The sequence below is a fragment of the Gigantopelta aegis genome, chromosome 6 (genome assembly GCF_016097555.1).
Source record: "Gigantopelta aegis isolate Gae_Host chromosome 6, Gae_host_genome, whole genome shotgun sequence".
Taxonomy (NCBI): Eukaryota; Metazoa; Mollusca; class Gastropoda; order Neomphalida; family Peltospiridae; genus Gigantopelta; species Gigantopelta aegis.
Genome location: NC_054704.1, coordinates 60,510,735 through 60,715,648, shown reverse-complemented (window position 1 = coordinate 60,715,648; position 204,914 = coordinate 60,510,735). Strand labels below are relative to the sequence as shown.

The 204,914-nt window shown below is 35.1% G+C and overlaps 4 protein-coding genes across 5 annotated transcripts; 3 read left to right on the top strand and 1 right to left on the bottom strand.

Annotated features, from left to right (window-relative positions):
- Positions 1–6,722: 6,722 nt before the first annotated feature.
- LOC121375530 (tetratricopeptide repeat protein 4-like) lies at positions 6,723–13,827 on the top strand (the record flags this gene model as incomplete). The annotated part of the gene is made up of 4 exons (XM_041503028.1): positions 6,723–6,979; positions 7,649–7,739; positions 10,427–10,509; positions 13,715–13,827. Coding segments are annotated over 4 exons (522 nt in total), but the record flags the coding sequence as incomplete, so codon positions are not given.
- Positions 13,828–29,014: 15,187 nt separating this feature from the next.
- Positions 29,015–51,569, top strand: LOC121376213 (ankyrin repeat domain-containing protein 29-like). The gene is made up of 9 exons (XM_041504029.1): positions 29,015–29,146; positions 32,113–32,223; positions 39,398–39,496; positions 41,699–41,797; positions 44,920–45,117; positions 48,327–48,425; positions 48,740–48,835; positions 49,898–49,996; positions 51,000–51,569. Exons 1-9 carry the CDS (start codon positions 29,135–29,137, stop codon positions 51,132–51,134), a joined length of 948 nt encoding a protein of 315 aa, XP_041359963.1. The 5' UTR covers positions 29,015–29,134; the 3' UTR covers positions 51,135–51,569.
- Positions 51,570–69,006: 17,437 nt separating this feature from the next.
- Positions 69,007–116,025, bottom strand: LOC121375413 (syntenin-1-like). Of its 2 annotated transcripts, none has more exons than XM_041502852.1 (8): positions 115,828–116,025; positions 82,565–82,656; positions 80,740–80,916; positions 79,667–79,831; positions 76,467–76,642; positions 75,970–76,141; positions 74,842–74,933; positions 69,007–72,372 (listed from the first exon to the last, which is right to left on the bottom strand). In XM_041502852.1, the coding sequence occupies exons 2-8, from the start codon at positions 82,616–82,618 to the stop codon at positions 72,318–72,320; spliced, it is 891 nt and encodes a 296-aa protein (XP_041358786.1). In that variant the 5' UTR covers positions 82,619–82,656; positions 115,828–116,025; the 3' UTR covers positions 69,007–72,317. The 2 variants fall into 2 exon arrangements, with proteins under 2 accessions (XP_041358786.1, XP_041358785.1); XM_041502851.1 differs by lacking the exon at positions 115,828–116,025 and adding an exon at positions 87,290–87,415.
- On the top strand, positions 89,943–191,201 carry LOC121375412 (phosphatase and actin regulator 4-like). Its single transcript, XM_041502850.1, has 15 exons — positions 89,943–90,060; positions 101,086–101,124; positions 127,386–127,427; positions 140,510–140,665; positions 143,844–143,948; positions 151,459–151,731; positions 153,930–154,127; positions 160,081–160,369; positions 171,347–171,486; positions 176,789–176,945; positions 177,869–177,924; positions 178,196–178,257; positions 178,889–179,026; positions 185,780–185,856; positions 186,976–191,201. Exons 1-15 carry the CDS (start codon positions 89,943–89,945, stop codon positions 186,989–186,991), a joined length of 1,866 nt encoding a protein of 621 aa, XP_041358784.1. The 3' UTR covers positions 186,992–191,201.
- The last annotated feature ends 13,713 nt before the right edge of the window (positions 191,202–204,914 follow it).

The following is a 204,914-nucleotide window of genomic DNA, read 5'->3' as shown; positions in this document are numbered from 1 at the left end:
TAGCTTGAAAACATATTTCTGGAAATTATATAGTACTTCATATAACTATAGAAGGGGAGAGAATCACACTTGTCAACGTATATGGTCCAAATGAGAATAATCCAAATTTTTATGAGATCCTTTTGAAATTACTTGAAGAATTTGAAAAACATATCCATTTTAGAGATAAGGCGTAGCATCTACGACTACCCTAGTTCTGCACAAACATTGTTCAAGCACAAGGCTACTTGACACAGTGGTACTAGATGAAATAAAATTGCATACATTATTTGCCCAGATGAAACTAATTGTTTTTACAACCAACACACATTTATCACCAATCACAGGACTTGTGTTAACTGCTCTATCAAAAGTTGGGTGCACCGTGGAAATGTGACCCATCCAGAAGTTATTTGGTTTAGTACTACCTACAATTAATGATAAACTTTTCATAGAAGTTTTATTAAAGGAAATAAAGAGGGAAGCCATATGTTATTTTACATTTAAAAAGAAAACTAAAACTATTAAAGAAGATTGCATTTGTGATGAAATAAAAGCTTTAGAAGAAGATAAAAATATTACCGTATTAGTTCAAAATTACTAGATGAAATTGGCCATCAGTCGATTAATCCATGTGCTCTAGTGGTGTTGTTAAACAAAACTAACTTTAAACCTTTAACCGAAAAGGCTTTGTGGTTTGAGTTGAGGCTTAGGAAATGGCTACATGGTTTTAGTGATATTGAATTTTGTTTCCGGTGTATTTTGTCAGTATTTCGTTCATTACATTAATGTGTGTACTTTCTTGTCATATATAAGACTGTATTTTCATCAAAAATAGCTTTTTTGTGCGTATGACCCACTTGAGAATGTACAGTATTTTTCCTTTTTTCTCTTCAGGTATGTCATTACAGGTGGAACCCCAAGCTTCATTCTACTGGCAGTTCCTTCAAAGTTTGCCACTGAATTTGTGAAAAAATACAACACTTAATAAAAAATATTTTTATTTTGAACTTGATTTCCTTTTTCTTTTAATAATTCATTAGTGTATATATCTGGTATACTGTTCAAACCAAAAAGTAACTTCACATTCTTAAAGTATAATATAATCTAAATTATAGGTGATTGTAAAGTGGTCTTCATTTTTTAATACTGTCATGACAATGTTTAAATTGAAACATACATCCCTTACCAGTCAGAATGTACCAGTGCTGCACATCACTAGTATTTTAGTTAAAAGTGGAGGGGTGAGTTAGGGGTCTAACCCTCTGTTCAAAGCAGATTTAAAACATTACAATCGGTGGTCTCTGTTGGTACTGAAAATATTTGTAAAGACAAAATTCAATAAAATAGTCTTGTATGACTTTCCATTCCTCTGGACCCCTGTGAACATCTTTATGAATAGCCTAAAACTGCACTGTATAAAATGGATTTAGTCGAAGACTACACCACACCACGCCTGTCTTAGGGTAACCCAATTTAATTGTTTCTTATTTCACTAGCTGGGGAGGGGGTCCGTACCACAATGGTAAAGTGCTCACTTGATGCATGGTCAATTTGAGATCGATACCTGTTGGTGGCCCCTTGGACTATTTCTCGTTCCAGCCAGTGCACCACGACTGGTGTATCAAAGGCTGTGGTATGTGCTCTCCTGTCTCTGGGATGGTGCATATGAAAGATCCCTTGCTGCTAATGGAAAAATGTATTTGGTTTCCTCTAAGACTATGTCAAAATTACCAAATGTTTGACATCCAATAGCTGATGATTAATTAATCATTGTGCTCTGGTGGTGGTGTTAAACAAAACAAACTTTATTTCACTGGCTTTCCACGGATGAAGACTGGTTACTCATGACATGGAACAACAACACGACTACTAAGTACTATTGCCAATCTAAAAAGAAGAAAAAAGGCCATTGTGTATAAATAGTTTGTGAGTTAACCCAGGGGCATGTCCAGGATCTTGTAAAGGGGTGGGGGTCATACATTTTTTAAAAGGGCAATACGAGTTTGTCAAAGGTAAATGAACCGAACTGTCAAAGGGAGAAAGATCTGTTGGGGGTTCGGCAAACTCTGAAATAAAGATGCTGAGACACTTTTTAACTGAAAGAAATGTTTTATTTAACGACACCCTCAACACATTTTATTTACGGTTATATGGCGTCAGACATATGGTTAAGGACCACACAGATTTTGAGAGGAAACCCGCTGTCGCCACTACATGGGCTACTCTTTCCGATTAGCAGCAAGGATCTTTTATATGCACCATCCCATAGACAGGATAGCACATACAACGGCCTTTAGTGTACCAGTTGTGGTGCACTGGCTGGAGCGAGAAATAGTCTAATGGGCCCACTGAGGGGGATCAATCCCAAACCGACTGTGCATCAAGCAAGCACTCTACCACTAGGCTACGTCTCGCCCCTGTTGATAAAGGGGACATCAGTATGTAATTTACCCATGTGGAGGTCGGAGTTAGTTTAGTCAAAATTTCATGCTCATATATGGTTATTTTGCCACGAAAAAAAGAAGAATATATATATATATAACGTGTGCGTGTGTGAGAATTAAAAAATTATATAGTGATGGTGGCTCTGTACAGGACGTTCCTACACAGGGCCGTCTAGTATTTTATATACTTAGATATGGTGGAAAACACATCAGTAAAGGGAATAAATATATATTTTGTATATAAAGAAAATGTTTGTATATTTAGGATAATACGCGAAAAAAGAAAGAATATATATATATAACGTGTGCGTGTGTGAGTATTAAAAAATTATATAGTGATGACGGCTCTGTACAGGACGTTCCTACACAGCACGGTTCTGTTATGCTTCGTGTGTATATATGTATATAGATATAAATATAGGTATAGGTATAGATATACAGGTATGTATTGTTTGATGAAATGAATACTGAGGTGTAGCAACCGGGAATACATATTGTTTAAACCATATCTTTAATTAACTTCTAGGTTTACAAATGTGAGCTTTAATCTCTCAAGCTATACTTGTCCAGCATTCGATAAGAGAACACGTTTCCCAGTACTTTTGTTTTACCTTTTAAAAAGGTTTTTCTACTGGGTTTTTCGTGTCGGGCTGCAAGTTATTAACCTTGTAAATAATTTAAATGAATTTAGTTAAGTACTGTTATGCTTCGTGTGTATATATGTATATAGATGCCCCGCCTGTTCTGTGCTCCGATGGCTGGACATATTGAATTTGAACAATTGGAATTCACATTTTATCGGGGAACCCCCTGGCAGGTTCAGGCCCTTTGGCCCCTCAAATACGTGTATGTCCTTCCCCGGAACATCGCACCCCCACTACTTTAAAGTACTCAGAAGGACGTTTCCCTATGCATGTGAATAAAAATACGTATTTACCCGTCTTATAAATCATTCTTAACAGAAAATAGAAACTAAACTGTATTAATTAATTCTTTACATTATCGATATGCGTAAGTCTCTTGACAAAGGTGTAGTTTTACATAAATGTTTAATGTCCGTTTATGTGCGTCTGACTTGTCGTAAGTGTGTTCTGACAATAATGGCTGTTTTGCATGATTGAAATACTCGTACACCGTTTTGTTGTCGTCGTGGAGATGTTACAAAAGATCCCAGTTCTGTGTCTATAGACCAACTTTCACAAAACACCACCTCTTGCGTCGGTTAGTCCTTTTTAAGAAGTGACATGTTGATCAGTTCCCACGTGAAATCAATATCAAACGTGTAACAGTTAAGATCTAAATATCACAATGTTGTGGGCTGAACCAGAAAAGCTGTGTTCACGAATGTATATATATGACAGGCCCGTAGGAACGACTTTGGGAGTGGCGGGGGGGGGGGGGGGGGGGGAGAAATACAGGATTACATAAAGTAGTGACAACTAATAATCATCCAGTGTTGTTAAGTTAGGGACAGGCTTGACAGGCTTGTTACAAATATCCAGTACACCCAACATGCAATGCAATATTTTACATCCAAACCCTGAGTGAAAGAAAGAAGTGTTTTATTTAACAATGCACTCAACACATTTTATTTACGGTTATATGGCGTCAGACATATGGTTAAGGACCACACAGATTTCTTTTTAGAGGAAACCCGCTGTCGCCACATAGGCTACTCTTTTACAACAGGCAGCAAGGGATCTTTTATTTGCGCTTCCCACAGGCAGGATAGCACAAACCATGGCCTTTGTTGAACCAGTTATGGATCACTGGTCGGTGCAAGTGGTTTACACCTACCCATTGAGCCTTGCGGAGCACTCACTCAGGGTTTGGAGTCGGTATCTGGATTAAAAATCCCATGCCTCTACTGGGATCCGAACCCAGTACCTACCAGCCTGTAGACCGATGGCCTGCCACGACACCATCGAGGCTGGTAAACCCTGAGTGAGTGCTCCGCAAGGCTCAATGGTTTGTGTTATCCAGCCTGTGGGAAGCGCAAATAAAAGATCCCTTGCTGCTAATCGGAAAGAGTAGCCCATGAAGTTGCGACAGCGGGTTTTCTCTCAAAATCTGTGTGGTGCTTAACGATATGTCTGACGCCATATATCCGTAAAATAAAATGTGTTGAGTGCGTCGTTAAATAAAGCATTTCTTTCGTTCTTTCTTTCTTTCAATATTTTACACAAATATTACTCCTCTTTTAGTAATAGTGAATTAAATTTGGTGTACAAAAACGACGTGTTCCGTTATTTCTTTCTATCGGTGTGTGTCTATATATGGTAGAACACGTTTATATTGTCTAAAGTTAGCTCACTGAAATGTATGCTAATATCGCTATATCTGTAGGTCTATAGTGACAGTAAAAGACTTTCGTGTGCTCGACTTGGGGATCCTTCATTTTGTTGTTTTTGTCAGCGAAATGAAGTTTTCTACTGGGATGTATGCGGCCATTGGAACTGATTGAACGCTGGAACGCTTCTCGTTTCGACAGTCTGCACCACCAGGTTGGATTCTTTTTTATCGAGATTCTTCGCCTCCACGTCATTTCTCCGTCTGACTATGTTGACTTGTTTTTTCGTGACTCGTATGACGGTCATTCTGCAGAACGCCACAGTTGTTCGCGTTTAGTCTCTACATGTCCGAGCCTGTCCTAGCAGCACTGGAAGATTGACCGCCCCACTCTAAGAAGAAATAGGAAGCGGGGTCGGCCCCTACTACTCTTTTCTAGACTTTATTTGCTTTATAGTGTTACCATCTCGTATCCTCCGGAGTCGGGCCTGTCCACACCACTATACCAACCCATGACGACTGGACTATACCCTAGTCTGATACTCTCTCTCGTTCAGACGGATCCGGCTTCTCAAGATCTGTATTTCAGCACAGCACTACACCTTCAACGTCTATCAATTGTCAATCTAGGGGGTTTCTTGATGGGATGCAACCCATCTCGTCCCTATAAGCTGTGCACCCAAACGGCCTTAACGAGGCCACTCACGTGGACATATCGATCGGACTTTAAACTTTTAGATCTGCGTTCAAAAGATTATGTCGAAATTACTTCTTTTTTTTTTATTATTATTAAATAGTCCGATCCTCTCTTCTTTCTCTTATTTAATTTTGGACTGTCCTTCTAAAATGCTCCAAATGATATAAATATTCAGCCGAGCAGTCAATTCATTTTATTTTTGGCTTGTAAGTTATTTTGTTTTTGTTTTTAAATTTATTCTATTAACTTTTTTACTAATTGCTATTTTCAAAATTCTGCCCATTTTCAACTCTACCCCCCCCCCCCCCCCCTCCATCCCGAGTCAGGTCACCGATCTTATCGGAGGTCGGACTCGGGATGGGCGTGTTCGAAACCCTAGTGGTATATGGGCACGTTAAACAAGTTATTATCATCATCATCAATGACCCGTACACGCCACATAGCCTATAGCCTACCATAGACCGTCCTGTGCAGAACCGTGCTGTGTGGAGCCGACGCTACACAGGGCAGTAAGCTTTTGAATACGTATCATTACATGACCATTTTTGTGATCTAAATAGGAAAAATAGCTCCTCCTTCAGGGGGGCGTTCCCCCCCCCCCCCCACCACCCCCAATCCTCTTAGTCGGAGCCTGTCGGCCCCAAACACCACCGAGCAATTTTTAGAGTTTTTGACATTTGGTCACTCACATCCCTGATGAACTACCATCCTGCCCTTTGTTCATTTCTGTGTCCATACCATATTTTGTAAAAACCTATTTTTAACTCTTTCCAACCCCCTCCAAACATCAGATTCTAAAGGCACCATTCTACAATTAGTCAATATCAAATTTGATAAAAAAAATATTTTTTTTAGGCCATTTGGTATTGTAAGAAACTACTTAGCTGGCAATAATTCATCTATCCCAGTCAGTGACAGGTATTCTGAAAGAAGTGGGAAAGTCAGTAGTCTAAAACACTTTTTAGACACCATATAGCTAAAACTTTAAATATGCTGTGTCATTAAACAAACCTTCTTTTCCTTACCTTTGTGTTCTCAGATGGGTGGGACGTAGCCCAGTGGTAAAGCACTCGCTTGATGTGTGGTTGGTCTAACATTGATGCACGTTGGTGGCCCCATTGGACTTTCTCGTTCAAGCCAGTGCATCATGACTGGTATATCAAAGGCCGTGGTATGTGCTATCCTGTCTGTGGGATGGTGTATATAAAAGATCCCTTACTACTAATGGAAAAATTTAGTGGGTTTCTTCTCTAAGACTATATGTCAAAATTACCAAATGTTTGACATCCAGTAGCCGATGATGAGTAAATCAGTGTGCTCGTGTTAAACAAGACAAACCTTTTTTTAACTTGTGTTCTCAGAGTCGAGGAATTCATCTAGGAAATGTCAAGCAGACATCTGTGTTGAAAAAAGTAAACCCTCTGCTGTTAACTAATGTAGAGACTTGCAATCCATCAGGAGCCAAGGTCCACATAGATGAAAATGGAGTTCTTCATTGGCCAGTGATGTTTTTCTACCCAGAATATGGCGAGACAGATTTTATAGAAGCATTCTGTGAAAATTCAAGGTATTTTTGTTCATTGATAGTGAGTTTCGTCAGTTTCTGTCAATATGTGCCTGTATGTGTAAGGTTCATAAAAACTTGCTGTTGATAATTAATTATAGTTTGTCCCATCCTCCAACAAAAATGTTTTGTAAAGAATTTCAGTTTGGTTATACCTAAGAAAAAAAGTAAAAGTGTTTTGGAAACAATAAAAATATACTAGAAAACAATCAGTGCTTAACCTTCAGACTACTGGATTATTTTTTGACCAAAAACACATTAAGGGTGTACAAATTTATAACTTTTACTCACATTTTTTATAATTAAATTTTGTACACTTTTACTACACTTTTATACAATAATTTAATGAAAAATGCTACAGCAGAGTAGATATACGCACTGGTATGTTGTGAATCAAGTGTCCAAAAGTCTAAAATATCTGCATGAATTTTCCAGCAAAATAAGTTGCATTTGCCATATTACTTTACACGATTGGGTGTCATTAAACAAAACATGCTTCTACTTATTTATAGATCCAACATATGAGTACGGCAATTTCAAATAGATTCACAAATGCGCGACTGAGAAGGTAATTCAGTATTGTAAATGAAAATTGTCAGTGGTTTTAAATAGATTTTTTATTGTTCATCAGACATTTAATTATACAATGTCATGTATCTACATCCATTTCAGTTTCCTTGACCACTTGACAGTGATGTTTGGGTGTGAAGGACAGCCAGTTCCCTGGGATTCAGACTCAAAGTACACACCAGAGTCTGTTCAGGTAACGGTCATTAATACACACATTGTCTCGGTCTCCAGCTAACTCACACACTTTCAAACTGACTTTTTGGTTATACAGTCGCTATACCCCTCATTTCCACATTTTACTAGGGGCAGTATTCCAGAATCTTAGATGACCAAAAATCTGTTCATGTGATTTAAACCTAGGTAACCAATTGTATGGTTGTTTGAATTATATTTGTTCAACCAGTAAGTTACTTTAATATAAGTTTTGTGCTTAGATCAGTTTCTCACAAAATATAAGTTCTAGATCAGTAAAACTTGATTAAATTTTATTATTTTGAGCTTGTCATTATTTTGACACTAAATTACAGTGACTGTCTTAAATCACACCTATCATATGCATACCTTTATGACATGCCTAGTTGCCTGAACAGTGTTAACTCTACACTATAGATCAAAATTACTAAAGTTTTGTTAACATGCGCATGGATAGTCATTTCTCATGGGGGCGGGATTTAGCTCACCCGGTTGAGTGCTCACTTGAGGTGCTGGCATCACAGGATCAAACCATCTTGGTGGATCCATTCAACTGATTGTTTTTTTCTCATTCCAACCAGTGCACCATAACTGGTCAAAAGCTGTGGTATGTGCTTTCCTGTCTGTGGGAAAGTGCATATGAAAGATCCCTTGCTGCATTAGAAAAATTGTAGCAGGTTTCCTCTGATGACTACAGTCAGAATTACCAAATGTTTTACATCTAATAGCCAATGATTAATTAATCAATATGCTCTTGTGGTGTTAAACAAAACAAACTTTAAAAAACAAAATTCATCTCATAGTGATTCTGTAAAGCAGGGAAAGTTATTACAAATAATCCAGTGGCTGAAGCAATAATGCACATTACAAAATCATCTCTCATGGCGATTCTGTAAAGCAGGGAAAGTTATTACAAATAATCCAGTGGCTGAAGCAATAATGCACATTACAAAATCATCTCTCATGGCGATTCTGTAAAGCAGGGAAAGTTATTACAAATAATCCAGTGGCTGAAGCAATAATGCACATTACAAAATCATCTCTCATGGCGATTCTGTAAAGCAGGGAAAGTTATTACAAATAATCCAGTGGCTGAAGCAATAATGCACATTACAAAATCATCTCTCATGGCGATTCTGTAAAGCAGGGAAAGTTATTACAAATAATCCAGTGGCAGAAGCAATAATGCACATTACAAAATCATCTCTCATGGCGATTCTGTAAAGCAGGGAAAGTTATTACAAATAATCCAGTGGCTGAAGCAATAATGCACATTACAAAATCATCTCTCATGGCGATTCTGTAAAGCAGGGAAAGTTATTACAAATAATCCAGTGGCTGAAGCAATAATGCACATTACAAAATCATCTCTCATGGCGATTCTGTAAAGCAGGGAAAGTTATTACAAATAATCCAGTGGCTGAAGCAATAATGCACATTACAAAATCATCTCTCATGGCGATTCTGTAAAGCAGGGAAAGTTATTACAAATAATCCAGTGGCTGAAGCAATAATGCACATTACAAAATCATCTCTCATGGCGATTCTGTAAAGCAGGGAAAGTTATTACAAATAATCCAGTGGCTGAAAGCAATAATGCACATTACAAAATCATCTCTCATGGCGATTCTGTAAAGCAGGGAAAGTTATTACAAATAATCCAGTGGCAGAAGCAATAATGCACATTACAAAATCATCTCTCATGGCGATTCTGTAAAGCAGGGAAAGTTATTACAAATAATCCAGTGGCTGAAGCAATAATGCACATTACAAAATCATCTCTCATGGCGATTCTGTAAAGCAGGGAAAGTTATTACAAATAATCCAGTGGCTGAAGCAATAATGCACATTACAAAATAACATCTTTAACAATTTTTGCAATCATATTCAGTTTTGTTTATTAGTATTTTGTACTGTAGTCACATACTTCAATAAATGTTTATGGATGAAATAAGACCTTTACTATAAAACAATTTATGACTTTTAGTCCAAGGACCACTACACATGTTAATACCATTTTGAGAGACAAAAGCTCTCTCATTCTTTCTGTCTGTCTCTGTCTGTCCATCCGTCTTTTGTGTATAACTTTACTATACACTGCTGCAGGTCAAGTTTGACTTTCATGGCGATTTACAAATTTTTAACAGTTATGCCCCTCAAACTTAGAGATATGAAAATTTGTTTTTTGGATTATTTTTTGCAATGCCTTGAGATATTGAGCTGAACTTTTGTGTATAGCTTTATCTTGTTCTGTTGTGGATCGTTTGACTTCAGTGGCGATATACCTATTTTTGACAGCTATGGTCCTTGAACTTAGGAGATACGAAAATATGTTTTCCCAGATGTTTTTGGCCATGTCTCAAGAAAATGATGTACCGTTACAGATCAAGTTTAACTTTATGGTGATTTACCCATTTTTTACAGACGTATGACCCTTGAAGTTAGGAAATAAGAAAATGTATTGAGCCCTGTAGGGGACGTGTATTTGCTTTAGCAGTACTCTCAGAATGATTGTTATATAAAATCATATAATCTTCTGGTTCACAATGTAGTGTCAGTAAGGTTATAAGAGTATTTTATGTTTGTGGTTGTTGTTTTTTTAGTTTATTTTTTAGTGATTAGAATCATTTTCCCTCATTGTGCAAAAAACATAAAATGACATGTTTCAGTGTTTCTATTTCTTTTTAGATTTACTTTGAAAATCGAGAAGAAGAAAAACTGTATTCAGTACCTCGTGAAACAACATTGTTAAATGCATTACAACACGAAAAGTGAGTTTCTATAAATGAATTATGAAATTTCCATAAGTTCATTGCAGGGATGCAGAAAGTACTCGCCCAAATGCGAGTAAAAATTCTGATGGTCGAGTTGCAAAATGCAACTACCAGTCTGTCTCTCTTTTTCTGATTGACTAATTTTTTAAAATTATTATTATTTAATTAGTTTTACATAAAATTCGCGACTCTGCATCAGCCGTGCCAAAATTCCAAACCATTCAAACAAACGGTTCAGAACGAAGATGAAATACACAATATATGTACCACATTGACAACAGACAATGGAAACAGGGTCAGTGAAAGGTCAATACTGCCTACAAATGGCTTGTTTATGCTGAAAGTATGTTGCTGGTGTGTTTTGAACATATCATTCTGTTAAATACTTGCTGGATGTGACTAGAATTTTGTAAATGTATGTGAAACAAATATGAATTTTTTTATATCAGAATACAAATGTTGTTTTTTTTAAATTGATTTATCAATCAAGCTGTGGGGCTTGATTTCGTTTGCCACATGATGTTATCACTTACCAAGGGTCCTTAATAATATACTATTTGAAGTAGAGACAATGTATATTATAATATTAATGCACAGTAATATTGTTCTATAGTCTGGCGGACTAGTAGAAATTCAGGTTAGCTAGTAAATTTTAGTTAGTTATGGTCCGGTGGGCTAGTGAAATATGTTTTATTTCTGCACCCCTGCATTGGATTAAAAATAATATTTTGATAATGTAATATTATCTTTATGGCCACAGAAAACCCCCCAAACAAGATCATATACAGTAAAGCCTGTCTAAAACGGATCATGCCGAGACTAATATTCAATTTAGACAGGATCCTGTGTTTAGAGTGTCACGTTTTAGAATTCAGAATAGAATATCATCTATATTTTGTGGGTGTTGCTTTTGTTGTATTTGTACCCAGGTACATAATGTATCTCAAAAAATAGTCACCATCTTTTGAAGATATGCCTGTAATATATTTTAAAAAGATTAGTCCACTTGGGATTATTCATAAACATTTGTCATATCCATGTATTTTTTAGAACTATTATACATTTATTTGCATTGATCATTTTGATTCTGCAATCTTTTTAATTTTGACTTATTAAATTGTGTGCTAATTTCCAAATAAACTTTTAAAATAAGGTTACATATTTAAATACTTTAGTAGTTTTTCACTTGGGTTAGGTAAGGCTATAAATAAATGTGCTATTTTGGGAATTATTAAACTTTTTATAAAAGTTATCTTTCCTAAGACTTTTAGCATTCTTAATAGACCATACTTTCGTTAATCTTTCCATTTCTGTAAAAAAAAAAATCAATTCACAATTGTGTCTAATTTTACTAAAAAGTTGATACAAAGTAAGTTAAACTGTTCTGCTCCCCATTTAAACATTTATGATGGTACACTTCTTTTCAGTATGTTTTGTTTCCTATCCAAATAGCTTTTTATTTAGTATAATTTATTTTGAGTCCATGTTCTAAAACTGACAGAGATTCTGAGAAGCCATCAAGAATAAAACTTGTTAACTGCCAGGGATTGGGAGTTCCTGAAAAAAGAAGGGATGACCTGAATTTTTTTTTTTAAAAGAAACAAAAGTGGAATATACTGTTACAAGACACACATTTCACAGTTAGAACCGTAATAGACAAACTCAGTGTATATTTACATGTAGTTCTTTTTCTGAAAATTCAAGGAGTAGCTATTTTGTTCAATAATAATTTTGAATACAAATTACATAAAATGAAAACATATTTCTGGAAATTATATAGTACTTCATATAACTATAGAAGGGGAGAGAATCACACTTGTCAACGTATATGGTCCAAATGAGAATAATCCAAATTTTTATGAGATCCTTTTGAAATTACTTGAAGAATTTGAAAAACATATCCTATGTGGTGATTTTAATTTGGTACTAAACCAAAATCTAGATACAAGAAATTATGTACATAATAATCCTAAAGCTAGAGAAAGAGTTAGAAAATTTAGAAAACTTTAGTTTCAAACATCCATTTTCATTATCTTTACCCTAACCTAAAAAGGTATACTTACTTTGTCAGTGAAACAATCTAGATTGGACTTTAATCTTGTATCTGAAAATTTAATGAAATTTGTAGGAAAGGTATGGATAGAGAGTAGTTACAGGTCTGACCATTCTGGTGTCTTATTTGGAAAAGGTCAAAGACTTTGGAAATTTTATAATTCATTACTTAAAGATAAAAAAATATATTGAAACAATTAAAGAAACTATTTTAGATGTTAAAGAGTCAGTATGCAGTACCTGTTTATTATTTAGAAAATATTAAACCAATTTCAGATGAAAATATTCAGTATACTACCAAATCAGATCCCACAGACGACAATAGTAACATATGTGTCAAAAACTCCTACCTGCAGCGTATCAGTCGACATAAACACCAAGGATATAAATATGACAACCCCTCACCCTTAAAGTGAATCAGAAAAAATTGGGGATCAAGCTGCTCATTTTAGAGATAAGGCGTAGCATCTACGACTACCCTAGTTCTGCACAAAACATTGTTCAAGCACAAGGCTACTTGACACAGTGGTACTAGATGAAATAAAATTGCATACATTATTTGCCCAGATGAAACTAATTGTTTTTACAACCAACACACAGGACTTGTGTTAACTGCTCTATCAAAAGTTGGGTGCACCGCGGAAATGTGACCCATCCAGAAGTTATTTGGTTTAGTACTACCTACAATTAATGATACACTTTTCATAGAAGTTTTATTAAAGGAAATAAAGAGGGAAGCCATATGTTATTTTACATTTAAAAAGAAAACTAAAAATATTAAAGAAGATTGCATTTGTGATGAAATAAAAGCTTTAGAAGAAGATAAAAATATTACCGTATTAGTTCAAAATTACTAGATGAAATTGGCCATCAGTCGATTAATCCATGTGCTCTAGTGGTGTTGTTAAACAAAACTAACTTTAAACCTTTAACCGAAAAGGCTTTGTGGTTTGAGTTGAGGCTTAGGAAATGGCTACATGGTTTTAGTGATACTGAATTTTGTTTCTGGTGTATTTTGTCAGTATTTCGTTCATTACATTAATGTGTGTACTTTCTTGTCATATATAAGACTGTATTTTCATCAAAAATAGCTTTTTTGTGCGTATGACCCACTTGAGAATGTACAGTATTTTTCCTTTTTTCTCTTCAGGTATGTCATTACAGGTGGAAGCCCAAGCTTCATTCTACTGGCAGTTCCTTCAAAGTTTGCCACTGAATTTTTGAAAAAATACAACACTTAATAAAAAATATTTTTATTTTGAACTTGATTTCCTTTTTCTTTTAATAATTCATTAGTGTATATATCTGGTATACTGTTCAAACCAAAAAGTAACTTCACATTCTTAAAGTATAATATAATCTAAATTATAGGTGATTGTAAAGTGGTCTTCATTTTTTAATACTGTCATGACAATGTTTAAATTGAAACATACATCCCTTACCAGTCATAATGTACCAGTGCTGCACATCACTAGTATTTTAGTTAAAAGTGGAGGGGTGAGTTAGGGGTCTAACCCTCTGTTCAAAGCAGATTTAAAACATTACAGTCGGTGGTCTCTGTTGGTACTGAAAATATTTGTAAAGACAAAATTCAATAAAATAGTCTTGTATGACTTTCCATTCCTCTGGACCCCTATGGACATCTTTATGAATAGCCTAAAACTGCACTGTATAAAATGGATTTAGTCGAAACACTACACCACACCACGCCTGTCTTAGGGTGACCCAATTTAATTGTTTCTTGTTTCACTAGCTGGGGAGGGGGTCCGTACCACAATGGTAAAGTGCTCACTTGATGCATGGTCAGTTTGAGATTGATACCTGTTGGTGGCCCATTGGACTATTTCTCGTTCCAGCCAATGCACCACGACTGGTGTATCAAAGGCAGTGGTATGTGCTCTCCTGTCTCTGGGATGGTGCATATGAAAGATCCCTTGCTGCTAATGGAAAAATGTATTGGGGTTTCCTCTAACACTGTATGTCAAAATTACCAAATGTTTGACATCCAATAGCTGATGATTAATTAATCATTGTGCTCTGGTGGTGTTGTTAAACAAAACAAACTTTATTTCACTGGCTTTCCACGGATGAAGACTGGTTACTCATGACATGGAACAACAACACGACTACTAAGTACTATTGCCAATCTAAAAAGAAAGAAAGAAGTGTTTTATTTAACAACGCACTCAACACATTTTATTTACGGTTATATGGCATCAGACATATGGTTCAGGACCACACAGATTTTGAGAGGAAACCCGCTGTTGCCATTACATGGGCTACTCTTCCGATTGGCAGCAAGGGATCTTTTATTTGCGCTTCCCACAGGCAGGATAGCACAAACCATGGCCTTTGTTGAACCAGTTATGGATCACTGGTCGGTGCAAGTGGTTTACACCTACCCATTGAGCCTTGCGGAGCACTCACTCAGGGTTTGGAGTCGGTATCTGGATTAAAAATCCCATGCCTCGACTGGGATCCGAACCCAGTACCTACCAGCCTGTAGACCGATGGCCTGCCACGACGCCACTGAGGCCGGTGTATCTAAAAAGAAGAAAAAAGGCCATTGTGTATAAATAGTTTGTGAGTTAACCCAGGGGCATGTCCAGGATCTTGTAAAGGGGTGGGGGTCATAAATTTTTTAAAAGGGCAATATGAGTTTATCAAAGGTAAATGAACCGAGCTGTCAAAGGGAGAAAGATCTGTTGGGGGTTCGGCAAACTCTGAAATAAAGATGCTGAGACACTTTTTAACTGAAAGAAATGTTTTATTTAACGACACACTCAACACATTTTATTTACGGTTATATATTGTCCGACATATGGTCGAGGACCACACAGATTTTGAGAGGAAACCCGCTGTCGCCACTACATGGGCTACTCTTTCCGATTAGCAACAAGGATCTTTTATATGCACCATCCCATAGACAGAATAGCACATACAACGGCCTTTAGTGTACCAGTCGTGGTGCACTGGCTGGAGTGAGAAATAGTCTAATGGGGCCCACTGAGGGGGATCAATCCCAAACCGACCGTGCATCAAGCAAGCACTCTACCACTAGGCTACGTCTCGCCCCTGTTGATAAAGGGGACATCCGTATGTAATTTACCCATGTGCAGGTCGGAGTTAGCTCAGTCAAAATTTAATGCTCATATATGGTTATTTTGCCATAGGATCAAACCACCTTGGGGAAACCCATTGTGATTTATTCCGTCCAAGCCAGTGGCATACGACAGGTATATCAAAGGCCATGTGATGTGCTGTCCTGTCGGTGAGAAAAGTGCATATAAGGTACAGTAAAGAAACATTGGTTTAACAACACTGTAGCACGTTCAACTAGGATTACATTTTAACATTGGTTTAACAACACTGTAGCACGTTAAACTAGGATTACATTTTAACATTGGTTTAAGAAAGAAAGGAAAGTCACTGCCGCCATAGAGGCTGCTCCTAATGAATAACTAGCAAGGGAATCTTTTGTATGTACTTGCCTTTAAAAAGAATACATAGCATGACCTTTGGGATGATCTTTAGGTGCATGTACAAAAATTCACTGCTGATAATGGAGAAAATGCAGTGGTTATGAGAGTAGTTACAGGTCTGACCATTCTGGTGTCTTATTTGGAAAAGGTCAAAGACTTTGGAAATTTTATAATTCATTACTTAAAGATAAAAAAATATATTGAAACAATTAAAGAAACTATTTTAGATGTTAAAGAGTCAGTATGCAGTACCTGTTTATTATTTAGAAAATATTAAACCAATTTCAGATGAAAATATTCAGTATACTACCAAATCAGATCCCACAGACGACAATAGTAACATATGTGTCAAAAACTCCTACCTGCAGCGTATCAGTCGACATAAACACCAAGGATATAAATATGACAACCCCTCACCCTTAAAGTGAATCAGAAAAAATTGGGGATCAAGCTGCTCATTTTAGAGATAAGGCGTAGCATCTACGACTACCCTAGTTCTGCACAAAACATTGTTCAAGCACAAGGCTACTTGACACAGTGGTACTAGATGAAATAAAATTGCATACATTATTTGCCCAGATGAAACTAATTGTTTTTACAACCAACACACAGGACTTGTGTTAACTGCTCTATCAAAAGTTGGGTGCACCGCGGAAATGTGACCCATCCAGAAGTTATTTGGTTTAGTACTACCTACAATTAATGATACACTTTTCATAGAAGTTTTATTAAAGGAAATAAAGAGGGAAGCCATATATTATTTTACATTTAAAAAGAAAACTAAAAATATTAAAGAAGATTGCATTTGTGATGAAATAAAAGCTTTAGAAGAAGATAAAAATATTACCGTATTAGTTCAAAATTACTAGATGAAATTGGCCATCAGTCGATTAATGCATGTGCTCTAGTGGTGTTGTTAAACAAAACTAACTTTAAACCTTTAACCGAAAAGGCTTTGTGGTTTGAGTTGAGGCTTAGGAAATGGCTACATGGTTTTAGTGATACTGAATTTTGTTTCTGGTGTATTTTGTCAGTATTTCGTTCATTACATTAATGTGTGTACTTTCTTGTCATATATAAGACTGTATTTTCATCAAAAATAGCTTTTTTGTGCGTATGACCCACTTGAGAATGTACAGTATTTTTCCTTTTTTCTCTTCAGGTATGTCATTACAGGTGGAAGCCCAAGCTTCATTCTACTGGCAGTTCCTTCAAAGTTTGCCACTGAATTTTTGAAAAAATACAACACTTAATAAAAAATATTTTTATTTTGAACTTGATTTCCTTTTTCTTTTAATAATTCATTAGTGTATATATCTGGTATACTGTTCAAACCAAAAAGTAACTTCACATTCTTAAAGTATAATATAATCTAAATTATAGGTGATTGTAAAGTGGTCTTCATTTTTTAATACTGTCATGACAATGTTTAAATTGAAACATACATCCCTTACCAGTCATAATGTACCAGTGCTGCACATCACTAGTATTTTAGTTAAAAGTGGAGGGGTGAGTTAGGGGTCTAACCCTCTGTTCAAAGCAGATTTAAAACATTACAGTCGGTGGTCTCTGTTGGTACTGAAAATATTTGTAAAGACAAAATTCAATAAAATAGTCTTGTATGACTTTCCATTCCTCTGGACCCCTATGGACATCTTTATGAATAGCCTAAAACTGCACTGTATAAAATGGATTTAGTCAAACACTACACCACACCACGCCCGTCTTAGGGTGACCCAATTTAATTGTTTCTTGTTTCACTGGGGAGGGGGTCCGTACCACAATGGTAAAGTGCTCACTTGATGCATGGTCAGTTTGAGATTGATACCTGTTGGTGGCCCATTGGACTATTTCTTGTTCCAGCCAATGCACCACGACTGGTGTATCAAAGGCAGTGGTATGTGCTCTCCTGTCTCTGGGATGGTGCATATGAAAGATCCCTTGCTGCTAATGGAAAAATGTATTGGGGTTTCCTCTAACACTGTATGTCAAAATTACCAAATGTTTGACATCCAATAGCTGATGATTAATTAATCATTGTGCTCTGGTGGTGTTGTTAAACAAAACAAACTTTATTTCACTGGCTTTCCACGGATGAAGACTGGTTACTCATGACATGGAACAACAACACGACTACTAAGTACTATTGCCAATCTAAAAAGAAAGAAAGAAGTGTTTTATTTAACAACGCACTCAACACATTTTATTTACGGTTATATGGCATCAGACATATGGTTCAGGACCACACAGATTTTGAGAGGAAACCCGCTGTTGCCATTACATGGGCTACTCTTCCGATTGGCAGCAAGGGATCTTTTATTTGCGCTTCCCACAGGCAGGATAGCACAAACCATGGATCACTGGTCGGTGCAAGTGGTTTACACCTACCCATTGAGCCTTGCGGAGCACTCACTCAGGGTTTGGAGTCGGTATCTGGATTAAAAATCCCATGCCTCGACTGGGATCCGAACCCAGTACCTACCAGCCTGTAGACCGATGGCCTGCCACGACGCCACTGAGGCCGGTGTATCTAAAAAGAAGAAAAAAGGCCATTGTGTATAAATAGTTTGTGAGTTAACCCAGGGGCATGTCCAGGATCTTGTAAAGGGGTGGGGGTCATAAATTTTTTAAAAGGGCAATATGAGTTTATCAAAGGTAAATGAACCGAGCTGTCAAAGGGAGAAAGATCTGTTGGGGGTTCGGCAAACTCTGAAATAAAGATGCTGAGACACTTTTTAACTGAAAGAAATGTTTTATTTAACGACACACTCAACACATTTTATTTACGGTTATATATTGTCCGACATATGGTCGAGGACCACACAGATTTTGAGAGGAAACCCGCTGTCGCCACTACATGGGCTACTCTTTCCGATTAGCAACAAGGATCTTTTATATGCACCATCCCATAGACAGAATAGCACATACAACGGCCTTTAGTGTACCAGTCGTGGTGCACTGGCTGGAGTGAGAAATAGTCTAATGGGGCCCACTGAGGGGGATCAATCCCAAACCGACCGTGCATCAAGCAAGCACTCTACCACTAGGCTACGTCTCGCCCCTGTTGATAAAGGGGACATCAGTATGTAATTTACCCATGTGGAGGTCGGAGTTAGCTCAGTCAAAATTTAATGCTCATATATGGTTATTTTGCCATAGGATCAAACCACCTTGGGGAAACCCATTGTGATTTATTCCGTCCAAGCCAGTGGCATACGACAGGTATATCAAAGGCCATGTGATGTGCTGTCCTGTCGGTGAGAAAAGTGCATATAAGGTACAGTAAAGAAACATTGGTTTAACAACACTGTAGCACGTTCAACTAGGATTACATTTTAACATTGGTTTAACAACACTGTAGCACGTTAAACTAGGATTACATTTTAACATTGGTTTAAGAAAGAAAGGAAAGTCACTGCCGCCATAGAGGCTGCTCCTAATGAATAACTAGCAAGGGAATCTTTTGTATGTACTTGCCTTTAAAAAAGAATACATAGCATGACCTTTGGGATGATCTTTAGGTGCATGTACAAAAATTCACTGCTGATAATGGAGAAAATGCAGTGGTTATTATTATTTGAATTTTTTTTGTTAATTTATGTTTCAGAATTAACCAATGTTGATATCCAATATCCGTATTAGCCGATAATTAGTGGTGTCATTAAACAAAACAAACTTTCTTTTTACCCCTTTTGTACACCTTTTTATATGTCCATCTATGATGGGTCATATTATGGTATGGCGTTGTCTGTCTGTCCATCCGTATGTTCACAATTTCTTGTCCGGACAATTATCTTGCATACTGGACCATCAAACCTCACTGTAGGAACTTGGGATGGTGGAGTGTCGTATTTGATTACTAGATCACTGTGACCTACTTTTCACTGTCTACTGCACATAACAGTAAATCCTTGTCTGGACCATAACTTGCATACAGGACCATCAAACCTCACATGTAGGAACAACTTGGGATGGCTGGGTGTCGCATACTATTAGTAGGTCACTGTGACCTACTTTTCACGGTCTTCTGCACATATCCTTGTCCGGATCATATCTTGCATAGAGATGCATACAGGACCATCAAACCATATGTAGGAATAACTTGGGATGGTGGTTGGTCCAAAAGAAACTATTCGTCCATCCCATTGCAAAATTTCACAGTTAGAATTGAATCATATTCATTAATATAGATCTGGTTTTCCATCAAACTCCTGATGGGTGTATCATGTACCTCACTGGTACTCTTGTTAAAGGTTTCAGGCCAGCTCATTTTGCCCTAATTGTTCAATAATATTTGCCCAACTTTGATGATTTGCACCAGCAATTGGCACTTGTAAACCCCATCCCAACCTCTGTCTCATACACTTAAGGTGTGTGATTGGCCCATCAAATGTGTACCAAGTATTATTCTAGCTGGTTTTTTAAATGGTAACCAAATTTAAATCCAAATGTAAATGACATGGATGATTTCGGCATACCCCAAGGAAAATTGGGGTATGGTCACTTAATGATGACTAAATCATGGCATTTTAGTGGATACCTTACATTAAAGGAGAGAACAATTAAGGCATTTGGCCTGGTATGCATATTCAACGATATATAATGCACATTATTGCTTAATATCAACAAGTATAATTGTATAGTTAATTAATAAAATGGTTAAATGTGACGGCTATTATATATAACAGGGCACAGCCATTTTGTACCATCCCAGTGAATACACCCTCTTGCGAGCTGGTGGTTACGTAATACCTAACGTGTCACATCAGGAATAATTAGTCTTCGAACTGAAGAAACAAAACATACCTGGTTATTGTGAATGCATCACAATGTTTTGTAATAATATCCATTCCAGTAAGCCAGCAACAATTATATATTGTAGTTCAATACAAAATAAACCACCATTGTCAAAGTGTTGAAATAACTGCATTATGTTTTGTACATAAATTAATCCATGTACTGATATAATAATCGGGAGTGTTTTCTTGGTTAATTGGTCTTTTCTTTCCGTGGCCTGTACTTGTGGTGCCTGATTGGCAGGTGTATATTTAGACAGTACCCAGACACTGTGTCTAGACATCCTAAAAAGACATGCCTCTTTTATTAAGATCACAGGGTATTGTGTGATAACCGCAGGGATATCCCTCAAATCGTAATGGACTTATCAACCTTCCTGCTTTATTACTGTAAGTAATTCTGTAAAACCCTTGATTAAGTAGACTTTCCCATCTAAAACCACAAAACTGACCAATTACGTCGTCCCAAAGAAAAGAAAAGTATCACTTGGGTATCCTGAGTGGTCATTTTTGCTCGAACCTACCCTATCAATAGGCCTAATAATATGCATTTTTTCTTTGGATTTAAAAAAAAAAAAAAAATACTATAACTCCATTTCGTTATATTGATGCAAATTGAAATATATTTTGTTACATAATTTATTATACTATCAAGACATTTAGGTTGTTTTACAAGACAGGTTGATGAAAGTGAAGCACCTTGTAGTAAATTAGAGCATTTGTTTACACTGTGATGGATGGAGCTGACGTCACTTCGCCCCAAGCTATACCACCGGTCGTCACAAAAACTAAACAAAATGGCTGCCCCCAGTTAGCAGGAATAATGCTCTAAAATTACGCCTTTTTCATTTGTTAAAGTGTCAGTATGTGTTGGTGGTCCGGGTATGCATCTTTCCAACACATAAGGCTCTTGTTTGAGTTGACCCTACCTTTAAAGCATGCCATGTGGTCTAGTAGATCATAAGCTTTGATTTGATATATCATAAATGCCACTCAAGTGGGGGTATTTTGGTGCACAAAAATTAAAGGGTACAGATTATGGCCTAACATTAACAAAAATATATATATATTTTTTATAGTACATGTACCTTCAAACACTGGTCCCAATTTTTTCACTGGTCCCAATTTTTTCACTGTTACATAATACAATAGAGTTGGGGGTGGGGTGGGGGGTGCATGAGCACCCTATGTAGCTCATGGCCTATGGTAATTGCAATGTTATAGTGAGCAAAGTTAATGCTGGATGAATTACAATTTTTCCTGGTCGGTGAAATGCATATGTATTATCAAATGGCAATGATACAAACTTGATTCCACAATCCTTACATAAACATCAACCATTGCCTATTATCAGAGCAAAGTTGGTATCATAGACATGGCATCTATGATGCAATATTCTATTAGGGCACCCCATAGTATTTTAGATTATTTTACTAAAGATGTATTAAAAGTTGGTTAATACAAAACATGTAACATGTTTATGCAGCTATTGTGGTAGTCATCTTAGATTCAAGCAATGATAAATGTTCACTATATTAGAAAATGAATGCAATAATTTAATTCCTTGCACCCTTAAACCCTGCATTTGAAGTAAACATTATTGTCCGAGAATAATAAAATGCAGGATATGGTCACTTTAGTGAACATTTATGTGGCCATCTTGGATTTAAATGATTATGCAAATGTCTGAGCAGAAGGTTATTATTATATTAATGAATTCCTTGACTCCTAAATCACTAATGCAAAAATCTTGCTCAGTTTCTGGCCTTCATTATGATACAGTCGGGCAGAGTGTTGATGCTGACGAGGTGTCAACTCTGGTTAGTGGAATGTATGCATGGAATTGGTGATAATCGATTTTATTTTTATTCTCTCTCTCTCTCTCTCTCTCTCTCTCTCTCTCTCTGTCTCTCTGTCTCTGTCTTTGTCTCTGTCTCTGTCTCTCTGTTTATTTTTTATTTTTTTTGGGAGGGTAGCCAGCAAGCAAAAACTCGTAAATTTAAGAGCATTACCGTTTTTGGCATCGACTGTGGTGAAATAGGGCCTCAGTAAGTGTAGGCTATTCAGACAGACCCTTTCATTGTGGACCTATATATATGCAATCTCCTTTAGTTATCTATGAATCACAAAAGTAAACTACAAGTAAATCTACATTAACTTGACTTCAAAGGAGGGAAGTAATGTTTTATTTCACGACGCACTCAACACATTTTAAATACGGTTATATGTCGACGGACATATTGTTAAGGACTAAGATAATGAGAGAGGAATCCTGTTGTCGTCATGTGAAGGTTTTATTGTTTTTTTTTCCGATTAGCAGCAAGGAATCGTTTATGTATGAATTAATGAATGGACGTTTAACGACACCCCAGCACACACACACACACACACACGCACACACACACACACACACACACACACGCGCGCGCGTGCACTAATGGCTAGGGATTAGTGCAGTGCGCACATCAAGTCAATACTTTCATTAAAGGCGCAGACCCTATATTTTCAACTTGTAAATATGGACACTAATTTCAGTTAATCTACAAACCTGTAACACATTTGGATAAAGTTACAACAGAGTGAAAGAAGAGTTTGTGACGTTAAAACTGGGAAATATCCTTAAACAATAGACCAGAACTTGAATCAATAACCGCTACTTCTCGGGCGCACGTACGTTTTAAAAAATATGAGAAGAAATGCATTTTGTGGTATTAAAAACAACAGGATGACCACTTCGGTTCGACAGAAATGGATAATCTAAACAATAAAATATAAGTAATGTTTGATTTCAGTGATCATAAACTGCTCTAATAGTGAAAAATATGCTGTAGTGTTTCAAAACTAGGGTTTGTCCCTTTAACCCCACTTTCTACGTCTCTTCGGATTAGCTAGGGATCATTTATATGCATTACCCCACAGACAGGATAGTACATACCATGGCCTTTGTTACACCAATGGGCGCACCGACGGCAATCGATCCTAGGCCGACTGCGCATGAGGTGAGCATTTTATCACTGGGCCACGTCCCGCCCTAGTTTAACTTCGAATATGTTCGCGAATCGCACACGGATATGCATTGTACAGGTAGGCGTGTTTGCAGCGGATGTGGGATGTCGGAAGAGTGTTAAAGTGACGGACCCCAATTTTTAAACACTGAATTATTTTTCACTATTAAAATCGTCGTTTTTAAAAAAAAATTATATTAGAAGTACTTACCATTTATTATTTAGAATATTAATTTTCGTGCACGGAGATCAGTACCATAACGTGTAAGTTAGCACCGTAACAGAGATGTGTGCTCCGTAACCGTAATGTGTGCTCCAAATTTTATTTTGTTTCATAAAGTATGGATGCAACATCTCGTTTCAAAAGAAATATTTTAATCAACGGTGAACATTTTCTACTGCATCGAAACTACCTCAAGATTTTTCTTTTACAAGTATTCATTTTGCATGTTTTGGGGTTTTTTTTAAATGTCACTTTAAATTATTATTTATTATTTAAAGCCATTAGAAAAACAAACAAGAAGCTCAACTTGTAGAAAACCTGTCAAATTTAGTTAGGAATTTAAAATCTGGCCCGTAACCAATATGTCAAGTGGTCAGGGTGAGGGGAGAGGATCAACTTTGCATCAGACGGAAGTAGTGTGAAGGACGTGATATCCTGGCGTGTTTTCTGCTGCTTTCAAAGGATTTTTTAAATCACGTTGTTTGGTTTCGTTAATAACATTTATTTGATTCCGACCGGCTTCGGTGGCGTCGTGGCAGGCCATCGGTCTACAGGCTGGTAGGTACTGGGTTCGGATCCCAGTCGAGGCATGGGATTTTTAATCCAGATACTGACTCCAAACCCTGAGTGAGTGCTTCGCAAGGCTCAATGGGTAGGTGTAAACCACTTGCACCGACCAGTGATCCTTAACTGGTTCAACAAAGGCCATGGTTTGTGCTATCCTGCCTGTGGGAAGCGCAAATAAAAGATCCCTTGCTGCCAGTCGGAAGAGTAGCCCATGTAATGGCGACAGCAGGTTACCTCTCAAAATCTGTGTGGTCCTTAACCATATGTCTGACGCCATATAACCGTAAATAAAATGTGTTGAGTGCGTCGTTAAATAAAACATTTCTTTCTTTATTTGATTCATCCCGTGAAATAAACTGCAGATATCGTAACCATTTGGTCAAGTAAAAATATGACTGCACCTAGAACAAATTGTAATAGAATTTTGTTTCTTTGTTTTATATTGTTTAGATGACCTCACTGAACATCATTTCCAAAATCTACCCAAATCAGATACCAGGAAAGGTGCTAATTAGCATAACTCCAATATGGCCGCCAACACCAACTTTGAAGCCGTATATCTCCTAAATGGTTGATTTTAGACCCCATAAATCTATTATGAGTAGATAGAAATATGATACCAAAGAATCAAAATATCTTGTTAAAAATACAGTGTGAAGCACCTATGACGTTATGACACAAGTATGACGTCATATGGCGTCATCAAGACTCAAAATTTACTACAAATTATTTATTTATGAACCGATTGTTTTCTAAATTGCATATAAAATAGTGTGTGGTTTTTGTTTTGTTTTGTTGGGGGTTTATTTTTGTTATATCTAAAATACTTTTACTTCTTACGTCAAACCAAACCGAAATTATTTACAAAAAACCCCTAAAAACACATTAATTGTGTAGGAGGATGGGACGGACTATATAGGGTCAATCCATTTCAAATCAACAAATGCCCCACGCTCTTCGGTTTCAGATTCACTTGAAATTTGTACCAAATATGCCTTAGTCATCTACATGAATAAATCTGAATTATGGGCTCTGTATTCCAAGTATTTAAAAAAAAAATTAAAAATGGTAATTTTGCAAACCATTTAGACCTGTGTAAAATGTAGCTCAAAAATTGCCATCATCGTTTCTATCCTGTTTCAAGTTCCATTCGAGCAAATAATGCAGATAGAAATCAACCCATACCATATAAATTTATTATAAATACATACATTCATATACTTTTGAAAATTCAAGTATATCGTTTTGTTTAAAGTATGGCATATTAAATAATTATTTTGTTAAAAATATTCTTTATTTTTAAATTAATAAAAGTCTTAAATTTGACATTGAGTTGTGATATCCAATCACAACAACTTCAACTTACTGTGTTTTACTGTATTTTCATACGTTAAACACATAATGACAACCAACCTCAGGACCTGTGACAACCAACCCCGTAACGGGGCAGGTTGTCTCAATAATTTTAATATTTTCAATAGCCCGAATCCTATATTTAAATGAAGCTGGGCAAAATTTACCTTTACACTATATGGCTGATATAAACGACTTTACAAGAAAATCAGTTAACAATAAGATTTTATAAAGTGTAAAAATGTAACGACATAAAAAGTGTGACAACCAGCCCCGGTCTCCCCTATTATATGAGATTTGAGGCACGTCGGAGCATTTTTTAATGATCAGGGTTGTTGTTAAGCATGGCAAGAGATGTGTAGCGGGCTCCGGGGGTATGCTCTCCCGGGGAAATTTTTAAAACTGGATTGCTTTAAACATCTTTTCTTGATGAATCGCAAAATTAGCCATTTAAAAAATATATTTTAAGCATTATTTTGCATAGTATTATAACCTAAGAAGGTGCCCCCCCCCCCCCACACACACACACACTTGGCATTTTGATAGCAAAATTACCCATTTTTCAGTCAGTGGTCACTTCCTCTTATGGAGTTTTATAACACAAAAATTATTATTTTAGAAGAGTTCAAACCCGTTATTCTTATATCTCAATCAACAAATCGTGAATTTTAGCGTTGATTGGGAGCGGGAGAACGGGGGGTGGGGGGGGGGGGGGGGACCCGGTAAAAAAACCCCATAGAATCAAGGCTTTGCTTCATAAATAAACGTTTGGCTGTAATTTTACTTTGATAACTTGTTTTAAAGGGCACTATTCTAGGGACAGATCTGTCTAGGTATGGCAGATATAGCCTACAAAAAAAACCCTACAAAAAACAACACCCCCCCCCAAAAAAAAAACCCCAAAAAACCCCAACAACAACAACAAACAAAACAAACAACAACAACAACAACAAAAACCTACGATATAAAGGGGCACTTGTAAGCACTTGTAAATTAAAATTTTAAAAGACACTATTCTTGGGACCCCGTCGGTGGGCCCATTGGGTTATTTCTCGTCCCAGCTAGTGCATCACGACTGGTATATCAAAGGCCGTGGTATGTACTACCCTGTTTGTGGGATGGTGCATATAAAAGATCTCTTGCTACTAATCGAAGAGTAGCCCATGAAGTGGCGACAGCGGGTTTCCTCTCTCAATATCTGTGTGGTCCTTAACCATAATATTTCTGACGCCATATAACCGTAAATAAACTGTGTTGAGTGCGTCGTTAAAAAGAACATTTCTTTCTTTCTTTCCTTGGGTGTGAAAGCACAAGATTAGCAACTTACATCAAGTATTTATGTGTCCTGAGAGCCAGTTAAGATATTGATAAATTTATTTTTCAATGATGGCCATTTTGAAAACAAACATGGCAGCCTCGATTGTGGTTGGATCGTGCGTCCTGCTTTTATATGAACGAGTATTACAAATTGTACCAGTACACAAAATTTCATGTTTTTTTTCACATTTTGAAATTTATTTGCCTAATCTACTGTAGAAATTGTTTTTATTGGTAACAGTGCTAGTATATTTTTTATAGCTCATGTTGATTTACTCACTCAGCATTATACTATCTGTGAAAAAATAATAAAAATGTGAAATGATTTTTAGACATATGTATTCATCTGTAAAGTAAATACATGTGCATATAGTCCTAAGCCAGTAAATGCCACCTATTTCTTTAGTTCCAATGTATTTAAAACTCTGTCTTAAAGCCGCACACCCTAGTTCCATCCAGCGAAAATAAATTATAATTTGGTTAATCTACAAACCTGTAACACACTTAGATCACGTTTTTATCAAATGGAGTAAAAAAGCAGGTTTTATATCGATAAATACCAAGGGAATCCCCATGTCCCAATTGCTTGAAATAATTTTTAGTTTGTATTCTGATGTCACCAGTAGATGTCGCTCGAAGCACAACAATGCCTACGTCACGACAAATTTCACAGACTTGGGGTGCGTTCGTTTCACCTCTCCTGGACGTGTTCCAACTGTTCTGTCCTGGTTGTATCCCCTCCAGATATCGTAAGACTTAGCAAAATTATTGGTTTTAAGGGTTTGTAACGTTTTGTATTGAGACACTTACTTGTCTGAACTTTATTGTTACTGAAAATGTTCACAAACTGTGAAGAAAAATCTCACAAATCGGATGTTGATTGCGCGAACCGTGCACGAGAAAACAAACCGAACCAAAATGATAACGGTCACATGATATACCAACGTCTGTGACATTGAAATGGAAATATCCCCTCTAAAAATAGATTGGACCTCGCTTGCTTAACGGTTTTTTCTCGACAACACGTCTTGTGAAAAAAAGCAAAAAATGCATTTCGTGGTTTTACAAACATCAGGATTACCAAAAAGCACTTCAGGTGAATGGAAATGTGTATTCTAAATAATAAAATGTAAGTAAAGTGCAATTTTATTTGTGAAAAATGGGGTTTAATAGCAAAAAACAACGCCGTAATGGTTAACAAATAAACGTAACTAGGGTGTGTCCCTTTAATATTGAAGATATATACTTGTGTAGGCCCTACACGTGTCTATTGGATTTCAATTTAGGCCTAAGCAATAGGCCTATAACTATTTTTTTAATCTTTGTTGCATTATAAAAAAGGTTAAATTTTATATGTTAATTTATAATGATTTTTTTGTTTGTTAACATTTCAGTAATATTAGGATATCTTTATAATATGTGGACATTTTTAAAAGGTGGAGGTCTAATGTCAGTAATGACTTAAATTTTGATCGAGCTCTCTTTCTCTCTTATTAAATCATTGTGCTCTAGTGGTGTCGTTAAACAAAACAAACTTCAGGTGTCTCTACCAAATGTCAAAATAACCATATGTTAGACACCAAATAGCGGTACTTTAAACATGTGCTTGGATGTATATAAACAATCATTATTTTCGTTTTATACGGAATATCCGGTATGAGTTTTCGGTTCTTTTACTTATTTAACATGTCCTGATTATCTATATTTAGACTGACCAACCGTCAAGATCCATCAAAGGTTTCGTTCCATATTTGTCTGTCAATCAGCAGTCGGTTTCGGGCGAGAGTCTATGGAAATGTGTGCGCATTCAATTAGAATTCTGGTATCATGTCTTTAAAGGTAGACAATTTAGTTGTTATATGCAGTAACGGTTTTGATTATTCGCCGTTTAACAAATTGCCATAATTTATTTTGTAGCATGATATTGACATTGTCACACTGAAAAGTCCGATCATATCATAATATCATATCGTCCCATCCTCCTACAAAAATGGTTTTTGTAAATATTTTCAGTTTGGTTTAACGTAAGAAGTAAAGTAAAGGCGTTTTGGAAATAGGAAAAAAAAATACAATTTTTGTGTGCAATTTAGACAATAATCGGTTTGAAAATAAATAATTTGTAGTATTAGCCTATTCCATAGTATGAAAAAAGGCATTCTCTGTGGGAACAACTATCCTCGTTTAATCGAAAACCGTAAGACTAATACTTAGTAATAGGAAATGGCTGGTGTGCATGCTCAGTCATGTCAGGCTGTCAAGAATTGCACCAGGTGGTAAGAAAACGTCATTTTAAAACCATTATCGAAAACCGTACTATGACGTTATCAACATAATGGCAGCAACACAAAACTATGGCAGGTCATTTCGGTCACAAAATTTATTCTTACCTTATTTTTTCCGCATTTTTAAGGAAATCTGTTTATAGCATACTTCCTTGACAAGAATTTGTTGTCGTGACAACAATCGAATATGCGCAGACATTACAAACTACCCGGAAGTAAAATAATACGGTTTTCGATTTCGTATGGTTTTCGACAATTGGCGATATAATCTTTTGGGGATGGGGGCATAAGCGTATGAGATGGAGAAGGGGAGGCAAGTGTGTGTATGTGTGTGTGTGAAGCAAATCCTCAGGTAAAAACGATAGAGATATTCTGGGAAAATGTGCTTAACTAGCCTTTTTTCATTATTCTACCTGCAAAATTAGTTGAAATTCAGCAGGGTAATAAAGCATTTTGTATTGTATTGTAATATAACTGTTTGGCAGTAATGCTAATACGAAAATACGTTATCCAGATTTAATGTGGAACACACTCTACAAGAATGTACAGCACAGGTTCGTTTCGCATAGAGGTATAGGGTTTCTTCGTGTAGCGTTGGTACTGATTGACAACATATAAGTTTAATGTCATGACTGGACTCAAGTATAATCAACCTAAAGCTTTGTGGCATCAGATTTAGGAAACAATGTGTATTTTAGACACAGTAGCTGGCTACCATTTGGTCCTTGACGATTGCCAACGTATTACACACAGTCCTCTCTAGCCCTCCCCTACAACATATCAATAAGAAGAGGGCTAGAGGTGACTCGGAAGGACTTCCCTTTGGCACTTTCACTAACCCTAACCATAACTCTATTTATGATAAGTATTTATAATCTTCTTTATATGTGACAGTGCCAAAGGAGTCCTACCAGTGACTCAAGTTATAAACTTAAATGTTGGTAAACAGTATTGACACTAGATGAAGAAACCTGATGTCCCCATGTGAAACTCCATTATTGTTGTGATGGTTGCTAGTCATTTCGTACCTAATTTGGTCATTTCGTACCATTGCAAACAGTCATTTCATACCTTGGTGATTTCGTACCATGGTCATTTTGTACCATTGCAAAAAGTCATTTCGTACCTTGGTTATTTCATACCATAACTGAAAGTCATAGCGTACCATGGTATAACAATTTATAACAATCACCCTGGTAATGTCTTTTACAAAATAACATTAAATTACAAATTTGTGGTTAATTTAAGGGATATTTTATCAGCAAAAGACTAAAAATTATTGCCACTTTGTATAAACATTAGCAATTGGCTAATTTGGCAATCAGTAAGGTTTGTTAATTTTTTAATGGTTGTTATTGTTTATTTCTTAAACAAATAAGATGCAAATAAGCAAGTTTGAAAAGAAGACCTAATATATAAATAATATTTTGTTGGTCCATTATATTGTTTTGTTGTTTTTTACTAATTATCTGGAGCAATTTCACACAAAATCAAAGTTGGCAGTTAGTAGTAAATATCATATACGGCTCTTGTCAGGTAAAATAGAAATAACAGTTGACAGGTATTATGGGTATCAATAATGATATGCTGCACAATAACGTGTTCTGGTTTTCAAACTGTCAAAATAAAGTTTTAAAACTAAACCCACTGCTTTTATGCTAAAGTTGATTCATTTTCTATATACTGGAATGAAATGACTGGGGTACGAAATGACTTTTCACAATGGTACGAAATGACTTGGGTACGATTTCTATTCTATCTATTCTCTACCTTCTATTACTATATTAATAAATATTAATTAATGTTAAATACTTTATGCCATTGGACATTATGTTATTATGTTTTATGATTATGAATATTGATTATTGTCAGATGTCCATCTTGTTTAGGAGAACACTTATATAGGCTCTATCTGTTGTGCAGTCCTTTTGACTTTTTTTCTGATTAATAAAATATCTCAAAACAAAACAACCTGTTACATGAGTGTGTGGAGTCAGTGTATCGCATCGAACTCTCAGATATTTAACATTTAATTATTATCTATGAATAAGTGTTCCTCAACTCAATAACACCATTCAACCGCTGCTGTGTGTAAAATGCAAGTAGTCTCTGTTATAAAGTGACATTGATTTTGGTGAAGTCAAGCTGATCAAAGCCAAGTTTTTGTTCACTTCGCCCAATTCATGTGAGTCATATATGATATACATATAGTTGTGTAAATAACAGGCTGCTGCACTATAGCCATATGATGGTCGAATTTAAACTTAGTGGACCCTTTTGTGTACATTTTCCATGAAAGTATAGATATAAATACTGCACTGTCAAAAAAAATTGTTTTAACCTTGGCTGAACCCCCCCAGCCTAAAACCCTGATAATGCAATCGAATACAAAATATACAAACTTGTAAATTGTCTTTAATTTACCCCTTCCCCAAAGTTTTTGTTTATAATCAAATGCATATTACATTAATATTGTTTTTCTTGTTTCTAAATACTTGAAAGTAATAATTTGGACAATTTCAGAAGGAAACTCCATCCGATCAACAGCTGCATCTTGCAGCCCTTCAGGGAAACATAGAACAACTTCGTAAAGTATTGGATAGTGGCCGAGTCCATGTAGATTGTAAAGACAAGGTTAGTATGGGAAACGTTTATTTGGAAATCAATTTCATTTAAAAACTCTTTCCAATATCGTATTAGTAATTGGAAGTAAGGCATTTAATTTGGTGATTTTGATATAGATATTTTGGAATTCCTTCTCAAAATCGTATACTTCTGACCCAAAATTTGGGATTCACAGAAGCAGAGAATCGTGCTAAATTTGCAGCCTAGAAATGTATGATAATAAAATAGACAGACTAATTATTAAATAATACATTTTCTTTTGTTACAAATATTATTGTAGAAAATCTGGCTTCAAGAAATTTCACTTTCCAGTCCTGAACAGTCATGGAATTTTAATTTTGAAGATAAAATACTGGGTAATGCAAGAAGAAATCTGCAGTTAGCATTACAACATTAGTCACTTTTCATCTAATTCCATTGTCCAAATTTGGATCTAAAGTATATCAATATATATAAACAAACAGTTGTTATCCAAATAGCTGTCTTTTTATTAGTATTTCTTCACTTCAAATGAGCAGCAAAATGGTTGCTATGCAGCAAAGTTTTTCGCATTTGTGTTAAGAACTGAAGCATGCATCGGCTGTAAATATTGTGAACTATGTGACCTGTTTCAGTGAGTGAAATGTTTAGTGGTATAGCTTACAGACAGAATTTTCCGAAACAAAACGTTTAACTGTTTTATCAAAACATGTACTTCTAATTATTTATAAATTTAAAAATATATATTTTAAGGCAAATTACAAAATGGAGTCCTTGAAAACCAATGTCAACAAACAACATTTTTGGAAAACAAATATATCAATTGTTTTCTTGGAATTATTGTGTTATAAAGTTTAACAAATGAATAGTTATAATGGTAAAACTGTTTGGTTAAAAAAATATTCGATGCATTCAGAGTTTTAATAAATGTATAAACAGACGTCCAGAAAGATAATTATGTTAAAACCTATAAGGACCATTATTTTTGGCAAATATCTGTAAAGAGATAAAGTAGATAGCAGTACAGCTGAGGACTGACAAAAATAACTTTTAAATTGACATTTTCTTTCAAATTACAGATTTTGAAAATCGTAGAAAAAAAAGGTATTAAGAAATATGCCATGTCTATTGGTGGGTTAAGTTCAATTAAAAAAAAAATTGTTGCTCATTTTAACTTAATATATACGAAAATTTCTGTGAATGTGACACTTTTTTTCTTCTACTTAACCTGACCTCAAACTATGGCATATTCCCCTAGGAATATTAGTCTGGCATGTGGGATGGCTAAATTCTTCCAATGTTCCAGTCACATGACTAACTCTTCCTTCTTTCTTCTTCTCTGGCTTGGTTTGGACGTCTTTTTTCTTTACTCCAGTCAAAACAAGCTATCAGGGTTTTTCTGTTGGTTCAGTTGAGAATTCTTTTGTGTGGAATATCTTCTTCCATATTATATCTAGTTTATCTGGTTTAATTAACTTTTTTAAAAGTGTTATTTTCACACTTTAAATTTTTGCTTGAGCCAGCAGTCGGACGCCATTTTCCGCATTGTTTACCAGAAATTTTTTCGACATGCATTTGTTTATTTATCTTTACGGATCTAACCAACCACATCAGATAGCACAGTACATGTTATGAGAGCTTGTCTTAAGTGCAAGAAGTTTATGGTAGGTGGAGACCTGCATGAACTCTGTCTAGGTTGCCGGTCACTGTGTGATCTTGCTTCAAGGTGTACGAGTTTGACGCGTGCCTGTTTGATGTGGGTGCATGCTGCTCATGCTAAGAAGACTGAGCGAGTGTCGGAGACGTTTCCTATCACAAGACCAATCTGAGCAATCCAGCTTTCCATCGCTGATATTGTGGCTGAGATTTTAGTCACTTTACTTCAGATGATGATGAGGGAAACCTTGAGTCCTTGTTAGCTTGCAAGGTACTGGCCCCTGCTACAGTTTCCACAGCTCTGATGACTACTTCTACTGCAGCATCTACCTCTCTACCAGTTCCAGCCACGGCCTCCAAAGCGGCAGTGGTAATGGCTTCCAGGACGGCTTCAAGTAAGACTCCTGTGATGGTTCCTGGGTCGGCTTCCGACAAGCAGTCGGATCATTCATCAAAGGACAGATCCAGACTTACTACCAGACAACATGTGGGTCATCATTCCAGGGAACGGAACCATTCACCTAGATCATCGGTGTCTCGATCAGATAAAAGGCACAGATCTAGAAGTTTAGACATACAGACTTCCCATGGCTTTGACAGGTCCTACCGGGAGCACTGGCGGTCCACCTCACCTCGGCCATCGTCCGCAGCAGATCACCTTGCCTGTGCCAGGCTTCTACGAGACTTCCCGGAAGATGTGTCTGCTCCCAGTCTCATCATGGAGGACACCAACAAAAAGGCTATGAGAAATTGTCCAAGCCACCAGCACCTTCCAGGAAGGGCCCAGTTCCTATTATTGCAACACGCTACCCCAGGTGACATTGTTATCCAGTCCCTAGCGGCAGATTCCTTGATTTTAGGAGTGGCATCTAAGATTGACAACACCTTTCGGGATGCAGTATCCACAATCCTATTTCTAAACTGGTCATCGTCTGCCTACTCCGTGTTTAACATTCCATTCAATGAGTGATGATGGCATTGATTGTTTGGTGTAGACATGCCACCTCAGTGGAATTCTTGGAAAAGACTGTGATATCATGGACTTCTATGATGCGACATCTTCTCTACGTATTGTCGTATCTGGATGTGTTTATGGCCGGAATTGCATCGCAAGTCAAGGACGTTAAAGAATATGCCTTACTTCACAAATCTGCTAATATGTTAGCATGCATGACATCTACCATTACTGCCATGTCAGCTGAGTTCATGCAGCAGAGCTGGATTTCTCTTCTGAAGAACTCTCACCTGGATGCTAGCCGTAAGTGAGAGTTATTATCACAACCCTGGTCAGCTCTGAAGTTATTTGTGAGCAAGGTTTCTGAAATTGTCAACGACAACGAGAATGTCCAGCAGTCATCGGCAACCATAAAGGCGATTCAGTTTATGACAATGTTGGAGCAATTGTCTGTCATTCCACCTTTAACCTTGTCTCCAGCAGAAGTTTACTACTCCTTGGAACACACCCTGGTTTTGCATCAAGCTGTAGAAAAGCTGGTGGAGAAGGAAACTGTCAGACAGATCTCATTTCAATACCTGACTCCAGGATTTTATTCAGAGATGATTCTGCAACTGTGTCATATATGTGACAGATACATATAAATGACATGTGTTTGGCCACGCTGTCTTGTCCAAATTACATGTTTGGACTGGGGCATGTGCTTAAACTTATATTTCTCGGCATGACAAAATGCTTGAAATCGGTGATGTTGTCAATACATCAAGCTACCAAAACACATGCACGTTGCATAATGGCACGTTGCATAATGGCAGAAAACAAAAGAAAAGTTAGCACCTTTTCAAGCAGTAAATTTTGAAGTTTTTTGTTGATATGACATCAACATTGTTGACTCAAAATGGTAATTTGACTGCAGTCACCATTTTTATGCACAACCACTTGTCTGTAGATTTGTAAGTTCAGCTGCTAAAGTTCAGGCTGACCCTCATTCTGATTGGTCAATATTTATAATTACAGCATCATGTGACATGTTGTCTGGACTAGTACTGAAATATAATTATCGGATTGCAACATGCATTGTTGACTCAAATGAAATCATGGAATACAGTTTTCACATACATTTGTGAAAGTGGTTGAAAAGTTGTTTTTAATTGATTTGATCAAATTGGCTCCAAATGTTTTTTATGTTATCATATATAAGTATATATTTGTCACTATAATTTAGAAAAGTGCAAACATTTATAAATAAACATACGTGCGCACATACAATATATAACGGGTTCCCCTCCCCCCCCCCCATTTTTTTTTAAAGATAATTTATTAAGAAATGTTTTTGATCATTATATGAAACAAATTTGTCATCTCACATTGTTAAATTAAAGGTGCAATCTTATTGTCAGAGTTGCAGTTACTACATTTCTCCATTTTCACATGTTGGCTCAACATGATCTACGTCTAAGTATGGTCTAATTAAATGTTCATTAAAGTAAAAAACCCACAAGTTTTTGACATCACTAAAGCACATTTGTTATGGTCTAATTATTATGTTCATGAAAATAAAAGTTAAAAAAAAAAGTTTTTTTTTTTTTCGTCCCCACTAAAGCACATTGGTTAATTATTCATAGGCTATTGGCTGTCAAATATTTAAAAATTCTGACACACTGGCTTCTGTTTATTGTACTTACATAATTAACAAACAAATCAAGCTCGTGATGGTTAAGATGACCTGTTTTATGCTAATCGTTCATGCAGTGCATTGCATCCATAAATATATTCTCTTGTGCACTTAAAATAATTACTGTGCTGCTAAAATTAAAATTTTAGGAGCACAGTGCGCCTTTACAAAATCCAAACTTTGATCCCTGATAGTATCACATCCTGAAAGGGCACAGGCTAGCAAATGTCATGCAAACACTTCATGTGTTTTTTGCTGTTGCTATCTTGATAAAATTATCTGTATTAGAAAGTGAATGTGAGAAATGACTTCCATGCATATTAAAACCCTGTATTTGTTGTGTAAATTATTGTTTAGGGTAAAAATAGAATGTAAGATATGACTACTACTTACTCTTGGTGGCTGTTTTCATGGTCATCTTAAAGTTAAATGATAATGCACGCGTGCACACACACACACACACACACAGAAGAAAAAAGCAGTCTCTGCTGTATTTTGATCCATATAATTATATACAGAGTATATACTTTTATTTGTGTATACATATACACATACACCTATATACATATTCCTTCATTCATCTCATGAAAACATTAACAAGTTAAGGAATACACATATTGTAACATAAGTATGAACATTTAAAAAAAAACACTATACACAAACCACGCACATGCACGAACAAACACACACTATGCACAAACCAGGCAGTAAATATGTTTAAATCAGCTCCATATTGCTATGCTCACAGTCTATGTAAATATCCATGCATCGTTCTAATCCCTAACGTGAAAAACAGTCATCCATGTTAGCAATTTGTTTTATTTGAACCTCCAATTTCAGTCAAGATAATGTTAAGTAACTGAAATAGTGGGTAACAGGTTACATATGTGAATTATGCAGTATGGTTTAGTTATCTGGGGCCTAAACAACAATCAGAAAGTATGTTTTGGATTTTCACTCTGAGGTTAATGTTTTCTTGGAATATTACATAAAAAAGAACAGTGTCCACATGGATCCGGTCCACGATTCTGCATTCTTATGAAGATGAATGTTTGTCATCATCTAACTGTCATGAGTTATGAGCACTTGCCGCAATGATGTCTCTGCACTGCAATACACCAATTAGTAACATTCTAATTGGGTATTTTTGAGCCACTGATTCAGTCTTTGCTAACTACTGCCTCAGGGATGTACCTACCAAAGATGTGAATGGGTTTCACCACCTGAGTACAGGTCACAGCATCCGTCTGGTGAACATGGGTCGTCCTAGTCATCATTGAAGTTCTGTCACAGAACCGACAGGTGAGGGCCCGTCTTTAACAAGTGTTTGTTTGCACCGTAGTACATTTCGTACTTGTTCAGTGACAGGACTTTTGTCAAGTTAACTTTAGCCTTTTTGCACTACACATTGGCAACATGTAACCACATTATTGGACTAACAGATAACCTGGGGCTGTTTAGTTCAATGTTCTGATGGATGCAACCGTAACATTTGTTGATACTAACATAATTTGCATGGTTTGTTTTTCGTGCATCCATGGTGGTGACAGTTACCCACCCGGTCAGAACTGTTCCCCAAAATGGATAAGCAGATCCTTGTCCTGATAACCTGGGGCTGTTTCATTCGTTCTTCTGACGGAGGCAACCATAACTTTTATTGTTACTAACATCATTTGTATCCTTAGTGGAGTTGGGCTAACCATGGCTTAATCTTCCACTTCCGGTCTATGGGGAGAAGATGAAGGCATCCTCGGGGCATGGAACCCACCACTTACTGTTGAATGCTGCCATTGTTTGAGGTCAGGTTAAGTAGAAAAGATATGGAGAAAACTTGGAGTGTTTCTTTTAAGTATACTTAACTTAACCTCAAGGTTTATACCCATTCAGCCTCCCTGCTTCCATTTCTCTGTTTGATGCGCTCAGGGGAAAGAAGGAAGTTACAGTCACGTGACCGGAACAGGAAACAGAGGACTCATTGGAAGATTTTGGCCATCCCATTGGCTGTTGGGATGTTCGGACCAGACTAATATCCTAGGGGAATATATCATTGTTTGAGGTCAGGTTAAGTATTCTAAAAGAGAAAACACTCCCAAGTTTTTTACATTTCTTACTTTCCATGCAAAAGTCAACGATGTCAGAAATCTCCAAATGTACATACTGTTGCTCTTAATTGACACATCCACCGAAACAGGTCCATACCGAAATTCAACTAACATATTTTCTTGAGGAAATGAAACAACAAGTGTATTAGAAATTTATTAACTTTTATGTTTAGTTATTATTTAAAACGTTTTTATAAGACTTCACCTCCATAGTATTGCCATAAAGATTATTAATAAATCATTGATTGGTTGGTGCAAACTGATAATCAGTTACGAAGTGTTTTCATCCGATTCTCATAATTAATTTTTGTTAACTATACATCCATTATGCATGCTTATTTTGTTATCAAAGATCAGTTGCAAATGTTGAAATACTTGGATGACTATTCAAAATTAATGTTTTTGTAAACCTAGTTAAAATGAGAGGGTATAAATTTCAAGATACTTGGATCCAATATGATGTGTATCCTTGTTCACTTTTCATGAAGGTAAATAAACATGTGATTGTTATTACAGGTATGCACCCTGATAAAACTAATTTTAAAATCTTTACTAAATTTAATTAAAGTGTGGTTCTTTATTAGCATATTCCAGTTATATTTCCATGAGCTGCTTGGAAATGGAACTAACAGATAAAGGACACAATTTAATTTTTGATAAACTGTACATTGGTATTTGATTCTTATATGTTAAATTTTGTGTTTTTAATAAAAGTATTAATGTCAGTGACCAAGAACACATGAAGATTAAGATACAAGTCTTGCAAACCTAGTGAGGAAGCATCTTTTTCTTGTTATGTATGTAGTCTAATTGCAGGAGGGAACTACTCCGCTCATCCTGTCAGCAGCTAACAATCACTTAGAGTGTGTGAAGGAACTACTGAAACAAGGAGCAGACCCATCAGCACGCAGACTGGTAAATACATCAATACTTCTTGTAAATAGGTCTGTCACGTTAAACGGTATCATTTCGTTTAGGTCTACTAAACATTTATTAAACTTGTAAATGTTTAAACAAAAATAACACGTGTTATATATGATGTTACATATGACAGGTCATTAATATTTTTTCTCAGTTTTATATAGTTGTTTTATAAAAAAAAAGTATCTAGTAATTTTTGTTTTAAAATAATTCCATTATATATATTTTTAATTTCTATTATTGTTTTTTAAAAGGTAGCTTTGATTTTTATTTTTGTAATATTGTTGTTTTAACACATAAAATTCTTTAGGTATATGGTATCATAACTAGATGATTATTACGGTTCACAAATACAGTGACAACCAGTATTGTGTAGTTCATTATATTTTATCCTATCAGTTTGTATAGTGTTAAACAAATAATAAAATATTATTTTCCCTCATTTTTAGATTCATTACAGGATAAAGGTCACAACCAGTTGAGAATGTAGCATATCGGTTTTATCCTGTTCTGACTGTTAGAAATTCTTGATTTTTGCCTCCACAGGATAAAAGTGATATCCTACATCATTAATGATTTTTCAAGTATCTATGTCACATTGTAAAACAGGGCTGCTTTAAAATCACGAGAACTGCCAATCAGTTATGTGGTGAACAATTACATTCTAAAACTAAAAGTACCATATATCAGTATTGAAAGTGAAAATCAGTTTATATTTTTTAACCGCCAATGTAGCGCAGAACCATAGTTCAAGTGTTTTAGAATTAGGTAGGCCTAACTGATCGGTTACGGGAACTATATTCACACAACCAAACAATCAGTTACCCAAGTAAAACTCATATGAACTGACTTGCGGTTACCTAAAATGTTGAAATATTGTCTCCTGTAAAATATGCTTTTGATATAGCCGCAGTTACATTGTTACCCAGGCAATACTCCAAAGTGTTGTCGCATTCAGATAGTTATAGTATCACATTCAGTAATATTTGTGACTCGCAATTGACAATTTTATGCTGAACTTTGATGTATTCAGTTTAATTGGCGATAAAATCAGCACACATGTAGTTCAAACACTAAACAAATTTAAAACAAAAAGGAAGAAAGAAAAGAAAGGAAGGAAGCTTGTTGACAAACATTTCAAGTTGAAATTTAATATACTTCACCATTCAACCGTACACGATTTTTGTAAAATTGAAATATGGTTAACATATTTAAGAAACAATTAATGTATAGGCCTACTGTATTATTTCTAGTAATTTAGTTATGGTTAACATGACAGCCCTAGTTATTAACTCTCATTACACACTCACTACTCCACCACTGCACGCAGACTGGTAAACACACTGATACTTGTTGTAAACTCTAAGTACACAATATTCACTACTCCACCACAGCACGCAGACTGGTAAACACATTGATACTTGTTGTAAACTCTAATTACACACTAACTACTCCACCACAACACGCAGACTGGTAAACACACTGATACTTGTTATAAACTCTAATTACACACTAACTACTCCACCACAACACGCAGACTGGTAAACACACTGATACTTGTTATAAACTCTAATACACAATATTCACTACTGCACCACAGCACACAGACTGGTAAACACATTGATACTTGTTATAAACTATAATTACACACACTAACTACTCCACCACAGCACGCAGACTGGTAAACACATTGATACTTGTTGTAAACTCTAATTACACACTAACTACTCCACCACAACACGCAGACTGGTAAACACATTGATACTTGTTATAAACTATAATTACACACACTAACTACTCCACCACAGCACGCAGACTGGTAAACACAATGATACTTGTTATAAACTCTAATACACAATATTCACTACTGCACCACAGCACACAGACGGGTAAACACATTGATACTTGTTATAAACTCTAATACACAATATTCACTACTGCACCACAGCACACAGACTGGTAAACACATTGATACTTGTTATAAACTCTAATACACAATATTCACTACTGCACCACAGCACACAGACTGGTAAACACATTGATACTTGTTATAAACTATAATTACACACACTAACTACTCCACCACAGCACGCAGACTGGTAAACACAATGATACTTGTTATAAACTCTTAATTACACACTAACTACTCCACCACAGTAGAATATAGGTTAACTTTACTTCCTCTCTGTTTTTCAGACCGGTACCTGTGCACTGTTCTTTGCTAGTCAGGGTGGATTTTTGGATATTGTTAAAGTTCTTATTGAGTATGGAGCAGAGATTGATCTTCCTAGTTTTGTAAGTATTAAAGGGGAAGTAAACTCAAACATGAGCCTTATGTGTTGAAAAGATGCATACCCAGACCATAAACACATACTGACACTTTAAAAAATGAAAAACGAATCTCTTCTTCTTCTTTTTGTTCCTTCTTGTAATGATATCACAGGAAGATGTTTGCTACCAGGATGAATCTCTGTGACATGGAGGGATTCCTGGTCTCCGTATAGGTTTTCTTCTGTGTAATTTTAGAGTTAATAAAAAACCCATGATTATTCCTGCTAACTAGGAGCAGCCATTTTCTTTTGTTTTCATTGCATCCAGTATTCTAGCTTGGGGCGAAGTGACGTCAGCTCTTACAAACTCCTGCATGCACAGTGTAAACAAACTCCTGCATGCACAGTGTAAACAAACGCAGTCATTTATGACAAGGCACTTCGCTTTGATCAACCTGACTTGTAATATTAACAACATAAGAAAGGAAGGAAATGTTTTATTTAACTAAGCACTCAACATATTTTATTTATGGTTATATGGTGTCAGACATATGGTTAAAGACCACACATATATTGAAAGAAGAAACCCGCTATCACCACTTCATGGGAAAACAACATAAATGACTTGATAATATAATAAACTATATAACTAAATATATTTCAATTTCCATTGATAGAATGAAATGGGGTTATAGTAGTTTTCTTCTTAAAAAATCCAAAGTAAAAATGCATACTATTAGGCCTATTGGTAGGCTACGATGGAGCAAAAACGACCACTCATGATACCCAAGTGATAACGTTCTTTTTCTTGGAACTACGTAATTGGTCAGTTCTGTGATTTTAGATGGGAAAGTCTACTTAATCAAGAGTTTTACAGAATGATTTACAGTAATAAAGCATGATGGCTGATAATGTCCATTGCCATTTTAGGGGTGGCAGATATACCCCAATACCCTGTGAAAAAAATACCGCCTGTACATAATTTTGTGTCTAGATGGCGGTAATTAATGGCTTATCTATCTATCAAATATACACGTGCCAATCTAGAATCACAGGTGGAGGACACTAAAAGTTCCGGTATAGACCAATTAACTAAGAAAACACTGTTTATCATTTCAGTATGTAGGTTATTGCATGGACAAAACATGTTGGTTATTTCGACACTTTGAAAATGGTGGTTTATTTTGTATTGTAAAATAATATATACTTATTGCTGGCTTACTGGGATGGATATTATTACAGAACATAGCACAAAAATCAGGTACAATTTTTTCTTCAGTTATAAGACTAATTCCTGACATAACGCATTAAATATTACGTAACCACTAGCCAGAGGGTGTATTCAGTGGAATGATACAAAATGGCTGCGCCCATTATATATAATTGCCGTCACATTTAACCGTTTTATTAATTAAATATAATAATATACTTGTTGATATTAAGCAGTAAGGTGCATTATATATCGTTGAATATGCCTACCAGTCCAAAAGCGAGCATTCCTTTAAGCTGTTTGAGGTAGTTGACCTTAATAATCAAGTGCTATTTGACATGCATTGAAAAGACTAATTGAGTGATATGATATACACATGTATAGGTATTGATGTGATTTATGAAGTGCAGTTTCATTAATGCACATTCAACAAACTTGCCAAGTGTTATTTTACTCAGTCTTATAGAAATCTGCTCAAATGGTCTACAAGTGGGTCTGACAGTATTGAGTTGAATCTATATCCAAATAACAAATCACATTTTACCTTTCATAATGCTAGTCTGAAACATAAAACTAAAAACCCAAATTGGGTGAGGCTTATTTACAAAGGAGGAGTTGTGTTTACCAGGCGGTGACTGCATCAACTTTTATATTTAGTTCCAGCATTGAGTTTTTACGTTTAGCTCTATTTCTCACAACTATAAGTCCGAGATAAATGAAACTTGCTTTATAGTTGCATCTATGAATGTTTATCTCAATGAATGTAAAATGTTGCTTTTATTTTTAAAATTTTTATTTTTATTAAAGTAAGTTTAATGTTTAGTTCAGTGTTAATTTTTACGTTTAGATCCATATTTCACAAATTATAAGACCTACACCAATGAAACTTGTGCATTTATTAACAATCATATCGGTGCATATTTAAAAAAAAATAATAATAAAAATTTATCAAATTAAAATATTTATTTTTTAAGTTTATTTTATTATTATTATTTTGTTTAATATGCATTGAGATGTAAATATTGGCAACATGGAATAAGTTCATAGTAGGCAAGACATTTAAAGGCGCCGACCCTAGTTTCAGCCCATGAAAATGGACACTAAGTTTAGTTAATCTACAAACCTTCAACACACATTTGGATATGGTTATAACAGAGAGAAGCTAAAGTCTGAAATTTAAACAGGGAAATACCGTCAAAAATAACTAGAACTTGTCTCATTAACCATTACTTCTTAGACAAAAGTGCATTTTTAAAAACTAGGGTATGTCGCTTTAATTCCGCTGAATTCTTGTTTTTAAAATGTGCTCAGGTGTCATTATCCTTCTGACTACTGGTACTGGATTAATTTTTGACAAAAAACACATTGAGGGGGTACAAATTTATAACTCTTACTCACATATTTTCACTTAAAATTATCTGAATCGGTAAATATTATTTTTGTGGGGTTTAAACGGTCAAATTTATTATCAAATCAGCTATCAATTCCTAAAGATGACTGATGTTCCGCCATTGTTGTCAAGTGAAAATACTTGACGGAAACCACTTGTTCAACTAAATATTTTCCACTATTAAAGCTGCCATACTCTCAATTAGTGTATTTCCTGTCCTATTATTATTTCCAGTTAGTGTCGTGTGCAAAACGTTGGGAGACATGTCTCACCTGCAGTAGTCAGAAGGTTAAAGGGCTGTTCCTTTCATTTCCAAATAATAGTCTTTAAAGTGCATACCTGCATACAATAAATTTGGTGTGTAACCCTATAGTGATTAAGTAATGCTTAACAGAGAGAGGGTTTATTGAAGGACAAAATGTTGACCTGTTTGTTGAGATCTAGCACTTAATTGGATTAATTTATCTTCATATTGCCCAGTATATAACATGTGAGCCATTCTAGTTTGTTTAGGACATGTGCTTATGGTAAGATATTTATTTTTCAGGATGGAGGTACTCCCCTGTTTGTTGCCTGTCAGTGTAACCATATTGATGTTGTTGATGAGTTATTAGCCCGGGGAGCAGACATTCATGCCCAAATGATAGATGGTGCAACACCACTGTTTATTGCAGCACAGAATGGACATCTCAAGTTGCTCAACTATTTACTGTCGAAAGGAGCAGATTTCAGTATAACAAGAAAGGTTTGCTAAAAAAATGTTTTATATAGTACATATATGGGAAGGTGATCTATGGTTGAAAATGAGATTAGAACGACATACATACATGTAACACATGTAAATACATTTTATTTTTTAAAACTAAAACTTATAATTGTTTCTTCATAGAAATGCATTGCTTTAGGATATCTAAAAAACTAATACATAGAACTGCATTGTTTTGGGATATTTAGGAAAATCACTTAAAGGCATACATTCACAGATTTAGGGGGCCTTATTTCTCTAATTATGGTATATAAATGGAAATTATATCACACCTTGCTGTGGTATCATCCAAAACATTTTAATAGGAAACAATCACTGAGTTTCCGATAGGTAGTGTTTGTGTACTTTATACAATTCCGGCTTTAAAATTTGTATTTTTTAAACACACTGATTGATATATCCACTGTACTATTCCTGGCCTAATTATGAGCATGTATTTGACTGAAGAGTAGAATGGCTACAAAAATAATAAATAATAAAAATCTAGAGAATGCTGCAGTGTAGTAACAAAAAAAAGAGTTTAGTGGAGGAAAAATAAATACAGTAGCTCATGTACTCGCTGTCAAATTGTGGGTTACTCCCACCATGTAGGCTACTCCCTGCCATTCTCACAACTTTCTATCAAATATCCACCATGCCAAAACTTAAATGTGTACATATTTGACTGATAATACTTGTGTTTGCCATGAAAACCCCCGCATTTAATAATAAAGTTTTGATTTGTAAAACACTAATTCCACTCTTCGCTGTTGTTTACTTCTGGGTTCTATGGAATATTTGTTATCGTGATTTAATATGAATATATGTGTTTAAAACTACAAATTATTCATTTGCAGAATAGTGTAAATTCTACCCAATAATAATATTTTTTTTTTTTTTTTTATATATATATATATATATATATATGCACATTTACAGTTTGACAAATCCACTATTCCAATGCAGGGCCAGTGACAAATGCAAACCCAGTAACCTGATGGGCTAGTGCGTTTTAACACACCCCCCCCCCCCCCCCCCCACCCATAAAAACCTGTTACCTCACATAATTTGGGTTTTTTTCACTGACATTTGTTTGATAAATGTTATCCTGACACTGGTCATCGCATAATATGAACAAATCAATAAATATATCATCAACGTCCCTAAGGCCAAAAAAAAAAAATAGGTGTGTCTCCGGTTGACCGACCGTCCCTAGTTTTACACACACCCCCCCCCCCCCCCGACCCTAATTTTTTTTCTCTCTTAAACTGAAAAAAAAGAAGAAAAAAGAAAAGAAAAAAGAAGTAAAAATAAAAGAGGACAACATCACCAATCAAGGGTATTTCCTTCCTTGCACATTGTTTACGTACTATTATACGATACATTTTGCACATGTAATTCCCTTCCGAAAAACATTGAGAAATTATGGAAAAGCTTTTGTAATAGAGTTCCTTCCCCTGATTAGCTACCACTGAACAGCTTGGTCGGTCACGGAAGTAACCGAATGTACGAACATAGCCTTGGTACAGGTTATTTCAATTAAATATAATCGTATCAATTCAGCTTAATTCTCGTCTTCACTTAAATCAACAGGTCTTATTATTAATGCATCTCAAATGTTTGCATAAATTATTTAAATTAAGAATAACGAAATTAATACAAATGTCCCATTAATTTAAGGAAATACACAAACAGTGCATACCAATACTACTACTACTACTACTACTACTACTACAATAACGACAACAACAATAACAATAATGATAATGATGATAAATAATAATAATAATAATAATAATAATAATATAATAATAATAATATATTATTATTATTATTATTATTATGATAGTATTCAATTTAAAAACAAAAAAAACAACCTACCTACCTACCCTAACTTTTGGGGGATGCAATCGGAAACACACCTATTTTTTTTGTTGGCCTAACTGTGTTATGCTTCCAACTCTGTTCAGTTTGTTTTCTTGTAAACAGTTCGCGCAGTCAACATCTAATTTGTTGTCATCTGCATGTCATTCATTTGTGAGGTTTTACAGTTCTAGAACATTTTCATCAACAGTAAAGTTTAGACAAGTAAGTATCTAAATACAAAACTTTACAAACCCCTAAAACCATTAATTAAGTCGTTTTTGTTTATTCCTTAAAATTACCGATATCGGGTCCACATGATGCGTAGAAATCGACTTAAAATGAAGGAAGATTAATTTACATTCGGTGCTTGTCTCATGACCTCACATGTGCCAGATCAATAATAGGGCCTCCATATGTCCAAAATGTAGGACTCTTAGTACTCGAAGGTCAAACTCGACCAGGACCCAAGTACCCGAGTACCCGACAGTTACACTAGATGATATTGAGACTAAGGAATAAAGTAAAATAGCATCATGCATCTTAATTCCAGCGCTGAACATGGATGCCATTGTATTGCATTCCACACATTTGACTTTTGTTTTCCCTTCATGTCTCATAGCCCTTTAATGTAACCGGCTGCAAGCATGTGGCAAACTGATATAAACAATATTATTAAATGAGAGTTGTTTTCCTTGTATGGGTACTCGAGTCCTGCGGATGGACTCCAGTCTTACTAGACTTGGCTTGTGTCTGAGTACTCGAGTACTTGTGGAGACCCTAATCAACAAGGCCAAATCATTTAATTGTTACAATTTTTAATCCCCCGTTAGAATTTGTTTTCAATTATTATATTTGATCTGCAAAAGATATGCTACATTTTTGTGCCTCTACTGTAGTGAATAGTATTCATATTCCATTCATAATAATTGTAAATAATTTTGAGTGTAAAAATTGACTGAATTTGCTGTCATATAGATGTACTTGTTTTATGACCGAGCTCAAAATCTGTGTATACACATGGATTTATCCAGGCATTCTGCAGTACCGAACACAGGCCCCTTCCCAAAAGCAAGTGGCAGTGAAAATTCCCAATTTGATGTGTAAATATTGTTGTAATTATGTTTGTTCTGATAAATTAATTTAGCAATAGTGTTCACTGCATCATTCAGTGGCCTAAACAACATGCCAATTATGATTAAATCGTGCTGATTTTCCCAATCCCATCAGCCATGGGTCCTGCCAGAAACATGGATAAATCCTCGATACTGTTTCTTCTTGAATCCAGAGCTGTTGTATAGAAATGTACCAGTGTGTTTGTAATTAGCTACGATTGTGTGTTGCAGGACAAAGCCACTCCACTTTGGATAGCTGCTCAGATGGGACACTCCCAGGTTGTGAAGGCCTTGTTGGAGGCGGGGGCTGAGGTTGATGCTGTCAGAGAAGTGAGTATTTTGTGACACTTACACTGATTACCTGGTGTCAAAGATTCATGCATTCACATTTGAGAATAACAGGATTTATACAATCCTATAAAGTCCAAGAATTTAAAGACCTTCAAATTCCTGGACTTTTTAACCTTTGGACTACTGGATAAATTTTTGACAAAAACCATGTTGAGTGGGTACAAGTTTATAAGTTTATTCACTTGAAACATGTTTGTGTATGAAAAAAATGGAAGCTGATGGGATTGTAATTCCTATGTTTACACTGGTTGCAATGCTGTTGTATACGCAGTTGTATTTGTTTTATTTTTTAGGATGGAGCAACTCCATTGTTTAAAGCTTGCCACAAAGGTCACCTTGATGTCGCAGAAGAACTTCTTAACCATAATGCATGTATTACACTTTTACAGGTATATTCAAATCTCTTTTTCATCTGTTTGGTGAAACTCTTATACAAAATGTTCATGCAAATAGACTTGGACAGCCGTAAGCTGTGTTAATGATGGGTGCCACCAATGGGCCAGGATAGGCTCACCTTTTGCAAACACCTGATATTATCATTGGTAGGCAGAACATTTAATTCTGTGAAATGTTTGCTTTAAAATGGCTTATCACTTTTGAATCCTTCCAGCAATGACTTCATATTTTGTATAAGTTAGTGTGTACTTTTTTTAACTACTGAAGAAAAAATTATCATTACATAACTGTACGATCTAATTAAAATTAGCTCCACTATTACATGTGGATCTAACAGCAGCCAGTTGGAGCTCATGTCCACCAATCAAAACCTTACTTGCAGAATCATGCCAGTGATTTAAAAATAATTTGAAAACATTCCGAATTATCCTGAGGGTATACGACATGTTTCGTGTGAATTACGAATGCCTTAAAACATGTTTTATTTTTTATAAAATAAATAATTTGTAATGTAAAAGTGAAGACTGATAACCCATCCCGTACGTATTGATATGGTTCGCTGTACTGCGGCCACTAAAATAGACTTGGCTGATATTTTTAGAATTTGTATGCTCTCAAATAACGTTATAAAAGGCCAAGTGTGATTGGTCAATATTTAAATTATTATTTACAGACAAAATGTTACCTGGACATTGGGGACTACGCATTGTTGTTAGCAATCTGATTAAAATTAGTTCTACTGGTCTAAATAAGGCATTCGTAATTCACAGGAAACATGTCGTATACCCTCAGGATAATTCGGAATGTTTTAAAATTATTTTCAAATCACTGGCATGATTCTGCAAGTAAAGTTTTTTATTGGTGGACATGAGCTCCAACTGGCTGCTGTTAGATCCACATGTAATAGTGGAGCTAATTTTAATTAGATTGCTAACTGTAAAGGAAGCTGGATTGTGGTGTTGAAAAGACTCTAAGTTGATTAGTTTATCTTTTCATAACTTTGCCATATTAGGTGTACGGTTGATGAACTGATGTTTGATTTTATTTCATTTCAGAATGGGGAAACCCCTCTACATGCTGCTGCTTTGTTTGGGCACAGCAAATTGATCAGGTTGTTACTCTCAAGAGGTGTTGACGCTTCACTGAGAAACAAGGTTAATAAATCACTACTTTTTAAAATCTTACAATATTAAGATATCCTCTAAAAAGTGTTATCACATCAGTAGAGTAAAAAGTACCGGAATAGGTAAGGTGCAAAACTGACAAAATGAAAATGGTACTTTGTAACAACCTTCTTTTTTTTTTTCTTCTTTTTTTTTAAATGTTAAATAATGTTCCATTTTCATAAACAAATGACATCAAACCTTTGTTTCTTGCATTGTTTGTAAAATTAAAAGTTTAAAATCAGCAGTATTCAGTCCAAATTGAGAGAAAGACACACTAAGTATGCAAGAGCCTGATAGACTGATGTTTATAAATATACTGAACTTCAACAAAGTGAATTGCTGCTAAAAAGCAAGACTGGTTTTTCAAAAATAAAGAATTCAAACAGCTGCAGACTGTCATGACCTGGCAGCTAAAAAAGAATGCCATTAACCATAAACTTCCACACCCACTTTATTTAACATTATGCATACATTTATACATCATATTCCATATACTGTACTTTACATTCAGTACACAGTGTTATTCCTTGATGGACACATTCTCTAATTGGGGTCTCCCTTCCCAACTAGTGTCCCATGACTGGTATATGAAAAGTTTTGGTATGTGCTGTCCTGTCTATGGGTAAGTTCATATTAAAGATCCCTTACTGCTAATGGAAACATGTAGCGGGTTTCCTCTAAGACTGTTAGAATTATTAAATGTTTGACATCAATAAACAGTTCTCTAGTGAGGTCATTAAACTGAAACAAACTTTAGCACCCTGTTTCTCATTGTTAAAATGGAAAATTAAAAAACAAATTGTGTGAAATAGATGGCAAGTATAACCAAATGATTTGAAAGAACGGCACATGACAGTAAATGAATGTGGATGATCTGTTCTAAATAGTTAAATAATAAAAAGAAACTTGAGACTGCAGTTTTAAATGTTGCACTGAGTTAAGCATTCATGACTGATTTTCTGCATGGTATACCAAAGTGTTTCTTTTTCAGGAGGGACAGACAGCAGCTGAGTTGGCCATAGAGGCAGGCTATGATTTTATTGCCAAGTTGATAGAGAACTTTAGACCTTCAGTGGAAACAAATTGTCAAATGAAAACCGAAGTTACCCTCTCAGTGGGATCATAGTGCAAAACCTGTTCCATGGAATGTGGAATACATTACTGGGTATAGATGTATAATTTTACAGGTGCAGATATGCAACCACAATGTTAGTAGTCCAGGTTGCCCACTTATTTATGTTGATTGGTTTTTAATAGCTATACTCTATTATTTTCGTTTGAATCTTTTTAAAAAGATTTTATTATGTTTTAAAAAGATTTCTCAAATTTGAAGGTGCATAAATTTCATTATCAAGTTGTGTGAATCCACAAAAGTAATATTAAAAATTACTTACAATCAAAGTATTGACCGATTAACAACCTCAAGATTAGCAATGTCTCTGAATAATAATTATAATATATTGGAAAATATATATATATATATATATATATATATATACAGTCAAACCCGCTTATTTGCATACCCTCGGTGCTGCTCGATTTTGTGCAATTAACCGGGTTAGTCGATTAACCGATAGAGTACCGACTTTCACTTTGTAACAGCCATCCAACTACAAAGTGGCATGGGAGACAGTCTAGCATAATGCGGTACTTCATACCGGAACTATTACAGTTAACACATGTCACATGCAGTTGGATATATATAAATGTAAAAAAATATATCTATCGATATATATAATTAGCATGGCGTTTTTGTTTTAATCTGCCAGACCAGAAATCATTTTCTAAAAAACCAACAACGTCCGTCACTGGGCGTCGTTTTCTAAAAACACAAACTGGCGTCGTTTTCTAAAAACACAAACTTTGTGCATTAAAAAAAAACCACTGACCATCCACTAGTGTAAACAAAGTGTATTAGCCATGTAGTTAATGAGATAAACTTGAAACAACAGAACCATCAAAAAGTTCACGTTTCATCGGTGCACGTGTTTACAAAATGACGTCAGTTTCCGGAATTACCGGGCTGTTGATTGACCGAATAGAATTACGTGAACTTGTATGCATTTGCTGGTATGGTGTTCTTTCCATCCCAAAAGATACAGCAAGCTTTGGTATTATTTGTGATCCCCAAATAATGACTTTGCTATTGTTAAGCAATTAAAGTTAAGCTCGGCTAGTGAGTCGTTATCAGTTCCAGCAGTCTGCATTGCATGCATGACCGGTCTAACACAATTGACTGACCTTCATGGTGAGGTCCGACTGATTGGTGTCTAACAATATAGCAGAAACTTAGGGACGATCCATAAATAACGGTCTTTGTTATGTTTGTTTTTTTGACGACCTCCCCCACCAGTCTTTTTTTTTCCGCTACATTTTCCGGGAAGCAAGTGATAAATCGTTTCTTTTGCGTTTAACAGATATAGCGTACACTGCATCTAATGAATAAGTGAACAACAACCCTTTCTCGGTCACATTTATTAAACACATAACCGCCTAGGACGATTGATCTGTAATCTTTTAATTATTAACAAGGCTTCTCAACATAACGTAATAATTGATACAGAACAATGATTGCCCTGAACACGTCAATCGAATAGGGCCTCAATAGTTGAGTGCGCATGCGTACAAGCGCACAGGCGGTACTTCTAAAAATAATAGTCGGAGAGTTACTTGTTATTGAGATGGCCTCTGATTAACAGCAATATATTGCAAACAAAACATTAGGTCTTAGGTTTATTCAACTTAATTATGTCATTCTTAAATCTTGTAGTCGGGTATTGTGATTCACCAGTAGTAACGTGCACACCATCTCATTTGCATGTCACACGTCGACTCTGTAAACAGCGATTACACTTGCAGTTGGCTTACCACACAGTGAGCTCAAACAAAACAGATTAATCGGTGATTTATTTGAGTTTTTTTGCCAAAGTTTGATAGACATTCTCAGTCATTTGTGACATTAATTTAGCACCAAAAAAAAAAAAATCGTTATTTATATGTGCAAATAACCGATATATAGCCTGTAGTCTGTGCAATTAACCGGATGTTTTGTAGTGTTATAAGGGCAAATGGTTCCGTGTTGGGTGAAAATAGTCGATTAACCGAATTATGCTATAAACCGATGTGCAAATAAGTGGAGTTGACTGTATATATAAAAACTTAGCTGTTGCTTAGTGTAGTATCATACATGTATTAGCATAAGTAATAGCCTGCTAATTTGAAATATTGTTTTGTTTGTCTATATATTCTGATTTACAATATGTAGTATGTTTATGTAGTTTATACGAACATTTTAGAAGAAAATTTTGCCAAATTAACATTTATTGACAAATGTTTTTAGGAACATTTTCTTGTCTTTTTTTATTTTAATCTTCTATTTTGAGTGATACATTTTGTTGTTGGATAGAAAATCTTATTCATATGTAACAAAGATGTCATAATGGTTTTAAAATATTTTATTGTGCTAAATAGTTGCTGCATCAGGCTTTCAAACCAAAGGTGACTTTACATTCTTGCAATAAGCACTATTTGTTTGGCTTATTGCTACCAAAATGTATTTTAATAAATTTTGTGCTGTTTTTTATAAAGCAAACTCAAAACAAGTCTTTCACTGTATATTACTGTTATGTTACTCTGTGTAATTATTTATTCAACAAGGTGTTGTTTGTGAAGGATTCTAAGGATAAACTATGTATCTGGCAGGCTTTGGTTCATTGTTTTTGGCTCATATGCAATGAATAATGTGAGTCGTATGTTTTCCATCTAGGTGTGTCTTACAAACTGATTTGGCTGAAGGCAGGTTAAAGTTTGTTTAAATAACCAGTTGAGACCACCTTTATGTCTTGATGCTTAAAGTGACAGACAGACCCTAGTGTTTAAACACTACGACATATTTTTCACTTTTAGAGCCTTTGTTTTTATCACTGGAATCATATATTACTTAGATTTTACTATTTAGATTATCTATTTCCATGCATCTGAAATGTTTCTGGTCATCTTGCTGTTTCTAATATCACAAAATGCATTTTTCATAATTCTATAAATGCGTGTTCGTCTCACAAGTAACTGTTATCAAGACAATATAAGTATATGTTCTTGATTTTCATGCTTTTTTCTTTAGACATGGCTACAACTGGTAAAGTTTCTTAAATGTAGTTCGAAACAGCATTTATGAATTATTAAAAAAATAACATCATATACTAGCACATTGTGATTATTTCATTTCCATTTTTCAAAAGTAAATAAGTTATACTTTGATCAACTGACATTACCAGTAGCACTGTCGGGCAGGAATGGGTGTGGCAATTTCATTCTCATTATTCAACTTACAGTATGATGTCTCTGAGAATGAGAAAATCATACACACTTTTATGTAAACTTGTAGGAAAAACTGCTTGAAACAGCAATGGACTATTTATTTATACTTAAGTCTAAAGTATGTAATTCATATCACATTGAATTAATTTGTTTACTCTTAAATTATTTTCTTGCTGGGTCCACCTGAGCATCCACGTGCTAGGTCATTCAAATTCAGTTACATCTCTTAAAACTCTAAAATGCCCAGTTGTCTGATTATGAACAGGAAATCTTTAAAAGTTTCTTTTTTAACACATATAACAAAATTCAGTATGTTGATGTACTTTGACAACTTCCATTCTGGCATTACATTTAGTTACAAGTTGTAGAAAATAAGGTGGTATTAATTGTAAGCCAGTGTTTTCTTCATGATGGGGTGTCATTAAATATTTTCCTTTTTTAAAATTAAAATAATTTGATTATTCATTTGTTGAGCAATCTTCCAGTTAAGTATTTGTCTTAGTTGTAATATGTCCCGGTTCTCAGCAGTTTGGTGTATCTGGTGATCTGGTTCATTGCTCTTTACATCTTATATAATGGGGGGGGGGGGGGGGGGGGGGGGGGCGGGATGTAGCCCAGTGGTAAAGCACTCGCTTGATGCGTGGTCGGTTTGGGATCGATCCCCATCGGTGGGCCCATTAGGCTATTTCTCGTTTCAGCCAGTGGACCACGACTGGTATGTCAAAGGCTGTGGTATGTGCTATCCTGTCTGTGGGGATGGTGCATATAAAAGATCCTTTGCTACTAATGGAAAAATGTAGCAGATTTCCTCTGTCAAAATTACTAAGTGTTTGACATCCAATAGCCTATGATTAATAAATCAATGTACTCTAGTGGTGTCATTAAACAAAACAAACTTCTTATGTAATGGCCATTTCATGATTTGTTTGTTACATGCCCATACTGTACATTAGTCATCCATACATATTTCTGTCTCATAGTTTTTCAAGCATACAATTTTAATTGTTATTGGTAAACCCATAATTTCAAACAACAATTCTGTTCAGTGCATGTTAAAACATGCAAAATTTATTGATTTATTATGTGTGTTATGCATTGTGTAAAAGTATGTTTTTAGGTTTTTTGGCCTGTGTGTTATACTAGTCATTTCTAGATTTTATTGGCATTCACAGTCTTAAACATTTTGCATACAGTGGCTGTTTGTTTTTAAAAAGGGATTTTGTTAAAAAATTGGTTTGGGTTTCTGTAGTATAAAATTTTATTTGTATCTAACTCTTAGGGGTCATTTATTAGACATTTTGTGGGCTTTGTAACTTTAATTTTAGGACCAATTGTTATTTTTAATTTCTAAATTCTGAAGTGCAGTGAATTAATCATATATCTTGTTTATTTAACTAGTTTATCCAAATATACTAGTTATGTCATATAATTTTATAAATAGCACTTTCAAAGCGTGTTCCTCTATTGGAAATTCATTGATCTTGCATGTTTTTCATAACAGCTCATTATCTCATGTTACGGTATTTTTGGATAAACTATATATACGGTATCTTAAGTTGTTTGGACTGTATTTCTTCTTTGCATTTTATATCAAATGTTTTGTCATAATTTATTTTAATATATGTTATTTAAAGGTGCCATCTCAAAGTTGCAAATGCCATATTTCGCTATTTTTTAAATGTTTTTTTGTGATAAATAATTACAAATTAATACATCCCACAAATAATCTTTAAATCTAATACAACTGGCATATATAAGCCTTTTCTCCATTGTTTAATTTTCGTGATAAATCGGACGATAGATGTGCTCTGTCGTGGGTAACCAGGATTTACCACAATGACAAAAGTCTAAGAACGCATCAGATATGCTGTCACTTAGCCTAATGTGTGGTGTTTTCATTAGTATATTAATTGTGAATTAGGAGATAACCATATGGAGTTTTTAAGATGTGCGGGTGTTACTGTCTATTTGATCCCACAAATGTCATTTTTTGTGTGCTATACTAGTCATGAAACATTTGCGGGCATCAAATAGACAATAACACCCGCAAATCTAAAAACTCCATATGGTTATGTCCACTGTAAACTGAATCGTTTTTCTACAGAACTAACTGTATATTTGGCATTTCTTGAAAAAAATACCTGACTACAATTTAACTGTAGACTCTTTAATAATCAACTTCGCATGTTCCAATTGCTAATGACGTCACTTTCTAATGACGTCATTAGCTTTCCGGGTGTTATTGTCTATTTGATCCCGGAAAAAGAATGTAATTAACCAGTCACAATACAGAACACACTCAAGTCAGTTTACAATCTTCCATAATATACTGAACAGCATTGAAAACACACCACCAAGAAATGTTTGGATTTCAAAAAATACCTGAGCAATAAATGTTTTTGTTGTGAACAGCAATAGATGGATGATTGATAATGATAACAAACAAAAAAGGATGCACAATCATTGATAAGTTTTAATTCATCTACGTATGAAAGACGTGGGGTCACAATGAAAAGTCATTAGCGCATATGACCACCATCTGCAGCAACACAAGCCATGTAACATTTTCTCATCGACCCGATAAGTCTGCGAATAGTGTTCTGGGGGATAGCATTCCACTCCTGCTGTAGTGCATTTTCCAGTTCTCCAAGGTTATTCATTTGTGAACGATGTGAGATGCGTTGACCAAAGATGCTCTATTGGCGATCAGGGCACAGTGCTGGCCATTCAAGCAAAGGGACATTATTGTTCATTAGATACTGTGTTGTAACACGTGCTGTGTGCACTCGGGCGTTGTCTTGCTGAAATGTGTGCATATCCCGATGCTGATGAAAGAAGGGAATGACGTGATTTTGCAAGACATTATTCCGGTAGTATATGGCATTCATTCTGCCACGGCAAACATGGAGTGCTCTTCGGTGATGATAACTGATCCCGCCCCACCCCATGACACTTCCTCCACCCCATTGATCTGTCTGGACAAGGCAGTCATTGTGGTAACGTTTTCCACGCCTACGCCACATCCGCAACCGACCATCAGCATTCCTTAAATGGAAACCGGATTCGTCAGAGAATAGCACACCATGCCAGCGTTGTAATCTCCAATGACGATACCTTCCTGCCAAACGTCAGCGCTCATTTCAATGTTGACCAGTCAGAATAGGTCCAACATATGGTCGTTGAGCATGCAGCCCAGCAGAGCAAAGACGGTGACGCACAGTGTCTGCGCTGATAACCCCTTGTCAACATTGAACAGTTGGTGCAGTCCTGGCAGCTGGCAGTGTTCGATCACGAACATGGAGGCGAACAATATGGCGATCTTGTCGTGGTGTCGTAACACATCTTTGGCCTGGACGTGGACGGTCCCTGGTGGTTCCTGTCTGCTGGTATCTCTTGTGGAGTCTAGTGATTGTTGAATGGTGGCATCCAAACTGCTGTGCGATGACTACTTGAAATGCCGACTTAAAGCATGCCTAACCTTGGCACGTTCACATTCCTCAGCTATCAACCTTGCCATCACTTGTTTAAAGTTCCCTCAAAGACTACTTCATAAATGAAAGTGGCTTTTCAGAGACCATCTTATATAGCCCCAATCAGCATGATTTGCACATTCAATTTACGTTTTTCATGCTATGCATGCATTATGTTGTGTTTTGGTGTTGTGTTTCATGGAATGTTCAGGCAGTTGTTTTTGTAAGTTATTCGTTTTCATGCATGGTCTATAAGGTAGTACGGTACGTATTCATTGATAATTTTAATGCTGATATACGCCCCATGCACATTTGTTATCATCAACTAGTGGTGCAGTTTCAATGCTGTTCAGTATATTAAACGTTGATATAAATAATTTTCAAAAATATTACTAACTTCAGATGAAAATGATGTTATGAAAATTATTTTATTAAGAAGAAAAGTAAAAGTGTTTTGGAAATAACAAAAAAATACTATTTATTATTATTTTGTGCCATTATAATTTTTAACACTTCATTAGCAGCAATGAACACCCACCCACCCCAAGTAAGGTCCGGTCACTGATCGATCACAGTATGCGTCTTATCACCTGCTATTCTAGTCTGTGTTCCTAAATGGCACGAGCAGGTTCATCAGAAATAATGTATCACAATTTGAAGTACATTATTTTTGTTTGGAACATACCTTTTGGGACAGTAAAATTGATAAAGAAGACAATATGGAAATAAGTATAAAATTTTTAAATGCAACTGTAAAAACTTAACTGTTGAACATTAACTGCTTTAAAATATTGCAAAATAAAAAAGAACTCACAAAAATAATACCCTTTCGTAAATGAATATTTTATGTATTTATTAAAAAAATAAGTGAAAATAAAAGTTATAAACTTGTAGACCTACCCCATCAATGTGGTTCTTGTCTAAAATTAATCATGCGAATTCCCTGAAATATTTCATAATAAATATGAAGTTGAAACACTACTTCACATATGTCAAGTCCAATCAATTCCACACGTCTTTTTACAAAAATTAATGGCAAACAAAAATATATATTTTGTTATTGTATCCTGTTCTAAATAGACTACAATACTAATAAATTTACCATTTGCTTTGCTCCTAAGACATTGATGTCATGTCAAGAGAAAGAAAAAATGTTGTCATTCTTTCACTTATTTATGTTGACATACAACATAACAAGTTGAATCAATCATAAGATTTATTAAGTATAAATTTGTTAAAAGGGGGACCGATGCTCAGGGTACAAACTCCAGTGAGAATCATATGTACATGTTCATGTATAACAAATCCCTAACTCTCACATCCACAGGCAAAGGAAGATGTAGCAAAATACATTAATCAACATAGACTAGTAGAGGGTAAACATCTATGTCATGTGAAATATGGTAAACAATAATATATACACAAAGTATGATAAAAGTAGAACCTATAAGGCCCAACAGGGGGTAGCATTGTGCATGTGCACGGCATTGTAAACAAGTGTGTGTGCACAGCATTGTATGAGTGCATGAGCACTAGTTGTCTTACAGCACTACCCCACTTACTGGGCAAGGTTCCCTGGGGTAGAATGAGTTGAGCGTGTGCACAGGACTGAATGAGCACTGGTTGTACTTGCAGTGCTTCGCGAGATAATAGGTACATGTATATGCTGTCACAATAATACATAACATAATGAATGCTTAACAAACATATAAGTACATATGTGTCTTTAGCTAGCATGTATACCTGTGTTTTCTTACCAACTTGGGGTACAAAGACTTAAGTAGAAGATAGTAAAATTATCTGAGAACCCCAAGTTGTATATAGTAATAAAATAGAATAATAATAGTAATTGTAGTAATAATTCAAGGCTTACATGCTTACATATACACATGAAGTGTACACCTGTTCATAAGCCTATAAATAGAAACTGCGACTGTCATTCTATTATGCTATCACCGCTGATACACATGCCTGCTGAAATGTTAAGTTACACTCACAGCACGTCCTATCCATAGCTCTGTTAAGCATAACTCATCTGCCCTTGTGCAGTTTCAATGGCCTTTGCGGACACTAGAATGTAACATACATAGGCCTGAGAAGACCATCGGCCTGAGGTTTGTATTAGGTGATCTTCTACACCAACATGCCCTACTGTGGATGCAGCACCTATCCTGATAGAATGTGTGTTAAACAACGAAACATCTTTCCCGCAAGCCTGCAACGGATTTTAAGTTTATTTACAAATAAATTCCTACTCCGTTGCTGACCCGTCACAGAAACAGAGGCAATGTGCTAGCATGAACATGAGCTCTACGTTCTCACATATATTGTTACATAGCCCAAACTGGACAGTACACTTTACATTTACGAAAATATTTATTAAATAAAACACCTCTCTGAAAGGAGGCTGTTTTTGACATCTAAATGTAGTTCATATCTGCTCACCTCTGGGACAACTCGCACATCCATCAGGCTTAATTTGACTAGGGTCAAAGTCTCTCGCATTAACCTCACTGCATCTTGAAAATTCAAAAAAGGCCAATATAGTAGAAATAGTCAGCCTTTTGGGCATCGCTTGCCCCTGCATTCTTTTAATGCCCTGTAGTATAAACTGTATTCTCTCTGAATAATATCCTGCTAAAGTCAAGTCATGTAGTCGGTCTGCACAAATATAGAAATAATGAATACCTGCTTAGGTACAGTTTAATGATAGAGTAGTTTAAACCTAGCTAGTATTACAATAAGTGATGAATAACATGCTTTTCCTCACTAACATTTGGCAGGGAAGACGCATGCCACTCGAAATGATTTCGCAAAAAATATCTTGCATTTGTTAATTCTGGTGCTGTATGCCTGCATTGTGGAGAATGTCAACAAAATCTCTGCATCTTTCTGTAACAAATGAGTTGGTCAAAAGTTGGACATCTGCAAGGCTGGGGATCTGCCTCTGGAGCTAACTGATGGAACTGAAAATGAGAGAGTCTGCAATGTAATTCACTTTTCCTGGAACATCTTTTGCAGTAGTAGAAAAATTGCATTCCATTTCCCGTAAAATTAATTTCCTCATCAGTTTCATAATTTGCAAGCAGGAAGAACGCCCTTTCTTCAAAATGTGTACAGTTCCTAGGTTATCACAATGAAATACTATTTGCTTTACTTTATTGCTAGGCAGTCTAGCCTGCATATTCATTGTGTCTAGTTCAATTCCAAAATACTCCAGTACTGTAATGGGCCCTACTGTTTTAGTTTCTGCTAAAGGAATACCTAGCTGTTTGAATAGCATAGTCATAATGACTAATGTCCGTTCAGCTGTGGCCTCTGGTTTGTCTATGCACAAGAAATCATCAAACAAATGCATAATACATGGTACTCATTCTTATGTTTTGCTACCCAACACACTGTCTGGGATAGATAGGCTGGAACGACATCCAAATATCAGGCAAGTGGAAAAAATAATACTGATCTTTCTATTTAATGCCATGTAATGACCATAACGATGGGTATTTGAATGCATCTTTAATGTCAAATTTACACAACATAGTACCAGTGCCATATTCCTGTATCACCTTAATAGTGTACACAACATAGTACCAGTACCATATTCCTGTATCACCTTAATAGTGATCTCTTAAATAAACCATTGAAAATTCTTCTTTTCTAAGAAGTTCATTGATACTGGGTACTGTCTCATTATGTGGGGCTGACATGTCTACAGTAAGCCTTTGTTTTTTAGAGTACTTACTTTCTGCCAGTCCTAATGTATTTATCCGGAATGATGGAAAGGGAACCTAATCAAAAGGTCCAATAACATATCCCATATCTACCTCCCACTGAAGTAGAGTAGACACAGTATTAAAATTTTGGGGGGCTGACAGGTTATTACCACATTTCCACTAAACACTAGGTCAGCCCATATGCCTGTATCAAACCCATAAGAAAAGCCATTCACTAGAAATTTCACAAAACCTTTATCAGGAAGCATGACTAATAATGCTTTTAACACGTTGACCTTCACAAGAATGTGGCGACTTACACACAGCACACATGGGCGTAATGACATGGGACTCCGTTACATCCCCTTTCCTCATTGAAATTGTTACACACCTCTTTTCCTTCATGGCGAATGCAAGGATGCCCCTTTCTATCTCTGCTTCTTGGATCCCTCTAAATACCCCATTTCCTACTCATTGGAATTGGTGCAGCTCTCCGTGGACAGAAATCTGTGGTATGTAGTGTACTAAAACATGCCCCACAATGCAAGACTCGTCTCCCTGCCACCATAGTACGAGTACCTGACTGTTCTTGTGGGAGAATTAATAATGCAGCTAAATTGATATATCTCTCTTCAATTATCTGTTGTCTGAGAGCACTGGGAATAAATACCACCCGTGGTAAATCACATGGTGCAATCCCATAACCTTGTTGGAAAATAGATGTTGCAGTGCTGATTCCTGCTTCTGGTGGCTGTTGCAGCTGTTGGCTTATTTTTTTGCCTGCAATGCTGCTAATTGCTTGTGTGGATCAAAAGTCATCCCTGCAGCTGTGTTAGCAGACTGGACTTCCTTCACATGGACTGGTGGCTCAGACTCGCTGTGCGAAGAAGACTCCACACTGTCTTCTGTGTGCCTTGTGTAGATTTCCAACAGTTTTACAAGGTCTTTTCTTGACATTGTAGAATGCGGTTTTATTCCAATATCTGTTAGTCTTTTTTTAATTTGTTGGGTTGTCCAGTTTCCCCAAATTGTTCCTATTATTATTAAGAGCAGGGCTTGTAGGTGCTGGCACAACACTGCTTCCCGAATCATCCGCTGGTGTACTAGTCCATCTCTCTTTCTGACTTGCTCTACGAGTTTTACTCCTAATCAAGTCATCGTTCACACTGCTTGGTGCAGCACGCTTCCTTGGTCGACCCCTTTCCATATTCAAACCAAGAATACAAGTACAGCACCCTCAACTGCAGATGTCAAAACTGCTAATCACCAATCAACTACTGTCTTCCTACTTTGAAACTGTCAGCACTTAGTAGAAACAAAAGTTTTATAAATCAGTTTATCACACAAATTACTTTTCAGGTCTGATTCACACCTTGTCTGAGCTAAACTTGCCAGGAACATGCCTGTAAGGGGACCCCACATATCAGTACAGGAAGCTATATGTGCAATCTCCAAGACTACGCAATAAATAGCTCTTGGTGGCCAAGCTTTTCATTGAATGTCATAAGTAAGGAGAATAGATAAGTAGGTTTTTAAGATATTAGTGGGATTATCACAAATGTTTTGGATTTAGGGACTACTTCATCTTGTCCCCAAATCCAAATTTTATGATAAATCCTTATTGTTAACGAAACTGATATTATCCCCTAAATAATTAACTCCTGAACATCAAAACTAATGTTGCCACTAGCCATAAAAAAAATTCCTCCAGAATCCTTGGTTCAAAATAAAAATATATAGTACTCGCTTATCCATTAAACTAATCAGTTCATTGTCAGTATGGAGATCCAATTCCTGTTCAGCAATTCTAGTTCAGACTGACGTCACTTGTTAACTTGTAGGTCACCAATATTAGGTATTGCAATAAAATAATTTTTAGAAATAGTAAATTAAATTATTTGGATGTAATTCAAGGTATCTTTGCATTTCCTAAGAAAATTGAATAAATACTTTTGGTCATTATGCAACTTTGAGACTGTACATAAAAATAAATCCCTGTCCAGATAATATCTTGCATACAGATGCATACAGGACCATGAAACCTCACATGTAGGAACAACTAGGGATGGCGGTGTGTCGTATACTATTAGTAGGTCACTATGACCTACTTTTCACGGTCTACTGCACATAACAGTAAATCCTTGTCTGGATCATATCTTGCATACAAATGCATACTCTTGTTTGTTTTGTTTCAGTCTTAGAACATTCGATCCACATTATTTCCATCAATAGAGGTATTTCACATTCCACTGCACATGTGCTAGCTGTGAACTCAGCAAAATTTCGCAAAAATATCTCTGTTTACAGAAATGTAATTGTATTGCATATACAAATATTTATGTTCGAAGCAAGATTATGTAGCCTGAAAAACGTAAGTTTTATATATAAGAGATTAGACTAGCTGACAGCTTGATAATATAGCTATACAAACTCAGGATGGTTGCGTCCCTTTATTATAAACTTATAAGGGTAGTACTAAACCAAATAACTTCCAACTGGGTCAGAGTTCGAGGTGCACCAGTTCGAAGTGCACCAAACTGTTGACAGAGAAGTTAACACCACAAATCCTGTGATTGGTGATAAATGTGAGTGTTGGCTGTAAAAAAAAATTAGTTTCATCTTGACAAAAAATGTATGCAATTTTATTTCATCTAGTACCACAGTGTCAAGTAGCCTTTTGCCTTTTAAAAAAAGTACTTACATTTTGTGTGGAACTAGGGTAGTCATAGATGCTATCTGTTATTTCTGAAATGAGCAGTTTGACCCCCATTTGTTTCTGATTTACTTTAAGAGTGAGGTGTGGTAGTATTTATATCCATGGTGTTTATGTCGATTGATACGCTGCAGGTAGGAATTTTAGCTCACATATGTTACTATTGTCGTCTATGGGATTTGATTTGGTACATGTAGTATACACCCTATGGATTTATTATGTGCAGTCATAAGGTACTTTGTTTGAATGGTGGAAGCAAACATATCAAGTACTATGCCTCTTATGATGAACAATCAAAAGTACCGGTAAACAGGCCAAGCCTGAATTTAAGCCAAAATAATTAAAACGGTGAAGGAAAAAGAAGAATTAGAACCTAATAAATAAATCTTCTTGAAACTTTGTAAATACCAGATATATCAAATGAAGTTGTATATGACTAATATAAATGATTGTGAAGAGTAAATAAAAGAAAAAAAGAAAGAAAATAAAATGAGATAAATAAACTTATAATACAATAGTGTAATCAAAGTATGTGATGTTTTTCAGATCACATACTGGGTACTTTCAGAATTTGACAACTTTGCAAATTGGATGAGAATTAAACGAGATGATGGTGCTACGTTTATTGACATTTAAGCAAATGTACTACGATGACTTTCCAGAAATGACGTACGTGTCAATTAACAGTTGTCAAACAAAAACATGTCAATAGCAAAAACCGTGCATGCACTAGTTTATTTTTATGTAAGGATATCAGATGTCATTCCCATTCAAACGACACAACATCACATATTCATACGTCATTTGAATATCAGTTGATGGCTGACTGCAATTATAGTTGTATGTATGCAATTTAGAAAAATACTTTGTATTTTACGTTTGAGATTATATGACAAAGAGATTATTACCCTGGTGTGTATTGTCCGTATCATATATTAGGAATAAGCATAATGTATTATGCTCGCCAGAGGCTCACATAATACAATTTTTATTCCTCTATACATTTTTTTAAACTTCGTAAGAACCAGATATTTAAAAAAAAGTTTAAAACTTCATAAATACCAGATATTTCAAATGAAGTTGTAAGTGTCTGATATAAATGATAGTGAAAAGTAAATAAATAAAGTAAGTTAAACAAATAAATAAATAAATAAATAAATAATAATTTGTGAATAGAAATGTAGCATTGATTAGTAGTTATATGACTCTTTTTTTTATTTTATGAAACGATAAGGGGAAAATATAACTGTGATAAAGGTCTGTTTGTGGTAGGGGTTTTGTTGAGGCATTATTTATTACATTTTAAATACTGATGCATGTGGAGATTTAAACATCACTGGAAATCTGTGTGAATATTTAACTATAATTCTAATTGTTAAAAGTAGCAAACACGTTACAATTAAGTTCATTTTATTGTATGAATTTTAATTTTACGTTGTTAAAACCCTTGACAGGCAACTCCAGAGACTTTTGTCAAAGTTAATGTTTCACTGCTTTTGGTCTTAAACCATTCCGATGTAAACTTTAGTAGACAATTTTTCGCAGCCATTATACCATCTGATACGAAATAGGTATGTTAGTCACCAGAGATTCACATGTCCTACGAAGCTACTCACGACGCTCATGACAACTGTCGATAATGCCCCCAAACTGTAAATTGCCTGGATACAGTCTAATTCGGCAAGGGACATTACTTTTCGCGCACATGCAGAATAGGAATATGAAATCTCTATTGATGGACCCACTTTAATAAAAAACATATTTCTTTTCATAAAAATGTATCTTCTCTGTATTGCTAAAAATAAGTTATATTACTTACAAATCTAAATACTGGTACTCTACATGTATTAAAACTATTATTGGTTTTGGTAATCAGATATAGAAAGCACTACAGAAAATATATGCAGAGAAATAAATAGAAAATACAAGTATGTGTTTCAGTTGATGTTAAAAATTACCCAGATGTCACGATGTATGGATCGAAAATAAATAAGTTTCTGGATATTGTGGAATTTTTATTATATATATCATGTTAGCAAGTAAATATAACTTCATCTACATCATGTATCATTTTAAAAGATCTGCTTTTAGTTGTATCATGTTGTGCATACTGTCATTTAATAGTCTGTACAGGCAAGGTTCGCACAGGCTTGAAAAGGCCTTGAATTTGAGGAGCAGTCTTGAAAAGGTCTTGAAACTGAAAATAGCCATGAAAAGGCCTTGAATATTGTAGTTTGGCCTTGAAAAGCCCTTGAATTTAGTACATAATCATATGTAGTGAATTATATATGTTAATAACATTATTATTATTATTTGATATATGCCGAAAGCATGTATTCAAATGGAGGCAACAGAAGCCAGTTTTTCCTGTTTTAAAAATAGGTATTACTTGTAAATAATTTGGAAAAGTGGTTATCCGAATATGGATATGTAAGGAGCCTTGAAAAAGGTTTTTGCTGACTTGCAAAAGCTTTAAAAAGGCCTTGAATTTTAGTGGTGAGTAGCTGTATGAACCATGACAGGGATGATATATGCATGTAGAAATAAAATACCTGATTGTAGAATTGCCTACACTGTAAAATGTGACCACCTACTGTATTGTTAACACGAACTTAAATCCTGCCTGTTCAGTCTCTTCGCTATCCAGTTTGTGCTCACCGTCATAATCCATCTTTGTTTAGTGGCTTCTTTGTATCGGGTCAGGTCATAGGTTTTAGGTTTCTTTGTATCGTGTTTACTACACTGTAGTAGGAGCTGACATCACTTCCCGTCCAGCTGTTGTGGGCATGGCTACAAAAAAGGATGCAAGCAGGCTGCCCCCAGTTAGTAGCAAAAATCTTGGGATTTTTAAATTAATTTTAAAATTATGTGTTTTTCATTTTTTAAACTTTTTGTTGGTGGACAGAATATGCATATTTCCAACACATCAGGCTCATATTTGAGTTAAGCATTCCTTTAAAATATCATCAGTGCTCCATCATGAAATACACTAGTCAACTTTTACTAGGGCTATACCAAATTTATGTCACAACGAACAATTTGTGCACATCTTTAAATTTGTGCAACATAATCAACAAGACTATGCAATTTGGATGTTTGGACTATAAAATAAATAGATCCATTGAATATAATAAATGCAGATGCTTTACATGACATGTTTTCCAAACATCTAGCAAAAGCTGACTTGTATATACAGTCAGACTTCGGTATCTCGATGTTGAAGGGACCGAACCACATGGCTCGAGATAAACATAATAGTTGATGATACAAATTATTCCAAATGTGTTTGCAAACTGGCAAATAAAAGCGATAGTCGAAGCAGGTAATTTTTGTTATACTTGGAGGACAAAACCAACAAAGTGTACCTAGGGACACCAAAATGTGCTCGACATAAACCTGGTACTCTAGGTTAGCGTGCTCGAGATAATGGTGCTCGATTTGGTAACATTACATAGGGAAAATGCCGGGACCGGCAATGGACCTCGAGATATGTTGGGTACTCGAGGTTACTGAGATCGAGATGCCGACGTTTGACTGTATTATCACATCATCATGATTAAACTGGTAACTCAAGAACAAGACCAAAAAAAAAAAAAGAGAAGGAATTTGTGACTGACAAAAAAGCCTACATCTTGACTTCATGTGGCCGATGGTAGATAGACAATATAATAATGAATGTCTCCCCAATGTAAGGGGGGGGGGGGGGGGGGGAGGGGGAGTAATTTACCATCGTATGGTACAGATAAAGCAGATTCTCTACCTTCACCCTCAAATATGAATATAGTAAATATGTATTAATATAAATAAGAAAGACGAGGTTCAGGATCTGAAGGGCTTTAATAATAGGGTTAATTAATTATAAGTAAATTAGAACACTGGGGTTTCCATATAGGATCATTTATCCCCAGGATCTATAAATCATCTCGTCCCATCTCGTCCCTTTAAGCTGTGCACCCAAACTGCCTTAACGAAGCCACTCGCGTGGACATATCGATCGGACTTTTAGATCTGCGTTCAAAATTTTATGTCGAAATTACTTACTTTTTAAAAAATATTATTTCTTTCTCTTATTTAATTTTGGACTGTCCTTCTAAAATGCTCCAAATTATATAAATATTCGACTGAGCAGTCAATTCTTTTTATTTTTGGCTTGTAACCTTTTTATTTTTTTTATTTATTCTATTAACGTTTTTACTAATTGCTATTTTCAAAATTCTGCCCATTTTCAACCCCCCCCCATCCCCCCCCATCCCGAGTCAGGCCACCGATCTTATCGGAGGTCGGACTCGGATGGGCGTGTTCGAAACCCTAGTGGTATATGGGCACGTTAAACTAGTTATCATCATCATCATCATCATCATCAGTGTACTCACAAAGAACAAAACTCAAAATCTAATCAGAGTAATGTCCTCTCTGGATCAGAGTGTTGGCGCATGACTCAACAAGACACCAACATACTTTCCAGCTACCACAACATCTGCCTAAGGAAGATTCTGAAAGTGTACTAGCCTGACATTATCTCCAACACCAAACAAACGAAACAAGAAAGCGTCTAACTCTAAAGAAGAGAAGGTGGAAATGGTTTGGACACGTCTGCAGAATGAACAACAGCCTTCCAGAAAACCACATGGCGTCTGACATGGGGTACGGGAGCAAAGAAAGCCCAAGACAGAGTAGTTTGGAGAGATCTTGTGTGGACCTTATGTGCCACAAGGCACTAAGAGGATAAATAAGTAAGATAAAAGAGCAGATTTTCTCTTAAAAAGAAACAACAAAAACCATCTCTAAAAGCCTAATATTTATCATTCAATATTAATAAAATATACAAACAAACAATACAGTAAATGTGCACAATAATCTATTGTGATTGATTTTAACAACAATACATTTCATTCTCAAATGTTAGGCCTGCTTTCCATTAACATTATTTCATGTGCAAGTTTATCGATACAGTATATTTTCATACTACCTTTTACATAGATGCGATTCTGCATCCGGGCATTCATCATTTGGGGGGGGGGGAGGCAATTGATTGGTAAGCAATTTTTCTGCACACGTTTTTCAGTGTGGCGACACAACATGAAGCATTTACTTTCAGCTTAAAGTACACTCCAACGTAAATTCTTTTTACAGTAATCTGCTTGAGAAAATGCAGATAGGGAAAAGTAAATTTTTGGGTCCGAATCGTGTTAGTGAAAAGCAGGCCTAATACATTTAATTAAAATACATATAATTCACAGTCTAAAAACTATCTTTTTGCAAGTAATTGCCTTTGTATTACTTAATATAAAACTAATTAAATATGTTTACCAATATACATAGCGAGATGATTAAAAATAAGACATTAACATTTTAGTGGTTAAATTGTTGTATAATGAATTTAATTTTGTTTATACGTAGTGCAATACTGAGATATTCCAAATAATTCAAATAAACCAATTATTATAATATTACAACATGACAATAAACATCTATGGCATATTCAACAGATAAAAACATTTTGTTTCTCATTAGGACTATCTAGGCTAAAACAACTGGCTGGGGATAAAACAAAATGGGAGTCCCAAGTATCATAGGGTCATGGATAAAAGAAAAAAGAAAATCAAAATTTTCTGGGGGCCAGTTGCTCTTGCTTACCGTACTTTGAATTGCTGGGATTTAGCGTAGAACAGAAACACAAAATGCAATTTTATATATAGCTTAATACATGTTCATGGTGTTACATTCAGTGGTAATCTTTACATAGGTCATTGTTATCTGAAATTGTGTGGGTCAACTTTACTATGTTGTATATCCAAAAATAGGAAAACCAATTTTATCTTTTATATGCACCATCTCACAGAATAGCACATGCTACAGCCTTTGATATACCAGTCGTGGTGCACTGGCTGGAATGAGAAATAGCCCAATGATTCCACTGACAGGGATCGATCCTAGATGAACCACTCATTAGGTGAGCGCTTTACCACTGGGTTACGTCCCACCCAGGTGTTGTATACTAGTAGTTCTTGACCATTTTATGCCATTTGAGGCACAACAGTAAATGGGTCACAAAGGCAGATATAATTACACAAATATTTCTTTAAATCGTGATAAAGATTGGATAGTCAACTGGAGATATTAGTGACCATTACAGAGTTCTGCATTATTCTACACAACTAATGAAAAAATCTAAATCTTGTCTTTGTGGTCAAACTTTGATATAAGTTAATACTTAAATTTGACAATTTCACCATTGAGGTGATAAAAAGAGACATAATTCCCAGCTAAAGTGTGTTCCATTAAATGTTACATTTTTATGCAATTGCAAATCTATCATTTGGAAGAACTACATTGGATATTTTTAACAGCTACTGAAAATTATACATACACATTTTTGAATGTGAATAGTGATTAGTTCAAATTACAGAATCCGATATAAAATAGTATTATTACTATTAATAACAAAATGTGTTAAAACATACCAACCACCACCAGTATATGCTATTTTATCCAACTGTTATTCTTTATAATCATGTGTAGCATAATGGATTAATCCAGTAATCTAAAGTTTAATATGAATTACATTCTGATAATGCATACATGTTTATCAAATATATATATCAATGAACATTTTTATTTTAAATGTTTATGATTTAAAAAAAAAAAAAAAAGTATAAAATAAAACTACTAATCAAAATTAATGGGAAAACGTAACTATCTTTATAATTTGATACATATCAGCAATGAAAAGACTTCACATATACATGTTATGTACATTTATTAACAAACATTTACAAAATTTAACACTGCCTAAATTTTGTTAATACAATAGTAGGCATAAGTGAGAAACAAATAAGCAAAAATTAAAACAAAAATGTCATTTAAGAAGTCCAACACATCATAATTTGTTTTACAAAAACTTGGTATTAAATGAGGAATGAAAGGGGTTTAGAACATTCGAAAAATCACAGATTTTTATTATGTGCAATTCTGTCCACCAGATAATGTATTGTTAGCATCAATGGTAAAATATGTAAATGTGAAGAAATTTACAATTCAAACAAAATCTAATAATTATGGATTGATCATATTTTTTCACCGATGAAAGTACATGTATGAACAGGAAATAAACAAAGGTCATACAAAAGTACATCTAATTTTTTCCTGTAATTCGTACATATATCTGCTCGATTGGAAAAATACTCGTCCTATGTATTTTATACATTATGTAGGCCATTGTTTTGGGTATTTTCTTGAAACAATTTGGCTAAATGTCACTGAAAAATTGATGGCGTTCTGTTGGATTCTAGCTATGTGATTGTTAACTATAAAGTTTATAATTAAAAAATTAGTTTTGCTTAACACCACCAGTAGAGCACATCGATTTATTATCATTGGCTACTGGATGTCAAACATATAGTGATTCTGACAGTCTTAGAGGACCCTACTATATGTTTTCATTAGTAGCAAGGATTTTTGTTTTATTATGCTGCAGTGGAAGAGATACCCATGAGATATTTTTCGTCTCTTCACATTGGGAATATGCTTTTTGAGAGGTCTTGACCTCTGATCAGGCGATTGATTGTGTCACACTGTACAACTCCGCATAGATCTTCATGCAAAAAATTTGCACATGGTTCTTTTGGGAAAAATACTTGCCATCAATTTTTTTAAATTAATGTTAGCAGCATAATTTAACAAAGTATATTTTTTTATAAATTTGTTTGTCCTTGAATATGTTTATAATATTGTTTGTGTAAACGTTATTGATATAATCTTGATGTGAAATGTGTTGTGGTTTCATGCATAATTGGGTAAACTTCTTGACTCTGTCCCAGTTAATATAATAGATGCATAATAGTCTTTCTAAGCAAATCCTGCTAAGTTTATTGGAACTGCATAATTATAAAATTGATCAGTTGATGCAAACCGATAATGATGCATTTCCAAAATTATTTCTAACATTTGTCTACTTATGTTTTTATCCCAATAAGAATGCAAAAAATTAAACATTGTTCACGTGGAATAATTTAGTAAAAATTTATGGAAAGCTAATGAACAGTTTATTATGGGATGGGCCTTTCCAACAGGTCCACATCATGGCACATGTTTCTTTATACATCAGGAATCGAGTGATCCATCATGTTCTTGATAATGCTTCCTCCCATGCTGAAAACAAAAAAAGGTCAATATATTTCAATGTACATACCGTAAGCTAGCAAAGTCAAAACAACAACATTCATTAGTAGTTTTATTCCTATAGTTAAATCAAAATCATCAATACAATATACATGTACAACACAGATTGACACTATAATTATTTATATATGGATCAGCAAACTTTTGCTTTGGTGGTCAGTCGTGGTGTTTCATAGTAAAAACCCACATGTGTAAGTGGTTGTGTGTACAAAATTATGGAAAAACTAGTGCTATAGATTCAACCTGAACTTTATCAATAGGCCTTGCTATATCTATAAATCTCAAAGTTAAAAACTATGGTTTACAATTTAACTTGCCAAGCCTTGCAGTCAACAGGCTGTTGAGACCAGCTAATGCCAGAGTGGTATGAATGGTATCACCAAAGAAAAAGAACTTACATGTATGGGCACGTCAACTAAAAAGCATGAACAATACAAATCATGTGCAGCTGCTGGTGACTGATCAGGATTAGTGTTCTTCCTATCTCAGTTAAGAAGAACACCCAACCCCACTATAGCCTCATTCATTTCTTGTCAAGGTCAATATGTTAACTATTACTTATTTTGGGGCTGTACTTTGCAACTAATTTAAATAGTTCCCCTCCCCCATATTTTGGCATAAAATTATTATTAATATATTTTTAATTTACTAATTTATTCCAAATTAAAGATATCTCTTCAATAAAACCCCTAAGAAACCCTCCTTCTTTCCCGGACAGGAGATGTGGTGTAAAAACCAGAACTTGTACCCAGGATGGATGTGCCTGTAACTCGAAACAGTCGGGAGGGTCTACTAAACTTACAGTAGTCGGAAAGACATAATAAAAAGTTAGTTGTGTAACACAAACCACTTGTAATTTTACTCCTGACCTAGGACATGCGTAAATTTCCAGATTTACAACAAACTTTAGTTCTAGCCCAGACCAGTTGTAGCATGGACTATGTTCATTAGTTTGAGTGATTAGAAAGTAGAAGGGTGATATGATTCTAACCCTAATGTTAACTAGATAATTATACATGCATTATACATGTATAAAACAAATGTATTGATTGCAATTACTTATGCATCTGTAATTAAAAAAGAAGTTTGTTTTGTTTAATGACACATCAGCACATTTGATGCGACAATTTGATGTCTAACATGTTTATTTAGACAGATTAGAGGGGGAGGGAGGGAGAGAGAGGAAGACCTGCTGGGCTGCTGCTGCCACATAAGCTACTCCTTTCAAAAGTACTCCTGCGTGTGAATTACAGGCCAAAAGTAACTTTTTATCAGTGCTAACTTCGATTCAAACTCCATTCAGAGCCATGTACAGTGTATAGTGTATAGTTTAATTAAATTAAATGACAAAATCATAATATTTTTTATTAAGCACTAAATATGTGCTATAGAGTATATACCACCAAATCAAATCACATAGACGACAATAGTAATATATGTTGCTAAAACACACACCTACAGTGTATCAATCGACATAGACACCATGAATATAAGTACTATCACCCCTCACCCTTAAAGTGAATCGGAAACAATTTGGGGTGAAGCTGCTCCTTTCAGAGATAATGGGTAGCGGCTATGATCACCCTAGTTCCGCACAAAATTTTATTACTTTTTTTATAGGTACGGTACCCCATACATGTTCAATCACAAGGTTACTTGACACAGTGGTACTAGATAAAATAAAATTGCATACATTTTTTGCCCAGATGAAACTAAATTTGTTTATAACAAACACACTCAGATTCATCACCAATCACAGGACTTGTGGTATCAATTGCTCTATCAAAAGATGGGTGCACCGCGGACTTTGACCCAGCTGGAAGTTATTTGCTTTAGTACTGCCTGCAAGGTCTTTGTCTTACAAAAAATATAAACTGCTGAGAACATTGACTTTAAAACTATTAAAACAGCTGGACGCAGGGCTGGATGTGTTTCACCCTGTGTCCTTATCAAAGTTCACAAACATCCCAATGGCCAGTTGTTGCAATGTCTGCCAAGATGCCCTGTAGTCAATGGCAGGGAAGAGATCAACCCATGGATAACCTACAGATTAACATAACTCCACACTGCTGGTCACAGGAAAGGAAAAACATGTTTCTTATTTCTCAAGTCTGCATTTTACTATGATCTTCCAAGTGCTTACCACAAAATAATCATGTTCAAAATAAAATTTTACAAGCAGTTATTTTCTAACAAATGTAATCGTCCATGAATTCATTTCCACAATTAGAGTATTAAATGCTTGTGTGTGAAACAAACTGCCTTGTTTGTGTTTCAGCCGATGAGTGTATTGGGTATTTAGTCAGCTACTAAGATTCTGAAGTATTTCAGCCAAACTATCTGACCTTTGAGAAGGATGTATGAAAGAAGTACTTACCACTTGACAATGTCAGCCAAACGATCTGACCTTTGAAAAGGATGTATGAAAGAAGTACTTACCACTTGACAATGTGATCATACAACACACACGGAATGATGGTCACTGTTATGGTTCTGCCACCTGCATCAAACAGTTCTCCCATTTCCTTGTCCTAAACAATGATAATTATTTTTAATAGAAAAATAGGTATAAAATAATATAATTAATCATTTTTTATTGGACCAGTTTTGTGTTCTGTATGCTCTCGACTGACAAAAACAAACCATTAAATTTGCTAAATCTGTGTTTTGGAACACGACATATACAAGTTTGCATACATTTTTTTTTCTCACCTTGTCAGAGAACATAAGTGAACAGAATGTGTAGTGGTTCTTTCTAATCTTCAAACAAGTATGTTATGACGTTTCTACATGTAGTATCTCATTAAAGTAGTAACATAACAATTAATTCTAAGAACGCTTTTGGTTATGGCTTAATCTGACTACTGGATTAATTTTTGACAAAACCACATTGAGTGAGTAAAGTTTATAACTTTTATTCACATATGTTTACTTAAATTTTTATATATACATAAAATAATGTTCATATGGGAAAAGGTAAGCACTACTTTCATGGGTTTTCTAATTTTTATGATAATTTAGATCAGTTAATCTGGTTTTAAAATATTCAAAAATTCAATAAAGTCGCACTTAGTTACGCGCAGTTGGGATTCATTGTCTGTAAGTAAAAACGATCACATTTATTATCAAACTAGCTGTCACAATCAGCTATCGATTCCTCAACATGACCGCGACATTCCATCATTGTTTTCCAGCGGAAATACTTGCCGAAAACCAAGTATTTTCCCTTGAAAAAGGAAAAACTAAAGCTGCCATACTCTGAAGTAATCGATTTCTTGTTGTTCTATTATTTCCGGTGAATGCAGTTTGCAAAATGGCGTGAAATATGAATTGGGGAATGCACCATATATATAGTGTACAGTGTGTCGACTTGCATGACGTCAGGCGAGACATCTTATCAACAGTATCCAGAAGGTTAATTGTGCTTTTTAAGTCTATTATAAATACTGGGAGTTAATGTACACGTACTGTAAACAAAAGACCTGTTTGACACAAGTCAGTGTTGCATCAGCTTGCACTTAGTACTGTGGGAAGCCAATCAAGTGTCAAGAACTATATCAGACAAACCTTTATTCCCACACAGTTCTGTCCATTTATTTCTGTGATGATGTGGTCTGTGAGCATGCCATTTCTTGCTGCTGATGAATCTTTCACAATTGATTTGATGCGGCCATCTTTGTAGACAAAACCAACATAGCCATGGCTGTCCTTCTGCAATGTGATTGTTCTCTCAAATGGTCTGAAAATTAGACATTACAAAATAAACAATAAACAATAAACATTAGGACAACCAAAAACACGTCAAATGTACAGAACTCAATATTCTAAGCAAGAGACTGTAGTTTCAACCAGAAGTACCATCCACTATTTTTTTAAAAGACTACATACATTTAATATATCGATCACATCATAATGAGATTAAAGGTGTCAAATCTACATATAATTGTTGTTATTGATATGCATGAATTATATATATGATGAATTACAAGTACAAGGCAGATGGATATTATATTCTAAATTATAGAGAATATCATCAAAATAATATCAAATGATTTTTATCTCACCTTTCTCGAAGAGCCATTGTGATTCTCTCTGGGTTAGCAGCTTTCAGCACTTTGTGGGCCTTATCGGTATTCCAGCCTGCAACATTCTCACCATTGATTTGTAGAATCTGGTCACCAAACCGGAGACCTGCCAGTGCAGCCGGAGAGTTGGTTTGTACCAGACAAATAAATAAACCCTTCAAATAAAAACATTTTAATAATTATCACTGCAATATCGGTTAACATTGCAATATAAAAACTGAGCATTATGAAAAAACAAATCAAACTGACATCTCTGTTGCATTCCACAAACATTGAGGTATGTATGTTTCACTTTGAAAGTGGTTTCACTTTAAATGTAAAGCAGATGTTATTTGCAAATGGAAAGGAAGGAATTTTTATGATGCACTCAACAGATTTTTAATTTTATAGCATCAGACATATGGTTACGAACCATACAGATAATGAGAAACAGGGCTCACCATGGATCAAAAAATACCTGTAGCCGAAAAATTTGCCAAATGGGATTTTTATTAGCCATAATGAAAATGTTTTAGCCAAAATTTATGTATGAAAATGAAAATGCATCTTTTTCAGCTAATTATGTATAAACTGAAATAAATCTGAATGACAAAACTGTATTCCCTGATCAAAATCAAAGACAGCAATGGGGGTAGGGGTAATTAATATATTCCTTTATTTTTCAGCCCCCTGCATGTTTATGGAGAGTGTTCATTTTACTTTCTTTTCTTCCCAAATAACAATTTAAGACCTAATACTTTTTCCAAATAAATCTAATTATTTCTTTAAACTAGCAGTCTTTATGTTGGTTTAAATTATTATTATTACTATTATTATTATTATAAAGTAACACATCAATTCCCCACCCCAACAATTTCATAATTTGTGCCATGTTGTTGCTGTTGTCAATTTCAGTGCTGTGAAATACCTAGATTAAGAATGCTGATTTCACATTATTACAAATATTCCCCACCCTAACAATTTCATACTTTGTGCCATGTTGTTGCTGTTGTCGATATCAGTGCTGTGAAATACCTAGATTAAGAATGCTGACTTCACGTTATTACAAATATTTCAGTGCTGTGAAATACCTAGATTAAGAATGCTGACTTCACATTATTACAAATATTCCCCACACCAACAATTTCATACTTTGTGCCATGTTGTTGCTGTTGTTGATTTCAGTGCTGTGAAATACCTAGATTAAGAATGCTGACTTCACGTTATTACAAATATTCCACAATAATTAATAAAGCAATGTGCTCTAGTGGTGTCGTTAAACAAAACAAACTAACTTTTTCATTTTTGTCAGTTGTTTAAATGATTAAAAAATATTTATGTCCGGCTTACATTTGAGATGTCACCTCACAGTCTTACAAATGTGTAAATTAATTTTATTCAGTGTACGTTTAACTGCAATTTGTATAAATACTGCATGTTCTGCTGGCTGGGTGTAATAGATAACTTTTGATATTCAGTTGGTGGTGTTAAATGTACTGTACCAGCACTACATAGTTTCAAATAAAGCGTATTGGTACAATTTATTGTTCTCATTCATAGTCATCCTATGAAAAATCTGCATTTTCACACATGCAGTCCATGTAAAACTAGCAGTACTGAATACGCATACGCAGTTTTGTGAATGTGACAAAGGTCACAAAAACACATTGGGGCAGGAGATTGCTTTGTTTTAAGATGACAATTTCTTTGAATTTGCTACCCATTTCTCAACTGGTTTTAGTGACTTGCGCTTTAATAATTTAAGTCATACTTATAAAATCAATATAAAAATACGAAAACATAAAACAGTACCGTATTTCTTAAGACCAAAAAGGCTGGTATTTTTTTTATAAAAAAAGTAAATAATTTAACATATTCTACAGCATTTAGAAATATTCTTTCTGTCCACACGATTGAATGTCAATATTCCTTGAAACATTTTTTTCAGCCTGATATAAAGTGTGTTGTAATTGATCAGAAATTTGGGCTAGTGCTTTGTTTTGGTGGGCTAGTGGAATTTACAAACCCACTAGCCCTGTGGCTAGTGACTTTTTAAAAAACTGTCATACCCTGGTACTGGGTTGATTTTTTAATCAACGACAAGTCCTCACAGCACAGGTCAAAACATTAATTTGACCATTTTCAGACAAATTAAATGAACCTTGCCAGTGACTGCTATTCACACAAATCCTATGACTGCAATGGACAATTAACTAAATAACAGGCTATGAGTAGCAGAACAAGTGTATTAGTGTCTAACAAATAAAGTGAAAAAACCCCGGAAGTGTCACATGATGTCTTGCGTGCCCCAGTTACTCGGGGACTCTATTTCTAAAACAGTTGTATTTCAGTTTTGGGTATTTTATGTGTTGTTTGGCTTTTACTTGAAAACACCAAAACAGTGTCAACAATAGGTGACATTTCCTGTAAACTACTATACGTCCGTCAATGTAGCTTGTGATAGAACCACGTAGCCATCGGACTCTAGGCTGGTAGGCACAGGGTTCACAGCCTAGTACTGGCTCCAACCCAGAGCGAGTTCTTAAGGGCTCAATGGGTAGGTGTAAGGCCACTACACCCTCTTCTCTCTCACTAACCACAAACCAACTAACAACTAACCCACTGTCCTGTACAGACAGTCCAGATAGCTGAAAATCATCAGTTCCAATAGTTCTAAACATAATAAAACATCATACTATAAGTGGCTTATACATTAAGCGAAACTGAAAATAAAATTTGTATGTGAACTACACTGTTATATAAGTTATGGAAATATTTGATTTTTAAATTATGAAGATACTGAACAATTGTGTCAGATAGCCTGCTGAACTACAGTATTTTGCAGCGTATGACCCGCTACTTTTAAAAAAGGTTTTTCCGTTATCTACTAGTAATAGAAGGTAGATGCATTTTTTCTCTCTCTTTTTTGTCAGATAAAACTTGCTAAGTAAAAACTGATCTTGGCACAATGATTTAATTTATTTATTTTTATTTTTTTGTAAAGAAAGAAGGAAGAATCTAAATATTACATATACAAAAGATAAGATTCTTAATAAAATATGGGAGGTTTTTGGGGGAGGGTTGTTCTGTATTAATTAAGAAATGTACAATAAGCGAGACACCACAACCCAAATCTGTTTATAATTTTAAATAGTTGGCAGTATAGAGTATAGTAACATTGTTTATGTAGCCATACTTACATTGTTGACATGCCTCATTCGAACACCAATTTTGTTATCCTGGTCCTTACACAGCACCACCTCCCGTACCCCATGCTTGATTTCAGCCCGGATAAGGCCTTTGTTGAAGCCTGTCACTGGTGCCACTTGCATTAAACTGGTTTGTCGTGTGGATACTTGCATTGACTAAGGAAGAAATTGGTTTTTTAATGTTTCAAAAATTAAGACAAACACAGGTTCAGATTAAAAAATACTGGCATACATCAACTTTAGCCTTCTGAGTACTGAAGGCGAGATATCTCGCCCGACGTCAGTCGATATACTGTACACTGTATACAGTGCATTCCCCAATTCATATTTCCCGCTGTTTTGCACACGACACTCACCGGAAACGGAAATATAATTAAAGAAAAAAGATTTTCACCATTAGCCGATCTTAAATAATAAAAATTTAAAAAAAAGGACACGAAAATAATACTTACCGATTCATATATGAACTTTATTTCATGTATTTATAAAACATTTAAGTGAATATATGTGAGTAAAAATTATAAACTTGTACCCACTCAACGTGTTTTTTGTTAAAAATTAATCCAGTAGTCTAAAGGTTAAAGAGTATGTTACACCTAAAAGTTCCCACATAAACTCTATGGCATATTTGGTAAAATAAAACATAAAAACATATGAACTTTAAATTCTAGTAGACAATCTGAATGGAGCAGGAAACGTAAATACTTGTGACATACATGTACATCACTGCTTCTGTATCTTAGATTCGCTTTCCATTACTGTGATTCCAAGCAAGATTTATATTGTGCATTTCTGCACGCGGAAATATGCTTTTCCGTACCTCTGTTTTCACAAACAGATTACTGTACAAAAATCGATGTCCATGAAGTGTATTTTTAAGCCAAAAGTAAATACTTCACGTTATGACGTTACTGCATGCGGATCAACTTTTTGTCAGCGCGCTGAATGCCTGCGAGTGGCATCACGTAAATGGAAAAGGTCCTATGTAAATGCATTGTATTAAAAAACTCACGTGCCAAAAGGCACACGAAATCGCATTAATGGAAAGCAGGCCTTTTGCTTACTTGTGGGTGAGCTGCAACAACTGGCATATTCTGGTCAACAAACTGTTGTGTCAGAGACAGACCCATATAGTCTTCGAGTGAAGGGTACAGAGAATGGCTGGGTTGCTGTTCCTGCCCCTGAGGTGGGTATGAACCAGCTGGAGGTCCCTGTAGCTGGTGTTCATGTTGCACCTGAGCCTGAATGGTAACCAAATGAATTAACTTTCAAATGAACAAAACTAATAACAAAAGCACAATGATGTAACGTACTTCTAAAAGACAATTATGTCAGAAAATGTTATTCCAGCCAACTACTTACAGGCAATCTTTTTTTATTTTTTTATTTGAGCATTATGTTATGTAAACTTAATAGATAATTTATGAGAAAAAACCTGCCCTAGACACACAGCAATTATGCTGGGTTCACACTCCAGTATTAGTTCGAGCCCAGAGTGAAAAAGATTGGTGGACTTCGGTATATATATATATATATATATATATATATATATATATATATATATATATATATCATCAGTAACATTTTCATAAGATTTAGTTAAAATGGGTGACGTCAAACTACTGTAAACTGGATTAATATTGTGACATGTTTTTTTCACGAATACGCACCTTAGCACATGTTCGCAACGTTTAAATTTCGCAAATGACCATTGGCAAATGTAAAAAACCAAAAGGCCAATATTGCCTATATCGGCATGGATAAACACACCTCACTTTCAGTATGGTTGTTATGAATTTATAATGTCCAGAATATTGGTGTATCCTGTTATTCGACAACAAACAATTGTCTCTGGTACTGAGTGAAGGGGTTTACCCACCTGGCATGTACACGTGTAACAGAAACACAGCTCATGGCTTTAGTTGTTAACAATTACCTATATATACCGGTACGTGTGGTAGCCACTGATTGGACTGGCACTCATTAGTAAATAGTAGAGAGAGGAAAAAAAACTTAAGTAAGCTTATTGTGAGTTGGACGAAATGGAAGAATTTAGTGCTACTTACTAGTATTTAGTATTTTTTAACATGTCTGTTACATTAATAAATGGTATGATAATTATTATGACTGTGGGTTTTTTTTTTCCCTTCATGGTTTACTAATTTATAAAAAATCAGACACCACCTAAGCACACTCTAACCTGGAAAAATGCATGTGTATAAATTTTGCGATTTAAAGTTGGACGCGAACGGCGCAAAATTAATACGCGCACACACTTTTTTCATATTACCAATAGAGGTGACTTTAGTACTGTGATTGACTAAATATGGAATGAAAATGTTATTTTAGAAGTGTTATAGGATAAACAGAATTCGCTACTCATGTTTTTAATAGGTAAAATATCAAGCTTGTCTAGATAATCGGCATTTGTCTTGGCAGACTATAACGTAGACTCGGTTGATATTTTCCATATTAAAAAACTCATAACGAATCCTCTCTATGTCTCTCGCTCTCTTCTCACTCTCTCTCTCTCTATATACATACATGCAGGGTTAAGCTCATAAAATAGTAGCAATTTAGCGAATTTGCTAAGACAATCTGTCACCAAATTTCATTTCACTAAACAGCAAAACTGGTAGTACATTTATAAATGACAGACAATTTTTAAATGAGCTTTTTTGTCAATTAGTAATGAAATATTTTACCAAATTAAACTTTAATTCACATTTGGCGAGTGGCAGCTTAATTAACCCTGCTTTATGCTGATCACTAACTCCTGTCCTGAACATATCTATGCTTTAATGTTAATTGGATATACAAGCATGAACATTTATTGAACTGAATAATGATAAACATGAAACCGACTGGTAACTGATCTGTATAATATACCTTCTGCAACTGGCCCACTTTCATATCCTCCAGCGATGGGTAAATGTTAGACATTGTTACAGATATCGCACAACAGTCGTCTCTTCTATGTACTAAAAAACAAAACAAATGGACAATAAAAGATTATTTTTTTAGATATTGTTAAAAAATTACATTCTGTAATAACAATGGGTTTTATTTCCAAGATAAAAAGTATTTCATCCTCTACATGGTTGCTAGTCAATTCTTACCATGGGTTTTTTCATATTATAGTCATTTCATATCATCACTGAAACTCATTTTGTAGCATAACTTAAATATTAAATTGATCTTGTCATCACATCTTGCCAATATATAGTGATTGCAGGATAAATTGTTATATCAATAAATGTATTTATCTATTGCATTTATATACTACAGTAAAACTTTGATAACTCAAACTTGAAGGGGATGACGAAATAGTTTTCAGGAGTTTGAATTTTTGAAATTCATGTAGCACACCTCATAACTGAAACAGCATTAAAGATTTCGTTTGATATTATAAGAAATGTGCAGTGTAATTTCCTGTTGAAAGGCCATTTAATATATAAATGGCTTTTCACCCGAGCCTTAGCTGATCGCATCTTCCCGGCACCTATAGCACATTCCTTTTGTGTATATTTTAAATGTAAGTAACAAAAGAAATGTTGAACGTTCAAATTAGTTTAACATGATCCACTCGTTTCAAAGTATTAACAAACAGCATTAATACTGTTCTGTGGTGGTAATGAGCCTGTCTGTAATTATGTATTCTCGAGTTCCTCCACCATGTACAGGGTACAAGCACCGACAACCAAACACAGCCTTCATTCTACTTAGTTGGCAATCTATTGTTTAATAATTTTACAACTGAATCCTTGACAGCCATGATCATCAAATATTGGTTGACAATTCATTCTTCTTTAAAATATTACCAGCAATGATAGCTTGATCAATCCATACACTTTTCAAAGTACATTATCTATTAAATATCTATGGTGGGACCAAAAAATTAGTTTGAGAGATCAAAGTTTTCGAGAGATCGAAGTTTGTGTTATCCAAGTTTTTGACTGTATTTTGCTCTGGTATAGTGTTGTTTTTTACTGTTAAAACAAAAACAAACAAATAGGATTTTAAAAAGTAATATATTTTATAAAAAACATTGTTTCCATCATTTAGTTTATGTTGTTTTTCATCAGAAAGATTCTTTATTTAACAACAAAAGTTGATTCCTACGTCCACCCATTTTTTAACATACATGTATGCCGATTTGTTGATAAAAGGCTTAAATTAAATTCATGTCACCCATCTATTACCTGGACTTTGCCAAGTGAAAACTAGTATGACTAGTATGAAATGACTTTACAATGGTATGAAATGATTATGGTTTGCAATCATATCTCACGAGTCGTGCTTAGTGCGATATGATTGCAAACTTCACGAGATGAGATATAAATCATATTTGACAAAAAACCATGAAATTTTCTATTTATTACATAACTTTTGGCAATTTACCTTTACTTTTACAATGGCGGTAGCAAAATAGTTCAGGCTTTCTTACAGTGAAGATAACATAAAATTTCTACAGTGAAGATAATACTTTCTACAGTGACGATAACACATTTTAGAGTGAAATAGTGACATTTTCGCTCTAAAATGTGTTATCATCACTGAGTGACTGATAACACTTTTATTTCACTGATATTTTAAGATATTTCACTAAATGTTATATTATAAATACTATTCATCAGTTTAAATAAAATGACTTTATTTGTCATTTATAGATCTTAAGAACCATATTTGTTACACTGAATCAGCTTGTACCAAAACAGTTTTGTTCGTCTCCTGTAAAACATAAAAAATGCACATAAGAGTTTTACTTAGTGCAACGACAATATATTTTGCCCTATGCGATATTGGTGACATGTTTGTGGAACCTGTGTCACTGTAATGTTTTTTTCACTATTTGTGTCTGAACAAAATTTGGGAGAAATCAAATGGTAATTAAAGGTAGGAGAGTAATTTATAGTAGCTTTTAACAATTTGCTTCAGACTTTAATACAATTATTAAGCACCGCAAATCATCAGGGACAAATTATAGTCACTTTGTACCCTAGTCATTTTGTAACCTAGTCATTTCGTACCACTGTGAAAAGTCATATCGTACCCTGGTCATTTCGTAACCTAGTCATTTCATACCCTGGTCATTTTGTACCTTAGTCATTTCGTACCAGTATTTACATACTGAGCTAATATATTACTTGCATATACCTGTATAGGAAAATATGTCTACCAAGGGAAACAGTGTATACTTTAACAAGTATTAACCCAACTGACCAAAGTGCGCTTTTTATATTTACATTTTAATAATTATGATGATAATAATAAATTAATTTGAACCATTTTCCAGTTACCAGTTAACTATTGTACGAAATGACAGATATTATTTATTTGCATTTTTATTATTAGTATTATTTTTATTCAGTTGCAGGTGGTGTTTGCATCTTATAGACATTTGTAATGTAATGTTATTTTGTAAAAGACATTACAAGGGTGATAGTACGTCTGACATTACACATTTATGTTATGGTACGAAATGACTTTCAGTTATGGTATGAAATGACCTAGGTACGAAATGACTAGGGTACAAAATGACCTTTTGTAATGGTATGAAATGACTAGGGTACGAAGCGACCAAATTAGGTACGAAGTGACTATGTTACAAAATGACCAGGGTACAAATTGACTAGCAACCTGAGGGACAATAGTTCATCTATGGTCCATTTTTTTTATAACATTTTGACATCTATCGGCACAACAATAAAGATCACAATAATAAATATTGTGCCAGAGACGATTAACTTGATCAACTACTCTGTAGTCTACAGCCTGTAGCACAGGGACTCATGCTAAGTATATCATCAACGTCCCAAACTGCGTTCACCTAACAACAAAAACACGAATACAATATTTACGGAAATACTATTGTACATTTTTCAGCTACGATACGGGAAACAAAATAGACTACAATCAATTAACGTAAAAAATCAACAATGTGGACGTAAAACAAATCCATTCTAGTAATAAAAGTGAAACACCCTCCGGTAAACAGGAAAGAGTGCGATGTTTCTAAGTACATTCAGGCACATGCATTTGCAAAAAGTATCGTACCGTGCATCTGCGATTCATCATTTTCTATTTTTAAGGCCACTACATAAAAAAAAATATATTTCTCAACTATGCACAGTTGACGAACACTTTGTTTAATATTTTTTGAAAAGGAAAAATTCAATTTGTCAAGCCTTCTGGTCTGGTCCATGTTTTACCAACCCCCAACGCTAACATTTGATGTTAATACTGATAGGCATTACGTTTATACTAGTGAATAGTTTGTAAAATATTTAAAAAATTTAATGAGTTGTTTCTTAATTAACACAATTTATACACTCAAAATTATTTACAATTGTTATGAATGGATTACGAATGATATTCACTACAGTAGAGGCACAAAAATGTAGCATACCTTTTGCAGATCGAATATAATAATTGAAAACAAATTCTAACATCAGGGGGCTTAAAAAGCATACAAATTAAATGATTTGGCTTTGTTATCTGGCACGTGTGGGTCACACCGAATGTTAATTTATCTTCCTCCATTTTAAGTCAATTTCTACAAGTCATGTGGACCCGATATCGGTAATTTTAACCTTCTGACTACTGCAGGCGAGATATCTCGCCCGACGTCACGTCAGTCGATATACTGTACACTGTATACAGTGCATTCCCCAATTCATATTTCCCGCCGTTTTGCACACGACACTCACCGGAAACGGAAATATAATTAAAGAAAAAAGATTTTTTTTCAAAATGGTGGTTTTTGTTTTGATTTTTTCAATTGAAAATACCTTGAAATTTTGAGTTCAAAAAGTGGTTTTCGGCAAGTATTTTCGCTTGACAACAATGGCGGCAATTTTCAGGGATCGATAGCTGATTGTAACAGCTAATTTGATAATAAATTTGATCGTTTTACCAACAACGAAAATTACCAAATATTGCAATATGAATCGTAGTTCGGGTTTTAACAAAAATTCTGGTCAGAAAACCACTGTTATCGGGAATAATGGACATAAATACTGGACACCTGGCCACAAATGCCCGTAAGTAAACGCAACTTTTTCGATTTTTTGCCTAATTTTAATCACCATTAGCCGATCTAAAATAATAAAAATTACAAAAAAAGACACGAAAATAATACTTACCGATTCATATATGAACTTTATTTCATGTATTTATGAAACATTTAAGTGAATATATGTGAGTAAAAATTATAAACTTGTACCCACTCAACGTGGTTTTTGTTAAAAATTAATCCAGTAGTCTAAAGGTTAAGGAATAAACAAAAAACGACTTAGTAAAATTAATGATTTTTGTGGTTTGTAAAGTTTTGTATTTAGATACTTACTTGTTTGAACTTTATTGTTAATGAAAATGTTCTAGAACTGTGAAGAAAAACCTCACATATGAATGACAAGCAGACAACAACAAATCGGAGGTTAATTGCGCGAACAGTGCACGAGAAAACAAAGTGAACGGAGTTGGAAGCATAACGCAGTTAGGGACGTTGACGATACTCTTATGATTGTCGCTCAATTTTAAGAAATATGGTGAATACTTTTAAAATATATGTTTAAAACTGACAAAATAGCATCAGTGTATGAATACACTTACCACTAGGTAGTTGTCAAACAAACCGATTCTAAATGATTTCACAAAATCAACCTTTTTATTGATGATTCCGGATTCTAAACAATGACGTCAAGTCAGGTGCTTACTTGTCATGGGCACATGATGGTGTAATTCGATTGTATTACGTCCGTAACATCGGTAAATAGGAAGGACGGGACGTAACCCAGTGGTAAAGCGCTCGTCTGTTTAGGATTGATCTCCGTAGGTGGGTCCATTTGGGCTATTTCTCGTTCCAGCTAGTGCGCCACGACTGGTATATCAAAGGCCGTGGTATGTGCTACCCTGTCTGTAGGATGGTGCATATAAAAGACCCCTTGCTACTAATCATGTAGCGGGTTTTTCAGAGCCGTCAACCTGTGGCAATTCTTAGGCGTAAGAAAACTAGAAGTCGGGGTCCAGGGACTGCAGGCTCTTGGTCGGGTGATGTTTGTTACAAATGCGTGAGGCTTACGCCAAATACGTGAGAGTTATCCAATAGCCGATGATAAATAAATCAATGTGCTCTAACTTTCGTTAATAGGAATGTTCGCGTCTTCAAGACTAGGTAAACCAGAACGCCAAATAGCATCAAAAATATATATTTACTTTCATTAATTTGTAAAAATTAATTAATTGATTTTAAGGTATTTGTTGTTATTGGGGTCATTTAATTGTGTGTATCTAGCACTTACGATAAAACCAACATACAAACAGGGTAAGGCTACAGGACAGTCCAGCTATTTTTAATCATGACAGACCAGATACGTCATCCAAATATATATATATATATATATATATATATATATATATATATATATATATATATATATACATGTATATTAAATAAATAAATAAATCAGGATAAGGCCATTGTCCACAATATACATATAGTGGTTTCCCTAGCTTGTTTTAGCATGGTGCGGCACCATGCCTCAATATTCTAGTGCCATCTTGCCTTAATCAGCACCATGCTGCCCTGAGATTAAAGAAGTCTTCTTCAGTAATTAATTCTAAAATTGCCTTTATAAAAAAACAAAAAAGTATTATTAATTAATAAAACATGCCTTTTATATCTTTTGCTATTCATTTATTAAAACAAACACATAAATTACATTAATGTTTATGTTAATTAAATTTGTGTCTATTTTCAGTGAAATACAAGAGCCCCGAAAATGGTGAAAATGCCCCAAAAGTGTTTGATCTACCATGCCTTGCCAAATTTCTAGGGAAATCACTATACATGTATATATAACATTTATTTGTATTTTTATTTATTTATTTGTACCAAAGTACGGGTGTTGTCTTCTATATCGTTCATTTAAAAAAAAAAAAAAAACATACAAAAACGTGTGTTAACGATTTGAAGACGTAATTAGCTGGTCCATGACGATACCTGGTCGCCAAACAAAGTCATAAATCATCCAATGAAATATGCACGATCAAAACTGATTGCTCTGTGATGTTTAAACCCAAGCGCCGCAAATTTATAAATTTTATCTGAAAAAAGTTTAATTGTTTCTAACCTTGTTTACTGAGGGTATGTAAGAAATAGAATACTACACGTTCTCGTAATTGTTAATAATTAGATACCGTTTATCTTACGGTTGTTGGATACCTTTTGAAACAATTAGTTGTAATACGACTACTAAGATAAATGGTATCAAACGTTCTCTCTATTACCGTAACAATATGTAATGAGAACTAAACGTTATCAGTACGATTTTTATCTGTACACGTACGTACAACGTGTAACTTTTTTGTATAAGATCATGTATACATACATATATAGTATGGGTTGGCCCCCAGTAGTGGTTCCCCCTGCCAATCTAAATTCCTGACTACGCCAGTGCTTTGTTAGGTGATTACAATTTCCACCATTTCCAGGGGTAGGTAAGGCTCTCGTCTGATTTATACTAACCCATTTTGCATTCGTCAGATATATTACTGGTGCTTTCCTGGAAATATTTTTCAATACCGAAATTTCGGTATTTTAAAATTTGCTCGGTACAGTAAATCGGTATTGACATAATACCGATACCGAACGGTATACGGTATACCGCCCAGCTAGTAGATAAATGGTGATTAAAGTCAATCAGTTGATATATATTTCCTCACTCAGATAGACCATCTCTATATTTTAGAGAGAGTATACCTAACAACACTGGTACTAACACACTATATGGTACTAATTGGTGTACTAATATAATGTGAGACACGCACCTTGTGGTGTGCTTGCGTGCGTGCTTGCGTGCGTGGGTGCGTGAAATGGGGACATGAAAACGAAAGATATTTATTTGTGGCGATCATCAATAATGATTCGGTGCGGAGTGTAGCTCAGTGGTAGAACGCTCGAGCGTCAGGAACTCTAGTCAGACTTACACAATCTCAAAAAAAAAAAAAAAAAAAAAATTCCTTTCCTTTCCAACAATGATTCATACGACTGCGTAATCTCTTATCAATGCATAATTAAACAGTTAAAAACAAATATTAAATTGTATTTGTTGCCATCTATATTGTTATATTATTTCATTAATATATATACTAAGTGACGTACTGCCTACAGATAATTATTTTAGTTATAGAATATAATCTATGGTACGAGACCTTTTATGATAGTTATCTCATACCGGAAGTAGTGTAAATTTTTGAGGAAATAATGGCTACCAAAACAGATGGGGACAGTCCAAGTGCCATTTATCACAGACAGCGGAGTAATAGTGATCCCCAACCTGCGGTGGAAGTTCTGAGTACACATACTCTTAATACAGAGAAAGGTAAATACAACACCCTAAAGGAAAAGGCTGGTAAGCGGTTCTTGATTTTATTGTAAGCCAACGCCCATGGGCCATAGCTATCATATTATTTCATAATCATTGTTACTGTTAGTAATAAGACATGATTACGCGTTGGTGGCCGTTCAGCAATTACGTACGGCTCTAGGGTGGAGGGAGATATTATTGGATGCATTACAAAACATGATAGGGTGGCGATGTTTGTCATGGATTACGTAATGTTTTCAAATAATGCTGGTCAACTAACCCCAAAATCAACTCAACTCACCCCAGCAAAGTAGGGCAATCTTGCCACCAGTCGATCTCACCTGGGTAATTTCGCCACAGGCAAGATATCAGGAAATTCCATTTGGTGTTGGGTAAAGTCCCCGTACTTTATACATGTAACTAGACAGGATTGTGGATATTTATACGGTGCTGTCCGGTGTATCGGCACACCTATTACCTAAGCATTCAAAAACCATTTTCTATGTGAACACTGTGAAATACTTAATAAAATGTGTCTCTCACTAATGAAGCAGTGCATAATCTGAAATACACTACAAATCATTTTATGTCTGTAGTAAATAAACATTTTAAAATTGTCCATAAATGTAGACACCCCCTTGTATCCAAAACAATTTGCATGTCCGATGATTCAGCGCAGTAGATGTGGATCAGTGACCCTGCTATTTATAAACTGCCCATGACGTCACTTTGTAGACCATAAACGCTACACTATTGTCCCAGGATTATTTTAGTACTTTTTTGTTAAAAAATGTTAGTATTTAAATGACCCATCTCTTGATCATTTTTGGAATTGTTTTTTGAGTGGCACAGTACTGCAGATGCATACATGTTCATTATCATGCATGGCTAAGATGCCTACATGGATTTTTTTCTCGGGTAGATTGTGCATACACGTGGATCTTATTTCGCTTTTTTATTTTTTTTATTCTTTTTTAAATTTTTATTATTTATTTTTTTTGGTGACAGTTGTGAACTGGAATGACTGTCTATTGAGGTGTAAAACTTTTGTTTGCATTTGTCTGTGTTTTCCTTTGTCTGTGTTTTCCTTTTCATTTTAAATAAAAATAACCGGAAAAAATAATTACTATAATTTTTAAAATATGGGAACAGTGTTTTTAGACTGGTTTTAACACGAAAGCAGGTGAATGATTTATTTTGAAATTATGATATAATTCTTAATAATTCTAAAAAAAAAAAAAATTGTACCCTTAACAATAAAAATGTTGATACTTGATTAAACGTTGAAAATGGAATTGAACTTTAATTCGTTAAAAACACTGACAACATGACAAAGTCCTAATGTTTTCATTACTAACCTACATTAGTTTATAAGATTATCATTTAATGCATGTTTTTGTCTTTTTTTTGTTTTGTTGTTGCTTTTTATTTCTGTTTATTCCACAAGCTTGGGCGAGGTCGCTGACACAGTTTTCTTCTGTGTTCATTAATTTCTTTTTTTGGTTTAAACCTACTTCACTGGCGATGACACCGACATGTTTAAAAAAAAATCTTTTATTATTATTCTAGGCCATTTTATTATTTAGCGCTCAATTTTTACGGTCGTTCGTGATGACCTAATATTCAGTCGGGCAACTTAATTCTATGATACTAGTTGCCTGTCAGTCGACTAACTTTTTTTTACACCAAACAGCAAGTTGTGTCCCATAATAATGTGCAGTTTCCTTGCCCACAATCGCTCTTTTAAATTGTCGTTATCTAAAGTGTTGGTCAATCAGTCGAAATCACGTGGGTTTGTTTGCCACTCGGAACTCTTCTGCCGATTCTGTGAGACATCGGGGAAAATCGTAATCGGCTGAAGTATTCCGAATAGGAAATATTCCAGTGCATTCGATTGGAAAATAGAATGCATGGATTTGGGTTAGGTTTTGCCTATCTTGAAGAAATGTCTAATCGTGAGCACCATATCTATATAAAGATATCTTGTAATACCATATAATAGGCATATTACACCCTGAGTTTGCCAGACTACTAAAACACCAATATTATTTATTATTTAACAAATTCCTAACAAGTTTAGCCCAGTTATTCTTATTGAAGAACAACAACATATAATTTAACATTGAGTAAACAAAATCTGTTCTCACCCTGTATGATTTTCAACCAATAATCTGTTTCCTCGCCCAGCAAAGGTTCAAGTGTTAAGTATGGCAATTTTGCCCAGCTTTAACTGACAGAAGGTAAATGGCTGGTAAGGCATTAAGAGTCGAAGATAGAAAACATACACGCATACGGTTTTATTTATTTTAATTTAATAATAATAAATGAATAAAACATGTTGGTGACATTGCCCAACTTCGGCGAAGTGGAGTAGATTTAAACAGGACACAAAAACAGAAAGGCTTAATGATAACTAGTTCATTAATTTATTTATTTTGGTAATTTTATAAATATACAATATATATATATGTACAGCGATTTCACCCAACAGTAACTGGTGAGAACGGCGATTTTGCCCAACTTCAACCAGAATAAGTTTAAATGCCAAGAATGGTGATTTCACTCAGCTTCAACCAGAATAAGTTTAAACGCTGAGATCAGTGATATTGCCCAGCTTCAACCAGAATAAGTTTAAACATCGAAAATGGTGATTTTGTTCAGCTTCAACCAAAATAAGTTTATCCATCGAAAACGGCAATATTGCCCAGCTTCAACCGATAGAAGGTAAACAGCTGGTCGAAGACAGAAACTATAGACACCAAGTCTCATTTGGTAGGATATTTATTAATATCAGCTCGTGTAGTAAGTAGGTTTATCAGAGAGTATAATAACATTTCAGTTTGTCACATTGTGACGAACTGTTTTCACAGACAATCCGGTAATATGATTGGTCCACAGATTGTGATTAACCTAATTCTCTGGGATTACTTTTTATATGCCCATCTATGATTGGTCGTATTATAGTATGGCGTTGTCCATCTGTCCGTCTGTTAACTTTTCTTGTCCGGACCATATCTTGCATACATATGCATACAGGACCATCAAAGCTCACATGTAGGAACAACTTGGGATGGTGGTGTACTGTTACTAGGTCATTTATATATATATATAGCTGTGACCTCCTTTTCAGTCTACTGCACATAACAGTAAATCCTTGTCCAGATCATATCTTGAATCATACCCGTAACATATTCTTTAATATAGATACGGTTTTCCATCAAACTCTTGATGAGTGTGTCATATACCTCACCGGTACTCTTATTCATTCATAACATTCCAGCGCATATTGAAAGTAGCTTGGGCTACAAATGATGAATGCTGTCCCATAAAACTGTATTCTCGGCTTTGACACCAACCCCGGTTTAAAAGACAGCAGTTACTGTACTGTTACGAGTTATTTGTAAGTTTGCGGAAGTAGACTTCTATGTTCAACTCACCCCAGTGTTTGGTCAACTTGCCTCTAGCTTATTTTATTGTCCACAATTTTGACGATTCATTAAAAATGGATGTATACTACTTTACTCTTTAGTGTGTCATTTTATTTAATATTAACTAGGTAAAACCTAAAAGTGAGTGCAAGTGAGACAGATTAAATATTTTGTATAAATATGCCTTTTTTTTGTACTATTTAATTTACGAATCATAGTCACTTTGTACCCTAGTCATATCATACCATTGTAAAAAGTCATTGTGTACCATTGTGAAAAATCATTTCATACCCTAGTCATTTCATATCAATATATAAAAAACAAATCGACCATAGCATAAAAGCAGTGTTGTTGTTTTTTAAAAACTTTATTTTGACAGTTTGAAATTCAGGACACGTTATTGTGCAGCATATCATTATTGATACCCATAATACCTGTCAACAGTTACTTCCATTTTACCTGACAAGAGCCGTATTTGGTATGTACTACTAACGGCCAATTTCGATGTTTTGTTAAATTGGCTCCAATTGACCAAAGTGCACTTTTTATATTCATAATTAATAAATATGCTAATAATAATAAATAAATAAATATGATTTTTTTTTTCAGTTACCAGCTGAAATGGCAGAATATTACTTATTTGCATCTTATTTGTTTAAGAAATAAACAATAACAACCATTAAAAACATTACCTACCCTATCGATTGCCAAATTAACCAATTGCTCATGTTATACACAGTGGCAATAATGTTTAGTCTTTTGCTGATAAAAAAACCCCTTAAATTAACCACAAATTTGTTTCAGTGTATGGTACAAAATGACTATGGTACGAAATGACTTGATGTTTTTTTAGGGACAAAATTAAATAGTTAATGATTTCTAAAGTCAGTTGCAGGTGGTGTTTGCATTTTATAGACGTAATTTAATGTTATTTTTTAAAAGACACTACCGGGGTAATATAAAACAAATGTTGATACATAGTATGATATGACTTTCAGTTATGGTACAAAATGACCAAGGTACGAAATGACTTTTTGCAATGGTACGAAATGACCAGGGTACGAAAGGACCAAATTAGGTATGAAATGACCAAGGTATGAAGTGACTAGCAACCGTAATTTACTACGAGCAAAGAAAGCAAGATTGAACATAAACACAGCACATTTCTTAATGCCTTTTTTCTATGATTGTCATATGAAAGAAAATTAATTTTAAAAACAATTTTTATCTGTTCTGAACTGTACTACTATAGATTGAAGTCACATGATTGACACAGCCTCTGCTGGCAAATTCTCCTTACAGATAGATGCCAAAAATATATGGTATTTATATGTTTTAACATAAATATCTTTCTGGATGTCTGTTTATATACTCAGAATGCTGCTTATATTTCTTAACCAAACAATTTTACCATTATAACCATTCATTTGCTCCACTATATAACATGATTGCAAGAAATCAGAATTGTTATATTTGTTTTCTTAACTTTGGTTCTCAAGGACTATCTTGTCATTTTCCTTAAAATATTTAAAATTTTATAATTTTTATAAATTATTATAAATACATGTTTTGTTGAACCTCATACATGTTTTGATAAAACACTGAACAATTTTGTGTTGGAAAATTTTGGCTGTAAGCTATACCTCTAAACATTTTAGTATTTTTAGTCACCTAAACAGGTTAATAATATTTTTCACTGATGCATGCTACAGTTTTTGATGCACATCCTGTAAAGTTTGCTACATAGCGGCCAGTTTAGTGCTCATTTGAAGCATAGAAATACTAATAGAAAGGTAGCTATTTGGATAACAAGTGTCAGTTTATAAATGTTGATATGCTTCAGAACTGAATGCTAATGCTCACCGAAACTGGTCTCCCTATAGATGATAGTACTGTGTTTGATAAAAAAAATATACGGCACTGTTACTGAATAAGAAATGAGTGTCTTATTCAGAATATACCCTCTTTAATGCCACGATAACCACATGTTATATATTTTTTAATGCAAGTTTCCCAAAAATTTCTGAAAAAGTCAGCAAACGATTAAACACAAATTTATGTAGTAACATAAACTAATATCAATAACTTGGTGTCCTAAAGCAGGCAAACAAAGTAAAACAGTTTTCAATTTCATGTCAGCTGTTTTCCTTTTTACCTTTATCTAGAGTACAAAAACAAGTATAAGATTGACACATTTAACTGTATTTAATACATGCATTTTATTGTTTATAATATCGGTTTGTATTAGTTAAAATTTTATTTCATTTCCGAAAGCAGATATTTAGTACATACAAAAATTCGATTTGAGCTACTATAAACAAAAGGGCAGTGACAAGCACCCTGTATATGCAGTCAATCTAGCAGGGCTCACCCTGTACATTGCTAATTTTTACACAAATGGCTAAACATTTTAGACTTTGGCTAATAAAATATTCCTTAAATGATTTTCAAGGAAATACTCTACATTTCTGAAAATTGGCTAAACCAAAATGTGTTCCAGTGTGAGCCCTGTCTAGATGCCTTCTCCCTGCAGTTTTTTCCTGCACGCAGATGGCAGTTTGTTTTAGTTATTAGTCACTGTACACTTGTATCAAACGACCGGCCTCGGTGGCGTCGTGGTTAGGCCATCGGTCTACAGGCTGGTAGGTACTGGGTTCGGATACCAGTCGAGGCATGGGATTTTTAATCCATATACCGACTCCAAACCCTGAGTGAGTGCTCCGCAAGGCTCAGTGGGTAGGTGTAAACCACTTGCACCGACCAGTGATCCATAACTGGTTCAACAAAGGTCATGGCTTGTGCTATCCTGCCTGTGGGAAGTGCAAATAAAAGATCCCTTGCTGCTAATCAGAAGAGTAGCCCATGTAGTGGCGACAGCGGGTTTCCTCTCAAAATCTGTGTGGTTCTTAACCATATGTCTGAGGCCATATAACCGTAAATAAAATGTGTTGAGTGCGTCGTTAAATAAAACACTTCTTTCTCGTATCAAACGACAGCAGAAATGTATTACATGCAATTCACATTCATAATCTGAGACATTGAAAATTAAAGGCACCTGTGCTTTGAAATAGTCGGGGATTTCCCCAGAGGCATATAGCGTAGCGGGACGCTACACCTTAGGTGTGTACGTAAGTGCTTTGACGTCATGTAAGTGCCTTAAATGAATTGTTGCTACACTTTAATTAGCCATGTGTGACAATAGACTGTTGGTTGTAACAACTTTTGAAACTTAACTGTACACAGGTATTCACACCTCTAATAGGTCAAACATGTTCTTCAGACCAAGGCCCTCAACACCCTTTCCATTGACAACGGTCAATTGCTAATTATCATAGACAATGAAACTGGTATGCTTCAATTGTGGTGCAATCTTTTCGCCCCCTCCACTTCGTTATGAGTATGATTATTAGATCAGTGCCATTCTGCTTCGAGATCAAACATTCCTAACCCATGATTTTTATTAAAGGGAGGATCATCTCAAATATGAGCCTGATGTGTTGGAAAGATGCATACCCGGACGACCAACACATATTGACACTTTAAGAAATGAAAAACGTGTAATTTTAGAGTTAATAAAAAAAACGTGATTATTCCTGCTAACTGAGGGCAGCCATTTTGTTTCATTTTTTTTTACGTCCGGTGGTATAGCTTGGGGTGAAGTGATGTCAGCTCCGTCCAACACCTCTATGCACAGTGTAAACAAACGCTCTAATTTACGACAAGGTGCTTCGCTTTCATCAACTTGACTTGTAAAACAACGTAAATGACTTGATAGTATAATAAACTATTTAACTAAATATATTTAAATTTGCAACAATAGAACGAAATGGAGTTATAGTATTTTACTCTTACAAAAAATCCAAAGAAAAAAATACATATTATTAGGCCTATTAGGTACGTTTGAGCAATAAAACGACCACTCACGATACCCAAATGATAATTTTCTTTTTTGGGGGACTACGTAATTGGTCAGTTTTGTGATTTTAGATGGGGAATGTCTACTTAATCAAGGATTTTACAGAATTACTTACTGCTGATAATGTCCATTACGATTTGAGGGATGTTCACGTGGTTATCACACAATACCCCCTGTAATCTTAATAAAAGAGACACGTCTTTTTAGTGCGTCAAGACACAGTGTCTGGGGATTGTCTAAATATACACCTGCCAATCAGGAACCACAGGTACAGGCCATGGAAAGAAAAGGCCAATTAACCAAGAAAACACTGATTATTATTTCAGTACGTGGGTTAATTTATGTACAAAACATAAGACAGTTATTTCAACACTTTGACAATGGTGGGTTTTTTTGTATTGAAAAATAATATATACTTGGTGCTGGCTTACTGGGATAGATATTATTACAGAACATTGCGATGCATCTGCAAAAATCAGGTATGCTTTATTTCTTCAGTTCGAAGACTAATTCCTGACGTGACACGTTAGGTATTACGTAACCACCAGCTTGCCAGAGGGCGTATTCACTGGGATGGTACAAAATGGCTTTGCACGTTATATATAATAGCCGTCACATTTAAGCGTTTTATTAATTAACTATACAATTGTACTTGTTGATATTAAGCAATAATGTGCATTATATATAGTTGACTATATGCATACCAGGCCATATGCCTTAATTGTCCCATCCTTTAAGTGACTTTTATGAATTACCCCCAAATTAACACATTACAATTACAGTGAAATCCCTCAAGACTGGACCCTCTCTAAACCGGAATTATCTTAAAACCGAACACCGAACGGATAATTCAGTCCCAAATTCTTTATTTAATTTAAATTGTACCTCTGAAAACCGGATGATCAGACTGTTGTCAATAATTATGGTGCCATTAATTTTCATTTCAACTTAATTTCATGCTTATATCGAATTACGGTTCAAGCACACTGTCCTGGGCACACACCTCAGCTATCTGTGCTGTCTGTCCAGGACAGTGGTTAGTGAGAGAAAATAGGGTGTAGTGGTCTTATACCTACCCATTGAGTCGTTAAAACTTGCTCTGGTTGCTGGTACTGGGCTGAGAATTGTTTAATTTATTGTCACCTGGCCGCGAACAGAGCTCAGGTTGGCCATTAGAGGTGTAATTATCATTACATAATGACTAGGTACAGTTGACAAATAACAAGTGAGCAATTAATGATCAAGTGGCAGCATCAGAACAACACTGAATATAATTCACAGTCTTGCTTTGATGTTCTAACACCGTTGATTTAGCAAAATAAAGAGTAGGCAGATGTAATTTTAGATTTGCGGTGTTAAAAAGATGTCAGTAGCATTCCATTACCATATAAATTTTTAACATGGAATGTCCAGCTAAATGTTGAACTATCACTCGATGATAAACTTACATTCATTAAAAGTATATAATTACAAAATTTCTGCTTTTATACGATTTCCTCAATTCTGATTGGACGACATCGAAGAAAACCTGAAAGTTATCCTTCATTAAAATGACGTCATTATACCAGCTGGGATGTCATTACATAAAACAGGTCATGGCATGGACGTTATCTAGAAGCTGATTAATGTGTATTTTAACTAAATATGGGGTGTCCAGGTGCTTGTGCATACATTTTAGAAGAGGGTGGTGGTTAAACTGTGGCTGTTGAAATTTATGAGGGGTTAAGACATGCTTTCCCAGAAAAGTATTGAAAAAATAAAACATTTGCTTGATCAAGAGGAGGGTTCCACTGCCACCCTCTGCACAAGCTCCTGTGTTTGTAATTTTATAAAATCTGTTTGTCATTTTTTAAAATGAATTTATTGATGTACAACTGTCACAAATTGCATAAAATTGTGTAGCGTAGTGAAGAATTTGAAACTAAACACCTCAGAAAATGACGCCATTGCGTCAAATGGGACATCATTGCGTAAAGCAGATCATGGCAAGAACGGTAGCAACTGATTTATGAATTATGTGTAGTTTTAACTAAATAAGTTGTGCTCTTTGTAATTATAAGAATTAATTGTTCGTCCTTTTTTTGCGAATTTCGATGTATAACAGTCACAAATTTAGTATAAAATTGCTTTGCTACGCAATTTTATACAATTCTTATATAAACAAACGTTAAAATATCTTAAGTCAAGTTTCTTTATTGGAATGTTATGTGCTGAATACATCTTCAATACATATATAATGCCAGATATGAATAGAACACCAGTGGAAACAAAAGGCAGAGTACATCAAAATCTTTTGTATCAATACAAACCCCTGAAAATTGGACACCTCAGAACACTAGACAGAAATCTTGGTCCTGTGATGTCCGGTTTAGAGGGGTTTCACTGTATTTACCATAACAATTTATTTATATCTAGAAGATAATATTTGAAGACTTACAAAAGCAACAATTAACACATGTAATTAATCCTTTATTCTTTCTGACACAGATGACCCAGACACAGACTGCTATCAACCAATCTAAAAGCTGCTGTTCTCTTGTATAAGTACTAAAACTGCAGTGTCCACACTGTCTCTGTTTATCAATTAATTATCTGTTATGCCTTCTCTGTACAGTTACCTGTAAGTAGTCAATTAACCGTTTCTATCCTGACACTCCCTGCCAAAACACACACACTGAAAACATTAATCTGTGTATGTCTGCACACTCGACATAAAGAAAACAGTCTTCGGTTGATATCAGTTCTATGTAGGTTTTTGTTTCATTTTGAAAACAAGTGATTTAAAACTGTTCAAGCAGCCTTCCTCAGTTTGAGTTCAAATGCAATGCAATATTAACAGTGCATAAAATGAATTCTTCAGATATTTTTGCTTATTGTGGCTATTTGTCCAGTGACTATGGTACAACACTTGACCTCTTGCACAACCAGAAAAACATATCTTCCAAAAGGATCTTTTTCATGTCTATGACCAATAATTTGTTGTAGGCTTTGTGCTACTTCTCTATTTAGTCATGACAGCTTTTTTACTTTCTGGTTTAGTAACATGTTCGGCCATTCATGTTATCAAAATTAACTAAAATAGAACGAAAACACATGACCCATGTGTACATTAAAACACTTAGTTTTCTTCATTTATACGATCAAGCTTAAAATATATGGCAAAGTATTATCGGCATGTGCATGTTTATATTTACAGAATAGTGAGTGACATGGGTATATAAATGTGAGGTCGCATAAATAATTTTTCTATGGAAGCAAATACCGTAAAGGCTCTAAAAATTAAAAACATAAAATAGAATGTAGATCAGAATTGAGTTTTACATTATAAACATGATTACAGTATTTATAGTTAGTATTTGAATATTTATCTCAATGCATCTTTAAAAAATTAGAAATTTATTAAATTAAAAGTACATGTACATGTATTATTATTATTTTTTAATTTAGTTTTTTTAGTGAACACGAACATCTATAAATGCAGCTATGAGCAATACCAAACATGTTAATGGTAGACAAGACATTTAATTCCACAAAATTCCTGTTAGATGGTATTAGGCATGGCAATTATGTTATACTATTATTCTGAAGTACATTTGTTTGAAAAATATTAGTTGACATTTTTGGATGTTATTGTACTTTATAAATACATTGTGTATGTAATAATTTAGTTGAAATATTATTTAATTTTATTTTAAGTTGGTGCAAAGTGGAAAGATTCCAAAAGACAGTATGATCGTGAGTAGATCTTGGAGTGTTTGAGTTGCTTTTTAGAAAATTGTAACTAACTCAATTTGTTTTTCCAACATTCAGTACTAATTGGTCATACTAACATTTTTTTAAACAGTGCTTTAAAACAAGACTTTTTTTATGCATTGCTGTGTTAGCACTGTTAAATTATACATTTATACAAAGTTTTATATTAAAGGGTCTATCCTGAGCTTGCTGCCATTTTAAGATATTTACAACATTTTGATGATGAAAATGAAATATTAAAGATATTTTCTTATTTAGCATATGTGCATAGATGGGTTTATTGGCCAGTGACATTAAAAGTACTGTGCTTGGCCATGTCTAGAATCATGTGATGGTCTGTCAGTTGATTTGATTTCATCTTATTTTCGTGCTTATATCCAATTAAGGTTCAAGTACGCTGTTCTGGGTATACACGTCAGCTATCTGGTCTGTCTGTCCAGGCCAATGGGTTAGTTGTAACTGTTGTTAGTTGTTAGTGAGAGAGAGAAAACTCGCTCCGGGTGGGAGTTGGTACCAGGCTGCGAACACAGTACCTACCAGCCTTATGTCCGATGGCTTAACCACAACACCACTGAGGCTGGTTATCAGTTGAGAGCACTCCCTAAAATTAGTAGTCACATGACCCTCTCAACAGTGTTGTATTTTTTTACAGAATATGGAGACAACTGTTGGAACAGACATAGTAAAACATGTGGACATGCTTTCTGTGCACTGCATATATGACATATCAGTTTATTACTATAGTCAGTTTACATCAAAATGAACTGACACACTGGCATGTAACTATATACCAAATAATGCTAAAACTCATATAAAAACAAATTATAAAGTTTTAAAACCATGCCAAACAAATTTTGATGTAACAAACATATTTTCTTAACAAATTACCGTTAAAAAATTATATCTGTAGAGCAAATTAATTTTTAATATAGTGGTGAAAACCAATTAATGTAATCAGTTTGCTTATCGTGGTATTTCCAGTAGTTGTTTCATCTCTGTATTAAAAAAGGACCTATGCAGTTTGATGGTAGTTTCTTTTGAAACCTTTTAATTTAGTTTTATTTTGGTAAAAAAATGTTTGACATTGGTTTAAAACTTAAAATGTTTTTATATAAATTTTAGCATAAAATTGCATGCTGATTCATCAGTTCTTTTTAACATCAACAGACTATAATAACAATTCAGGTGCTGTTGCCTACCTTTATCTCTGTATTAAAATTAAGATTTAATCTGGATATATAATTTGGTGGTGATTTGTTTAGAAATTTTATATTTTGAAAAGTTACTCTAGTTGGTGTTTATTTAAAACTTAATAATGTTTTATTTGAATTTATGTATTATTAATTATAGTTCCATGGAAATTCATTGGTTCCCTTTTGATGCAGATGGTATATAGCTTCTCAGACATGTAACATAAAAGATCGAGCATACAAATCATAATGGAATATTAATGCCTTCTAAAACCTTCAAATATGTTCATATAAATATAAAGCTAGCTTTACAAAAAAAAACCAACCTTATATATATAGATATATATATAGTCAAACTTTGATAACTCGATCTTGAAGGGGACGAGGAAATAGTTTGAGTTTCAGGTAGTTTGAGTTTTCTAAATTAATATATACGGGCTCAAAGTTAAAACTGCATTACAGCTGTTTTATTTCGCTTGATATTATAAGAAGTGTGCACTTTGCTGTCTACCTTTCAACTCTGAAAACTGTGCATCCCCAGTTGAAAGGCGAATTAATATATCAGCCACCTCACCCCATGCCACCTCATCTTATCTCATCCCATCCCACCCCACCCCAGCTGTTGGCATCTTCGATGCCTGTGGTACATTCATTTTGCATATATTGTAAAAGTAAGTAACTAAAACCAAAAAGATAACCCAGATGACTTTGAAATATATGCTTGGGCATATAGGTTACATGTATTGACAGATTTTTTTTTTTTTTTTAAATAAGGCATTTACATACATATATAAATAACAGAAAGTAACATTGACGTATTTTATAGATGTCAAAACATGGCAGAATGTAGCTAATAAATAAAACACTGAATGCCGAAAACACTATAAGTAGCCTACATTTGTTTTACAAAAAATTATTTATGCTTTGCACCTCTACTTTCTTTCTCCAGTCTGGCCACCCACCCCATTTCTGGGCCCTACGCAAGATTGCTTAGATGACAAGAAAACAGAACTTTATAATACATTCGTCTTTAAAATACTATCGGTAATGACAGTTTGATCAATCCACACATATTGAGTTTTAGAGGTGCATACTCTACAGGGCTCAAACCTAACGGCGGCACCGACGGCAAATGTCGTCGTTGAGATATAAATTGCCGTAGGTAGAGAGCATCATCTCCTCAGCAATGGCGAAATGTATGCACCTGGTGTACATTATCTGCCAATATTTAACATTTGCGCATTTAAAAGATGTCTACATATAACAGTCAGGTTTATTTGCTGCAAATGTCACTTTAAAAAAAATTGCCATAGGCAGGCTCAAAATTGCCGTCGGAAGAGTGTTTCACCCATTGCAATTCTTTTAAACATTGCCGAGGGAGACAAATTCTTAAGTTCGAGCCCTGCTCTATTAAATCTTTATGGTGGACCAAAGAATTAGGTCGAGAGATCAAGTTTATTGAGTTTTCGAAGTTTGAGTTTTTGAAGGTCGTTATTACTAAGTTGTATAGCAACTAGATGGGACCGTCACTTCAGATCAAGAGATTGAAGTTTTTGAGAAATCGAAGTTGGAGTGATTGAAGTTTGACTATAAATATATATATATATATATATACATATTTTTCGGCATATAAGCTGCTACTTTTTTACTGTGAATTGCAAGGTGCAGTTTATAAAATGGTGCGCTTTATTTATGAATTTTATGGTAACCGCTGTGCATATAAACCAGAACTTGTTTTTTTTTCATTCTCATAATAATATAGCATACCAAATGACTGGGACTGAAGTATTACAATGGAAAGGCTAGAAACAATACATCACTTGTGTATTGTTATACTTACAGTTTCAAAAATGGACTCGTCCGCGAACTTTCTTAGTTTGAATTCTGTAACATTTATTGTTAGTAGTGCATCAGATGTTCTAAAATGAAGTAACTTTCCTCATATTACTTTCCTCACTAGTGTTGTTGTACTTTGTAGTAAACACACCCAACTTGCATGTTCGATATTGCAGATAAAAAGCCAGTGGCAGCCTAAACAATGTCACGTGATACAATTACAATGTCATGGCCAATTGCAAAAGCCAGACCTTAACAAGGCCATCAAAACAGTTTCTTGATATCTTTAACGCCACTGTTTCTAACCTGTTTGTAATGTTTTTAATAATATATCAAAATTTAAGTTTAGTATGAAGCTTGCAAATTAAAATCACATAATCGGAGTACCTGTAATGTTTGTATTAAATGTCGACATTCCCAATCTGATTAGCCCGCTAATTTATACAGAGCATAATGTTGTTATATTATACATGTAATTATATATATATAATTCTCGACAAATATATATGTATTAAAGGCCGTCGTTTGAAAGTTATAAAACAGTGTCGAAACTGTAAACAGTCGATAGGACTGTGCTTAGTTTCAGTTCACTGCCACATATCCAGCTTGACCCGACCTCATTTGAATATGTAATTTTTGCACACGGCACGCTAGTTAGGTTACAGAGAAATGTGTGTTTTGCAATCGAGTGAGTAGATCTACTATTGTCCGAACCAAATTGTTAACAAATTCAAAAAATTACTCTCCTACCTTTAATTGCCGTTAGATTTCCTCCAAAGTTTGTCCAGACACAAATCGAAAAAAACCCACTACAAATATACAGATTCCACACACGAGACTGCAACGATGTCGCCGATATTGTCTTTGTTGAGATTGCATAGGGAAAAATACATGCAGTTTTCTGCCGTCTGCCATGTTGTTTGTTTAACGGAATATTCTTCAAGAGAGGTGAAAGCCTCCGAAGTATGTGACACAATTAATATGAAATCGATGATCTCTAGTGGTATCATTAAAATAATAATAGTAACAAAAAATAATAATAATATGACATCATCATGTTTGCTTTTATATCATAACATGTTATGACATGGTTAGATTAAGTCCTATCCTTTCACCTCTCTTGAAGAATATTCCATAAAAAGTCAAAATGGCAGCTGATACAAAATTACATGCTTTTTTCCCTATGCACTCTCAGCGAAGTCAATATAGATGACATGGTTAGCATCTGGTATGTGGAATCTGTGTCATTGTAATGGGTTTTTCAAGATTTGTGACTGGAACGGCAATTAAAGGTAGGAGAGTAATTTTTCGTAGTTGTTAACAATTTGGTTCGGACAATAGTAATTTTCACTTGTGCCCTTTTTTTTGGTTCACGCTTTGTAATCATACTGGGACAAATAAAATATTATCATGTTTTTTTTTTTCTTTGCAACTAATGCAAGATTACGAAATTAGCATTATCAAGTTCTTGTTCATATTTTCGTAAAAATAGCGGGATTTGTCAACGTTGTTTTGTTTACGAAACTTTCCCATTAGGTGAAATGTAACTGAAAGCAACACAGTCAACAATTATTTATTGTTTGAATTTAAGGGAGAATGGAGCTCTTTATTATTATTAAATACACACAATAATTAACTGTAATTAAGATCGTGGCTTTATTTTTACTGTGGTTTATTTAAAGGTGCGGTTTATGTACGAACAAAAGTCGGAACTTGGTCTAAAAACAAGGGGTGCGGTTTATACACCAGTGCGTGTAATAAGCCAGAAAATATGGTGTATATATATATATATATATATATATATATATATATATATATATATATATATATATATATATTATTACCAGAGTGTTTTTCGGTATCATCAATATCATATATTAGGAATAAAAATTGTATTGTATACAGTATTTTTATTCCTAATATATGATATTGACGATACCGAAATACACAAGGGTAATAATCTCTTTATCATATAAGCTCAAGCTTAATACATATTTTTGTAAACTGTACACGCAACTTTATTCCAGTCCGCTATTGCTAGATATTCAAATGACGTAAGAATATGTGGCGCGGTGTATTTTTAAATGGAAATGATGTCAAACTCGAATGACGTCATTTTGGATGTCCTTACATCAAAATAAAGTTATGACTAACGGTTTTTTTGTTAACGCTGGACAGCTTTCAGTGTCAAATTGCCATTGAAATATTTTTAATTGATGACTATGCATGCATACGTCAATCATGGAGTGTCACCCAAGTACGTTTGCTTAAATGTCAATAAACCTAGTGCTGAGACCACGACTAATTGACATCTAATTTGCAAAGTTATCAAAATCTTAAAGTATGTGATCTGAAAAATATCACATACTTTGATTGCACTGAAAATGTAAGATATTATATGATATATATACATACACACAGGGGTGTAGAAAGTACTTGCCCCCTTGCCAAATGCAAGTATAAATTCTGACTGACAAATTAAAAACTGCAACTATCAGTCCAATGGGTGATCTCACTTTTTCTGACTATAGTCAGCGGTCAACGGTCAGTACATCCTAGAAATGGCTTGTTTACATTGAAAGTATGTTGCTGGTGTGTTTTTGCAGGATGTCACTTGTATTTTGTAAATTTATGTATATGAAAGAAATGTGAAAACTTTTATATATTAGAATATATATATCTTTTTATGGATTTGTCAATCAAGGTATGGGGCTTGATATTGTTTGCCATGTGATGTTGATCAATTATCAAGGGTACTTAATAATATATCATTTGTTATTGAGACTGTGTATATTATAATATTGTTAAACAGTAATATTGTTCTACAAGCTGGCAGACTAGTATAAATTCTGGAGAGCTAGTAAATTTGAGTTGGTTCTGGTCTTGTCAGGCTAGTGAAATTTGTTACACTTATAACAGTCAATGAGAAAACCTCCAATTCAATTAATTATCTAGATACAGGTCAGTGAACTTTGACCTCGTTAAGGATACCAACCATTTTCAAAAGGCTCCAACTTATTTATTAACAGAGATAGAAAAAAAATTCAATTTTTTTTCCTATTCCACATAAGGGGGGAAAATCTGCCTTTAACCCCTCCCACTAGAGACTGTCCCCCCCCCCCACACACACACAATGTGATAGATGCATATTTAATTTCCCCATGCAAATTTCAATGATATCGGACATCACAGTTGCCAAATGTACATACTGTTGCAAAGCTGTTGCATACACCAAACAGGCTCCCCAACAACACATCTAACCAGTAGCATATAGCAAGATTTTTTTTTTTTTTTTTTTTACTGTATTAAATTTTATAAAATCATACATACACACATAGTGTGGGTTGCCCCCCAATAGTGGATTGCCCCCCCCCCCCCCCAAACATAAAATCCTGGCTAGACAAGAAGAAGAAATTTGTTTTGTTTAAAGACACCACTAGAGCACATTGATTTATTAATCATCGGCTATTGGATGTCAAACATATGATCATTTTTGACAAAGTCATAGAGAGGAAACCCGCTACATTTTTTCGATTAGTAACAAAGGATCTTTTATATGCACCATCCCACAGACAAGGAGCATTCAAATCCCAATGGGCCCACCAATGGGAATCGATCCCAAACCGACCGCACATCAAGTGAGCGCTTTACCACTGTACTACATCCCATCCCATGGTGCAGTGAACTGCACAATAAACACTTTAAAAACCTGTGTTATCGTTTTTTAAATTTATTTAGTTCTATATTTATTTATTTAGTTATTATTATTTTATTTTTTTATTTAAAAAAAAAATCAGATTACTGTCATGCAAACAATTACAACACTACATGTTCAAACAATGTAAACATTCAGACACAATTAATATGCTATACTTGGGCAATTCTAAAAATCAGAATAGGCCTAATTGGAAATTCTAAAGGAGTGACGCATTCAGCTCTGACAGGATTTCAACACTTCCTGACCTGGCGTGGGCAGAATTAAAAATGGCAGATATTAGTGTTTGCATGTGCAAATGTAGCACTGTTAAACACAATGCTCTAAAAACAGCATTGGAGCTATTTTCAACAACTACATGGGGCTTTTATTTAAATTTTGCTCGATTGGTTTGATTTTAATAATAGTTCTGACTGAATTCCGATCGCTTAATCAAGCACTCCCAATGTAGCTGCATGATGGTAAACAAAATCGACCAAAGTGTTCCGACTGCTGTTTATTTTAATAGACTGGTTGGTCCACAAATTTCCTCAGAAAACATGTATTGGTTTGGCTGCTTATTATACATACTGAAGTACCAGTCAATTGAATTATTATCAAACCTAACTTTTTGGTTTTACAAACATTACATTTTGGACATTCCGAAATAATACAATGTAACGAATGGGCAAAATTTGGGTCGCCAGGTGGATGACTGAAGATAATGTTTTGACTTGCCTGATGTTGTTTTCTCTTGCCTGGGGTGACCAGGCGACCATAAAATGCACACCCGGTATATATGGACTTGAAAACAGAGCACACTGACAAATGTTAAGAAACACAGGAGAATATGTGCTGTATTGTTGCCACTTCTGTAATGTGGAGAGCAATAACAGTGTATGAAGTCGGGGGGTTTCCCCAGAGGCATATGGTGTAGGGGGCCACTATGCCTTAGGTGTGTAAGTAAGCGCTTTGGCATCATGTAAGCGCCTCAAATCAATTGCCTCTAGCTTCAATTGTCTATATGTGACAATCAACTGTGGGCTGTATCAACTTTTAAAACTTTACAGTACACTGTAACACAGGTATTCACACTTCTAATAGGCGAAACATGTCCTTCATACCTAATTATAGGTGTACGGCCCTCAGTACCCTTTCATTTAACAACAGTCGATTACTAATTATCATAGAAAACAATGCTGGCACTTGCATTTGTGTTAAACTGATAGTGAAAATGTAAGCACCTTAAAAATATCCTGGGGAAAGGTTTGGAAGTGCAGAGAACGTTTTTTTTGTAGTATCGCATTGTGATTCACTACACAACTTTAAGAGATCACTACACAATTTTAAAACATTAAACAGTAATTGCTTATCAGTTTTCAATTGACTAGAAATATTGCTAATCAAGATTTCGAAAACAAAATGGTCCCTGACATAATAATGTTTGTTCATTGTTGAGTTAAGCTTGAAACGTGTTTAACATTTTAACATCACTAAATGTGAATTTAGCAATATCAAATATGGAGTACAGTTGGGAGGGGGCTAAAATTGTTTCAAATGTTGATCTTTTATCCTTCTACAATCTACATGTAAGTTTCAAGATTAAAAAATCAGTGAAAAATAGGTAATATATATATTCTCAACAACGAAAGTTTAGCTAATGTTAAAAGAAATGGCATAACATTTATAAATTAACCTATTTTTATTAATTAGTATTCACATCTGAAATATTTACCATTTACAAACAACATAAACTCATCAACCTTTGCCTTAACAAAACAGGAGGACCTGGTTTTCTTTTAAGTTTATTCAACCATGGCAAAAATAGACGTCATAAAAGATATTTGCTAAACTTTCATTGTTAGTAAATTCTACATCCTCAATAAGACAAAGAATTTTCTGGAATAAAAGGTGTATATTGTTTTCTGTATGTCCTCAATTGGCTATTTGTCTACATTTCATGACAAATGACATTTTAGGTAGTACATGTACTAAACTAAATAACATCTGGCTGGGTCAAAGTTCGAGGTGTACCCAATTTTTGATAAAGCAGTTATGGGGAAATGATACTATTCGGTCAAAATTAAAAAGTTATTACACCTTCTTGAAATTTTTACATATTATAAAATCATAGGTCGCCGGACAAAATTTTGATCCATGGGCTGTAGAGTGAATAGGTGTATGAATCACTATGATGTTTCTGTTTTTTCGTGTGTATTCGAATTAATCATGTTTTATATCCATTAACCATATTTAATTTTAACTTTTCAGTAATACAACAAAGAGAATGTTAGTTGTGTTGCTTAAAATGACATCCAGCAGACACAAGTACATAACTTCACTACTAAACAGAGTTTTAAATACACTGGAACAAAAGGAAAAAGTGACTTTTTAAAACATTTACTGACAATTTACTTTACAATTGTATACAGGATTTAAAAGTCATTACACCTTTATCATTTTTGCACAGATAGTAATGTTGGGTGAGTAAATCAATATGAAATAATAAAAATGTACTGTCACCGATGAAACCTTTTTACAGTCAGAGCTTGAAATATCCATACATAGATGAAAATTTATAAATATTCCACCATAAATCATTTGAGCACTTTTGTTTTGAAAACAGCTTCATTGGAGTAATCAACAATGTTCTTAAAAACATAAACAGTACAAATAACATTATTTTCCATTAAAAAATTCCATTGTGGGTGTAAGTTGGGCTGGGGTCGGGATGGAGGATGGGGAGGGGGTCATTATTCCCACATATTAGTATGTACTGATACTAATGTCATAAATGACCTGTCTGTCAAACGTGATGAACTAGTTAAACAAATTACACTAAGATATGTGATATTTTATTGAGTACGAAGCCAAAACGACAATCCTGTGATTGCCATCCATTTTACATCACAGTCTCCTTAAATCATACAATTTTTGATCGAATTGTATTTAATTTCACAGCACATTATCTCTTTTTGCCCAAACTGTTTTCTTTTTGTATCTACATTGACACAAGCAAAAAATTATATATGAAATACATGTTTTGAAAACTAAAAGCAGACTGGCTAACCTATAGCCTATAATATTATAGACAGAGGGTATTTTGTTACGTCACTGTGTATGTTTCAATGTTAAACCTATGCTTAGTTATGCCACGCCACTGTCCTTTGCTAGTTAACGAGTCTACCACTGCTCAGTATAGTTGCGCTGCATGTGGTAGTATCATTTCCCCTTAATACCAAAAGTGATAAATATGTTTGTTGTAAACAAAATTAGTTTCACCTGGGCAAAAATGTATGCAATTTTACTTCATCTAATGTTACTGTGTTAATTGGCCTTGTGCTTGAAACATGTATGGGGTACCTGTAAAAAAAAGTACTTAAATTTTGTGCAAAACTTCAGTAGTCATAGAGGCTACCCATTATCTCTGAAATGAGCAGCTTAACCCCCAATGTTTTTTTCATTTAATTTAAGGGTGAGGGATGGTAGTATTTATATCCATGGTGTATATATGTCAACTGATAATCTGCGGGTAGGAGTTTTAGCCACATATGTTACCATTGTCATCTATGGGATTTGATTTGTTGGTATACACCCTTTAAAACAAGGTGACCAGAGATTATATTATTACTGTTGTTGTACTCAATCTGCACTGACAAGAGTTACTTCCCTTATATAGTTGTCACAGAACAACAGGTTGTGTTGTTCCAAATGAAATAGGCAAAATGCTCTACGGCAATTTTGAGACTGCCTATAGCAGTTTTAATCATTAACTTTTGCAACACATTTAAAATCTAATTATCCCTTCGACCTGTAGCAAACTTGGTACAGGTGATTTACGGTATTACACTTAGGTTACTTTAAATTGTCATTAATTTGTGGTTTGTGAAAAGTATGTAAATAAGACCAAATTGTATATAAATCTTATAAATTAATATCCAGTTTATACTGGCATCGTGGTTAGGCCATCGGTTTACAGGCTGGTAGGTACTGGGTTCGTATCCCAGTCGAGGCATGGGATTTTTAATCCAGATACCGGGCTTTAGGTGACATATCTGATTATTACTATTATTTAGTAAAATTGTATTAACTTAAAGTAAAGTAGGGATAGTGAATTTTTAATTGTGGCTGATAAATGTTTTAAATCACTGATCCCATGGCTAGTGGATTTGATAAACATTGTAGAAGCTCTGTATGGGGGTTCAGTATAGTGGGGTTTCACTGTGTATAGTTAATTGGTCTTTTTGTTGACTGGCCTTAACATGTGATTACAGTTTTGACATGTGTGAATCCATGCAGTTGCAGTCTGGGACTTCAGTGGGGATCAAAAGAAAGAAAGAAAGAAAGAAAGAAAGAAATGTTTTATTTAATGACACACTCAACACATTTTATTTACGGTTATATGGCATCAGACATGTGGTTAAGGACCACACAGATTTTGAGAGGAAACCCGCTGTCGCCACTACATGGGCTACTCTTCCGATTAGCAGCAAGGGATCTTTTATTTGCGCTTCCCACAGGCAGGATAGTATAAACCATGGCCTTTGTTGAACCAGTTATGGATCACTGGTCGGTGCAAGTGGTTTACACCTACCCACTGAGCCTTGCGGAGCACTCACTCAGGATTTGGAGTTGGTATCTGGATTAAAAATCCCATGCCTCAACTGGGATCTGAACTCAGTACCTACCAGCCTGTAGACCGATGGCCTGCCACGACGCCACTGAGGCCGGTCACTGAGTTGGTTACAGATTGATACTTTGTCACCATATATGAAAACTGCATTTAAAAAATTACCTTTTAGCCAAAGTGTATTTTCGTGCTGGGGTGTTGTTAACATTCAATCATTTATTCATTGCATTTCAAAATCTAGTGGAGATGTCCAGTGGGAGGTAAGCTGGAGAAGGAAACGGAGGGTTGCCAAATGTAATAGTGGGGTTGCAAAACATGTTTGTGTGTGCACATATCCCAACCATTGCCCTATGAATGGTACCAGGGTTTTATCAGCTATCTAGACTGATAATTGGCACCATTCCCCAAATGAGTAAAAAATTCCTAATCTGAATGTAAATAATTACCGTTTTATTATTACATAAAGATATATTTTGAAAATGATATGTACATGTGTAACACTTGACAAACACCCCTTCCCTACCCTATAACATGTACATGTGTAACACTTGACAAACACCCCTTCCCTCCACTATAACATGTACATGTGTAACACTTGACAAACACCCCTTCCCTCCACTATAACATGTACATGTGTAACACTTGACAAACACCTCTTCCCTCCACTATAACATGTACATGTGTAACACTTGACAAACACCCCTTCCCTCCACTATAACATGTACATGTGTAACACTTGACAAACACCCCTTCCCTCCACTATAACATGTACATGTGTAACACTTGACAAACACCTCTTCCCTCCACTATAACATGTACATGTGTAACACTTGACAAACACCCCTTCCCTCCACTATAACATGTACATGTGTAACACTTGACAAACACCCCTTCCCTACCCTATAACATGTACATGTGTAACACTTGACAAACACCCCTTCCCTCCACTATAACATGTACATGTGTAACACTTGACAAACACCCCTTCCCTCCACTATAACATGTACATGTGTAACACTTGACAAACACCCCTTCCCTCCCCTATAACATGTACATGTGTAACACTTGACAAACACCCCTTCCTTCACCTATAACGTTTCATAATGCAAAATAGATATATTAATTTGAATAAATACAAGTACATGTATAGTATTACTGTTTTAAATTCTAACTTAATTAGCTTAATGAGATGTTGAATGAAACTGAATATTCTACATTTTTTGTAAAACGACACTAATATTCCCAGTCAAAGCCATTGTTGTCAAGTCAAATTTGAGAACTAAATTCTGGGTACATCTAGAGGTTTAGAAAGCAGTCATAATTGAGCAAGATATTAATACAAAAAATGTGACCAATCGATGTGTAATAATTACTTGGATGAATTATATTTTTAACTAAGAATAAAACACAGAACAAAAAGACAAACAATAAAACAGATGCACACACAACAGACATGTGCATCTGTTAGAAGAAAAGAACTTTTGTCAGTTGAAAGTAATCGTGTAATGAACAAAGAAAAACAAACTTAAAAGAATTCTAGGCAAATGAAACAAACGGTTCATGATTTGTTATTATTCACATTAAGTAGATTTACTTTGTTATTTCTATTGTGCTATGCACCAGCTCATCTGGTTGACTCTGGCATTCTTAAATTATTATGAATAGTATAAAACAAATGTTAATACTAATAGTCTTATTCAACTTACCATACTAGCACAACAGCAATGCTATACGACCCCGAGTCTTAACCTACACTGCAGAATTATCTCCCCTTGCCGGATGTATGACATACACCTGTGAATGGGCAGACCGTATATCCTCGTTTTCGATTCTGCAGACCTACATTGTGGTCGTGTACATACAAGCTCTTGAAAACATTTGTAAATTTGTGTATTAAATTGTAATTTGTTTTATTTTCTGTTATGTTCTCTTACTCCTTCATACATGGTCGGTTAGAGGGTTATTCACATGGGTGTTAAGATGTTGGATGTGGCTTCCTCTGGCTCGAACCGGTTGGTTGTGTGTGCCGAGGGTGGGTGTCTCAAACAACTTCCACAGTTTGATAAGCATTTGCAGTGTCGGGTCTGCTGCTCTTGTTCATCTGTGTCACTTGGTCCCCCTCCATTTGGGGGAAAATCAAGAAACTCTTGTGACGTGGATCGTAAGAAGATAGTATGACGAAAAAGAGGGCGTAACGTAGGGCAAGTCGGTGCCCAGTTTGAAGAGCTCTCGGACGAGTGGTAGGTGCAACGACACCTCCTCGTCTGTCTGCCAAGGTCATGGCGATGCCAGTAAACCCGCAGTGCTGACTGGCGCTGGGGGTGGGGGTGGGTCGCTGTTTCTCCCTGCTTCGGCTGAAGTAGGGAAGGTGTCTTCCAGGTCACGGTCCACTTCGCCTGGGGACATGGACTTTCCTCCATCTCCTCCATCAGTGGAGGTAGCGCCAGTTACAGTGTAACGGGCATCAGTTGTAGTCATTCAGATTGATTCAGTCATTCCGGACGTAACGAAAATATACGGTCTGCCCATTCGTGGGTGTATGTCATACATCCAGCAAGGAGAGCTAATTCTGCAGTGTAGGTTATGACTCAGGGTTGTATAGCATTGTTGTTTTGCTAGTACGGTAAGTATGAATAATAATGAAAATTAGAAGGAAAAAAATCTAACATAACCCATAACAGCAGGTTTTTTTGTCCATAATTTTGGTTTGGATTAATGTAAAAAGAAACGTAAAAGTGTGTTGGGAATAAAGTGAAATGTGTAAAAATATAAATAAAACAACATAGTAAAGAATTTTGTTTGCTCAACAGTGTTATATTTTCAGTTTTGTTTTTATCATGCATACACAATGGATCTCCAACTAGTAGAAGAGATAGGTGAACAAAATGTAGAGATTGAATTTGGGTTTTTTTAAATTGTGGATCAGATGACATACTGTACTTCTCTGTAGGTAAATATTACTGTTTTACTTTATATCTTTACTAATTGCACACAGAAATAGAACAGAATTGTTTAGTATGATCAAACAATCAAGAAAATATATTTTTAAATCCATGGAGCTCACAACCTAATGTATGGGCGAGTATTGCTGTTTTATTTGTATACCGATCAGTGTTTACAAATTGCAGATGTTTAAAAAAAATTTTTTATATGAATCTAAACAGAAAATATTAACAAAAACACCTTTAGTGGATGTTGGTGGAGGGTATAAGTTTTAGAATATTGATGCATGAGTAGAAAGAAAATTAAATGCAGCTTATTTATAGCAGTCAGGATTGTATAGCTGGTGTACAGTTGGAGGAGGGCTGTAAACACACACACACACACACACGTACCTGTTACTTTATAGCCATGTGTTGATCACAGGGAAATAGGTGGTGGTATGTTCCCAGGGTTGTTTCTTTCTAGTTCAACATATTCACTGGATGTCTGTCTTAAGGTAGGATTTCTATCTCGTGCATCCAATGTGTTGACTAGTTGAGGACACTTTGAAATACAGGTGTGTGAACAGTTACCTCCAGGTCATGTTCATGAAGACAAGTTAGGTCAGTGTTATCTCCATCAGTCAGTGGGAGTTAGAGCAGCATTAGTCACATGACCTTGTCCAGTCCGCCTATATACTGGGTGACATTTACCCTTAGGGTGTAGTATTTCATTGTGCTTTGAACTGTAGAAGCGTCAGCACTGACAGTGAACTTAAGCTTGCCATCACGTCACAATACAGACACTTGCCATAGAGTGTGGACTTTTAAAAAGTGTTGACCAGAATAACCTGGCCTCGGTATTGATGGTGACAGAGATATAGTGTGAGCCTCTGTCCCATTCCACCAACTTATCGGAGGCTGTGCTAAGCCGAACTAATGGTGCGGTTACGCAGGAGGAAAAAGAAGAAAGGTACAGTATACTGAATTAACTGTTTCTTAACACCTGTTACACAAGTGAATCAGATAAACACATTCTGTAAATAGTTTATCATCTGTAACAAAGGTTACAGCAAAGGTAGTCAGAAAATAGTTTGTTTTGTTGAAAACGGTGTCATTTTACATTTATTAGGATCATTTGTTACATTCTGTCCCTTATCACCAATGGGAACTGTTTTTAGATTGTACATACTTGCTTTTCAGTTTTGTGTTTTATTGAGAGTCAATTGCAGTGGCAGCTAGTCTATGCTGTGTGTTTGGGTGAGGCTCATACATGTACCTAAACACATAAATATCCAACGTAATGGAGGCTTACATATACACCAACACTGTATTCTACATAACTCTCTTATACATGTATACATGTATGTATGTACATACATATAAGTCACTGTATTGCTGAATGTATACAGGTATGTACATACATATAAGTCACTATTGCTTAATGTATACAGGTATGTACATACATATAAGTAGGTGTATTGCTGAATGTATGTACATACATACATATAAGTAGGTGTATTGCTAAATGTATACAGGTATGTACATACATATAAGTCGCTGTAATGCTGAATGTATACACGTACGTACATACATATAAGTAGGTGTATTGCTAAATGTATACACATACGTACATAATATAAGTAGGTGTATTGCTAAATGTATACACATACGTACGTACGTACATAATATAAGTAGGTGTATTGCTAAATGTATACACATACATACATACATATAAGTAGGTGTATTGCTGAATGTATACACGTACATACATACATATAAGTCGCTGTAACACTGAATGTATACACATATGTACATACATATAAGAAGGTGTATTGCTAAATGTATACACATATGTACATACATATAAGTAGGTGTATTGCTAAATGTATACACATACGTACATACATATAAGTAGGTGTATTGCTGAATGTATACACGTACATACATACGTAAAAGTCGCTGTAACGCTGAATGTATACACATGTACATACATATAAGAAGGTGTATTGCTAAATGTATACACATACATACGTACATATAAGTAGGTGTATTGCTGAATGTATACACATAAGTATGTACATACATACATATAAGTAGGTGTATTGCTGAATGTATACACGTACATACATACATATAAGTCGCTGTAACGCTGAATGTATACACATATGCACATACATATAAGAAGGTGTATTGCTGAATGTATACACATACGTATGTACATATAAGTAGGTGTATTGCTGAATGTATACACATATGTACATACAAGTAGGTGTATTGCTGAATGTATACATGTATGTACATATAAGTAGGTGTATTGCTGAATGTATACACGTACGTACATACATATAAGTAGGCGTATTGCTGAATGTATACACGTACGTACATACATATAAGTAGGTGTATTGCTGAATGTATACACGTACATACGTACATACATATAAGTAAGTATTGCTTAATGTATACACATACATACATACATATAAGTAGGTGTATTGGTGAACCATGCACCCATGTGTTCGGTCAAGGGAAAATAGGGAAATCTTCTGGTTCAGTTAATATGACACACTTTACAAATGATTTGTATTCTTCTTGTGATACTTATGCTTAAAGGTGATATTAAATACCTTAGGTATTGTATCTAAGGTATTTAATTTCACCTTTAAGCATATTTATTTTTGGTCTTAATTTTAGATTACTTAAATTGTGTGGTGTAGGCCATTTTTATTGTTTTGTATTTTGTATTTAGTTATTATCAAAATGATGCATTGCTTGGTATATATATTTATATTCTTTAAAATAATTTACAAAGTTCACTATCTGTGCATGGCTGTTATATGATACAAAAATTAACATGATGTTGGTATGGTTGTAGGGATTGAAATACTACCATCCCCACCAGGTTTGGTCGGTGGGAAATGACACAGTCCAGAAGATATGTGCCGCATTGGCAAGTGTTTGCAAAAAAAATATTTTTAACCGATATACAAAAAAAAAAAAAAAAAAAATCTTATGTCTGTATAACTGGAGATACATGTATGTGGAGATTTGTACTATTTACAGATTAGCAACTGAGGTGTCGTGCTCAATAGGTTAGGTACAAGTACATATATTGAATGGGCATGACAGGTATCACTTCATGTGTGTAATCTCATAGAACAAGATGGACTAAGTCCTATTTTTCACCCAAATCCTATAATTACACATGTAGCAGATGGCCCCCATTACAAATCCAGGTGTATTTCACAAATTGGCTGTTTAAGCCTATTGTCTGTGGTTTAGTCTTGAATCATATATCAATATGTTATTGTTTGGCTTAAACAGAAACATACGGTATATAAAAAAGAAAACATGTTATGAGGTCAGGTATTTATTGTACTTTTGATGTTTGACAAATTAGAATTATTTTAAATGGCTCTTTCATTTGATGCATTTTAAGAATTTCTTCAGAAGCTATGTTGGAGTTCTTTCTTTCATACCACTTCTCCATCATTAATATACTCTGGTATGTTGTGTTCACTCTGGAAGAAAGTGTATGTAAAATACAACAGCAACAAGTTTCTTCTTTTATGTATGATACCAAATAGTTTTGTACCAGCATAATTATTGAGTATGCCAACTTAATATCCTTGGAAAAACTGTCCTGAAGTGGTTTTGATTGGCATTCCTAAATTCTCATAACAAACACCCTTGACAAGTGGATTTTTAACTAGAATGCTAAAATAAGTATTGGTTGTTTAGTTCCTGATTAAGGCGAGCTGAAAACTGTGTCGACCGATATTTTAATCCATGTGCAAATAACCAGGACATTTCCTACTGTAATCCCTGTAGTGTGCTAAACTATCTGTTTGACATGCTCTTCAAATACAACATCATTCTCAGACATGGTTATGCAAGCCTGTCTAGTTCATTATAGAAATATATATTTATTCTAGGTTAATGGTACATGAAGGTAACTGAGCTGGTAGTTTCTGTTTTAGACTTGACACACATACATATATTTTATTGAGCATGAGTACATTTTTTTCTTGTGTGTGTGTGTGTGTGTGTGTGTGTGTGTGTGTGTGTGTGTCTTAACTGTAAAAAGACTTCCTTCATTTCAATTAGTAAAGCTTTATATAATTTTACTGAGGTTTGCTGGTTCAAGTCTTCTCAATGAATGTTGAATTATGCAAGGTATAATATTCACTGATAGGTTAAAGGATTGATCTCTGTTATAGTAGTGGAACCTGAGTTATTTACATTTCTACGGGTATTTGCTTTACCCCTGTGCTTTATAACAGATACTGTGAACAGTAAAGTACATATCAATTATCTTTCTGCCTACCGGTATGTGACAGTATCAGGTTTTCTTTTTTTCAGTCTCTAGACCAAGTAATTATCATTTGGCCTTAATTAAATAATTGTTTATATTTTTCTATCATTTGAATGGATTTTAAAGACATTTTAATTAAATATAGGCTAGATAGTTGTGTTGACCCTTGGTCAGTCTTGAATTTGCAACTTGTTTCTGTAGTGACCATGTTTAATTTGTGTATACCTAGTCACCATTTTTTAAAAGCTTGGTAGGATATATTTGGAAATTTTTATGGACAAATGGATAAAACAAAATAAGATGAACACTTGTTTCTCTCGCTTACAAACAAAGACCATGGTTATATTACTCAAAGTTTGCTGTGGATATTATATATGTTTCATCATATACATGTAGCATTAAAATCAGTTTGCAACATATTTTTATTCAAGGATGTCTTGAATGTTATTTTATTTTTTAAAATGTATTTCAGCCATGAGAGATACATGTGAAAAACACATTGATTTTTATATTGACAAATAAATGTCATGAAATCAGAATGCAGTATATTTCACATTTCAAAGTGAAATTTAGTCAGTGGAAGAGTTCAGGCTCAAAATAAATGAGGCATTCAAACTGATGAATTTTCTGCTGATCACCATCCCACAGGGAACACCTTTTTTCATACTATGAAAATTACTACAAATTATTTATTTCTGAACCGACACAAACATAGTATTTCTCTGTTATTTCCAAAACACTTTTACTTTTCTTCTTACGTTAAACTGAACTGAAATTATTTACAAAGAACAGTTTTATAGCATGATGGGACGGACTATAAATGAAATTTAGGGAGAATTTTTTTTTTTTATATCATGGGATGTCTATATCAGTGCATTTTTGTACCTCTGACCTTTCCTGATTTCAAGCATGGCATTTTGATGATACATGTTACCACACATTATGAGGTTGAAAGTTGTATAGCAACATGAGGCTGTGACTATACCAAAGTCTTAAGTGTCACCATTAAAACTTGTTTTGTATGTTTGCTGAATATGCGCAATATTCTGTGGATGAACATGTAATACATACACAGTTTGTGTAGTGCTGTTGCATGTGGCAACCAGGATATGAGGGCACCTTTACCAGCCTTCTGTTACAAGAAAAAATGAACCATAGATGTTCCATAATAGAAAAACAACAATCTTTAGCATAATGTTGAGTACTGCATATCACTGTCTCTTTTCAAGTCTCTAAATACCATCATGAGAAGAGGGGTTGGCCAATACACCGAGTCGACAAAAAATGTCTTAGAAAATACAACAAAATATCAGCATGTACGAAAATACAATACTAACAAAAACTTGTCGGTCAATCTATAGGCTTCGAAACCTTACCATTGTGTTATTTAGCCAGTATTTTTAACAGCCTCTGTTAAGTCCATTTAATTGTTTGATACACACAATAACAGTAATATTTTACTTGAGAAATGAAATGAAATTAATTTTAGTTTTACTATGTCATCAATTTCCGACAAAAGCCACTGACAGTTAAGTAGTACCAGTATTTGGCGACAAATGTGTCACATGATCGGAATGATCATTAAATGGGAGGACAAATGAAATATGAGCCTGATGTGTTGGAAAAATGTATACCCGACCACCAACACATACTGACACTTTAAGAAATGAAAAATGTATACCTGGCCACCAACACATACTGACACTTTAAGAAATGTATACCCGACCACCAACATATACTGACACTTTAAGAAATAAAAAATATATACCCGACCACCAACATATACTGACACTTTAAGAAATGAAAAATGCATAATTTTAGAATTAATAAAAAAAAACTTGATTATTCCTACTAACTGAGGGCAGCCATTTTGTTTCTTTTTCGTCATGTCCGGTACTCTAGCTTGGGAGGAAGTGACATCAGCTTTTACCAACTCCTGTATGCACAGTGTAAACAAATGCAGTAATTTATGACAAGGCTTTGATCAACCTGACTTGTAAAACAACATAAATGACTTGATAATATAATAAACTATTTAACTAAGTGTATTTCAATTTGCATTAACAGAACGAAATGGGATTATAGTATTTTTCTCTCTAAAAAGTCCAAAGAAAAAATGCATGCTATTAGGCCTATTGGTAGGCTACATTGGAGCAAAAACGACCACCCACGATACCCAAGCGATAATTTTCTTTTCTTTGGGACTACGTAATTGGTCAGTTCTGTGATTTTAGATGTCAGAGTCAACTTAATCAAGAGTTTTACAGAATTATTTACAGTAATAAAGCATGACGGTTGATCATATCTATTACCATTTTAGGGGTGGCAGGTTATTTCACCATACCCTGTGATGTTAATAATATTGGTACATATTTTTATGTCTAGACAGGGGTAATTAATTGTCTCGTCTGGTTACCAACCAAATATACACCTGCCAATCAGGAATCACAGGTGGAGGCAACTACACCATAGACCAATTAACTAAGAAAACACTCCGATTATCATTTCAGTACATAAGTTAATGCATGGATAAAACATGATACAGTTATTTTGACTACTTTGACAGCGGTGGTTTATTTTGTATTGAAAAATAATATATACTTATTGCTGGCTTACTAGGATGGATATTATTACAGAACATTGTGATGCATGCCTGTTTCATCCCGCAAAAATCAGGTACATTTGAGTGTCACACGCAAAAACCTACAACTTCGCATGACGTCAGAAACCGAGTAAACACGGCTGAAAGAATTGACGTCACATGTAAATGCGGAAGTAAAAGTTGACATGCTGTTTGCGTTGTTTGTTTTGAAGAATTTAGAAGATGACATCTTCTTTACATGAAGATCAGTTTTAAGTAAACATATATTTGTATGTACAATAGTGTTTGGTTACTATTTTGTATTTTGTACCTGAGAACATTGGTCGAGATAGTTAGCGATACCATCAGTACTTTGATACACATTTATAAGCATAGGGAGAAGTCCTATATATCGATATGGTATGCAAGTATCACACATTTTTATGACATACATGATTATACATAACATAAAGTTCAGCAACTTTTTCAGAAGTTAAATACAATATTCATAAGTTAGACCAAACATCGAAGGATCATATCGGGATGCATGGGTCTACCACTTGGTTAGGCCTACCTATTCTGTGGACTACAATCAACACCACTATTTCTACTCCTATTTTCTATTTATAATCTAAATACTGAAAACTAAATCATTTCCTACAAAAATATATACATGTATGTATCAGGGGTGTGGAAAAGCCCTTTTTTCCCGGTCTGGGACCGATTCTCGATCTCTGAGACCGAAATTATTTTTTAAAAACGCGCGTTTGCCGGTCCCACTTTTGTCATTCTTGTCGGTCCGAAGCACCTGTCCATTTCTATTACTGGAACAAATTCCTATCGGTCAAGCGGACCAGCCAGCCCAGACATCGGTATCTCGTGCATGATTTAAAATAATAAATAAATAGTGGTCAATAGTGGTCTGGTGTTTCAGACGTTTGTGATTTTAAAGTCTGCCTAAGTATATCGCCAGTCACTAAAGTCGGACCTACAGTAGTGTCAATCGACTGCCACTAGGCTAGACATTTGTCAAAGTCGCTGAGTCGGTCAAGAGATTACACAGACATTAACGATAGCACCATTCTTGGTTTAGAGAGCCATCAATGTATTACACTCCAATTAAAACAAAGGTCCCAGAATTTGCAACTGGTTACAATCAACATCTGTCAACACCTGTGTACGGAGCTCTGTCGGGTCAAGTGTCCTAGTCCGAAGCAAGAGGCTTTTGTGCAATACAAACTGCTTAAAATAGCATAAAATAAAATGAAATAATCTATAAATGTATTTATTGTTGACTGTTCAATGTAGTGTATCCAATAATTATAAAGGATTTTAAAATTAACAAAAGGTTTCCACTTTTTTTTTAACAAGTGGGAGTAAGCAGAACAGCTACATGTACTGTTATCTCAAGAGCTAGTAGAGGTCAGATTTCATCCAATCAGTGATGACGTTATTACTCTCTTTGTCTAAACATGTGCTAGCTCAGGCTGTCAAACGCTTCAACGGTGCCATCTTTTATTAATTTTCAAGATACAGTACTGAATACTCGTACTTTTTATACATATATGGGAATTAAAATTCATAACTTTTATTCCTTTTTTATATTATTTATTCTATTATGTAAAATATATACAATTTGTGAGGGTTTTCACTGATCATATGTGATTAAATTTTTTTTTTTTTTTTTTCATGTTAATTGTTTTGCGTTCATGATTCAAGATAAAACTATACAAATATCACTATGATTTTAAAAAAAACTATTTGGCAAATATCATCTTTTTTTTTTTAATCCCCCCCCCCCCCCCCCCCCCCCCCCCCCCCGTTGTGACGACATCAAGTGGGACCGATTGACAATTTTATTTTTCCCCACCCCTGGTATGTATATATCAGTAACAATACTACATTTTTAGTTATTTATTTTACCATTGTTTGCAAACAAATTTACTGTTGTCTGCACACACATTGCGGTACGGTAACAGAAATGTTTCATTTATCTACCTTTATTATACATCATGATGTCATTGCATAAGCTGGTCTAGAGATTAACATGTGGAAGTATAGTAGATCAATTCTCGAAAGGTTTTCACCCTCAACCAATTTTATTATTATTATTGCTGTGTGTGTATGTGCGTGCGTGCATGTGTGTGATAATTATTATAATATCTGTTCACTTTACTCACTTCACATCATTTGTATAAAAGGAGTTGGTTTTCTGTATATTTTAATTTTACAAGAACCTGAAGTAGGCCTACTCTTTGAGGCACATTTTGGAATTCAAAATAGAAGACCAAGACTAAGAACAGTGGAAACAGAAGAAACATTATCTGTATTAGATAACGAGCGGGACATAGTCCAGTGGTAAACTGCCCGCCTGATGTGTGGTAGGTCTGGGATCGATCCCTGTCGGTGGAGCCATTGGGCTATTTCTCGTCCCATCCAGTGCACAACGACTGGCATATCAAAGGCCATGGTATGTGCTATCCTGTCTATGGGATGGTTCATATAAAACATCTGTTGCTACTAATAGAAAATGTAGCGGGTTTCCTCTGTAAGACTATAGGTCAATATTTTGACATCAAATTTATGTCCCTCGTGAAATAATTTTTATTTGTCACTCGCTTAAGCTCGTGACAACTGAAAATTATTTCACTTGGGACATAAATTTGATAATAACTGGTAACTCGTTTATTATCCTCTATTTATTGCTTAATATCAACAAGTATAATCTTATTGTTAATAAATAAAATGGTTAAATGTCATGGCTATTATATATTATGGGCACAGCCATTTTGTACCATCCCAGTGAATACGCCTTCTGGCGAGCTGGTCATTACGAAATACTTAACGTGTCACATCAGGAATTAGTCTTAGAACTTAAGAAACAAAACGTACCTGATTTTTGCATCGCAATATAGGTTCTGTAATAATATCCATCCCAGTAAGTCAGTGATAAGTGTATATTATTTTTTAATACAAAATAAACCACCATTGTCAAAATGTCGAAATAACTGTATAATGTTTCGTCCATACATTAACCCACGTACTAAAATGATAATCAGAGTGTTTTCTTAGTTAATTGGTTCTTTCTTTCTGTGGCCTGCACATGTGATTCCTGATGGGCAGCACATGTGATTCCTGATGGGCAGGTGTATATTTGCATGCTATCCAGTCACGGTAATTGATTACCACTGTCTAGACACACATACAAAAATACTTGCCAGTTTTTTTAAGATCACAGGGTATTGTGGAATAACCTGCCACCCCTACAATGTTAATGGACATTATCAGCCGTCCTGCTTTATTATTGTAAATAATTCTGTAAAACCCTTGATTAAGTAGACTTTTCCATCTAAAATAACAAAACATACCAATTACGTAGTCCCAAAGAAAAGAAAATTATCACTTGGGTATCGTGAGTGGTTGTTTTTGCTCCAACGTACTATACCAATAGGCCTAATAATATGCATTTTCTGTTTGGATTTTTTAAGAGAGAAAAATACTATATAACTCCATTTCGTTCTGTTGATGCAAATTGAAATATATTTAGTTAAATAGTTTATTATACTATGAAGTCATTTATGTTGTTTACAAGTCTGGTTGATTAAAGCGAAGTGCCTTGTCGTAAATTAGAGCATTTGTTTACACTGGTCGAAGCTGACATCACTTCACCCTGAGCTGTAGTACCAGACGCCACGAAAACGAAAAAAAAATTGCTGCCCCCAGTTAGCAGGAATAATCACGTTTTTTATTAACTCTAAAATTACTCTCTTTTTTTTCATTTCTTAAAGTGTCAGTATGTGTTGGTTGTCTGGGTATGTATCTTTCCAACACATAAGGCTCATGTTTGAGTTTAGTCTCCTTTTAACCATTTTATTAATTAAATATACCAATATACTTGTTGATATTAAGCAATAATGTGCATTATATATCGTTCAATAACAATATATAATTCCTATAAGTCTTTTTATAATCGCTGATATTTTGTTCTCAATTGTAGATTTAATTGGTCAGAACTGATGATTTTTACTTAACCTCATTGTTGATTTTGCAATTCCTAATAACTTATTAGAAACTACGTTTTATTAGAGATATCACCACTTATAAAAAGAAAGGCAGAGGTAGTGTTCATCATTGGGATTAACTTGAATTAGGAGATAACCATATTGAGGTTTTAGATTTGCGGGTGTTATTGTCTATTTGATCCCGCAAATGAAACATTTGCGTACTATGATTAGGTCACTGTGACCTACTTTTCACAGTCTACTGCACATAACAGTAAATCCTTGTCCGGATCATATCTTGCATACAGATGCATTCAGGACCATCAAACCTCGCATGTAGAAACAACAGGAGATGGTGGAATGTCACATTTTACTAGATCACTGTGATACAAATAAATCAAATAATATACCCATAATATATTCATTAATATCTATGGTTTTCCATCAGACTCCTGCATGATGGGCATATCATGTACCTCACCGGTACTTTTTATTTTTATTTTTTTATATAAAACTGTACATTGTACTTTGATTAGTTCATCAAAAAAATTCCTGTAATTGATTGTTGCATGAGATCAACATTATCTTGATCAAATATATAAATCTATATTTTTGCCCGTTTCAACTACATACAGATTGAGTCGTCTTATCCACAGTCGGCTAATGCACAGTGATATACAATAGTATATTTTTCTTGTAACCACTATATCATGACTTAGACTGTCTACGTGGACCATTCCAGTTGGATTTGGCCAATATATATGACTAAATATCCGTTCAGTTTTGTAAGGAAGACATTGTCTCATAATTTAGTGAAATTAGTTTTTTCATAAATCCGTACAGCATTATGATTACTATTACTGAAGGGTGTGTGAAAATGTTATCTCTTTGTACATTGATGTAAAGTAAGCAGTGTACGGTTTTGATATAGGCCCTTAGTATATGTTTTTATTAATTTGTATGAATATTTGGATGATTTGTATTACACATGTCAGTTGAGCATGCTGATATTTTGTTGCATGACAGTCTTTTTTACCATACATGTAGGCTTCATGAAATAATTTTGTACTTACAGAATGGAGTTTTACACTATTTTCCAGAAAAGTAATCCACAAAGGTAGGAATATAAATTCATTTAAAAATATATTCTAACACAAAAAACTTGATACCTATAAGTTACATGTATTTATCACATATTAGTTAGCATATCCAGTGTAATCAAAGTATGTGATATTTTTCGGATCACACACTTTCAGAATTTGATGTAAATTAATCGAGGTCACTGCACTATGTTTATTGACATTTAAGAAAATGGGCTTCAATGACACTCTATAATTGACTTATGCATTCATAGTCATCTTTCCAAAACATTTAAATAACAACCTTACACTGAAAGCTGTCCAACATTCAGAAAACAAAAAAAACAACGTTAAGCACTAGTTTATTTTTATCTGAGGATATCTAAAATGATGTCATTCAAGTTTGACATCATTTCCATTAAAAAAGACACTGTGTCACATATTCTTGCGTCATTTGAATATCTAGTAATGGCGGACTGGAATTAAAGTTGCATGTACAGTTGTATTAAGCTTGAGATTATATGATAAAGAGATTATTACCCTCATGTGTTTCGGTATCATCAATATCATATATTAGGAATAAAAATAATGTATTATGCTCGACAGAGGCTAGCATAATACAATTTTTATTCCTAATACATGATATTGACAATACTGAAAAACACTGTTAATAAACTCTATGTATTTTATTTTACTTAAACCTTTTTTAATATGGCATGCTGCATAATTTTTTTTTACTCATGACTGCATGTTCTGTTTTTGTGTTATTATCATCTTCATCTGAATTTGAAAAAACCAAGGACATTCCTATTTCCTCCCCACCCCTAAAGCAGAAATCAATTTTAATTTAATTAGGTCTTTGATGAGTGTTTTAAATCACTGCTAAGACTTCACTGGCTGGTTCATGGTGAGGACATGAGTGACCAAAGCAAATTAAATTAATATGTGGAGTACTTTCTCATTCTTAAATCCCATTATCTCCTAAAGAACGTGTTTATATATATATGTAAAGTTAATAGGAAATACTGAATAATATTGCATTAATAAATATGTCATTATTTAAATAAATCAATCAATGTTTTAGTGATAAACCTTAATAAGTCTGCTTTTTTTGCAATATGATATATATATTTTTAAAAATAAATATGACATTATACATGTATTTGTCTGAAGATAACTATCACATCAAAAAAAATAAAAAAATAACATCAATAGTCTTTCATTCATTTCAACTTATTTTCGTGCTTATATCAAATTAAAGTTCAAGCACACTGTCATGGGCACACATCTCAGCTATCTGGGCTGTCCAGGACAGTGGGTTAGTTGTTATTGGTGGTTAGTGAGAGAGAAGAGGATGCAGTGGCCTTACACCTACCCATTGAGTCATTAAAACTCGCTCAGGGTGGGAGCTGGTACTGGGCTGCGAACCCTGTACCTACCAGCCTTATGTCCGATAGCGTGACCACAACGCCACCAAGGCTGGTAGTCTTATTCAACTTACTGTGCTAGCACAACAAATATGCTATAAGTCATAACCTCCATTGCAGAATTATTTTCCCTTGTTGGATGTATATTTGTACATCTGTGCATGGATAGATCATTAACCTCATCTTCAATTCTGCAGTCATACATGTGTCAGATGTGTTTCTGTGTGCTCTCATAATTTTCTTAATTTTACGTGCTTATAAATTGTAAATTTCTATATTTTTTGTTTTGCATTTATTCTCATTTATTACCACTTCATATGAGGAGGGTGTAGGGTGGTTATCTTGGGGTAGGACGTCCAACACGGCTTCCTCCAGTTTGACTAGGCTGGTGGGTGCACGGAGGGTGGGTGCTCGAAAAAGCTACGGTGTTTTGTTATGTACTAGCAGTGCCATGCTTGCTGATCATGCTCGTTTGAGAGGCATATGACATCTATTTCTCATCTGTCACAACCTGGACTAAGTTTAGGAAGCAAACTCGAGAGGAAATGAGTAGTACATAGATGAGAATCCTCTGGATTTATCCGGAATTCTGGATTTTTGCACTGCCCTATTTTAAACTGGGTTTTGTTAGAATTCGCTATCTTTTACCCCATTAACTGCCATTTTGGCAATTCCAACATTGCCGCGATTATATTATCCACATATGTCATCTTCATCATCACTGGTCCTTTTTTAGCTAAGTGTACGTACTAGTTTGAACAAAAGCGACGTACACCAGTCGATGTGCCGTCACGTAACCAGCATATTAATACCTGTCAGACAAACAAGTGACGGCAGCGAATTTGTTGGCAAATTCCAATAAGGCAGCCACTGTTACGTCTGAATCATTTTAACATAATATTGATTAATACAAAGGACAAAAAATACTTCCAAATTCTTCTCTTTTTTTTAATGTAACATTTAGCCATAGTCTACAGCTGAAGACTTGACATAAAATGAACAAAAAAGAATACTACATACATCATAATTTGGCATTTGGTGCAGAATCCAATCTACTCCACATATTCTTTAAGGTGGACATATTAAGACAGCTTTTTAATAACCAAAGTCAACAAAACACAAAAAAACTAAACAAAAACAACAAAAAACAACCCACTATGCACAATGTGTGTCAACTATTAAAAAAATATAAACTGTATTATGAAAATTAAAGTGACATTCCTGAGTTTGCTGCATTGTAAGATGTTTCCGACTAATAAAATATTTCTACAATTAAACTTACATATTAAATCTATTTTCTTGTTTAGAATATCAGTGTCTGTATATGCAATGTGTTTCTGGTCGTCTTAATATTTATAAGAAGCCCAAACTGGATTTTGTTTTCAAATAATTTTATACGTACGAATAAAATATATTTTAGGAAATAAAATAAAATTTAACCTAGTACAATTATTACAATCATCAGTAACACGTTTAATATACAGCCACTAATATTTTATGCAGAAAAATATATTTGATATGTAATTACAATCATTAAAAAGTCTGTTAGTCAATAGCATCTTAATTTTTTTTTTCCAAATAAGCCGCTATAATTTTCAGGATTTTTGGGGATGGGGCATTCTCATCTATGGTAGTGAGAAAAGAGTGTGCAGAAAAGTGTGGAGGCGACTGCTGGTGTCGTCCTCCAGCCTGACTTGCCAGTGGTTGGTAAGTCGGGTACCTCCAGCCTGACTTGCCAGTGGTCAGTAAGTCGGGTACCTCCAGCCTGACTTGCCAGTGGTCGGTAAGTCGGGTATCTCCAGCCTGACTTGCCAGTGGTCGGTAAGTCGGGTACCTCCAGCCTGACTTGCTAGTGGTCGGTAAGTTGGGTACGACTTTAAAGGTACTTTTCCTACGTTTTCCTACTTTTTGGTCTTCAAAATATAAAGAAGTTTGTTTCACTTTGCTGCTTGCAGTTTCAAAATACCACAAATTGCTGTTAAAGTGTGCATATTGCTTCAGGGGTTGAAATTTAATTTTTTTACCACAAAGGAATAGTGAATTTCAAAAAACATTATTCCATCTAAAAATGTACTATCCCTTCAATTATTAATGTACCACTAGTTTTCCTGACTGTGCTACGTCGCCCTGTACAACATTGCGTAACGAACAATTGTTTATATACCAGTCTATACATTACTGCATACTAGCTGGAATTATAAACATTAGTCTCGATCAGTAAGTGCATGAGAGAGGTCTTAGTAGCGTGAGGATTTGTTCTGCAGAAAAATGTAGCTGAAGAAAAAGCGTAAGTGGAATAGTCACAGGCGATTTTCGGTGTTCCGTGCTTTATTTTCACTTTCATGACGGAATATTGGAAGAATTGTTTTACTATTCCGTTTCGAAATTTACTATTTGCGGAATAGTGGAATAGCGTAAAATTTGACCCCTGTGCTTGTGTTTTAAAAGTCAACAGTTATGGGAAATTTTGTTTCTGTTTTGAGGCTGTATATATTTCCCAATTTGCAATACCATATTATCTCAACATATTAATGTACACCCTGAAAGTCAATGTGAGATGAAATTTAATTTCTGTCATTCAAATGTTACTTTTGCCATAACTTTGTATTGTGCTCCTTTAATACTCAGATTAAGTTGTCTTCTGAGTACTGAAGTTGTTACACTACTAGATTGAGCCGGTACATGGGTTTTCAATTATTGTCTTTATTTCATATTAGTCTTTATAAATGTATTTTTGCCTTTCACATCACTGTTAAAATTTAGTAATTTTCTGTAATTTTTTTACAGTCTTCAAAACATCAATGTTAAATTTAAGCCTCAAAATATCGCTATCACTCCTTGTAAGCAGATGGTGTGACGTTGGTTTGAAGTTATTTGTTATATGTAGTACTAACTGATAACAATGTGCAAGTGGTATAGTGTCACTTGTATAACAGCAACACAAGGCGGTGCTAAGGCATGGTGGATGTTAAGTGAACATTTTTGTGGTCAACCTATGTTGATTTTTTACATGGTACTTGTCAGTTGAGAGAATTCCCTAAAATTAGTAGACACATCGGGCCTCATGCGAGGTCAAAATCATAGTGCGAAGTCACTTCTCTCACACTTTTGAGAAGGCAAAGATTTTAACAGGAGGGAGACTTGAATTTTTAATCTAACAAAAATAAATACGCAAAAAGAAGTTACATTAACACAATACAAGCAAACCTGTCTTATTCATTTCAACTTATTTTCATGTTTATATCCAATTAAGGTTCAAACATTCTGTACTGGGCACACACCTCAGCTATCTGGGCTGTCTGTCCAGGACAGTAGGTTAGTTGTTAGTGGGTTAGTAGTTAGTGAGAGAGAAGAGAGTGTAGTGGCCTTACACCTACCCATTGAGCCCTTAAGAATTCGCTCTGGGTACTGAAAAACACTAATTTAACCGTTTCAAATTCATTCAGTTTGTCTTTTCTTTTCTTTTAATTACTACTGTTTACTACTAATTAATCTACCAATGTCAAGCTTAAATTAACCAGATGCAATTAAATGCATTTCACAGTCTCAATTTCTTAATTGATACAGATGTCGGACTGAATCGGCACTAGTAACTTTGAAGGTGTGAAGATCGTTTATTTGCTGCACCGCGTTGCATTTTGTTTAAAATGTATTTTTTATATATAGAATTTACAGTGGCCACTTAACGCCAGCATTTTAGCGACTTGGGAGTGCATTTACATTAAAAAAAACAATTTTAGTAGGGGAAAAGTGGCCGCGTACAGCAGAGAGACCGCTAGGACAGGTTTTCCTTTTTTATTTTATAATTTCAACATATTTTTTTGAATGTATTTGTCATGAGAAAGTCTGTGTGAAGCTAGTTAATCACTTCCCGCATTTTGTTATCACATCAAAGTCTGCTGGTCTATGAATAAGTGTTGCTCAAGTTCTTCACCATTCATTTGTTATTGAGTACAATGCAAGTGGCCACTATTTTTTATGGTGACTGGCACGGTGAAGTCAAAGTGAAGTTTGGGCTCACTTTGCCTGCTCGTGTGAGCCCTGCACATGACCGTCTCGATAATGTTGGATTTTTCCCATAATGTATTCTGACATAGTATTGAAGTGCATAGAGTAATTAATGGTGGTGTGTAACCTTAAGGTGTATACCACCAAATCAAATCCCATGGATGACAGTAGTATTATGTGGCTGAAACTTCTAAAGTTAAAGCAAATCAGAAAAATTGGGGGTCAAGCTGCTCATTTCAGAGATAACAGGTAGTGTCTATGGAGGAAGGGAGGGAGGGAAGGAGAGAGAGAGAGAAAGAGAGAGAGGGGGAGGGTGCAACAGCAGTAGATAAGTGTAAAGAAGTTGTGGGGATATTGAAAGAGTATTAGAGAATGACATTTTAATTAGTACTCTATTTCCCAGTGAACTTTCAAAGCATTATTTTTAATTAAAACATTCTTTTAAAGAGTGTTTTATAGGGTGTCCATTGCTTATGAAATGCTTCATAGTTGCAATTTTTGTAATAAATATATTTTTCTATTCCAAAAATATTTTGTAGAATATTTTTCGCGGCAATGACATGTAAATTTCTTTTTTGTATTTTCATACTGTAAATATAATGTTTTATGTTGATAGTCGGCCAATTTACAAAATTACCTTTTTCGTTGTTGATCATGCCTAACATAACTATGTCTTTGCTTAGAGTAATATTAAATACAGTTTCATTTCTTATCCATTCTTCTATTGCTTCCCACAGAGAATGTACTAAACTACATTCAAATAATAGATGTTGTATGGTTTCAGGTGATTTGTTGCAAAAACTGCAGGCATTGGAATCAATATAATTAATCATATTAAATTTTAGAAATTTGTTAGTTGTAAGAATTCTGTGTATGATTTTATACTGAAACCAAGATAACGTTGTGCTTTTGACAGATCTAAAGGGTAGAATGTCATATTTTCCCCAATCATATATTATGTCATAGATATATCCTTATTTAGAATATTTTATTTGTGATTTTGGAATGGTGGTTTGAGCGTTCAGTAAATCATATATATGTTTGCAACCTTTCTGATCTTTGAACAAAACCTTTAAGTTATATGGAAAAACAGGATTTTATAATGCTATAAAAAAAGTCATCATTTAAATTATCTAGGTTGTAAATGAATGATTTTATAGCACTGACCATTGAAGTATATTCCAGAGAATTGGTAATTATGTCGTATTTCTCTATGAACTGTTCATATGTTAGAAAGTCTCCTTGTTCATTCAACAAATTGTTAATAAAGATAATACCTTTTGAGATATATCGTTTTAGTATAAATGGCTTTTTATCTATACATATTTTACTGTTAAACCAGATATTGATCTGGAGAATATCTTCTACATTTATTGGAATTTGTTTTTCTTGTATCCTTAACCAACTAACCAATGTGTCTCTCCAAAATGTATTTTTTATTGAACTTTTTTTTACAGTATAGAAAATGGTCGCCATATATAATTAAATCACGTGTTGATATATTTGTAGAAGCTTAAAAAAAAAAAGGTCCATTTTGGGTTATTTAAAAATATCCGTCGGATCCTTGAACTTTTCAAAGCGTTCATCAAATTATTTATGTTTATCATTTTGATGCACCATTTTTATAGTCTTGCGTTATTAATTTTCTTTTAAGTTGTTCCCGGCCGCCATTCCAAATAAATTGGAAAAATAATATATTTATTTGTTTTAACAAACGTTCGCTTGGATTTGGTAATGTTTTCAGTAGGTATGTTAGTTTAGGAAATATTAACGTTTTCAGGACTATAATTCTTCCTAAAACAGTAAGTTTTCTGATAGACCATAGCTTCAATAATTTTTGTATTTCAATAATCTTGGGATTATAATTTAAATCAATAATGACTTCTAGGTTAATGGAAAAGTTAATACCGAGAAGGTTAAACTGTGTACTGCCCCATTCTAGTTTCCATCACCAATCACAGGATTTCTGGTGTTAACTGCTCTATCAAAAGTTGGGTGCACCTCAAACTTTGACCCAGCCTGAAGTTATTTGGTTTAATGCTACCTATACTGATAACATAATTTTTTTTTAAAGTGTCCAATTATGACAAACAGGATCTGATATATTCTGACATAAACTGACAACGTCACTGATACTTTTGTTTCTACAGTGCAACCTAATATAAAATACACCTCATAAGGCATATAATATTGTATGTAGTTTTGTACAAATGCAATATGTCATATTTAAAAAAAAAAAGTTTTTAAATAATACTGAAGATATTTACTGTCAGTTGTGTGTGTGTACTCAGCTATATATAGAGAGACATCATGGATATTCAAAGTACCTCAATTCCTTTAAATAATTCCATTGAAACACATGCACTTGATTGACCCCTAGATTATCAATAACAGGCACATCCAAGAAATATCACTATTCAAAAATACAGTGTGAAGAAGGAAAAAAATCAACATCACTGCACCTGTATCAGACCTTGACCTTAAGTTTTTTCAGTGGTAGGCCACCGGGCTACCAGGTTATAAAATCTATTAGCCCACAGTAAAAATTGGTAGCCCCATAACTTGAAAAACAAAAGAGAGAGAAAAAAGAGAAAAAACCCAAAATCTTTTATTTTTTATTTAAACGTTGTTTTAGGGTGGTTGTTTTTAAAATTATGAGCAATATACTGTGAAATATATGTCAGAAATGAACAAACCAAACTATTTTTAAGGATGGCCTCAAAGGAGGGGTAAATATGGTGTGAATTAAAAAAATTTTTAAATCTAACAACCACCACCAGAACCCCGACCTATCCTACCTACAATGTACAGTATCTTGTGTGGTACGATTCTAGAAACACACAATAGTATTTTTTAATTATTATTTTAATTTGTTTAGGCCTAATCATGTAATGAGGGCTTACAAAATATTATTAAAAGACTTCATATGGTTTTCACGTGTAGAACTTAGTCCGAACGACGTAGAAAGAAAATGTGATTCTTAAGAAAAGTATTTTAATGTGTATCCTACACTAGTGTAGAACGGTCTGCTAATCATACGATCCTGAAGATTGATATTGCATATTTTAATACTTAAAATGGCTGTAACTATCTTTAATAGGTGTCATTTGGAAGAATCTTAACAAAACTTGCCTTTATTCCAAAACAATAGCTGTTTGACAGTAAACTTGTAAATGCTGTAAGCCAGTTACCCCAGACAGGGGATCGCCATGTGTTTTTGTGTTATCACGTGACACGATCAGATGCATATTTGCATAGGTAACCTAGAAGGAAATAAACCGCGATTGAGTTATGGTTTAGTTTAGACTTCAGCTGGCGGCAAATAGTCTTGATCATACAAGGTATTAGTTATAAGTAGGCGTCAAAACAACGGGCCACCTTGTTGATTGTCATAAATGACTACGAATAGATAACCTATGACCCCAAATGGAAATTCCATGACCCGTATGAACCCTGTATATCTGGCCACTGAATTATTTCAAATTATTTGTATTAGTCCTCTATGTTAAAAAAAATCATACCACTGGCAAATATATTCCTTTGTTTCACTGAAACATATTGCGCAACCGCCACCTGTTGGGGAGCAGTTAACAATTTCAGCAACTCGTGGCAGTAGAGAGCTCGCACATGAAAGGGTGGAATTTCAGACACTGATGACTTAAACGTCTTGTTGATTGTGGAGTGTCAAAACATTTAGTAGCACGGCGGACTACCGGGGTTAGACAAATGGTAGTCCAAGTGAGAAATTGGCCCTGCTGAATGAAGTAATGACTTAATATCCTGCACATCACTGTTGGGGGGAAATCCTGTATGCTGAGTCTGGGTGTCTTCAAGTTACCAGGTGTGGAAATTTCAAATCGATCAGCCATGCTGATTTTGATAATGGACCATCAAAACCATTGACAACTACCAATATTCCTGATTATTTTATTTATAGCGTACTGTAGCTATTTTCTTGTATTATTTTTCTAATCCAGATGAATACAATAAGTATATTGGATGTATTCCTACAATCTGTAATCCAGCATATTATTTAGCTAGTATCATTGGGTAATACAGCTTTAACAATAAAATAAATTAGCAACTTACTCCAAGGCAAATAATTAAATCTGTGGAAATTGGTTCTGAATCTAGTATAAACTTAAAATGCACTTCAACAGAACAAAGTAAGTGATTATTAAAAAAAAAAAAAAAATTGGATCTGGAGACCTAAAGATATGTTTAACAAGCTTATTGCAGTGTATAAATAAGAACAGAAAGCACAGTATATAGTGATAACAAATTTAATTATGTTTTTGTAAAGTTTTTCTTCAGATTTAAATAAAAGTTTGCATAAAACTACAAATTTGGCTAAAATATAATTTAGCACCTTACAAATATGTCAAAATGACAATAAAAATCAAGGTCATTACAAATTTGAATTTTCAGAATTTCATACGTGAAAAATTAACTATGTTAATGAAAATTAAAAACATTAATTCAATACTGGCACATGTCATGTTAATATCTAAGTTCAGGTTGTCTAAATATATTACCATATTTAAGAGCAGTTGTATATAGCAAGTCAAATACCATGTAAAAAGAAATTATTCAGATCGTTACAGTATAAATTATAGGCCAAAACCAACTTTTCCTTAGTGCTAATTTTGATTCAAACTCCATGTACAATGATTATTGTCAAAGTCAAAGTCATGGACCAGTGACGGAAAATTGATCAGTGTAGTTTAATTATATTAAATGACAAAATCATAATATTTTTTATTATGCAATAAATATGTACTGTAGGGTGTATACCACCAAATCAAATTCCATAGGTGACAATAGTAACATGTGGCTAAAACTCCTACCTGCAGTGTATCAATCGACATATACACCACAGATGTAAATATTACCACCCCTCATCCTTAAAATGAATCAGAAAAATTGGGTGTCAAGCTGCTCATTTCAGAGATAACGGATATGACTACCCTAGTTTCACAATTTTTTTTAGTACTTTTTGTTTTACAAGTACCCCCATACATGTTTCAAGCACAAGGCTACTTGATACAGTGGTACTAGATCAAATAAAATTACATATATTTTTTTCCCAGATGAAACTGATTGTTTTTGTCACCAATCACAGGACTTGTGTTAACTGCTCTCTATCAAAAGTTGGGTGCACCTCGAACTTTGACCCAGCCAGAAGTTATTTGCTTTAGTACTACCTTAACTTAAGCATGGTTATCAAAGTCTATTATATTTAACAGAAGATTCAAGTGTTTTAGTGAATTTTTCAGTGGTACCGAATGATTGTTTTTCACTCCAGGTGTACACAGGTTGCATAATGTGGGCACAACCTAACTTAGTTTGTGGGTGGTCCTAAATGCATAAACAATCGTACAAATATGCTAATTTTGTATTAAATGTTAACATTTGACTAAAATAAATTTATTTATATAAAGCTACTTATTTAGACTTTTTAAGATAGAAATTACCTTGTAATGAACACAAAACAGTCATACTAATTGCAAGCCTTAGGATTTCAAATTTCATGGAAAACACTTTTTGGGTTCCGTGCCCTGAGATCATGGGAACCCATCGGAAGCTGTTTTTAGGTTCCATGAAAACAAGTTATGGGAACCCATTTCTTCTACCATAATGCAATGGATTGTCAAAATGCTATGCAGGTTGGGTAATATGTTCGAATCTTGCCAACTGATGTATTATTTTAAATGACAACAAATAAAGGTTCCAATCCAGCCAACGTATGTGTAAGCATCGTTCTGAGGCTTTGTGTCTGTCCTTTTATAAACCAAATGTGGAGATTCATTATTGTTGTTTATGATATATGTTAATAAGTTTAATGATGTAGACCGAGTCACGATGAGTGCTGAACGCAAGATACATCGATCTGTTTGCATTACGGCCAGTTCTGGGCTGAAAAAGTTGAGTCCGCCCAAGCTACCGATTATCCAACGCACAAACCTGTGGAAAGAGAGACGTTTTCAAACTCAACATTTTCGACACAGTCGCGCCCCCTTCCCTCCCCTCCCCTCCACTCCCCTCCACATTACATAGGCATGCTGTTCTGACTGACAGCTACATAAATATAACAGTTTACGTAATTTCCGCCTTTAATAAAAAGACAGGAAATAGTGGAGCTTATTCGATTGTCACCTTCATTACTCAAGTGCGTGCGTGACATCAGCAATAAATTTGTCGACTTCAGTGACAGTAATAAAAGGTTAATTAGTTTTATCAAATTATATTTGAATTAAAATCCTATTTTAGGTCCCTAAATTTAACAGCGACATGTACTACAAATAATTAGCACCAGTGATTTTGGTTCAAGTGTGCAATTTACATATGGATCAATTATTTATATATATGCGTATGTGGGTACAATACAGGCTCATACCTATTATTATCTACGTCATCGAAACGGGAATGGACTCCTGTGTGGGAGTGGATGCGTTTGCACGTATACAATAGGAAAAAAGATGTTGAAAATCACAACTTTTTGGTATCGTACTAAATGAATGGCCCCCTAAAATCGTTTATTTGAGCAATTTCATAAGCATCTCACTTGTAATGGTCACTGCAAACTCTAACTAACAAATATCAGATCGTTATTGACTGCATCGACTTCGACTTCAAAATCGCCACTAAATGGCCATTTTAAAAAAGTTTTCAAAGAAACGGATTCAGACTTTTTCTTCTTTGGAGCAGATGCCATGATGTCAATATTACAATTTTTGGTCGGGTTTGATTTGAGCGTGGTGTCGAACTCTGATTTGGGTTTACTCGCACACTGAGAAGTATGACTAACACTTTAATCCGAATCGGGTGTCGTGATTGTGTTGAAAACTATCTCCAGTAGTTTTATATGAGAAACATTATTATTTGTGTATATATATATATATATATTACATATAGATAAATATTATAATTTTTTTAATCGACATAATAATCATGGGAAACGAAATTTCGGTTCCGTGGTTTTGCCGACACGCTACCGGTAACGATTGTTACCATGAAATCCGATAGCCTGTAATTGTTACACCGGCCAAATTTAACTCAACCCTGTGTGCCCGAATACCTTTGTGACCAAATGTCTTTGTGGGACATGTTCATAAACATACCACAGTGAAACTCACAATTATTTTATATTACAGTATTTTTACAGTTATTCTTTTATTATCCATATAAGTGCTAAAATTAATTAAAGGAAAAAAAATCCACACACTGAGCATGGATATACGTCTCGTTCTCCAGTGATTCACAGTTTGTTTTTGTAGTTTTGTCACAGAATTAATCCCTTATGAAGTCTATAACCATTCTTTGTGCAATGCCCCATCTTCTGAAAAAATATAACCACCTTTCTTGTTCGTACAGTGACATAAGTAATTTTATGCGATCAGTGTCTTCAAAACACACTACTAAACAGCTGTTTACACCAAGAATATTGTGTGTTTAGTACAGAAGCTCCCACATAAGGGGCGACAATTCCTGGGCCAACATTTGTAACGTCAAAAGGGTTGTGCTAATACAACTATTATTTACATATACTAGGAGTTTTATAACTTGTTTATTACTGATCTTAATAAAATAGTAAAATAAAGTGTATATAAAACAACCATGTTTTGATGAAGCCAGTTAGCAAAAATGTGTCAAAATGTTAATAAGTGTTTGTGGTTTTCTTGCAGATGTACGTAGAAATGGTGAAATGAAGTCAGGATCTTTAGGAGCCAACACTCCTCCCCCAGAAAGAAAAAGCAAATTTGCTGCTTTAGGAAAAATATTTAAACCTTGGAAATGGAAGCGGAAGAAAAAAAGTGAAAAAATTGAAAAAACTGTTGTTGGTAAGTAGGGTACCTGTAATTAGTGTTTATGTTTACTGAATTTTATTTATTTATTTTTAAGAGATGAAAACATATGAATGTTTACCTACATGTATGGACTGCTTCCAGAATGTTTGTTGATGTGTAGCTAGTATTGGACATTTTGTACTGAAATATTTGAAATATATTATTGTATACCATATGATCTTTTTTTTTTTACAGTCAGCACCACAAATAACTGTAAACTTTGGGGATTAAATCCAAGTGTGTGCTAGTAACATCTTTCCAATACCAGACTGTTCACGTGCATAAGCATTAATATAATATTACTGTTAGTAGATTTGAAACTACTACCATTTCAGTGGTGTTGTTTTTTTCACCTGTTAATCAAGTCATGCCAAAACTTTGATTTTTCTGTGACATTTAATTAGCAGAATTCTTGTTATTTTGATAGACTGATGAGATAATCTTAATTGCCCAGAAGACACCTATCTATTTAATTGCATATATATCATGGGGCACCAATAATTTAAATTGTAATAGTCTCGCATTTAAAAGTTAAAAGGCGAGATACAGGTACATGCATATATTACTTTTCTGACAGTGGTGGCAGTAGTGGTGACAACATTACCTTTTGCATTTAGCTCAAGGTTTCAAGTTTCATTTTCTAACTAGCCATAAGTCATAGATCAATACAACTTGGTTTATAGTTGCACCTATGATCGATGTTCATCACAATACAAGTGGGAAAAAATAACTTTAAAGTTAGTTTTCTTAATTGAATATTTTTTATTGTTACAATAAGATGAACACAATTATTAGTAACAGCGAATATGCTTATGTTAGGCGAGATATTTAATTCTGTTGAATTCTTGTTTTTGACATAATATGATATAACATATACCATAATAGGGGAATTTGGGTGGCTATGATAAGATTTTTAACTTGCCCAACATTATTTTCAGTCACCAGAGCTAACTGGGCATCCATTAAATGCATACTTTGCGATTTGTAATAAAAAGTTATCACTTGTGGATACTGTAAAACGGGTAATATTTACAAATGTGTAATTATTGCGTTTTTTTGCGTTTTTAATTTAACCGCGAAAATTACACTTACGCAAATAATAAAATCCATTAGAACAAAAAACCAAAAACAATCGTTTACGATTTGTAGAAGTGTTTAATTTATGAACGGCATCATTGGCGTCCTGTGTCGATTAAACTTCTTCGATCGTTAAACATGTTGAAGGGTCAGGTAAACCAACAGTTTCAGGTTTGTTTGCGCTTTTTTTTAACCACTGCAAAATTGAATCTGCCATAACGCTGTTTTTGTGAAGAATGATACATATAGTTGCTTTTTTGAACAGACATTCATCTGGTATTGTTAAGCTGTGAATAAACATTTAGAAATTAGTATAATGAGCCATTTTCAATTGGCCAATCAAAATAAGGGACACAAATGGTTTTGTAAACTTTTGAAAAACGTCATCGACAAGTGACAAAAACAAAAGAGGTGAGATGTTTTTATCAACCGGTGTTTAAACATTAAAACCGGCCTCGGTGGTGTCGTGGTAGGTCATTGGTCTACAGGCTGGTAGGTACTGGGTTTGGATCCCAGTCGAGGCATGGGATTTTTAATCCAGATACCGACTCCAAACCCTGAGTGAGTGCTCCGCAAGGCTCAATGGGTAGGTGTAAACCACTTGCACCGACCAGTGATCCATAACTGGTTCAACAAAGGCCATGGTTTGTGCTATCCTGCCTGTGGAAAGCGCAAATAAAAGATCCCTTGCTGCTAATCGGAAGAGTAGCCCATGTAGTGGTGACAGCGGGTTTCATCTCAAAATCTGTGTGGTCCTTAACATGTCTGACGCCATATAACCGTAAATAAAATGTGTTGAGTGCGTCTTTAAATAAAACATTTCTTTCTTTCTTTAAACATTAAAAGAAGATTACTAGTACAGGTGTTTGTCTTTATTTTCTGGAGAGTTGATTGAACCTCATCCTGGATTACTTTCAATAATTGTATACACAGTGTGGTCGCCTCTGGATAAAAGACATGTGGCTGCAGCACTTAGCGGAGTTGCTCAGAAAGGGATAATATTATGTACACCTCTGTTGATCACTCTAGTGTAGATTTAATGTTATGTACCAAACTATAGTTTTGTACATGTTTAGTAATTTAAAAACCCCCACAAAAAACACATGACACTGCAGAAATTAAAAACTGCGAGCTGCCTGCATTTTTAATATCGCAAAAAATTTCTGCTGCGAATAAAACCAATTTTACAGTAGTTCTATTTCCAGCACTGATTGTATTCACCAGTGACACAAAAAGGATTGGAATATGCCATTAGTACAGTATGACTCCACAGACAAGAGCATCTTTCTGTAAATACTTGTACCAGGCTCACTGATTATCTTATTTTATTAGGAGTTGCTGCATAAACAAATGAAGTAAAAATCATCAGTTACAACCAATTAAATTTGCTAATATGAACAAAATATCAGATGGGAGTCTGTGGACACAAAAGACAGAATTACCATTTTGATCATGTGACCCCAAATAAGTGTTTTTTTCAAGTACACAGTAAAGGCTGTTAAAAACTGTTAAATTATGTAACTGTCATAAGCTACTGAAGTTTTTTGTCAGTTGCATTTTGGTACACACTGCTGCTTTTTTTCTTTGATGTTCAGTGTGCAGACTGATCAATTTTTTTCAGGGTGTGAAAAAAGTGTGCATTTTGAAATAGCAGAGCTGGGTGCTGTAAAATATAGTAGGATGTGGGAAAATAAAGATGGGCGCAGAAATATAAAGGGGGTGGCAGAACATGAAAGGGGAGTCACCTCGCTTAAATGGAGCAGCGAGAACACTAAGTTTCTGCATAAACATTCCGAGTGGTATGCATGGTTATTGCACACTTTCGATGTTTGACAGCTGATAGTCCTGAATGCTGTCAATCAAAACATCAAAAGTGTGCAATAACCATGCATACCACAAGTAAGTTTATGTGATAACTGACTTGTACCACATCCCTAAGTGACGCTGCGTGATGCGGTAAGGTCTTTCTTAGTAAGAGGTGGGGTTTAAAACAGGCAGTTATACAGATTTATTGCACACTTTTTTCAGTAGAAAAATAACCTAAACACAGTACAATTACAAATTAAACTAAATCCATTTTTTTTTGTTCTTTTAGAAATAGAGCGTAAGATTTCTATGCGAACCAGTAGAGAAGAATTAATACGTAAAGGAGTATTAAAGGAACAGGATGATAGCCAGCAAAATCATTTACCAAAGATAGGTGAGTACTGTATAATTTGTTTTCATCAAAATATCTATCAGTTTACATTATTTTATAACTTGGAGAGTCGACTTATAGAGGTATCAGAAAATTACATCAAAAATAATAATTTTGGGGAATGTATTGCAAGTTTTTATTGTTGAATTATCCCAGTGTTTATACTCAAATGAGTTAATTTGCCAATTTATTTTTATAACTTTCATTTTTTGGCATTAGATCAGTTTTGGTTATAAAATGGGACATGAAAAGACAGTCCACTTAATTAAAATAACAACCATCACTAATAGCAAAACTGTAAAAAATGCTAAGCATCTGTCACCTCTGTTTATTCTGCAATCTGAGGCCTTATTCCCAGAGTTTGCATTGCGTATTCGCAATTGACTATGTATGTGGCTGTTATGGGCATGCAGCATTTGTGTTTAGTGATATTCATGAAGCACATTCAGAGTCCACGTAGCCATTTCACACGTTGCGAGCATGCAACAGTTACCTTGTGGGGAAAAGGAGGACTTGAAATGCCTAAACTGTAAGTTAAGATCACCCAAGATGTCAGTTGCGAAAGTCGGGAAGTCTAAATCACAAGTTTGTACGTGTGTTTTACATTTATAACATAGAATACATCTTCTTAAAAAGCTTGTTAGTATTGAGGAGACCTTTGATATCAAATGTGCTCATATGCTGTTACACTGCAATGCAAAAGTGATTAATATGAGTGTTTCGGTGAATAAAGATTACCACAATATAGTCAGATTGTTTTAGGATACATGTACACTGTACATTAGTTGGATACGTGTAAGTTGCCTTCGCCGAGTTAAATGACAACATCGTTGGTAGCATTCTCAGAGTTTCAGGTAGTCTGTATAAAATAGTGGGACATATTTCAGGGGCCTGAAAATAAAAATTAGCTATGGTCCTTATATTTATATTCATATTGTTCTTTTAGGCATCCCAAAAGCTTGACTATATGTACATGTAGGTCTAATCATGCCTCGAAGAATAAGACTAGATTTAGAAAATACAGCTTGTTTTCTCATTGTGACATTTACAATCACACAAAATATTAACTGGTTATGCCCATTGTAAAAAATATTTTAAGCATTTCTTTACAGTGGTCATATATGTACACTGTATCAAGTTTCTTATACTTGTAAAATGTTTTAATTTTTAATAATAAAATTGAAAACTAAAAACGTTTGACAAAAATAATTTATACTGGATCGGTGAATATAGGCCATATGTAAGGGTCATTTGTACATACCTAGTTGGTCAATTAAAATCTTTTGTCATACATATTATGCAGTCACAGTTTAATATCATCATGTTAGCGAAAATGTGATTATAATTGGCTGCATCCACTTTATTTTTTGACACCTGAGGCCTAAAATATTAAGTATTTTGATGGATATTGTTAACAACCTATAGTCCTTCCCAGCCTCCATGAACATTGGTTTTTGTAAATAACTGTTTTGGGAATAACAAAAAAAAACCCCAAAAACACTATTTTTTAGAGCAATTTAGAAAACAATTGGCTTAGAAATAAATAACTTGTAGTAAATATCATTGTAAGAGAAAGGACTATAGATCAACATACTGATACCATATCACTATAATATTTAGTTGCCCTGCATCCATAAATAATAAAATTCAATTTTAATTTGCTCAACAAAAACACGTACACATTTTTATCGTATTTGCAATCTTTAACTACAACCATTCCAAAATTTAGTAACCTGAAGATAGAAATGGTTTTTATTATATTTGTGATCACTAACTTTTATTGTTTATGTAGTTTTCAGTCGAACTTACCTAACCATGAGTAGTGATCTTTTATTAATGTTAGTTGTTCTTTCTTCTTTTTATAAGAAACAAATAAAAATAAGTTATTTATTTTGGGATTTGCCTGAAATTATATACAATGGAAGTGGTCAGGTTCTTCGAAACGATTACATCTTGCATGATAAATTGAGTGTACACTGACTTTATGAAAATGAAACTTGATTATCGTGACACACCTGTTTTCGAGAAAGAAAAAAATTGATAAGTATTGTAAACATGACCGTGTGCATGAAACATAAAATTGGAAAAAATGCTTTGACAAAAAGTCATCTTGGTCGAGTTTGTAGTATCTTTTTCTGCAGATGTCAGATTTCGTTTTATAAGTTTGTTTTGTTTAACAACACCACTAGAGGACATTTATAAATTAATCATCAGCTATTGAATGTCAAACATTTGGTAATTCATGTCAGATTCCGGTTTTACCAGTTTGGCAGTTCAGGAAATATTTTGTTTGCCAATTGACATTTTCATTAGCCCATGGTGAACTGGTGATTGGCTGGTGTGAGCATAATCTTTCAGTACCCCTCCCCCCCCCACCCCCTGAAAAAAGGGTGTTTTTTTTTTGGGTGTTATACAAGTTACATGTACATGTATGTGCTAAACATGTAAGTAGTTAGCAACAACTGAAAACACTTCTTCTGATAATATATAGAATGTGCCGACAAAATATAGTATATTTTATATATATAAATATAGTAAAACATGTAGTTTGTTAAGTCTTGTTTCAGAAAATAACAGAATATTGTTATTTGTTTATATCATTATTGTTATTAATCAGGTATTATCAGAGACCATTAGTGTTCACTATTATACAATATAGTTCTAACAGGATTTATTAATTATTATCATTTAAAAAACATGCAGTTTTAAATGTCAAATCTAATTTTGATTAATTTCTTTGAGATCTTTTACTTGAATGAAGAACCCCCCCCCAAACCCCCCCCAAAAAAGCTAGAACAAAAAAACAACAACAAAGAAACAACCTCACAACAACAAACAAAAACAAAACAAAAACCAGGTTGATTTCTTTTATACAGCTTGCATGAAGTTAATGAGAACCATAGATTACACACACACATCTTGCCATCTTGACTGCATATACCTTGTATACAATCTAATCCTGCTGTACGTATTGTAGCCAAAATGTTGGCTTCCTGCCATACTATCCATAGTCATATTTGGTCTGGAGTTGGTTTCTTACCCATCCCACACTACCTGGCATGTGATGATAAACACCAGCATTAGTGCTTTGATACAGCATGTATGCAGGTAGCTTCTGTTTGTTCGCCGTCTCCCCACCTGATGATGGATCAATAGGTGTGTGACGATGATGTGTCTAACAGGTAAAGCCCAGGTGATGCCATAGCTTTGTGTTATGTGGATGAGTGTTACTGTGGTCAGTGTTGTCTTACTCTCTGTTAGTCCGGGGTGAACATTTCCCTCATAAATGAACTGGAATGAGTTGGACGTACATAATACCTGTAGTATTTTTTGACGACAGTAGTTAATGTAGAGAAGTGTTGTTTTTGTGACAATGGAAAAAAATAGTGAGGTGTTCAAATTATTATTTTTTTTATTATTATTATTATTTTTTTTTATCACCTGTACATGGTTTTTTTTGTTTTTGTTAATGACTAATTACACCGGAGAGCAGTAACTGAAAAACGCGCCAAGGTTAGGGTTGGGGAAATAGAACTAGTGCTTTTTAGTAGATCTAATTACACTGAGTGTGTATAAGTATTTTTATGGATGCATGTGCAGAATCCAGTGGGAGGATGCTGGGGTGCGCATATGCAATCATGCACATACTTACTCGGCAATTGAAAGACTGTCTGACATAATACTTAGATCTTGGAAGTCGGGCAAAGAATTGGGTTTCTTTGAACAACTTATATGAAACAAAACATTTTCTCAGACACAAAGAGATGATTTACAAGATACACTGTTGTTATGGGACTTGCAGTAATGATATTAGATACCCAGATAGGCCAGGAATGACAGATGTACTCTATTCTTCATAAACTTTTTAAAATCCATAACACAGCTCGATTTATTGTCATCTGCTGGTCATTCATTTGTATGGCTTTTCTTCACAATTCGGGGCAGGACGTAGCCCAGTGGTACAGCGTTCACTCGATGTGCGGTCAGTGTGGGATCGATCCCCGTCCATGGGCCCATTGGGCTAGTTCTCATTCCAGCCAGTGCACCATGACTGGTTTATCAAAGGCCATGGTATGTACTACCCTGTCTGTGGGATGGTGCATATAAAAGATCCTTTGCTGCTAATCGGAAAGAGTAGTCCATGAAGTGGCGACAGCGGGTTTCCTCTCTCAATATCTGTATGGTCCTTAATCATATGTCTGATGCCATATAACCATAAATAAAATGTGTTGAGTGTGTCGTTAAATAAAACATGTCTTTCTTTCTTTCTTTCTTTCTTCACAGTTCATAAGCATTTTCACCAACAATAAAGTTTAAACAGTATCTTAATAGAAAACTTAATAATCCCTTAAAACCATTAATTATATATTTGATGTCACATACCCAAACTGCAATATTGTTTCAGTATTGTATTCACATTTTTGCCATTTACAGGTACCTTCAATGTTGATGGTAAATACATAAATCACTCAATATAAACTACATTTGTGACAAGTAATAAATTTAATTAGGTAAATTACTGTTTTGTCAACAACAACAAGAAAATAATAACAATAATAAAAAAAAAAAAAAAAATAGACCTACATGACTCAATAGAAAAACATTTCCGAAATTTATCTGTTAAATCCGGAAACAAAATTTCATTTCTTTTCTTCTTGTTCTTTTTTTGTTGTTGTAAAAACTAGAATTCTTTGTAAGTGTTTGTTAATACTTTTTTTTTAAAGTTTGGTATTTAATTTAAAAAAAAAATTTTTTTTATATTGCCGACCTTCGATCAAGAATTTGCCCAATTAATTCCGTCAGTAATTGTCCTAAATAATGTTATTTCGCACCGGGAACATCGTTTTCCATTAATTTAATCACAGTAATATAACCATGCATTGTACATAACCGACATGCTTCATACATGATATTTATAAAGGTGAAACAAAAGCGTGTGTCCCGTACGTATAATATCCACAGGTTAACACTCGGTTTGATCACATTATTTTTCTTATTAATTTAGCAATTATCAAATGTCACAGATTCGGACATCATTCTAATAATGCTTGATCTTATTTAAAAGGGATTTAATCAAAGTCATATTATTTAATGCAATAATACAGAGCACTCTATTTGTAACATTCCTTTATAATAGCGAAAAAACAAGCTTGCCTGACATACAGGTCTTTTGCTTACTCATTCTGTGACAGAGAATTGGCGGATCCCTATTAATTTACGTACAAATAATAATGGTCAGACACCTTGAATGAGTTTGGGACCTATTGTATTCCCCAAGCAACAGGGATATTTATAAAACCATTCCCAAACATGTTCAGTAAATTCTGTGGGGCATTTGGAAAGTGTGATAATTTATTTATTCTCCACACGCTGTAATTTAACATTAAATATGACTATTCACTGCACAATCAGTGAGACGAGTTACAAAGACACCAAAGTATGTGTATGATTTTAATGTCGCACACAGTAAAAGTAAAACCATGTGGATAATGTAGTGTTGTTTCAGTGTCGCTGTCTATTCTAAGTCATTACTGTTATTCAGATGTAATTACCATGTTACTATGATTGTATTTAATTGAGGGTAATAAACAAATTACCAGTTATTTTTAAATTTATGTCCCAAGTGAAAGTACATTTAGTGATAAATGAAAATTATTTCACTTGAGACACAAATAATAAATTTAGTAATAATTGTAACCAAGTTTGTTATTCTATTTACATACCCATTTAATCTTAATATAGTAATAAATAGAGATTATTATACAAGCTTGTGTGTTGTACTGATTTTACGAAACGAGTGTCACAATTTTTGTATTGCCCGAGCGAGAGCGAGGGTAATACATGAATCCTGACACGTGTTTCATAAACTCAGTATGACTCAAACGCGAGTGTAATAATTTCTTTATTATCCATATTATTGTTGTTGTTTTCTTTATGAATAACAAGCTTCAACTCAAAATGTTTCAGCCACAACTAGAAGGAGACGACTAAATGACGTCAAATTTCAAATGCACAGTCTGAGCTAGGACTGGAGAAGCAACGTCATGTTATGACGTCGCTTCCCAAAATTACGTCATTACACTTGTTATTACATGTGTGCTTCGTATGATTATTATTAACTCTGTCATGTTGAACCATATGGATAATAAAGACTATTCTGACCATGCAATAAAAACAATATTTTATTGAATATATGTGTAATACAAAATCTCATGTGCATAGTTGCATTTTCACTTGAATGACATGATGTACCTACATGTAACTTGGATGCTCAGCTGTATCACACAATAACAGTAAGGGTTCAAGGGGTACAGGCTATTTATATAGGTGTCCAGGCAAAATGTAGACAAAACTTTCAAAGCCCTGGATGCAGATGTATCAATTAATGTCATCCATTTACAGTAAATTAGTTTCTAATTTCTATCTTCTTCAGTAGTAGTTAAATGTTCCTTTGACTTGACATGTTAACACATGGTCAGATACAGAGCGTGAGGTTCAAAACATTGCAATAATTTTTAGTATTTCTTGTATTGAGGTGTGTTTAATCCGTTCACATGTAATGATGTAACTTAAATCTTGTTTAAACATACTGGTTAATGGTTGGAATATTCTTCTAATATTGTTATTTGGATCACACTTTGTACATAAAGTTAAATATGTAGTTTATACTATATGCATAATTATGGGTAGAACTGGTATCAGGGCTACATGTACTTAAGCCACCTTGTTTGTAAGCTCATAGGATTAAAATAAAGTTAAAGTTTGTTTTAGAGCACATTGAGATGTGATTTATTAATCATCGGCTATTGAAGGTAAAACATTTGGTAATTTTTACATATACTCTTAGAGAGGAAACCCACTACATTGTTCCGTTAGTAGCAAGTGATCTTTAAAAGCCTAAATCACATTAGATGACACGACTCGACTGGACAGTACAGTATAAGACTTACTTTTAGTCAGCATGATGAAAGAGATTGTGCATACTAGTATTACAATGTGTGTGTTTTCGATTGTACTTAACTCGCTTGTAATATAAATGATGTCTCACGGGAACTCATTTAGTATTCACTATGTTCTTCTCTTCAGTGTTCTACACAGGACTATTCAAATACGGTTGTTGTTTTTTTGTTTTGTTTTTTTACATTTTTATCCTCCATTAGGCCTTTTTGTGTTGATGTATGCATAAAGATGTATTTTAAAAGATCTACTTGGATTTTAGCTGACCTACAGGTTACAGTTTACATAAGATCAACTATGTTAGTGACTCTTCATCTGTAATTGTAAATGGGTGTGATACATTGAATTTAGTTACACATGACTGTTTACCTATTTACAATGGAACTATGCTTGTAATGTAAGCTTGTAGCTTACTGAAAGGTAAACTGACAGTTTGTTTGTGAAGGACATACGTTAATACCAGTGAAGTGTCAAAACAATCCTCACGAGTGAGCTACAATAGAATAATAATGCATCATGTTGGTTTAACATTGTATATGACTTGTTTTCATTACAGAAAGTGTAGAGGAATCTGCAGAAGAAAAACTGGACGAAGCAGGTGCAAATGTGTCATGCAGCACACACATAGAGGCCCAACCCACACCTAACCCAGTTACATTATCCAGTGTTGTTGCCATGACCACTGCAGATGACAGCCTCACTGTGTCAGCAAGCACACCAGCTACAGAAGCGATGACAATGTTTTCATCATTTCAAACACCTACAATGACAACTGTGGCTGATATTTCACCTCACCCCTCTACTAGTATTAATACCTCCACTTCCACAGGTACATTGTAGGCTCTACAGTTTTTGAGTTATAAGTGCAACAAGTATTTAACTGTTGCTGGTGACAGTTAGGGACATTTGTTTTATGAACCGAATGAATGATAACCATTTTGCAAATTATGATGGTTCTAGCTGCATACAATGTGTGCATTTTATATCAATGAACAATAACATCTAGACTGAGATTAACACAAAAGACTAGATGTATTCTACTGATGGTTTGGTAAAATAAAGTATTGTTATTCTGTGTGTATGTGTATGTCCAGGCACAACCAACAGACATTGAAACTGGGGGACTGGCCTCGATGGCGTCATGGTTAGGCTATCGGTCTACAGGCTGGTAGGTACTGGGTTCGGATCCCAGTTGAGGCATGGGATTTTTAATCCAGATACCGACTCCAAACCCTGAGTGAGTGCTCTGCAAGGCTCAATGGGTAGGTGTAAAACCACTTGCACCGACCAGTGATCCATAACTGGTTCAACAAAGGCCATGGTTTGTGCTATCCTGCCTGTGGGAAGTGCAAATAAAAGATCCCTTGCTGCTAATCGGAAAGAGTAGCCCATGTAGTGCGACAGCGGGTTTCCTCTCAAAATCTGTGTGGTCCTTAACCATATGTCTGACGCCATATAACCGTAAATAAAATGTGTTGAGTGCGTCGTTAAATAAAACATTTAAAACTTTGAAACTGGGGATTTGTTTTAGGATTCCGTCAAGTTGTAAAATGATTCATTACATATATTTTGGGATTCCATCTGATAATCTTACGCTTCTGACCCAAAACCTGGCATTTGTGGAAGCATGGAATCCTGCTAAATTGACAGCCTGACAAATACTTCTCACAGCTGGTCATCAACAATGTGTATGTATGATCTACATTGTTCATGAATCCTAGACCTTTCTTACTTTCAATTTCATTGTAGTCCTTGTAGTTCTCAATGGAGTTATTTTACAATTTGTTTAAGTATAGCTATTAAATTCTACTCCCATATTACTATTGACATTAAAAAAAGAAGGAAAAAATCCCACTTTCAATTCAAGTTAAAGAAAGGTCCACCAGCCACAAATATAATGCCTACTTGGTAATTTAAAGTTTATTTAATAATATTCAGAAAACACAGGAACAATATTATATTGTCATGAAAACAACTATTTTAAATATATGCAAAATAACTAAATGTGTACTAAAGTAGCCTGTGCAACTCTTTTCAACCAGCAAGTGAATGAGTTTATGTTGTTATTATTCTGTTACTTAAGACTACAAAATAATACACTTTTTGTTTCAACGTTTTGTTTTCTTTGGTTGCAATGTGGGTAAATATACAGGGGTGCAAAAAGTACTTGCCCGCTCGCCAAATGCGAGTTAAAAAATTCAACTACCAGTCCGATGGGTGATCTCCTTTTTTTTCCTGATAAAATTATTATTAATTTTTATTTTGTATTAAATCCACGACTGCATCAGGCATGCCAAAATTTCAAACCATTCAAACAAACGGTTCAGAACGATGATGAATTACACAGCAATACATGTATCGCATTGACAATAGACAATGGAAACAGAGCTGGTCAAAGGTCAATACTTGCTAGAAATAGCTTATTAACATTGAAAGTATGTTGCTGGTGTGTTTTAAATATCTTGTTCTCTTAAATACTTGCGGTATGTCACTTAAATTTTGTAAATCTATATAAAAGAAATGTGAAAAAATTAATTTCAAAATATTATTTTTTGTATTGATTTGTCAATCAAACTGTGGGACTTGACTTCGTTTGCCACATGATATTGATCACTTGCCAAGGGTCCTTAATAATATACCATTTGAAGTGGAGAAAGTGTATATTATAATATTGTTAAACAGTAATATTGCCGTATAGTCTGGTGGACTAATATATGTAATTGATCTATATAAGAAGAAGAAGTTGTTTTGTTTAAAACCACTAGAACACATTGATTGATTCTCTCAGGGCTGTTCCTATATATGAAGAATTACAAATTACAAATACAAATATGATAGATGGTTTGTTTTTCCTGGTCATGATATCCATTTAGGACTGCAAGATTGGTTTGGAATGTTAAATTTTTTGTTGAGCAGTCTTAAATAATTATTAATAGTTTTTAATATAATTGAGTTCTAGACAATTCTGTATTGTTACAAGTAATATTTGATGTTGCTATTAATCATCTGTGCTTAATGTTTTTACAGTAACGTCAACACAATCACGACCAGTGATAGTACCTCCCGTTGTACCTCCTGTAATGCCACCGCCTCCACTGGAGATTCCTCCACAGACGATAACTTTATCTTCAGCACTACCGCCACCTCAAGTCACAACTGACAGTGTTCAGTTGGAGAAAGGTGCTGTGCAGTTCAGTGATAGTGTTCACCAAATTGACACAGGTGGTAAGTATTGTAACAACATTTTTTAAAAGTTGTGCTATTGGTTAAAAATCAGACACTTTGATTTGTCATGCCAGGATCATTAAGAATATTAAACCCTTTCGTACCTTCTAACAGTCACTGTTTTTATTTATTTCCTCATCTTAGCACTGACAGGATTCCTATTCATTCTTTTATCAGTCTGGTATTTAGAGAATACTTATTGACATATTCAGGTGATAGTGCTTATCTTGTGTGAGGGTAATGATGTTCTTCTACCTGCTGGTAGGTACTGGGTTCAGATCCCAGTCACGGCATGGGATTTTTAATCCAGATACTGACTCCAAACCCTGAGTGAGTGCTCTGCAAGGCTCAATGGGTAGGTGTAAACCACTTGCACCGACCAGTGATCTATAACTGGTTCAACAAAGGCCATGGTTTGTGCTGTCCTGCCTGTTGGAAGTGCAGATAAAAGATCCCTTGCTGCCTGTCGTAAAAGAGTAGCCTATGTGGCAACAGCGGGTTTCCTCTAAAAAACAGTGTCAGAATGACCATATGTTTGATGTCCAATAGCCGATGATAAGATAAAAAATCAAGGTGCTCTAGTGGCATCATTAAATAAAACAAACTTCTTTTTTGGGATGTTCTCCTTTGCGAGCCTTTGACAAGTGAAAGAAAACACATCGCCTTGATCCATAGCTGATGGAATAAGCACACCACCCTTTGGAATTGGTTCCCAACACTTTATGGTTAACAACACACTCGTTTTGGGCCTAAAATTAGTATTGCCACACTGACCATACGATTTGACAGGCCATGCATTGACATTCACACCATTACCACATGAAAAGTACTTTTGGGTTTTCTTACATATCATAATGTCACAGGACTAAAACACTCAACAAGACGTCACAAAAAAATAGAGATCTTTGTAGGGAAAGATTAATAGTTTCTGGCACTCATCCTTTTGTAGATGGGTTTTCTGACACGAGTCTCAAGAAATCAATCCTTGGAGCGAGCTTTATTTTCTTAAGACAAGTGTCAGAAAAGCCATCTACAAAAGGACGAGTGCCAGAAATATTTTCTAGTTCTTATAATTTTAGTATAATAATTATAAAATTTACTGCATTTTTTTTTTGTACCTTGACATCACGACCCTTCTCTTAGCTGATATATAAATATTACATCAAAAGAAGGAATGCGTGCAACAGTGTGTGATTTTGAGGCGAATCCGGGAGCCCAGGGCTCGCAAAAATCATGTCGGACTCTATGGCTTGCCTTGTATACGGACCCGCATGGCTCTTAAATATAATTTGTACAAATGAAATTGAATTTTCTAAATGACACATGCAACTAGTGGCGTAGCCAGGGGGGGCCCCTCCCCAATCCCTGGAATTTTTTACCTTTTCTCTTATTAATAACATTAAAAAAGGTTCCTGTGTCATATCCCACTACACAGGTGCCCCCCCCCCCCCCCCCCCCCCCCCCCCCAATACAAAATCCTGTCTACGCCACTGCATGCAACATATTTTAAAAGCCGGGAATCATGATTTCATGGTGCCATAATATGTCTATTTTCGCTTTTCATCAGTGGAAACTTAGTAGTCTTGATAACCCACTCGATGCTTTCCAGTCTGTTGGTGGTGAGCTGTCAAGATTTGTAAACAAGGAGTCCTTATGGCACTTTAATTTTTGAAACCAAAATCACACACTGCAATGCAATGTTACATATTATGAGACATTACATAAAGCCTTTGATTATGGAATGACATAATGAACAGGTAGCAACGGCCGTCTACCTCCTAAATCACAAGACCAGTTAACCAATGAAAAGGATGAATTAACGTCTAGGGGACATGTGCGAGACAGTTTTTCTAGTACGGCTTTTTGTCACCTTTTTACCATTTGAATGAACTAGAAAGCAGAATCTCTCTGTCCATATGGGAATCTAAAAAAAATTAATATATCAAATACTTGTCTAAACTGGAGGAAAGAAGAAAAATATGATCTTTTAAAAATATATGTATAAACTTCTCCTTTGAATCAAAGAATATGGTCTATATTTCATCTTCTCATATATTTTCACGAGCTGCAGAATTTTTCAGTGTAGAAACTATCCTTATAATTTTTTCTTAAACAAAAAAAAATACCAGACATTCTCAAATTTTTCAAATTTGATTTGTCATAATTAATGTAGTATTATATTTGGTTATCATGTAACTCAAACAAGTTTAGTTAAATTTATTTTTGTTTAACAACACCACTAGAGTACATAGATTTATTAATCATCAGTTATTGGATGTCAAACATTTGGTAATTTTGACTTAAGTAGTCATACAGGCCCTAATTTAGAATTGAAAAAGTAGAAGTGACTTCTCCCTTCCCAGAAAAAAAAGGGGAGCAGTTTGATGAAAATAGGCAAAGTGAACATTTATCAGTAGATCTTGGAACGTTTTGCCAGTTAACATGTTCAATCAGAAAAATTCCAAATTTTATACTCGGTTCTAATCATAATTTATTGATATAAAATACTACTTCCGGTAATAACATTTAAACAACACTGTTTTATGTTTCATTCAAAACGTGATATTACTGAGTAGTTTATAATGTACTGTTAAAGTATTAATTAGTATTTTCGGGTATTACTGAAATGAATGTGGCCAAGGATTAACAATGCTCAACTGGTCACAGCACACGGTGCGACATGCGGCACTTTGAAAAACAATAGCCTGGTTTCCGGGTGTATCTGAAGAATGGCAGCATTAGACTGTGACATGTATTTAAAATCTTCACAACAAAAACTGGCATGGATATTAACAGTTGTTGGTTGATTTTGATAATAAATTGAATAAGGTAAAACAGTATTGCATCAAATCAATCGTACATTACAGTGCACAGAAACCATTTCTCATTAATAGGCTGGTTCATGATTAATCAAGGATACAGTCTGGTGCCCAAGTAAAAACACTGTCCGACATATGGCGACAAGGTGCCAATTGATCTATAAACAATCAGGGTCTTGACGTCTCTTGGTTGACTTCGTTTTTGGAATTGGACTAGGTCCAGAATATTATGGCGACTTCGACTTCTCACTACTGCTAATAACTCGGCGACTTGAGCCGACTTTTGGCGAAAACAATGCTCATTTCGCCAGCAAGATTAGGGACTGGTCATAGAGGGGAAACCCACTAGAATTTTTCCATTAGTAGCAAGGGATCTTTGATATGCACCATCCCACAGACAGGATAGCACATACCACGACCTTTGATGTACCAGTCGTGGTGCAAACAAGTTTAGAAGTAACAGTTTATGATAATAGTCATTCCTATTCCATTTTTGTCCTCATCTGTCAAACAAATGGAAAATATAATAGTATGGTTACCAGGGCTCATCCTGTCCATTGTTAAATTAGCCAATTGAAATATTTTTTACAAAGTGGCTACATTTATCTTTGACTAATAAAATACAATGAACTCTGTCTAAACCTGCAGTGCTGGAGTGTCGTTGAACATTCATTAATTCATTCTGTCTAAACTGGATTCACTTGGGACCAATGAAATATGTCAGTTTAGATCGATTTCGTCCAGTTATTTCTTGTGATATAGTGATGAGAAAAAACCCAATGTAAATAAAATACCATATTCACCAAACTTTGAACTATGTGTAAGACATCTGTGAAAGCTTGCTTCTGTGATTAGTATATATTTGAAAGATATTTGCGTTTCTGAAAACAAATGAAAATAAAGATAAACAAAATATGATGTATCATCACATGTATCAACTGTTCTCATTGGATGTATGTAAGTGGAAGTCGTACTGTGTATCGGAATATTCCAATCATTTGGAATACTTCGGCCTATTTCTATTTGTAATCAGCCACGGTGTTCCGAATTATCACAAATTTGCAGAATGGGTGGGTGAGGTGTATTGCTTTTGTAGCAATCTCGCAAATTAATTGCAACCAGTGTCAAAATAAAATGATATTGCTATGTTTATTTACTTGTTTACTTACTAGTAACTCCCTGTTATATTTAATTATCAGTTTTACAGGGGTGCAAAAAGTACTTGCCCGCTCGCCAAATGCGAGTAAACATTCTGACAGACAAGTTAAAAAATGCAGCTACCAGTTCAACAGGCGATCTATCTTTTTCTTATTGATTGCATTATAATTTTATTTATTTATTTTGCATTGAATCCGTGTCTCCATATCAGCCATGCAATAATTCCAAACCATTCAAACAGAAGGATGTCATACATGCACCACATTGCCAATAGAAGACTTCGGAGTTCAGAACTGCGCAAGCGCGACATTCCGGAAACAGGTTGTAGTAAAAACAGAACCATGCCAAAACGGCTCCAAATGAAAATGGAACCAAATTGGACAAAACGGAACCTAGCGTTGGCTGAAACGGCACCACATTCTGTGACTATATGGCTAAAACAGAACCCCCCAAAATGTATGGCTAAAACGGTATCATTACACACGACGATAATATCTTCAATAAAACAACAGCTATATTAATCATTTTTTATTTTGTTTTATATGTTGGAGATAGAAGTATTAATGAAGTATTAGCAGTTAGCTAGAAGTCCTTGAAATGCAATCAAATGAAATGCTGTTACAGCTTAATTAAAAAAAAGTATCATTCTCGCTGACGTCAATGAAACGTCAAAAGAACAGTGATTAATAATAACTGTTTGACAGTGGTGATTATATAGTGATAGTCGTAAAGTTAGTCTGTGAGAATCGTTAGGAATTAATTATTAACGAGTAGTTAAAACTTCAAAATGACTGATTAAATTAATATTTGTTTGATGATTATTAGTGGTAAACTAATGGGACTAAAATGAAATGTAAGGATGGTTAGTATAATTATAAATAGGCCCATAACCGGGGTGGGGAGATCGGGATTGAGAGTTTTGTTGAAATGAAAAAAACTAAATTGGATTTTACATATAAAAGTCCTTGTCCCCAAACGACCAGGATAACATAGCTGGGATTGTTACCCGTCGGACTCCTCAGTCACCAAATCAGTTATAGCGGTATTGTTAAACATAAAGATCCCTTGCTGTTATTTGAAAAGATAGTCATGTGGCGACAGCGGATTTCATCTGCGACCAAGTGTTGATATAACTGTGCGTTTGACATCTAATAACCGCTGATTAGTAGTCAATGTGTTCCAGAAGGCTTAAATTTGTTAAAATGTTTGCCATGTATCATTTATTATAAATACATTGGTACGACTAAAAACAAATGGTTTCTTTTTGTGGCTCTGTGACCAGGCCATTTTACATGCATACCACAACTTAATGCAACTTGTTAATGTATATTTCGCAACAAAAGTTAGAGTATTATTCTCGAGTGTAACCGGCGTCATTATATATATATAACTTATTATAAGGGTTTTTATATATATATATATATAAATTTGTGGACCCCCCCTATCTACGGCTCCGTGCCTTCAACGCTTGTGTTTGACGAGTTCCGTCTACATGAAATTTTGATCCCCCCTTCTAAACATGCTGACTACGGGCCTGTATAAATGATAGTGAAACATGAACAGATATTAATTTTATTGTTGAATATTATTATTAGTTTGGTGACATTTACATTTTAACAATTAATTTATGCTAATTTCTGAGGAGAGCAGTGAAGATTTAACAAACGCCAATCACTGCTACATTGACCGTTCTTTTGTCCTTGAATTTGCATCCGAAATCTGGAATAGACAGCATCCAGTTTAGGCAGATTTTATTCATAATAAATTAACAGTAGCTGGACGGGACTTTAAAACTGCCAGGTTTACACAGAAATCTGGTTTAGACAGATGCAGGTTGGGACAGAGTCCACCGTATTCCTTAAATTAAACACATTGTAATAATTTTCAAAAAAATACTATATTTATCAGAAAATTGGGCCCTGGTATACTTGTCTGAAGTAAATCTGAATTGAAATTCCTAAATATCTTTAACATAGATGATAATGAAGATGAACCTGCTACAAAAAGCCTGTTTGAGGCAATCCCAGCATCAGAACCTGATCTCAGAAAGCTTCCCAAAAAGAGTGCTCTCAAGATGAAGAATGGCGAGGCCTCCCCCATACCAACAAGCACTGCATCGATCTCTGACCTGCCCACATCTAGTCTGAAGCGACCTGTTGAAACAGTTGCCATGATGCATCCTGCTGTTGTGCAGACCACTCCAAGGAGTTCTCCACAGCTGACACCCAATGGCAGATTAATAGCTCGGCCCCGGGTGACAGTCAGGTAAATACCTTGGGTTTTAAAACTATTATGATTATTATTTCATTTAACCTTCTGACTACTGGATTAATGTTTGACAAAAATCATGATTTATAATTTTCACTCACATATTTTTACTTAAATTATTTATAAATACATAAAATAATGTTCATATGTGAATCTGTAAATATTATTTTTGTGGGTTTTTCTAATTTTTATATTTAAGATAAGTTATATTATATACTGTGATATTTTAGATTGCTAGCACAAATATACTATATAACCTGAGTCATAACTACTGCAGAATTATCTTCCCTTGCTGGATGTATATTAGTACATCTGCACATGGGTAGACCATCAATCTTGTCTTCAATTCTGCAGTCGTCCATGTGTAGATGTGTTTCACAGTGTGCTTTGAATTTTTTTTTATTGATTTTACGTGCTTATAAATTGTAACATTCTATATTTGTGTTCTCATTTATTCCCATTATTACTACTTCATATGAGGTCATTTAGGGGTGGTTATCTCAGGTTTAAGATATCCGGTGAGAAGGGCTGGTGTTCTAAAAAAAAATCCCGCGTTTTGATATGCATTTGCTTTGCCACTCATGGTCATTTGAGAGGCAATGTGACATCTGTTCCGTGTGGTCTACCATGTTCAGGAAGCAGACCCGAGATGCTGAGAGAAAGCGAGAGCATGCAGAGAGAAGTGTGGAGGCGACTTCCTTCAGCCCGACTTACCAGCAGTTGATAAGTTGGGGAGCACTTCCAAGGGTATGAGGAAGGGTATTAGGGGCAAAGGCACTTCTTCCTCCCATCAAAGCCCTGGTGATGTCGGTAAACATGGAACTTCGGAAGCAGGGAAGTCGTTTCCTGGGTCTTAATCGGCTCCGACTGTGGACATTAGTTTGCCTGTCAGTGAAGGCAGTGCCCATTGTGGCTGCAACTGTGGCACCAGTGTTTGTAGAGGGAGATTCTGTTGTGATGTTCATGACAGTTCCTTCCAGTTTAGATTCCCATAGTTGAGATGGATGCCAGGTTCCCGATCCCTTGAGCGAATCCTAATGTGGTGCGCAGAACTTTGCGCAATGCTCCGGTTCATATTTCTACGAATATCCGGAAGGGCCGGTTGAGCCGGCACCAATAGTCCTGTTGTCTGCTTCTGCAGGGATACAGGAGACTGTGGCATTCTTAGGGGCTCCTGGTCCTACCCCGATGGTCAATCATTATGTGTACGATTGGGGTAGAGGTTCTAGGAGGTATCCCCTGTCTGTATTGGCTGAGACTTGTACTCAGGGCCTGATGGCTACTGGCCAACCCCAGGGGCAGCAAAGAGGAGCCATTGAAGCTCTTTTTGAGAGAAGTTGGGCACATTTTCTTGCTCTGAAGCAACGCTCAATAGTGCGCATGCTTCATGTGTTTGGCCACCTCGAATCACTGGCCACAATGAATGTGCAGTTCAGACGGTTCAAGAGACCACTCCAATGGCACTTGTCCCGAGTGTGGGATGGTTTCAATTAGGATTTCGTGATACCTTTGGTATCTTGGTTCGTACAACTGATCCAAGAGTGCCTGGTGGACAAGTATTTGTCTCAGGTCGTCCCCTTACACCCACATTCTCCTGAGTTGGTCCTGTTCACTGATGCTTCCCTTGAGGGGTTTGGCATCTTTTGTATCAACATCTGTCAGGAGTGTGGACTGCCTCTGAGAGGAGTCACCACATCAACCTGTTGGAGATGTAAGCGGTTCATCGCGCTTGTCTCCATTTCCAGAACATAATTCGAAATCATTAAATTTTGTTGAGATTGGATAACATGTCAGTTGTTGCAAACCTCAATCGGTGGGGAGGCACAAGTTGCAAGGCTTTGGAGATCCTAGAGTTGTGTGATGGTTTGGGAGTTATGTTGTCTGCCAAACACATTCCTTCTTCAGTTAACAGCTTGGCGGATGCCTTGAGTCGCATTTCAACTGTCCAAACAGTGGATGTTGCACAGAGAAGTTACTTACAGAGTTCTCCAGTCCACAGCTTGATATGTTTGTCACACGACTGAACAAGTTACCAGTGTTTGTGTTGCCACTTCCCGACACACTAACGCTGGAGTACGACATGCTGAGCATAGACTGGATGGGTTTGGATTTTTTTACGCCTTCCCACCTCCGGTTATGCTTGGCCAGATGGCAGCCTTGTTGCATAATGCTCATAGCCATAATTTGGGCAGTTCAAACTTTGTTTCCTCAGCTCCTGTCACGTTTAGTGTAGGAACTGGTGCGCCTACCATTGATACTGGATGTGCTAAGCCAGACCTTGAAGCAAACTGCATGGCATCTGAAGCCATAGGTTATCCAGTTTCATGCGTGGAGGTTGTCAGGGATTTTCCTGTGAGACAGAGGCTTTTTTTATCAGATTGCTCAGCGTGTCTCCTCCACGAAGTGCCAGTCTACTGAGAGGGTCTACCAGTGATACTGGAGTGCTCGGGTTCATTGAGAGGGACATGGATCCCTTGTCACCTACTGTTTATGATGTAGCAGAGTACTTTCTGGCTCTTGTACAGGAAAGGAAGCTGAATGTTCAAACAGTGAGAAGTCATTGTTCATCCATTTTCACTACTCTAAGGCAGAGTGGACATCAGGATTTCTCAACGAATCTCGTGCTGCATGACTTACTCAAGTCATTGCAGAGCACAGTTGAGAGGCCTTCCTTTTTATCCTACTTTTTTATGTGCTCAAAGGCAAGACTTACAAGCCTTTGAAATTCGCCAGTCTCTACCATGTGACATAGAAGACTGTTTCTTGTCTCACTAGCGGTGTGTTATCGTATTAGAGAGATTCATGTTTTGTTTGCATGACTTGGTGTATTACAACACGGATTTGTCTGTTAAATTATGGACTGATCCTATTTTCATGGCTAAGGAAAGGAAAGGAAATGTTTTATTTAACGACACACTCAACACATTTTATTTACGGTTATATGGCGTTGAATTTCGTGGCTAAGAACCAGGGGCCTAATTCACAAAGGACTCTTAGGCTCTGCTAGACAACAAAGCATCCTCTTTGCAAGTCTTTTAGCATTGCACTGCGAGATCGCAAAGTTGCGAGAGTTTAGTGAATTAGGCCCCTGGTGACAGGAGAACAGTTTTCTATAGCAATCATTCAGTTTGTCTTGTACGCCTCCTTTGGATAATTCAGATAGACTTCGCTGTCCGGTCAGGGCTATGAAGTAATATTTAGAGAATACTAGAAACCTCCATCATGGGACGAAGAGTCTTTTTATCTTGTTTATGAACCAAGCAGGAGAATGCTTTGTCTCGATAGATTGCTGCAGCCATCAAACTGGCATGTGAAAAGGTGGGTGATAATGTTCTTCAGAATTTCTCCATTAGGCCTCATGAGATTCAGGCGATTTCTGCTTCCCCTAATTTCTTGTTTAAAATACCAGTTGCTGGTCATTCTAATGTTGGTAGTAGTCCAAACTCAATTTTATCTCCCAATAATTTTGTTTGTGCAAAAACCATATAGATAGGAAGTAAAATGAAGTTTGAATTACTATAAGCATTATGACTAACGTATTAGTGTGTAATGTTAGTTATTGAAGAGGCTCTATTACTTGGAAATGTCTTACAATGCCTATACTCAGGACAATCACTGTAATGGGATATTATGACAGTGTGCTCTTTTATTGTATTAGCTTATTCTTTATTTCGATGAACGAGCACCTCCTCTTCAGTGGCCTCTAACTGTCAATTCCTGAAATACAACGACAAAACCAGAAGCAGTTTTGTCATTTTAAGCATGTTTCAAAAACAACAAAACATACATAATGTTTGCATAATTAATAACTCGATAATATAAAACTCGATAAAATAATTCCTTAGCTAAAACCGGAAATTTTATATCCATTAAAATAACTCTAAGACAGTTAAATTCAAAGGTGTTTGAAGCACCCCCTTCCCTTCACTCAACTATGAAACAGGTCTCTAGTCTTGAATGTCGAATTAATAACTACCCCTCCCCTTAGTTGATTAAATAATGATTTGAAACATGCTTTGCATGTCAATAAGGTTGTCATTAAATAATATTAAGTACTCAGTTGCTACCTAACTTGCACTATTCCCCTTTATTATATAATTTCAGATAAAACTTTATGTTCTCCAAGATAGTATTTTTAGTATTTAAGCTCTGGGCTTAAATATGGAAAATCCTGGTACAGTTCTTTTGTATTCCAATTTACAGTCTTTCAGAATCATAGAACAAAATGGTCATAATTAAATTTCCGTTACATTCATTACAACATAATGTCATCCCATTGGTCCAGATGTAGCAACGGGACTTTGTTCATTTCTCGATGAATCTGGGGGCGGACGTAGCCCAGTGGTAAAAGCACTCGCTTGATGCACAGTCAGTTTAGGATCGATCCCCATTGGTGGCCCCATTGATGTAACAAAGGCTGTGGTATGCACTATTCTGTCTGTGGGATGGTGCATATAAAAGATCCCTTGCTTCTAACTGAAAAAAGAGTAGCCCATGAAGTGGAGACTGGGTTTCCTCTCTCATCTGTGTGGTCCTTAACCATATATCTTACACCATATAACCGTAAATAAAATGTGTTGAGTGTGTCGTTAATTAAAGCATTTCCTTCCTTCCTTCTCGATTGGTGTAAAAATTACATTGTCAGGGAACGTCATATCGGATGATGTCATTTTATTTGGGCAAGTTGTCTTTATTGAGCATTATTGTTTATGGACCAAAAAGAATTCAAAATAAAGTGTTAAGTATGAACAAAAAACATCATCCGCAAACTTAAGTTTAGAAATATGCTGAACCTAACATCTGATATGTATAAAAGGTCCCTGACAGTGGGAATGACAAATATTGGGGGTCAGTGTATGGCAACCTCCATAAAACATGGTCACCTACTATTAGCACAATTGGCAGAGCAGATAACAAAAATGACCTTTCAACTGGTAATACAAGCATGAAACTTTGCACAGTTGATCTCTTTGGGGAGTTCTTTAAATCCAATCCATGCTTGACTTGAAATGTCAATATGGCTGTCATTTGTGGCGGCCAATTTTTCCAACCATTTTCTCATCGCGTGAGAGCCAGAAGGACGTAAGTGAATCAAAATTAATTTTTAAAAAGCTGAGATAATGAAGGAAAACTTTTTCTTGATCAGTAGTTAAGATGTTGAATTTGTTTTAATGACAATGACAATGAAAGCTGAACATATTTACGATTTCTTTGTATATTTGCGGTATTTATAGCATATTAGGTGTTTTACTTATTTGCGTAAATAGTTGTAGTTACGACAATTATTCATGATTAAATTAAATGTGTCATTTATGACCAACAGTATATCAAGTAAATTTAAATATTCTGAAAGAACCACCAATTCTAAAACATTTCAGTTTTGCAAATCACATATTTATTTTTAAAAAGGAGAAAGCTTGTAAATAGAAAATATTTAGAAGCAAACATTCAAAAAGGAATACAAGTAGAAGTACGTTTTAATAAAATCACCGCTTAAACAAAATATTATGTGAAAAAAGTTAAATTTTACTTTTGTTAATAACAATACGATAAATAAAATCACCAATTGAACAAAATAATAATGTGAAAAAAACTAATCTGACTCGTGAAAGCCTTGTTTTCTTTGACCCACCCCTGATTTTGTGTGCAGGGTTTTTGCCAGAGGGTAAAATGGGTATGGTACCATAACCAAATATTTTTGCAGATTTTTTTTTTTAAGTTATCTTTTTGACAAAATTAATTACTCTTATCATTTCTATATGATTTTCTTAATCCTAACCCTAAACTTAACCCATTTTCTTTCTGAGGAAGGACCCCCCATATCTCTGTTGACTGTGGTTGCATTCAATTCCATAGAGCCATACTCAAACATTTCTGTCTAGCAGAAACACTGTGGTGGTTGTGCTCCATGTTCGTTGTTTGATGATGGTGCATCAGAATCAGACGACTTGTCCATACAAAACCTCTTTTTCTAGGCAAGTATTCATTCCTGATGAGTCATCAGAAAAGCTGGTCATGTTGTGTGCAGTGTTCTTTACGTGTTCTTTGCGCCATGGGAGTCCTTTTGCAGATAGTTCCTGGTTCTGCTGCCTCAGGGTGTACTTCACTAGTTTCAAGAATACTTGGTTTATCAGCTAATGCAACAGACAAACCAGAATAGTTAAGCAAACTGAAACTGGTATTCTTTAATGAAGAAACTATGTTTAGCAGCTTATTGGTTTGGGATATACCGGGTTCAAGTGAAGCTCATTCAAAGGATATAGGGTTTACATTTCCAATGAGGGTGTGTACTGAATATCAAATCCAGAAGTAGTGAACATTATACCATGTTCACCTGTTGAGTATGCAGGATTCTCTCCAGGTTATATTGAGTGAATAGTAAACCCTACAGCTTCTGCTGTGTTTTCAGTGATCTCTCCAAGTTCTATTGTGTGTTCAGTGATACTCTCCAGGTTCTGTTGTGTGTCCAGTGATCTCTCCAGGTTCTATTGTGTGTTCAGTGATCTCTCCAGGTTCTGTTTTGAGTCCAGTGATCTTTCCAGGTTCTGTTGTGTGTTCAGTGATCTTTCCAGGTTCTGTTGTGTGTTCAGTGATCTCTCCAGGTTCTATTGTGTTCATTGATCTCTTGAGGTTCTACTGTGTTCAGTGATCTCTCCAGGTTATGTATGATTTGTGTTCAGTGATATCTACAGACTGTTATGTGCAGTGTTCTCTCCGTGTTTTGTTGAGTGTTAAGTGATCAATCCTCCGGTTTCTGTTGTGTGTGCTAAATTATTTTCTTCATCTGTTGTGATTGATATGTCATGTTCAAGTTCTCTTGTGTATGCTATGTCATGATTATGGCATTTTGTATGTGTGTTCTGTCATGTTCTTCTTCAGGTTTTGTTGTGTGTACTATGTCACGTTCAGGTTCTGTTGTGTGTGCCACATCATGTTCAGGTTTTGTTGTGAGTTCTCTGTTATGTTCAGGTTCTGTTGTGAGTGCTATGTCATGTTCAGGTTCTGTTGCAAGTGACTGGATAAAGGCCATGGTATGTGCTGTCCTGTCTGGGGAAGTGCATATAAAAGATACCTTTCTGCATTAGGAAAAATGAAGCGGGTTTCCTCTGATGACTATGAGTCGTAATTACAAAATGTTTGACATCCAATAAAATTAATGTGCTCTAGTGGTGTTGTTAAACAAAACAAACAAATAAACTGTCGCAAGTGCTATGTCACTTCCAGTTTCTGTGGTCATTATTTTCTCATGTTCAGCTTTTTGCTATGTTATGTTCAGATCTTGTTGTCATTGATGTGCCAAGTTCTGTTGTATATGCTATATATCATGTTCAATGAATGAATGAATGAATGAATCTTTAACAACACCCCAGCACGAAAAATACATCGGCTACTGGGTGTCAAACTATGGTAATGCCAACAAATAAAGTGATGATCAACATCAATATAAGAATTCAAGATTTAAATAAAAACAGTGTAAAGAACTGTCCAAAAATACAAATATCACAGATAAATACTGACTTTTACTCAAAATTTCAATTTTGTGCTGTATTGGCCATCCTCAAAGAGAATGTTACACCCCTGCACCACGGTGAGGTTACAGCATGCGCAGGGGATATATCATGTTCAGGTCCTGTTGTGTGAACTGTGTTATGTTTATGTCCTGTTGTGTGTGCTATGTCATGTTCAGCTTTTGTTGTGTGTGCTATGTCATGTTCAGCTTGTGTTGCGCGTGCTATGTTGTGCTAATGTTTTGGTGTGTGTGTTGTGTCATGTTCATGTTCAACATTCTGTTGCTTAGCTTTGCTTAGTAACTGGTTTAACGTGTCCATAGTCCATACACCACTAGGGTTTCTAACACGTCTGTCCCGAGTCCGGCCTCCGATAGGATCGGGTGTCTGACTCAGGACAGGGATATTCTGTTGCAAATATTTGTTAACTGTAAAGTTAATCAAAGTTTTTAGATCTTGCTATCGTTTATGTTGAGGCCACATTCACTTCCTTCGCCTTTTAACCTTACGTCTGATTACACTGTCTTTTGTTATTGGACTTTGTCCTGGATAACTTACAATGACATTTGTATGTGCAATATTGTTAATCCATAATGCCTACATTAGGGCAATCCTGTAGATCTTTGAAGATCTGAAAGCAGCTGAAAGGCGGAACTTGATCACCGTGACATATAATTAAATATACTACTCAAAAGAATTTAAGGGTCAGACGATATTTTCGACATTATTTTCTGAACGTCAATTATATTAGCTAGACCATAATGTCACGCATGGTATTGTTCCATTTTGACGAAAGTGGGTCTAAGCAACCCATAAATGAATTAAAATCCACTGTCATTGACACTGTCGACTAGTTCTAATGGCGAAAACATGCTTACATTTGCACGTAAATTAGGGCGAAAGCGAAAGGTCTGCTAAGTGCCCATAACTTGCTTTTTCACAAAGCGCTTCATTTGCACGCTTTGCATGTGTATTCCATGTTCCCAATGCTGAATTTCCGTATAATTGGAGCTTGCGTTCGTGTACGGTGCACACTCCAAATTCGACAATGGTACGAGGTCAACTGACTATCGAAGATCGAAGAAGGGCTATTGCTTGGCTTCAGGATGGCAATACGCAAAGAAATGTTGCTCTGAGACTTGGTGTCAGTCAGAGTGTCGTTGGCCGACTGTGGCAACGGTACCAAGCAACGAATTCTGTTCGAAATCGTCCACATTTGGGAAGACCCCGAAGCACTACAAATAGAGGACCGCTACATCACCAATATGGCTCTACGTCAACGCACAAGCACTGCACGCCGATTACGTGACAATCTGCGGACTGCGACTGTCGAGTGTCTGATCAAACCATACGCAGTCGTCTGAGAGCCAATAATCTACGCTGCCGTCGCCAGGCTGTTCGACCACCACTCCTACCACGTCACAGAACGGCCAGACGTCACTGGTGCACACTTCATCTGCGGTGGCAACGTGTTCAGTGGGGTCGAGTGATGTTCACTGATGAGTCCAGGTTTTGTCTCCAGTTCAACGACGGTCGGGTTCGTGTCTACAGACGTCCTGGGGAGCGCTTCGCTGACGTTAACGTTAGACAATGTCACCGGTTCGGTGGTGGCAGCGTCATGGTGTGGGGCAGCATCTCTATCCACCACAGGACCCCCCTCTATGTGGTGGATGGCAATCTGAATGGAATCCGCTATCTGAATGAAATTATCCGGCCGTTGGTTCTCCCAGGCCTTCAGCAGATTGGCGGCGGGGCAGTTCTGCAGGATGACAATGCCAGACCCCACCGCGCCAGGGTGGTAACGGACTTTCTGAAGACAACAAGGTATCGCCAGGATGGATTGGCCAGCATATTCGCCTGACTTGGCCCCAAATAGAGAACGCCTGGGACGAATTAGGCAGGAGAGTTCGGGATAACCATGCCCCTCCGGCCAACCTTCATGATCTGGGTCAACTTCTTATGGCAGAGTCGCAGGCCATTCCCCAAGAGTTCTTCAGACGTCTGATCAACAGCATGAGGCAACGATGTGTCGAGTGTATTCGCGCCAGGGGTGGATTCACACACTATTAAACGAATGTTCTAATGTGTAAAATCCATGTTTGACAACCTTCAACTTTGACAGCATGTCATGTGACTTTCTTGTATACAGTGACATTTATTTGTGTTTTTTTGTAAATATGGAACAATAAATTAAATTTTTGGTGTAGTTTACATCATCATTCTAATACACTCTGAAACTTATTTGGTTATAAATTTTTGACCCTTAAATTCTTTTGAGTAGTATATACATGGACATCCAAAATCAATGTGATTATGCTTGCACTTTGGTCGTATATGCCACATACAACATCATTATGAATTAAAATTTTATCTACAGATACAAATTACATGTTGGAAACTTTGCTTCAATTAAAAACATTTCAAAATAGATATTTGTTTTTCAAGAAAATTCACCAAAACATGTTTATTATTATAATTATGGTGCACATAAAATAGCAAACCATACAAACATTAATATTACTGTAATTCCTATTTATATATACAGACACCATTCTTGTCTGTTGCCAAATGGTTCGTTGCATGCAGTACCAAATGTTTTTCTTAAATAGACCGGGCTCTCACAATGACAAAAGTCATATTATTTTTAGGATTCAAGCACATAAAAATATTGACATAATGTATGCTCTGTTGTACTACGCATTTGTAATTTCTATCACAGACCGATAACAAAGAATGCATATGAGTTGTATTTGGCACATACGACCTGTCAGACATAATTATATAACGAACTCTATTTAAAAAGGGTGTATCTACCACACACGACTAGTCGTGTTCACATAATGGGTGTTCACATAATGGACAGCAAGCAAATCGGAGGAAAGTCGTTTGTGTCAGTTACGTCTATTTTCATGCAAATTGGTATCTGTGATTCACTTACGACCATTTAAATCCTTCTGTATAAACGATGCAATTAGGGACACAGCTATGATTTTTTGTGACAATATATAATAGGGGATGGCGATTCCGAATATGCAAAAAAGACCTTTTAGCTCTCACGTGACGTTCTGTTATTAGAGGATTCTCGTGGATTCCATTAATGAGAATCCACATGGATCATTATTAGGTGAATCTAGTTGTAAGTGATGAACTGTTTTGACTGTGGCATGTCTTATTGCAGGCAGTAGGTTGATCATATGTGAATTTAGTTGTAAGTGATGAACTGTTTTGACTGTGGCATGTCTTATTGCAGGCAGCAAGTTGATCATATGTGAATTTAGTTGTAAGTGATGAACTGTTTTGACTGTGGCATGTCTTATTGCAGGCAGCAAGTTGATCATATGTGAATTTAGTTGTAAGTGATGAACTGTTTTGACTGTGGCATGTCTTATTGCAGGCAGTAGGTTGATCATATGTGAATTTAGTTGTAAGTGATGAACTGTTTTGACTGTGGCATGTCTTATTGCAGGCAGCAGGTTGACCAGAACAAAGAAAATGTGGGGGTGGAGAGAGCGGAGACTGAGCCTCACAGCTACTCTACGGGTGACTCGGATTCTTCTGATGACGATGAGATCAAGTACCGTGACGATGACGATGACGTCAACTTAAGTAAGAGTTGTTAGTCAGTGTTGAATGTTTGGCAGCTAGATGATTTAAACAATACATTATTTGCCACCATACAAAATAGGCAATTTGGGGATTAGCCAACAGTAGCGAAACATGCACAAATCATCACCAATGTATATGTAAATATGTGTATATAAGTAAATAAATAAGTAAAAGTAACTGTTCAGTTAAGAATTTTATATTTATGTTTTGAAACACAGCAGAACACATGATTGTAAACATTTATGGAAACTGGGAAATAACCCAGTTAAACTTGGTTAAAACTATCACACATATTTTTAGTCAGTTCAGTTCTTTCAGTTGGCACAAACTAAGGAATCCAGTCAATGGTTTAGTGGGCTGGAAGCTACACAGAAGCCTGATGACACAGACTTCTCACCAACAGATGTTAATTTGTTTTACTAGGTACTTTTTATTCAAGCACAGCAAATTTGTTTTTTTCACTGTAGATTAGACCCACATATTATCCTGACTCAATATTAGACTGGCTTTGGTCAAATAGTTTTAAGTATAATTTCCCCAGAAACATGCACAAAAAATAATTAATTAAACGGGAGTCACAAGTATATGTAAATAATGTGATAAAAAATATAAATAAAATTAACGGTTTAGTTAAGAATTTCATATTTATATTTTAAAACACAGCACGGCAGTTCTTCAAGATTGTAAGCATTTATATAAACGGGGGGTGGGGAGGATAATCCAGTTCTCACACACAAATCTGTTCATTGAAGCACTAATATTGGTACTTAGTTAATTTTCTCCCCAGTCAGCACAAACTATGGAATCCAGTTGATAAACTCTGTCATCTTGCGTTGTTGTTGGTTACTGGCCACGGTCTTCTCAAACTGGTCTTCTAAGTTATAAGGTCTGTCAAAGTCAACACAGTCATTTTCCTCAAAATACTGTCGGATTCTTCCAAGATGTGAGTGTATTTCACATGCTGTCACCGGTAGAATGTAGTCGCCATTGTCGTTGTCTGACACATTGGATAGCAGGGTTGTTTCAGTTGAAAATGGGGCCACAAATTCCGTCATCAGTTGGTGTTGAATAGCAGTCGAAGGTGTCGTCTTGGGTAACCTATCTGTCAATATCATTGACTGTCATACCAGTGATGGCAGTGGTCAGTTGGTCAGTTCAGTCAACTTCATCATCATTGTCTACATTGTCAGCAACAGCAAATCCACCCTTCCTAAAACAGTTAACTATTGTTGCTGGTTTTACATTTCTCCACGGTTTAGTCAACATATGTACAGCTTCAAGTAAAGTAATTTTTTTCGCACGGTAGTTGGCAGTGATGTTTCCAATGTCGGCAATGATTTTACTGACCACATGGGTGCGATAATTCCCCTTCAGATTGTGAATTATGCCCTGGTCACAAGGTTGGGTAAAGCCCAGTTCTCACTTGAACGATTTTTCGTACAACTGTGGTGCGACTAAAAGATTGTACAGCCGTGCGATTCCCGTATGAATTACCTAGGGTTCTTCCCCCCCCCAGTCTCACTTGTGCAACTGCAACTGCCATGTGACTGCCTTTCTGCACCGGGCTCGCATGAGATTTGCACAGGTTGCACGACAGTTGCATGGAAGTCTGATGGATGTTGCACGGGAGTCGCAGGGGGTCCACTGGGAGTCGCACATCTCGGCTCCCTTAAGACTCACGTACGACTCCTGTGCGACTGCTTTGCAACCTCTATGTGACCAGTGCGAACCTAGAGACAGCCGTACGATAATTTTAAACATTTGAAAAATGTCGCACCGGCATGCAACATGTCCGAAATACACACGACACCCCTACAACGTGTGCGAATCATCAACATACTGCCGTGCAACTCCCGCACGCCCTGTACGATTTGGTCGTCGCACGGAATTTGCGTAGAAAATCGTTCAAGTGAGAACGGGGTTTTAGAGAAGTAGTTCTGGGTGGAAGGAATATCAGTTTAACATTTTCCCATTTATCAGTCGGTGGGTGAGTAGTGCAGTTGTTGACTAACAGGACCACTTTTCTTCACTTTAGCTTGATTTCCTGGTTGAAATCCTCAAGCCATTCCATGAAAATAGTCCCTTTCATCCATGCATTTTTACTGTTGGTATATGATACAGGCAGACCTTTTTTCCCACCAGAAACATTGTGGATCTTTACTGTTACAAATAACTAACAGCTTTCTTTTGTCAGTCTAGCCATATTACACGCCACCAACACAGTCACTCAGTCCATAGCATTTTGCTGCCACTCATTTCATCAGTGTTTCGCGTGATCGAGAGTGCTGTCTGGTAGCGCTCTATAGTACAGCCCATCTCATCAACTTTATAAATGTCCTCTGCATTGTAGTGTAAACTTTTACTAGTTGTCAGCTCCAACGAAATCTGCATCCTTCTTTTTTAAAAACAATACCATTTCTCTCTTTCTCTCGAGACAGCCATCCAGACGTTGGGTTGAAGTCATCCACTTTCAATATTTTCGCTAGTTCTTTTGCCTTTCTAGTAAAAATTGGCCCAGATTCCGGTATATCTTTAAGTCGGGCATTTGCAAACCACTCAGAAAGAGCCGCCTCAACATTCACTGCTTTTTCTGTTCTCTGCAGTTTTTTTTATCTAGATTAGCATTGTAGTGATACTGGTTACAACTTTCCTCTTTTGGTGGATATTCGAGAAACCTGCAATTGGGAACACCCAAGTTTCTTTGTGATGTCTACTTGCGATATTTTTTTATCTAACATTTGTGCAACTTGATATTTATTTGCCAGAGATAAATTGTCTTGAAATGTCTTGTTACCTAATTATCTATTTGTATCCTAATTTATAAATATAAGCTTATTTGGATACAATTTTATTTGAGCATTTGACTATCAAAACATCTATTGATGGTTACCCCAGCAATGACATGAGTCAATTTGTGAGGCCAGAAAGGATTTGATTACACTGGTTTAAAATAATTATATAAATAATATTTTCATATTTTCACTTACCTTTTGTGACACCCAATGACCGATGTTTATTTTTGTGCTGGGGTGTCATTAAACATTCATTCATTCATTCAACCATTCAAGACGTTGATGGTACAGGATGTGAGGATGGTGGTTCAACTGAATGATCTCAAGGATGCTTATCTGCATGTGCCCATCCATCCAGATCAGCACAGATATCTACGGTTCATCTTCCAAGGGACTCATTAAGAGTGGGACCGGCCTCGGCAGCGTCGTGGCAGGCCATCGGTCTACAGGCTGGTAGGTACTGGGTTCAGATCCCAGTCGAGGCATGGGATTTTTAATCCAGATACTGACTCCAAACCCTGAGTGAGTGCTCCGCAAGGCTCAATGGGTAGGTGTAAACCACTTGCACCGACCAGTGATCCATAACTGGTTCAACAAAGGCCATGATTTGTACTATCCTGCCTGTGGGAAGCGCAAATAAAAGATCCCTTGCTGCTAATCGGAAGAGTAGCCCATGTAGTGGCGACAGCGGGTTTCCTTTCAAAATCTGTGTGGTCCGTAACCATATGTCTGACGCCATATAACCATAAATAAAATGTGTTGAGTGCGTCGTTAAATAAAACATTTCTTTCTTTCTTTCATTAAGAGTGGATTGTCCTGCCCTTTTTTAATATGTCAGTGGCTCCTGGACTGTTCACCAGGATCACGGCACCAGTATCATGGTTCCTACATCATAAGGGTATTTGTTTTTATGTGTCACTGTCAACTTCATCCTTAGGTTTCTTCGATGTCTTGGGTGGATTCTTAATCAGGATAAGTCAGATTGCTGCCAACACAGAGTCTTAAGTTCATTGGTGCCCTGCTGTGAGCGGACCTGGGCCTAGTACAGGTTCCTTCCAACAGATGGGAGAAGATCCAGATAGCGGTTGCCAGAGTTTTGAACAGCCTGTGACATTCTACTACTGGCAAAGTTTATTGGATCTCCTGATATCTGCTCAAGACATGACTCTCAGGGGCCGATTGCATTTACGTCACATTCAAGTCTTCCTGAATCCTTACATCACGTTGGACAATCCCGATTTGATGATCAATCTTCCACACAACCTTTGGTCCAGCCTTCAGTGACGGCAAATCCTGTTGAACACTGGTGGAGTCTCTTTGAGGCAATTTCAAGTGACTCACCATCTTTACTTCCATCCATTGCTGGAAGGTTGTGGTGCAAATCTGGATGATCAGACAACTTCAGGACAGTGGTTGTCAGAAGAAACCTGTCTCCATATCAACATGTTAGAGCTTCTGGGTGTCTTTAACGTAGTTCAAGACTGGTGCCAGCGATTGATCGATGCAAGTCTTATGGTGGCGATGGACAACGTGACGGCAGTGGCTTACACAAACTGTTACGGCGGGACTCATTCCAGTAGTCTACTGCAGCTAACTTATTGTCTGTACGAGATGGTCGGCACCATTCCACTGAACCTTCGAGCAAGACACATTCCAGGGGTCTCAAATGTGTTAGCAGACACATTGTCCAGGTCATCCGCTTCACAAGCCACAGTTCCAATCGGTGTACCAGAGACTTTGGATGCCAAACATAGATCTGTTTGTGACCCGATTCCATCGTCAGCTCCAGGGTTTACGTTTCAGCGGTCCCAGATCCATAGGCCATAGACCTAGATGTACTGGCTGTAGGTTGGGAAGGTCTGGATGCTTATGCATTCCCTCCATCAATATTGCTTTCCAAGGTGCTCAGTGTGGATGAATCATGTATGGTATCCAGATCTGGTTCATCTCGTGGACCCAGATCCACTACCGTTGCCCGACCGGGAAAGGTTGTTACTTAATTCTATATCAAGACAACACCATCCCAATCCACTCATGTTCCAGCTACATACATGGATCTTATCTCCGAGGGGTTGAAGAAGAAGGTTTTTTCTTCCAAGTCCATGGCAGCATCTGCTTATAATGTCTGATGACTGTGCTTTCACAGATGGTGCCTTACTGCCTCCTCCCTTCCAATCTTCCTTCCATGCACTCAGGGAAAAGAAGGAAGCTTTAGTCACGTGACCAGAACAGGAAGCAGAGGAAATGTAGATTTTAGCCATTCCATGGCTGTTGAGATGTTCAATACAGAAAACTATCCTAGGGGAATATGCCATTGTTTGAGGTCAAAATTAGGTATTTTAAAAGAAAAAAACTCAAAGTTTTCTCCAATTTGATGCATATAACATTTAATATTTAATATTTCATTTGTAAATTTATTTTGAATCCTAAAATTTAATGTTAGTTTTTTTTTAAAGTGTTATGTTACCTGATTCAACTATTTATGATGCAAGTTTTCTGTTTTTTCACAGGCAGTTTAGCAGCAAAGGTTGCCAGACAGGACAGTCTTGCCAGGTTCCTGAGCAATCGTCCTAGTCGAAATGAGTTGGTGGAAAAAAATATCATTCTGGAGAAATCAGATGTTCAGAAGCTGACTGACAGAGTAGCTATTGGGTCAAAACTAACCAGGTAATTTCGAAATGTCTGTTTTCATTTTTGCATTTAAACTGGCCAAAATTGTCAAATGAAAATCAGATCCATAATGTTTAAAATGACATACTCAGATGTTATACTCAGACTTTATTTATGAATAGCTCAATTATCGCAGGTAGTCGCATAACTCATAACAGTTTAAACAGCAATGTGTGACTTCCATATGTTGTGGAAGAATTGGATTAAAGAACATTTTTGAGTTTTGTTTTCTAGTGATACATATTTTTTTTTTGCTGTATGTATACAGGGTGTATACTACCAAATCAAATCCCATAGACGACAATAGTAACATATGTGGCTAAAACTCCTACCTGCAACGTATCAGCCGACATAAACGCCACGGATATAAATACTACCACCCCTTACACTTAAAGTGAATCAGAAAAAAATGGGGGTCAAGCTGCTCGTTTCTGAGATAACGGGTAGCGTCTATGACTACCCTAGTTTTGCACAAAATTCGAGTACTTTTTTTTACAGGTACCCCATACATGTTTCAAGCTCAAGGCTAATTGACACATTGGTACTAGATGAAATAAAATTGCACATTTTTTTTACCCAGATGAAACTATTATTTTTTACAACCAACACACTCACATTTATAACCAATCACAGGACTTGTGGTGTTCACTTCTGTATCAAAAGTTGGGTGCACCTCGAACTTTGACCCAGCCGGAAGTTATTTGGTTTAGTGCTACCTATAGGGATGAGTTGTCAGATGATTGGGAGTAGTCAAGACATACACACAATGTATATGTGCTGAATGTCAGTGAGAAAATGGGATTAAGACACATCTTGCCAGTCCATGCTACACTGTTGGATTACTATTTTTCTGCCACAATTCTATGGCATCCTATTTTTATCAAACTTTGCTTGCATTCACACACATTTTTGTTTTGCAGGCGGTTAAGTTTACGACCAACTTTAGAAGATCTTGAACAAAGAAATATTATTCATCGTGAGTAAAAGTTTGAATTGTTGATAATTATTAGTCAGTTTTAAAATATGACCCTACAAGTGACACGTATTATCTTTGTGTAATAATGTCATAGAATGTTTTGATATTTTATGATCAGAAAGACAATACTTCCAAAATATGAATGACATAATTCATGATTACATTCACATCCATAGTTTATATGAAGTCAAGTTACAAACTCGGACAATCTCTTTTGTTTTGCAGCTATATTTTCCTTAATCATTGTTTTCTTCATGTTAAACTTTTACAGATCAGACAGATTATGAAAAGGAAATGGAGAAAGAGGAAAAGAAAAGATTTTTGATAAGAAAGGTATGTTAAAGTTATTATGTGTTTTGTTTTATTCATTTGCTAGATCCGACAGATATGATACTCTTTTCGATTAGCAGCAAGGGATCTTTTATATGCACCATCCCACAAACAAGATAGTACATACCAAGGCCTTTGTTACACCAGTTGTGGAGCACTGGCTGGAACAAGAAATAGTCCAATTGGGCCATCGACAGGGATCGATCCTAAACTGACCAAGCTTTACAACTGGGCTACGTCCCTTCCCCACTATGCCACAAAGTCCAGTGATGATAGGAATTATTTTACATGTCACTTTGTACATGCATTTATTTTAGAAACCTGATCAGTTTTCATTCTTGAAAGAGTGTATTTGAAAGTAGCAGACCCTAATTTCACCTCGTAAAAATGGACACTGAGTTTGATTAATCTACAACCCTGTATCACATCTGTATAAAGTTACAATAAAGTGAAACAAGTCTTTGATGTTGAAATGGTGAAATACCCTCTGAAAATAGACTAGAGCTTGCTTCAATAACCGTTACTTCTTAGCTCGGTACATGTACATGAGTTTTTAGAATTATGGGATCAGGAATGCAAGATTTTTTCTGATTTTTTCGTTTTAAATCTTTTAAATAACATTTGTTATTTTCAGTTGAGTTTCCGTCCAAGCATTGAAGAGCTCCGGGAACGAAAGATTATAAAGTTTAATGATTATGTTGAGTTGACAGATGCTGAAGTATATGACAGACGTGCAGATAAGCCTTGGACAAGACTTACTCCAAAGGACAAGGTTGGTATTCACACCCATAGTTTATGTGGATTTGAGTTAGCAAGCATTTCTTACCAGGAGTGGAAGGCTAATTACAGATTATATGTATTTTAGTTTTGTATCTTAAAAACGTATCCTGAGAAAAGAAACATTTAAACATATTTTATTACCATCTTAACCCTTATCCTGCTGCATTTTTTTTGCAAAATTTAAAGAATTTTCACCTATTAAAAATGTCTGGTAATATTATTAAAATTTGTGGACATTTTAACATGAAATTACACAAATATATACCATGATGATCCATCTACATAATGATAGCATTTTGTAGACAGTTTTGTTATTTATGTTACCATGGCAACAGCTGCAAATTTCAATATAAAAAAAATTCATTAATAATTAAGAAACCTTTAATTAAAAACTCATATTTTTCTTTTAATTTAAGTCTGTGCTGTGATTTATTAACCATACTACTTGATTTAAAGAAAAAATTAAGACAGCCCATTTTCTTCTGGAAAATAGGGTTGAATGTACATACTGCCATCAACACCATTTTGTAAATTATGAATTATTGTAAATTATGTCCAACATTAACTATTATACATTTCTAGTAATATTAGTCAAATCTGTTGACATTTCAACATGAAATTACACACATATACCAAGAAGATCCATGTACAAATAGCTTCTTTTTTTTGTCAGTTATATTATTGATGTCACCATGGCAACATACCGGCCTTGGTGGCGTCGTGGTTAGAACATCGGCCTACAGGCTGGTAGGTACTGGGTTCGGATCCCAGTCGAGGCATGGGATTTTTAATCCAGATACCGACTCCAAACCCTGAGTGAGTGCTCCGCAAGGCTCAATGGGTAGGTGTAAACCACTTGCACCGACCAGTGATCCATAACTGGTTCAACAAAGGCCATGGTTTGTGCTATCCTGCCTGTGGGAAGCGCAAATAAAAGATCCCTTGCTGCTAATCGGAAACAATAGCCCATGTAGTGGCGACAGCGGGTTTCCTCTCAAAATCTGTGTGGTCTTTAACCATATGTCTGACGCCATATAACCGTAAATAAAATGTGTTGAGTGCGTCGTTAAATAAAACATTTCTTTCTTTCCATGACAACATGTGCAAATTTCAATATACCATTTTCTCATTAATAATTACAAAAACTTTTATTTAAAACTAATATTTTTCTTGTAATTTAAGTATGTGCTGTGATTTATTAACCATACTACTCGATTTAAAGAAAAATTAAGTAGACAGCCAATTTTGTTGTGAAAAATAAGGTCAAATGCACATACAACCATCAACACATTTTTTGTAAATTGTGGACATACATTGTATAACCAACATTAACTAGCACTAAAATATTTATACTATCTCTATTACTGTATATATGTTAGTCAAATGACACACAATTTAAAAAACCCGGTATATTTCCTTTCATTTCCTTTCATTTTCAAATGAAAATGATTAATTCTGTTACCATGGTAACCAATGCAAAAAGAGGAAACTTTACCCATATGAAATGTTTCAAATGAATTTATTTGAATACAAATCACTGTATAATGACGTAACAATAAGCTTCCAGCTGTATACAAGAGAAGGCTGAAAATTGTGAAGTCTATTACCATGGTAACCAATTCAAAATACAAATTTGTTTCTATAAAAAATACCATTTTCAAAGACTAAGTAAAAAGCAATGTATAGTGACATAATCGTTGGGCATTTTCATTTAACTTGGGGGGTGGGGGGTGGGGGGGGTCAAAAATCAGCCTGCACCCCTACAGGAATGGGAGCCAGTATGCCTATGGGTGTCATTTTTTTTTTTTTTTTTACCCTGTCGCTTAAGCCTTGGTAGAGAGAGGTAAGAATTTGTTTATGTGTGGAGGCATCCCACAAAATGTGATAAAAAATGTGAAACGTTGATGCACGATGCACAGCAGTTGAGATCAAACATAATAGGTCACTCGAGATGTCACACAAGTAAATGTTGAAAATGAAAACATGCTTTAAGCTCACTAAAATATTATTGGAATCATGAATTTATATTTGTGCAACTTCTTCTGACATGTTTGTAGCTGGAGTGAAAGAAGAAGAAATCACTGGCAGTTCATGCGAAATATTGTACTACAGATCCCCAGACAATATCTCGGTCAAATGGCGATAATATATAGGTTTTCCGTTTTAAAAAAAACCTATTTTCCTTTTCATGTTTTTGTAAATTCCGTTTCATTTCCATTTCAGAATACAACGTGGAGACCTAATTAACAATTTAAATAACACCAGCTGTGACAATTTAACATAACAGGCAGACAACGCTCTTTACTTTTTACTTTTTCATAATTCTTGACAAAATATTAAATTTTTAAGTTTTAAAAGATGAAAACAATTTAAAAGTACCTTTTGTCAAATATATCATATAAAAAAATAATACCATTTGGTCTGTTTTATTTACTTTGTACGAAACCAAAACCAGGGTCCGAAAATTGACTGGTGTCGACATACATCGCTATTTGTTGTTAAATCAAAGTAGGCCTTCATATTAGTGGTGAAAAATCGGAGCAAAGGTTACAGTTATAACAACTACATAAAGCATATTTATCCAACAATTGAGTGCACTGTTTTATTCAACGGGGCTTAGTGTTAACAAAACGTAAAAATCTTCCATGACAAACGTTAGCGACAAACTGCTGACTGAACATACTCCTGAAAAAAAAAAAAACCCTGTCCCATCTGAACAGGCGCAACAGACTAAGCAGTGAACCAGTCCCAAGTTCAGCCAGCAAACATTTCGCTAACGTTCGCAAAGTATTTAGTTCCCAACGTGGTCATTTGGTTTACGTTTTTCCGCATGGTCGGGCTAAATGTAGCACCGATAAATACGACACTACGCGTTTACCAGTAGTACTGCACACAGGCCAATCGTCAGTTTTACAGTGTGTGGCAATAGTAAAATGGTATTCATTTTTTAACTTCGCGGAAAAATTCCGTGAATTCTGTTCGTTTTCCGCGATCGCGGAAAATCACTGGGTCTAAATATAGGTCAACAAAGTAGGATTGTTTTATGATTTGTGATTATTACATCCTCAATGCAACATCTTATTAGCATGAAATAATTTGTTTAATGATTTTTGAGATAAAATTGTAAACTGAACAATGTTTCGGGTCGTTGCCTGCCCTGCTAAAGCACATGGATATTTAAAAAATATATTTATCACCATATATTTTAATAAAACATGCAATTACCTACTGTGAATCTATTGGAAACTATTATCCTGTGGTGCATTTCACATGTTATATAGGTCCACAATTTGTGGGGGTGTTGCGCAACACAAAAAAGGACTTATGAATGATCGTGTTGATGTTCTAAAATAAAAACTAGTCGATAATTTGTTATATGAAAACATTGGACCTCACTGTGAGGGTGGCTTCCACCCCTGACACACCCCCTACTCATAGGTACAGGCCTGATGTATTAATCATAGACGTACGGGCTCTCATTTTGTTGTGTAGGGGTGGGAGTGGAAGGGGCTGGCTAATTTTGGCCAGAATTATAACGATCAAAATACCCGAAACTGGAAAAACAACATTTATTCATTTTTATGTTATTGCCAACCAACTATATATAATGTAGGGTTTCAGACGAAGCACTACACATTTTTACATGGATTATGTACAACTAAAATTGTGGGAGGAATGATGGAAAGGTTTCAGGCAAGCTCATTTTGCCTGAATATCTTATTGTTTTCGCCCACATTTTAGGATTTGGCACTAATATATTTATAAAAACACATTAGGTCCAACACAACAGCATTTTACCTCATGATTATTATTTTATCTTTATAAAATTTGAAAATACGTGTACCTCCCACCCCAGCTCAAGCAAATTTTCTTCTCTCTTTTTTTTTCAATACATACTCTGGTGGAGCATGACTGAAATCCCCTGTAAACTTCGCTCGCCATCACCCCCATCCTCACCCGCTAAAATTCCAGCACACGGCTGATTATTTTTAATTGTCATTCACTGTACAAAAATAATTACAAAACAATCACTGCGTATATATGCTAAATTATTGATAAAAGCCATGCACAGAGCCCACCCCCACCTCCACAACTCCTTGGATCCATAACTGGTACAGTATAGTACATGCTTTGATCTATTTCAATAATAATAAAACAAAAACGGTGCCACCACATAATTGTTATGTGTGATGTGCAACGAAAATGTTTTGTGATTGGTTATTAAAAACAATATAGGTCGAGGTATTTCCCAGACTAGTTCAGCAGACATTCGTAGTATTTGTAATGCATTAAAAAAGATTTTTTTTTTTTTTTTTTATACATACATGTATCCACTCAGTACTGAATGTAATATGTAATCTTGAAAAGGAAAACGGGGAAAACTGGCTGAAAAAAACTACAAAAACAAAACAAAACAACGATGAATGCAGAACACAATTACGTATTCCGTCACACAGTTGACGTAGATGTTCAAGCAAACATAGCTGGTTAGAATATCGTCTGCTGTATTATAAAAAATCACTTTGTAATTATTAATGAAAATTGCAACAGATCCAAGCAATGTGTTTGACTACTGTCAAATTGTATGGCATGAAATGTGCTGCCACGTGACCGTTGTTTATAACTAGAAATAAGGGAATGGTGCTTTTCGATGACTGTTTATGCTGTTTTATTACAACTATTTGAGTGTGTTTTTACCTTTTTTAGACATGAAAAGTGATACTTATTTTATTTTAATGCAACTGTCCTAATATAGTCTCATATATAATAGTATATTATGACAAATGTGTACAGATAAAAGAAACAGCTACAAAAAAAAACAAGAAACAATAACAAACAGTAGCACACGCCATTTGACGGGTCATTTTTGTATTTTCAAAAAAACATAAGATGTACGACAACAATTTAGCAAATATATGGATATGTCATACTATACATTGACATTTCCTTACTTTTTTTTAGAAAATGATTTTAAAATGAAAATAATGCTAAATGACATCATAGTGATGACACTTGACATGTATTCACATCATTGGCAGAAAATGTGTTAAAATAAGCAGTTTTGAAATTAGCCAACAGGCCTAATGTTTTCCCCAAGAACCACAATAAACATTTGTAGTTTTTATGGCCAGACAATATTAACAATAACTGGAACACTTGAAAAAAAAAAATTGTTGAAATGTACACACATATATAATTATATATATATTGTCACAATATATTGATTATGGTATTTGGAAGTGAAGGCTTAATCGTATAATATACTTGAGTTAAACAAATAATATTATTTTCCCTCAGTTTTCAGGGTTAACTCTGGATCAGCAGAAAATGTCACCAAATTATCTACCAAACTTACAAAAATATAAATATTTCGTAACAAAATAGCAATTAATACTTGAAATTATTTCGCCAAATTAAAATAAAATTCGCCAATTGTGTTTAAAATTCTCAATTGGCAAATTTGTCGAGTGCCAGAGCTAGCCCTGGTTTTAGATGCATTATAGGATAAAGGTCACAACCAGTTGAGAATGTGGAATATCCGTTTTATCCTAATAAATAATTAACTATTTTTTAAGTATCTACGTCATATCATGAAATATCATTTTGAGGTGGTCGCAGTTACATCAGTTGTTATCCAGGAAATACTCTAAAGTGTTGTCACATTGAGATAGTCGTATAGCTCGTGTGTCCTGTAGCATTACATACAATAGAATAACACTAGAGGACACTCAGGCTAATACTCGTAGTACCACATTCAGTAATATTGGCGACTCACGATTCACAATTTTATTTTGAATTATGATGTATTCAGTTTAATTGGTAATAAAATCAGCCTAGTCCAAAAACAAGGGGGAAAAAAGGAAGAAAGCTTGGTGTACAATTATCATATAGGCCTACTGTATTATTCCTAGTCATTTTGTTCGGTTATTTTTCATCAAGTGTTGTATCTATAATGATCACACATAGTTACTAAATAGTTAAATATTTGGCCGTTTAAATGGTATTGTTCCGTTTAATAGGTTCCACTAAGCACCTGTTGCCTCTGTTTATTCTGCAATCTGGTCCCAGGAATTAAACATTCAAATACCTTTGTACAAAATATGTATTCACCATAGTAAGCTTCATGAATATTACTCAGATTTCACTAAATATAGCTTAGACTGATTCTAACAGGAAGAAAGCAACTTTGTCCTGAAAACCAGCATATTCAAATACCTTTGTACAAAATATGTATTCACCATAGTAAGCTTCCTGAATATTAATCAGATTTCACTAAATATAGCTTCGACTGATTCTAACAGGAAGAAAGCAACTTTGTCCTGAAAACCAGCATATTTTCCCACATCACAGTTATCTTTCATTACATTGTTGCTGGTTAAATGCCAACTTTTAGTTTCACACTGGATATCGTACTCAGCTGTTGATATATAAAGTCATTGTTTATGCACAAAACAATGCAGTAAGATTAGTCCGTGTTCACCATTCATTAAGGATATATTTACTTTTGATGCTTTGTGTAATTAGGTTTGTTCAGATGTAGAAAGCCGATGTTTCAGAAACAATTTTCTTTTGTTCAAGTGAACTATTTGCTGAAAGTAAGAAATATTAAAATATTTATTGGTAATTTTTTATGGGTTGACTTATAAATCGTTCATTAAAAAAGAGAAGTTTTCAGTGCTTGAAATTAGTGACTCTACTTATAAGCAGAGATATGATCAGTAAATAATGCTTTTATTTGTTTCAGGCTGCCATAAGAAAAGAACTTAATGAATTCAAAAGTAAGGAAATGGAAGTTCACGAAGACAGTAAACACTTAACAAGGTAAAATATCTTTCTATTTTTCTATGTGTATTAAATGTGTTTTTGGAAAACCTTTTTTTTTTTTTTTAATTTTGAGTTATTAAAGTTTGTTATAGTCTGGAGGCAGAATCCACATTTTGAGGATTTCATTCTACCGAGAGAGTCCAAGCGACCATCATGGTTATTCCATGTAGGATGATGTGCTGAATCGTATTCCAGTGGAGGTCAGCTTTGAAAAGAGTGTGGAGGGTCATCAGTGATCATTAAAGGTCAAGGGGGTACAAATTTGAAGAAAAAATAATTTGTTATTTTCTGGAATGATATCCTCTTTTTTTAATCGAAAAATCAGTTGAACTAAGAACAGTGACATCAAAGTTGAGATTTTGTATTGAATTGAAATTTTAAAGCAACAGTTTGGCTGATTCAGTGTTTTGTTTGTGTATGACTATGAAGATAATATTTATGAAGAAAATGAAAATTAAATTTTTGCTCCAAATTTGTACCCCATGACCTTTAATGACCTCTGGTACCCCTCCCCCCTTTTCGAAATATGATGGACCACATCATCCTACATGGAATAACCATGGTGGTCGCTTTGACTCTTTCGGGTGTGTACCGGCCTCTGCGGCGTCATGGTTAGGCCATCAGTCTACAGGCTGGTAGGTACTGGGTTTGGATCCCAGTCGAGGCATGGGATTTTTAATCCAGATACCGACTTCAAACCCTGAGTGAGTGCTCCGCAAGGCTCAGTGGTAGGTGTAAACCACTTGCACCAACCAGTGATCCATAACTGGTCCAACAAAGGCCATGGTTTGTGCTATCCTGCCTGTGGGAAGTGCAGATAAAAGATCCCTTGCTGCTAATCGGAAAGAGTAGCCCATGTAGTAGGGACAGCGGGTTTCCTCTCAAAATCTGTGTGGTCCTTAACTATATGTCTGACGCCATATAACCGTAAATAAAATGTGTTGAGTGTGTCGTTAAATAAAACATTTCTTTTTTTCTTTCAGGTGTAACGAAATCTTATTTTAAGCCACTTTTTTTAATTCTGCCTCCAGACTATTATGGCACATAACGTGTCATCCTCAATGACAGATGTTCCATACTGAATAATATAAAATACATAAAAACTTATTATTTCAGGTTTCATCGGCCTTGATCTATGCAGAACATACCTTAACAATGATGAGTGAGAGTCGCACTTGGTCCTCATGTCCTCCTGCTGGTTTGTGCTGTAACAAGGGAATGTTTACTGACACTCTCATGGACAAGAGGCAGAGGACTTGCACACCCAGACTGGGCTTCATGTATCTGGCTTAAAGCTGGCCAACATGAGTTATTGGCTTGTTCTCATGATAAAACTACCTGCAGTTTGCTCAGATTTCCTCTGGTGCTGTGCCATTCTTTGCAATGTGAAACAGAGTGCTGGGACAATTGGTCCAACCATACCACCACAACAGGGTTCCAGCCTAATCTATAGAATATGTAAGACCAATCATACAGTGTTTTCTTTTGCATATTCTTAGGGCAGGACCCTAAGAGGAGAATTTTAATAGAACACCCCTTGGCCTAAAGGAAACAAATTAAATGTTTTAAATGTTGAAGCAATATTGTCCTTACAATTCATGTTGGTTAATACATCATGCTGTAGACGCTTTGTCTTACAGCTGATTTTCTAACTATACTGACTAGATCAGTAGATTTACCTTGTGATTATTGTGATAATCAAGTTGTCATTATTATATGTGGGGGGTATTTGATATTTATTATATGGGGAATGGACTTGCTGACTGGTACATAAATAGAGGATAATAAACGAATTACCAGTTACTATCAAATTTATGTCCTGAGTGAAATAATTTTCACTTGTCACAAGCTTTAGCGAGTGACAAGGGTAAATTATTTCATGAGGGATATACATTTTATAGTAACTGGTAACTTGTATATAATAACTGTTACCAAATTTGTTATTCTATTTATTACCCCAGCTAAAAACATTTTTCTAAAAGCCTTTATTTTCAATATACATACTTGTACACGTAGGCCTATGTAGAAACAACGTAAACCACTTTACACACTATTGTGAGTATTGCTTTAACATATTTTAATCACTTCCACTTCTAATATTCTGCTGAATTTAAAAAAAAATTATTACAAGTTTAAAACTAAAAACAAAAAGTCATAAACACAAACTCTCTAAACTACATGATGTCATTTTGTGTGTTTGTCAAATCGTGATGACATCATATTTAATACTGACAGGGTCATTGGTTTGTAGCTGTCAAATTGTCCAATAGTAGTGCACGTTACACCAATGCAGAATATTTCTCACTGAGAAAATATGAAAAATATGAGTGACCGCTGGGGTAATAATTGGTTTTATTAATGATTGTCTGTCATGTATATCAGTGTATTTTATTTTAGTTGGCCAGGTTATAAAGCAACTTGTTCACAGTTATTTATGTTTCAAAGTATTTGTATATATGAGAAAAATGTATTACATGAAAATATAAAAATTTCATTTAAGAAAGTAACTACTGATTTCAGAATAGGTGTGTGCCTAACTACTGTCTAAAACACAACCATGTACCATAAAGCCATCACACTGACACAGCACTTCACCAAGTATTGGTTGAGTTCAAACTCATAAGGCTTTCACACTGATGTGACACTTCACCAAGTATTGGTTGAGTTCAAACTCATAAGGCTTTCACACTGATGTGACACTTCATCAAAGTACTGGTCGAGTTCATATTCATAAAACCTTCATACTGATGTGACACTTCAACAAATTGTTGGCGAGTTCAAACTCATAAAGTTTTTAAGCTGATGTGACACATCACTAATTTCTTTGTCAAGTTCAAACTCATAAAGTTTTTAAGCTGATGTGACACATCACTAATTTCTTTGTCAAGTTCAAACTCAAAGTTTTTAAGCTGATGTGACACATCACTAATTTGTTTGTCAGGTTCAAATTCATAAAGCATTTCACACTACCGTGACACTTCACCATGTTGACCGAGTTCAAACTCAAAACCCATTATTTTCTTTGTTACAAATAACTGCATTTGGCTGGGGGATATTAGAATTTGTAGACACTAACATTAACATACATGTAGTATGAACAAAATATCTATAAATTAATTGCATGTCCACCTTTGTCTTAGAATAATCTGTACTATACCTTATTACTTGGGGAGATTTGTGTTAAAAATCTGTTTTCATCTTTAAACTATTTTGATTTGTTCATTGATAGCCCTTTGATATTTTCACACAATCTTCCCTTTATGTATAAAAAAACCTACAAAAAACAAAGTTTGATAACTTTGATTAGGATTTTTTTTTTTTTTAAATGGATCTTTTGAATGTTCAGAGTTTTCTGTTACATTTTCTGTGGTTGGTTTCAAAGTGCTAAGTATTGTGTCTGCGGTATAATGCAACAAACCTAACATAAACAAACAGATATTTAAGTTAAAATGGCCACAAAACCTCCATAATGGCAAATTGACTTTTAAACTATTATAAAATTATTTGTTTGTTCTATTTTTGTCTCATCTTGATGAAGCTGAAAATCGAGATACAATGATGGCATCAACTTTTATGTTTAACTAAATGCTAACTTTTTGTGTTTAGCTCCATTTCTCACAAACTATGAGTCTTAGCTCAATGAAACTTTATTCTGGCACCACCAGGTTTTGTTCTTGATTAATGTTTACAAATAGTCAATTAAGCTACATTTGTAATTCATTTAATTTTAAATAGATTAATTATGAATTTATGTCACCATTTTAAAGTAAAGAAAAAATTAATTCAGTTGTTACTTTTTAAATGTTTAATGTGCATTAAGCTGACTGACAGTACAGGTGCATGTGCAGGAAATTGTGAGGATCTCCACAGTGTTAAGCAGGGCAGGTTCAGGTCATGTGCCCCCTGAAAATATATTAACAAAAGAAAATTCACTTGGAGCAGGGGGGGTTCAGTAAATTCCATGGAATTCTTATTACATATATATACTTTTAGTATGTTTGTTTTGTCATATGCTGGTCCCCCATCTGGGATTAAGCACTAAAATATCCTAACCCAATGAGGACCCAGCAGAAAAACTGCATCCTGGCATAGCACAGCTGGGTGGTTGGACATCCTGTGTTCTCTTACCTACACAGTCGCTACCAAAATGTGGTTTTTTGATCAGACTTGTTCTTCAGTATAATGACTATTACAGATCACAAAATATGTTAACATACTTCATGATTTGAAATAAATATTTAGGACAGGTACTTTCAAAATGTCAGGCAAGGAGCAATATTTAATTGAACAAAAAGTTAAGTGTTGTCAGTATAATTCATTGCCAAGAGTTTCTCTTCCGGGTTCATTTTAAGAGTGTAAAGCTTATTTATTTTATGTTTTTGTCCAACTTATTACTACAGCAGAAAAGAGGAATGATATTTGTCCAGTCAAGTAAATTTTGTAAACTTATAAATGTATTTAAAGTTAACAATCATGAGTTTCGATAGGCTGTTATTTATATTTCACCACTTGGCACAAGACTGTGAAAATGTTTTAGAGTTAAGGTTGGCCCTGTTCACATTTTAAAATTAGTTTACGTTATTGTAGATGGAAAAAGGATAGCACAGTTATATTTGAGATTAAATAAATAGTATAGCGACCCCATGCCCCCGCCAAAACATTTAAAAATAAAAATGAACCAAAAATAAAAACCCAAAACTCTCTATTTTCAATAATTCTTGCAAGCTGTGCTTTGGCCTATTTCAGAGCCAATTTTTATATCAAGATAGTTACAAACATTTATTAAAATTACTGTATAAAATATTTTCATACATGTTCTAACTTTTGGTTACTTATTTGTAGAAATATATTTTTCTTCTTACACTCAAAATAATCAGGGAATATGAATTGTTTTTAAATTCTGAAGGGGAAGGCAGGGACTAAATGCACGGAAAACCATCCTACTAAGTTTAATACCTACAGCAAAGAATTTATTTATCCCATGGATATTAAATATTGCAGTTATAGAATGTACATGTACATGTATTTTATGCTGTATTTTTATAACTCTGAATAATAATTTTTAGACCCTATCACCTCAATCCATCAAACCAGTAAATAAATAAATAAATAAATAAATAAACCAATAGTATTAATAATAAATATAAAATAATTACACACACACACAAGCACAAACAAATAATGTAGGTCACATGTTATATGCATTTATTACTTGTGTGGGTAATATTTTTTCGATCTCTTCACAGGAAGGGACGTAGCCCAGTTGTAAAGCGCTTGCTTGATGCATGGTCGGTTTTTGGATCAATCCCCATCGGTGGGCCCATCAGGCTATTTCTCATTCCATTCAGTGCACCACAACTGGTATATCACAGGCCGTGATATGTGCTTTCCTGTCTGTGAGAAAGTTCATATAAAAGATCCCTTGCTGCATTAGGAAAAATGTATCGGGTTTCCTCTGATGACTATGTGTCATAATTACCAAATGTTTGACATCCAATAGCCATTGATTAATTAATCAATGTGCTCCAGTGGTGTCGTTAAACAAAACAAACTTTGATCTCTGAATAGTGTGCAGATTGCTTCTACAATCACTGATTGGCTGGCTTCAAAATCACGATGGCCGGAACTTCACTTTCATTCGTATAATATTTCCATTCATGAGTCAGATTACACATACATGTATGTTATACAATCTACAAACATTTTGACTTTTCTGTTTCGTAAACATGAAATGGTATATTTTTATAAGCAGCTGCTTTAGTAGCATACCAAAAAATATATTTTCTGATGCAACCACAGCTGTATTATTTTGTATTGTAAACGTATGGCTGTGAAAAGAACACTGTTATGCCATAACGTCACTTACATTACATCATGTCATTCCTGTAAGGTTATCTGATGTAATGGTTGATGGCTCAGGTTTACAACATTCATTCACCCAGGACAGATAATTCATAATTCCTTGTAGCTCGTTAGTTTTTCTATATGTATTATATTTATTAATAATAAATGTAGCATTACAAGCTAATATTGAATAAACCTAATTGATAACACAGCAGCCCGATTGATAACTTGGTACACTGTTATAACTTAACAAATGGTAATTGTATTTGACAAAATTCAATCTAATTCCCCGATGAAGTCATGAAATGGTCAAAATCGTATTATAAATTAGTTTTACATGCACACCAACCTTGGAAGAAAAACCGCCTCAGTAAATTTTAGGCCTACTGATAAAAAGAGGTATGTAAAACATAATTTTTCATTCAATAAAATCTTTCCTCCTCCCTGAAATGTTCATACTCTGAGGCCTTAATATTTATTTAAAATCATTCAGTAATTTTAAAGTAATATTTGTGATCCATCCAGGGTTTTTAATCAGCTATGTTTCTAGACTCCTTACCATTTTTCAAAGGCTATGTCATTTTATATTCCAAATGTTGGAGTAAAACATTCAAAATCTGAAGGTAAATAGTTACCATTTTTTATTATTATATAAAGATATATTTTGAAAACGATTTGTAACTCTTGACAAACAACCCTTCCCTCCCCTATAACATTTCATAATGTAAAATAGATGTATCAATTTGAATTAACTTTAATGAGATGTTTTTGAAATGAAACTGAAAATTCCCAATTTTTGGTAAAACGACACTTGAATTCCCAAAAGCAAAGCCATGGGCGTCAAGTCAAATTTGAGAAATAAAACCCTGTCATAGTTACTGTAGTGAAAAACCATAACAATGAAAACAACATATTTTAATAGGGATTGCGTAGACAAGATACAGCCGGATGTCTGACTGCCAAGCTTCGGCACCTGTTAGCTTAGTTTGCTGGGTCCTCATTGCAAAGCATGCTATGAACATTCGATGGAACTAAAACAAATGTAGTCACCTAAAAAAGAAATTTATTATTTTTTAAGTTGCATCATTAAAGTTATTTTTGGTTTCGCACCATTTTCAGTATGTTTGTATATCAGCAAAGAGTTGGGTGTATGAAAACTACAAGTGATGTTCTGTGTACTGTTTGACAAACAGCTCATGCATGTTAATCGTCTTCGGGATGTAGTATTTTGACACATTAAGTTTCCTCTCAAATATTTTTCTTCAGCATCACCAAAAACTGTGTCAGCATATGAACAACTTTTACAACTTAAGAGATTTGATGAGAGAAATGTTTTTAATAAATATATTAGAGAGGTTTATCAAGCACACTGTTACTGTTACAGATGTGGATTGTTAATAATGTGTCTAACAGTTAGTACCAACAGTAATACTAGCTTATCCGATCTTTACGGTTAAATTCTTTTCATTGAAACATTATTCACATTAATCATAAAATAATCTCTTTAAAAAATACATGATGATGTCTATGGTGCTAATGTTGCTTGATAATTTACCTGGCAAAATGATAATCTTCTGGAGGAGAGTATATCCCTACTTTGACGAGACCCCCTTACAAATATTCTAGATCTGCAAACTGCTGTCACTTAAAAATGGAAGAGGCAAATGGACTGGTGATAATTAGAATGTTTTTTAACACGAAGCAATTGTGAACACCTACAGACCTCAGATCATAGTGTGATACATCTACTACTTGTGTACACTGCTACTATATTCAAACATCACAATAATTGATCTTACTAACCCTAAGTTCATGTACAGCTGCTGAGAAATTAATGACATATCATTGGCTGTATCAGTATTTGTATGGTTGTTAAACCTCTCTATTTAACATAATTTTGTCAAAAATAGGTTGAATATTCTGAGAAGAACAAATTATTTTCAGTGTATTGTGTATTGAGTCTTCTACATGAAATGAACCAGTTTGATTCACATATTTTTAGCATTGTCCATGCCAAGACCTACTTTTTACCCATACAGTGGGGATTCAACACAGGACATTCAGTAAAAAAAAAAATAATTGAGCCAAGTTAAAATTTGGAATGTATTGCATGTTTTCTTATATATATTGTGCCTTTAAAAAAAAGAGGAAAATATTTGTTTTGTTTTTTAATTATTAAGTATAAATATTACATATAAATACAAATGAAGGGTCCACAGGAAATACCTAAGAAAGCATAAAATACCAACAACTTTTAATGGCCTACCATAATTAGAGGTTTTTAATTGTGTGTGTCATTGTGACCTTAACATACATGACCAATATAATACTGACTATCTATTTGGACATTATAGGTATTCCTGTGGACCCTTCAGATATATTGCCATTAATATAATATTTATTGCTTAGTCATGTACTTATAACCGATTTTACAGCATTCTGCAAGATGTATCATGTTAACTGGTAGCCATGTTTCTTGGTCAATGCTGTCAGAACAAAGTTGTACTGGTTATAGAATTGAAGCAGAAAATATGTCTTGATCATTCATCGCTATATTATATTTAAATTTCAGTTGTTGTAATTTTCATTTTTATCTATGTATATAGTCCACATCTATCAAACTGTAAGGATCAATATGATCACAGTTTTAACTAATTTGAAGGCCTGGAGAAAAAGTGTCAAAGTGTATACATACCATGTGATAAGATTGACAAGTATTCATTAAGTAAGTCTATTCAAGTATTGGAAAAATTGGCCAGAATATTTAACACTTTCAGTTCTAAATGCTATTTTTAAAAGTAACCAATAAATATTTAAAGTGTGTTTCAGTATTGCACAAATTACACTCATCACAGTTATTGCAACTTTGTCATGTGACTGATGTTGTAAACAATCTGTTTGAAAACATTATTGTGAAATATGTATTGAATCTGCTTAATGGGTGTTTAAAGAGCGGGATGGAAACAAAATTAATAAATATGGATCATAGAAACACCTGATAGGTCATAGGATCAATCAACCTCGGTGTACCTTTCAAGGTGTTTTTTTGCCCAAACCTCGACTGGCATATCAAGTGGCACATCAGAAACATGGTATATTCAATGGGAAAGTGCATATACATGTCAGTGGAGTAAAACAGTACACAGTAATTGGTTCCTTATCCACCAACAGGTTGAAATAGTTGTGCAGAGTATACAACATAATATTTAAGTATTAGATAACAAGCAAAACTAGTATATGTATTAATGGTCATGGTCATATGACAAGACTTGTTTTCATCTGTGCTCCTTAAAAAGTAAATTTCACATATCACCAGGTTTTTGTGATTGGGATGTAAAATGATTGGCAACACTAAGTGGCCCTTCATGGGGATTAAACTGACCTGTATTAATATTAATTAATTTCAACTTATTTTCGTCCTTATATCCAATTAAGGTTCAAGCACGCTGTCCTGGGAACACACTTCAGCTATCTGTCCAGGACAGTTGGTTAGTTGTTAATGGTTAGTGAGAAAGAAGAGGGTGTAGTGGTCTTTAAACCTATCTACTGACTCGTGAAAACTCGCTCTGGGTGTGAGCCGGTATCAGGCTGAGAACCCAATACCTACCAGCCTTATGTCCGATGGCTTAACCACGACACCACCAAGGCCGGTTGTGTATTAATAATAACGAGCCTCCTTTTTTATACTCCCTTTTGGTGGTTTGACTGTACTTGATATTCAATGTTGATTAGGATATAAAATGATTGGCAACCCTTTTGTTGGAGTTAGATGAAGTGAACTTGCTCACACAACCCACCTCTGTTGGGCAGCAACTATGTTCAATAGGCCACTTTTTATTACTTCTTTAGGTTGCTGTTTTACAGAGGTTTGCTGTTTGTAAGCTTTATAATCTTTGAGATGTAATTTAATAAATGTGAATATCCTGCCTGTACCATATACAATACTGTGTATCTGTATTTTGCAGAACATCGTATTAGTACCTGGTATTGTTTTTACACTTGAAAATATTTACTTTTGAAGAATTGTCATAATATTTGTTCACCATGAGTACTTTTACATTGTGAAATATATTGACACAGGCCTAGGTGTAATTTAGTTATGATAGCAATACAGTTAAAATCCTGCTGATTCCTTGCATTTACTTTAAATAACCAGGCTTTATTACATGCTATTGCTCAATTATATGCTAACTGAAAATGTATCATGTTCAATTATATATCCTAGCAGCAGTGGTAGTATTGAAAGTGGCAATTGTTTGTTATCTCACCAGTTCAAATAAAATGAAAGCTGTGGTTGTTCAGAACAATGTTTTTTAAATCACATGCACACATGTACATGCACACACAGACATGCACACACACACACACACACACACACACACACACACACACACACACACACACACACACACACACATGTGTACATGCACACACACACACACACACACACAAACACACACACACTTACTCACACATACTCATAAACACACATACTCATAAACACACTTACACACACATATACTAACAAACATGCACACACACACACACACACTGATTCTCCCTTTTTTCCCCAGTAAAATGAAAGTTATATTTTTTAAAAAGGTTTCCTGAATAAGCTACCCAACATTAAAATAGTGGTATATACATGTAGCAACCTTTTACTGCTACAAAGGTTTTCTTTCATAGATGTTGAATTTTAAAATAAAGGAAAATGATGCAGATTTTAGTTTCTAAAATGTATTCTAGATGGCCACATTTATCTAGAATAAACTTTCTTTTATTTATAAAACTGAATGTAGTCTGGTTTACGGTCTTTGTTCACTGGATCATTTTAGGGTTTTAATAGAAAATCCAGTACAGATATAAGATTTTGATCAAACTGCAAATGAACTTTCCATAGATCTTGCAAAATCTTGTAACAAAAGATAATTCTTTAAATACTAGTGATGAGTATTGCAAAAATGTTTATATTGCGATATATTCCGATACAGGAACCTGAATTGTGATACCTCAATATATTGCTACGACCAATTCTCAATTATTAGAATTTATAGAGTGCTCTCATTTCATGTACTTCTTGTATAGCTTAATAAAATGATTACCAGTCAACCAAGATTCATTCTGAATAAGTGAAGCTATTGTTTCTTTTGTCAAATGGGTAGTTTTGTTTGAAAATATAATACATCTGACCTAAACTAGAAAAAATATATAAGCACAATACACCAGTACGCTAGAATAATATCGCAATACGTATTGTTCAAAATTTATATTGCAGTATATTAAATACCCTACACCCTGGGAAAACAAACCAGCTCATCCATTATGTGCCTAATTTTTAAAATGTTCATGTTCTTGTGCTCTGCAAATAAATGTATATATTGACTGCATAGCAAATTTTGTATTATATGTAATATACGATGCTGTGTGGTTTACTGCAGCAAATCATGTACATAATATCATAAAACGGACAGGCATCCCTTTTTAAAGATTTATATACATCTATGTAATACATGAATAGGTTTATTAATCTGGCAGTCATCTAATAATGTATATTTACACTTTCTTCATAGACACTTTAACGAAATGTTATTAAAACTTCGGAATGCATGCATGCATGATGGCTTGAAATTCAAATTAAAACCAATACACATGTATTTTAGTTACCTTTCACATTTCTCATACGAAATGAACATTTTATTATATTTAAAAAACCCCAACAAAACACCTACATAAATTTGTAATTAATTACCTCATTGCTGACCCTTTGGTAAAATAGCCATCTGCTAGTGCATGTTTTTAGAAATGAAAAACAGATGTTAAATAATATAATCACTTCAGTCTGTTACAAGTAAAGCAGTATTGATGAAGTATAATATATTTACACACTTTATTTGTATGGATGGGTTTTTTTCTTTTTAATGAAGCAAACATTGTTCTCAAATGTATCATACGGTTGTATTCTTTCTTACATGTTTACAACATTCTTATTTCCTCAAGTTCTTACAATCCCCAAGTGGTAGAACTTTTTATTATAAAGTGTAAAGATTCCATCTGAAATGCAAAGTGCTATGCCTCAATAAAGGTGGACACCAAAAACGCATTCATTTGTTGATTTTTTGTTTTCATACTGGGGCTGCATGTACTAAAGCCCAGGGCCTAAATATGACATTTCCCATGTCTGCAAAATTATAATAATTTATTTTACCTGCCCAGAGTTAAAAAAAATAAAAATTAACAAATAATACAATAGAATACTACACTAACATTTGTTTTGTAGTTTATCTGAAATGTATATTTCAACATCAACAACACACCTTTTAAAAACTGATTACAATACTGACATTGCCCAAATATTCATTTTGCATTAGTATGTTTTAACAACATTCACAGAGAAAGGATGGAACCGGTGTCAATATATAAATGAATGTAAGTTAAAATGTAATGACCCATAACTTGAAACTTTGAAGTAAAGTTGCAGTGTTTAATGCCAGTAGAACATTATCCAGTGTTAACCATGAGTAAAATTAAGGCCAGCTGAAGATCACCGTCCTCAAATGGTGCTAGGCGAATAGTTTGCCACTCCACTAAACCTGTCCAGGTTGAGTGTGAAGGAGAGAGGGAGTGATCACTCGACATTCCAGAATGTTGTCACTTAGCAAAGGACTTGTTAAAGCACATTAGGTAAAGTCCGAACCATATTGTTAACAACTACGATAAATTATTCTCCTACCTTTAATTACTGATATATTTTACCCACATTTTATCCTGACAGAAATTCTGAAAAAAACCCATTACAATGACACAAATTCCACATATTAGATGATAAACTCAGGGTGTGCATTTTATGGTAATCCAATCACCTCGGTGAAAGTGAAAACAATTTCGGGCAAGTCAAAACCTAATTGTCAGTCGAACGCCTGGTGACATTCGTTACATCATAATATTTCCTGAATGTCTAAAATGTCATTTGTAAAACAACCAAAAAGTTAGTTTTGTCTTTAATTCAACTGACTGGTTCTCCAAAATGTATATACAGCTGAACCAGGTTTTTGAAGTGTTTATTGAGTAGTTCGCTGTGATGTAGGGGAGCTGTGTTGATATATGCAACGACTTGCTTAACTGTACGTACATTTAGCAATTGCAGGTGTCCAACATCGATGTAATTTGCATAGGGAAAGAACTGGAAACATCTCTAATACTTTATCAACTGTGACAAAACTGTTGATGTTTGGGGGGGGGGGGGGGGGGGGGGTCGGAAAATTAATTTTGAACTACTCCCAGCTTATCAAGACATTGCAATATCATTTACATCCAAGATGGCCACCACTATATCAGCCAGAACAAGAAAATTGTCATTTGGCCTCAGACACAATTAATTTCATATAACTATATAGCCTTAGCTAAGATTAATATCAGCAGGCCCGTGAAGTTTTGTATACCTTTGCCTGGGGGGATGAAAAGTTTGTCCATCTTTCAGCATATTGGTTTAAACAGGTACACCCATTTTACTACTTTTGCATAACAAACAAGTCTTCAATGCTTAACATGTTTACAAACTACATGAGACTTCAGTCAAACAGTTGCCATTCATAGCTGTCTGCCATGAAATAATCACAGTCAAACAGCAGACTCAAACTTCCGGATGGAAACCAAATGGGAAGATAACTGTAATCTGAGGCCTATCATTCATTTTTTTCCCCTAAAATCTGGCCCACACTAATGCATTCCAATGATATACATATTAAAGCAATGCTCGGTAAGTATGGTATGTCACCTTTAAACTGAGAGTATACAGAGGCTGTGTTAAAACACCTACCACAGTGCCTTGCCATGGCCAATTTTAGCAATGGAAACTTGAGACACCAACTTCAAACTTTATCAAATTTTGGAATTTCTTCATACAATGAGCATTCTTCTACATATTTTCTATCTGCACAGTGTTGTCTTGGAAACAATTTTGAAATATTTTTTTTACTTCATTTTTACAAATTTAAATTTTTGAAAAACAAAAAAATTCTAAAACTGTAAAATTTTGCATTTTAGATATGATAAGTGGAGGCTTAGTTTTTGGGTGGGGGGTGGGGGGGGGGGCATTTGGTTTACACACTAATTTCAGGGAAAATTAGACATGATAGAGCCTTTATTCAATTTTTGACCTGCTGTATTTACTTAATCTACTTCATTTACTGTATAGACATGTAGAAAAACAGTCCATATAAATGCATATTAATATGAAATGCCCTACAGATATTACTTAGGTATACACCATAATATTTTTTTTGTTGACGACAACTTTGAAAATGAAGATTTTGTCACAAAATGCTGATATAAATCCTACCAAGAGGTACTTGCACCATATTTTTCAGTTTCCAGTGATAACACAAGTGTAGTCTTAATACCTCAGTGTAGTATTTCTTTTTTTGTAAAGTGACCACTGAATACATTATGGATTATTCTGCCATCTGTATTACAAGAAATGTTAAGTTTTTGGCACATTTTCTGCAATAAACTTGACAAGTATACCATTCTGATTACTGAACACAATAAATACATTCAACAGCATAGAATATTAGCCTTTAGATTTTCTAAGGATAAAAGACCATTTTTGAAAAATTACTGATGTAATTTACATAAATGTAGGTGAAATGTATTATTAGAGTACTTAATCTTGTTAAAAACATACTATTTATTTAAAGTGTTTAATTACATTTAGTAGTGATATATTCATTATATTTAGATTTTCTGTCCAATTGCAATAATTGAGAAACTCATTAAAATTCAATATGTAAAAAAAAAAAATCTCAATATTGACTAACAAAATCCAAGTTTTGCTCATTTTTACCAAATTATTAGCTCAAAACTGTTAAAAAAATATTGCAACAACCTGTAGTAACATCAGAGGTCATTTTATGCTATTTTGGAGGATACTGAAATTTAAAAGTTGAAAATTTTAATTTTAATTTTTAATAAATTCAAAAAAAATGTTTTTTAATTTAATAAAATATTTAGAAAATAAATAAATTAGTTTTCATATTCCTTGTGGTATGCACAATCAGTCTGTGTAATTTCACCTCTCTGGTTATAATACTTTCATCAGAATCAAGCATTTAACCGGTGTAATGTGTGAACTATATCAGGCCTCAGACCACAATTAATTTCGCTATATGTTTGCCTTAGTGGCTATAATATTTTTATTAATATCAGCAGGCCCGTGAAGTTTTGTATGTACCTTTGCCTGCATGGGGGACACATACCCTGAAAAGGACAACCCCTGTTTGTCCAGCTCTTTCTCCCAGCATATTGGTTTAAACAGACACAACCCTCTAAACCTGGCCGGAGTACACCCATTTTACACAAAAAGCACTACTTTTGCATGGGCCGGAATTACCACAAACAAGTCTTCAATGTCAACAAGTTACACATGTTTACAAACTACATGCTATCCCCTGTCACTTCAGTCAAACAGTTGCCACTTCATAGCTGTCTGCCATGAAATAATCACAGTCAAACAGCAGACTACTTGCGCGGTGAAACTTCCGGATTTTGGACAACCAAATGGGAAGATAACTGTAATCTGAGGCCATTTATCACATTTTACATCAACTATAGCAAGATTGTGATGAAGGATAGGGATGAAGTTTTATTCATTAAGGAATTACTTTATAACAAGTTCATGCTAAGTGAGATATTGCATTATCATTGAAATCCAAGATGGAAAATGGTCATTAGGTGTAAGAAGTGGTCATAATCTTTCATTCTATTTTACCCCAAACAATTTTTTTTACTTCAAATACACGTTTTTTTTTGGGGGGGGGGGGGGGGGGGGGGGGGCAAGGAATTCAATTACCATAGAGTCACTTTCTATAGAGAAATTATATCATTACAAGAATACAAGATGGCTAACAAAATGGCTGCAAAAATAAAGAAATATGCATCACCTTAAATAGTCTTTTTTTGAAAGTAACTTCTGTTTTGACAGTGTTCAATCCATTAAAAAACATATCAATAAGTAAAGTTATCTAAAACATCATTTAAAATAATGTAATGACTGACAATTGGGCAAGTCACAAATAATGACTGATTTTACCATACCCATTTTGTCTCTTTATAATGGATACATTACTCAGTCATCAAAAAAGTTTGGTTAGAAAGGTGCATTGAATCGGTTCGACAATTTTAGATGGAGCAGGTCTTCATTCTATGTGGAATAGTTATTTGTGGAAGTGATCTAAAGCTTCAGGGTTTTTTTTACTAATCAATGAAGTAACATCTGAATGTAGCCTTCCTAGTGACATATCCATATTAGCATCTAAGTCCTCGAGGTTAATATAGGTTTAAATACTTCAGACATAATTTTGATAACTGTTGCTTTTGCTTTATACAAAAGCAGCAATATCACAGCCTGAAAGGGCATGGGTCATCAAATGAGATGCAACCTTTTCATGTGGGGTTTTTTTTTAGGTTTCTCCATTGCTCATTGCAGTTCTTGCTAGTGGCTCTGTCATTTGAACTCAAATCAGAAGAATCACCTGAAATTATGCAACTATTTTGGTGTAGCTTTTTCGAATACGAAATGTGTGTGCTTAATAGCTCATTTACCATATTATTATTTTGTAGCTCTCATGGGACTGTTGCACTGAAAAGCAAACTTGCACAATGTTATGAGAAGAATGAAAGTGAAGTGGCTGAATATATGTATTATTTTTAAAAATCTATTGTGTTTACATCATTAGATCATTGATTACTGGCCTGTGCATTCTCAAAAATAAAGTATTTGTGTTGGCAGCAATTCTTTTGTTATTTGAATCCTGTCAAGGCTTTCTTCTCCTCTTGAACTCTGCTGCCCACATCCTAACAGTGGCAAAGAAAGAAGCATCATCCCATAAAGTTGAAGTTTGTCCTTTTAGTTGGAGGTACTTGATGACATCACAGAAGCCAATTTTGTCCATTTCCATCAACAGAGAATACCTAGTCACTTTGATGTCTGCAAAAATATGCAACCAGGTAATGTAATGGTTCAAATGCAGCCGAGCTATTAGCATAGATAGTATTTTTAGAAAAAAGATTGGTTTACCCTTAAAACTTAACAGTTTTTGCAACCATTATGGAATCTTGGATTCATGCAATGATAAAAATGTTCTGTGTTAGAAAGTGAATGAGAGAATTGAAATGCTTGCCATATAGAAAACCCTGTTTTTGAAGTATAAATTACTCTTTGGGGAAATATATAGAATGAAATATATGACCACTTTTTATTCTTGGTGACCATATTCATGGCCATCATCGATTTAAATCATGATGCAATATCTTGGTTAGCAAGAGGTTGTTATAAATGAATTCCTTTGGCCATAAAATTTATTCAATAACATGCATACAAATCCCTTCTGAGTTATGTAAAAAGCGATAAATTATGATTTCCTTTTTCTAGCTGATACTTTTGTGGCCATCTTGGATTAAAATGATATTGTAATGCTTTAAATGATTGGGAATAGTTCAAAATGAATTCCTGGTGAATGTTGACAAGTGTATTTCAGTTTGTGTGATTAAAATTAGCTATATAATGACATACAGATTAATAAAGAGAAATATTATAAAATTTTCAGAAAAAGTGCATCATGCCATTTTGAGATCCAGATACATACCCCTAGCAAAAAAGCATAGTTACGTTTGGTGCCCTCGGATGGTACCAATTTGTAAAATTTGGGGTCTTGGCTCATGGACTATTACAGCCAATTTAGTACTCATTCAAAAGGGTAAAAATAAAAAGCTAGCTATTTGCATAACAACTACCTGTTTATAAACTGATATACTTTAGAACCAAATTGTGTGTGCCCATTGAAACTGATCTATGCCTAGTACAATACATTTAAAAAAAATAAAAAAAGAAGAGGTACGGGTACTCAAAATTGCAGGGGCAAGTCAAAGTGCTGACATGAGTCACACTGTAAACATGTCACCTATCTAGACTTTCCCAAGATTTCCCAGGACAAAAAGCATGCCTGTCTGCCATTTTACTTTTTTATGGAATACTCTTCAAGAGGGGTGTAAGCCTCTGAAGTACGTTACTTAATTAATATGTCGTCATGTATTTTTATACCACAATGCATGTTATGACATTGTTAGATTATATCACATCCTTTCACCCCTCTTGGAGAGTATTCCATAAAAAAGCAAAATGGCAGCTGGCACAACATGACATTATATTTGTCCTAGGTGATCTCAGTGGAGTGGATATAGGTGACATGGTTATCATCTAATATTTGACATCTGTGTCATTGTAGTTATTATCTTTTTTCAAGATTTGTGTCTGGATAAAATGTGGCGAAAATCTAACGATAATTAAAGATAGGAGAGTAATTTATCACAGTTGTTAACAATTTGGTTTGGATGTGGTTTGTCAGTCATCTTCACTCGAGTCATCCGAGGATGGATCTTTGGGGCAGACTGCAGGTATTTCGTAGTCCCACAGATCCATTTGGTGCCACCACACGTTTCAAACAAATGCATAATGACCGCTTGCAATATGAATGCCACTGATTGAGACACCATGTAAGCAGAACTTCATAAAGCAGCCTCTTCCTGTTGCCAGGATTCCTTTGAGGAGCCAGTTTTATCACACAGCTCTCATGACCACACCTAAAACTTCTAATCACTGAAGGTAGTAGTCTTGATTGGAATCAGTTTAGTAGCTATGATCAATGATGTAAATGTCCTTTGGATATCCTATCATGAGGAGAGCAAACCTGTCAACCGTCCCAGATTCCATGGAGAAACTCCTGGTATTTGACCATGTCTCCCGGGAAGGGGTATTTGATCAAGTCTCCCGGGAAGGGGTTTGTGATCAAGTCTCCCGGGAAGGGGTATTTGATCGAGTCTCCCGGGAACCCCCCCCCCCCCCCTTCAGTAGTTATTTACTATTACTAAATTAATAATAATAAGCATTTTCTTTATGATGTGTGAACTGCATGAAACTGGAAGTATTGGAAGTTGATCGGTTACCACCGGTTTCAAAACGATAAACAACTGTCACAGACTGCAGCCTTATAATGAAATGCTTTCATTCTTGACTCATCTTAACAAAGGGAAAGTTGTTGAGATAGGACTACAGGTTTGAAAATTTGACAAAAATGGTCTTGGCCTCATAGGCATACAGGCTCCCATTTTTAGGGGCAGGCTGGTTTTTGCCCGAATTAAACGAAAATGCCCGAATC

What these genes read in the sequence shown, in the direction of transcription:
- LOC121375412 (XM_041502850.1), top strand. Translation starts at nt 89,943, where the DNA reads ATGGCTACCAAAACAGATGGGGACAGTCCAAGTGCCATTTATCACAGA. An exon ending in AAATCATTTACCAAAGATAG is followed by an intron (nt 143,949 to 151,458) that starts GTGAGTACTGTA and finishes TTTTCATTACAG; the next exon opens with AAAGTGTAGAGGAATCTGCA. An exon ending in ACAAAGAAATATTATTCATC is followed by an intron (nt 177,925 to 178,195) that starts GTGAGTAAAAGT and finishes AAACTTTTACAG; the next exon opens with ATCAGACAGATTATGAAAAG.
- LOC121376213 (XM_041504029.1), top strand. An exon ending in AGATTGATCTTCCTAGTTTT is followed by an intron (nt 41,798 to 44,919) that starts GTAAGTATTAAA and finishes TTTATTTTTCAG; the next exon opens with GATGGAGGTACTCCCCTGTT. An exon ending in ATTTCAGTATAACAAGAAAG is followed by an intron (nt 45,118 to 48,326) that starts GTTTGCTAAAAA and finishes TGTGTGTTGCAG; the next exon opens with GACAAAGCCACTCCACTTTG.
- LOC121375413 (XM_041502852.1), bottom strand. Translation starts at nt 82,618, where the DNA reads ATGTCTAACATTTACCCATCGCTGGAGGATATGAAAGTGGGCCAGTTG. An exon ending in TTGTTGCAGCTCACCCACAA is followed by an intron (nt 79,832 to 80,739) that starts GTAAGCAAAAGG and finishes TTTCTTCCTTAG; the next exon opens with TCAATGCAAGTATCCACACG. An exon ending in AGAACTGTGTGGGAATAAAG is followed by an intron (nt 74,934 to 75,969) that starts GTTTGTCTGATA and finishes ATCATTGTTTAG; the next exon opens with GACAAGGAAATGGGAGAACT.